Raw genomic sequence first — 258,544 nt, 5'->3', positions numbered from 1 at the left:
CCTGCCTCGATTGAAGTGCCACTGGAATCTTATATATATATATTATAATGTTATTATTTATATATTTTAATTGATTATCTAATTATAATGTAGATTTATTCAACATTTTTAAAAAAATATTTAGTCGATTAAAACTAGACTAAAACTAAAACAATGCAGATTACTAAAATATGACTAAAACTAGGGATGCACGATATGAAAAATTTCGACCGATAATTAAGTCCTACTAATGGCCGATTCCGATATCGATATGCAGTAAATTCATATTTTTATATTATATTTTGTTTCATATAATCTGCAGTTTGTACACCCAGGAGAATAGAAAATCTAAGATGCACTGATGAAATCTGATATTTTAGTAGCTCTGGCCTAACTATAACAGCAAACATGAGTCCTGACTCTTCAAATGTTTTTATTTTTTGCGCAAGGCACCACAATACTTAGTTACAGAAATGGTTTAACAGAACTATGGTTTATTTGCAATTAACAACTCATTAACAAAATTTTATTCAAGTATTTAATGCATAACAAACAAGAAATGCATACATTTAAGTTTTAACCTTTAGTGCATGAGGATGAGGAAGGTATATACTAAGACTTTAAGTCACATGTTTACCAAATGCTGTACTAACCCGCGAAAACCCGGATCCTCTACCACGGAGAAAGGTTGGTCGTCGATGACTATAAATTCCATTACTTTGTTGTTTATGGCTTTAGCCTTTTCGCTGTCTCTGGAAAACTTTTTGCAATTTTCAAACGCCTGCTGAATGGGGACATTGACGCTCCGTGTTGTAGGCTTGTTGCTAGGAACTTTAGCTGCAGCTACTGCTTCTTGTGGCATCTTCATCTTCATATTATATTCGACCTTTTAAGTGAGATATAAGATTTGATGTGTTAAAACTTGATGCCTTTTTTCCTCCTCTCGCAATCCTTGCTGAACATGTTTTGCAAATAGCAATAGCATTGTCCTCCGCTGCCACCGAGAAAAACTTCCAGACCAGCGAAGACATGGTCACAGGATGATGATGTAATGAGCGCGACACAGTTTAAAGCTGCAGTCACTTCTACTCGCAAAGCGGATGAATCAGACTGATTTATTGATTTACCAGCAAGCGTACTTTATCGGATGTAGTTATCGGATTTTATTTATTTATCGGAGCAATAAAAATGACGTAATTTTCACCCATATCGGCCGATAATTTATCGGTTCCGATAAATATTGTGTATCCCCAACTAAAACGAAACTGAAACATTATATAAATATATATATTATGGGGGGCCAAACAGGAAATAATTATGTAAAATCTGAATATATAGTTATAAATCCTGAATATATAAATGTAAATCCGAATATATGGTTATAAGTCCGAATATATAGTTATAAGTCTGAATATATAAATGTAAACCCTGAATATATAAATGTAAATCCGAATATATAGTTGTAAGTCTGAATATATAAATGTAAACCCTGAATATATAAATGTAAATCCCGAATATATATTTATTGACTATATCTCAATATAAACATGTTTATGATCGGGCATGTCATCAGACAGACATGAACATTTTTTTTTATTTTTGTTTGAATGAAAAAGTAGGCACAATATTAGGGCAAATATTGCACTATTAAATTAAAAAGTAATGTATTATTGGAACAAACTGCTACTTTACAAAAGGCTGTCCATAGTGCCAGACTGTGCCAGAAGGTCCCCAATAGCCATTAACATAGCTGTATAGTTGTCGGCAGAATTAGTCATGAGTCATGACAGAGGGCTAGGAAGATTGTTAACAATCTGCTGATGAACAGTGATTTTATGACACTTTAGCAGCAGCATGTGATAGACATGAGACGCGGGGACAGTCGCAGGGTACATCTGTCCATCAAACTGCGGAGTCAGAGATGCGCTCGTATGGAAGGTAAATCCTGCCAAATTTAAATTAATTAATTAAACGATGAAAATGAAAACCATACTAACAATCTCATTATACACAACTGCGCGCACAATATGTGCCAAAATGAAAAATAAAATGAAATGATTTTATTTTCATTTTTACACTGACAATGCGTTGTCCCTGTCAAATTGAAAAAGAAAATGCAATGGTGATTTGACATTTTATTTTCCATGAAATCTCAAGGCAAGACTGCCAATATGAAAATGAAAAGGCAAATGTGGAAAAGAAATTGCTAAACATTTTTACAAAGGTTATTTATTAATCACGTGGTAATACTGACACAATTCAAATTAAAATGTTTGATTTTCATTTTCATTTTATTTTCTCTTTTATTTCATTTTTGTTTTCATTTTCGAATTCATGCAAATTACATCAGTGGGTGTGGATGAGCATCTGCATTAATGGGAACGCCCACAATAACGTTCATTCGAATGGTTTCTTTTCCCCCACAGCGCGGTGACACACACCTGCACTTAATAGTGTTTTGCGTATTAGATGTTTTTTGCTATGACAGCTGAATTTAAACAGGCGCATAATTTAAAACATGCATTCATAACATAGTGCAGCACTTTGTATAATGATTGGCTTTGTCATAATGAAGTATACGGGGCTGATTTAAAAGCATTCTGAGCTGTTTACTCTCATATCGCTCTCGTATGACTATTGTCACAGCCGGGACAAAGAGCCGTGACAAAGAAGGAAACTACATGCTGGATAATAGTCGAAATAATAATGAATTTATTAACATAAGAATAACAAGTAAATGAATCAACAGGGAAAATAACTAAGAGCAAATGAACCAAACAAGCATGAAGCCAATGGCACCTCGGAAGCATGGTAACTCCGGAAGTACCCAGAGCGGCGAATGGAGGCTGCTTAAGAGAGCGCAGGCCTCAGCCTCATCAGGTGTAACCACTTGACAATTATGTCATCAATAGAGGCTTCCTGCAAAACAAACCAGACCAAAGACGTTTTTGTGGGCGTTTCCATTAATGCAGACGTTCATCCACAACCACTGATTAACATGTAATTTGCATGACTTTGAAAATGAATATTCATTATATAAAAATAAAATAAAAGCGAAAATAAAAATCAAACTTTTTTAACATTTTAATTTGAATTGTGTCAGTATTATTGCGTGAGCATTAATAAAAAACCTTTGTAAAAATGTTTTTTGCAATTTCTTTTTCACATTTGCCTTTTCGTTTTCATATGGGCAGTCTTGCCTTGAGATTTTATGGAAAATGAAATGTAAAGTCACCATTGCATTTTCTTTTTCAATTTAACATGGACAACACATTGTAAGTGTAAAAATGATAATGAAAATAAAATCATTTCATTTTATTTTTCATTTTGGCACATATTGTGCGCGCAGTTGTGTATAATGAGATTGTTAGTATGGTTTTCATTTTCATCGTTTAATTAATTAATTTAAATTTGGCAGGATTTACCTTCCATACGAGCGCATCTCTGACTCCGCAGTTTGATGGACAGATGTACCCTGCGACTGTCCCCACGTCTCATGTCTATCACATGCTGCTGCTAAAGTGTCATAAAATCACTGTTCATCAGCAGATTGTTAACAATCTTCCTAGCCCTCTGTCATGACTCATGACTAATTCTGCCGACAACTATACAGCTATGTTAAGGGCTATTGGGGACCTTCTGGCACAGTCTGGCACTATGGGCAGCCTTTTGTAAAGTAGCAGTTTGTTCCAATAATACATTACTTTTTAATTTAATAGTGCAATATTTGCCCTAATATTGTGCCTACTTTTTCATTAAAACAAAAAAAATGTTCATGTCTGTCTGATGACATGCCCGATCATAAATATGTTTATACTGAGATATAGTCAATAAATATATATTCGGGATTTACATTTATATATTCAGGGTTTACATTTATATATTCGGATTTACATTTATATATTCAAGGTTTACATTTATATATTCAGACTTATAACCATATATTCACACTTATAACAATACATTCAGGATTTACATTTATATATTCAGATTTTATATAATTATTTCCTGTTTGGCCCCCCATAGTATGTATGTATATATATATATATATATATATATATTTGTATTTATATGATGTTATTATTTATATATTTATATTTATTAAGTAAATTATTTGAACTAACTAACTATAATGTAGATTTATTCAACTAGTTTTTTTTATATTGTTGTCGATTAAGACTAGAATAGAACTAAAACAATGCAGATGACTAAAATATGACTAAAACGAAACTGAGCCCTGCGTTTACATTTCAGCGGCATGAGCGCTGCTGCATCTATTAGTTTTTCTCCTCAGCAGATTTCAATTCAGTCACACTTTTTAAGGCAACGAATGTAGAATGAAATCCTATAGCTGCCATTTCAGTGGAAAACCAGGAAATAACTGCACCTATAGACAATTTTGACAGCAAATTTTGATTTAGTTTTAGTCATTTGACGAAAATGCAGTTTTGTTTTAGTCATATTTTAGTAATCTGCATTGTTTTAGTTTTAGTCTAGTTTTAATCGACTAAATACTAAAAAGATTTTAGTTGAATAAATCTACATTATAGTTAGTTAGTTCAACTAATTTACTTAATAAATATAAAAAAGACTAGTTTCATAAAATCAGGTAGGACTCTCTGGAGCAGTGGTCACCAACCCTGCTCCTGGAGATCGACCGTCCTGAAGATTTCAGCTCTAACCCCAATCAAACACACCTGAACTATATAATCAAGGTGTTCAGGTTCGCTTGATAATTACAGACAGGTGTGCTGAAGCAGGGTTGGAGCTGCAGTCTGCAGGACGGTCGATCTCCAGGAACAGGGTTGGTGACCACTGCTCTGGCACCCTTCAAATGCGACCTTCTTTGACAGGAATTCGGAGGATACATGAGCTGTATCCTTCGTTGCTAGAGATAACCCACAATTCTTTGCGTCGGCCAACCTCTGTTATTTGAATAAACGGCAACAGCTGCACATTCAATCAAATATGTGGTGTTTAAATGTTAACAGTTTACAATTTGTGTCATGTTTTTTTAATCTTATAGCAGGCATATGTAGTAAATAGGTTTACAAGTGTTTAGTGATTTTTAAACGTTTTGAAACAGTAAGGCAAAAATTGCATATTTGTTTAACTCTTTGGCATTGTTTAGGGTAGAAAGTAACCAACTTTTTACCTCTTAAATCATGTAGAAATAATTTTAATTAATTTGACAGGTGTGCGAGTGCAACGTGTTGTCATAGCAACGTGGTACTTCCTGTTTCCTTTTCTGCCAGTATGTCCTACGAAGGACATCTTGTTTAATTCTAAATTGAGAATCCTCTGTATACCGCATCCTTTAGAGGATGATACCTCTATCTAGATATAATACACACATTTGTGTAAGTTTCAGGAAATATAAGGCATTTTTTCTAAACTGTCCTATGGTGTGACATGGCAAAATTAAAATCTCTTAATAAAATATACAAATAGCAGAGAGATCTATAGTCATCGTTAAAATCAAATTTTCATGAAGTGTTATTTATTTAGTATTATTTTTTCCCCATGACTGTTTGTTTTCAATAAATATGAGACGAAATGTATTGGTCATCCTTTCAAAGCTGCTGAAAATTATACTACTTTAGAATGAGTGATGACTATAACTCCCCTACTGCAATACCCAAGCTGTTCAAGATATTATGAGATCAAAACAAATTTGTAGTTCTTTTATGTGTCACAGGTTAGAATTTCTTCATGATTTCAATAACTGTTAGAGTATCTGTATTGTAACATTATTTTTTGACGACTAAACAGATTCCCCTACAGCATATTATATTATTGCTGTAAAGAGAATCACTAGGCCTATTATAATTGAGAACGACCAAAAATTGGGATGCATTTCTAAACAAATATTTTTTGGGGAAGAGGGTTTTTTTTAGAACAAAAGAAAATGTTACAAAGCCCAAACTCTTAACAGCATTAACAACTGACTTCATTTTCTTAATGCAATATGTAGTATTTTAAAAGGTGGCAAAATTATAATAAATAATTATATATAAAATACAAATATGCATTCTAATACCAGTATTGTCATTAATATTGTGTATAACGCATCTCAACAGTCCATGATTTAAATATCACAATTAAATTCACTGACTACGGAATATAGTGTACATCAAGTATAGCTTCAGAAACCACTGCTGCCGTTTACACAATAAATACAAGAGAGCGTATAAAACAAAAGGAGCTTTATTCACTAAAGTTGACACCTTGGAGGTTAGTCTCAGCTGTACTGAGTCTGGTTTCCATGAAGAGAGAGCAGGTTAGATGACAGGGACTTTCTAGCACAGACGGTTAGCAAGAAGTAATTATGGCTCTGTGTATGCATTACACAAAGAGGTACAGTACCGATCCAAGTGTTTAAACTCAAATGCAAAGGTAAAAGGTACAGTTGCTGCTTATACACTGCATGTTAAGGCTAAGGTTTTATTGAAGGTATTGGGGAAGTGAACTGAAAAAAAATTCCCTGATATCTTGCAAAAAGCTGCTGAAAAGGTTGTAGCCTGTAGAGTGCAAAGCGTGCTATATACTGCCTTATAGCGCAATCTCATGTAACGTTGCTCAGATGAACCGTTCGAAAGAAGAAACTTATACATCCAGACTGCACTGAAGCCAACGACTGGACGACAACAAATACATAATGAAATAAATAAATAAATAAAAACCTTCCAATACCAACATTTAGCGATGAAAAAATAGCAGATCGGATAACTTCAGCCTTTGAGTCAAGGTAAGCAAACGTTAGCATGACATTCAGATTAAAAAAAGAATACTTTCCATTAATAGTGTCAAATAAACCCTTAAAGCAACAGTTCACCCCAAAAATGAACATTTTCTCATTTACTCCACCTCATGCAAGTTGTATGTGGAACACAAGGAGAATCATTTACTTTTTTGCCATTTAATGATAGTCAATGGCGACCACTCCTGTCAAGCATGGTGTTTAGCGAAGTTCTCAAAACTAATATACCCACGCCTTGTGTTGTACTATGATGCTTTCATCGATTTATTTGGAGATTGACAGCTTCACACTTTCATTGTTGGGAGCAACATGAGGTTGAGTAAATGATGAACTATCCCTTCAAAGACGCATTCGAAACAAAATGTGACACAAACATATTTCGCAGCAGTACACAAATATGCCGCAAAAATAATCCTGACAATATTTAGCCCTTTTCAGGGGGTCTTTCAGGGGGGCTTCTGAAGAGCAGCACCTAGTGAAGGTGAGATGTTCGCGCGGTCCAACCGAGAGCTGTCCGACAGTTCAGATCCCTCCCTGCTGTGAGTAAACATCTTCATCCACTTTAAAATAGGCAGCCAAGAGTTGTGTGTTGAAAGCAAGAAAATAATCAATTTACAATACAAGTACTTCAGTCCAGCACCTGTGGCGGTGGTCACACATTAAACGCGCCATCTAGTCAGTCAAAACGTTAGTAATATTAGTAACTACAGTAACAAGAGTATCTAAACATTAAGAATTACACTCTTGCAGACAGATCTGTAGAAGAAACGCTAAATAGGTGAAAAATATTGCATTCATACGCTATGACGTACCCTTTGCCTGCAAATCTAAAGGGGGCATTATCACATTTGGCAGAAGTGGTGGCGCCTTTTACCGCTCAGCATTTTTGCTCCCCTATTTTTCTTTTTTCGCAAGCAAGTTGGGTGGACTTTTTTTAAGACACGTATAAAAATCTGCCATGGTTTCTAAAGCAATTTACAATACTTATCCAAAACACTTACACATCTGCCATATCATGCACATGCGGCTGAGGTGAATTCGAATCTTAAAGGGACAGTTCACCAAAAAATGAAAATACTATCATTTACTCGCCCTCTTGTCATTTCAAACCTGTATGACTTTCTTTCTTCCGCAGAACACAAAAGAAGAGATTTTGAAGAAAGCTGGCGCTGGCCCCCATTCGCTTGTATTGTATGGACACAAAACAAGAAACAACATTCTTCAAAATATCTTCTTTTGGGTTCTGTGGAAGAAAGAAAGTCATACAGGTTTGAAATGACAAGAGGGCGAGTAAATGATGACAGAATTTTTACTTTTGAGTGAACTTCCACTTTAAAAAGCAAAAGTGCGCAAAGGATATTACATCCAAATAAACAATACAAACGGTTTAAACAAGCCTTCCATTAAAAATGTCGAATTTGTCCCCTTTTTACAGCACAAAGCTGTAGTTTGTAAAAAAAATCCTTTAGTTTCACATTCATAGTGTTTTATAAAATAACAAGGATATGACATGAAGTTGGCTGACAGGTTTCCATAATCGATTTTCCCCTCCTGAAAACTATTTTTACATTCCATCTCAAACTGAGAATCTGTTGAACCACGTCTCTTGTCAAATAAAAAATGTGTCAGTTTTAGTGCACACGTGACAGTGATTCCCATAGACTCCATTGAGATGACCGAGCCTGTGTCACCAGCATTCCAACTTCACTCTGACATTTCCTTATGCAGCAAAACATGACATAGATAAGAGCACATTGACAAACGGAGATGAGAAAGAATGGCAACATTAACACGCAATAACAATAAAACAATATCACAATAACAATTCGAATTAGAATAAAACTAACAGTAGTACAAGTCTAACTTCCTGGGTTGTGGTACCCCGACGTTTGTCCGGTTTTACAGTTTCCCTGGAATATTCCAGGCTAAGCCGTTCTGACGGCGGGTCTGGGAGAACGGCACGTGACAGTGGATTCGCCAGTCCTCCACCTTCTCCTGCCTCCCTTCCAAGGGTTTGTTGTTTTGTTGTCCCCACCCCTCAACATTCACTGCTTTTTACTCCTCTTGTTAAAAGTAAAAACACATTTCTTTGTCCTTTTGCTTCTTTAGTGTTTTAGTCACAGGCACTCTCACATGGCGTACTTTTGCGTCCATTCTCTTGCTAGTCTGTTGTACCTGAGTATGAAAGAAAGGACACATGCCCTCATGAGGTCATACCCGTGAGTCGTGACAGTTCTCTGTTTTATGGTTTAAAAGACGTTTGTCTACAGGATTTATCACGTGCAGTTACATGGATGGATTCACAAATTCACACATGACATAATTTGTGACAAAAGAAGTGTGTACTGTTTGTAGCGAAGAGTCACCTACTTTTCTCTGTCTGCTTTATATGTATGTGCGATCTCGGGTACGAGGGGGTCATCTGGGTTTGGATCACATAACAGGGAGCAGATGGACAATAGGACTATTAAAAAGCAATGAGAATGGATTAGAAACAGAAATTTAAAACATCCATATAATCTGAAAAAAACCGTCTGTATTCAAAGCAGAACAAGACAGCTATACTGGATCATTTTTTGAAACAATCGTGGAACCAAATGATTTTCAATGCTGTGAATGGTTCTTGTCTGCATTGTTTCACCAAGACGGACATAACACGGTCCTAAAATAACTCCCAAACAACCAGGGCCGGCCAAAATGAGTGAAGATTTTAATTATAATTCATCATCTTAATGCGTTATTAATTATGCCACCTAGTGTGATCTGTGCAGCTAATCTCACTCCCAGACTACAATTTACATTATGTTGTGTTCAGACCAATTGCTCTTTATTGCTCGCGGGAATAGTTCGTTATTTTCGTGCAAGGCAAATTTCTCGCCGGAGTTGAATTTTTTCAACTTGCACGGAAGAAGCGATTTACGCACGTTCGCAGCCCGTTTCGCGTCATTCACATCGCCTGCCGCGAGTTTGCGTCTATTTCTTTGCATTTACTTTGTATGTAATTTACTCGCACAAATAACTTAATTCGTGTGGGAGCCCTCTATTAGTGTCTGTGGCCTCATGGTTAGAGTGCATGCTTCCAATTTTGTACTTCTCTAGAAGTTAGGTTCGAACCCCGCTCGGAGCAGGTTCAGGTAGGATCGGTTACACATGTCAGCCACATGTGCAAACACAAACCAATAATACAAAACTTTTATACAAATGTGAGTTAAAATAAAAAAAACCCATATCAGATGTGAAAAGGTAGGAAACAAAAAATTGCAATATAGAGGTGCAAATTATAAGTTACAATTGCTTATTTAGAACCACTCTACTGGTAACACTGATGCGTGCTGTATTTTACTGCTTTCAACTAGTGAACTGAAAAGTGTGTGGCACTATAGCATGTGCCATTTATTTAAGAAAATCCAAAACAGCATTTGCACAGAGGTTGACAAACTGTATAAAAACTATTTCTCATTAACCCTTATCTAAATAATAATAACAATCAAATATTTGTTTCATGAGCTCTAATATTTAAATACAGTAGCCTATTATTGAGAAAACAATTCGATTTATTTTATTTGTAAAATTATTTTCAAACAATGAGAAGGCAATTAGAAACATTTTTATTACAAATATTTGAGGATGTTATTTATTTACTTACTTTATGTTAATCACAATTCATTTTATATTAAAATAAATATGAATTTTGCTTTAAAAACAATCATCTTTATTCATTAATGTATTTATTTTGTATAGGAGGGGTGCAATCTTAAATCTTGCCTAGGGCACCAACAGAGGCTGGGCCGGCCCTGCAAACAACAACATATACGTCGATTCTTTTTGTTGAATTGTCAAAAATTTCAATCGCATACTACTTCTAGACTTATTCAATGTTCTACTTTCATCATGTCAGAAGCACGAACGACTGGTTGTTGATAATACCACTTAAAAAAAACATATTCAGAACAGATTGGAAGCTTTTCTTCAGGTAGATAGGAATTATTAGTCATTAGAATCATTCCATGTGTTGGTGAACGCATGTTCACAAAGGAGGATTTGGGACACAAGATCATTTAGGGATGCACCGATACCAGTATCGGTATTGGGCCTGATACTAAGCTTGTGTACTCGTACTTGTACTCAGGGTTCGAATTGAGGGGGGGGCTGGGGCGGTCCCGGACCCCTCATAAGCCTTAAGGGACCTCTCATAAGGTCTAAAATAGTGAACTTGGGGGGGTCCCCTGGTTTTTCATTAAAAAAAAATTTTTTTGTCAAATTATCATGCAAAATAAAACACTTTTGTCCATTATTTGTACAAATTTCATAAGACTAAAATGTCATTTTTATCTGAAAAATCCATGCATGCTCAAGCGTGCCACACAGTTTTAAGATAAATGCTTTCAATATGAGAGGATCCGCATGCAGCAAGTGTCTTGCTGCGATATCTCTGTACATGTCTTCATTGAACACTTTACAGTTAGCCTAGGGACTCGTCCTCTCCCTCACTGGCTCCAATAATTTTTTTTATATTCCAAAAAAAGGGAACAGCACCGCATTACAATAATATAAAGAACAAGAATGAAAGGACAAGAAAATAAGAGGACAGGAAAATCTCAATTAGTAAGAAAATGTTATCATACATTTTGAAAAACTTGTTATTCTTATTGCTATAAATAAGTTTAAGAGATTTTACAATCAGTGAAATCTCAGCAAGAAAGACATCAAACCTAGGCAAAATCTTATTAAAAAATCTAGGCTACAATGCAAAATAAAAAATTAACAGCAAGATCGATAGCATGGTCACTGCAAAAAACGAAGAAATATGTCTTTTAATCTCTACCTCATGTGGATCTCTTTTAATGGATTATCAACATGTTAAGGACATGTATGCATGTAATGTGGTCAAATTACTACAATGATCCAAACTATCATGTGATTGATGCTTATACTGGCAGCTCCGTCTGTTTTTTTTTTTGAAGACTGGTTAGGGGACCCCCCAAAGAGCCTTGACACAATTCGAACACTGCTTGTACTCTTAAAAACGCACTGATACCACCAATATCTCATGTGACAGAACTGACTGAAATTTGTTGTGAAATTTCCTTTGAAAGTTTGTGACAAGCACATGAAGTTTTTTCATAATGTGTTTAAGTTGTTTGTAATTATGAAGCTATTCTATTTTTATTAGTCTCACTGTGTTGTGAAAAGGTACAGGCATCGGTATCGGTGAGCACCAGAAAAAAAGTATCAGTACTCGTACACGTCGTTACACTCGTCTTTAAAAAATGGTATCGGTGCATCCCTACATGATATTATAGCTTTCTCATAAACCTTTTCTTACTCTCTGTTTGTTTGTCGTAACACAAACAGCTTCCCGTAGAGCAGTGGTTCCCAAACTTTTTACAATGGCGTACCCCCCCAGGGATTTAACATCATTCTGCGTACCCCCTTTTCTTACAGTCACAATTGTGGTCTCAAACATTTTTTTTATTTGCATTTTAAATACGTGTAATTTTCTTTTATCAAACAATAAATGATATATGACTCATATATAAATAAATTACTTACTACTTAATGAGATGGATGTGCTTGAAATGACTTGCATAACTCTGTGATGTTTGGTTGTATCGGAGAAAGTCTGAGTCTCAAATCATTCTCTATGCAGAGTCTGTGTCGATATTTGTTCTTTATGTGGGCAAATGCTGAAAACCCACTCTCGCAAAGATACGTTGTGGTGAAGGGCAGTAATGATTTCAAAGAGCGATCGGCTAAGGCAGGATACACTGCATGCAAAGCTATCCAGAAGTCTGTCAGTAATTTTTGTGCTAAGTCACATGCGGTACGTAAAGACGTGTGCTTACGCATGAGTGGACGCACGTTTTTTGATTGGATGTCATTAGGGCTGAAACGATTCCTCGAGTAACTCGAGTTATTCGAATACAAAAAATCATCGAGGCAATTTTTGTTGCCTCGAAGCCTCGTTTAATCCATTTAACTACAGTACACACGGAGCACTGCGTTTCCCCACGGACCGTTATTACTGACGCACAGCCCGCTAAACTCTATTCATGTTACAGTCTCATGCATTCACCGTGAGACACACGCATTTTAGTATGTTCACACGCTCACACGTGTTTCTCATGCTGATAAATAACTGATAGCTTATAGGGCTGTGACGGTTGCCGTAACAACCGCACCACCGCGGTGGTAAAGTGCCATGACGGTGAACTGCCACCGGCGGTAGTGCACGTCACTCTGACAAATATAGGTGTAATAAATATGAGAGTTGCGATAACGATTGCTAGTTGTAGCCTTTCAGTTGTGGGTGGTTTTATTTAAAAGATTTTAAATTAACAGAAATTATTGGCATACGTGTCCGTTGGTGCGTTCGAGCGCAGGCCTGCACGGCAAAACCCAGGTTATTCTGCGGCTTCTGCAATGGATCTTGTTGTGAAATGAACAGATACGTAAAATCAAAACTGGCTATGACCCGCTTGCTTAGTGTCGGAGCGCGCGCAGGTTTTGCCGCGGTTGCGGAGAGACATCTCTTCATTTGCGCTCCTGTGCACATCTTCTGAACGCGCATTTAGTGCAGCTGTACACATTTTAATCTGGACAATGTCAACAAGTAAGTTTCACATCAACGAGTCGGAAAAAGTAAAGTTTTTATGGCAATCTGAATAGGAAAGCCAATGTAGGTTTAAACAGTTTGTTTCAAATGGAATTGTTAAGGACTGTAAGGGTTAATATGCCACTGACTGAAGTTACTGCAACAAGAGCTTTTTTATTTAGTATTTAGCTTTCTTATATCAATTAAGTTTTCATTATTTACTGATGTTTATTTAAATGTTTTATATGCTGTAGTGTGCCGTTTCACTGATGGATTTGCGCGTTAAACATTGACGGATGTTTCATCCTCATTTATTTCAGATATCATATTTCAATTATTTAACAATTTCAAGTATTTAAATAAGGTCTATATTTCTCTTCCACTCGTCATGTGGTTGCTACACGCAAATATAATAATATAAATATTATTTATATAAATAATATATATTTCTCAACCACCGCACCACCGCGGTCGATTTGTCTATTACCACCGCGGTGGTAAAAAACTGCCACCGTCACAGCCCTAATAGCTTATTGAAATGGTGAACTGATATTTTACTTAGTTTTAGTCTATTTTACGAGTGAAACTTGTTTTCCGGCTGCATTGAGTCCATCAAACTAGATGCGGACTAGTGGACACCGAATCCTGTTATTTACACATTTCATCTGTCTGGTCTGAGTGAATGAACTGCACAGTTTAACATGCTACACGCGTGATGCTCATGAATTTGTCTGCGTCTGCGCTGAATGAGGACATGAACTTCACCTCCAGAGTTGCGCTGAGAGTTTATTTCACAAACATGTTATTGTTTGAGTGAAGAAACAGACATACTAAAAAATAAGCGTCTTCTGACAACCTGCCAAAATAAAAGTCATAGGCTATTGTTTGAAATTATTAGTTCCATTTTTATTCATGTTTCTTATTTATATATTTGTATTATATTGCATTTTGAATTTAATATGGCAATGGAATGTACTAAATGGGTTTAGTTTTCACAGATATTAATGTATGCTATTTCAGCAATAAAAACTAATTGTTCTAAAAAGGAAACAAATTAGTTGTTTTACTCATTTTAAGAGACCCGTCTTATTTTCTCTTGTATATTTAGTATTGCTTTTTAATAAAGAAAAAGTACTTATTATCCGAATACCCGATTAATCGATGGAAAAATCAGTAGAGTACTCGATTAGTAAAAGAATCGATAGCTGCAGCCCTAGATGTCATGAATTTGACCTTTTATGGCACTACGTGACTACTATTTTGCTGTGTGTACACTAGAGAGCACGTCTTTATATTCAGCTTGTGAAAAAAACATGACTGGTTGATTGTCAGGTGCGTTATAATTAAGTAAACAGTAGATTTCAGGATTTTGTTCACGTACCCCCTCCGTCACCTGGCGTACCCCCATTTGGGAACCACTGCCGTAGAGCGATGCAAACTGGGTCATTGCTTAGAACAAAGCAAGTCCAACAGCATCGCCCACACTGGGATCAGCTCTGCTATTAGTCATAAATGCCAAAGGATTTACAGTACACAAAGCAAAGTGTTTCCAACAAACACTCACCTTGCATAAGACTATTACAATTGTGGAATATTACCTACTAAAAATATCCTTACTTTCCAGAAGTAATATTAAGTAATATAACGTAATATTCATCAGTGTAAGGACAAATTTATCAGTATGTATTGTAATGATTGGGAATAATGAAGTTCGAAGTCAAAAATAACATTGAGATTATGTTACGAGATGACTAATTCGTATGATCTTATTTCACCACAATTTGAATTTGTGCCTGTGACAGTTAGGGGTGGGGCTTCGGTTTATATATTCATATGTTGTTTGATTGACAGTGGTAAACTTACCTTTGGATACAGTAAGTGCGGGTGACCACTGAGATCGTAGGATGTCCAGGCAAATACTACCATTACTGTTAATATTGGGGTGGTAGATTTTCGTTGTGAATGCGACCTGAGGATCAACACAGAACACCGTTACTATGGCAATTTGCACACCATTTACACCAGATGTGTGTGGTTTACAAACGCACCTGAATGTCACAAGCAACTAACCTTTGGTGGTTTAAAGGGGTAGTCTGTCGGGAAATGAATTGTCAGAAAGAAAACACCTCCTTGATAAGGACTGTCGTTCTAAAAGACAAGCATTTCGTTTCAGTATTTTAAGGAATTGCAGCAGCCAACTGATAATAATGATAAAATCATATAAGAGTTTGGTTCCAAGACGCTGTAAATCCATTTTGATTCATTTGAGTAAAAATGTGTTTTCTTTACAAGGAAAGTGGCAAGATGAAAACCACAATTTTCTGTTTCAAAGTTTCACATAGCATCTTTAGGTTCTAGTAACATAAAAAATTAAAATCCAGATTTTGATTTTAAAAGATTTATTATAAAAACTGATCATTTTTTCCCCCAAAATGCAATAAAGCCATGACAATTTTTTTTTTAAATGCAATAAATCCATTGAATCAATATAAAAGTTATTTTTCATATTGAAACTGTTGAAGATACACAACAAAGTGAGTTGATCCACATATGACGGCCTCTGAAATCGATACAATACTAATCTTACATACAGGCACTGGACTAAAAATACAGTCAATCGGTCATCGCTCCTAAAATGAATTCAACGGGTCATCTTTTTAATGCTATAAATTAGTGCCTCGTCTTCTTAATCTCCTCACGTAAATGATTAGATTTTGATGGCTTACGTTTCTTCCCCACCAGCACAGGTTCATCAATGCCATCAAAATTATTCATTTTTTTGTTTGTTGAACAAAGTACGAAGTAGATCAGGGAAACTAGGAGCTGCCCGTATTCAGAGCGCCGCCATTACGGTTTACGATGGAATGGTGTGCTGTGATTGGTTGAGCGGATATATCGCATTCGGCAGAGAAGTGAGACTGGTGTATATTGCGGTTTGGAAAGAAAGGGTGAAAACATGACAGAATAACACGTATTTTGCGTAAAATTAAAAAGAGACTTCAATACCGACCTGATACAATACTGATTTTGGCGGAAAATCTTTTTTTTTAAATGGCGTTTATCGCGTTTTGGAACCAAACTCTTCATATGTTAATCAATTGAACATTAAAATATGTTGAAAAATAAACGGCTAAAATATGTTAATAGACCAACAAACTAATGTAATTACTATGCAAAGGTTGGTCAATCAGAACGTGGGTTGTTTACATGTAGACATTTTAAAGGCACAGTAACAGAGGTAGTGTGAAAAATTACCATCTGTTTTTGGTGAAAACAACATTGAAGAACATATATCAGTATACTTTATAAGGATTGATAAGAGGCCAGATACAGCTCTTTTAAATAAATAAGAAAAAAATTAAGAGTTTTATTATGAAAGAAGAAAACAGTGGGAAAAAAATCAGCTACTTACCGGCCCCATTATTGTTGCCTGCCAGTGAAACACTGAAAAACATGTTTGATTTATATAAAACCAATAGTATTCAAACAAAATAAGAACTAAGAGTAAGACAAAGAAAATCGACAGCACTGCACAACATAGGATTCTTTAAATATTTGTCAAAAAACAGATCTTCCACCATTCAGACATCCTATTTGGCTTCTGTGATTTTACGTCAAAACTATTTAAATATCAGGATAAAATTCTCTCTTAATATGTTCCAAAGAAAAAAGTAATACGAGTTTGGAACTGTTGTGGTTATAGAGTAAATCTCTTTGTAAGGAACAGTATTTAAAGGAGTCACATGACACGGCTAAAACAAATATTATCGTTTGTTTTAGATGTAATGCAATGTGTATACACAATTTAAGATTCAAAAACGCTGTATTTTCCACATACCGTTCATGCTTGTCTCTCCTCTTTGCCCTGCCTCTCTGAAACGCACAGATTTTTAACAAAGCTCACCGCTCTGAAAAGCGAGGTGTGCTATGATTGGCCAGTTAACCAGTGTGTAGTGATTGGTCGAATACTGCAAGCGTGTGACGGAAATGTAACGCCTCTTACAATAATTGGAACATCAGGTTCCAAAGCAATTGTACTGACAGGTACGTCCACCTCACTTGCGTATACATTTGGGCGGTCTTAGTCAACTCATACCATGAACTGACGTAGATTTGTGGGGGTGTGGTTACACGAGGCGTTTCAGGCAGCTCTGGGTGAGCATTCGCTTTTAGACAGAATGCATCTTTTGTTCTGACACTTTAACTTTTTTACGTGTCCAATTTTACGTGTCTAATACATGCATGGGCAACTTATAACACACCAAAGACACAGAAAAACACGTGTTCGCGCCATATGACCCCTTTAAAAGATCTGACAAATTCAGAAAAAGAATAATTGTAATTGAAATGTAATTAATTCTTTCCATTACTGTACTTACGGTCTTCTCCTACTGGTCCTGCGGAACACTGAGCTGGTGGATCTCTCTGTAGGTCTGTTAGTTCCTGAGAAAAAGACCATAAAAACATATTCATGAAGTCATACATCTTAAAAAAACAAGCAGATCATTTTTACAAAAAATTACGGTGCTGGAAACATTATCTAACTTAACTAAACATTTGGACTACAATATACTTTTTCAGATGCACTGGAGAAAATAAAATGCTGTAAAGGAAATTAACACAAGGCATACAGTGCATCCGGAAAGTATTCACAGCGCTTCACTTTTTCCACATTTTGTTATGTCACAGCCTTATTCCAAAATGGATTAAATTCATTATTTTCCTCAAAATTCTACAAACAATACCCCATAATGACAGCGTGAAAGAAGTTTGTTTGAAATCTTTGCAAATTTATTAAAAATAAAAAACGAAAAAAGCACATGTACATAAGTATTCACAGCCTTTGCTCAATACTTTGTTGAAGCACCTTTGGCACAAATTACAGCCTCAAGTCTTTTTGAGTATGATGCTACAAGCTTGTCACATATTTTTGGGCAGTTTCTCCCATTCTTCTTTGCAGGACCTCTCAAGCTCCATCAGGTTGGATGGGGAGCTTCGGTGCACAGCCATTTTCAGATCTCTCCACAGATGTTTAATCGGGTTCAAGTCTGGGCTCTGGCTGGGCCACTCAAGGACATTCACAGAGTTGTCCTGTAGCCACTCCTTTGTTATCTTGGCTGTGTGCTTAGGGTCATTGTCCTGTTGGAAGATGAACCTTCGCCCCAGTCTGAGGTCCAGAGCGCTCTGTAGCAGGTTTTCATCGAGGATGTCTCTGCACATTGCTGCATTCATCTTTCCCTCGATCCTTACTAGTCTCCCAGTTCCTGCTGCTGAAAAACATCCCCACAGCATGATGCTGCCACCACCATGCTTCACTGTAGGGATGGTATTGGCCAGGTGATGAGCGGTGCCTGGTTTCCTCCAGACATGACGCTTGCCATTCACGCCAAAGTGTTCAATCTTTGTTTCATCAGACCAGAGAATTTTGTTTCTCATGGTCTGAGAGTCCTTCAGGTGCCTTTTGGCAAACTCCAGGCGGGCTGTCATGTGCCTTTTACTGAAGAGTGGCTTCCGTCTGGCCACTCTGCCATACAGGCCTGATTGGTGGAGTGCTGCAGAGATGGTTGTTCTTCTGGAAGGTTCTCCTCTCTCCACAGAGACATGCAAAAACTCTGTCAGAGTGACCATCGGGTTCTTGGTCACCTCCCTGACTAAGGCCCTTCTCCCCCGATCGCTCAGGTTGGCCGGGCGGCCAGCTCTAGGAAGAGTCCTGGTGGTTCTAAACTTCTTCCATTTACGGATGATGGAGGCCACTGTGCTCATTGGGACCTTCAATGCTGCAGAAATGTTTCTGTACCCTTCCCCAGATCTGTGCCTCGATACAATCCTGTCTCGGAGGTCTACAGGCAATTCCTTGGACTTCATGGCTTGGTTTGTGCTCTGACATGCACTGTTAGCTGTGGGACCTTATATAGACAGGTGTGTGCCTTTCCAAATCATGTCCAATCAACTGAATTTACCACAGGAGGACTCCAATCAAGTTTTAGAAACATCTCAAGGAAGATCAGTGGAAACAGGATGCACCTGAGCTCAATTTTGAGTGTCATGGCAAAGGCTGTGAATACTTATGTACATGTGCTTTTTTCGTTTTTTATTTTTAATAAAATTGCAAAGATTTCAAACAAACTTCTTTCACGTTGTCATCATGGGGTATTGTTTGTAGAAATTTGAGGAAAATAATGAATTTAATCCATTTTGGAATAAGGCTGTGACATAACAAAATGTGGAAAAAGTGAAGCGCTGTGAATACTTTCCGGATGCACTGTATATAACTTGAATCCATAGCATACCTAGCCTGTTAAAAATGGTATCAGATCATAGTGTACTTCATTACTTCAGAATGCGTTCTAAAAACAGTATTTGGCTCATGCTGATGGCGACAGGTGTTTGCCAACACACACTCATAAATTATGGTTTGGAGATGATTTCAGGAAATCTGCCAGTACAACCAATGTTATGACAATCATCAGAGAGTACTTCACAAACAGGTCAGAGAATGAAATAATGTTGCATAAACAAATATTTAAATATCCATTAATTAATTAATTAAAGGACAACAACTACCACTAAATAAACATAACAACATGCTTAATTATTGAGAGACGGTAACAGAATAGCTTACACAAATACCAAAACAAGGCGGTGTCTACAACACATGAAAAAATGTAGCTCTTTGTATCTTTGTATCTGAGTTTTTGTTGACTCTAGCCATGACGGCATTATGCAATGAGCTACAATGGATTTGATATTAGAAACGTAGTGTCTGGTGTGGACACAGTGTAAGAATTCGTCCGACCAATATTTTTTGAGCAATATGTAGACTTGTACTCAATCGGTCTCTTTTATTAGTCTTGTCATTTAAAGGTTACTAATGCTCAGCGGCCGGATTCACGAAACTGTTCTTAAGATAAAATATAAGATTGTTCTTAAGATAAATTATAGGACGTTTGTAAGAATGTTCGTAAGTGCGATTCTCAAACATTTCTTAAAAACTTCTCAAATATTTTCTTAAGAACATCGTCATTTTTGTTGTAAAAATAATATGATATACTTTGTCAATGATTACACTCGCTTGCTCTTGTTGTAACTGTATATGTTTATCTATACAATTAACTTTATGTGTGTAACAAACACCTCGCATTCGTATATAGCCTGTATATATTAGCATGTGATGTGTTAAACGGCATTCACGATCTAAGCTAAAATGTTAAAATAAAGAATAGCTAAAATGTTAGCAAGTGTTAAAAAATCCTACTTATTATAATATTGTTTCTGTGTTACTACTACATTTGTGACCCTCCCCATTTCAAGTCGCCTTGTCCCAGAATAATGTAAAAAGCACTCTGTTTTTAATAATGAAAGCTAAAGTAAAGGGGCTAGACCTATCATTATTATATCAATATAAATTATTCTTAATGGCAAGTAAATGTCAAATTTAGGATTCTGGCTCAATACAATACACGTCACAAGTGAAACAACCAAATACATCCATTAAAATTTTGAGATTTAAGACAACCTTGAGGGGACTGTCTTAATTTTAAGATGATATTTACGACAGCTTTTGTTTCGAGAAATTGGATTGTTCTTCATTTTTTGTCCTAAAATCAATCTTGAGAAAAATTTTAAGAACTGCCTTAAGAAGTTTTTTTCGGGAATACGTAACATTCCTAACTAGAATTTGAGAAAAAATATGGCAATTATAATAATTCTCTTAAGAATGTTTTGTGAATCCGTCCCCAGGTGTGTTCCAATAGTTTGGCCACCAAAACTTCTATCATTGTAACATACTATAAAGTTTGTTTTGAATAATAATTCTTATCCATGCAAATTAAATTAAGTAACAAAAAAACATAATTTTGAAAAAATGCTACATAACCTATGAATGATATTCTTGTATCATTATATATTCATAATGCATGTTGTAGTCTAATGATTATCACACTATAAAATACAAAACATTTCTAAAACCTTTCATTAGAAAGTGTTATGCTATTCTGACAAAGAAAATATGGGCATTATTCGAATTTATTACCCTTTAAAGCAACAACGAGACATTTTTCGACCTTAAAATAATCTCTCTAAAATTTATTTGGTGGTAGGACAACTCTTAACTGGACGAATTTTACTGCCGCTTCTACCTAAGCAGCCCTCTATCGGCTGAAATCACACTTGTAACTTTGTTTTGCGGGTAGGATCCCAAGCCCCGCCCATCACCTGCTTTACGGCATACATCACGTTTTACTCATAGCCTGGGTGAAGTTAGCCAACATCTAACAATAAGACGAGACCATCTAGTTCAACGCAAGTCTCCAAACCATCATCATGGCAGAGCCAGCAAATAAACTAAAGAGGGTTTTGTCGGAGGAAGCGAAGAAAAGAAAGAGAGAGAGTGATCGGACACTAGCCCAATCACGAATCAATATCGGACGGGCTTACACTTGGTGGCGCGAGCTGAAAGAGGCAACGGGTTGGATGACCTACTGATGGAGACCTAGCGGTCCTGCTTCTGGATTTGTAAGTGTTATATGTACATTTTTCTTACACTCCTGTACTTTTGAGCTTATTTGTTATTAGGATGTGTTCAGGTTGTTCATTGGCGCACCAATTTTACAATTTATACAATTTTATAACCGTAAGGTAGCTGAGAGATAATATTTTGTTGCCCCGGGGTCGATAGCTAACATGTTGTTTCTCGTCACGAATTTGTGTAATTGCATGTAAATGAAGACTAACAAACCACAATAAACGTTTTGTGGTAAAAATGTGCAGATTCCGTAGTTCAGACCAGTTATGCACGTATGCCGGTTACATCAGCTTTGTAAACAAATTCACGTGTATTGAGCTGACAACGGGGAAACTTTGCGACAGTATTTACGACACACATATCAGACAATTGCGCTTATCAACCACATGGGGTAACCATACACTAAAACGGCTCGTTGTTGCTTTAATCTACTTTATAGACCGTTTCATCGGACGAGCGTGCGCCTGACCTTCAGTTAACTTCCGGTTTGTGCTTGGCCTGTGTTTAAAATAATATAACTATTTATATTTTATTTAATTAATGTTAATGTTAATAATTAATATTATTCTTTTATTGTATAATAACTGTATTAAATAAATGATTTGTTGAATTTTGTTGTATATTCATTTTATTAAATAAACAATTTGTTGAATGGGTCCTGCAGTTTTGACGCATTTAAAGAAACCATATGGTACATTGAAATCTAGCAGTTGAGCTTGGTGTCGGAGTCTAAATTTAAAATATTGGAGAGACAATTTTACCCAAGTAACGGTTCTTCTCGGTTTCTTTTGATTGTTATCAGAAATAATCTACAAGCACTCTATTGTTTGTGAATGTGTACCAGAAGTTCAGTTGGAGTCACAAAATTTGTTTTGTTTATGTTGTTAAGATGAAACCGTCTACAGAGAGCCGACTAAGAACCCACAATGACCCGTCTCTATTCTTCATTATTTACTCCTCTAAAAAATGGTTATGCTAGTTTACACATGGTTTGCCGCCATTATTATTGTGGGTCAGTATTGAAATCGGGTGGATGTTTGTAACTTGTGAATCATTTACTGAAATTTCTCATTCCCATGGCCATGTTAGCTCACACAAATGAACCCTTGAGGGGTTCTGTGCATTGCTAGAAGTTGCTGTCTGACTCACAGTGCCTGAAAGGGCTCTCTAAAGATAGATGCAGACCTGTCAGCTGTTCACCAAAAGCACTTTCAATAACTCCCAGCACACATAAACACACACAATAGGTGACCCCGATGATTCAGTTCATTACCTTGAGTCTAAGCTTGCATGTAAATTGATTCCTTTTCTGTTCATTTAACAAATGTAAAAATGTGTTTAGTTCTAGTGTCTAACACTTTCTGTGAGAGAGCTATTACTGTTTACTCTCTCTGTATGTATCTCACACTCACTTGCAGTGAACATTTGAGTAAGTACATTCGAGTACAGTGAACTCAATCCAACTGAGATTTGCATCATGAATAAGCAGCCAAATGTAGCAACTGTGTGATGCTATGATGACCAAAATCTCTAAGGGATGTTTCTTGCACCTTGTTGAATATATGTCTCAGAGAATGAATACAGTTCTGAAGGAAAAAGGGGCTGGAATACGATACTAGAAAGGTGTACTTTATAAAGTAGGCAGCGAGTGTATATAATAGTTTAGTACACTAACTGTGGGCTGTTTCTGAGTTCTTAGCAATGTTGTAGAAATATAAAATGTGTGATCATATTTGTCCTCAAATTGCTATTTTTGAAAGTGAAACTAGAAGCAGCAATAGCAATAACTTAAATAATCTTTGTTTTTAATAAAACTAAAAAGCGGGCATAAACTTTACTGTCTATTTTTGTTACTCTTAAGTGGCCTTCTTGCCAAAATTAGCTACCTTTAAACAAACAATTTATACCCTGAAATAAATTATGGTGGTACAAATTGATATTGAAGTTTTAAAAATATATAACAATAAACAATTTACAGTAACCCTCACAGCCGGTCTACTAGAAATTCCTTAATAGCAATTTTGTTTCTTAATGCAAGGATAATATAATACACGTACAAATGTAAATAAATAATTAAAATTGGAAAAATAAAAACTTAAGATTTAAACTTTAGTTTTTAGATAACAGATTTAAAAGTTTAATTTCGGGAAAATTAATCATGAGTCAAATATTGTTTTATGTAAATGAGCTGTGTGAAGATTAGGGATGCTCCGATCGATCGGCCACAGTTCGGTATCGGCCGATAATCACATTTTATGACTCGGTCGGTACTTACTAACTTTGCCGATCTCACGAACCGATCACAATTTGATGACGTCCAGAATGTGTGAAGACGTAAATGATTTGGCGCCGCAGTCATGTCATCGCCTGTGTGGAACTATTGATATCAAACGACCGTCCGTTTATAGCATCACGTTAGCTTTTTACTTCTGCCGATTGTATTTCGGCTTCAAATATTGTGTTATTCTGTAAAGATTATCTTTATAGACAAAACGTGTGAGTATCATAAACCTTTGTTAATCACAGAATTTATTTTTTGCGACCTTCCAAAAGTCTATGGGAAAAATAGGCTTTCAGTCGAGGGAACCAGTGCAGTACTAACTCCCCCTAAAAAATCTCTGCAATACCGAAAGTTATGGCGGGACATACTGGGTGACCCCTCCCCCTTTTAGAATAGGTAAGAGTTTAGTTTAGCTCACAACCTAATATTTAAAGGCACATATTTGTCCAATGCAAAACCGCGTAAAGAACGTCTCAAAATCCGAATGCACAGAACAGGATGAATACAAATGCACAACTTTTCATTGGTATGCGCAAAATGATTATACATGAACACAAAATAAAACATTGTATTCACAAATCTGTCTCTATGTGTACAAATCGCCTCATGTTTATTACAATCTAATTTTCACAGATTCAAATCATAAGGCATTTGTTTGTGAATAGTAAAATACAAGTGTAACTTGTATCACGTTCACGGATGACTGTGCATGCATTTGTTAATCATTTTGATATTAAATTCATCCCATATGATAGTGGTTTGGGGATATTTAATGCAGAAAACGTACATATTGTGCCTTTAATAAGAACAAAAAAATTATGTCATAAAAATCGAAGATCCATATTGAGTTCAATTTTAAGTCGGCATGAAACAGAAGTTGTGATGTTGCTTTCTTGCAAATTGTGACGGATATATACGGAGTATAACAGCATCTGGATTAGGGTTGGGAATCGTTTCAATTTTATCGATTCCGATTCCGCTTATCGATTTCGATTCTTATCGATTCCCAGTTTCGATTCCACAGTTGAAGTAAAACATTTAGATATCAACCTGTATGGTCATTTAGCCTGCTTATTGACTTGTTTGCAAAATATATTTATATATTTATGAGCAGCGTTTTTGTGTATATTTACACATAGAAACACCTTTTCTGATTTATTACAATTTGTATTATCATAGTTGAACTACATCATGGTTAAACTGCAGTTACTATAATGCAACTATGGTTAATTTGTGATTCCTGTGCTTTAATGAAAATTCTATAGCTAAACTATGCTTACTATAGTAAAAAATATCGATAATTTTCATAAGGGCTTTTATTGAGATATCAGCAGATCATGCAACGCATGTACTTTTCTGAAAATATGCACACAGGAATTGATAAGAGGAATTCAAATTTTAATCTCAAGTATCCGATTCCTTTCGATTCCGATCCGATTCCTAGCCTTTCGATTCCAATTCCAAATTGGAATTGATTTTCGATTCCCAACCCTAATCTGGATTGGGGAAAAAATGTAGGGCGGGGTTTGACTTCGACCTTTGGGAGTTCATTGGATTGTTGGAAGTTGGAAGCCTGGCCATTGGAAAGTTAATATAGTCCCACCCTCAGGCCAAGACATAGGTTACGTACAGGAGAGGGGTGAAGTTTGAATTTGATAAACGATTTTAAGGGCACACCGATTAAAAAAACAATAATCCACACAAATAAATCAAGTTTAGAATAAACACTGCAAAATTACTTGTCCATTTTGATTTTATGGTGACTTTAAATGCTTTACCTCTAAATGCAAATTTAGTCAAGGTTATGTAGCTCACTAGTTTATAGATGGATAGAAAACGAAAGTGGTCGAATTCATCATTCCTTTCATATAAACACTGGGACAGGTAGAAAGAAATCACCAGCAATAATCAGTTTCAATGTGATTGAAGTAAGTGTCGTGTTATGCGGGCACGGGTGGCGAATCTGTTAAAAATACCCTCCGCTGTCCTAGTGCCCTATTTGCAGAGCCATATATGGACACATTGACATTGGGGTTCAGCATTTGGCAACTTGAAGCGGTTGTCGTCCATAACGCATGCGCATCAGTGGCGCTTCTCTCATTCGCGTTCATACTCGACAACATACGTTTTAACAACGTTTAATAGCCCGAGTCATTTACACACCACAAGTCATTAATACAGACACCTCTTTAACCCCCGTTCGTAAATGTGTATACAGATCTATATTTCACAACATCGCGTAACAACAATATGTTTTTATTCGCAGATTGCGCAAAGTAAACGCTCGCGATAAGCCTTACGTAAGTAACGGCGAGTGTTTCTAAAAACACGCAGTAAAAATACAATGTAATGGTCAGATAGAGAATACGCGCTTGTTGAGATGCACCCACCATTCGTCTTTGTCTGACCAGATGGGGATCGAATGAAAAAGGTGCGACTGCTTTAAATTTAAAAAGACGACAATGACGTCGGTAAACACACACAATAAACACAAACTCACCTTTTGGATTCTTTTCAACGCCATTTGCTCGCTTTACAAGCGCACTGTTTGATCTGGTTCAGATACTGCTGGCCTGCACAGTTTGGATGAGACCGCTGCGGTTGTCTTTCCACCACAGTGTCGCACGTCCCGTTTGTAAAGAACACAAATACAAAAGCCTGGATTTGTGCATTCACGCGGCCGATTAAAAGGCAGTCTCCGATTTGAAAATTTCTTACCCCCTCTAACCTCACTGACACCTTCTAGAGCCGTACTAGACATCAATAGAGTAATACCGCGATAACTGTAGCGATCTATGGCAACATCGTGAAGATAGAGCTAGTGATCTTGGGAAGTGTAGTCCTCCTCCTCCTCCTCCTCCTCCTCCTTCTTCTTCTTCTTGGTGAAGTGTAGTCCTACAGCAGTGGTTCTCAAACTTTTTCGTTGTAAGGCCCCCTTTGTGTTAAGTGCATCGATTTGCGGTCCCCCATATAAAGACGTATAATCTTAAACTTAGAATTTTAATTAAACCAAAAACATTCAGTTATACAATGTTAAGCCTCAATTATTTTGGTTGGTGGTGTCATTTTTCTGATGTTTGATTGCATAAAATCTATGATAAATTTCTATATTTCATAAAATGCCACAAAATCTGTGGCCCCCCTGGATCCATCTTGGGGCCCCCCAGGGGTCCACGGCCCCCAGTTTGAGAACCACTGTCCTACAGGCGTCACAGCATTTTTTTGCTCTAAGAAAGTTGTGAATAACTATGTAACAAATTTACGAGACGAGTCGAACTGTGTTAAAAATAATAACATTTACCCTTACATGAACATTGTAATCAAGGTTGGCAGTCTTTTGGGGAATATAAAAGTCGATTTGGGCATTTCAAGTCAATAAAACAGTATTTATACCTCTAATTTGAACATGAAAAGTAAAGTGTAAAGTGATTATTCTTAACGAATTGCTGGCTGTTTAGAGTAGTTCGTAACATAGTGGCAATGTTTATGAAATGTCAGCACTTTTTAGATTTATTCAACATAATGCTGTTCTCTATCCATAAGATGGCGCTGTTTTACTATTTACTAAAACTGCGGGGAAATTCTTAGCCAAAAGCAGTAGGCCTACACCAAAATTACTATGACATTACTATGTAATAATTGAACTTTACAGACATTTACAAGGGAATGCACACATTTATTTACGTATTATAAATATTTATATATTCGTTGAACGTTGAATTTCTTGTAACATCTATATGTTTGTTGTCAAGAAGTGGATCTGTAGTTCATTTTAAAAATCTTTTGAACTTTAGAAAATAAGAATATTTTGGGTGAAATTTTCCACGCTAAAGTTCCAATATTATATACCCATATGACATTTTTGTTATAGCTTGTGAATACAGTATCCGTCATACATACAACTATAAAGAAGGGTAGACTTGAACTGAAACCGTTATATTTTTATCTGGGCAGATATACATGTGGTTAAAATGTGACTTTATAACTGATTGATTAAAATATCTGTTAGTCGAAAACAATGACCCCCTTTTCAATTCATGACTATCATTTTATTGGTGACAGCTTACACACTGCTATAAACGAAACTGCAAATAAACTATATTTTTGCTGTAGGCAATGTACTTCAGTATCTTATATTTTTTAAACCAACACCTTAAAAGACCATTCCTTTAAGGTATGAGGCCATACAGAAAGCCAGGATTTAATTGTAACAACAGGTAAAAAGTTATAAAATATAAATAGGCTGTTGGTTACCTTATACAACGATTACTTACAATATAGCACAACTTGAAATATTGCCTTTTGGGTGTCTCATCTTAACAACATATGTGAATACCGATCTTATGTTGGCACATGATGTAATTAAATGAACTAATTGTGTTAGAAATTCTTGCCTCTTATTTAATGTTAGACGTCCATTTATTAAGGCTGTTACTTGTAGTCTTGAGAGGCTCGAGTCAATAAAAAGTTGTTGCAAATTCTATAGCGTTCATATGATTCCACAGACAATTCGATTTGATTCATACATTTGCGAATGAAATGTGCACATATCTGAATGGGCTTTTTCAGATTAAGTGCCGCTGATCAACAGCACACAAATGTGTGTGTGTGTGTCATCTCTCGCCCGGCACAAATAATAGGCCGTCTTCCATTAGTTAGTGAATCTAGAGATGCTTCATTTCATTATCTGTTTAGCCTAGCGGAGCAGCACGCAGATAAACCGGAGGATTGTGAGGGTGATTACTTTATCATTGTCCTGCCTCTATTCATGTGCGAGTCAGCTGGCTGCTCGAGTTTCTGCGCTGCCTTGTCTCTCCAACCCTCATGAGTTTCTCTCTCTGTGTTTTAAACAAGGCGAGGACAGAAGAGTGGCCATTCTCTTCACAGGCCTGCATGAATAGCTGCCACTATTCAGTGCTCTTAAATGGCTCGCCTCAGTGTCAGGTTAAGGGATCCTCTCTTCAATGTGACACTGAGACGGAGTATTTTCCTTTTGCAGACCTAGAGATTCCTGCTGATAATATGCCATTGTCAGGGCTCATCCCTGCTCTTTGAATAAGCCCACTGTCCTGGACGAGTCAGATGCAGTGTGGCGGAGGAGAGTCGGGATGGGCCGGGCCGGGCCTGAAGATGGGGCACCAGATCAAGAGCGAGGGATCAACATCGATCAATATTTCTACAGGATAGAAGAATCACAAATGAGATGATCACTTTTAAGTCACAGCTGTGGACAGCAATGCGATTAAATGGAGAACCATTTAAGTCCCCTGAGATTACAAACCTAGAAATCTCATACAGGTCTCCTTTTAAGTTTCAAAGGAGATTTCAACCATGTTTCAAACCTTGCCAAGATAACAAAGTTTTATGCATCCCGATTATGGTGTAATATTTGTATGCAATATGTGGTCGTTTGTGTCCAAAAATATACGGACAGTTTGAGCTTTTTTCAGGTTGTTTAAGGAGAAAAATGAATTAGAAACGTTTCAATAATGAATCAACTTAGAAATGAATATTTATGTGGCACTAATAATCAAATAAACACATTTGTAACACTGATTTTAACTCACTTGCACAAAAAACAGATTTGTTTTGCTTCAGGTATTGAATTCAATCAAAAGAGCGGCATAAAAAAAGTAAATTTTTCATTTTTTTATTCAAATTTAATTATGCTGCTAATACAGTATATAATATGTAATGGAAATTATAATTTGTATCTCTATTAAATTAAAATAATACTTGATAGATTCATGGTGATATGCCTATGAGACATATGGATGTTGCATTTTGTGTAGTGTGTGCATGTTATGTACTGTAGCCAATATTGTGCGTGCACTGATGCATTCTGGTATGTGTTTATTACTTGATATGTGTATATCGTATTGCATAAATGTATAAATTCGAAATAATGATATTTATTTTGTATATTGTGCTTTTGATACGTGCTGCTGTAAAGACATCGTGATAATAGTGATTTAGATTTTTTTGGAACAAACATGAACTTTAAACTCTTAACTTGATCAAGAACAATAGCATATCCCGTTAAAACCATGTCCTCTGTTTTGCTTTGGGCGAACACGGGCTGCCAAAAAGCACAGTGTTGATAAGACAGCCATTATGTAATCAAAACAGATAAAGAGGCTAAAAAACTTGGCTTGTGTTGAAGAGGGAAATGTTTCTTATGGCTGATTTCAACAACACTTCAGGCATGGGCCGGGGCAGTAGATGTGTGTGTGAGTGTATGTGTGAATGCTCATAAAATTAGAGAGTCTCACACTCTCTCTCTCAGTGTTGGGTTACCGTAGACCAAACACGTTGCAGGATTTTAGAGTGTCTACTTTCACCACCCTAGTAATGATGGATGCCCCCAGGTCCTGGGGTGCTGTATAAGTATGTGTGTGTGTGTGTTATAGGAGAGGCCTGACCTCTCTCACACTAAACACAATTGAAAGTGGCACTGTAATGTGAGCAGAAAGACCTGTGGGTGATCTTGGCCCAGTGGTCGTATTTGAACGAGAAAGCCCCTTAAATAACATACAGAGAACTTAAACTTCTACTGTTGTTGTGTGTGTTTGTGTGTTTTCAGGTACAGATGAATAACACGTTTATTGTACAGATGTACAACACCTGTAACGAGACTGCCTGTACATTTTGCTGCTTATTACACTGCTACTTACCTCATAAGTAAGTTATCAGATATAGCTCATTTGTAATGAATGCATGACTTGAGGTTTTAAGGCAAGTTCACGAGATGAACACACAGTTTGGATGAATCATTTGTAAATATAATCTCATGTATGATATTAAAAGGCATATTTATATTAAATTTGTGTGTAATATTAAACGGCATCGCTCAAGATGACTCGCAGAACCCAGATGACCCTGTGTTATTGGTTTGGGGAATGACTGACCTTACAATGTCTTGTCAATCAGAATCAAGTTTTTCAGAACGGCGCATAAGAAAAGAACAGCATAAACGTTGTTTAAAATGTGTCTTTTTTTCTTTGCTCCAGAAGGAAAATCATGCAGGCTTTGATGGTCATCAACCATATTGCAACAGTCAGAGTCGGTCAATGAACCAGAGCAAGTTGACTGTGCATCTGCAACCATAGTTATGCATGTCAATATCAAATGTTATGTGCGGTTGCGACCCAAAATATTATAATTGTTCAACTAAAACAAACAATAAAAAACGGCAGATGGGGCGCCAGAAATTAACTGTAAAAAAATTGTTTTTACATTATACGTGGAAAATCTGTAAAAAGATATAACAGAAAGTTTTTTTTACAGTGTAACCATTTTAAATTAATGAAATATTTCATTAACACACAAAACAACACATTCTCACATGTAAAGGTAATTCCACTTTTCATGAATTTCAATCTCTTTTTAAGTTTTAATTACAGCTATAGAGGCTGCGCAGTGTTGTGGCATTTTGGAAAACTCATTTATTTTTACTATATGTGATGAAAGCAATTGAAATGAACGTTTCAACAAACTTCCACGCTTTCTGTTGTGTTATTATTGAATGTAACATAATATTGTGACAAAACCAACCTAAACTTGTAACTTTACGAGGTGGCTAATTCGCATGAATTCTTATGATATAAACGATAAAACAGATTATTAGAAGCCCTAAACCTTACAAAAGCAAACTGTAGTAAAACATACAAATAACATATGCATTCATACGAATTAGCCACCTAGTAAAATAATTACGTATTCCCGTGAGATTGTAATACCGTATTGCAATACAACTCGTAATGTGAAAAACGAATACCGTCCCATATAACAAGAAAAGTATGTATAATTGTAAATGGAAAATTGCTTTTAATTGTCACATTACTTTAAACAGAGCACACATGTTCGCAAAATTCTTAAATTGAGCCTGAATGATCCAGTTTGTGTTGACAATTGTCCCTTTTGTATAATTCTCCATTTAAATTTGTGCCTTTCTGCAATCATTCCAATCCACTCTTTGACCACTCCGTTAAAGCCCTTCGCATTAAATCTGATTAGGTTAATATATATGAGCAAGAAAAACGGTGGGAAAATCATATTTTGTTTGGCATGTTGCGCATTCATTCTAATGGTGGTTTGATTAAATTGGGCCTATTGTCATGGCAGCAGAAAAGGGCAGCTAGAGCTTCTTTGTTCTGCATCCACACTGAGAGTTTTGTCCACAGCTCTTATCAATGAGACTGATTTGATTATGAGCTCATAAGAGCGAGAGCGATTCTCATGTTTATGGTGTGCTCAGCAACCCACGGCACAATGTCAGACTGTCTGCAGCCGGGTTCATGAAGAGGAGGCATTCTGTGAACCGCAGTCATGCTTGTGCAACCTACTTCCTTTATCTGTGATTAAATTGTGTTTTGGAGCTTGTGTATGTCTAGACCTTTGTCCCATCTAAACGGTATTGATGTCGTTCACAAGTGTACATGGCTACGGTTGGACTGTTTGAAACACACACAGGTTAGTGTGAACATCTCATAGACTTTACCAGACTCCTATTTTCTAATCATTCTCATTCCCTAAACATTTCTTTTGCACATTTTACTCTAAATGATCCTGTCTGACTGTTTTTTTGTTTGTTTGTTGCTAATCTCACAGTAAAATTGTCAATAAAATCATTCATTTGGGTATTTAGGATATTACAAAAAACATTTGATAACTTTTTTCTGCAAAACTTCATTTTTAGCAATAAACACTTATTTTCATCATTTTTGTGGCTGTGATGTGGCTATGATCTCATGAATAGAATATGGGACTAGCCTGGATTACACTGTCAGAAAAGAATACAGTCACTGGCGTGGTACCCTTAAGGGCTCCTTTTTGAACCTCTACAAAACATAGCTTGTTTGGGTACATAATTGTATCCTAAACACCTGATGTGTAGCTTGGTATTATTAAAAAAACAAAACATTTAAAGTTGACTTACCTTAAAATTTCAATGTAACTCGCTGCACAGCTTTTTTGAGTTTACTCAACCTTTGGCCAAGTATTTCACCTAACTCAATTAACTGAGTAATGTCACAGGACTGTCAATTGAACAAAAAATAATAGTTGAACCAACCTAAAATAAATATGCAACAATCAAATTTCTGAGTTCACTCAACTATGGACTTAATTGACCAACTCAAAATATTATGTTTTATATATCGTTAATTATCCTATTATTATATATACACTCTGCTAAATAAATAGATTATATACACATCTTACTTACGTAACTGCTTAAGCTGATTGTGTTTTAAACATTTTAGTAGTGGCCTCACTAACTGCATTATTTATTTCAGACCTCACACTGAGCACATGAGTCTCAATCATGGTAACAATCATCAAACATCATTACACATCATATAGTTAAAAAAGGAACTCTAAATACAAAAGGTAACTTACAATGACAACAAAAACAAAAAATATAGCCAGCAAACACTAAAATAGCAATCGTTTGAATCATTTTAACAGGCGAATTTAAAATTCTGCAATGCATGCTGGCAACTTTCAAACACTAGAATTGTTTTTTGAGATGACACAGTTTGGCAAATTGGTCAAACGTCTTGACGCGCTTTGGACAATCACTTAGATATCTCAGTACAGTCAACAAAAGAATCTTTGTTGGTACCACATTTAGATTAATTTTGTTCAGCATACTCAAAATAATACATTCTTCTTCTTATACTAATAAAACTTTGTTCAAGTTACTTTATTACCTTTGTTGGGAGAACAATTTGAAGTTGTATTTTTTACAGGTTGCATTTGTCAGCCCCATACATCATCAAAGCTGTCTGATTTCAGAGATGTAATCCTTACATTTTAAAGTATGACTCAAGAAGTCAAAATAGCTTTTACTTTGTTCTATGAGCAAGTGTCAATGTCAACCGATCGGAGGATAAATAACCAATCCACTGATTTTGATCCAACATAGAGAGCGTTTGAGCCCCAAGGCATGCTGGGAAATGTAGTCCAGTACTCCCATGCGCTTAAGAATGAGTCCGCTCACAGCATGCAGATGAGTCAATCCAATTAAACGCGTTCAGCCTGGGGCAACCTGCTCACTTAAACCACATTGTTTAGCTTTAACAACCAGCAGAAGCAATTCTCCCCAGCGCTTAATTGTCCTAAGTGATTCATGGCTTACAGAGGGAGCTGAATTAGCGATGGGGGGTCGCCACTTAATAACTCCTCATTTCCTTCATTTTCCACAATTAGCACGAGTTACGTGATTTATACGAAGCCGACATAGATGGCTGCTCTTTCATGAATGCCAGCACTATGGTGGAGAAGCTTCGCCAAGAATTTGTCCCCTGTGTTTAATATATGACTTGGGGACTGCTAATGATAATTGCGTACTGCTCGATTACGCGTCATAGTTTCCGACGTGCATGTGAGTCGGTGTACAGTAATGCTGTTTCTTTGTGTTTAATAAATGATGTGTTGTCACTGATGATTGGCTGTCAATCCCTCATGAGGGTGTTTAAGAGGGATATTGTCTTCTGATGGAAAACCTTTTACAGAATGCGCTAAATAACGCAGCCTGCCTCCGTTTTTTTTATAAGTGTTAAAGGGGTCATATGGCACGAACATGTGTTTTTCTGTGTGTTTGGTGTGTTATAAGTTGGCCATGCATGTATTAGACACATAAAATAGCAAAAATTAAACTGTCGGAACAAAAGATGCATTCTATCTAAAAGCAAATGCTCACCCAGACCTGCCTGAAACGCCTCGTGTAACCACACTACGTCAGCTCATGGTATGATTTGACTAAGACCGCCCAAATGTAGACGCAAGTAAGATGTTCCAAATTCCAAATATGGTAAGAGGCGTTACATTTCCGTCACACGCTTGCAGTATTTGACCAATCACTACGCACTGGTTAACTGGCCAATAATAGTACACCTCGCTTTTCAGAGCGATGAGCTTTGTTAAAAATCTGCGCGTTTCAGAGAGGCGGGGCAAAGAGGAGAGACAAACATGCACGGTATGTGTAAAATACAGCATTTTTGAAGCTTAAATTGTGTATACACATTGCATTACATCTAAAACAAACCATAATATTCGTTTTAGCCGTGTGATACGACCCCTTTAAAGAGGACTATAAAGCGATCTTGAATTCCTGTACAGATTACGTAATTACTCTCAATTTTTCGAGGGGCTAAACTAGAACTTTAGGGTGGCGAAAGCCCACTTAAAAAGGGCCTAGCGACGCCACTGGTCTGAATATACAACACTATTTCTTCAGAGGTGTATAAAGACCTTACGTAATGAACCGTTATGTTTCTAATACCTTAGAATAAGATATTTCTATCTACATACAGAGCGGCCCTACATACATTGAATTCACCCCCATGTTTTCTACAGCAGCCCTAAACGGACAAACAACTCTACAACGCGCGTTTCCTCTTCCTCTCCCCTGTGGTATAGTGGTGAAACGGATCGAGGATGATCCGTGATCCGTACGGATCGTACTCTACGGTTCGGAACGCATATGACCCGTGGATTAAATGTAAGTTTATTCATCATTGAGTAAGAGAGTAAAACGTGATCTCTCAGTTTTAGCACCAACGCGCTCTCGCTTTCTCGCTCTCTCTCCAGTATCTGGACGAGTACAATATTAAAGCAGTTCCAGATAAACAATGACGCTCAAAACTGCTCCGTCACACAGCTAATATTACAACAAAAACAACAACATATCTTGGTTCTAACAAACAGAAAAATCAATGTTACTCACATACTGATCCGAATGGAAACAACCTCCTCGGGGGTGATTTTAAGACGATCTTTCTCTCCAACGTCTCTCTGCTGGAAAGTATCTCCATAGATATCTGAGTATCTCTGCTAAAAGCCTCAGTACCGCGGGTCCTAACGCATCTCTGCTGGAAAGTCTTTATAATATTAACACAGGTCCTAGCTCCTGCCTGACTTTTATCCTTATTTTTATCCTTAAAATAATCCTTTTTATTTTAAGTAATACATAAGACATCGCTCTTTCTACAGTCCTTCTAATGCCCGCATGATCTCTTCCTTGCGTCAACATGAGAACGACATCTTTTTGTACTGTGGTGGCCACCGTCGTGTTTGGACTGAGTGATTCGTTGCAAATCTATAATACAACGCTAGTGGCCGCTGTTAATCAAAAACTGCGCCTTTAAACAGAGCACTATTGTCTTGTACGCCGTTGCATAATCAATGACATCATCAAGAAGAGATGATGATAGCAGTCTCAAACTTTTCTTACACAGATTATCGCTCATTAATTTGTTCACTCCCTCACTTTGTGCACTTAATGACACATGAACTGTGTGACTCACAGTGTGTGCAGGTATAAACACGTGAATGAGGAAATGCAACACTTGAACTTCATTACGGCTTTCCCCAAAACCTGTAATGATGTGCGGTAAGAGTAAAAATATGGTAAATTATTATTTTACAGCAGAGATAATTAGGAAGGGTGTGTGTTTGTTTTCGAAAAGACATGATTGTAAGATTATTTGAGAATTTGTTCAAACAAGTGTCCCATACACCTTCATTCTTTTAATTAGACATGTATGAAATCACCATTGTGGCTCCTATTGGTCTTGAAAAATTGTCTGTTCATGGCATTTGAAAGTTGCGTCTTACCTTAAAACCTAAAGTAAACGGGTTTGGAAGGTCTGCATTCATTAAAAATGAGCTAATAAAATATTTCAGGCAATTTGGTTTAATCATTTGTAAAAATAATATCATATATTTTTTTAAAAGACGTATTTATATTTAAATTGTAAAAAAAAACCTCTCAAAATGATTTGCTGCATCCGGGTTACCGTGCGTTATTAGTTTTGAGAGGTTGTTATCTGGGAATAACGAACCTGCAAATGTCGCAGGTTATAGGCCAATCAGAATCAAGCATTCCAACGAGCCGGATAACAACCGGCTGTCTGTACATTATCCCTTACAGAACTTACACTGTGAAAAAATTCTGTCGAAATTACAGTATTACTAGCAGCAGGTTGCCAGTAACTTACTGTAGATTTAAATGTATGTAATTTACTACCAATAGTTTGTTCAAAAATAAATGAACATTAAACTTTATCTTTACAGAAAAAAGCTATAAAATAACAGCCTCATGCAAAGCATTCTGAGTGACTATTTGATTCCCCCCAAAACATGTGAAAGGGTTATTCGAATGAAACCATTTTCAATCCAGTTCATTGAGACGAACCGTCAAAACAAAACAACCCCTTAGATGTACATCATCAGACATCTTAGTGCGGTGTCTCATTCCAGGTTATTTTCAATATGGCAACAAACATTACTTTTAGCATTTCTGCCCCTCAGTCGTTTGAGTGACAGTTCATCCAGAGAGCTCTTACAGTGCACGAGCTTCCTTAAGAAACAAAAGAGGGATATCCTCCTTTACACACAACTCTGGCCAATGGACATTTAATCACACACAAACCCACAATATGAAGCAGGAAACGTCATCAAATTTATTGTCATTGCATTTTACGTTTTTACTGTAAAACTTGTGATCGAATGTTCACAGCGCACAACGTGTCGTTATTTCAGCAAGACACACAGATTATGAATATCAGGTTCAATGAAATGAAATGTCTGTCTAATGTAATGAACTCTGACTGGTCTCATGCTCTAAAGGAGAGTGTGTATGTGCCCTGAAACTGTACTTCAGTCAAAGGCAGCATTTATGTGGTACTCTGTATTCTGAAAGGCTTCTGCACTGTTCCTTTCATCAGAAGGAAGAGAGGCTCTGTACAAAAACAAGCTTTATGTGTGGATAAAAGACATGACTACCCTTTTGACTGTGCCCTTGAAATCCAGAATGGATGGAGAGAGAGACTTTTTGTGCTTTATTAGATATAGTCCACCAAAGAGAGAGATGGAGAGAAAAAGCGAGAGAGATTTTTCTTATCAAATCAATCAAATCAGAAAAGGACAAAAAGCAGCTGAATTATAAGACAACTAGAGAACATATAGTCAAATTCCAACACAAAATCTAAAATACCCTGTTTATTTTACTAACGCTTCTTCCCGGTCTCATTTTGCAGAATGCATTGGTGCACAGTTTTCTAAATATAAAATGTTGGATATTTTGTATAAAAATCAATTCTGAACATGTGAAATGATTTTTCATATAAGCGAATATCACAAATCCCCCCTTTTCACCCCTTCCAAGTAACTAGACGCATGACAACCGTATCAGCATGCCGCCGTATTTGAACGCACAACATAAAAACTTAAAATGAACATAAAATGAAGTGAGATTTTCAAAATGGCAACAATGTGCACAATATTTGATTGATAATCTCTTTACAAAAGTTATGATTAATAAATTAGAATAAGAATTTGGCTCTTGTGCATATTTTTATTAAACTCACTGTTTTGTCGAAAGTGGAAACGAGTAGGACATGATGGGATTGTTAGAAACATTGCTGGACCAAGGTTATTTTAGTTTACAAAAAAATTTAACTTTGAAAATGTGTCTGTTCATTGAAACTAAATAAAACATTGACCTAAAATTTTGGGGAAAAACTTACAAATTTAAATCTTGCCTCCAAAATAAACTGAAATAAGTTTAAAGCACTAACATTATAATAATGAACAAAAACTTAAATAAAATAAAATAAATATCAATTATCAACATTAACAATTAATATTAACAATCTTATATAGCAACTAAACTTTTCTTAACTAAAATTTACATAAAACGAAAAATCTAGAAAATAAAAGCTAATTTAAAAGATTTATATAACTAAATAAAAGCAAAAGCAAAACTCTAACTCTGGGCTGGACACTTCAAACATTGTTGGAAACATTTGGGATAACATAAGTACACAAGTGAACAAAATATATAACACTGTGCAAGTGGTTTTTAGATATTTTTAGGGCTGTCAAATGATTAATCCTGATTAATTGCATCCAGAATAAAAGTTTGTGTTTACATAATATATATATATATATATATACATCTGTGTACTGTGCATATTCATTTTGTATTTATAAACACAAACACAACCACATACATGTATACATGTTTAGAAAACATTTACATGTATTTATTTAATTAATTTACCAATAATTTAAATGATATAAATACAGTATGTTTATTAATTTTTTATATTTTTCTTAAATATATGCATTTGTGTGTATGTGTTTGTGTATATTTTAAATTACTGGTAAATATAAATAAATACATGTAAATATTTTCTAAATATGTATACATGTATGTGGTTGTGTTTATAAATACAACATTTATATGCACAGTATACAGACATATATTAGCCTAAGTATGTAAACAAAAACTTTAATCAAATCAATTGCGATTAATCATTTGACAGCCCTAGATATTTTTGAAGTGAAAATTTGACATATTGTGCCTTTAACCGATTGGAATCATTTGGATCACTTTAATGATGGATGGATGTGCTTTTGACCTTGAGCCTAAAATGTAGCAAACAACTAAATAACATGAAGGCATTTTATTATCAAACTGTTTGTGTTCAGCTGAAGAAAAGAAAGTCATACACATCTGGGATGGCATAAGGGTGAAATTATGAGAGAATTTTTATGTTTGGCACTACTGCTTTATGTTCTGTTTCGTTTAATTGCCTGATGTTTTACTACCGACTGTATATTGATATAAGAATGCGATTCTTAGATGTGTATGTGTGTAATTGTGTGTACTAGAGGTCTCCTCTCATCCTGTTCCACAGTACACAGTTGCTTTCCCATGAGCACCCTCATGTTCCTGTTGTTAGCCAGGTTTGCGCACACTGGGAAACATCCCGTTCCTATTGTCCTGAAGGGCAAAGGTCACAGAGTTTCTCTAAAGCGCTCAATAAGTGAGGTGAGAGGTGGGATGCAAGTCATGATAAAGAGGCCTGTCCAACCCCAAATGAAAAAAAAAACACATTAAATGTATTCATTTTCTCTCACCCCTGTCTTTCCTTTTTTTCTCTTTCTCTTTCATTGATTATCAGATTCTGGCCCTTTAAGAGGGCGGTCGGGTGGGGTTTTGGAAGCTCACAAAAAGAGGGTCTTCTCTGACACAATGGCACAACTCACCAATTCACCATTAACTTCCTGACTGGCTAAAGTCTATCCTGACTTTGTATTGAACTCCATGCTTGTTGTCGGATGTCTCTATTATAGTACACAGTGACAGATATCAACTTTCCCACCCAGGAACAGGGTGAGTAGATACATTACGGATAAATAAAACAAATCTCCACCGCTCACTATATCTTCTATCAACCTTCACCACTACTGGTATATTAAAATAACAATGTGCATATGGAATTGAAAATACCAGCTAATAATACCAATAGTCTCTTTCATATACATCAAGGTTTTTTGTCTTATCCACAAATGTGACAAATTGTGTTCACACTGACACCTGGTAAGCTATACATTAGCATTCCTAGACAGAACCAGACAGATCTCATCCCGCACTGACTGCAATAGTAAGGAAAATAAATACTATGGGAGTCAATAGGGGACGAGATCTGTTTGGTTACTGACATTCTTCCGAATATCTTCCTTTGTCTTTAGCAGAACACACAAATGTATACAGGTTTGGAACAACCTGAGGGTAAGTAAATGATGACAGAATTTTCATTTTTGGGTGAACTATCCCTTTAACTGCAGTAGACCAATGCAAAGAATCAATAACTAGTTTTACTTTAATACAATTGATGTACAGTAAAATATTAATATACATTTATGTTAATATAAATTAAATATAAAATGAATTGTTATATTATAACCAAACACAGACCGGAAGTTAACTCCAGAGCATAGGTTGTGACATCCCAAATGTTTTTATGCTTTTAAGAGCATAACATCTGAACCTTGTTCTATAATATAATTCTTTTTGTACAATTTTGTTGGTTCCAAAGAAATGTAGGTAACACTTTACTTAAAGCCTTTATATATAATGCATTATAAAGGGTTATTAAAGGGTAGGATGCATTAGAATTGTTCATAATGTGTGTTATAATACATTAAAGGTGGGGTGGTTGATTTGGAAAGGCGCTAACTTTTGCCTGCTAGCACGGAAATTATAATCCCACCCTCTGTGCGATTCGCCGTCCAAAGCCACGCCTCCTCCAAACACATGAATGTATTTCATAAATCCACGTAACGAATTGCAAACTAAATCCATTAAATTCTTCTCGAAGCACGTACATACCTGTCCAAAAGAAAGAGAGCAACCATGGTCGTCTTTCAGACCCTTTGCCTGCCAGAGCTTTATCCATCGTGTAAAAACTGAACCGATGTTAATTCCGAGTTTTTCCTCTTTCATGATCCAGACGTTTTTTCGTCACTGCTTTTTCAAAAACTGACTTTTGTTTTGTAGATTTACTTGTTGTCGGTTCCGCAGGAAAGTTTGATTATTGCTGATTGTCCGCCATTCTCCCTACATTGACACAGCGGACGTGAGCGCGCTGCGGCGCTGATGACGTATGATGTCTGCGTGAACAGGGTGCGCAGTGGTATGCAAAATACGTTGGCTGAAAATGTACACATGACCAGTCACAGCGTTCGGCCAGAACGCTTTGATTGGGCGAACGTTTTTTGGTCCTACGCCTTTCACAGACGATATATAATTATAAAAATATTATTTGACCACTATACTTCTTGATTGCTATCAGGATGTAAAGAGATTTCCAACCTGCATGACAAAAAATGTTTCTGGACAGGATCACCCACCCTGCCTTTAAATGTTGTTAAATGTTGTAAAAATGCAGTGTAACAATTGATTGATAAGTGTTACAATGTATTAACTATAGTTACAATTATTCATCATGAGACATTACATTTCATTATAAGGTGCATCAAAAGGCATAATTTATACATACACTTTTATAAAGCATTATACAGATACGCTTAAGTAAAGTGTTACCGAAATGTATATAGTCAAAGTAATACAACTTAATGGCGTAGAAAAGAAAAGTGCTCTTTCTCTGCAGTTACGGTGTTGCTTGAATGCTTTTTCAGACAGGGGCTCGTGTAAGTTTACTGTCCCTTTGACATAGCCACTGCGTCTCATATTGCACATTTGCACAAAGTTCAACACAGTCAAATAGCCAGCGGTCTAATATCACCAACTTTTGTTGAAAATAGATCACTTTGTTTAATATTACACTCCATTTGAACAATAAAATATGCACTAAATGATCATTTGACATCACACCGCACTTTTAATATTAACAGGCATATTACTAGAAACATTTTGCCTCTTGTCCTATGGACATTGAGCCATGACAGAATTAACTTCATATTAATATGCATTTGACCTCAAAGTACATACATTGGAAATGATGCTGTTATCAGAGCCATGCTCCACCAGGTCCACCAGTTGAGATACAGGAACGTTTGCACACACACAGAAAATACTTTACAGTACTCTGTCACCACAACATTTTATCTCTCAATTTACAGAGACGTTACGGCACATAGATAATATTTATAAGGAGAGGTGAGAAGGTTCATAGCAAGTGGTTAAGAAACTTTGAGCAAATGTGCAACACAAACAAAACACACATAAGAGGCAGGATTCTTCTCTCGTGCCATAAAGGGATAGTTCATCCAAAAATGAAAAATCTGTCAGACTTTACTCACCCTCAGGTTGTTTCAAACCTGTATTTGTTTCTTTGTTCCAATAAACACAGAGAAAGATATTTGGAAGAATGTTAGCAATTTTCAGTTCTGGGACATCATCCACCACCATAGTAGGAAAACAACATTGTATTTTTTTGTTCTGTTGAACACATAATGAGATATTTCGAAGAATTTAGGAAAACAAAGAGTTCTCTGGCACCTTTGACTACCATTTAATTCTTCCCACTATGGAAGTCAATGATGTCCCGGAACTGAAAATGACTAACATTCTTCCAAATATCTTACTTTGTGTTCATCAGAACAAAGTAATTTATACAGGTATGAAATTACATGAGCGGGAGTAAATGATGACAGAATTGTAATTTTTGGATGAACTATCCCTTTAAACATTGAACGATCCCATGTGTAAGGAAACCTCTGCAATGTAGTTTATTTGGCTCTCAAAATGTGTTCCATCATAGTCATGAACAGACCAGATCATCATTTGTTATCTTTGCCATGAATGTTGTCAACGTTGAAATATACTGCTTGAGTGTGTTCATCAATCTGTCTTTGGTTAAAGCACACACACAGTGATAACACACTGCAGAATGAATTTTACGTAACAAAATGTTCACTCTATGGAAATGGAAATAAACAATTTAATAAGTAGACAGAACAGCTCCAGCGCATTGCCACTGATTGACAAGCGAACAATTTTCTAGTGTAATTGTTGTGAACTGGAGACTGCTGTGACTTTTTGCACCAGTTCTGACAATAGTCAAATGCTGTGTGTGACTAAAAGAGCTGTTATTGCTCAGAGGTTGCTCTTTCATAGCTCAGGAGACTTAACTGAGTGCTCATTATTAAAATTAAAATGGACGGCTCCAACCACTTGGTTTGGTCTTAAAAGAAAGAATGAAGATAAGAAATGTTTGTAGAATCTCAGAAGGCAGGAGACGTTGACAAATGTGTAAATTTGACCTCCATTTAAAGGGATTTAATTACTGAGAAGTTTAGCAGTTTGAGCATAAACAACATCCGCCAAGTCGCAACGGTCAAAGTTCATAGAAAAGGAAGATCATTTCTTTAACAGAAATCACTTTTTAAAGACAATGACAAGTTTGTTGGGGCTACAAGCATTTTTCCTGGGTTAGTGATATCATGAATCCCAAAATTGACATTGACCCTGCCCCCTGGAACAGGTAAGGTAGGGTAGGGTAATAGCAGAACATTTCAACACACACTCTAAGCAGTAGACCAATCCCAAAAGACTGGCTCAGTTTGACCAACCAGAGCGTTTCAGAAGGAGGGACTTCATAGTCAGTCAGTCATATTTATTTATAAAGCACATTTAAAAACAACAGCTGTTGGCCAAAGTGCTGCACAAAAATTAAAACATATACCAAAATACAAAGGTAAACAAAACAAAACAACAGATAATACACTACAGTTATGCCACTGTGCTTACTTGCGACCGTATGCAATATTGAATAAATACGTTTTAAGAAGGGACTTAAAATCAGTGTATGTTGGAACCAGGAACTCATAGAACCAGGAACTCAACAACCTGTTTTCTGAGAATCGAGATGATGGTGTAAAACACAGGTGAAATATGTAATACTGCATATAAAGTCTTTTTTTGAAAATTGAAACATGAACACCCATTGTTTAGCACATCCTAAACAAATGAAAGACTTTGAAAAAGATACAAAATAGGTCCCCTTTAATCTTAAAGAGAAAGTTCACCCCAAATAAAAATTCTGTATGACTTTCTTCTGCACAACACAAAAGAAGATATTTTGAAGAATGTCGGTAACCGAACAACGGCGCTACCCATTCACTTCTATAGTACGGACACAAAACCAATGTAAGTCAATGGGTACAGCCGTGGTTGGGTTGCCTTTGGTAAACCTCACTCCCTGACCTCAAGAGCTAACAAGATAAAGGACTATAAAAACCATACAGTGTGCAGCCTACTTTAGTCTTTTTGTATTGCTTTTACATTTATTTTGACATCTCATGACCTCCTTGCTCTTGGTCTATTGTTGGCTTTTTCAAGAGCAGATTGCGTTCAGCACTAAATTACCCAACCACGTTTGTGCTGTGACCAGATCCGCACAATTCATTTAGTGTATGAAAACAACAGCATGTGCAGAATGCTATCAGCGGTCCCGGCTCGTTCAGAGTGTACTCCCTCTTAAATCCCATTGATCCCTCGGGAGTGAGATCGCTGAGCTTTAGTAGCTTCTTTGCTCATTTCAATCTGGACATTCTCAAAACGTCATTTATCTTTTTGAAGGCTGGGGGGGGCTGGTTGATGTCCAGACGCAAACTGGAAGCTTCCTGTAACAGATACTGGTTTATCCAACCATCATTGCAGCACGTGCCATGTGCGGCTTCATTTGGGAGCTTTGGCACACAACAAGAGCCACTATAGTTTTGAGTCGCTCTTAACTTCTCATCTAATGTTGCCCTGCTGGCATCAGATGCTAATGGCGCTGCGTGTTCGTGTGAGTTCGAAGACAGCTGGAAGTGGTTTGGTGTGCTGCAGAGTTTGTTTTCACACCAGGACTGAAAAAAGATCAGGCTGTTATGTAAGTATTGGTTTGACTTGTTGCTGTCAGTGATGGATATTTCATAAGACACAAACACAGAACGTGTCTGTTTGCATGTGTCTCTGGCTCACCTTACTCAATTATCACTCCATTAAGTCACTGACCGCTGCATTTATCATCACACGTGGGTCTTTGGACTTCATCTGACTGGATGACTGTTGTATGAGTCACTCTATAAACTTGTGTTAGTAAATTGCATTTTCATCGAATGAAAAATAATACACTTGAATGTATGTAATTATACCTTGCATATGGGGATTGACAAAAACATTGTTGACGTTTTTACAATTCAACATCACATGAATTTACATAACATAAAACATGAGATAAAGTGACTAATGATAGACTTTTACTTTTCAATTAATGATTTGTTTCATAAAAGGATGATGTCATCAGTGTTTGTTTATTACTGATTAATAGAATAGTTCAGAACTAAAAACACATATTAAAAAGGATGATGTTTCTATAAATAAGATCTATAAATAAAAAGAGAAAATATGATTAATTATACTTTGTGTCTATTATAATCGTACTAAATTAGATATGCTGTATACACTCACCTAAAGGATTATTAGGAACACCTGTTCAATTTCTCATTAATGCAATTATCTAATCAACCAATCACATGGCAGTTGCTTCAATGCATTTAGGGGTGTGGTCCTGGTCAAGACAATCTCCTGAACTCCAAACTGAATGTCAGAATGGGAAAGAAAGGTGATTTAAGCAATTTTGAGCGTGGCATGGTTGTTGGTGCCAGACGGGCCGGTCTGAGTATTTCACAATCTGCTCAGTTACTGGGATTTTCACGCACAACCATTTCTAGGGTTTACAAAGAATGGTGTGAAAAGGGAAAAACATCCAGTATGCGGCAGTCCTGTGGGCGAAAATGCCTTGTTGATGCTAGAGGTCAGAGGAGAATGGGCCGACTGATTCAAGCTGATAGAAGAGCAACTTTGACTGAAATAACCACTCGTTACAACCGAGGTATGCAGCAAAGCATTTGTGAAGCCACAACACGCACAACCTTGAGGCAGATGGGCTACAACAGCAGAAGACCCCACCGGGTACCACTCATCTCCACTACAAATAGGAAAAAGAGGCTACAATTTGCACGAGCTCACCAAAATTGGACAGTTGAAGACTGGAAAAATGTTGCCTGGTCTGATGAGTCTCGATTTCTGTTGAGACATTCAAATGGTAGAGTCAGAATTTGGCGTAAACAGAATGAGAACATGGATCCATCATGCCTTGTTACCACTGTGCAGGCTGGTGGTGGTGGTGTAATGGTGTGGGGGATGTTTTCTTGGCACACTTTAGGCCCCTTAGTGCCAATTGGGCATCGTTTAAATGCCACGGCCTACCTGAGCATTGTTTCTGACCATGTCCATCCCTTTATGACCACCATGTACCCATCCTCTAATGGCTACTTCCAGCAGGATAATGCACCATGTCACAAAGCTCGAATCATTTCAAATTGGTTTCTTGAACATGACAATGAGTTCACTGTACTAGAATGGCCCCCACAGTCACCAGATCTCAACCCGATAGAACATCTTTGGGATGTGGTGGAACGGGAGCTTCGTGCCCTGGATGTGCATCCCACAAATCTCCATCAACTGCAAGATGCTATCCTATCAATATGGGCCAACATTTCTAAAGAATGCTTTCAGCACCTTGTTGAATCAATGCCACGTAGAATTAAGGCAGTTCTGAAGGCGAAAGGGGGTCAAACACCGTATTAGTATGGTGTTCCTAATAATCCTTTAGGTGAGTGTATGTACATTATTATATAATTAATATATATATATATAAAACGTATAATATATTTATTAATAATATAATTGATTATTATATATTTATTTTTTATATTTTATATATTTATTGTATAAACATACGTTTTGTATAAAATAAAGTTTGTTGGAAATGCAGGAGTGTTACAGCCCCCCCCCAAAATCCTGCATTTGTATGTAACAGATAGTAAAGGTGGTATCAGCTATTCATTGTTAGTCATTTTTTACACATACAATATACTGTGCAAAAGTCACATTACTGTATTAAGATTCACACGATTGACATGTTTGTTTCAGTAAAGCAACTCAAACAATGAATGTGCTTTGCTGTGACATTGCAACCTGTTTTTTTCTCTCCATCCCAAAAACTACTAATTTTTGCAAGGGGTCAATTCCTCTACCGGCCCCCTCTCCATCGCCTCTGCTTCACTTTGGACGGGATGGGTGATTTTCTTTTGCTTTTATGAGCACATAAATCTGACTGGTGCCAAAGAACTGAAAAACAGGGGATTAAAATTCCTGGTTTGCCATGTTCAGGGGTCCAGCTGCACCGGGTTGTTTGTTTAACACAGCTGCACTAAAGCACAGGGTGAGAGAGAGACAAAAAGAGAGAAAAAAAAAGACAGAGACACGTCTGTCCTGTGAAAAAAAGAGCTTGTTTTCATTGGCAGGTACTTGGCTTTCTAAGAATGATAGTTGTACTGTATGATAGATTGCTTAAACCTCAAAGATAACCAATGGAGAGCCTATTGAAATATCTTTGAAAGTTGTTTCGGAAGTTTTTTTGTTATTTACATTTACACAATCACCTGATGGAAGGAAGACCCATCCTACCCAAATCCCATTTTACACCCTTGGCTGAGGCAGTTTCTATGTCAGGCCAGCGGCGGCACTAGGGGAGGGCTAAGGGGGCTGAAGCCCCGAAAGTTTTCAGTAAAGCCCCGAATGTTTTATTACCATGCCGTGTACTATCAAAGGGGCCATTCACATTTTGCGTCTTTTGCGCGTCTACCCATGGACAAATGTGAGTGGGTCCTTCTCCATAAAAAAATTTAGAGTGTAAAAACAACACCAACTTCACATTAGCTTCTGTGGCGCAGTGAGTAAGACGCGTGACAAGAAGTAGGCTACTGATGCTACATATGAGTGCAAGATCAAATCCACCTTTTGCTTCACATCACATATCAGATCATACAGGCATTTATTTTCAACAAAATTAAGAAAATATTTGAAAATGGTGTTTAATAATAAAGTGTATGGTGAGGTTAAGGGTAGTAGAGAGGTCTTTATTGTCCCAATTAGTTGTCATATATTTAATAATTTTAATACGTATATTCATTTACACTCTTATTATTATTGTATAATGTACAACATTACTTGTTTACCTCGTTGTGCTGAAACGGAATGAAGTTTAATTTATATGGACTCTGAAGCTCGTCAATATCAATCTAATTGAGGTGGCCAAACAAATAAAAGAAGGCGGGATTCGCTATGGACAGAAGTCGAGGTTAAAGCGGCCCTAACACACACGGTTTCTGCCAATCTCATATTAATCTTGAGTACCATAGAGTAGTATTGCATACTTCATATCTTCGAAGAGTAATTCGGTTCATGTCCGGCATCTTTTAGCGCTGGGACAGCTCCATATATCAGTTTCAAACGATCTCCAAATCCAGCATTAAATCCATCGTTTATATAACATTCATCAACCAAATGCAGTGAACAAACAAACACCTGCACTTTGCAAACGTATGCTCTCTAACTCTCTCTCTCTCTCTCTCTCTCTCTCTCTCTCTCTCTCTCTCCTGCACACAAGTGAAAGTGATGTCTGCGCATGCTCCTTCTCCTGCTCTCCTTGCTGCCGCGTGGGTGTGCAGCGTGCTTTTCTGGGAGAATTGTCCAATAAGGGACTAAGAAAAATTGTTACGAAACAGTCTTATATGTTCGAAAAAAACTTTCCGAAACCTGTACGATCGCTGGGGGAGTGTATCGAGCACAGAAATACTACGTAATACACCCAACTCGTTTTTTTTACAAGTTGACCATGTTAAGCATGAGAAGACAGCACGTTTAACATTGTAAAGAAGTCAGAATGCATGACACACCGTTGCACCGCCCCTTTAAGGTCCGCTTTAACTTTGAAAAAGCCAGCGAAATGTAAGTAGCTAAATGTTTAATGTTTGATAACTGTTTTATCATAGAAATGTTTGGGCCGTTCACGTTGCGTGTAAAAACACGTGCAAAACGCTGGCTGTGTCGCTTTTTCCCTCTTTTTAAGTTATATTTTAGGTTTTTTTTTCCCTTTATTTGATAGGACAGTGGAGAACACACATGAAAGCTTTGGTTAGAGACAGGGGAGTGGGACCGGCAAACGAGACAGGAATCGAACTTGGATCGGGCCGCAAGTGCGCAGGCACTAACCACTAACCACAAGGCTATTGGCGCCAACACTTTTCCCGTCTTTCTGGCGCTTGGGAGTTTGTGCTCCCTTGGGGTCTGCCATTACTATTTGAGCACGATTGACGTGCATTAACATTTAAATAACAAACCTGAGGAAACAACCAATGTCCAGTAATGCGCAATGCGGTCGCGAAGAGACTGAGGTGACTTCGAACACCACTGTATTCTAACACATATGTGGAGGTCTCTGGGCTAAGCCCCGGATTTCCACTCACCATAGAACCGCGCCTGTGTCAGGCCCTACTGGGTTTTCTCAAACAAACAGAACAACATTTTTAACGTTCCTCAGCGAAAAAAATTACATTTGTCAATGATACTGTTAATAGTGTTAATATGCAACAAAGTCTCACAAACTTGCATTATCATACTTCACAGCTCATTCGGGTTGGAGTGTCAGATTTAGGTCTGATTTGAGGAACCGGTTCAATCTGTTGAAAAAAAACTGTTCGTTCACGCACCGGACGTCACTATTTGGGACAGATCCACAGTCCAAGCCTTTTTTAAATGTTGCGTGAGAGGTTATTGCGATACTAGAGGTGAGCTGTGTGAAGAATTTGCCCAAGGAAACAAGGTAACCCAATACTATGACACTTAATTAAACTGAGACAAATGATGGTAAAATCTGACACTTGATAACCTGCTCTCTGCCGATCCCTCAGCCAAACCCAGCATGAGCAGGGATTCAGAAAGCTTTGTGCAGCCGTGAAAATCTGTGTGCAAGAATGCAGATGAACAGGCCGAGCATGCTTGCCTATCGCAGTAGCATCGGTCAGTTAGCTAACATGAGGGTGATGTGTGCGTGTGTGTGTGTGTGTGTGTGTGCGTGCGTGCGTGCGTGCGTGCGTGCGTGCGCGCGTGCGTGCGTGTGTGTGTGTGTAAGTTCAAGTAAAGGTAGGAGTGGTAGAATAGACATGGGTGTGCATTACGTTTTGTAACTGATAAATTAGCAAGGTAGGGTTCAACAAACCACCCACTGCTATGTTACTATGATACGACAATTTTCCTGCTAAAACAAATATAGGCAGGTGGATCTTTTAGAAAGTCTTAGAAATGCTGATTTACATATACATTTTTCATTTATGAAATTTTTTCTTTTATTCAAAGCGACTTACAGTGCATTTAGTGTATAAATGTATTTTATCAGTGTGTGTGTTCCCTCGGATCAAACCCACAACCTTTGTGTGAGCTACAGGAACACTTAGGTCATGTTTTGCCATAAAAAAAAAAAAATTCCTTCCCATCCAAATATGGTTTTCATACCAGTAGTGCAACAATTACTAAGGTAAAGAAAAAATATAACACTGTTTCATAGTCAATTATATACTGTTTTTATACATTTTCTTTCTATGATGTAGTAATGGAAGGACAAGCCTTAAAATGAAATGACATGTATTTCTGATGCACGTCCATCTCATTTTAGGGTTAGATTTGATATATTTGTATAACTCATCTTTTTAGACAATTACTATCAGTTATATACATCCTACTAATAAATTATGTACACAGCATTTACTGGTACTATGAATAGAAATGTCCCATTATGAAACATCAATTAACCTGGTATCATTTACTCACCCTCTTGTCATTTAAAACCTGTATGACCTTCTTTCTTTTACTGAACAAATAAGAAGATATTTTGAAGAAAGTTGGTTACCAAACAGCACTGGCCCCCATTCACTTCTATTCTATGGACACAAAACCAACGCAAGTGCCAGTTTACAACATTCTTCAAAATATCTTCTTCTGTGTTCTGCGGAAGAAAGAAAGTTATACAGGTTTGAAATGACAAGAGGGTGAGTAAATGATGACATAATTTTATCACTTTAAGTTTCACCTGTGTACATCGTATTGAGAAAAATTGCAAAACCACCATGTATTACAATGCCATGTTTTCTGTATTTTTCACGATAATTTCTCCTTACTACACTAACTACTGCCTAAATGTATGTAAAGCTGTTTTTCAACAATGCAAAATTGGGAAGAGTGCGATAAAAATGAATTTTATTGAATTAATATCTAGCATCATTTATAACCCAACGGTTGGTTCCATCCATAATTTACCATACTATGGGTTGAAGACAACCCAGCAATTTTAGAGTGAATAGATGACTCGGAAGTATATCATGAAAAATTGCCCTTTTGTTCTTAACAGAAAAAAAGACAGAGATTTGGAAATACATGAAGGTGGATAAACTATGCCAGATTTTCAACCCATGGTTACGTCAAAATGGACAAACCCAACAATTGGATTAAATGAATTTAGAAAATGTCCATATTTGACCCAGACACGGGTTGAAAATAACCTAGTATTTTGCGAATGGTCTAAATATAAACGTACTCGAACCAAAAAAATAATAATTACTTCTTAGTTTTGATATTGTTGAGAAATATGACCCGGAAGACCTTTTGTGAGATTCCCCGTAAGGCAAACAAGTTAGCGCTGTTTCTTGCACAAAAGCATTTTATTTTCTCCTTTCAAAAATAGCCCTCCTGATACAATCTGAACTGTACCCACAGCGAATGTTTGTTTCCTGTGCTTTCTTTTCCAGACGATGACTCCAGGAAAACGGAGAAAGTAAGAGAGAGAGAGGATAGTGCTGCTAGATTTGCAACAGGTTAGTACTAGTTTATCCAACTCTGACCCAGAGCCCACAGAAACAAAATGTTTCTTCAGAAGAGAACTAGGCCTCAATCTACCAAATGCCTGCGAAGGTTGTGTTGTAATCTTGTAATTTTATGGTCCTGACTTTTAACACAGCAACACATAAAACTGATGGTTTCCAGACACACTAGCTTTATAGGAAAGGTCTGTCTGTACGTTGGGAATGATATGCTGTAAAATGGAGCTGCTGGAGCGAGAGAGACTGCATGGGAACAGGCATTGAGCTATGGTGGCTCAGCATTTCCCAAGGCCAGCAGTAGGAAACCGACTGACTGCATCTCTGTGACCTCCTCAACTGGCCTTCTGACATCCTCTGAACTGCCCCCTGGGGGGTTCCTGTCTCAATGTTTAAAACAGACCATCCAAACACATCCTGGAAAAGCTAAACCCAGGGTATAGCGAGGAGAAGAATAGACTGCCGAAGGGAAGTTAAGCTGGGTCTAAAACAGCACAGTGGAGAGCTAATCTGAGGACCACACAGAAGAGGACCAGAGTTTATTGTGTGCTCAAGCAGAGAGTGTGTGTGTGTGTGTGTGTGTGTGTGTGTGTGTGTGTGCGTGTGCGTGTGTGTGTGTGTGTGTGTGTGCGTGTGTGTGTGTGTGCGTGTGTGTGCGTGTGTGTGCGTGTGTGTGTGTGTGTGTGTGCGTGTGTGTGAGAGGCCAGCTGGGAAGTGGACGCTCTTCAATTCCATGGTTGACCCAAGTCTCTATGTTGACCTAAAGGGCAGGTGCAAGACCCTAATGTGCTACATATATACTTACATGGTCCTTCACCTAACCATTCTAGAATCCTTTTGACATCTGATTTTAGTTAAAACACAAGATTTGACGTTTTATGAGCAATTTGAGAGTGGTCACCACCATAGTTACTTTTTGGTTGCTATGATGTTGGAGGTCAATGGAATATTTGTGCCACCAGTTGACATTTAGGGATAACATTGAGTCGTTGGTGTGTTTATATAATGATATCATTGTTTCAAAGAAAAGATCACATTGGATTTAATAAAATCAAATCAAATTATGGAGCAGATGTAACTGACTCCAGATGGTGAAAGGGTTAGTTCACCCAAAAACAAAAATTCTGCCGTCGTTTATTCAACGTCATGCCATTCAAAACCTGAACGTGAGTGTTTCTTCTGCGGAACACAAAGGAAGATTTTTTGAGAAATGCCTCAGTGGTTTTATGTCCATACAATGGAAGTCAATGGGGGCAAATGTTGTTCTTCAAAATATCTTCTTTTGTCTTCTGCTCTAGGAAGAATTTTTCCCAGGAACATTTTTCTGCGTTTCCGTCACGGTCTAAATACCATGAAGATTAGGCCAATTAGTCCGGCGATGTCGGACTGCGCACTCCCAGTCCAGAAGGGGGCGGTAATGTTGAACAATTATAACGTCATACAAAGCGACAGACAATCATCATTTTTGTGCGACACTGCCATGTACAAAACTGCGTAGGGTCGACCAATCCAATGCTGCGTACTCAACCAATCAGCATGTTCAGTGCCCAAGTCCCATCCCCGAATGGTCCTGATCTTTGAAAAAGTACTACCTCGCGAGCCGGGACTTTCTGAGGGGCAATTTTTACCCAGAAATTTGTTTCGATCCCAGTTCCTGCGGTGGAAACCCACCGAGTACCGCCCCAAAGTCCCGAGTTCCTGAGGAAAGTTCTCGCAGTGAAAAAGCACCATAAAGCATCTGTGGTTGGTCACTTCGCGTGTCAATCCAACTGTCATTTGTCTTGGTGAGCGGGTCAGAATAAGCTTTGGACTAGTTTTTATTCTAAAAGAAAGAACCTGCTAAATAGAAGGTTACAAATAACTTACTAACTTTTTAAAGTTTGTATAGTTAAAAGCATAAGGAAAATAGGAAGATGATGGTCAGCCAGAACTAATCAACCATACCCTGCATCTATCTGTGTAGCCATTACAGTTTCCAAAAGACAAAGGTTGAATTCACAAGTGTAGCAATGGGAAAAGGAAAGTGGCAGAGCAGAGGAATGAGAGAGAGAGAGGTATAGAGTTGCTTCCAGCTGTCCTCGATCATCCATGCTTTCGCTCGGACGTATGGCCACTGGTTAATGCCAAACATCCTGTGTATGTCAGCCTCATGAGGTTCTGCGCAGGCTTCAGATAGATAAGGTCGAAGACCTCTCGCACAAGCGGCTGGTCCATCATCCCATGACAACTTTCAGACAGAATGTGCTCAGCTGAGAAAACACAGATGTAGCTGACGCTGTAACAGACAAGAATATTTACATCAGTACTGTCTGTGCTGACAAAAACTGTGTGGTGACCTGAAATACTGTCAGTTAATACAATATAAGACATATTAAAAGTCCCTGAAAATGTGTATTTAATATTATTAATAAGTAATATTTAATAACAATAATAATAATACATTAACAATATAATAGTTTTAACACAGAGACATTTAGAAGAATGTAAATGTTTATTACATACAATTAAACAATAAAGTGACTTTTTAAATTGACTTTTTTAAATTGACAGCCCATGTTCAATAATAAATTATTATATGTGACCCTGGACCACAAAACCAGTCACAAGGATACATTTTTTTAAATATTGATTGTTTTTATAATATTAATATTTATAAGCTGAATAAATAAACGTTCTATTGATGTATGGTTTGTAAGGATAGGACAATATTTGGCCGAGATACAACTATTTGAAATTCTGGAATCTGAGGGTGCAAAAAATCATAACATTTAAAAAATCGCCTTTAAAGTTGTCCATCAGAGGCGCTGTAACAGGCCGTGGCGCTAAGAAGAAACAGGTTTGTTTTAACGCTCTCTATTGGATTACGCTGTAATGATGTTGTGGCGAGTAGATGAACCTGAAAGCGAAAATTCTAAGCTTTACATGGACCAAACTTGAGTGGGTAATTCTCAAAAAGAGGGCAGCAGCGAGTGAAGTTTGCAGGCGTGTTTCTGGTCATTTTTGTTCGTGATTTTGCTGCATAAACTCACAAAAATCACACTTTGATATATTTACAGTTGGACATTTTCTAAAAATCTTCATGGAACATGATCTTTACTTAATATCCTAATGATTTTTGGCATAAAAGAAAAATCGATCATTTTGACCCATACGATATGTTGTTGGCTATTGCTACAAATATACACATGCTTAAGGCTGGTTTTGGGGTCCAGGGTCAGATATTGTAAAAATTCAGCTTTTAAATTTCACAGAAACATGAAACAACATACGGATAAAGAAATAATGACAGGATTTCCATTTCAAGTTAATGTATTTCTTTAAAGTTGCTTATTTGAATGATAAGCAGCACGCAAAAAGATGAACACATAAATGTTTATCTCGTTCTTTTTTTTATTTGTTTATATAGAGTCTCAAGTGTGTTCTGTTTATTTCACATGTTTGCAATATTTTAACGAGCAGTCTACTTCTACTCAAGGTAGATTAGGATTTTAACAGAGGAACAAAATGAACAACGATGTGCAAGATGACAATGTTTGGGAGGGGGCGAGCTGCAGGAGCACATTAAGCAAGATTTCAGCACCCAAACCTCTTTGAGTCCATTTGGAAAACACAAGACTGTTTTCAAGTGTCCTCGCATTCGGACACGGGCTGCATTTGGCAAGCTTTGAAGCCTCAGAAAATAATGTATCTTAAAAGCAGCACATGGCCTTTGAGGAGCACGGGCTGCTATTTTAATAAAAGAGGCCATTATATCACTTTCTTTCTTTCTTTCTTTCTTTCTTTCTTTCTTTCTTTCTTTCTTTCTTTCTTTCTTTCTTTCTTTCTTTCTTTCTTTCTTTCTTTCTTTCTTTCTTTCTCTCTTTCTCAAATGAAACAAGCTTCAGGTTTACCTCAGAATAATCCCCTTTCACCATCAAACTAAAAGTTAAAACTGTTCTGCATATCAGACATATGTCGGATCAAAGCGTCACATTTGTGATTGAGAAACACCAACCAATCACCAACAAAAAAAGTTGTCAAAACACCCTGAAAATAGTCAAACATGAGAAAAGAAAACTTCTCAAATTAGCTTTGTGTTTCTGTTCGGCCTGCACCCATTGGATTGTAAGAGCTGTCGTGTAGTGTGACATTCCTAACATTCAGAAACTCCACACGCCTGGCAGGAGAGCGCTCAACTGAGAGTTAACCGCATGCGATGTTATGAAATAATTGCAGTTCAGTGTTGCTCTTAGGACGGCTGTCAGACTGTAGGAATCTTTAGGTTCTGGATTGTTGCTATTCGACACTATTTGTATTGGATTAGTTTAATGTAAATTATTAAATAGGATTTCAATCATTTTTATGATCATTACAAAGGTGGGAGTGTCTGTTGTTTGGATGTGGGTGTGTCTCACCTATCGAAATAAACAAGACTCTTGTGTATGATATAATGATACCAGTATGTTCATCATTAAAGAAAGGAATTAGTGGAGGTGTGAATCATACCTGACACTGCTACAGTCACTGGTTTAAATCCGTGACTCTTCTTATTGAATTGCATAATGTTGGATTCGATGCACACAGTCTATTTTTATCCAGAAAAATGACAAAAGGAATCTAAATACATACAAGAGTACAGGCTGTCAATATAAGTTTTAATTTCACAACATTTCCTGGGTGTTCTTGTCGTACATAAAAAATGTATACCTTGAATGTATCCAAAGTTGCACAAAAATGATCAATTTCTTTCCTTTAGGTCACAATCAAAATGTACACATACAAGTGTCAGTTGATTCTATAGAATGATTAACATTGCTGACACAGAGGGGCAGAGATATAAACCCTCATTAGAACTGAATTAAACAGAGCTTTGATGGGAAGACCTAAATCAGTTCATGGAAACACATGAAACAGAAGCAGGGATGCACAGCCGTTGTCTCTCACTCTCGCACACATTTCATCCCTCATCCTGTCTCTCTCTCTTTCACACACATACACTGACAATCACATCACTGCAGCATACAAACACAGTTCTGCCTGGTCAGAGGAAAGAGACACGGGTACACAAGTTGGACTGGGCAACTACAAAGCAGGGCGGCGGGCAGATGACCAAAGTCAATACAAAACTTTGTGTCGGATCAGCCCTCGTGTGTCTCCACTGACCTCTTACTTACAGAAACGGAGGAAAATGTTCATGGCTCAGTAGATTTGAGGATGTTTTTTACTGTCTGAAAAAAAACTTTACTGTACCTTTAAAGTACCTTTAAAACATTCAGCTGTTTCTTTAAAGGTACACAAAAGGTCTTTAGGGATCGATAATGTACCCAAAAAGGTAGGGCCTACAACACTTGTTTCCCGGACTGGAATTACAGTATATTAAGCCAGGACTAGGCTTTAGTTAAATTAGGATATTTAAGATGTTTTTAAAGGTATACTTTACAAATAAAATTATGGTGTGCTTCTTGAGACAAAACAATCGCATTGATATATTTTAAGATATGTCAGTACAATTTGTTTTCGATCAAGACACATCTTCACCCAAAAATGAAAATTCTGTCATCATTTACTCACCCTAAGATTGTTCCAAAACTGTACTGTGTACATTTCTTTGTTCTGATGAACACAAAGAAAGATATTTGGAAGAATGTCAGTAACCAAACAGGTTTCATCCCCCATTGACTCCCATACACTGTACAAAAATAGTTGAGTCTATTTAAAATAATAAGGCAACCTATCACAAGCACGTTTTTGAGTTAACTCAACAAACAGAGACTGAAGTCCACCCAACTTAAACAAATTATGTTTAAGTCATTAGTCATAATGTAGTCAAGTTTACCTAATGAATAACAGAACAAAATATTTTTTGTTGGCTGAACATAAATGGAGAATATATATTATATATATATAGGTTATTAAAAAAAACATATGTATTTGTCTTTTACTACAATTGTACATGTCTTCTGCCTCAAAACTTTGATCAAATAACTGTTTAAACAGTTTGTGTTGAGTGCATTTATACCAGCTTTGACGTTGTGTCATGCACTTATACCTCAACATTGAACACGCAATAACAATCAAAAGCCATCATACATTAAAAAAACTCGTTACTCAATAGATAACTAAAAGTAACATGATATTAAAGCATAAATTAAGCCAGCAAGAACTAAAAGACTAATCTTTAAAATAAAAGCAAATTAGAAACACAGAATTGAAAATGCTGCAATGCATCAAACCAGAATACACTGTTTTGTAAGTTGGGCAAATTTTCTGACGCATTTTGGCCAAAAAAATAAGAATCTAAGTCTAGACAGCAAAATAATCTTCATTAGAAACATGTTTAGGCTAATTTTGTTTAGTAAATGCAAAACAATCATTTGACTCCTTTAAAGGGATACTTCACCCAAAAATGAAAGTTCTGTCATCATTTACTCACCTTCGAGTTGTTCCAAATCTGTATAAATGTCTTTGTTCTGATGAACACAGAGAAAGATATTTGGCTAATATCTAGACAGATTAACCCCACATTGACTACCATAGTAGGAAGCAAATACATTGGTAGTCAAAAGTGCCCCAGAACTGTTTGGTGTCCTACATTCTTCAAAATATCTTCAATTGTGTTCAGAACAGAACAACAGAACAAAAAAAGTATAAAGTATTTTTTCCTACTATGGGAGGAGGGGATGTAGACTTGGAGCAGTGAGTTAAGGTAAATGGGCGAATTTGCTGTTATCATTCTGAAGGCCAGTGTCAGAGATTTAAACTTGATGCGGGCGGCAACTGGCAGCCAGTGAAGTGAAATCAGGAGGGGTGTTACACGGATTCTTTTAGGCTGATTGAAAACTAGACGTGCAGCTGCATTCTGGATCATTTGCAAGGGTTTGACTGCATTGGTTGGAAGGCCGGCCAGTAGAGAATTGCAGTAGTCCAGTCTTGATATGACCAGAGCTTGTACTAGCAGCTGACAGGCATGCTCCTACAGGAACGGCCTGATTTTCCTGATGTTGTAGAGCACATACCTGCAAGTTCGAGTGGTTGCTGCGATGTGGGAGGTGAATTTCAGCTGGTCGTCGAGCATCACTCCCAGGTTCCACGCAGACTTGGTGGGTGTTATATTTGAGGATCCGAGCTGAATGGTAAGGTGGTGCTCAATTGATGGCTGGGCCGGTATAACCAGGAGTTCTGTCTTGGAGAGGTTGAGTTGTAGGTGATGCTCTTTCATCCAGGAAGACATGTCCAGAAGGCAGGCAGAGACACGGGCAGAGATTGTGGGGTCATCTTGTTGAAAAGAGAAATAAAGCTGCGTGTCATCTGCATAAAAAGGGTATGAGAACCCATGTGCCTTAATTATTGGACCCAGGGAGGTGGTATATATAGAAAAGAGGAGAGGAGCAAGAACTGAGCCCTGAGGAACTCCAGTTGTCAGCTGGTGAGATCTGGATGTCTCGCCTCTCCACGATACCTCAAAGGATCTGCCTGTGAGATAAGAATCAAACCAGTTGAGTGCAGTTCCAGAGATGCCCAGTTTGGAGAGAGTGAACAGCAGGATCTGGTGGTTCACATTGTCAAAAGCAGCAGAGAGATCAAGCAGAATAAGGACAGATGACAAGGATTTAGCCCTTGCCTGCCATAGGTTTTCGATGACAGACAGGAGAGCGGTCTCCGTAGAATGTCCTTTCTTGAAGGCAGATTGCTGACTGTCCAGAAGGTCGTGCTGTGAGAGATAGGCAGAGAGTTGGTTAATAGTGTGGATAGATTAATAGTTGAAAACTTATTTTTTATAGTATTTTTGGGCTTTTATTTATATGAACAGGACAGTGGATGCAGACAGGTCTATGAGGGTAAGAGATGATCAGGACATGACCCAGGTCAGACTCAAACCCGGGTCCCCGTGAGCCAACAGCTCATATGTCTCTGGAGTGCTAACCACTGGACTACAGCTCTATGTTGAACATTTCTATTAAAAAAAAGACGTGCACTGAGTACTCGGATGACGCACTCATTCAACTTTTCAAAATATTCCATCATTTGACCTCATCTGTGAAATCGCTTATACTTCCGTTTAAATGTTCAATTTGAGACAATTACTACCCGTCTAAAATTCGTAGACTGGATGGTATAGTGCATAGTGCACAGTTTAAGTGCATATTGTATAGTATATAGTATGTCATTTGAGACACAACTTTAGACTTTGTTGGGAACCCAAAAGCACAGTTGTCACAAAAAGCATAAAGCATGTAGTTGCTGCACAGCTAGGGCATATATGTTATGAAATGCCTCATAGACGGCAATGTTTGTAAAGACTATATTCTTGTTCGAGGAAAAACCAAGCAGTCAGTGGATATGTGGTATTTACTTTAACACACTACTGTCACTTCACACCAGCACATTATTTATTCTCTATGAGGACGTCTCTGGCCATGACGCAGGTGTGTATTTCTACTGGTGTGTGTGTAAAACAGACAAACCAGACATTCATAATTTAAGGGCAATGTCTGTTGAATGAGCGACTGCCTGAGAGGAAATGAAACATTGGATTTGTTGAATAAAATATAAGTTTCAGGAATCCTCGTGTGGGTTCAAGCGTGCTTGTGTGTGTATGCGTGTGCAGGTAATGATGTCAGTAGGGACCGAATACGTAATGAGCATGCAAATGTACATATTTATTTAAACATACACACACAAAGACACCAACCATTTCCCTTGGTTATATCACAAGCACTTGTACCTACAACCTGCTTCTACCTATTCTTGTTAAAAACTACACTGACTATTGTTTTTCTAACCTGACGGCGATGTTAAAAGCGGTCAGTTTTGCAGAGTACAGTTTAATGTTAATGATATGGTCTAGTTATGTGATCAACAACATTAGACAACAGTATAGAGCCAAAAATGGACGGGTGATCGATTACGCTTACAGAATACGAGAGCGTGGTGGTTTGACGTTTTGAATACAATGAAAGGTATTAGATTTTCAGCAGATATTGGAAACTGTCCCTACAGGCTAGTTTTCACATACCTGCAACTAAAGCTGGAACTCATTTCTATTGTTCAAGCAAACGATCCACCTTGGGCAGAGAGGTGTGAGCATACACACCTGCCAGATTGCATCAAGACACTCGCACACATGCACAAATGTATGTCTACACATAATAAGAACAGCACGCACACACACACACACACACACACGCACACGCACACACACACACAGGGGATGGTGTCCTAATGAGGCCCTGAGAGGCCCTGCTGGTCTGTCAGTCAGACTGTGCCATGCTGACACGTGGCTGACAACAGCATTGAGCTACTTCTGTCTCTCTTTCTTAGTTTCATTTAGCAAAACTACTGACAGGATTATGAAGGATCTCATATTAATTGAATTAATAATGTGCTCTGCCTCTTTGTCCCTCACATGGAAGACAGTCGCAAACCCCGGTTGGTGCGGGAGAAGCGAATGATGTGAAAGCGACTCTGAGGATGCTGCGTTCTGGATTCTTTTCAGAAACAGAGGTTGTCCACTGGTGCTGAGACCTAGAAATGTGTCATATGGACAGCGGAGAAACACGACATATTAAATGCATGCAAATCAATAATAATATGCACATATCCATATTGTGCATAGTGAATATCAAATAAAATGGGGTTATTAACTCTCATATAGAGGAAAAATGGTATTCCTTCATATTTTTTCTGCTATTTTCATCTGCTAAGTACATCGATTGTTGTTGACGTCAAAGTCTGTGTCCAATTTTGATATGCTTTAAAGGTCCAGTGTGTCATTTTTTTGGAGACTCTATTGACAGAAATGCAGTATAAAATCAATGTTGGGTGTAACTAGTCACTAAGTAATCAGTTACAGTAATTGAATTACTTTTCACTTGAAAAAGTAAAGTAAGGGCTAACTCTTATTTTTTCTGTAATTTAATTACAGTTATTTTTGATGTAATTAAACTAAATACTTTGTGTAATATATGTGTGTGCAATAGTGGAATTAACATCAAAATTCAAAGTCTAACTTTAAAATGAATGCTTTAATGTATAATTCTCACATTTGTAATACTTTGGTCAGTAAATAAGAGTACTTTATGTAGTTTAATATTATTTATTTGAATGAATTAAAAGAGCCGTTTCATGTCTATCCTTGAATCACTTAACTAATCAAGGTTGGACAGTGGTCACCAACCCTGCTCCTGGAGATCGACCGTCCTGAAGATTTCAGCTCTAACTCCAATCAAACACACCTGAAATATCTAATCAAGGTGTTCGCTTGATAATTACAGACAGGTGTGCTGAAGCAGGGTTGGAGCTGCAGTCTGCAGGACGGTCGATCTCTAGGAACAGGGTTGGTGACCACTGATGTAGGATATAGAAAGTAATTAGTAATAAGTAACTAAATACTTTTTGGAGAGAGTCATTTGTACAGTAATCTAATTACACTATTGAATATGTAATTAGTAACTAGCAATTCATTACTTTTTCAGAGTAACTTACCCAACACTGTATAAAATACATAACTATGTCTTCAGAGGTGTATAAAGACTTTACAGCATTATATTTTTAATACCTTACACCGTGTCTACACCGGATGCGACCGGGACGACGCAACACGACAAAAGACATTAGAAACGCATTACAACCTATTATAATTTTACATTTTGTCCACACTGGATTCAGCGTGTCCGGTGTAGACACGGTGTTAGAACCTAGAGCTATTTGTATCTACATACGCGGTCCCCTTACATGGAACTGTTTACTGCTTCGTAGATACGTTATCTACTTTCGCAAAGAAGCAAAAACGTGACGACATCTTTGTCCGGTGTCAGCCTTACAGCTAGATGCCGCTAAATTTCATACACTGGACCTTAAAGACAAACTCAATTCAATTCATATTTGTATAGCAATTTTCACAATGCATATCATTTTAAAGCAGCTTTACAGAAAATGCGTGTTTCATTGTTACCAGAATAGTCGTTATAGGGTTGATATCTGAAATTACGGTTGTAGAATAGTATACATTTTTGTATTTACAGCACGCCCGATACCGGTTTCTGTGATTAATTTGACAGATCGTTATTTAATAAACAATACATAAGAGAAATATGCAATGTTCAATTTTTTTAATTGTCATCGGACCTATTTGGATTTGCCCAAGGAAAGTCTGGTGGGCAATACTCCCCTAGATTTTGCCCTGATTTATAGTCTGGAAAATTGCAGTGCATTTTAAGCAATGATAGCATGATCAAAAAACAAAAACTGATGAGCTGACATCCGAGCACAGGTAGACATAATATATCTCCTTGGATGTTGGTTCATTTGAAGTCTTCGCAAGGTTGTGGATCTGAACTCATCACTCTTCACCGTTGCTGAGTATTTTCTTAAAACTGCAGTTTACCAAAGACAGTCTTAAAAATTCAGTTTAAACCACCCGTGTTTTTGTCACAAACATGTCCCAAATGACATGCTATGCACTATGCGCTTAACCATGTAGTGTATGAATTTTAGAAGGGTAGTATTGTCCCAAATGGAATACTAAACGGTTTTTGTCATGAAGCACTAGGGAAAAACAAGACACGATAAATGGGAAACACAGGAACATAGACTGATTACACTAAACTAACAAAGACTAAATACAACACTAGACAGGACTACAATAAACTCACACTAGACTTACATTGACATGGGAAATATCCTCCACAGAGTAACATGCACAGGGATCCTGCCAAGATTCTGCCACAAGACCAAGAAATACCTGACATGATGAGGCAGAATCATGACAGGTTTTATACTAACCGGAGGTATATCGGTTTCCCAGACCAGCGCAAATGACGTCAAACGCACGGCACAATGTGTGTGGATAAAAATCAACTTGTACATTGTGAAAAAATATCAATACATGTAACGCAATATTTTTTTTTCAATAGTGTATCGATAGTGATACCTCTACTATCAATCTTTTTTTTGTAATCATGTCATATACATACGGCCAAAAGTAAGTGGAAGTGAGCATGGTGAAAAATATAAGAACGCTTGGAGCTCTCAGAGTTGATGTGTGGTTGTGCTTTGGTTGTCAAAATAAGTCATGGAGTAATGAGTTATATCAAATAATGCTGTTTGTAGGCTTCGCACTTGGCTACTGCAGTGCATTAGACAAAAAGTTTATTAAGAAAAGTAACAATGACATTTATTGTGCATTCACGGATGTGACACCACCGCATTTACAGCACGGATGAAGCAGGGGTTTCATATTGCCCATGTTCAGTGTTTTAACTGTAATGCACCACAACAGCCAAGTGACTTGCGTGAGCCACCTTATTCCCCTGTGCTACCCACTTGAGGGGCGCAATCCACAGTTTGAGAACCCAAACCTCTGATCTAAAGGTCCATGCATCGCACATCATGGCCACTCTGCAGAGGTAAGGGATGTTTTTACACTTATCCTTACAGAAACCCCCCGGTGGTGCACAGCATGTTGTATTTCTAGCTCTACTTTTTACATTTTCTATTTAAAGTATTGCAATATATCGCAAATGTGTATCATATCGAAATACATAGCAATATATTGTATCGTGACCCATCTATCGTGATATGTATTGTATCGGGAGGCACTTGCCAATACACAGCCCTAGTAAATACCCATGTGAAGTCTCAAAGTTTTTAAAGCATTTTTAGTGTGTTTTTAAAGCGTAGTTTTCCATAGTCAGGTAAGCGAATTGTCATTTCCGTAACAGTCCATATCCTGCATTAATCTAAATTTGCTATTTTATGTTCAATGAAGAGCCATCACTTCTTTATTTGTTGAGTATTATTGCTTCTGGTTTGCACATTTGCAAAAAATCCAACAAAGTATGTTGTCTCTCAAAACACATACATTTTTCCTTGTTTTCAAATAGAAAACTCGTGCTTAGACTGATATTTTCTGATGTCTGGACTCTATCATCTGGGGTTTGGTAAAATATAAATAATTTAATATATTGGTGATAAATACATTTCTGAGAATTTATATTTCAAGTTTTGACTCAAAATGTCACATCCATAACGTTGGAATTGCGTAAATACTAAATGAAGAAAATGTGTAGAATTCAGGCTATTTAAACATAAAGAAATGATTGTCATAGAAAACGCTTAAATATATCATTTTAATAAACAAAGATGAGTTTTGAGGGCTAAAATGATTAACTACAGGCTGACTTTAAGCATTTACGAAATTGGGAGTATTCTTATTAAGTCTACGTTGTTAATACTTCTTTGCAAAATTGCCTATACATTTGGTGGTAATATTACATTAGACCGACAGTGTTCTAGCTTTGCATGTTTTTATCAGCATGTGTATTTGAACCTTTGACCTAACATCTCTACCAGATGAGCTAGGAACATATGTGTAAATTTCACACAAACAAAAAACAATTTAGGCACTATTTTTGGTCGCCACTACACGTCTGTGAAAACAACACGCTTTAGAGAAAACAAAACCATTGTCATTTATTTTTAAAGTCATTAAAGGACTCATTTTATTCTTTTGGCCTAATAAGTAAACCTGGTGAACCAGGGCTACGTCTACCAAGGCCGCACGATGAGCTGTGGACTAACGGCTCCTCTTTGCTTAGGAAGCACTCCGCTCCAAAAACTAATGACCCATACAGAGTAATCACCTCAAACAAACACCCCATCAGCAGAGAGACAGAGAGTTGAGACCTGCACCTGAAGCAGAAGTGTGTGTCGCAGAACGTCAGCGCAGATGTAAACACTGGAAGTTGCGAATACAATAAAAACAATAAAATACACAGCCACCGACACGTGTTTGTGTGCACGAGCTCGGACGCGCCCGGCAGTGCTCATTTGCGACAGTTACTCCAAACTAAGCGCGTAGTTGCATTCTTTGCGAAGGACGTTTGTTATGTTGGCTTATTTTTCATTTCTAGCCTCTTAGTTCAGGTACCAGCAGATTTACTTTAATAAAAAGCAGCTCAGAGGAGGAGCTTGTAATTGAGACCATTCTGCACATTTGCATTCGTGTTATGGACCTGAATGTATAGTGATTCACAGGTGTCCTTGCATAACAAGTTGTTTAATTATCTGAATTATCGCTTCATACTATTTTTGTGCATGTTCAGTACGCGTTTATGGCCACTGGCCAGCAGGTTTAAGCGTACTTGAGTGTATGTGTGTGTGTGTGTGTGTGGGGGGGGGGGTTGTTTGGGGCCATCTCTTGGTGGGAGGTTGAGGGATCAGTGTGTTCTGAGAGGGGATTTCTTCACCCAGTAGAGGTAAAGCCTCCACTAACATATTTATCCTTACAACAGCCTTACCTTAATATTCCACTATATCTCTCACATGTACACACTGCCCCAAACATCAGCAACCTGCAATTAGGAGAGCACCATGTCATTAGAGACTTACATAGACTGCTATTATCACACCCTCGCAGACAGGGAGCATTAAAGGGAACTATGAATAAGAAACGGCGTTTATAAGAAAAACAAACAAATAAAACCATGAATAGTGCTGCACAGGGGTCTGTGTGTGTTTAACTGCGGTAAATTTTGTATTTAGCAATTGAACAAACAGACATGTGGAGGTTCTCAGTCCAAGATGAACCTAGGAGTATTTTAGTTTGAAAAGAGAATCCACATCATCATGTCAACTGGATCTGAGCGTCATAAAAAGAGCCGTGAATTACTACAATTTCTAATGACCAGGCCCAAATGCATAATGCAGACATTTCTGCTTTGATTTGGGGGGAAAATATCAAAATGTTGTGAAATGGAGCTTGGAAATGTTGAAATCTATTGAACTCATGTTTAGTCAAGTCAAATGCACTTTAGAATGAAATCTCCCCCTATAATATTAATGGAAAAGTTCAACTCAAAATCAAAATTGTGTTATTTTTTACGTTCAACATGTTTTATGACCTCCCGGCAAGGATATTTTAGGGACATCCGAGAGACTTCAAGGCCTCCTCATAGACATCATGGGTATAGTTGTTGTCAAGGTCAAGAAAAGTACTAAAGACATCGATAAACTGGTCCATCCGCTCATAGTGGCTCAATTGAAATTTTTTGAAGCGACGAGAATACTTTATGAAAACAAAGCAAAATAACAACTTTAATCGATATATTCTCCTCTGTCATGCGGCGTTCAAACCGAATGCGCATGTGTCGAAGTGCTCTCGTGAACGGGCAACTAGACTGACAAGACAGGGGAGAATATATCGATTAAAGTTGTTATTTTGTTTTGTTTTTCGTACATAAAGTATTCTCGTCGCTTCAAAAAATTCAATTGAGCCACTATGAGCGGATGGACCAATTTACTGATGTCTTTAGTACTTTTCTTGACCTTGACAACAACTATACCCATGATGTCTATGAGGAGGCCTTGAAGTCTCTCGGATGTCCCTAAAATATCTTTATTTGTGCTCCGAAGATGCCGGGAGGTCTTAAAACATGTGGGTGAGTGAAAAATAACACAATTTTGATTTTGAGGTGAACTTTTCGTTTAAAAAATATCCCAGCCACCGACCAGGAATAGCTTTGCCACCCCAACATATTCGAGGAAATCTGTCAAGAAAGAAAACAGAATTGTTTCAGTAAATAAGAAAATTAAATTGAAATAAAACTGAAATTAAAGTCAGCATCAAATAAAAAATGATTTTATTGCAGTATTTATTATAAATAATATGTCCATGTAGTTCTTTTTTATTCATATGCCTTCATAATGGCAGGCTTCCAACTTCTAACAATCCAATCAATTCCCAAAAGACAGAATCAAGTCCCGCCCTACATTTTTTTCTCATTCCAGATGCCGTTTCACGTAACAATACAGAAACAACAAACAACCTCTGTAACTTGGTCAGAAATGATCTTATAGTGCTGAGAAAATGATACTTTTAATGTATAACTGATATCAAATAAGTTAAAACATTCAAAATTTTTGTAAACGATCGGTTATGTCTGTTTAAGCTCGGTGAAGCATTTGGATGGGGGTGAACGTTAGTGTCTGGCCCCTTCATTGATGGTTACGCCCTAGTTGTTCTTTTGTGATCTGTGGTGAAGGGGGATACCAGCAGCACAAGAAATGACAGTCTGGGAAAGCATGACATCATTGATTTTCGACCAAATATCAATGGACCATAACAAAGGACAAAAAACTCATTTGACCAACCATGATGGGGAAAAAAGTACATCATAACTAAATGTTTACATATTCCAAAGACATATGAATGGTGATGAATGGTTGATTTCTAGGGTGTTGCTATGTGGTTCTTTACTGGGTCAAGTCAAAACTCAGGGGCTCAAGGTTTTTATTACCGTGATCCTCCTTCATTGAAGCTATGTAGTCGTTTTGAAATAGCACATAATAGCTTTGAGGCTTTATACGGCCTGTAGAAATAAAGATGTGCACCAAAGTTTAATATTTTGGGAATCAACCCTATTTAATTGTTCACAATAGAAATGGCAATGCTAGCAAACGTCACTAACTGGTTACATTTTATAAACTATTTAAACATTGAAATGGTCCAAGTAGAACCTTCAGGACAACGTTATGGGTTCTACTTAAGAACATTACCTCCTGAAATGCCTTATATAAATATTAATAACGCAATCCCAGGATTTAGTGTCAGTGAACTATTTCAAGAATCAAGCCCCGAACAAACTGTTCCTTTAAACTTTTCTGAGTGTGTGTGTGCATGCTGAATGGAGTGTCGTTTTTCAGCTCTTAACTCCTCCTCTGCATTTTGCTCCTCCAGCACACACGCGCGCGCGCTCCGCTGCCTGCGCATTCCCCATCAGCAGCTAAACGTGGAGGGAAACGGAGCCTCTTCGCGTCCAAACGAAACCGTTTTGAGCGTTCGCGATTTCGTTTATGAAACATGACGCTTTTAACAAGCAGGGTGAAAGACATACACGGCTGATTTGGGGAGGGATTTGTGTTTTATTCGAGTAAAACAGCCTTTCGGAATACGGAGACGACGTGTCCGCAGTTGCAACTTTCTTCACGCAATCAGTACGCGTGTTTTGGTAACGGCTGTGTGTTTTAAAGGAAAAGTCGCGCAACTTATGCGTTCGGATGGTCTGAAATTGTTTGAATGTAGAAACGGATTCAAAATTACGCGCGATTTTGATTCGGACGTTACGAGGTTTTTTTATGTGTGCAAGTTTCTCAGGACTAACGTTAGAGGATACGGTGCTTCACGTCTGGAGCTGAGTTTGCCAAGTTTGTTGCAGTAAAACTGCCGTGCCTTTGTGCGATTGCTTCTTTAAAGTAATCATGGACAAATTGGATTTAATTTCGCCCGTCAAGGATTATTTGTGAAACCGCAAGAAGCCTCGAGACCTTGTGTTTACATCGCGTGTGTGATTTTCATGCGCTGAGCGGACTACACCATTCTGTTGCAGTTCGGAGCGAGTCGGCTGGTAACGCGAACTGTATTTTTCTTGCGAAAAAATCGCAACCATGCCACAGCTAAACGGAGGCGGGGGAGATGAGTTGGGGGCGAACGATGAAATGATCTCGTTCAAAGATGAGGGCGAGCAAGAAGAGAAAATCTCCGAAGACGTGTCAGCCGAAAGAGATCTGGACGATGTTAAGTCGTCTTTAGTGAACGAGTCGGAAAATAACAGCAGTTCGTCTGATTCAGAGGTAAGTCGACCGCAACCGCATGCTGTCATGACCCGTGGATGTGGTTGTTGCCGACGGAAAATAACTTTTCTGCTTTGTTTTTCTCCGTTTCTCGCGTGTTTCCTCAGCAAACCGAAAGGCGCAGTCAACCGAGAGCTGATATTGAAAGTTATGAGAGAGCTCGAGAGTATTTTACTGAAGGTAAGAGCTTGCTCGTGCTGAATGAACTTACGCGGCATTTGCTTGACGCGCGCATCCCTGATCTTTTCTCTGTCTTATCTTCCACTGTCAAGCTTTGAGAAGACAGCAAGATGGAGGATTGTTTAAGAGCCCCCATTATCCAGGCTACCCGTTCATAATGATCCCAGACCTTGCCAGCCCTTACTTGACCAACGGCGCCTTGTCTCCCAGCGCGAGAACGGTGAGTGCCATTAAAACACTGTCTGCCTCAGCTCATCCCTGGAGCTTCTCAAGGGTCAACGAGAAACTTCACGTACAAGTAAAATTCGATCCTCTGTTGTATATCAATACGATAACGACATGTTGCCTTAAAACGCGTCTATTTATTTTGAATACGTTTGTTTTTAGTCTGGAAGTGGTGTATGTTTGTGGTTTCTCGGTTGATAAGCATCACGATGCTATGTGAACTGAAACAAAGGATGTAAAAGTTTCAGAACTCCCGTATTGGTACATTGGAGTTCTGAATATTGTGTCCCCCCTTAAAATCTGTGGTTATCACTTCGTGTGGTATTGTTCTGTCAATAGCTGTACTGTAAGTCACTTTGAATAAAACATTAACAGCCGACTAGTAAATTAAATAGGATTTAAGTTCTCTCCACATACGCATAATGGATGAAATACACATTTGCATTGTGGATTGACGAGCACTTTGGCACATTAAATTGGGTTGCTTTTGACTTTACTGATCCAGTGTGTCCAGTTTATTTGTAACATTGAAAGACTATACAAGGCTGTTTTGTATCAAACCCTCAAGTGGATTGCCATGGCTTGATGCTGTTTGAAAATGCGGCAAACTAAAATTGGTTGTAATTGTGTGCTTTAGCTTTTTGGTAGAATCGTATTTATTTATTCGAGAGAGTCAATTTACCCTTTACTGGCTCAGATTTGCTAAACGTTTTTGTGGCATTTCGCCTCCCACAATTTTCCAGTTTGAGCCTCTTAGGCCAAATACACGCTGAAGATATTTCCTCCTGTTTGTCCGTGAACCATTCGGCTTATCGAGCTAATGCACAGTGAATCTTTTTCTGAGCCGTATGCCACTTCACTGTAATTAAGCATTTTCGGGCCGCTTGTTTAGCTCGCTTTAAAACAAGATTAGTCTTGACCAAAAGAACGGCTCTGTCAAACTGAAATTCTGTCCGGGTGTTCGTTCGCTCTTTTCGTCAGGGCTGCAGTGTTTGCCTGTTCCCTCCCAATAGATGTGTTGTGAGTTTTGTGTTCGTGTCTGGGAAAGGTTGACTGCCCTTTTAGCCTCAGCATTGGGTCTTTTCAGCGCAGTTTACAAAGAACCCAGTGGGCATTCATGTATGGCTTTGCTGCGGTGTTATGCGTCAGCACTCTGAGGAAAAAAAAGAGAGAATGAAAGTTTGGGTATCTGCAAAAAAACAGAGAAACTCTCCTGGTTCAGGCTTTCTTTAACCAAACTGTGTGCGATCTACCCAAATTTACAAGCCATTGTTTTTTCCAATGCGCACATCTTTCTTCTCCGCCTGAATTGCAATGTGATTTGATTGGACTCGGCCAAGCGTTTGAGTGAAAAGTTATGATCCCCCACACACATGCTCGCACAAGTTTTTCTTGGCCTCCCCGTTTCTTTTCACTTCTCCCTCCTTCCCAATCCTGTCCATTCAGTTCCTGAGGCGTTAGTCTTGCATTGTCATTCTGAGTGAATGCTGATGGCTTCATTGGGATCTCCATAGGCCCTCATTAGCGTAATGGCTGCTCCTTGCAGGCTAGATGCATAGTCGTAGCGCTCAGATTCTCTTTTGTTCCTCAGCCTATACAGTTTTGTTTTGGCGAGAGCCAATTGGCTTAAATTATCTCGAAGCAACATGGTTCCCTAGTTCATCCCACCCTCAGCGCCTCGGGCTGTACATGTGATTATTTGAGTTTTAAACTTTGTTTTAATGATTTGTGTGGAGCGAGTGTTTGCAAAACTAATCTGTTGCGATCTGAACATCGTATTTACTCAAACTTTGGTGTATAAAGCCAATGTCAGGCCCATATTACGGCATCAACCCCCGCCCTCTGTTATCACTAACATAATGCGCATTAAAGAGCCAAAGGCTAATGCAGGCTTACTAACAAATATTCAGATGATGTCATTCAGGATAAGGCTTACTTTCTCTTATTTAGATTAGCTGATCGGGGTAGAGAAAGATTTTGTTCCCACAGAAAATTACCCCATAACCAAATACGACAAATATCCACGCTGGACTCATCTTTCTGTTTTGAAAAAGAGGCAGTGTCCACATTTAACTCTTTTGTTATTCCTCACAGTATTCCAATCGCAGAAGTCCGTAACCTCCTGAACCCGAGCGGATTGGCGCTAATATTTTATTCCAAAATTTAAGACACAGATAATCCCAGAGTAAGATCTCACAGATGCTTTTGTCCTGAAGTCTATCAGATTTAGTCAAGTGTGTGCGTGGTGGGGGGGTCGCTGAGGCAGATGAGCTTAGCCTGTCATTCGGCACCTCTAGACTGAGCTGCGAGTCAGACAATGAGAGGTTGGCATACTTCAGATATTTACACACTAATCTTAAACTCGCGCTCAGACATCCTCAGTCACAGCTGTCAAAATCACATAAGGAACTTTCCAAACAAAGCCGAGGAGCCCCTCAGAATCTGAATTTTGCTTCCAACTTTTAAACGAATGAGCAAATGTGGAGTTTGTTTGCCAGGAAACAAGTAGGTCTGTTCCGTTTCCCCATTTCATGTTCAGAATTGGAATAATTTGACACTGCGTTCGGTTTCAATTTAGCAATTCACTAGGCTAGGTTTAGCGGGTTACAGTAAAAAAAATGTTTAGCGGTGGCCTGTGGGGAAGGTGGAGAATCTGGGGTGTTGTAATGAAGAACATGCTCTTTATGAGGATGAAAGCTATTAAAGTGCTTCTATTAAATGAAATATTGCGTCTGCTTCAAAATGTATTGTTTTTTAATTTATTTGCTTTTTTTTTTTTACAATTTCTGTAAGTTTTTCGTACTTAAATATTTTTCGGAAATACATTTGGCCAGTGGAAACGTGATGTGTTTCCTATATGGCATGGCACACTAGATTTTTGTGTACAAAAATCCATCACTGTGCTTCTGGGTCGTCTAGGTATAGCCTTACTACATTAAATATTTTCATCTTCACATTTATTTTCTACACTGACTTTAAAAAAAAAGTGTTAAAGTGCACAAATCACATTACAGGTAGCTGGAGAAGACGCAACGTTTGCAAAGGCAGGCCTGAAACGAAGGGAAGCCTGAAGCGATCGCAAAACATGTTGCTTCTAAACTAATATGTAGGTTTGTTGTGAGTAACGTCGATGATATCCCTGAGGTGTTCACCTTTAAATTCTGGCGATTCGTGCGATATTTATTGTTTTTATTTGCGTTGATGTTGGCTGAGGGAAAGCAGGTGAAACGGATTCTAATTCCCTGAAATTTCTTAACACGGAACTGCAACATCGCACGCGTGGACGCGCATGCTTTCTTCTGCTTGAGTTTGATCAGATTGTTATTGTTGGCGATATATCCCTGTAGGTTTTATATGTTGCTTTAGGGCTTTATCGGGTTCAAAGCTGTTTCAGGTACGTGTTTGCGTATCTGTAGGAATTCAGCTAACTAACCTTGAATGTGAGAAAGAAAGCCTTTCAGCACAAACTGATGAATTGTTTTGAGAAATGTGACCGTAAATCTCATCATCTAACATGCGACTAGCAGGGGTGTTCATTTTTTTGTTGTTTTATTTTGCTGATCGTTTTTGTTAATGTCAGCTTGATGTGTGTTAGCCGTTTACACAGTTAAACCCTTTCAGAAAATAATTGATCTTCTTTAAAACCGGCTGCTACCACCATACACCATCAGACAGGTGTTTTTGATGGTTGCGGTACGTCTTGAACTGTTTTTGGGAAAACTGGCTGATAAGAAATGAATCACTTGAGTTACATTAGCTAAAGCCATTGAGGATTTCAGATTTCCATTCAGTTAGCAGTGAAGGTTTCCATTCTGATGACTTATTAAGTAAGAGACTTTCTGAGCGAAAACAGAAAAGATAGTCAAGTTTAAAGAAAAAGAGCTGAGAAGAGGACAGATATGAGAGGAAGATGAAGGAAAAAAGGCAAGAAGCAGGGCTCTAGACTAACACTTGAGAGAGGTGGCACTGGTGCTACCACGTTATTTAGTTGGTGGCACCAGCCCTTAATTTAAGAGCACCAGAGTCGTGGGGTGAGATAAGAAAAAATAATCACTAAAACTTCATTAATATGTACTTAATACATTAATAAATCAATTAGAAATGAATACAAATCACTGTTTATGATTGAATGATTTTTATTGTATATGTAAACTCTCTTTCAACACTTTACCATATTTAAAGCACATCTTTCTTAAAGCTACTTTCTTCCTTTATTTGTTGTGAACAACTCCTATAAGAGAACACAATTCCTTTAATATCAGTGAGTGTTTTTGGGCCCGTCCTTTGTTGTTTGATGAACATTTTAAACAGAGATCTTTATTATGCTGCTGCCCCTTTAAGAGCTCGCACAATATTCTGGAACACGTGTTTTGTTTCCCAACTGTTTGGTCACGAAACTGAATACCTTTACAAGGTTTCTTGTTAATATGGGAATTTTGACGTTATTTTGTGTTTATATGTCCGTTTCAGAGTAAGAAGGCGTGAAAGAGAACTCCGTTTAGTATTTTGTGCTCTGACTCTCTGGGCGCGCGCATATCTCAAACAACCCGCGAGACCTGAAGGCTTTTAGTGATTATTCTTCATGAAAGCTGCATTGATACACGTTTGGCTTCGATCAATAGCGACTTACAAATAAATAGTATTTAGCGTGATGTATAACGTTTTGTATGCTTTGCAGTATTGTTAGAGTAGAGAGCTTTATACAATAGTTTGGTGCTTAAAGTTTAAACACATGTTTCCTGCATTAGCTTCACATGCATACAATACTCGCAACACATTTCGTTATCTCTGCTGTTTTGTACCTTAGCCGGGGAAATCCTTGTATTCTGCATATTTATTTCAGTTGCAAGATCGAGCTCTTCTCTCGTCTGCTCTTTCGGTCCTTCGCCTCTTACCCGCGAATACGTCTTTGGGGTGGGGCACTGATATATAAGTGAATGGTTGAAGGAGGAGAGACGAAAATGAGTGACTGAATGCGCCGCTTGCGCAATATAACATTTCTGCGCATTAAATTTATAATACGCAAAAATTATATATTGATCCGTTTGGTGGTCGCACCGGTGTGACCATTAAGAAAAACTTGTCGCTAGGGCTGAAACGATTCCTCGAGTAACTCGAGTAATTCGAATACAAAAAATCATCGAGGCAAATTTTGTTGTCTCGAAGCTTTGTTTAATCCATTTAACTACAGTACACACGGAGCACTGCGTTTCCCCATGGACCATTATTACTAACGCACAGCCTGCTAAACTCTGTTCATGTTACAGAGCTCTCAAGTCTCACGCATTCACCGTGAGACACATGCATTTTAGTGTCAACACGCTCACACCTATTTCTCATGCTCATTTACTTAGTTTTAATCTATTTTGCGAGTGAAACTTGTTTTCCGGCTGCATTGAGTCCATCAAACTATATGCGGATGCAGAATCCTGTTATTTACACATGTCATCTGGCTGTTCTGCGTGTCTGAGTGAATGAACTGCAGAGTTTAATGTGCTACACGCGTGATGCTCATAAATTTGTCTGCGTCTGCGCTGAATGAGGACATGAACTTCATCTCCAGAGTTGCTCTGAGAGTTTATTTCACGAACATGTTATTGTTTGAGTGAAGAAACAGACATATAAAAAATAAGCGTCTTCCGACAACCTGCCAAAATCAAAGTCATAGGCGATATATTACTATTTAATAGAATTTTTTTATAAACTAAATGCATCATGCATAAGCTGAAGTTAGTTGTTTACCTTTGAAGTTATTCCTTCTATTTTTATTCATGTTTCTTATTTATATATTTGTATTATGTTGAATTTTGAATTTAATATGGCAATGGAATGTACTAAATGGGTTTAGTTTTCACAGATATTAATGTATGCAATTTCAGCAATAAAAACTTTAATTGTTCTAAAAAGGAAACAAATTAGTTGTTTTACTCATTTTAAGAGACCTGTCTTATTTTCTCTTGTATATTTAGTATTGCTTTTTAATAAAGAAAAAGCACTTATTATCCGAATACCTGATTAATCGATGGAAAAATCAGTAGAATACTCGATTAGTAAAAGAATCGATAGCTGCAGCCCTACTTGTCGCACTGGCAGGAACAATAGTCGCAAAATGCGACTGTTTAGTCGCAGTCTAGAGGCCTGCAAGAAGTGACAGAAGCAAAATGTGGGGAAGTGCAGGCGTGCACGTTTCCCTCATAATTGATTTAAAGTCTGCTCAAAGCTGAAATTCCTCAATGATCCAGTGGGACTGGTTTTGAGGACTGTGTGTGTCGGCCAGTCCTCTCTACAGCTCTTCTCAGTGGTTGTCACAGAGATAAATGCTTGCGGCTGGCCTGCAGAATCATCTGTTTTGAGGGACTGTTGTTGGAAGTTTAAGAAGGATGGAAAGAGAAACAAGGAAAAAGTTACTATACTACAACCAGTGTTGGGTAAGTTACTCTGAAAAAGTAATTAATTACTAGTTACTAATTACATATTCAATAGTGTAATTAGATTACTGTAGAAATTACTCTCACCAAGAGTATTTCGTTACTTATTACTAATTACTTTCTATATCCTATATCAATCTTGATGAGTTCAGTGATTCAAGGATAGGCATGAAAGGGCTCTTTTAATTCATTCAAATAAATAATATTAAACTACATAAAGTACTCTTATTAACTGATCAAAGTATTACAAATGTGAGAATTATACATTAAAGCACGGATTTTAAAGTTAGACTTTGAATTTTGATGTCAATTCCACTATTGCACACACATATATTACACAAAGTATTTAGTTTAATTACATCAAAAGTAACTGTAATTAAATTACAGAAAAAATAAGAGTTACCCCTTACTTTACTTTTTCAAGGGAAAAGTAATTAAATTACAGTAACTAATTACTTAGTAACTAGTTACACCCAACACCGACTATGACTAAAGTACTACTAGGGTCTAAAATAAAACATGAAGGCCCTGTTTCACAAACAAGGCTTAAGGCTAGTACCAGACTAAAATGAATGTGTGACCTGTCTTAACTCAATATAACTTGCCCAGAAATATCTTAAAATATGTCAGTGCCATTGTTTTGTCTCAAGGTGCACACCGGTAATGTGTTCTTTGAAGGCGTTTTTATAAAAGCGACATAAATATTTTAATTCAACTAAGGCATAGTCCTGGTTTAAGCTAAGCCATGTCTCTGAAACCGGGCCGAAGTGTTTTACCACCTATTAAATGTTTTGCATAAAGACATATTTCTCATATTTTTGTTTTGTCTTAAAAAAATCTAGACAAATCTCAATAGCTGTTTATAGAGTGCCGCAGAGATGACGTATTTTTGTATGAAAACCCCGGAAGCGAGTTAGCATTTTAAGACTTCCGGTTCCATCGCCCCAAAGTCAGTGGGTTTTTTGAATGGGTTTTTTGGTAAATCGCCTGAAATAAGGTCTGTAGCTAACAAAACCTCTAAATATTTATACGTTTTAATCTATGACATAAAACACACCAGTTATAACCCGCTTGTGATTTTTTTTAAACCTTTGTGTCTTTAAAACGGCGGTTGCTAACAAGTTTCTAAAAGCGACTACTTCCTTTGGCGGGGACGTTAGACGTCATTGCACATATAAATCTCACAAATAATGCAACAAGTTTTAAATAAAGTTTGAGAAAGTTGTCGGAGGCTTGGTGGTGGTGACGTTGATATCGAGCGACCATAATGTAGTCTGTTTATAGCCTTATGTTAGCTTTTTACTTCTGCAGATTGTATTTAGGCTTCAATAGCAAATATTGTGTTAATCTGTAAAGATGATCTTGATAGACAAAACGTGTAAACATCATGAACATTTGTTAATCACAGATCTTCCAAAAGTCTATGGGAAAAATGCATAGGCTTTCGGTCGAGGGAACCAGCGTGCCGTTTACTTTAGCTTACAAAAATACGTCATCTCTGAGCCACTCCATTGGTATATTTGATTAGTGTTTGTCACTTACATCAGCAACATTCAGATTATCCTTATTACAATTTTGTTTAATTGCGTGGTTTAAGTTACCCGCCAAGACCATTTTTACATGCATTTAGTTGCCTGTTGTAAAGCTTTAAAAAAGAATAGTTGTGGTGCTGTGGGTTAGAGGTTAGCGTGTCCTGGCAGCCAATTTGTTCGATTCTAGCTCAACACATTTCCAGTTCAGGTTCTGCTCTCATTTCCCCAGTGTTTTCTGTCTTCGCTGCACCGTGAATAAAAAATGGCAAAAAGGGCCAAAAATAAAGTTGTGTGTCAGTATGGACCGTTAAAGATAATCTCGTAACAGTCACATCATTTCCTGTTTTACAGGATGTTCCCATTACAGTAATACCTCTTTCCATTTTGATGACGGGTTTTGACATGTAGGATATTAATGAGTTGAAAACATATGGATTCAATCCTAAATGCTAGTCAGTGACCCCTGGCGGTTCCTAGCATTGTACTTATGTTGCACATTTACATGCTGAAAAGATTTTCTGGTCAAGTCTCAGCTCTCCTGGAAAAGCCATCGAAACTCTCAGGCATAATCTGTTTTCAGGCTCCTTTTATTCAATTTTAGAGACTGTACCTCCCAAGGCCGCGAAACCTTTCAGCACGAGCTCGTGTTGTTTTAATGTAGTCTGATTTGAATCCTCTCGCCAGTACAGAACGGTTGCAAACGGAGTCACTCGGCTAACCTCTCAACTCCTGCTTTTGTATCACGGCGCCCACGTCGGCAAACAAACACACCTCAGTGGAAGCACATTTTAAACTGTTTAGTCTTGTCTCCTCGAGAAGAATAGCGCCGGGTATATTCGCACACTCAAACACACACGTTTGTGATGCCCGAGCATGTCATCGAAGCTCAGGCCACATGTCTTTTAACAGAACTCCGCATGGGCAATTATCCAGATTCATGTGTTCTCACTTTGCCTGCAGGTCTTGGAGCTAAAGATCTTCGAGACTGTTGAGTCAATAGTGCTATTGTACTTGGTTTTTAAAGAGCATGAGTAAATTGTCTGTGTGTATTCAGGAAGACGGGCTGTACCTGTTTGGCTCTTAAGCCTCTCATCTCCTGCTGCTACAGTGATGAGTGGAAATAAGTTCAACAGAGTGAACATTGTGCCTACACCCAAAAGTATGTTTGCTCGCCGTAGAACGAAAGCGAGAGAGAGAAAGAGAAACAGATACGTTGTAAGCAATCTGAAGGGTGGTTGCCAAATGTTCACTCCGCTGATGGTGTTATCACAACTGTGTAAACAGTCTTGACTGATTTCTACATAGATCTTTAAGAAAGGATTTCGCTTTTAAAGACAAGCGCATCTCTTTCAGTTAAGGTGTGACCTACGACTAAAGGTTTATGCATTGAAATGATGTCTTTTGGGTCCCAGCTAACTTGGGTATTTAATATGTTTACGTTTATTCATGCTGTTATTTATTCAATTTGAATACATTTCAGGACAGCTCGGAGGCTAAAGAGCATATTTTAATTAACGCAAATGTAAGAGATATAAATACTAGAGACTTATGGAAAAAGGCTTGGAATAACTTGACGACCTCTTGCATTCAAAGTCGCTTTGTGTTCGGGAAGTAATTAAACCGAAGGTTCTCGTCAAACGTGAACGGCATAAAGCCAGCAACCACTCAACTCGTGTCCTAGAAAAAAAACGCACACGCGTTTGCGTCGAGCATAAGGATGTGCGGACGTGTTTGCACTGAATACTCTTTGAATTGTGTGAAACGTTGCCAGCCTTGGCCTTCGCCCCTCCTTCGTTTCTCCGAGGAGAGCAGGAGTTGGCATCGACCCCCTCTGCCACCCATCGCTTGCCCATCATCCCTCCCTCTATTCCATCCCTGCCATTACATATTCTGTTTATAGCCTTCTCTGGCTTTTCAAGAGCAGGGTCCTTCAGGAGAGATTCTACCCCCCGTGAGGGCTGGCAAACCAACCAACCCTTCACACACACACACACACACACACTCCCGACTCCCTACGTTCTGTGACATCAATGAAAAGGCCTTTGAAGCTGCTCGGGATGAGCGTGTCTATAAATGTATTTTTTCATCAATTTATTAATCTGAAGCAGGCGGTTCGGTGCGGGCCAGGTTCAGACAGAAGCTCAGCGCTTTGAGATGCCCACTTTAATTCCACGCTGGGATGTTTTTGACGAGACGCAGAGCTGTTTACCCCGATCTTTAAAGACTTTTTTTCAACTCTCATTGGAATGTTTTTATGGTTCTAATTCCCAGTAATACACACATGAGTGACTCTTGTAGAGAGTAGCAAAGATTTTTCCTTCGTCTGAAACCAGCTGTTCGTAAACAGGTTATTACGAAATCTCAAGGTAGTTTCTTTTTATTTGCGCAGGGGTACTTGTTTATTGTGTTTAGTTATCTAGTTTTTTTCCCAGCTGTCTGTAAACATGTTTAAAGGCGTACATAATTACCATAGTTGTCCAAGTTATACAAAGTTCTAACTAGCTGAGGGTTTCTAATACTTACATACCTAGTATCTAGTAAAAGTATTTGATATCTAGTTGACTATTTTCAAGTGTTAAATCTAACAATTGACTTGTCTGTGGTAGTTTTGCTCAATTTAGGGAGCCGGCTAAAACCAACATTAGCTCAACAAATACTCCCACTGACTACTGTGATCTAACATTAAATTTTAGTGCCAAAAACAGGAAAACCGCAAAAAAATATTGCGACTTTAGTGAAGCCCTCATTACTGTTGGAGTTGATTTGTTAGTTTAGTTTCTATATTTGTTTGCCGGTGGTGTGGTGGCTGTTTCAAACAGCTTAGCTCTCGTGATCGTGTTCTCATGGTTTCTGCTGGCCTGCATTCCCAAATGGAATATTCCAGATGTGTTTCTCTCTAGACCCTTGTTGGGGTAGACGGTATATTTAATTTGATGCAAGCGGGAACAAGACTATGGAGGGGAAGTACAGTCTCTTCTGTTTGTCGTACATACAGGTCGTAGTTCATACCTAATTTAATTTTTTTATCAATTTTTTACATTTCATTTGCTAAAGGTTTGTGTACACACATGGTATGTAGTAACACCCATGTATATTGAGCGGTCTGCACCCATTCACATGCATCTTGACATACAGTGCACAAAGTAAAGATGTGTACTATAGAAATATGGCAATTACTTTACGATATGACATCTGTTTAATCCTGTTGGATGAGCTTCCCACATGTGACCTACATCAACATAATTTGTGCCTTTACTGCTTTAAGAAGTTCTCTCTTAGGGTTTAGCGTTCTTAATCTTTCTTAATTTTAATTTAGTTACATTTTTCTTAAACTCAGTGATGGAAAAATAAACTTCAATTCTTATGAATTTACATACAGAATATTGTTGAAATTAGTTCCTAAAAATTCTCAGTTTGAAATATTGCGATGAAACCATATTGCTTATTATATCATTAGGGTGAATGTATTGTTAAATGCCTTGTATTTATTTCTCATTAAATATGGCATCTCTTGGTTTATCAGCTGAATTGTACATAACCCAGTTAGACATTACGCAACAGCTCATGAGCCGAGAGGTTTGATGTTTGTAACCTTAGATACGCTTAATGTCGGTATGTGAGGACTCAACCTGAGCACTAGCAGTATATAATGTGGAAAACACTTGTGAAAACAATGCGCTGAACTTTTTGTTGGTCTGGCAAAACATCACAGCTGCTCACTGGTCAAAAATAAAGAGATGGCCATGATGAAATCTAGTCCTGTTTGTGTGTGTCTGCATGTTAGTCAGTTCACACTTGTCGTATGTCAAACTAATACCGACTTGTCACATGTCTAAGTATACAAGTATGTGTGCCTGCACTTATCATATGTACCACTAATACCTACTGCCCCTCTAGGCTGAGTATGGCCAGCCTGGTGCCCCTACCCCCCCCCCCCAAGGTTAACCCCCGGTGGGTTGGCGGGTTGTGGGGGTCATCCATCTCTCTCCAGGGTGATAAGGGCTCTTAGGCTGATTGATAGCAGGGCTCTGCACACCCTCCACCCCCTCAACTACAGCGGGCCCCTTCGAATCATGTGTGGCCCCTCACGTGGAGACTAGGGTTTTATTTCACATTAAGAGCCATCGGTGCTCTCAAAACCAGAACGCTAAGTGCTAGAGTGTACGCTAATAAAATCTGATGCAGAGAGAGAGAGAGAGAAAAAGAAATGGGGATTGGGGGAACTCCCAACCAGACCTTCATCAGTCTGGTATTCCAAGCAGATGGTTTTAGTTAAAGCTTAGCAGAGAGGGAGAGAGCCGGAGAAAGGAGGTAGACCGGGGGTGACATGTTGCACAGTTGGTGGGTGGAAGGAGAGAAAAGTGATAGTGATGATAAGGAAATAAGTAAAAGGCAAAAGGCGTTGGGAGGGGTTGGGATAGAGAAAGAAACTGGGGTGTGGATAGAAGAAATGTTGAACAGGGTAGTTTCTGAATGTAATATGTGGAAGTTGCGTATTGATAAATGTGCATGCACTGTTATATTAGTTTACCTTGTAACAGGGATGTACAGTTGGGGACAAAAATATTAGCCCCCTTGGTAAATATGAGCAAAGAATGCTGTGAAAATAAATCTGCATTGTTTCTCCTTTTGATCTTTTATTTAAAAAAATCACAAAAATCCAATGTTTCAATTGAAAGTGGGGGAAAATCACATTATAAAATAAATGTTTTTATGTAATACACTCAGGCCACAATTATTATCCCCCCCAGAAATTTTTACGAGTGAAACATCTCTCAAGTATATTTTCATTGATTTTTACATTTTCTTAGCACACCAAGGTGACTAGAAACACGATGTTGTCCAGTCATTACTTCTTTTTGCACAGGAGAATAAATATTCGTTCTGGAACTGTCCGGAACTTCATTGTTCTGGACCCAATTTTATACCAGATGTTCTATACATCTTGTTCAGATACATGGCATCATGGATTATATTAAATACCAACAGATAAAAAAATCAAAACCTGACTTCTTATAATGGTTCGTGGTTAGATCTTCCATCAGCACATTGGTTCAAAACAAACATCCAAATCAACAAAAAAAATGACTCTCTGAACACAAAATCAAGATCCTGCCATAGCCATCCCAGTTCCCTGACCTGAACACTATAGAAAATGAGTGGGATGAACTGAAGAAGTGGCAGCACCAACATTTGAAGGATCTGGAGAAATTCTGTATGGAGGAATAGTCTAAGATCACTTGTCATGTATTCTTCAACCTCATCGGACATTATAAGAGAAGACCCGGATCTGTTTTTCTTTGCAATTGAAGGTAGCAAAATGAATTAAATGAAGGGGGGATAATAATTGTGGCCATAATGTGATTTCCCCCTACTTTAAATTGTTTTACTTCAATGAAACATTGGATTTTTTTCCAATGATAATTTTTTTAAAGATCAAAAAGAGAAACGATGCAGATTTGTTTTCACAGCATTCTTTGCTCATATTTACCAAAGGGGCTAATATTTTTGTCCCTAAGTGTAGGTTTATGATTTTTAAAGGTAGTTTAAACCAGTGGTTCTCAAACTTTTTTGTTTTAAGGCCACCTTTGGGAAGGGTGCATTGCTTTGCACCCCCCAAATAAGGACTTAAAATCTTAAACTTAAAATTTTAATTAAACCCAAAAACACATTCAGCTGTACAATGCTGGAACATCAATTCTTTTGGTTGGTGGTGTTATTATTCTGATGTTTGACTGCATGAAATTTAGGATAAATTTCTATATTTCATAAAATGCCACAAAACCGCTGCATCCATCTTGGCCCCCCCCAGTTTGAGAACCACTGGTTTAACCATGCCTTTAAACTTCTTGAGGGTGGATATGAGTCAATTCTTTCATCATTTAATCACCCTCATATCATTCCTGTATGAGTTTCTTACTTAGGCAGAACTTAAACAAAGATTTTTTTGAAGAACGTTGGTAACCAAACTACATTGGCCCCCATTGACTTCCATTGTATGGGCACAAAACATTTATTTTTGAGACATTTCTCAGAATATGTTCTTTTGTGTTCCACAGAAGTCATATAAAAACTCCATCAGTTGTTGTGTGAGGTAGATAGTAATGCAAAACAAATGTTATGTACAACAGGATTGTGTTTGTATAATGCGATGACCAAGCACATCTGGGTTAATAAGACCCAGTCCTATGTGGTCCTCACATCCAGATCTGGATCTCTGATCACTATCATGTTTGTTTTAAGGACCTGCCTCACACCGCAGGTCAGACAGAGGCCATGAAAACACTCAAGAGTCACGGTACTGATATTCCTGTGCAAAGACAGCTGAAGCACAGCAGTGCAGGCATACTAATGATAAGACGACACCTCCAACGCTTCACGTGAACGATCAAATCTTTTCTTCTTTATTTGGTTGGTTCTGTTAGTTTTCAGGTACGTCCTATCGTCACAGGATGTGCCCCTGTGCTCACACAGCACCTCTTGAATATCCTGCACTGTTTTGCCTGCTTCATCCCGACTGTGTCCCCTCCCTCCACGAAACTCCAGATGTAAACGATTAGCTCTTTTACAAGGCCGCTCCAGGCAAGACGCTTCGCAGCAAGCAACAATCCCAAACAGCGTTGTTGCACTTTCTGTGCCACTTTCCACAGCATCAAATCGGACCAGTCACCGTTTCCACTGTGATCTCGGGGAAGTTGTTACAAAGCAGTAAAATGCTTTTTTCTCTTCAAATGTTCGAATACTGTGCAGTAGCTTCTTGGCTTCCCGGAGAAAGAAGACTTTGACTTTTTGGTGCTTTCGAAACTTTAATGCAGTCCACATTCTTGTTTGGCTTGGGCCGGGACAATTTCAGACAGGTGTGGGGCGGACGACATGTTTAAAAAGTGTGTTTGCATGGTGTCATTTTTACACATGGTTTTAGCGTTGTTTTTCTTTTTTTGCTGTGAACACGGCACACAACAACATGGCTCCTGAACTCCTGAATTAAGAGTTGCTGCACACCTCAGGGTGGTTGGGTTCAAATATTTAATGTCTCATGCTAAGTCAACTGGACTTGTAAGGGAGTCACAATAATCGGTTTAGCATGTGCAGGATTCCCCGCTCACATGATGTTCAGTTTTTAAAAAGGATTTAGCTTTTGAGTTTTTCAAAACCCGTTTTGGCTAAACAGCAGCGAGTCAGCTGTGCCGTGTTCTGCACTCAGCACTTAATAAGGAATGCTTGTGTTACATTGGACAGTTTGTTACAGAAAGGAAAGGACGGTGTGTGTGTGTTGGCAAGTGCAGCGATGGTGGTGAATGGGCTCTTTGAGAGTTTGAGACTGGCATGTGTGACAGAACAAAGAAACCAAGAGCAGCAGCTCAGAATCTTACAGCTAACACAAATACGCACACCTTAGTCTCATTTAAAGATCTTTCACACACAGACCAACTGAAACCACACCTACACGTAGGGCTGTCACGATTATGAAATTTGATTGACGATTAATTGTCTAATAAATCATGGCGATTAATTGTCTGTTTTAGGGCTTTGGCGATTGTGACGATTAATTGTCTGTTTTTGAGCTTTGACATTTAATTCTCATTCATTTTTGATTCAGCGATTGAAATGACCATATTGTTCTGAATACAAGACTATGCTTTTTTCTTGGAAATACATCGGAAAAAATTGGGTCATCATATATTTAAGGTTTAGGCTTTTACCTGTCAATAATACAACCACCAAATACTTGTAAATGAAGTAAATTGATCAGGTGTGAATTGAAGCCACCATTAAAATACTATCAGTCATAGAAAAGCTTCTAGTCTGTTTTTTTCTCACTTGCAAGACTACAATAAAAGTTTACTTCTATGTTAATGAGATTTTGGTAGACTGGTTTTCACACTGAGATTTGCTTAAATAATATTAAATTGTACTGCAGGTAATTTGTATATGTATTAGTTTTTTTTTTAAGTGATTGTGTTGTGGTGGTACATTTTACAAGTATTACCATGCTTTAGTAACAATATATACACTAAAATATGCAATATGCAGATGCACTACAGCTCCCCCTAGTGTCTTCTATAGAGATGTGCAATAATTGCGATGATCCGAAATCATCGCGATGAGGTCAAACAATCGCGATGAGACGATTATTTAATAATCGTGACAGCCCTACCTACACGCTCAAATATATACTGATTCTGTGCTATAGGCCCTTTTCACAATGACGTCACTTAACTTCCGCCTTTTCGCAAAGCAGTGTTTCATAACATCCGTCTTGCAACAAACAAGAAGAAGAAGAACTTCCGTTTTGCCGTCGCGCTGGAATTTAACAACAGTGAAAAAAAACTGACAGAACACGTATTCAAGTACTTTTCCTAGCACCTTTGCTAACACAAAAAGAAAACAAAAGACTTACCTTCATAATCAAACAGGTACTGTTCAACAAAGACTTTGTATCTTTTCTCTAGCTTTGATCTTGTCGTTAGCGAAAATTTGTCTGCAAGACGTTGTACATCATCTAGCCGTATTTGTGGCAGATGTGCAAGGGACTTGGTAAACTCCATTCTGAGGCGCTAGCGGAAGTAACTTCTTCTTCTTGAGTTTTACTGGTGGTTGGCAAACCAGCTTATAGGTGCGTTACCGCCACCTTATGAACTGGAGTGCTAGTGGAAGTGACGATACACTGCCTCGCGGCAGAACGGAAGATGCGTGACGTCATGTGAAAAGGGCGTATTATCAGATGAGTGTGCATTCAGAAACAAAAACTTTAAAAGGAATAGTTCACCTTAAAATGGAAGTTTCCTCAATGTACTTGCCCTCATGACATCTTAGTTTCATATTATTTAACAAAGTCATGCATCTAAAACACATCATTTCACTTCAGAAGACATTTTGTAAAACCAATGGAGTCATTTGGATTACTTGCATGATAAAATGCATGTTTTTAAAGTCACCATGAAATGGAAGTTGCGATTGACTTCCATTTCCACGTTCCGAAGTTCCGTATCGTGACGTATATCCAAGTGAAACGGCTTCTGAAATTAGAAAAAATGTAGGGCGGGGCTTTATTTTGCCCTTCCCTTTTTGATTGGTTTGTTGTAAGTTGGGCCCGCTGCACCACTTGTAAAAATGCCTGCTCCATTGGACAATCAGTATAGTCCTACCTCTTTTTTGTTGCTTACGTCATGTGGTGAGCTTAATGTTTTTGATGAAAGATTACAAGTGGAAAAATAGTGGTGTGCACGGATAAATCATTTATAATAATCACTGCAACACTGTGTAAAACACTTCGAATTTTCCTGTTTGATTTTATGGTGACTTTAAAGCCAACGTTTTGACCGATTTTTGTGTTCATCTTTGTGTTCGACTAAAGAAAGTAAGTCATATTCATCTGGAATTGCATGAGGGTGACAAAATTATGTTTGATTTTCAAAAATCATGTTTTTTTATTGTGCGTTCCAATCAATAGTTTGATTTTAGGGTACTGTTCCTTTAAGGCCCTGTCCACATGAACACGGGTATTTTCAAAACCACAGTTTTTTCTATGCGGTTTGGCCGTTTGTACAAACGCAGTACTCGGTCACTGAAACTGAACTTTTTTGAAAACTCTTGCCAGGGTGAAGATTTTTAGAAACTCCGGTTTCAGTGTTGTCGTGTAGACTGTGAAAGGAGATTTGGCGCATGACGTTGGAATGCGTGCCGCGATCTCCTTTGTTTGACGTCAGATTATAGGCTTCTGATTGGCCAACACGGCTTTGTGGTTAGGGTTATATCACCACCCGTTGGTTTGACATGCTTTTGACAGCGCTTTATAGCGTGTTTTCGTGTGGGGGGGGGTTTAAAACGAAGAAGGAAAACTATAAAAATACCCGTGTACGTGTGGACTAGGCCTAAGACCTCAAGAGTTTGTTTTGCTATTCAATAGATATAAATGTATTTAAAATAACATAATGTGAACTTGCAATTGCTATACTATGTTGTATGTGCTCCCAAAGTGCTGCTTGCAGCGCGAATCGCCGTAAACACTAGTGCTTATGCGCAAGGCGCCGCAGACGCGAGAGACGCGCGCGCGAATGTTGAAACCCATCTGTCTAGCACGTTTACATAGAGGAACAGTGGGAAAGTAGCGCATCGGGATGGAAAACCACATCGTCTATATGAATGGCCGGGCCGGTCACTGTAGCTCACAGCACGCACATACTTTGTGCAGTTATTAGCGTGTTCTGGACAGTAATGAAAACAGGTCACACCACAACAAAATGTGAACTCACTCAAATGCTCCCAAATTTATTTAGAGGTCGCACTGGTTAAATTTAGGGAGCATTTGCGACTAAAATGATAGCAATTTCGAGCCCAGCACTCAATCATGCCAATTGTGTGAGGATATTGTGTTTGAGATCTCATCACACCCCTAATGTAATATTTGAAGAGTTTGGTTCCAAAATGAGAACTCCGTTTTTAAAAAAATTCTAAAATCATGTTTTTTTTTATTGGGCATTACAATCAATATCAATCAAACTGCGGTTGGGTTGGTTTGTTTTGATTTAAGCCATAATAACTAAAAAATACAGCTAACTAACACAATAAAAACACGATCACATAATAAAACACAATTTTAGATTTTTCAAAAAAAAGTTATCTTATTTTGGAACCAAACTCTGTTTATTTTCTTGTTTTGCTTATTTGCTTCCTGGTCTTTGTTATAGTCAGATATTTTTTTCAGTTTATCATATTTAGCATTGTAAAACCCATATTGGACTACCGCTATTATTGACAAACTGTTACAATAAACACAGCTCTTTCAGATAAAAACGAATGGTTGTTTTAGAAGAATATAGCACTTGTTTATTTGTGTTTTGGTGAGAGAGTGTACAATGTATGTTTTATAGTTTTTCCCTTCAGTCTCCTGCTGTGATTTTACTCATTAGTTTGAGCTCTGTTAAAGATCCTAAACAAGTACCAGAACTCTTTCTATATCCCTCTCTTTTCTATAGTTGTTCATCTCTGACATGATTCGGTTAATGTGGAGGTGTTGGCAAACAAATGTGATTAAATGCCAGAGAGACTTTGACCCAGAATTAGTCTCACCGGGTGAGAATTCACTGCTGAGGCCACAGGGTAATCGTAACACCTCATAGAGCTCCAACACGCTGCTCCGGTGCCAAGGGGTCAGTCTGTGCCTGTGTACACACACACACTCCTAAAAGCTTACTCTGCTTCTCTGGTTTAGCTGTCACTCACTACTTTGTGTGCCCTTTAGGTTAACGGTGAAAGGTCAAGGTTCAGGGTCAGAAAGCTGAGTGGGATTGTTGAGACGTGTTTGTTTGTGTGAATTAATGTGATTTTCAAGCCTGAGCTTCAAGATCCTCACAGATCAAGATTGAAGATCAACACACATAAATGTTTGATATTTGTCTCCCTCCAGGCCTGTTCTTCAGCACAAAGCATGATGGCTAGAAATGTACAATACATCGACTAGACCTTTTATCAAATCTATTCAGTGCAATGTTGCTCATTCACACTTTTTTAGCACTTTATAACTTTCACGTTTTCCAATCAACATTAAGGATTAATGAATGTTGCTTATACAGGCTGACGTAGATATAGTTTTGTATGTGCATATAGTGTTCGAGAAGATTTTATAACCTGTATCTTCACAAACTTTAATTTTCTGTTCTAATTACATGTGTCCTCATGTTGTTTGTTTGCTTTCAATGCAATGCTTTCATCTACATGGGGTTTTTCTGTTTCGATGTTTTGATTTTCATGTCACAAATTCACGTGAAAGTATTTTGAGATGATTGCATACGTGTTTACATGAATTAACATCAAAATAAGGTTTAGGAGAGTGAGATGCTCGCAGCCTTGAATGCAAAAGCCAATCTAACTTGAATATAAAAGAGCAAATGGGTTGAAAGGATCTTTCATATGAAGGTGTCTGATGATTGGCTCGTTTTGCTTCAAGTTAGTTTAGATTTAGGGATTATTTTAAGGTGTAAAACTGCACAATTGAAAATGAATCAAAATCATGACTTTTCCTTGGATTACTTGATGGGTCCAAATCTGTATAAATGTCTTTCTGATGATCACCAAGAAGGATATTTGGAAGAATGCTCATAACCAGACAGATTTTGCCCCCCCCATTGACTACCATTGACTAGGAAAAAATACAATGGTAGTCAAAAGTGCCCCAGAACTGTTTGCTGTCCTACATTCTTCCAAATATCTTTCTCTGTGTTCATCAGAACAAAGAAATTGATACAGATTTAGAACAACTCAAAGGTGAGTAAATGATGACAGCATTTTCATTTTGGGGTGAAGTATCCCTTTAATGTACATTCATTGCCAGTACAAGGCAGTCACTTATTGTGTTTCAAGCATTTTTATTAAGGCTGTCAAACGATTAATCGCATCCAGAATAAAAGTTTGTGTTTACATAATATAAAATGTCTGTGTACTGTGCATATTAATTTTGTATTTATAAAAACAAACACATGCATATATTTAAGAACAATACAAAGTATAAAAATGAATAAACATTTATATATAATTTAAATGATCGGTAAATATGAAGAAATACATGTACATATCTTCTAAATATCTGTGTTTATATCTGTGTATGTGTTTATAAATACAAAATAAATATGCGCAGACATATATTATGTAAACACAAACTTTTATTCTGGATGCCATTAATCGTGATCGCTTGACAGTCCTAATTTTTATGTAATGTACAAATCAAACAAGTTTTAAAAGAATACATTGTGTTTAGCTTTGTGTCAACAAGCAGTGCTCGCAAACCCTTGGTCTTCATATAATGTCTGACTTTAGTTTCTTCCTCTATTGCGAGCACATTTTTAACCTTTTCCTTTCCCTCTCTGTGTGTTACTTTAGTTGTAGATGTAGATGTCTCTTTTGTTTTTACAACGGGGATGTTACAACGGGGATCCTATCGTTCATTCATTACTTAATTAACATGGCGGATGCAAGTATGTCGTGTTTTGTTGAGACGACGCACATAATGACATACCATGCGCCTTTTTGGATAAACCTTAACATTCATTCAGTGGGAAAATGTTGCAGTACTGCCCCGCGAGCGCGAGATCTCGCTTTGGGCTCGTCTCTCTCGCAGCGTGACTCTATGCAGTGAGCAACAGGGAGAAGCAGCACATTTAATTCACCGTACGGCAGCCGATTTGCGAATAAAAGAATACAAACGGCATTTCAAACACCTGTCACTGTTAAGCTCAAGTTATACTCGTGCGTAGGACTACGCAGAGCCGCGTACCCTGCGCCGTAGCCTGACGCGCACCTCTCCAAAAATGTAACAACGCGTCAACTCAACGCGGACCGCAAACGCTGTGATTGGTCGGTTTGGCAGCATCGTACTTCCTTCTACGCATTTCTGGCGTCTTCTTCTCTGGCATCTTCTTCCGGCAAGTTCAGAGTCCACAAAAGAACAACATGGCGAGCATCGACCTCGACCAAGTTACTGAGCGTCTGATTGAAGAGGTTCGGAAATACAGCTCCAACTCCATTAAGATGCGATCAGCTTCCATTGTCGTTTGCAAACACTAGCATACACACAAAACATCGGCGAAGAAGAGCAAACCCGTGAAAACACAAAGAGCCAACTAGCGTTTCGGCGGTGTAAATGCAGTACGACGCATACTCTCAATGCAGAACCATAAATGTTCACGACGGCATCGTCTACGTACGTAGGTCCTACGCACGAGTATAACTTGAGCTTTATGTTGACTGTTTGGATATACATGAACAAAGTTCGTCTGTAAATTAGCGCATAGGTAGAGGCTACGCGCTGTGTTGTAGCCAATATCACTGCTCTTTCACGTGTGTGTAGTGATTTTGTCAGATGATAACAGAATCAGACTGACAACAGAATATATATAAATGAGAACGGCTTTTTTGGGCAACAAACTGGTTTAAAATACAGAATGATCAGAAAGTAGAAGCGAAACAAGTTTGAAATTGCAACTCAAAAAGTATGAATGACAATGACGTCACAAATATGTTAATTCGTGTGTGACATCACCAAACGCCACAGTTCCACAAATTCCTAGCGGAAACACTGCACGTTTGTGGCTTTTCATTTCTTTTTATTAATTCGCCATTGTAATCTGATGTTTACAGGTCTTTTCTAAGAAATATCTATGTGATTTTTATCTGTACGCATGCATTGAACTGAATCGAGAATCGAATCGAGAGCTTGAGAATCGAAATTGAATCGAATCAGAACATCTGAATCGAGACCCAGCCCTAGTTCACACCTCAGTTAAACATAACATGACGCATTCCGGCTTTTCTGGACATCACCCTGTAAGTATTAGTCAGAAAAAACAACCGCAAGGCAGGTTAACCGGGTACGATTCATGTGCGTTCAGCTTTAAGTGATGGAATGTCCTAAAGTAACTTCGTTTGCAATACATTGCCAAAGTATTACAAGCTTTTACAAGACGTTCAAGACGCCAGCGTGCTGATGCAAATGTGTTTAATAGCTGTTTGCAGTTTATAGCGTGGATATGTCTTATCCTTGACTACTTGCAAAGTTTTTGGGGGGTTTCACGTCCCGCTTTATTTTTGCTCCCCGGTGAAGAGAAAATAAGGCCAAAAAAACATTCACCTCGCGACACAATGATTTTCCACGTAACACCAGGCTTCTAATCCCATTCAAAGCCTTCGGCAACGAATAAAAACAATGGACTTTGTTAGCTTGTTAGTTTAACTTGTGTAGCTAATTTCTCAAATGTGTCACGCACGCAGTCGGCTCCATTAGCGCCCGACACATTCTTGGACGCAGTTTGGTTTCCCTTCCATTATCCAGATCTCAGGGTGAGCTTTTCAACCGTGTAGAGGTGAGAGGGCTCATGACCCCCTCGGACCCTCGGCGTGGACTACGTCCACACTATGGAGCTCCTCTGTGGACATCACCAGAACCTCACACAGCGAAGCCTGGATGCTGTTTGCTTTTCTCATTGTGTGGTGAGCTTTCCTGTTTGTTCTGTCCTGAAAAAACACAGATGATGGAACATGTTGTGAAGGAGGCTCACTGCTGTTGACAGCCGATGAACTTCTATTGTCGCATTACACGTAAAGGATGTCTTTTAAATGAATGAAGAAATCAATGAGTGGCACGTTAAAGGAATAGTTCATCCATAAACAAAGACATTCAAGTTGCTTCAAACCGGTATGACTTTCTTCTGTGAACACCTGAGGAGTTTGAAGAGTTTTCATGCAATGAATGCAGATGGGAACCTGTAGCTTGCAACATCCAAAAGAACAGAAGTGCTATAGAAGTCTTTTGAAACCATATCATAGCTTTGTATGAGAACCAGACAGAAAGTAAATGAAAGACACTAAATAAGAACCTGGGTAAAGGCTAAAATACACTAAAAGACTTTTGCTCAGATTTGCCCAGATTTTCAGTCTGGACTTGTTGCAGAAAGTCTGTGCCAGTCTGCAGATTTGATCAGTTAGTGCGTTTCTATCTGAAACTTTCAAAAAGTCTGCAAGTGTATGATGTCTAGTTAAAAAAATCTGTTTTGTAGTGTATTCCAGCCATAACCCGTTCCTTTAACATTTCCCTGCCTCCCTGTCATACCAAATACAAATTGTGTTTGTTGTTAAATTGCAATGAATCCAATGAGGTAACACAGTTCATTCGCAACAAGCTTTTTGCATGTGTACATATTTGTGTTGTCTGTCATTAAAGCTTGTGTTTGTGCCTTTGGTGTACACTTTTGCCTCCGTGTGAGGCAGTAAAAGAGCGTGGTTGCTACATGTGTGTGTGTGTGTATTTCATGGTAGAGCTGAATGTGTAGAGTATTGGATTGTAAAGTTGAGTCTGAGCTCACAGGAGGTCTAGGCTTGTCTCTATATGCTTCCACTGCAGCGGCAAACATACACCCAGCTTTCTATAGACAGCTGTGTGTGCGGGCGTGCATGCATGTGTGTGTGCCTGTGTGCGCGTGCGTGTGTGTGTCAGAGGGGCTTTAGTGTGGACACAATCAGCGCTCTGTTTTCATAGGACTTGTGGTATGTGTGAGCAGAAACAAATGTGTTTAATTTAGCCTTGTCTGTTCTTTCCACCATCGCTCGCTCTCTAAAATGATGTGTCATGGCAGTGAAAAGGCCAGTTTAAATGGTAGCAGTGTATGTTTAGCCTCTCGCTGCACAAGCCCTTATTGAGGAGCCGCACGATCAAATTTACACTCGAGCAAATATTTATTTTTTCTTTTTCTGCTGCAAAGAGACCTTAAAGACCTTTTAAGCCTGGGCGTGATACATGTGCCTCATCTTGTTATGTCTGTATAACTTATAAAAAAAATTGAATTTATGTTGCCAGGGAAAACTTGTATGTCGCGTATTTATAAAAGTCACGGCTGTTCACATCTGGCCAGAATTTGACAGACTGTAAGTGACGGTTACAGAATTCTGAACTAGAAACATAAGCAGCATACACATAATATATCCGCGCATGTACTTGTAGCACATGTCAAACTTTTTCGTTGCAAGGCCCCCCGCTGTGTGGGTTGCATTGCTCTGTGGTCCCCCAAACTTATGATCTTAAACTTACAATTTTTATTAAACCAAAAACATATTCAGTTATACAATGCTGGAACATCAAGTCTTTTGGTTGGTGGTATTATTTTTTTGATGTTTGATTGCATAAAATCTATGCTAAATTTCTATATTTCATAAAATACCACAAAGACTGTGCCCCCCCGGCCCCCAGTTTGAGAACCACTGTCGTAGACAACGGTGTCGTGTAATTTTTGCCCACAAAATACAAATTGTGTTAGATTTCGAACGACGGCCTATAGAGTATTCACGTACATGCTTACACAATTACCGACACATTTTCTGGGGTTCATAATAGAAATGTTTGCGTCTAATATCTGTTTGAATGTCAGTGAGCTTGACCGATATGTATCTCAGCGTCAAGGGTTAAATTAGTAACAGGATATGCCAGGTACCGAGAAACCTCCAAACACAGTGGTAATTGACTTAAACAATATGGCTGCCTGCCCTCAGCGCTGGAGCGGATGCCAGTTCTTGCCAGATGCCCCGATTATTTTCTTGTGGTTCTAATTATGCGTGAGGTTTCGATTGACCTTGCGTTGTGTTGTAGAATACAATAGTTCAATTATTCTGTAGTGCCCGACTCTATCAGCTCTCTCTCTCTCTCTCATGCTCTGAGTGCGGTGCAAATAATAAGCCCTTCCATGGTGAATTAAACGGTATTATTCAAACTGTGCTGTTCTCCATTAAAAACCATTCTAACAGTCTTCTCTGATTCCCGACTGGAGGAAGTCGTAGATCACCATCGAGTCACCGGCACATTTCAACCGTAACGTAACGGGCGTGACAACTGCGGCCCGGCGGAAGATCCAGCTGTGCAATAAGAATGCTTTAATGTTTAAAAACAAAAGGATGTTAAATGTATTTAGAGTATTGGAAATAAAATGTTCTAAAGACAGAAAATTTCACGCATTTTTGCGTGCAATCGTCCCAACTGTGCAAATTCAATTAAAGTGGTTTATTAAATTCTCCTTTTGGCTGTCATTAATATATTGCTGTTTATTATTGATTAGTATCGCACGTGTATTAAAATAACAAATTATACTTCTTCAATATTTGTTAGTGTCATACCACAGTGTATAGATCAAGTGATGGCCATAATGAAAGCTTTTTGAAGGGCTTTTCTCCGTAGCTGATAAACAAGAGTGGACTTCTATTGAGTTGGCTCTCCATGCTGCCCTGTCCCGTCCGATGGACTGTTGCTTACCTTAAAAGCCCAAACCATCCATCAGTCCCGATTAGACCTTGGAATCTCTCAATTGTTCAGTTAAACCTTTGGCCCTCTGCTCTGTTCCCCTCACGCTCATAGAAGCTCACACGCATCTCCATTTGTCCTTTCTTACTAATAGTTCTTTTGTGCACAAGAGCATGTTAAGAGGCCCATGAGCCCTGCCTTAATAGGACCACATTGCCATGGAGATGTGTGCACTCGGGCAGGTTGGCCTTTGACCCATTTTTTAGTCTTGTCAGGCAATGAATGGAAGTGCAAGAAGGACGCCCAGGTCACAATAGACGCCCCGGTGAGGGTAGCAGAACCCTGTCAGAACCTCTTAACTTCAGTCGGTCCAGAGAGACTGAGAAATGCTTTAAATGTGTCTGGTCTAGTGCAGGATGTATATGACTAAGGCACCTGATTTGTGTACTGTTGATCTCGAGTAAACAGTTGGGGTCTGTAGGTATTACCTTTTCATGTTTCAAATTTTTATTTATTCATTTTTAATAATGATTTTTCAGAAAGCTGTGACTTAGCATTTGGCGCGCTACTGTGATGCTCATTTGGGTAATTCAAGTTTGAATCTGGCTTGCAACATCTGTCAATCATCATCATGCCTGTACTTCTCTTAGAAGTCAGCCAACAAATGACTTGCATAATTGATGTTAAGATATAACCTGAGAGTCTACCTTTATATATTATTAAAATATATATCAAAAAATGCATTGATGTCCAGCTGCAGAAAAGTTTATTTAGGTTCATGCAAGTTCCATACAGTCATATCAGGTTTTCGCTTGACAAACCTAAGAACTTGTTCTACAGCATGTAGACAAAAGATAAGTAAACTGCACAAAAAGACTCTCTTACTAGCTTCTTAGACAGACGGAGATTTGATTTGTGGATACATTTTACATAATGAAAGTTGTCTTATCTCTTTGCAGGGTTGTCTGTTCAGAAGCAGACTCTGAAAAGCTCAAATAAATAGTCCCATTGAAATGTTTCGTCTAGCCGCACTGTAAACAACTCGCACAGCCAAAACAAACATACCTGCATCTTGAGCAGACTTGTTAATGTGGCCGAGTTTGCCTATGAGAGCGTGTTGTCGTCCAGCCGAGGGGACGGAGGAAATCACGCAGGGATGTGGATCTATAGACACGATGACTAACTTAACAGAGTTGCTTAAAAGGACAGTTCACCCAAAAATAAAACATTCTGTCTTCATTTACTAGCCTTCGAGTTGTTCTTGTCTTTATTCTGATGAACACAAAGATATGTGAAAAGAATGTTTATAACCAAACAGATCTTGGACCCCATTGACTACAATGGTAGGAAAAATTTCTTTATACGTTTTGTTCTGTTGAACAGAAAATAAGATATTTTGAAGAATGTAGGACAGCAAACAGGATACTTTTGACTACCATTGTAATTGTTTTCTACTATGGTAGTCAATGGGGTCCAAGAACTGTTTGGTTACAAGCATTCTTCCAAATATCTTTCTCTGTGTTCATCGGAACAAAGAAATTTGTACACCAGAGAGTGAGTAATTAATGACAGAATTTTCATTTTTGTGTGAACTGTCCCTTTAAAAGGTGCCTTATAAGTATTCATGTTAAAGGAAAAGTTCACCAAAAATGAAATCTCTATTATTATTTACTCGTTCTTATCATTACACACATGTATGACTTTCTTCTGCAGAACACAAAAGATATTTTGAAGAACGTGGAAACACTGGCACCCATTGACTTTCATTGTAAACAGACGAAACCATTTAGATTTTGTGTGCCACAGAAGAAAAGTGATAAAGGATCTGAATGACATAAGAGCACACCAGGGTAACCACATTATACTTTTTGAAATAGTTTTCTAGCTAAATAACCTTTGGTAACGCATTATTTAGTCATTGGAACGTTTTATGATTATGCATGTTGGTTACCAATTTATTTTATATGGGTGAAGTTTGCACCGTGTAAACTGTTTCATATTTAGGCAACGCCCCTTTATGGTATTTTTACACATGTGAAACTTGGAGCTTTTGATGAAGTTCATTCATTGGATAGACCTTTACACAAACAAGGTCGGTAAGGGACTTTTTAACACTAGAATAGTGAAACGTACCTGAAACATTCAGTAGGCTTGTCACCGAGCGCTCGCTTGACATTTGGGTTTGCTCCTCTTATTGCTCGTCATATCTCTCTTAAATGTTTGCTTATCTCAATAATGGAGCGCTGCTGCAGTTCCGCCCAGTTTGAGTCATAGTTAACCTCTCCCTCCAATTAGCATGATTGTATCTGTCGTTTGCCTAACAATGACTTGTATAATTGTTTAATTACCCACAACACACCTAAACAATGGAGCTTAGTTTGAACTAGTCAAGCTGTTCTCACCTCTATTGTGTGTGGTCAGTGGTAGGTGGTGATTGTGTGGTCAGGTTGGACTAACAGTAGGTGTTAATTACTTGCATTAGGATGCTGGCCTGTTCTGACAATAGGCAGTCGTGTGGGGCAGGACTGCTTGTGTTATCAGTGATGGGCTGCTCAGATTGAGAGATGTGATTTAACGCTTTAACACACCGGCCACTGGGAGGCCCATTTGGCTTCACCAGGGGGTCCTAAATAAATACAGACCACACGCTGGGTGATTGGCGTTATCCACTTGGGCTGAGAGCATGTATGGGGTTGAAGTGAGATGTAGTTATGAATAGGATGGCATTCTGCAGTCATATCATCTAGAGCTGGTTTGAATCGGGGTTTCAAATGATGGAGAGTGAAAACGAACAGCTTTTTCCCCAGATTAGTTTTTTAAAAGGGACCTTTTCTTATAAATGAAAACTGCAGTTTCTACCAAAATACAATAGTTACCAAGATCAAATTGGCAGTAAAACTCGCACATTACTTGCACTTGCAGGTTTCAATCTTAAGTAATTGATTCTCTAATTGGTTTCGTTGTCCTCTTTCTGCTTGCGTAATATAAAACAATTGTACATTAAAATACGCAATTCAATCACAAATCAATGTTTTTAATATTTGTTATTTTTTAAATTATTTTTTTATTTATACAAGTGGAGCCAGGTCAAGATGTTAATTTTGTGAGATATATATATTTTTTGTGATTAGACTGACTGTTTTATATAATCATGTTGATAAATATGACTTGTATGCTTTGAAATAGTGTCGCAGAAGTTCAACAGTGGCAGATTGTAAAGTGTAATTGGCTGTAAAGTGTAATAATATAATAATAATAATTAATAATAATAATATGCTGAAGTGAAATAAAAAACTTCTAAATTGACAGAATAACCGTGATTTTTTTTAAATAACCGTGATGATCACAATTTAACGGCAGCAGATTGCAACATGTATGAATTGGTCTTAAAGTGTAAAAACATCATATGGATATTATATGAATGATTAATAATAAGATGTAGAATCAATAAAATATCAAATAAAATAAAAAAATAAAAAAATTCTAAACTGACAGAATTATTGTTTAATTATTGTGAGAATTATTTTTCTTTTTGCAAAAATCATGATTTAACAGCAGCAGATTGCAGCATGTATTAATTGGCTGTAAAGTGTAAAAATATAGCAAAATTATTCTAGGAATTAATAATAATATGCTAAAGTGAAATAAAGTTCTAAACAGACAGAATATCCATGATTATTAATCACGATTAAAACTGAGTAAATAGTCATGATTATTATTTGACCCATTATAGTGCAGCCTTAAATTGAGTATTGCACTATAAATATTATTGCAATTTTACATTACTGTAACTGTAGTAACTGTATTATTTAAAAAGACACTATGGTTACCATTGTATATTTTTACAAAACAATTTCTGATTCCATCATCCTCTCTCAGAATTTTACTCTCAACTTTTTTAGCCTACAAACTTCCTACAGAGAGCGACACAGATCTTGAGCAGCTGAAAGCGCGTCAGCCCCTCATTACCTCGACAGCAGAGCTGTAAGTTTGTCAGGCCGATTCTATTTGGGTGCCGCTGGCAGGCGCTGCACACTCCCTCAGTAACAAATGTCCCTCACATCTGCCTCGCAGCATCCCTGGCAGTGTTGCCGCGGCTCCTCCGAGCTGACAAAGCCCTCTTGGCCCTCCCCATTTGCTTCTGTATCCATGAAAAGGACTGAACAATTGGACTCTGGCATTGGCACCTAGTGACCCCAAGAGCATATGCCATATTCTCTCTGTTCACCAAACCAAAGGCCTCGGTGCTTGGCTTTTCTCTGGAAAATTCTCAGCCACCTTTTGTCGCATCTGTGTCCTCGCTCTCATTAGGAGGGCGCTTGACTGATGTTCGCAGTGTGCGTTGGAGACCGAGGCAGAAAGCTGGAAGACAATTAGAGACGAGAGAAATGGATCAGAAAGTTGGAGGTTGAGTGTCTGTCAGAGGCCCAGTTTTGAAGTTGAGAGACTATGTAGGATGAGGAATGAGGGACTTGATACACAGTCTGTGGAACTTGGCTGGAAAGTTTTAAGCGTGATGTAGTCCAGGACATCGGGCGTCTAATACAGCAGTTGAAGATAATCCAGCTCCAAATGCATCTGAATGCGAAACTGCAGGAAAGGCAATGTGATCAAATGTAAAAAATAGAGTTATCCTCTTCCGTTGCATATGGCTTTTTTGTAAAACAGATTTTATTGAGTAGAGTTGGACGGTTGGTTCAATTGGTAAATTTACCACTGTTAAAGGGATAGTTCACCCTAAAATAAAAATCTCACCCTCATGTCGTTCATAAACTGTATATTACTCTTTCGGCTGTGAATCACAAAAGAAGATATTTTGAGAAATGTCTTGGTGGTTTTGTGTGCATACAATGAAAGTCATATAGGTTTGCAATGACATGAGGGTGAGCAAAGGATGATTTTCCGTTTTGGGTGAACTGTCCCTTTAAGGCCATTTTAACTTATTGATTTATTTACAACAGTTTTGATGTTAAGCCTTAATTTTTATTAGTGTAATAAAAACATTGCCTGGTTTCTGTGACTGCTTCATATTGCTATACATCTTAAAATATTTAGGATTTGTTCCTCTGATTTTAGGTGTTTTAAAAAAATCTGAAACTTTACAACATAAACATGATGTAAATGCATGAACAATTCTGTAGTCTTTATTTTACTTCTTCGTTTTATGACTCTGTTGCTTTGTTTAAGCTTAACTCAAGGGCACCTGTAACGCATTAGCATGCTGCCTGAAGTGTACTGTAAAGGGTAATTGGCAAATCGAGTTTATGTGTGTGTTTCTACTCCCGTGTCATTGTAAACACTTACAGGGCTGCATTGAAGAAACACTCCGCTCTCTTGTTCTGCCCAAAGCACTTCTCAAATTGTAACCACCCTTGTCTTTCGGAAACAAATTTCTGCTGACCAGCATAAGGTTTTTTCATGGCTGGTCTTCTGTGCCAGCGCGAGGACAGTTTTAGGGGGCCAGGCCCTGACCGCAGTGGCGTAGTCTGCACCACTGTTTGGATAGCGCCGAAGTGCTAAATGTACAGGATGCCAGCACGCAACAGCGACGGGAATTGTGTCCGGTTGAGGTGTTGGAAATGGTTAAGCCAAAACAGAGAAATAATTTCAGTTGTTTATGGGAGTAAACTTTACAGTTGTGATGTTGGGTGGTGAAGGTTTTCTTCATCTTGGTCAGCTTTCACTGACACGCCAAAGTCAACTGGAAATGACCTTCAAGCCAGCTGACCAGAAACTACTGTTGCCTCAAGACTCCTCTAAAGATCCAAACAAGCTTAATGTTTGGAAAGACATGGACATAGTCACTGAAGAGCCATAAAGAGACGTTGTTGTTTGAAGGGATTGTTGTTTGGACTGACTACCTCAAATTAGCGCTCATTTTTGTCAGATGTAATCAAGACTGTGTAGGTGACGAAATGTCACAATTGTATTAAAATAAAATAGAAAAATACACATTATGTAAATTATTTCATATGTTTTTAAAAAACAAGCTACATTTGCTAAGGTTGTGTTTGTTAACATTAGTAAATGCATTACATGAACTATCAATCATTTTTCAGCATTTATTAATCTTTGTTGATGTTACAACTTTTGATTGTGAACATGTATTAAATGCTGAAATTAACACGAACTGCTATTAATAAATGCTTGTTTTGTGTTCGTTCGTGTTAGCTATAGCATTAACTAATGTTAACAAATACAAACTTATTGTAAAGTGTTACTGTGTAAATTTAATTAAAGCTGAAGTGCGTTCAATGGTACACTTATAATAATGGTTTATAATTTAAGTTGTCAGATCAAATATTGTGTAAAAAGTTGTTTTTCAACACACTTAGATATTTTAAGATAAGTACGTAAAGTAACCTGCAACTTTGTTTTAAACAGAGATGGCGATAGAGAGGCAAAAGTTACGGATTGCAGCTTTAAATAGGTCATTAAAGACCGATCTAGAAACCTTTACTGGAGCAAGCTATCTATACTGGAACCTATTGTATTGTTATCAATCATTTTCATGGCTTAATATGCAATTCTGTATGCGTTTTATATCTTGGCCTGGAGTCATTTAGTGGAATAATACTCGACCAGCTGAAGAGTAGTAATGGTGGCCTTCTGTTTCTCTTTAGCAGTTGTGTGGGCCCAGTATTCATACATACTCTAACATTCAAGCTTTAGGCTTGCGCGTGTGTGTGTGCGTGTGCGCATGCGCGTGTGTGTGTGCGCGTGCGTGTGTGTGGTGGGGGAGATGACTGATGTCAAGCCTAAGAATTTCCTCTCTTTCGGATGGGAATGAGGGGCCCACTCTGAACCCCCCTCGGTCACCCAGCTGTCAGGAAACAATACCTTTGGCCTGTTCAGACAAAACTCATTCCTGAAAGTGTTTTTTTCTCTCTCTGTTCCTCCGTTCTTCCTTTTGTGCTGTAATGTCTTTTCAATTTTTAACCATAGCCATGTAAACTTCCTTCCTCATAACGCTACGCTTGAAAGCAAGGTCGAAGGTATGAAAGTTCAGAAGTGGACCGGACCCCCGCATCAATTCATTTGTCGTCAGTGGCGCTGTTGAGGTCTCCTGGGGCTATCATTTAAACTGGCATTTAGAGGATTTTGTAGAGTTTGATGAGAGAAAATATGTTGTATAGTGTAAAATAATCTATTTTTCTTATTCATGCTGAGAGACAAAGCAGGTGGACTGTCAGATTCCTTTGTTTTTTGGAGAGTTTGTCTCCAAGTCAAATGTTGATTGCACTAACAGTGTAGACAATTAGCCAATCAGCATTACAGAGAAAAACAATTGGTTTGATTTGAAGAATGCCATCATCCAATCATCACATATCATTTCCAGTGTGATTGTTTACACAGCGAAAACAAAAATTACTCTGTATTTTTGCTTTCAAAAATTATCTAAACATTCCTAAATCTGAATTAATTTATTTGAAAAGCGAATGACTTACAATATTAAGTCTTGTTTTTTTATTGAAATGTTAAACTAAGCAAAATGTATGCTTATAAAAAAATAAGAAATATATAATAAAAAGACCTACCCCATTGGCAGATATTTTGTTCTTGTTTTAAGCATAAACTCACTTAATTTTGAGAATTTATTGTAGACTGTACATTACTGTTTTGTATTTAGTGTCATGACCTAACCAGCTGTGAAAAGCAATACGTTTTAATGTAAAGCTGTGATAAGTGTACAGGATATTTTGTTGGTCTGTTTTTCTTTAGCATTGTGTTGGATTCCCCCACACTAAAATCTCATTGGTCTAACATCCCTCTGTTTATATGAGGATAGGGCTGTTAAACGATTAATCACGATTAATCGCATCCAGAATAAAATGTTTGTTTACGTAATATATGTCTTTGTACTGTGCATATTAATTTGTATTATAAACACATGTGCATGCATGCATGCATATATTTAAGAAAATATAAATATATATATAAATATATATATCATTTAAATTATATATAATTATATACATGCACATATTTCCTAAATATACATGTGTGTGTGTGTGTTTATAAATACAATATAAATATGCACAGTACACAGACTTATATTATGGAAACACAAACTTTTATTCTGGATGCGATTAATCGTTTAACAGCCCTATTTGAGGACAGATATTTTTGCCACTGTTATGTTGCGGCTGCTTTGGACATGTAAGGATTTGGTCGTGGTGTGTTTTTTCCATTTAGACTGCAAACATGATTAACATCGATGCATTTGACAGACGCTTCCCTTAGAATTGAACCCAAGCTCTTTTTCACCGCTTCTGCAGTGCTTTACTAGTTGAGCTACAGGAAATCAATCAGGTCAAAAATATTTGACATATAACCATGCAAACGAGATGTGTGGAATAGTCTGTTCAGTTCTGCAGGTACAGATTCCACATGGAAACGAGTACACGGTGTTGTATAAGATCACTGGAAGTTAGAAAGTCAGACATGCTGTAAATCATGAGAATTGATCGATGCTGCTGTGTAATATTGAGGCTTAGGTGACCTAACTTTGGAGAAATAAACTGCCGCACTCCTTAAAATATAAATGCGAGTTTTACATCAAGCGAAATGTGTTTTAATAAATAGAGTTTTCTTGGGCAGCCCGAAAAATGCACATAAAAACAGGAGTTTCCGGGCTGTTAAAATCTGATATTCAAACCAGATGTCTGAACTGAGATTTCGAACCACAACTCCGCTGAGACCCCAGCTATGAGCTATGAGTCGAAATGGAGCAAAACGAGAAGATCTGATAAAGATAAAAAAACAAAAGCCCTGGATATATGATGAAATATTTTTTAAAAATGGCATTGTACAGTAGTGAACATCAACACACCTGTTTAGCCCACGGTGGAATTCATGCAGGCCACACAGAGAGAGTGAAACGATGTTTGCGTGATTAAAACAAGTGACCGTCACGCAGGTTGCGATTCAGCGAGAGGTCAAAAGTGCAGGTCTATTCACCTGAGCATTATAAATGTGCCTGCCTTTTTACCACGGTCCACTTTCCCACCTCTCTCCATGGGACTTCCTCTCAGCTGTCCCCTCCGCAACACACACAACATCCCTCGATAGGCACCCACAGCTGGACTCTTGTAGGAACACATTCCCAGACAAACACAGATTTCACACTCGCTCTCTCTCTGCCAGGCTGCCATTCCTCACGCTCGATGACTCTCTCTCGCTCTCTGTAACGTACACACAGACACACAGGTGTCTGCTTGTAGAATGGCTCTCCGCTGACCGCTCTGTTATTTATGACTTTCTGTGTGTCTCATGCTGGAAGGTTCTCTTAAAGAAATGGATCAATTCTGTCTTCACTTACTAACTCTTCCATCATTTTTTCGATTTTTGGCACGGGTCTTGCTTGCTATATAACAGCAGCTTTTAGACTAGTCCATGCGAATACGTTTTGGCTTTGCATACCAACCAACAAATCACATTTAAAGGGATAGTTCACCCAAGAATGAAAGTTCTTTCATTTTTTTACTCATCCTCGTGTCATTTTAAACCTGTATGAGTTTCTTTCGTGTACAGAGCACAAAAGAAGATATTTTGAGAAATGTTGTTAACCAAACAACATTGACCCCCATTGACTTCCATTGTATGAACACAAAACAAAACCACTGAGACATTCCTCAAAATATCATCTTTCAAAAACAGATTTTGAACAACAGTATGGTAAACCGACATTTTTGGGGATTGAACGATTGTCATAATATTCATATTTAGTTCATATTAAGTTACAGTTGCTATTTAAGATATTGTGTGGCTTATGCTGCACAAGCCGAATAGACTTGTTTCTTCATATACATAAAATGAATATAAAGAAAACTAACACAAGTAATCTTCTTGTTTTTAGTTGTTTTAGCTTATTTTAATGCATGTTTTGTCATATTTCAAGTCATTTTAAAGCCCTCGCCCTCTTGAAGGTTGGTTAAGACCCTCTAAAGTGTCCCGGCCCGCAGGTTGAGAAACACTGGATTAGACCTGAGTGACTCAGGAGTGACAGTTTCAATTTCGACTGAACTGTTCTCAGTGCACTGTTTGTTCATTTAACATGAGTCATGAGAAAAACCTGTCTAGACATAAGCACGTTGTATTGTGTACAAAAACGCATTGCCACCCACTGAGGTGAAGCTTCTCTTTACCTGTTTCATGCCAAAGCCTTTCAATTGACACAAGTGAAAAGGGAGATTTGTACCTTTGGCCCGTCTGTATGTGTAATTAAAGTATAATTAGTGTTTATGGTGTCTGATCTGTGTGGTGTTGGTGTGTTCACAGTATCTGCAGATGAAATGGCCTCTACTGGATGTTCCAGGCACAGCAACACTCAAAGACTCAAGATCACCAACCCCTGGACACTTAGTGAGTGTTACACATCAACACACACACACATTATACTGTAAGTATTTTAGGTTTTAAAGTATATTTTCATGGTAATCCATAAAATAAATATCATGTTCAAAAGTCAGCTTGTAAAACTTGCTCTACAAAGGCAAGAATTCTGTTTGCGGCACTCACGGTGCACATTATATAACGCTGATGGGGGTCTCGACTCACAATTGATTTAAATAGAGTTTGACGTTAGCTTGTTGCTAAGCTAATGTCACAATATAGTATGACACAAAGAATATATAGCACACACACATATTGTGTAAAATTGTCTGTCTTGCAGTGCATTTTGGGAGTGTCTTCACTTGTGTTGGTTAAAATTGCAAAATTGGCTCTCCTAAAGGATTATAATTATGACTTTTTTTATACACTGTAAAACATTTAATCTATTTTAACTTAATTTTTTTTAATCAAATTGGCTTGAAACACAAACGTTTATTATGGTTGCGATAAATCGTTGCTCAACCCTATTACCCTATAGTCAGTTAAAATGATTTAGTCTGTTTAATATAAGTTTAGGTGTGTAACGACTGTGCAAAGGGTTGTGCAAAAGTTTCCAAAATAAGTTTGTGTTTACCAAAAGTTTGTATTTACACAATATATGTCTGTGTACTGTGCATATTTATTTTGTTTGCATTTATTTTCACACACACATACAGATATTATATACATTTTATGAAATGAAAAACATGTATTTATTTATATTATATATCATTTAAATGATCATTGTAAAAATGTGATAATTGATAATTGTGAAATGATAAACATTTAAGTTTTAAATAGTATGTTTTTCTTAAATATATACATGTACTTGTATGTCTTTATATATACAAAATTAATATGCACAGTAGACAGACTTATATTATGTAAACACAAACTTTTATTTTGGATGCGATTAATCGTGATTAAACGTTGCACAACCTTATGACTTATAACTAAAAATTATTTAAATACATTTTTACAGTATACAAGTATTGAACAGTATTGTTCGGAAATTCCACTTTAATTTTTGATTATTTAATTAATATTTGAATGACTATATTACTCTCCAATGAAATACATTTATGAGTGTTGCATAAGTGTCTTGAAAACCTTTTTAGTATACACCTCACACTCAACAGCAGGTTAAACGTAGTAGACTCATGGGAAGTGTTTTAATCAGCGGTGTCAGGTAGACTTCATTGAAACTCATGAGCGTGTATTGATCTTGTAATTGATGTAGTAGGCCACACTAGCACAGCATCTGTTAGCTCTGTCGTGTTCTTTGCATTAAACAAACAGCTCTACGTTTCTCTTGTGGCTGGAAAAGCAGTCAAATACCTTTACTTGGCCGATGGAAAATTACCATTTGCGCTTAGGTCCTATACAATTCATCGGTTTGTTTTACCGACTTGTTAGCACCAGTTGAGTTGCTGGAACATGCCACTATGGACAGGACTGTGCAACTCCTTAGATAACAATGATCGTTGTTGGATAAGAACCGACTTCCCTGTCGAGCAGATATGTAGACAGGCTGGTCAGCTCGGTTTGGAGGTAGTTGGTGTCCTCGGCTAACCCGTGTGGTTTTGATTTACCTCTGGTAAGCTGGTACCCTGCTGATGAGAGGTGATAAATTTAATCAGAGCGTCACATTCCTGCTGTGGTGGCGCGTGTGAGAATGTGTAAGGGTGAGACAAAGGCACACGCAAACACAAATATGAGAGATGGTGAGTCAGGCAAATTGACCCAAACCAAACCTGTGTAAATGTAGAGTGGGTGGAAATTTCAGCACACAGACCCTCAAGTTTGACTGAGGTGGGCAATATGGCAATATAATAGCAATCTTTTTTTTTTCAAGCAGAATCACAATATTTCATAATATTATCTAGGGCTGCACGATAATTTATCGCGATACCACTAAATCCTATTATAATCAAGCTGGCTGCGATATGCAATGTGTCGATATGTTTTTTAATGCGTAGCTTGTCCGTGAAGCACGGCTCTGGGATCAGTAGGAAATGCTGCTCGATCTAAAAGCAGTGCGAGTTTGAGTCGCTTATAATGTGCATTTGAAAAAGCAACACCCGTCAAACATGATCATTATATACTTTATTATCATGAAAATACCTGATGAGGCTTGAGTAACAGTGATAAAAAGATGTCCATAGGCATTTCCTAGATTCTAGAAGGTGTTATAGTCTTCTTCTGCAGTGCGTATTTGGAGTTTCCACACGAGAGCGCCCTCTGGCTTTTGGATGCAGCAGCATTTTCCCGTACTTCACTCAAAAGCTGTGCATAAATCACGTGATATTTATCATCGGTTTATCGCGACAGCCCTAATATTATCACAATCTTTGTAAAACTGTGAAGATTTTATGCCACAGATCTCGACACTTCAAATGTTTTGATGGAAGATAAATTGTAAGTTTTGACCTTTATATAACTTCGATATAGCATTTATATTACTATATTGATGTTAATTTTCTTTGAACGGTTAGTCTATTGTTTTATCATTTAAAGCCTTTCAAATAAGTATTAGTACTTTTTAGGGACCACTGCACATGTCAGTTTCATGACATTTAACATTTGATTTATCAGATTATTAGAAAAATGTACTGTTAAATGTTACATTTCACTTGATGAGGTGTGCCATGTCATCTACAGTTGTGATTCCCAGGCTCAAAAGAACCATTCAGCTACTTGGCAGCCGTTGGTTTTTTTTATGACTAATTTGTTGCTCTTATTTAGACGTGTCTATACCTTCTCTTTCGGTGAGGCCAAACTGGGTGCTCATTGAAAAGATGATTGGCAATGTCATTATTTAGTCTTTGGCCCGAGGGCAATCCGCGTACGTGTGTTTGTTTCAGCCTTCTCTATCCAGCTCAGAATCACTTTGTCACAATAACCCTTAAGCAGACCATGAGATTGTCCTTAAAAAACCAAGTGGTCCTTGTTTCACCCACAGTCTTGTCAATGGACTTTTATTGTATTTACCTAATATGCAACTTAATAAAATGCATTCACCCGCATTATGGGAGCAGCAAAAAACCACTAACGGCAATCAAATTAGCTGTACTTGGACAGCAAGTATTAAGGATTTGATGAGAACACGTTCTTCCACCCTGACGCCCCGCTGGCCCTTTTTTTTTACGTCAGACAGCTGGAACCAAGGCATTTGCGTAACCTTGGCACTGGCTTGCGAATTGTTTGAGAAAAACATCTGATCTCGAACGTCAGACTGCCAAGAGGGGAATTTGCATCTGGGTGTGAAGAGGGTAACTGAAGGATGATCTCAGGTGTATTTTTATTTAATGTTATACTCGGTTTACATCTCAATCAGACCTCAGTGGGCACAAAGTATCACCAAACAGCAACAGTGTACTTGAAAAATACAACACGTATGATCCTAATGTGTTGCTACTATGTGTATGAGCACATGGACACTGGGTGTTTTCATTAACATTTTAATAGCTATTCAGCCGGACAGAAGAATTACAAAGTTGGTCATGTGTCCTGCTGTGTCACATGATTCTTGAAAAAACTTTCTATGACATTTTGCTGCATTTTTTGTAATGTATGCCGTTTTTGAGCTCTCATTACAGCTACAATCCGTAACTTTTGTAAATTAAAGATAAGAAAAAAGTAGTTATTTAGCAAGTACATGAATCAGGGTTCAAATGGTCTCCTTACCTTTCTACCAATAACAATGGTAAGCTTATAAACAGGCCCGGGACTAGGCTGGCTCAACTGGGGGGGCAATCACATATTCTGATTGGGCAGATATATATCATAGTTCATTGCATGCATATTCTTCACACAAATAATAATAATAACAAGTAATAATTTCATAAGTTAATTTTTAATTACTTTCATTGTCAGCTCAATATTTTTGGAGGGATACCAAGAAGAATCTGGGGGAAATGCCCCCTAGCCCCCCAGACCCGGCCGTACTTATAAAAATACAGTATATCTGTAAAGATATAAATACGCGTAAAGATTAAATATGTAAAATAACCTGCAATTTTATGTTTCAAACAGAGATGGCGGTAGAGAGGCAAAAGTTACAGACGGCAGCTTTTATTAAGATACTGTGTGAAATATTTGTAGTTTCAAAATGGTATAAATCACACGTTATAATTTATACGCAGGACAATTAAAAATGAACCTGTGAGACAAAAAGTTGTCAACAGAAAATAGGAATATAATATTAAGCTGTAGGCTATGTGTCGGTTTTAATTTATACTTCTGCGTCGTTGTCCGCGTTGACAGGCAATGACCACTAGGCGTCAGTGTCCACGCACGTGTTGCTTGTGTAACCAAGACAAGAGCCGAATAAAAGGCAGCTTGTTTGAGAAGCATTAGCAGTGATAGCGGCAAGTAAACAGTCACTTTTGTTGCAGCTTGAAATATTAAATACAGAAGACCAAATAAGTTACTCGGAAATGCGTTTGAGTAAACATGAGTTTTTTTACCTGAGGGAGGGGTTCAAATGGACCAATCACAGCGCTTGCGGTCTGCGTAGGGTCCGCGTTGAGCGCTGTTACATTGCGCGTCAGGCTACGGCGTAGGGTATGTGGCTCTGCGTAGGCTACGGCGTAGGTCCTACGCACGAGTATAAACTGAGCTTTAGTCTGAACGGCTTAAACACGCACATGCTTAAACACATTAAGCCACAATGTTCCTGTTAGCATCACAGTTAGTTCGCATAATTTCCCCTTTAAAAAAATGATATAATTGAATTTGAATTGAATGTTTGCTCAGATTACAACAACGTGCGAAACGTGTCATATTAAAGGTGTCATGAATTAAAATCACAATTTTAACCCGAGCTTTTGTTATATAAGAGGGAACCGTATTCACGCGAACATCATGTAAGTGTCAGAACTGAAAACGCCCTTGTTACTGAGATTAAAACTGTTATTGACACCAGGCCCAGCGAACGACAGGTTCTGGAATGCACCTATCTATGACATGTTGAACACCGCCTCCACAGAAAGAATATCAACAGCTACTTCTCTAGCCCCGCCCACTGGTACATGCATGACAGAACTGAAGTAACACAAGTGGCGCGGAACCAGATAGAGCGAGCAAGCAAGCAATAAACAAACATGGCGTTAAAGATAGCTAAATATTGTGCCATCCCTGGTTGTGGAAGAACACAGTCGCTGCATAACCTTCCCTCGGATTCAGATATTAGGAATGCGTGGTTAAAGTTTATTTTTAAAGACGTGGGAAAAACATGGAGCATTTGATAGTTTCAGTTCTCCGAGGATTCCTTTGTGAACAAGGCACAGATCTACGCTGGATTTGCAGAGAGACTAAAATTAAAAAGCAGTGCTGTGCCGTCAATATTGGATCCGATAGGAATGGCGCAGTAATCTATGTGAGTAAAACATTTTTGTACCATGCGTTAGAGCTGTAATCGGGCCTTAAAAGTTAGGCCCGACAGTGCCCGAGCCCGACAGAATTCGGCCCGAGCCCGACAAGTACATTTTGATTGACAGCTTTTTAAAAGCCCGAACCCGTTTACAGCCCGACATTAGGCTATTCAAATGTGCGCACGCACACAGCTTTTTGTCAAGAATGAGTCATTTATACATGTTTTAACATAATTTATTAATGACTAACGTAAGCTATACGCCACTTGGATGTTGGAACAAAGAAATAAATAAGTCCTCTGTAACATCGTAACATCTCACATATCCCACTGGCTCATTATTCTCATTATGCACATGGTCAAAACTTTTCCACACCTCAGACTTTGCTTTAGTTGCTGGTGCAACCAAAACGTAATCGCCAGAGGCAAGCCTCCGTTTCACCTCCTCAGCCAAACCGTTCTCACTCCCGACTCGTCACATATTTACGCTCGGTCAGCGCCCCACGGCGTCACATTTGAACGCGCAGAGTACCCCTTTGGCGTTGTTTTTCGATGAACAGGGAACTGCGTTGCTGTTTTCTAAATGCTCCAGACCGAGATGCGTGCAATTCTTAGCATTTCATAATTATTTATGGTTTTAATATTTTGTAGCACCGAACCCCAACCTCACCCTAAACCTAACCCTAACCACTTCTCAGCCATATAAAACACAACACGCGAATAAAAGTACAGTCACAGGTATTTATTACACAAACTGACCAAAAGCATTACAAAATAAAACAAACAACTTGTTTCGCATACCTTTTTGCACCAAAGCCTTACGATAACATTACAATGGAAATGCCGTGCGTGTCCGTGAATACATGAACTCGGCTGAGGCTCCCATTCAATAGATAAACCGGAACAGCTAGATGCAGTCGGTTGCGGGAGCCAATACCGTTTCACGTTCAAAGCCAACGAAATGATGCGATCGGACACGAGCCACGGGAAAGCCAATGGCATCGAAGCTGACGTAACTTCCTCTGGCAGCAAATTTTGAACGTCGTTCTTCACTGGATTTGAGATTTACGGCGGACGGTGATCGCTTTCGCATCTGTTCCTCATACAAATCGATCGTTTCGCGTTGGTACCCTTGGAATATCTGTATTTTTGAACGACATTGTGACTGCTTGTGTTATGTGTTTTATATTACGATAAATAAACTGTTTTAAACATTCAATAAACATTACTTGCTCAAACTGTCTGAATAGTGTCATGTAAATGCAATTGTCCTGGCCATTAAACTTAAATTAAACCCCGAAACATCATCATTGCAAATTATATCTAATATACATTTTCATAATGACGGTGAAATTCGCGTGCCCTTCACGTCGAAAAACGACGTCAAAGGAATACCCTGCGCGTTCAAAAGTGATGCCGAAGGGCGCTGACCGAGCATAAATATGTGACGAGTCGGGAGTGAGAATGTGTTGCAACCCTCAGCATCCATTTTTGCATCTTTGAACGCATCACATGACCGCTCATTTACCGCGCAAGCCCGAGCCCGTGTAAAATGATAGAAATTAAGCCCGAACCCATCGGGTTCGTCGGGTTCTCAACTCAACTCAACTCAACTTTATTTATATAGCGCTTTTACAATTTTCATTGTTACAAAGCAGCTGTACATGAGACACATTGACTACAAGCAAAACAATCAAAGTTTTACCTGCAAAAACAAGAAAAGGTTGAAAACACAGAAGACAGACACACCCACACACAAAACACTCCACACACACAACACGCACACGCACCAACACACACAGACACAGAGACACACACACACACACACGTACGTACACAGACAAGTACGCACACACACACACGCTCAGTGAGAGCACACATTTAGGATAAAGGAGAGAGAAGCACAGGTCACTTATAACAGATAATAAATTCCTATATGCAATATTAATTAAGTAAAACTTTAAGATTCTAAAGCAGCCCCCCCGGTCAGGCAGATAGTGCAAAAACAGTATGCAAACGGTGGCGAGGAACCCAAAACTCTAATCGAGAAAAAAAACCTCAGGAGAACCCAGGCCCAACCAGGGGATTCCAGTTCCCCTCTGGCAAAAGCTGCTGCCTCTGCACAAGCTCCAGAGAACTTGCACAACAAGGCTAAATAAAATAAATAAACTTAATAATAAAATAAATTATAGTTTAAGATTATCATTAATAATCTAATAGCATTTGAAGTTTTGTGGTGAAGACATGTCAAGAGACCGCGTCCTTCTTTATCCAGCTCTATCATCTCAGCTCTTGTCAGGTCCCCACTTCCCATTCTCCGCTCTACCATCAGGTCAGGCCATGAACTGCATCCTGCTCGCTGTGGTAACCTTGGAACAATGAGACAAGACTGGCTGAGAGTAGAGTACTGTTCTGTACTCTTTGATGCAACAAGTACATCAGTTGTGTTTTTGGTTCCGGTTGATCTAACTAATGCAGCCTAAACCCTCTGAAGATTTATATTATGGAAGAGTAGTGTATGCAAGATTAAAAAGATGCGTCTTTAGTCTAGATTTAAACTGACAGAGTGTGTCTGCCTCCCGGACAGTGCAGGGAAGACTATTCCAAAGTTTAGGCGCTAGATAGGAAAAGGATCTACCACCTGCACTTGATTTTGAAATTCTAGGTATTACCAACTGACAGGACGCCTGAGAGCGTAATGCACGTGAAGGACTGTAATACAAAAGGAGTTCATTCAAGTACTGAGGAGCTAAACCATGTAAGGCTTTATAGGTAATAAGCAAGATTTTAAAGTTAACGCGATGCTTTATAGGTAACCAGTGCAAGGTTGACAGAACCGGGCTAATATGTTCATACTTTTTTGTACGTGTAAGAACTCGAGCTGCCGCGTTTTGGACCAATTGGAGTTTTTGTAATAAGCCTGCAGGGCAACCACCTAACAGTGCATTACAGTAATCTAGTCTTGATGTCATGAATGCATGAATTAACTTCTCTGCATCTGAGATTGACAGCATATGACGTAGTTTAGATATATTCTTAAAATGGAAAAACGCAATTTTACAGGTGTTGGCGACGTGGCTCTCAAATGACAGATTACTATCGAATAGAACGCCAAGATTCTTTGCTGACGACGAGGGTTTTATGGAACATCCGTCAATAGTTAAACAGTATTCTTGGTTGTTACTTATAGCAGTTTTCGGTCCAATAAGTAACACTTCCGTTTTGTCCGAGTTCAGTAATAAAAAGTTGTTACTCATCCAGTTTTTTATATCGACTATGCATTCCATTATTCGATGGAACTGCTGTGTTTCATGAGGCTTCGAGGAAATATAAAGTTGAGTATCATCAGCATAACAGTGAAAGCTAACTCCGTGTCGCTTTATTATATCTCCTAGAGGTAGCATGTATAATGCGAAGAGCAGAGGCCCTAAGACTGAGCCCTGTGGTACACCGTACTGGACTTGCGATTTGCGTGACACCTCATTGTTTATTGCTACAAATTGAAAACGGTCGGATAAATAAGATTTAAACCATTTCAAAGCTATTCCTTTAATGCCGACATAATTTTCGAGTCTATGTAGGAGTGTGCTGTGGTCAATGGTATCGAATGCAGCACTAAGGTCTAGCAGCACCAATAACGAGATACAACCTCGGTCAGACGCCAATAGCAGATCATTTGTAACTCTGATCAAAGCAGTCTCTGTACTGTGACATGCTCTAAATCCAGACTGGAATTCTTCATTGATGTCATTCCTTTGGAGGAAGGAGCATAATTGAGTTGAAACTACTTTTTCCAGAACTTTAGATATGAAAGGTAGATTCGATATAGGCCTGTAGTTCCTTAGTTCTCTAGGGTCGAGTTGGGGTTTTTTGACAAGGGGCCTTATAACAGCCACCTTATATGCTTTAGGCACATGTCCTAATGTCAGAGATGAGTTAATAATACCAAGAAGAGGATCTATAATTTCTGGGAGCATCTCTTTCAGTAGATTTGTAGGTATAGGGTCTAGTATGCATGTTGTTGATTTAGATGATCTAATAATTTTAGACAGCTCATCTTGATCTACGGTATAAAATAATTGCATTTTCTCCTTAAGGGCGCTGTAGTTAGTTTGTTCAGCGGGTTTCACTTCTGATTGCATTGTTATAATTTTTTCTCTAATATCTTGGATTTTATATGTGAAGTAGTTCATAAATTCATCACTGCTATGCTGATATACAGGATCAGAAGTCACTGACGATTTATTTTTTGTTAATTTAGCCACCGTGTTAAATAAAAACCTAGGGTTGTGCTGGTTTTCTTCTATTAGTGATGAAAAGTAGGCGGATCTAGAAGTTTTTAGGGCTTTCCTGTATTTTCGAATACTATCCTTCCATGCTGTACGAAATACCTCTAATTTAGTTTTCTTAAAGTTGCGCTCCATTTTTCGGGCCGCTTTCTTTAGAGCCTGAGTGTGTTCATTATACCACGGTGTGGGGCTGCCATTTTTAATCTTCTTTAAACGTAGTGGAGCAACTTTGTCTAGCGTTACCGAGAAGGTGGAATTAAAATTTTCAGTGGTAATGTCAAGATCTTCAACCTTATTTCTCATGATTTGAGACAATTCGGGCAGATTATCGAGAAACGCATCTTTGGTAGTTGAAGTTATTGTTCTACCATATTTGTAACAATGAGTTTTATTTGTAGCCGTAGGCCAGTGAAGATCTTCGGGTTCGGGCAAAGATCTTAGGGTTCGGGCAAAGATCTTCAGCTCTACCATGCATCACTATTGCTTTGTTAGAGATCGCTTGATATGCCCACGGGATTAAGTTAGTATTACCTGTGAACCTGTAATGTTAGTCATTTGTATTAATTGCAGAGGTTGTCTGTGATCTTAAGCCCATGCGAATCGGGATCTCTGTGATTTGGCGGGCTCATATATAATTTTTCAAGATTTTATCCACCGTTTGCGAATAATGGAGGCTGTTTTGAAGTGTTTTCGTATTATTTCGGGTGCTGGGTCATATCCATAAGTTACCGAGAGTCTCCTGTTTGTTTATTTATCATGGAAACTCTCGTAACGTTTCAGACCCGCGATCGCGGTGATATTTTGTCTGGTTCGCGATCACGGTTCTCAAATGCTGACAGGTACGGTCATATATCACTAAACACCATACAACTATAGGCTATACAAACTATACGCAAAGCCTTGCCATCACATCCGTGAAATAAGTCCGTAAATTTGAGTAAAATCATCCCGTGCGAATGCGTCACATGAAATACTGATGTGGGGAGGTCATTTATAAATCACACAAGGTCCCCAGATTATGCTAATCTCGTGCGAATGGTGCTAATGTGTAACCTAACGTTACATCTCTAACCAAATTCCAACTAAGTTTACTACGCAAACTGCTATCCAATCATAGCAATGGGCGTTTACTTCCAAGTCTTCATGGCGGAACGCCCATTCAAACCGATCGTTTGTCGAGCTGGCCTCAAAACCCGGGTAGAAAATAGCCTATTACTTATTGATTTTGATGTTTTTGAATGTAAAAACCACGCGAACATAATAAGTAGACCTCATACATCAGTATAAAACAATAAACAAGCCCAGTTCATCACACCTTTAAACAAGGCAATCCACTGTTAGTATTCATCCTAACTTTCATTTCTTCACCAAGCCCTTGTTCTCTCAAAAACACTCGCAAGCTGAGCTTTGTCAGATTGAGCCCATAAGGTCTCTATGCTAATGTGTTATTCTGTTCACTCCGAACGTTCAATAATTCAGGAGACATGTTTGCTTAGTATTCTGCCGCACCTCCTGGACCCCGTGTGTGTGTGAGAACTGACTGACACACTGTTTTACTGTGTGTCAGCATGTGATAAGTTAAACCAGCTGATTGGGTTAGTGTAGCGTCAAGGGCTCAAATGGGAGGGCTGTGTGGGTTGAGCTTTGGGGCTCTATATTGTACACAACCGACTGCTGGTTGCGAGGGAGTTTTTTAGTACAACACGGGAGATTTGTGGCTTTCGTAGTGAAGGAGCATTTGGACATTTCTACGTTCGTCCTAAAAGCTTTACATGAGGCACAGAGTAACACATCGATGAAAAGTGCACAAGCGGGCGATGCAAGTTCCAATCTGGCCCTAACGCTGGTCCCTGATCTTGGCAACGAGCCAAAAACAAAATGTCAAAAGAATGAATTCTTACAGAAGTTGTCGCGTTTGATTCAGCGCAACAGGTTACGCAAGAATAGTTTTACACAGATTGGTTCTGCTCGTGTATCATGAATGAGGCCCACTGAGTTGTACTGCAGTCAGATTCATAAAAGATTGTATGACTGTGTGTGTTCTCTTTGTGTGCATGTTGGCCAGTTGTGTTTTTTGTCAACGTTACCTCTTTGTTAAGCTGACAGGATCGCTGGAACTGAAAATCTGTTGAACTGATGCCCACATAAATACACAAACCAATCGACCACTTGAGTATTTGTGTTTGCTTTTGAGAGTGTGTGTGTGCCTCGAAATCCTGATGTCACATTCTGCCCACTCTCACATCCGCTTCCTGTCTGGGTGACAAACAAGACTTTGCTATCCCAGCATGCCATGCATTCTCCTTTTTCTTTTCTTGTTTTTCTTGGAGTTTTTGAAAAGCCTGAAAACCTCCCACTTGAAAAGGAGAGAACACACACACAGAGAGAGAGAGAGAGAGAGAGCTCAGGAGATTTGTTTGGTTAGTTGGTAACTCTTGTACCCAGGGGCTGTTTGCCTTGTAATTTATCTCAGATGTGAAGGATTCAGAATCATGTTTGGAGCAAAGTACTCCTCCCCTCTTCGAGACGGCTTCCACAGCCAGCAGTAGTCCTGTCTCCTCAGTCTGGCCCGGTAGAGTTTGCCCCCTTTGCTAGACCACCACCACCGCGCAGTCTGCTCGAATCCCCCGCCAGCTCCAGCGCCATTCAACTGTCAACCTCTTAGTTTCTGCAGCTCTGATTTTTGACATTCATGCCCCTTTAGATACTGGATACCAAAATGGCATGAACTTGGCAGGGACTGCGTGGAAATCGTCGACAGCTTGTTTGTGAATTTTAAAAAGCAGTCGGGTCTTTCAACACAGCGGATTTACCGTCTCCGCTGTAGCCTGCCCCCTATTGACAGGAAACATTCGACAACAAACCATTAAACTTCACTTTAATTCACGTTCCTGGTCCGACGATTTATCGGTGCAGGTTGTTCTGTACTGGTATGTGACCGTATCAAGTTTTCCCATCGCAGTAATTGCTAGGACTTTAATGGCGATATAGCACAGGGACGTCTGTAAGACGTCTGCTAAAGATCTGGACAACATCTGCTGTGTGAAAACAGCAGATAAACGTCTTTAAAAAAGCAGTTTTGCTTACATTCTCAATTTTAAACATCTTATACACGTCTTGAATGTCTATATGACATCTGACAGGAAACATCTCAGAGACGTATTGCAGATGTGCAAACAGTCAAAAAACTACGCCTTGTAGACGCCAAATAGACATCTCTAAGATGTATGTGTGCTAACAGGCACGGTATTAACACTGCATGTATTATTACATATAAGTGCAAGTCTATTCATCTCGTATGCCTTGCAGACTTCGGTTGGAATCAACATGCCCTCTTTATTTTTTCAGCCCACCTTCTACTCTACTTTTCCCGATCCAGACAATCGCTCTGAAATATGTCACGTTATGTGAAAAATGTGCTGCTTCGTGTTGACACGGTGTGTTCATTCTCTGCTTTGTCTGCATTCGACTTGACTGTCCAATATTGTCAAACAATGTTTGGCAGTCTAATGGTAATAATGATTGTGGATGGATGCCAAGTGAGATGGTTTACATTGTCTTTCCTCACCTTAAACTGCTGTTCTGCTCACGCCCAAACCCTAGAACTACTTCGCTGCGGTTTTCAGCAATGTTTTCAGGATGATGAAATATTGATGCAGTCATTCTTTAGTCTCACACATGTGCTCTTCAGACCACAACATTTCTCACTCTCTTTTACTAACAAACATAAACTACACTGCCGTACTTTAGTCAGCCGTGAAGATTTGGGCTTCAATTCTTTAAGTGAATAAGTAGCTGATCAAATGATACACGCCATGTTTCTGGTGTCATTTTCTCTGAAGTATTTTCAGGTCAGTAAGGACAGATAGCCGTGTGATAATATTTAGGAACTGTCATGAGGTACAGACTGTGTACACACAGATATTTGGTGTGGCAGTAGGTGTGAGGCTGTCTGGCACAGCACTTGCTTCTCCCAGCATTCCTTAGGGCAGGGCCAGATTGCTTCATGCACTTCTTGTCCCAAACACACATTAAAGACAGATACCCTCAAGCGTGAGCTTCCATTCTCTTCTTATTACCCAAGAGTAATTGCAGTTTAAATGACCACACACTATACACAGAGAATGGCTGGGGGAGTTGAAGGAATTTGTGACATCAACCAAATAGAAATATCATTTGAGCCAAACAACTTTCTTGATGTGAACAATGAAAATCTTTGTAATGTTTATTAAGAAAGTAAATGGTGTCATTTTTCTGTTGTCTTCTAATAATCCTTTTAATCTTCATGTTTCAGTCTAATAAGGTCCCGGTGGTCCAGCACGCTCACATGCATCCCCTGACCCCCCTCATCACCTACAGCAATGAACACTTTTCACCAGGAACTCCTCCATCCCACCTCTCACCAGAGATACTAGACCCCAAGACAGGTATTACACATACACACACATTGTTCAGACGTTTCTGTTGACTGGTTGTTTATTCTTCTGTTATTTGATTTTATGATTGTGTTTTCAGGTATTCCACGGACACCTCACCCCGCAGAGCTGTCCCCTTACTATCCCCTGTCCCCTGGAGGCATGGGACAGATCCCTCATCCTTTGGGGTGGCTCGTTCCACAGTGAGTTTCTCAAACCTGATCTGTTACTACACGCACAATTCTGTTCATTCATCAAGATACAGATTCTGGTTTGAACTAGGGGTGTCACAATAGAACGTTATTGACAATAATGTTATCGTGTTTTTTTTAGTTATTATTGCTTAATCAAAACAACCCAACTGCAGTTTCGTTTTTTGAAAATCTGTAAAAAAATTGCTATCTTTTTTTTTGCAAATGAACATTTCATATAATGTTAATTCTAGCTATATTGTAAATAATTTAGCATTGGTTAAAATTTTGCCTTAAGAGTAACAATGGTTATAAACTCAGTCTCCCTACATTCATTTTTTTGAGTGTGATTCATTGGCCAAATAAAAGACAAAACACAAAATTTAAGATGAATTTGCATCATTTAAAACATTTCAATAGATGCTCCAATAATATCATTACGTATTTCTTTGTTCATAAAGGTGGCCCTAAAGTTAGAACCAAAATGGTGTTGATAGCTTGATGCCATTGGAGACTTTAAAATTTCACAAAAAAAACATTTTATCCTGTACTAAAGAAGCATTTATGCACTACAACATAAGAACCAATACACGCCTTTAAAGAAACTGTAATGTGACATCAAGACTTTTAGAGTCCCCGTGAACTGGAAGTTGCGATCGTTTTTACTTCCGTATTTTGGCGCATTTCCGAGTGAAACGAAATTTTGAAAATGTGAAAAATAGTGGGCGTGGCTTGCCTTTTTCACTGCCGCTTCGCTAGTTGCACAAGCTGGTGAGCTTTTGGGACGCCAGGGTCGGCAGTAGGAGTGTAACGATACTTCGTAGTACAATATTTCGGGATGCAAAAATGTTACGATGCGCATCGTAGCTAGATGGGGATATTTTACGATATGTTTCATTTTATTCGTTGAGCGATCAAGATGCTAGCTACTTACTCTGCGACAGCACGTCACGTGTGCTTATTTCACATATGCGGTAGAGAGTAGTCTCTGGGAGAAAGCGAAGCACAAGACATAATCTGTGTCTCCACACGATTTACAAAGCATCTTATTTTCCTTCACAATCACCGGTAAAACACAACAAACTTGAAGCGTGACTGCAGGCGAGTCACCCCGAAACTCATTTCAAAGGCAAGACCTGGTTTAATTTATTTCTAATAATTTATAGGTAAATTATGTCAGTTGAATCTTTATATGGAACATTTAATTACACCAATTAAATTAGTTAAACCAGTTAGATTTTAGTAGACTAAATATAATGTAGATTTCGTCGATTTAAACTAAAATGATGGGGATGTCTAAAACTAGATTTCATTTTAGTCAAAAGACTATGACTAAAACTAAATCAAAATTTGCTGTCAAAATTGACACTGATCTTAATTCTAATTTCATGTTAAAATGCAATTTCTTTTCAGTGACAAACTTGTAGTACGGAAGGTTCAGTTAAGCCTTAAAATGTTACAATTCTTTATCAAGTTATATGTGCAACAAAAAAGTTACTGAAATTGTTAATTTTTTTTAAATAAATGTTATTTGAATTTCAGTTTCATTTTAAATTTTGTTCAAAAATCGTGAATCATATCGTGAACCCAGCATCGAGATATGTACCGAATCGTGAGCTGAGTGTATCGTTACACCCCTGGTCGGCAGACAAATTTCCGGTCGTATAACACTGTATGGGAAAAGGAGGATTTTTGGATATTAAATATGGGTGTTGTAGATAAGGTAGAAGAAAGTAATATATCAGTGATAAGACAGATCCTTTCTTCAAGTTTTTTTCAAGTTGTTGAGCACTTTGTTAAGCCAAAACAACTCGATAGTGTTATACGACCAGAAATTAGTCTGCCAACCCTGGCGTCGCAAAAGCTTGTCGACGCCATCTTGTGCAACTAGCCCATTTATTGGATGTATAAAAAAACAGCTGTAGCATTTTGAAGTGAAACAGGCAGCAGACTGACAGTTGGAGGGGGGGAGTTAACGGATGCTCTGACCCAGAGCCGTTGAATATGAGAGTTACGACACTCGATCTCGCCACCGTGTGGTCACGTGGTTCATGGAGCCCTCAATAGTTCCAAACAAATCCATGCTTTCAACCTATTTAAATTAGGGCTGTCAACTTTAACGCGTTAACGCATGCGATTAATTTTTTCAAATTAACGCATGAAAAAAATTTAACGCAATTAACGCAGCATCCGTTTGTTTTGACATTCTTTGTCTAGCGTTACATAATGTAATCACGCTCTTATTCGTGTACAGCGGGGCTAGTCAACTGGCAGCCCACGGGCCAAATGTGGCCTTCAATCATCTTTACCTGGCCCGCCTTAACATTTAAAATAAGTGGAGAGACTTTAAGAACTGTGTGCTTTAAATGCACGTCCTCCTGAGACGCCACATCTTTAAAAGCCCAAAACGCTGCTACATAATTCCCGCGGCTCATAATGATTTATGTCTTATAAAGCGATTTGATCAGTCAGTCCAAGAAACTTAATGTTATTTACAACGTTATAATCAGCAATGCATTGCACAGCCACAGGCAATCGGTTTGCTAACGCGATAGGTCGTGTCTAAAACGTGTTTTCTGCCCTTGAAAGTAGGCTAACTGTAGGAAGGGTACACCACGTGAACGGTTGTCTCAGATAAGGGGAAAACGGTGTTGTTTTTATTACTGCATTCATTATGAATAATGGCTATATTTACGAAAAACAGCTGTACATCTCCCCCAGAACTCGCACTATACAAAGGCTCTGCCCTATAAGTGCGTGGGGCACATGAATGCGAAAGGAATTCACCCGAAGATGTGATAATAGCGTTCAGTTTCTTGCACAGATCAATTGACTCGCTTTAAGACGCTTATTTAACGTCACAAGGGGCAGGGATTACTTTTGTGTTGAATGTATTTGCGTTTTTTACTTTTATTGATTTAACTTTAATTAATTCAACCAAATATCTTCTTGAAAAAACAATGCCACCCACATCTTGGATGTACTGGAGAACTGTGGGTGAGTAAATTAGTAGCAATTTTTGGGTAAAGTAATGCATTAAGGAATATAAAATACAGTTAAAAAGACAATTTCCTTTTTAATTTAATATCATGAAAAGGCACAAATACTGGATGCAATATTTGTGTGCATGTTTTAATATATGGCCTATAAGTAACAGCAACAAAAACAGTATAAAAGGACCAAAACGAAATAAATAACAGAAATACAAAATAACAGAAGAAATGAGGATATGGTAAAAAAAACTGGCCCGCATCCTATTTATACTTTTGGAGTCTGGTCCTCAAAGAAAAGTAGTTGAAGACCCCTGGTGTACAGGCTTTTAAACCACGTAAGCGCGATTTTAAACAGTTGCTTTGACGCGTTCAATGAAGATAGACAGCTTCTAAACTGTGGGACGCGGCAAAACGCAACGCGAGGTCCAGTCTGGTGTAAACAGTCATGGGCTGAAGGCTGCGTCGGTGAATCTCTGTCAGACAGCGCATCCGTGTTAAGTTCTCTTTCGTGCTTGAATGGATAAAACCATACAAGATTATGTCAGAAAGCCCGTTTTGTCTAGCATTTTCTTAAGCAAGACTTCAAAGTGTAAAATAAAATCTTAAATGAATGCAAAGAGTTGTGAAAATGGGAGTGCGGTGACGGTCAGATCTGCGTACTGAGACAGCTCTTAAAGGGGCCACGTTCTTAAACGTACTGCTGTGACTCCTGTCACTAATGTTAATCAAAGAACAAAATAAAAGAAGAAATCAATGTGATTTTGTAGCTTTAATGAGAATTCTTCTGCATTTAATTTATAATTTAGCATTAAAGACTGTAAAGTGTTTGAGAACTTCCTTCAATTTCTGTATATTTCATGATAGCTCTCAATTATATTGTTGAATGCTATAATTAATGTTAAAATAATCAATTTAATAGAGACATCAGTTACAGTACTAATATCAAAATGTTTTCTTTCATTCATAAAATGACGCTGTTAAAGAAATATGTTGTTTCTACATCAATTTGTAGATTAAATGTGAAATTATTAAAATGTAAAAGTATATTTTAAAATATTATTATTATGTGTGATTAATCATGATTAATCACAGAAAATGTGTGATTAATCAGATTAATTTTTTTAATCAGTTGACAGCACTAATTTAAATGGTTTTCGCGGGACAGATAACGGCAACTGTATTTGCGTACATTTTGCTAAATATTAGCACATTGTGTAGACTGATTAATACGTTGACTACATTTATAGCAGCATTTTTTCTTGGGAGTAATATGAATATAAGATCAGTCTTTGTGTTTAATTTTAATATTTAATTTCAACTGCCAGCTCGTTAAAATGTAAAAACATGCAGTTATTTCACCAAAAGTACAGCAAATGCGACACTGAAATGAATGGGCTTCAGTGCAATGTTTGGAACTATCGGAAGCTCCATGACGCGAGTTACTTCTGCATTCCATTCTTCCTATGGAGGTCAATGTGAGTGTCATAACTCTCATATTCAAGCCATCTAACTTGCTTACGTCATTAAGATGGATAGTCACTAGGGGGCAGAAGTGTGTTTTCAGATTTTAGCCCAAGATTGTGAGGGCACATGAATTTAAAAACTAAAAACAGATGACCCACGTTGATAAACTATTTACAACAAACGCTGCAATATTTCATGAAGAAATAGGAATTGTACTTTTTAATTTCACAGGGTCTTTAATCTTCAAGAGCACTGTAAGATAGAAAAAGTGCTGTAATGAACCACTGAAGAACCTTTAATTTTAAATCTATATGTATTTATATCTTTCTCCGTGTCTTAGGCAGGGCCAACACATGTACCCCATCACTGCTGGAGGTTTCCGGCACCCATACCAAGCTCTTGCCATGAACGCATCCATGTCCAGGTGAGCGTGCCATTCCTACATTACACATTCATGTCACTCGACATGTAAGAGGTTTGAGTCTCACTGCTTAACAGCACTGGTCAGTGATTATTATTATTATTTTCATTTTATTAGGAGTGTGCTATTATTTTACACCTCAGTAAGTTTATTGAGAGTATCGCAGAGGAAAGAATGAAACATTGCTTACTGTTTCCGGTGAACACAAAGCTCCATTGTGCGTTCACCTCACCAAACTCCGCGCTGGGATCTGAAACGTGTCCCGTTCAGACTGTTGTAGGAAGTGGTTTCTATACATTTTGGAAAGGGGTGTACTTGGTTTAGGGGGGATGGGGGTCTCAGGTGTCGCTCTCTTTTGCGTTACCATAGTAACGGCACACTCAGCACTTCACCTATAACAAGAGTGGATAAATGAGCTTTTGAGCAGTGTTTATGTGGACTGTAAATGACATGAACAGAAATAAGAGCGTATAAGTCTAGACAGAGTATCAAGACGGGTTTGCTGGATGACATAAGCTGCTCTGTTCGAGTCAAACGCTGCGTGCTATTCTTGGACGTTTAAGAGTTAAAGATCAAGATGTGTGAGCTGGACAGACAGGAGTGTAATGAGGGAACTGTGCTGACTGGTATATGTAGTCTTAACCTAGCGTTTGGCAAACACACAAGAGACACCTGGAGAATGCAGGACTGAGATTGAGATCTAGGTTTGAATCTTTCTGTACCATCAGATAAGAATAAATTCTTCTGTCGATTTTCAGTTTGGTATCCAGCCGCTTCTCTCCACATATGGTTCCTCATCATCCTCACAGTCTTCATCGGACAGGAATTCCTCACCCAGCTATAGTGTCCCCGGCTGTTAAACAAGAACCCAACGGAGACCTCAGCCCAGCGGCTCACTCGTAAGTATGAGCACACCACGCTTAAAATCTGCACTTTCGATTTTCTCTACTTCTTGAACCAGTTGAACCAAGGATACATTATTAGTTCTTACAACATTTATGAAAATCGTTCTGGATTCATGTTCTGATTGGATGAGTCATGCTTTTGTAATATAGATATACCTATAGGACTGCATGTTATTGACGAAAAATAATGCCATATTCAATATGTGATGCAGTAATGCTTTGTTAATATAATAATATTAAAACTTTATTAAGATTTATTTTTAAATTGAAAATTCTATAACAAAACATATAATATATATATATACACACACATATATATATATATATATATATCAGGGCTGTACAGTGCGACATATATGTCGCACATGCTATTAAAAATTCAGTCTATGCTACGAATAAATTTAATAGTGTAGCATGCGTGCGATACAGTTTGGTAGGTGCAATAGACAGAGCCGCAGTTTGTGTGAAGTGCGTTTGTTGTTGTGCTTGTTCGTGTGCGAGGTTAACTAATGGCGCAACACTATTTATTTTTGTCTTTGTGACGGCCCGCCAAAATAAAAGTCCAGATGATAAAATAATTAACTTGTAGTAAATTTAGAAATTGGAGTATACACTACAGTATACTTTAATATTTACTATAGTAAGGTTCATATATACTATGGTACACAAGAATTTTTATGCAGTTTACTGTAGGAAATACTATAGTGTATTGCAGTATTTTTATGGACAAATGTATTTACTACTGTATATTAAAGCATTGAAAATACAGAACTCAGAAAAATTTAAAAGGAAAAAAATAAGTTGGTAAAAACAAAATAATTATATGGCCCTAATTTATCCATTTGTATAACTTTAATGTCCTTTTTACCTATCTATTTATGTGATGACCTGCACTTCTGTTTTTTTAAAGATGATAACAGATGTATACTTGTGCTACAACTGTTTGGCCTGTGCTACAAAACTTTGTAGCACCGGTGCTATGTGCGAAAAAAAAGTTAACGTACAGCCCTGTATATATATGAAGAGTTTGGTTCCAAAATGAGATAACTTAAAGAGATTAATTAAAAGTTTTCAAAAATCATGTTTTTTATTGTTATCATGTTTTTATTGTGTTAGTTGGCTGTATTTTGTGAGTTATTATGGCTTAAATCAAAACAAACCAGCTGCAGTTTGATTGATATTAATTGGAATGCACAATAAAAATACATGATTTTAGTTATTTTGGATCCAAACATATATATATATTATATTACACTCGTTCTGAGGTAAGAAAGCATCATTACAACTTCTAAAAGGAAACAACAATTCTTTGTTGCAGTACATAAAAACAAATCTGACAATGTTATGGCAAACCATTTGCGATGTTAATAAATTTGCAACATTTAATTATACCATAAACCAGTGCTAAACCTGAATATTTTGGAAAATAAAATGTTTAGCACTTACCACTTTGGTAAACACACTTCTTACTGACTGGCACTCCCTTACACACATCACACACATACACATATACAACACATGATTAACAACCACCTGTCTTATGTTTGCAGGAAGTCTCCAGGCCCGACTAAAAAAGAGGAGGACAAAAAGCCACACATAAAGAAACCTCTGAATGCATTTATGCTGTATATGAAAGAGATGAGGGCCAAAGTGGTGGCCGAATGCACGCTGAAGGAAAGCGCCGCCATCAACCAAATCCTGGGTCGCAGGGTGAGCGAATTGTGTTTGTGTGACCTCATTTAGTACACCTGCTGGTCCAAATAGTGTAGTAGTGTTGCTCAATCTAGAGAACATTTGATAGGACCGTAATCTGTGTAGTGCTTTACTTGGTTTACTTAAGTGGAAGAGAGGTTGCACATTTTGCACAAATAACTCTCGCTACGGTTACGCCTGGCGTTTACACTGCTCCGGACTTTTGGAAACGCTGCAGACCCTGTTTTAGTTTGAAAACTCCAGGGTTGTGTTTCTATGTAAACGGACGAAAACTGAGACTTTAGAATACGCAGGCATGGTTGCCCACATTTGTATAAACGAGGATCGCTTTCGTTTTTAAACGCCATTTTTGTATTTAAACACCACCGTAAAAGCTTTAGACTACGCAGACTAAAAGCTTCAACACTGCAATTTTGTTTATTAGGGACTTTGAAAATCAAGTGTAAACAGGACGTGTGAACCAGATTTGCAAGTTGCATGACTGTGTGGTCACGTGATATAGGTGTAAATGCAGGCACTGTTTTTGCTAGTGTACGCAGCTTTTCTGTGTACAGTATATGTATTTGGGCCTTTGGCTGACTTTGTTGTTTGTGTTCGCAGTGGCATTCGCTATCTCGAGAGGAACAGGCCAAGTACTACGAGCTGGCCAGGAAAGAAAGGCAGCTGCACTCTCAACTCTACCCCGGCTGGTCTGCCCGAGATAACTACGTGAGTCTCATACACACACAGCTGCCTTTAGTATAGAATTAAAACATTGTGTTATTTTTTTCACATTCTTATGTTTCAAACTAGCACAACTTTTTCTGTAATGCCCAAAAGAAGAGATTTTAAAGAAGGTTCTTGCTGCTCTTTTTGCTTGCAAGTATACATAATGGAAAATCTGTCATCATTTACTCACCCTCAAGTTGTTCCAAACCTGTATTCATTTCTTTCTTCTAATGAACACAGAGAAAGATATTTGGAAGAATTTTAGCAACTGACATTTCTGGGGCATCATTGACTACCATAGTAGAAAAATGATTGTATCAGTTTTTGTTGTTGTTGTTGTTCTGTTGACACACGTAGAATTTAGGAAAGCAAACAGTTCTGGAGCACTCTTTACTACCATTTTAATTGAACCTACTATGGTAGTCAATTATGTCCCAGAATTATCAGTGGCTAATATTTTGCCAAATATCTTTCTTTGTGTTCAACTGAACAAAGAAATGTATGCAAGTTTGGAACAACTTGGGGTTGGAGGAATTCATGACAGAGTTTTCATTTTTGGGTGGAGTATCGCTTTAAAAAAAAGGACACATTTCATAAAACCACCAATAAAGGTGGTACATACGATTTATATCGCACTATATTTTAAGTCTTCTGAAGTCATATATGGACAGAAATTGAAGTTATTTTTTATCTTGACATTCGCTTTACCTTTTTGGCACATTTAGAATTTGTATGGTTTATGTACCGATCATTCAGACTAGGTTTGATTTATCAGATTTATCGAAAAAACAATCCAGCTGTTGCATGTCTTCAGAAGATTGTACCACCAGTCATATTGACACGTTTATGGTTTTGTGTCTGTTTTTTTTTTAAGCTTCAGTGTTTTGGTCTCTGTATTGTACTTGAAAGTTAAAAAGCGAAATAAACATTGCTGGATTGACACTAAATTTCAGTGTTTTTTTCATAAACTTTTTATTTTGTTTTTGCCTTCCTTCACCATTGCTGACTGTATCTGTCTCTCCATTTCTCGCGCTGTTTCTCTCGCTCACTCGCTGTGTATTATTTTCTCTGCAGGGTAAGCGGAAGAAGAGGAAGAGAGATAATAAAATAGACTCAACACCAGAGGGTGAGGACAGATATACACACTCACACAGCCTTTTCTATCTCGCCTTATTCGTTTCTAACCTCGCTCTCTCCTTCCTGCTCTGTGACATGCAGCTTATGAAGTCCAGTGCTAGCACAGGCAGGTATGTCTGCGGGCTCAGGGGCCGCTCACACAGGACACGTTTCTGCGTTCTGTCAGCGCTGGGTTTTTTTTTAATGGTTCATGGCCCCCCCATATACGTCTTGCATCTTGCGCTAAGAGTCCCGTGTTTTTAGATCTTTTGACATGCATCCCAGGGGATTTTTTATATTTCTGTATTTTATGAACCAGGGGACAGGATATGACTATTGAGTGTCTACATTCAATGGAGGATGTGCATAAGAGCACACTGATTTTTATTGCAAGAACGAATCCTGTGTGAACGCCCCCTCAGACAGCCAGTGACAGTCACAGCAGTCCCTTCATAGTGGTCATACCCACGACCAACGACTTCCATTTGAACACTGTGATGTCGGCAGATGTACACACGACTCCATTTCCATGTTGTGACCAGTATGGTATAGGTGCATTTTACACAACCTGTCAAGGTCCTGTTTCAGCCCAAAATCAAATGAAGTAAAATATGGATTACTTGCATTCCCAGAGCATTAGGTTGTTTAATCTTCACTGTAATGTGAAAAAATCACAGTCATGCATTTTTTTATTATAAAGTGCATTTTATATATTATGGTCGTATTCATTAAATTAGAGTTAATTCATATAAATGTATTGTGAAGGATTTAATGCTGAGATTTTGGGGTTAAATGTGACCCGGGCGTGTTTTCGAATGGTTCACCTGTGTATAAGTTTTAAAGGTTGTGAATAATTTTGTACTTCAGGTTGCCGTGACTTGTGTCATGCAATCATTGCATAGAATATCAAGTACTTGGCTAAATTTCCTCTCGTATCCCCTAGCAGTGCCGCTCGAATGCTGTGGTTTTATCATTCCTGGCTTACATTCACTTGAGACATGGTGTCAGATAGCATTCCGAACCGTCCGAAATTCGTCCCATTCATTATGCCTCTTCTCTGTTCCCTCTCAGATTTCTCAGCGCCAAATAAGAAGCCGTGTGTGCAGTACCTTCCTCAGGAGAAAATGATTGACAGCCCTGCCTCCTCCCACAGCAGCATGCTGGACTCACCGGCCACGCCCTCTGCTGCCCTGGCCTCGCCCGCCGCCCCGGCCCCTACTCATTCTGAGCAGGCTCAACCGCTGTCACTCACCACCAAGCCCGATCGTCAACACCATCCTCATTTCTCTCTTCTCTCCAAACCATCACCATCGTCATCTATTTCAACATTTTCCTCCTCCCAACCAAGCATCTCTCGACCTACAAGCTCCTCAGGCAGTCAGTTGACTCCGCCCCTACTCTCTCGGCCACTCCCCTTTGCCTCTTTGCATGCCTCCCTCCTGTCCCCGTCCTCCCCATTCCATCAGGCTGCCCTTCACTCCCATCATGCTTTGTTCCAGTCTCAGCCGCTCTCTTTAGTAACCAAATCAGCCGACTGACTCTTCAAAAGCAATTCTCTCGTTCTCTCTTTTAAATAATGCTGTATATTGCTTTTTACCTTTCTGAGAAATAGATGTCAGGTTAACTTTTTTGATAAGTGAAAAGAAAATAAATATTATTGGTCAATATTTGATCATCTGCTTTTCTGTGTCTGTATAAAACAATGTATTTTTTGTAATGTCTACTTTGGAACTGGTTTCTTCTTTGATGCATTTATCCAGTAAACTTGTATAAAGAATACATGTATTAAAAACTACTTTTAAAAGACAAGACGGAACAAAATAATTTTAAGCTTGCCTGTAATTATTAATGGTAGTTTTGGAGTTTAATTAGTACTGGCAATTTTATTAGACCTCTTTGCAACGACCCCCCCTCTACCCCAGTTTTGAAGTGTGTGAACTTGATAAATAAAACTTGTAAATTGTTTCTAAAAATTGTTGTTCATGTCGTTTTTGAATCAATTATCAATTACTTATGTATAATAAATTCTTAAAGCGACATCGATTGTTGGGGAAAAAGGAGAAATGATTTACAGGTATCTACAGTCAAATTAAGGGTATGTTTACACAAAAATAATGTACTAAAACGGAAAGAATGCATTTATGTGTAAAATACGTCTTTTTTTACTTTTGTATAGAGGACATGAAATAGAATAAAAAACGTTTTATGCATGACAGGCCAGTAATTAACTCTATAAGCACCTAACTATGTATACAAAAAGCGTCAGTGCTGAACCTATTACGCATGCGCACGAGATCACCGTTGTCACAAACTCACGTTTTTGTGGTTTACACAAAGACGTGTTTTCAAAAAATTTGCACTTTAAATTCCGTTTTCAGGCTTCCAAAACGCTACTATCTAAAAGAGCGGCCAAAATGCATGTTTTTGTTGAAAACAGTGTTGCGTAAACATCCCCTCAATTGCTCTTTGTGAATGGCTTTTCAACCAAAAAAAAAACATGCATTCACATCAAGCTAGAAATACTGTATTCTTTCAGCAAAAAGGTATTTTCAAGGTTGTTACAAATAACACATCCATTTTTTTATTAGTTCTCATGTTTCACAATCTGCCTAAAACGAGCAGGCGATTTTAAACAATTAAAGCACAATAAACTGCAGTAAGTGTACGTACTGAAGAACCCTGCTGATATGTGAGAGGAATTAGAGTTAAATCTTTAATAGGTGGAATTTAGGCAAACCGCACTGGAAAATAAACATCTAAGCCAGAGCAACAAAAATGACTGCCAAAAATAAACACGGATAAAAAAATAATCGACATCTGTTCCTTCCTGGAATGCAAAGTCCCAAATCAACGACGAAAGCAGGTCAAAGCCAGCCTTCGCTCTGGCTTTTTCTCACGTTGCGTCTTTATTTGTGGTTTGGCTAGCTGCTGGCACTGTAATTAAGTGAGAGGTAATAGGATGGAGCTCCAGGGATCTCATTAGTCTTTTCAATTAGTGGAAAATACACAAGGTAGAGGCCTCTGCTTTTTGGGGACTTTAGAAACGGGTGGAGATGCCAAGAACGGTCCCTTTCACTTTCCCCGCAGCTGGGAAACGGGCCGTAGGTGACACCCCTGACAGACCTCGTATTCCTGCGGGTGTCTGCACTGCGAGTGACGGGATAGGGTGGTGGTCTATTCAAACGCGGCATCGGGGTGGTGACACCGCGATTATACCGAAATCTACAAACCTGTCAATAAAATCGAGCAGAAGTAGCGCTTTAGCATCGGTGTAAAGTTGAATGCGCAATAACAGAGGCATAGCCACCTCCTAAATGACGCGCATCGCGCTGGCAGTAAAGCCAATCAAGCCACGTTTGCGGACAAGCAATGCATCATTATCACTAATTGTTTAATGATGTTCTACAGTGTGTGTTAGTTTCCATATGACTCAACCATGAGCTGTTATAACAGCACACCGTTTGACTGCTCCCTCTGTCACAAACTGCATGACAAGAGGTGTGTGCGCTCGCTCGTGCGCGCGCAGACAGACAGGTTGACACGCGTTGAGCGCTCATTTCCCACTATGCCCTCAGGTGAGGTACAAACCTGTCAGTCACACACGCGCGTGCACACAAAAGCTTATATTTTATTTTGCTCGGCAGTCATTAGGGAAGCAGGAAATATATGCCTTGCATCATCTCGGGCTCTGCAATGCTCTCTGGGGTCCCGCGTGTCTGTGTGTAGCCGTAGCTCTAGAGCCATCAACCAAATTAAAGGTAATGAGTTGTCAGACAACACAGAAAGCCTGGCTCCTTAAGGCTTGGACTCTGATGCGCTCGCCTATTCTCCGTACACCCACCAATGGAGCGCGCGCGCCAGCCTGAGTGACTTTAATATGACTGGCCTGTTAGAGAGATTGGCTGGAGCCAGGATATCTGTGATTATTCTCTCAAGCTTGTTTTCTCGGAGTCAATTCTTGGAAAAGTGCTCGTTAACTCCATCGGAGTTGCAGGCACAGCTGAGTTATTTAATTTGATTTCATTTCATTGCTTTACCATGTGGACTGTATACCATAACATCGATTTATCATCCATATTTAACACATACGATTCGCATTCACGTAAAATAGTGACGAATTCCAATGAGACCAGGCTGGCTAGATTAGATTATTCTCAGTCATTTTTTTGACATTTTCAATTCAAGTGAAAATTGTTTGTTCCGCTTGTTTAGTGGTCACACAGTTATGCACATGATGCAACTTGTAGCGGAATGCAAGCTATTTTAAGGTCACTTTTCTCGCGGGTAATAGAACATATTAAGACAAAATAACAATTATAATAACAAAATATGTATACATAAAAAAATGTGAAAAGTGAATCTAGAAATGTTAGTCTCTAGAGAAAAAGATCTAATAAAAACAGCAATCCGAATAAAAATAGGATTTAAATAACACTAGGAATCTAAAGTGTACACATTTTATGCAGAATTCGTTTTGATGATATTTACATATTTTTAAATGTAGGCTATATATGTTCAACCAAACCAATGCCAGTTGACCAATAATATAAAAAAATGCATATGGTGGTTACAGCCCTGTAATAAAATATAAATAATTAATATATAACATAGACAACGATTATAAATAAAAAATGGTTTCTTTAAATAAAAATATAGATACTCTAACATACTCGAATATATAAAAAAAAGAACAGAATAATAATTGGTCTTTACAATATCGGCAATTTTGCATCACAGATTAAATATTTTTGGGGGGAATATCATGAACCAAAGTCCACTGATATCAGCAGATTTGTAATGCCACCAACAAAACAGTTCCAAAAGAAGAATAAACAGTAAACGCAAACAAATGGAGTGAAACATTCTTAAATATTCTAGTTCTTTAATATTGCCAATGCTGATGCTCATCAATCTGTATACTGTACTTTTGTTTATTACAATAATCACACAAATACATGCAACCTGAATGCTGCACGGATCTAACCTATTATGTCTTTCATTTAGGGGGGTTCATACTGTATGTAATAATCAGATGCAGCCATCGGGACCCAACAGGAGACCTTCCCCTTTAAATGTGTGTATGGAACAAAGAAGTGTGCGGTGAACTCTCTCTCATAAGAGACATCTGTCTGCTTCTCACAAGGTCAGAATTAATACATGTTAATTCAGCTCATTAGAGTGCACTGGCCCCCGGCCAAGCTTCTGCCGGTGGGCTCTGCTTTGATCCTGCATCCGTGCCAGGTTAGGCCTTTGATGTTTCAAAATCACTTGACATTGTGTTTACATTCCTCTACTCCGACAATCAATATTAAAACAAAAGAATACATAAATCACTTTGAGTGAAACGTGAAATTAATAGACTGTCATTCGTATTGTGTGACCCGAAAGCGGGCATGGAAGTGACACTTTATTCACTGACTGAACCATGTATACATTGCGGATGTAATTGATTTCCAATATTATTGTATTGCGAAGACTAAAAATGAATAAGACTAAATGAGTTTGTAGCCTTTTATGTTTTTTTATTTGTTTGTGTACAACAACTCATTGAATGCCTGTAGTTATTCTGGTGCTCTTTTTATACAGCATGCAGTGATTTAATACAGCAAACTGTTGTCTGCACCTCATCGAACCGTTTTCAGTTATCACATTCATTGATTGTTTGATCAACACTCTCATTACATTTGGCAAAGTCTGTGTTGGCAGGTCCCTGTGAAGGCAGGTAAGACCTGGCGATGTGCCCACAACTGCCGCTTAATGTTTTATTTACCTCCATTTGACCTTAAAGGGGGAAATGCAGATAAAGAATAAGAGGGATGGTTTTCAGCACTAAATGTCAGGACTATAATTAGACCTGGTAGAGAATTTGAGGCTGCAGGGTTTTTTGTCTCTGGCTGAGCAGTAAAACATTCATTAACATTAACATGATTTGCATGTTGTGCAAGATCTTTGGTTGCCGTAACAAATTATTCACAGCAGTTGGTAAGGTCATGCTAGATAAACATTACGCCTATGATTTTTGCTGTAGAACATATTTACGTTGGTTCTACACGGGATCTGGTGGGGTAAAACAACAACGAGGCTGTGGGTAATAAATTAACCCTCATTTGTAGTATAAGAATTAAAAATATTTTTTCACATACAATGAAAGCATATAAACCACCTGAAAGTCACAGACATTATTCATTGGACATCTGTTCCTTCGTTATTTTGATGTAAATGACCCACATTGGCATTGACCCCTGGTCACAATATTCTGTATGGATGACAACAAACAGCAGAATGTTCCATAGAGGAAAGTCATGCCATGGGATAAATATGGTTTGTGTGAACTATATCTCTAAAACAACCAGACAGATTTGGAGAAACCTAAAGCATTCTGTCTTGGTGTTAAATAAAAGAAGGCATCTGCTGTGAAAGAGACATTAGAACGCATTATAAATTTGCTGGACCAGTCTGCCTTCTAAGAATCTGTCTTCTTGTAGATTACTGTTCTCTTTTGGAGTGACATGATGTTCAAGCCATACTTCAGAATTTGGCATTCTGCTTAGTCTAGATCCAAAATCGGTTGCGTCTTCCTTTTCTGGAGAAGCTAGACTTTGTCTCTAGACGATCCTATTGCATGCACAGATTTCAAACCTAAGTTTGGTCCTTAAAAAAGTCACTCGAATGTGTTTTACTTCAGTAATAAATGAAATGAAAGAATTTCGATTTCTTTTAAGCATTCAAGTTTAACTTACTCTAATTCACATGTGGGTCTATTCCTAGCTGTTGGGGTAGATAACTATATCGATGAAATACTGTTTTGGCACTAAGTATTTGCACAATACACAGTCCTGTGACCGCTCAAGACTTAATAGTTTAATGGTCTTACAGTGCCCCCTGCTGTCCAGATTTTGCCGCAGCGTTCTTTTTTTATAGTTTATTTATTTTTAAGCATTTATTTTATTTTATTTTATTTTAATTCCATTTGTGTACTTCAAAAATGTATAGCCTACGTGAATAATTCATATAAAACGTTTCAATATATTTATTTTTCATATCATTCAAAATTTTAGTATATTGACATCAGTATATATTTTGGGAAACTTTTAGCTGGAAACTTAAGTGTTCACGGTTTTTAAATTAGGAACAGAATAACATCGGTGTATAGATTTACAATTATGATTTATTTTAATTAGCTACTGTTCCTCAGAATGTTGCAAGCCACCAAAACGATTTAAACTTGTTTGAAGTTTGAAGTTGAAGTCAAAAGCAAACCATACAAAACTCATTTCAAACAAGAGTAATACAAAATAACATAAAGCACAATAGAAAAACTCAAACATCATGTTTTAATTATAAAAATGTAAATATCCCAAAAATGATTAAAGATATATAATCTATGACGTTATAGATCTATGAAGTTAATATATTCGAACGCACCTATCGTGTGCCTTAATTTTTTAAACCACACCCACATTTGAACGTCAGACTCCGCGTGTATCCGCAGTTGAATCCAGTCCGCGTTTTACACGCTACACGTCTGCCCTTTGTGCCAACACGGAAGTTGTTGGATCGGATGCGTTGCATTGGCGTTTACTGTCACAATCACTTGTACTGAAATCACAGCATTGTTCTTTTATCTTATTTTACCATCTCTTCTCTTCTCCGAAAACACGATGCGTTTAACAGCACTCTGTGTTCTCTTGATCTGCTTGTCTTTGGGTAAGTTACTGTCTTCATGTAACAGTTATAAAGTCAACTGGTGTTAATGTTTGGGATTTCTGTTGAGGTAATGGATGGTTAGAGCACTTTAATCATCGACATTGTGTGCGTTATATCACTGATCAAATAAACGTCTCTCCTGTTATTTTTACTCCGTGTTAAATGACCATCCAACATCACATGATTGACATCTATAGGGTTGGTGCGCAAGAGTGGATGAACCACATTCCTGTTTTGGGAGTCTAGAATTGGTAGAATAGTTCACTCAAAGAAGACATATCTGAAATGCATGTAAATTAATGTCAAAGCTAATGTTTAAGAAAATATGCAGGCTTACTTATATTGTCAATAAACATTTTTACATAAATGTACCGTAAATGTGTCCTGTGGTGTGACATTTAAAAAAATATATAAAAAATCGTACTGATATACAAATAGGAAGATTCCTTATAATTCAGTAGGAACATACGGTACATTCTCCTGATCTATCTGTACCAGGCGACAACCTTGTGTTGAGGTCCGAGCTTTTATTATAGTTTCCTGTTTTGTGTTATTTTTCAGTGGCCAGTGCTCCAGTGGAAAACCAAGATCCAGAAGACCGAGCTCTAACAAGTAGTCAAGAAAATCTGCTCCATAAGGAACCCCCCACCCCAGAAGCAGATAAGGTTGAACAAAAAAATCTAAATGAGCCGCAGAAGGACACAAAACGTGGCACAGATGAACCATCAAATACTCTGGTTGATAGTAATAAAGATCAAGTGAAGACCAGCGTTCCACCGGAAAATACCAGCGATGATACAGGGAAATCTCTGAAAGGAAATGATGAACCACAGCAGACCTCACCAATGCAATCTGCTGTTGATGTACAGAAGCTGATGACACCTAAAAATCCTCTAGACAGTGATCCTAAGGAAAACACAACCGTTCAGGTTAATAAAGCGGCCGGTGAGGAGGCTAAAACGACGGATCAAGTGAAAAAAACGTCCAGTGAGGAGGCTAAAACAACCGCTCAGGTTAATAAGGCGCCTGATGAGGAGGCTAAGACCACTGTTAAGGTTGATAAAGTGGCCAGTGAGGAAACGACAATCATTCAGGTTGGTGAAAACACCAAGGCGGTCACTAAAGATAAGATGGCCGGTGAGAATGTTAAGACAACCGAGCAGGATGATAAGAAGGCTGATAAGAATGTCGATCAGGATGATAGGACAACTGATTATGAAGGCGATCAAGATGAGAATAAAGAATCCACAGAAGAGAAAACCACTCCATCATTTGACGGTGGGGAGAATATTGATGACGATGGTGATGATTTTGCTCAGAATTTACTGGAGTCTGATAATAATGCGCCCGACCGCAAAGATGTGAATAAGTCTGGGAGCAAACAGAGGAACGGGAATGACAATCGTCAGATAGAGGACAGTCCAGAGAACAGCCATTTCTTCGCCTATCTCGTGTGTGCTGTTATAGTGGTGGCCGGGCTCTACATAGCAAATCACAACAAGCGCAAGGTTTGTCTTTACGTGTGATTTTTATACATGTGTATAGAAATGTTGAGGGCTGTCTGTTGTGAAACAAACACCTGTTTCTTTCTCTCTTACAGATCCTTGCCTTTTTTCTTGAGGGCCGGAGATCAAGAGGATACCGGAGACCAAAAACATCTGATTACCAAAAACTTGAACAGCATGTAAGTAGCAATATGGGCACACAGGGTTTAGAATTACCACTAGCCAAGCAACAATTTTGCAATATCGCCATTACATCTATAGAACAGTTTGACGGCACAAGTGTGTCGATTAAACCATAAACAACATCAGAGTGTCTTAAAAAACCCTTTGGTTTCTAAAGGAAATGGGGAACTTCTTTCTTCCGTCACATATTCCAGCCCGGCATACAGTTAAACAAACCTCTGTGACTAATTCCAAACCGTCACTTCTTTTAAATTTGCGCAGTGCTGCTTCAGTGAAGTTATTAGTGAGAAAAAATAAGGTGTGTGAATGAAAGAGAGAGACTGTAAAAGGCAACTCGCCGAGAATGAGTAGGTTTTTTAATGTAAACATGCGCTTGCTTACAGTAGTAAGTTGACATGGCAATTTCTGTTATGTAAAGCGCTTGTCAGTTTCATAAGTCCGACTCGGTGGTGGAGTGATACAGACGGTGGTGATACTGGTGGAATATCGCATGGCTCTCGGCCAATCAGATTCGCGAACCAGACAGAACTGTTGTATAAATGTGAATACAATTGCTCTCACTAATAAAACACAATGTCAAGCGAGTTTGCCAGTAACTTTGTAACTAATTTAAAACATGAGTTAAATAGAATTCTCTCACAATTTACTGAGCCTTACTGACCCATCACAAATGTATAAGACTTCACTTCCTCAGTTGAACACAATTGCATCATTTCATATTGAAATGTGGTCATAATATCATCTAAAGGGGATCAAGATGACAAAACTCCAGAAAATACATCCATTTATCATTAAGGTTATCCAAATGACTCCAGAGGGCAATTCCAACATGCCTAAACCACCTTTGCTGTTATATAAACCAAGTCTTTACTGGGCTTATTGCTTTTATAAAACGGTTAGTCAATACACGTAGCAAGGTTTCATAAACCAAAACACAGCAAATAATAGCTTGAATTTTGTTCTTGAAGCATGAAATTAAAATATTGTTTTGTTCTCTTTTACAGTGAGAAAGTCCAGTCAGATGAAGCTTGATGGATGAATCGAAATAACTGTGACCTTTATCTTGAAACTCTCCGTCTTGGGGCAGTCATTACCACTCTTAAACACTGTACAGTGTACACCATTTATCAGTAACTCGCATAAAAAAAATGATATTAATAATCATAACTGTTCATAACATGTCACAGCAGGCAGGTATGTTGGAAAAAAGCTTTCATGATTTTCATTCACGTTTGAAGCATACAAATACAAAAATGAAGTTCTCCATATGTTGTGTTCGGTTAAATTAACAGCCTGTTGTAGTTTAGCAGTCAGTTTCTTGTTGAGAGTTTCCCTTTGTTTTCTGTTTTTCCTTTAACTCCGATCTATTACTAGACTAACAGGGAAGGAAACAATATGTATATTTTTAAACGAAAGAATGTATTCGCTGCTTTTTTCATGAATGTGAAAGTTGTTTTATGGGAATGAATGAGCTTTTGAGGGGGCGATTGTTGTTTTAGTATAGTTGCTCAGAGGGTTTTGTTTTTGCCTTAACTATAATATGAGCTCATAAAGATGTTAATGATTAAAGCACTTTCTTTACCTATGTGAAATAGGACGTGAGCTGTTGGTTTCTTTCAGGCTTTTGATGTATTGTTATTTCATCAAACATAATTTGTTGTCTATATATGCTAGTACGAGCTCAATAATAGGGATTTTCCCATACATATCATTTTTTGCACGTGTCAGAAAGACATTGAAAGACCCAATTACTTTTTGGTAAACGTTAAGTTTCCTGCACATCCTTATTGTTAAACTCCGCTTTGTTTGGTCCCATACACACACAGTAACTGTTATTCATGCACATACAATGTCCAGTTTTGCTGTGAGGTGTTTGTATCTGTTAACACTATTTTAATTTGTCCGTTAGTAGTTTGGTTGTGATTTTCTAAATGGACTGTACTCGCATGCCTAAAAATTAGATTTTTACAAACAGCTTTCAGTCAAGGCGCTTAGCTCAGAATAGATTTGTTTCTAAGTAGTCATGAGCTTAATGTTGAAATAAGCCGTCCATGTGTGCTGATTATTCTGGTGTAGAATTCACTCCTATGTACAGTAGATGAAGAAACAACCTTCTTAGAGGCACATCAGCTTCTTTGTCCTGTGATTTATTTTTCTTTCAGGTCTGGCAAATTTTAAGCCTGTATTGTTTTACAATATAATTTATGGGTTGTTTAAAGGAATAGCTGAGCTGATGATGTCATGTCAAACAAAAAAGCAGTTAAAAAACATATATTTCAATTAGGTTTTGCTGTGGTATAATTATCCATGCTTGGTTCATTAAAAAAGAAAAACATAATTCCTGTGCCAAATTTAGACAGACATGAGGAAATTTGTGATGGTTTTAAAATACAGTTAGACACTCATACAGACCCTTAATACTCAAAATAAAAATGTATTTATTATTCTGTGCCATGTCGTAAACTGTCACACTCTTGTCGTGTCCATTGCATGTATCAGCCCAGCCTCGTAAGACTGTAATAACCAGTGGCTTTGCCCAATGATTTTTCTTGAGACACTATTTTGAATTATTATGTGGGTGAAAATGATGTGATGGGGTTCTACTGTGGTCCGTGTTTTACCACAATTACAATGTTTTCACACGTGATATTCTTTCTAAAATAAAGAGAAATGGAATAAGGTTTCATTTTCCCTCTGACTGGTCTCTCATTTGTTTATTTTATTTTACGGAAAGCTTTCTAGCATTATTAATATTGTTTTTTATCAATATCATTTTTCATCTGTTTCAGCACCAGTCTACACGGTAAAACATGTTAGCAACATCTATATGACTGTGTCACTGTTAACCTGTTAACGGTATACTACTGTTAAACTTTCAGGTCTGGCTTTGTCAAACCAACATAAAGATTGCCATCAAAAGTTTAACATCTAATAATAGTAGAATAATAATATACAGTTGGGGCCAAAGGCTTACCTATTCCTTGCAGGATCTGAAAAATGTAAATAAGATCATTATAAAATATAAAAATAGAATAGCAATATTAAAAATGATATTTTTCTGTGATGGTTGTTTAGGGGATACCATATTCAGTTTGTACCTACTGTATAAAGGTCACTATGCCTATGGAAAATCCCCACAAAACATTGAAACCCAACATTTTTGCAACATTTTGCACTTTGAATTATTAAATATTTGCATATTTTGTTTAAAATGTGTAAAAACAAAAACATGTCTGCATACAGCAAGTTTATGCATTTATAAAAAAAATATGTTACACAAACAGTTAAACAAATTTGTAACCTACTTTGAAAAGGATTTTAATGTCATTTCCAATGCAGAGTTAAAATGTAGGCTACACAAATATTATGTAATATATAAATATGTTAGCAAAACTCGCGGTACTTCGCATGTCATTGACCTGTCGGTTTGCACAGCGCCCCATGAAGTTGAACACATTTGATCATACATCTGAAGATTTTATTCGCAAAAACAGATAACTTTAAAAAAATTCCCCAAATCATGTTTTTAATGTAACGTTAATCATGTTTGTTTTCTGTTAGTTAGCTGCGTTTTGAATTATTATTAAAATACTTAATCAAAACAACCCAACTACAGTTTGATTTCTTGAAATGCACAATACAAAAACGTGATTTTTTTGAACATTTTTAAAAACGGAGTTTTGCAAACGAACTCTTTATCAATAGAGGGAGCTAAAACTGACCCGAGACTTTTATGTGGGCGTTTTGTGTGCGTCATACAGGAAAAGGAGCGAGTAGTGGAGAATAAAAGCGTAAAGGATGAAAACAGAGCCGTAGAAACCAGTTTAACAGGCCTGGATTTGATTTCAATAAAATAAATCTGTAAGGCAATGGACGACTTTTGTCTGCTAATGTGAAGGAGATTTGTCAGCAGACGGAGTCTGTTATTATTGTCGGGGTAAGAGTCAGAAACCATTAACTGTTAGCCAGCTAGCAGCAGCACACACGCATTAGCACATACTTTTATAATATAAAAAATCTGTAAAACAATAGAACAGTAGTTTATTATTATTTACACGACTATTTCTGAACGATAGGTAAAGTGTCTCTATATAAAGTGAGCTTATGAATGCGATACATTATCTCTTGAGAGCAATTCATGTTTTTTCCATCCTTTATTTCTTTCATGGATTGCTTAATTTTTAATATACTTACTATTGCAAGAATGCATTCTTATTTATAAAACCGTACAGATAAGGCCACATTATGAAATGTTTCTTTCATTTGATTTCCTATACACGTTTAACATTTTCCTATAGCGTATTAAAAGTCACTATTCAAAATAAAATAAATATTCAAATAGAATTCATGTTTTCCACAAATGGTCGCGATTTAGCGTACGTAATTATCTTGTACAATACTTTTATTCGACTTGTCAAAAAATATTTATCAAATGTTTACAGAGTGTTTCAACCATTTTCAGTAAATGATCCTCTCTCCTGGTAATCCATCAACGGCAAAACTGATGACAGAGTTGTGTTGCATTGTTTATTTTACGCAGTAAGCTGACAGGAGACTTCTGTATACACAGTTGAACACCTGCAAAGCTAACAGTCACATAATGTTTTCCATTGTTTCTACTTTTGCATCACAGTTGAAGGTGTTGATTGGGACCACCCGTACAATGTTGGACCACGCAGATGTGAGTTTGACCCCGGAGGAGAGGGTGCGGGCCTTGACCAAGAAGGGCAGCACGGTGGACATGAATGAAGCTGTGCCCCTCCGCAGATACTTTCGCTCGGGCATGGAGATGATCCGCATGGCCCATGTGTACGCAGAGGAGGGCAACACAGAGCATGCCTTTGTCCTCTACAACAAATACATCACGTAAGTAGAGCTCTGAATTCTAGACTTTTCCATTTAACCCTAAATAGACGTCTCAGAATTGGCCAAAGTTTTAGACTCTAATAGGACAGTGCTCTGTTCTCAAAAATCGATTAAATCTATTTATTTATTGTTCTTCGTGTTGCCTCGCAATTCTAAATATTTGTTTTTCTGGTATGCCCTCAACGTTCTTGTCTCCTTTTCATGTTAATATTATTTAGCCGTCGAACATTTGTGGTAATGTTGGAGGCTTCAGTTTAAGCCGGGTTAAAATCACCATCAAACCAGTAACAACAAGATATTATTTGGAAGTGTAAAGAAGTCGTACATTCTGCCTTGTTGATAACTATTCTTTACAAATAGGTTTGTTGATTTGTTTCTTTTAATTATTTTGAAAGGTTGAACGTTTTTGTTTTCATCCATCAGGCTTTTTATCGAAAAGCTCCCCAAGCGTCCAGAATATAAGCTTCCTAATATTCCTGAGAAGAAGGAAACTTTAAGGGTAACGTAATTTGGTTTAAACTATAAAACACTTTGCTGTGAATGTCAGGAGAATAATGATCAATCAATAAACATAGCACATCGGCTGACATTGTTTTGCTGTTGTTTCTTAAACAGAAGTTAAAGGAGATAGCCTTCCCTCAAGCAGAACTGCTGAAGAAGGATTTACTAAAGAGATATGAGAAAGAATACGCTGAGTATCTCAGCAACAAGGTAATGCGTATTCCCCTTCCCAGAAACATGTAAATGCCTTAAAAGGCTTGTTTTAATAATTAATTTACAGATAAATATTAAAATCGTTTTATTGTGGGAAATTATTGTGTAACAGGAATGGTACTCAAAGACATCTGATGTACAGTAAGTAGTAGGCAGTCCGCCGCGTGTGACACATTCGCAAATTACCGGCAGGTGGCGCAAGGGACGCGTCTTGAATCAGAGCGGCTAATTTGATACTTCGATTATTTAACTCATCCCACGAAAACTGCACAAATGATATAGTTATATAAACCGCGCAGAGGGTAAATTGAGCTTCGTAGAGAGGGTTTGCTCATAAATGTCTATAAAATAATGCTATTGTGACATTTGCTGTACATGACCCCGTGGTTCAGCTGCGTGCTGCGCACGCAATTTGCGCGCGCTGCGTGTTCGTGAAACATGTATTACTGTGACAGTATCTGATCATCTGTTGCTGTGTCGACGAGGTAAATTTCCACCAGTAATATTATATATGTATGCTATATACAGTTTGGACGTATAAACACTGAAAATAAAAGTACACGTTGAACCCATAACACGTATTGTACCATGGCAGTCGAGACAACTGGCATTCTTTTAACGTTACAACCGTGCATGTCACGGTTTTATTTATTCGACATTCAGATATTAACAGCACTCGCTGCCATTTAGAGAAACTTTTACGCTTAAGTGCAGAAAAATCGAGATTTATGGTATATGTTATTCACATGAAGATGTTCAAATGTAAGTTTTTCGCGAGCACAATGCTCCGGTTTTCTTCGTTTCTCTGTAACACTGTACTGAACGATATTTATTTGGGCACACACCGCATTAAACCACAGGGGGGAGCCACAGGTCAGTCTCGTAACATTTCTGATATATGACATATGGGGTAAACATTTATTACTGAAGACAGAACATTTAGGGCGTTTCATTTGTTTGGATGACACACAGCACAATATATAGTTCTTCTGTAGAACACAAAAGAAGATATTTTGAAGAATGTTGGTAACTGAACAGCGGCAAGACCCATTGACTTGCATTGGTTTTGTGTCCATACAATAGAAGTCAATGGGTACCACCATCGTTCGGTTACCAACATTCTTCAAAAATCTTCTTTTGTGTTCCTTACAGGTTTGAAGTGACAAGAGGATGAGTAAATGATGACAGAATTTTCATTTTTGGATGAACGATCACTTGAATCCTTTGTAAATGTTATGAATGTTGTTTGGCAGCGTGCAGAAACAGCAGCGATGGAGCGGGAGCGATCTCGCCAGCGGGAGCTGGAGGCGGAAAGGCAGCGTGTGGCGGATATGCAGAGAAGACAGCTGGAGCAGGAGCAGTTCAGCAAGTTTGAGGAGATGATACGTCAGCAGGAGCGCCAGCATATCATCCACGAGTTCGGCACCCCAGCTCGTCGTCAGGAAGACCTCCTCATACCTGGGGTCCAGGGCCCACCCGTGCCCTACCCAGCACCCCCCAGTCCCCCTCAGAGTCCGCAGTACCCCTCAGCCAATCACAGCGCTCCGTCGGCTCCCAGCCCGGCCGCACCTCCCACGTTTGATCGCTCACTCAAACCGGGTCATCTCAGCAGCAATAGTATGCCTCGCTCCGAAACCTCACTTAAGTGTGTTTGTAGGTTGTTTGTGTTGTTGAGAATGGTTCCGTTTGTGTTTTAGCTACATTGGTAGACGGCTTACGCCAAATAGCTATTCCTGCAGAGCTTTGCAGCAAATTCCTGCGACTGGCCAATAATAACACCATCAGAGCGGTGGAGACGTGCGGGATTCTCTGTGGGAGCTTGGTGAGTGTGTTGTTTACGGCCACTTACTTTATGTATCATGCAAGAAACGTCTGGGACAATAAAAACCACACAAACTGCTAGCATTGTCAAAACCAATATGATCCCAATTGCATTGTGCATGTTTCCTTGGATACATTCATAGTGAACGTTTACGTGTTTATTGCAGAACAGGAACGCTTTCACAGTGACGCACGTGATCGTGCCAAAACAGTGTGGTGGTCCAGATTACTGTGACACAGAGAATGAAGAAGAGCTCTTCCTGGTGCAGGACCAGCACAACCTCATTACCCTCGGCTGGATACATGTATGACACACACTGGAAGTTCATCTTCCCCTTGAAATGGTTTATTCGACCACAAATGACGTTACATATACCTGATCATAGAGTAACATCAGTAGTACAGCGGATCAGAGAGCATTCATTCTGTTTTACTACAGCTTGCATTTAACTGGAGGTCCTTATGTTACCGTCTCTCTCTGTTCCACAGACCCACCCCACACAGACAGCCTTCCTCTCCAGCGTTGACCTGCACACACACTGCTCTTACCAGATGATGCTGCCAGAGTCCATCGCCATCGTCTGCTCTCCAAAGTTCAACGAGTAAGTCCAGAAACAAAGGAGAGAGATAAACATAGATAGAAGAGCTCTTTTAAAGAGTGAGTCATATGGAATTCAACTGATGTGCAGTTATGGGTGTATATATTGTGCTATAGAGATGCTTATGTTGAACGCTAATAATGTGGACGTGTATCACAGGACAGGCTACTTCAGGTTGACAGACTACGGCATGGAGGAGATCTCAACCTGTACTCAGAAAGGCTTTCATCCTCATCCAAAAGAACCTCCTCTGTTTACGGTAAATAACGTTAGCTCATCTGAGTATTATATGTTTGGTCACAAGGGAAACTTTTACAAATTGCCAAACGCAACTCTTGCATGTTTTGTGTTTTGCCTAATATAAGAACTTAGAACATTATACAATAAGGTTGTTTTTGTTTAAATTAGTCAATTCACTAACTAACATGAACGAACAATGAGTAATTAAGTAAGGGAAAATGTACAGGCAGCTGGTTGTTATCGCAGAAATAAGCCCTGACTGTGATCAGGATCCGACACTGAAGGGGCTTATTTTGCCCACTTATTACACGGCTACTTGCCATATTAGAAATAACTGGACATGAAATGTGAATTTGAAATATTTTATTAGCTCATTTTTACCGAATGCTGACCTTCTACGAGGAAGAGCCGTTTACTTTCGGTTTTAAGGTCAGAAACGACATTCAAATGTCACAAACAGGCAATTTGGTTTAATCATTTGTAAATCTAATGTCATATATGTTATTAAAAGACATATTTATATATAATTTGTCAAAATGATTTGCTGCATCCGGGTTCCCATGTGTTATTAGTTTTGAGCGGTTGTTATCTGGAAATAACGAACCTGCAAATGTCGCGACTGGCCAATCAGAATCAAGCATTCCAACAAGCCGCGTAATAAGCGTAATGTCAATACTATTATTCATTTTAGTTCTTCTTTAAAGAAAATCAAAAAGTTCAGCTTATATTTAGAACTTAATTCCATATAATGCATTTGGTTAGTAAACTAATAATCTTGTCTGAGAAATTCATTGACAGTACAAATGTCAACTTTTGTCTTGTTTTATTTGTTTTTCCCCAGAATGGCAACCACATTCAAATCACAGAAGGCACTGTATCAATGCTAGACCTACGATGATGTTTCTTCTCTGGTGTTTTGAATCCAGATTCTGTTGTCCTTGATAACTCCTCGTATACGTGGAACTGATCAGCTTTTATCGGTGATGGGATTTCAAGAGACTGACACACCTGTCTGCAGCAAGCACTTGAAAGTACGAACACAATAACTAAACACAGTGTCATCTGGGTGCTCAGCAATGTAAGCACATCCACAGGACTGCAACTCGTCCGTTTCACTCGACCCGTTTGAATCTGCTCTGTCTGTCCTGATGTTTTGTTGCCCTACGCTTATTTGTGGTTTTACACACTAAAAGCTCTCATCTGCAGAAATGACATTAAAACAAAGTGATTATTTTAAACTATGAATTTGGCTCGTCTTTGGTAACCAGCTGAGCGGGTCAATTCATAAAGGTGTATGTCATGAAAACCAGCATTATTTTTGATCAGTTTAGTTATAATTCTGAAAAAAAATTGGCCTTATTAATTGCTTTATTAATATGGGACCGATGGCTGTAGCACAATGTAAAAATCTTGAAAATACTCATAAGAACGAGAACATCATCAGCATTACGCATGAAACCTTAACAGGAAAAATTAAATTAACATTTTAAAAGAAGAGAAACATCAATGGCTTTGATTTACAGTATGTTTAGAGATGATTTCTAAAACCGCATTTAATATTTCTATGTGCTTGTTTATCCAAATGCAGTTTCATAAGCAGCAGTCTGTCCATACATCCATCATTCAGTGCTGTTTAAGGTCTTGGGCAAGCATTTTTTTTATGGTTACTCTTAGAACCGATCTGTCTCCAGAACCCCTTAAATGAAGTCCAGTGTCCTCTGCTGTCCAACTAGCACACACAAAGCTCGCCTCCCTCATGTCAGAGTTTATCTAGTGTCCTTGACACCAGACCTGGCACTAGTGTTTTGACACACGACTGGTGAAGGGTCACATCAGCCCAGCCAATCCAGGTCTTCATCCTCGCTGTCTTCACCAAATAGAGGAGCAGGAGGAGGGCATCCCTTTAAACTCTGAGGACACATAGTATTATTTGAATCAGTACATATGGTAATACGTGATCTATCACAGAGTAGTACAAGTTCACTTAGGCCACATTTACACATCGCAGCTAAATATTTGTTAATGACTTAATGAAAACTGGCTTACAATGACACAACGAACCTATTTGGGGCGATGCATTCTGTAAAATCTTAAAATAGAAAAAATGCAAACAAACATAAATTCTAGATTATTATAATTATTATGCATGTTATTTTATCCCTTTTATAACTTTCATGTGATATTAGCAGCACATTATAGGGACAATCCATCTTGTGCCATCTTTCCCTGTGGGATCAAACCAACAAGTAACTCACCAAATATGAAAATTAACTCCATTTACTCACCCTCAAGCCATCCCAAAGTATGACTTTTTGTAAAATATGATTATTTTGTACTCAAAATGGTAAAAAACACACATACATCCATCAATCAAGTAATCAAAATGACTCCAGAGGGTTAAAGGTGCAGTTTATAAAAACCGCCGCTAGAGGACGCACGATCAAAACAACAACAATGCCGCAGCTGGATGACGCTGTGAAGGAGCGTGGAATGATGGGATCTGTTGTCTTCAACTCCATCGCTGATGGCCATCAATCAGACGGGAACGAGAAATCACGTTAGCGGATGAGGTAAAGTTTTATAATTGTTGCGAATAATTGTGTTCCATAAATAAGTGACTGCTCGAAAAAAGCTAGTGGCTTGCTAGCGCTAGACACTACTTCCGCATTTGTCCACAACACTGTTGTCATGCGGTTTCTACGTCAGTAAAGGCGGTAAACAAAGGGGAACGTGGATATGACGCCATTGACAGGCGACTGCACAGCCCCGTGTCACTGTTTAGAATGGCGATTTTCTCGCGATTTACAAGTAGTTGGAAACATTTGAGATATTGTTAGTACTCGGCTGAACAAAATATATAACACTAGCCTAGTGGTTTTTGGATATTTTACTGCAAAATTGTTACAAACTGTACCTTTAATGTCTTCTGAAGCAAAATAATTTGTGAGAAAACAATATTTTGAGATTATTTAAACAAAATTAAAATGTAAACGGGCAGATCGAAGTGGTAGATTCAATTATGGCGACATATCGATAAATATCATGAAAAATATTGCAGTTGAACTTAACACACTTATCTTATGGATATATGAATATGTGACGTATCAATTGCTAAATACGCTTAAAATATTATTTTTTAACGAGCATTGTTTTACTTCGGAACACAGAAATTAAATGATGAATGTATGTGCTTTTTGAGCAACACAGAGTGCTGTGTAAGATACCAAATACAAAAGTATATATATATTTTGTCTTTACCTGAAGAAAAGAAGACTGGCATGGCATGAAAATGAGTAAATTACGAGACAATTTTCATATTTGGGTGAAGTACTTCAACCACTATACCAAACATCCTCTCAAATGTTATTTCACACTATGAAGAAGTACATTGGGCTGAAATATGTGATTCCAGAGGTTAGTCATTAATTGTGTTAATTGCACATTTTTACAATTGTACCAAGTGGATAAATGATGGGTGACTGTAAAACAGCAGATAAATACAGTGTGTGCGTGCGTGCGTGTTTGAGCGAGCCCTGCTCACCAGCTCCTCCTCTTCTTCATCAGCAGCAGGTGTGGGCTGGGGAGGGGCGGAGCTTTGGAAAAATGGTTCCTCCCCATTTTCGGCTTGTACACTCTCGGGTGTACTGAGAGAATAGCAGGATGAGCACACGGAGAGACAAGACAAGCGTTGAGGGTATAGAGGGACGCACATGTTATAAGGGGAAAAGATCACATGATAGATTACGGGTGGTTCATTAGTTGATACATTTAAAGGTTAATGCACAGAGAGTTCTATTTAGTAATGTGAATGCTTCATTGGATTACTACTGGATTCAACAAAAATCATCACAATTGCTTTGAGTGAAATGGAATGTAGCATTCAACACACAAATTCCACTGCTGCGAAATCTCATTTGCGTCCTACAGTATTTGTGCTGTCAACAGAATTGGAAATAATCAATCATGGACTAAATTAAAAGCACAGTTCAGCCCAAAATGACATTTCTTCTACAACCTACCTGGAGAGCTGTGCAGATGTGTTGGTAGAGTCATCTTGTGAAGCGTCAGGAGGGGGAGGTGGTGGGTTCACAGGAGGTCCACACGTTGTACCTTCTGCTTCAACTGACGGCTCATTAATTCCCTTCACTTCCTGTGTGGAAGTGGCGTCGTCAGATTTTTCTGTCATCACTTCCTGTTTGGGGGTGATGTCATCATTATCAGTGTCTTCTTCATGTGTGGCCTCTGTACCACTTTCACTGTCCGACTCCACAACCTGATCCGGCACATTCTCCTCTGTGCTAACATGAACCTTCACTTCCTTCTCTTCAACCACTACCTCTTGAGTTCCGTCCTCTACGACTTCCTGTTCACTCTGGCCTTCTCTTTCAAGGTCCTTTGCTTCTTCTGCCTCTTCTTCATCCTGTCCTGCAGAATCTCTGTTCCTCTCCTCTTCTTCTCTGCTGCCGTTTATATGCACCTTCTGTCCAGGCTGCTCATCACCCTCATTCTCTTCGTCTTTCCCTGCATCCTCATCTTTCTCGCTGTGTTCAGATGAAGAGCTCTCGTTCCTAGTAAGGAGCTGCAGTGTTACTTTCTGTGAATGGAAAAAAAGGAAATGCATTTTAATATATGTTATGAAGAAGTGTTATGTTGTGTCGTATGGAGGCACACCTTGATGGTGTTGACCAGCGCTCTCAGTACAGCACTTCCTGTGTAGGTTTCATTCAGATCAAACTCCCCCCTCAGAGACTGGAACACACCGTTCATCACTCGCTTTATCTGTAAATAGACACAGTTTCATATGGACAGTGAGAGTCTTGGATTTACGGCCTATTTGCAGTAGCCTTTAGTTCACTGCTCTGCACTAAAATCTTATAAAAATGTACTGCGTGTTTTCGTTTACTACGTTTTGTTAGAGCCAAGACATAGCTAAGCATCAGACTCAAATCAAAGCACAATGAAATATTAATGTTCACAACTGTATTTTAATTATATAATAACTACATCTTTAAAGAACCACTTTCACAATAGAGCAAAGACATGGGTGCCACCCAAAATTCTCTCATAATTTACTCTCAAATCATCCCAGATGTACAGTATATGACTTCATTTCTTCAGTTGAACACAAACTGTAGTTGGTAAAGAATAGTATTTCAAATACCTCAAGTGGGTTAATAAATATTTTCTAAATCAAAACAATACATTTGTGAGAGAAAACGATGAATATTTTGAGCTGATTTAGCAAAATTAAAACCGATTCAAAACACACAAGTGACAACTGGTCATGAGACACGTAGCAGATAAAAATGAAAATTCTGTCATCATTTACTCATTTCAAACCAGAAGAGATTTGAACAATGTTGGTAACAGAACAGCACCCCCCCATTTACTTCTATTGTAGCCAATCCAAGTGAATGAGGGACTGTTAACAACATTCTTCAAAATCTCTTCTTTTGTGTTCTGCAGAAGAAAGAAAGTCATACAGGTTTGAAATGACAAGCGGGTGAGGAAATGATGACCAAATTTTCATTTTGAAGGTGAACTATTCCTTTAATCATTTTCTCTCACAAACGTAACAAAAGACTGAATAACACACTGGAGTCTTTAAAGATGAATGTACAGCACAGGATGTGTTTTTTAGCATGAAGGCGAGTGAACTATGAGAGAATATTTATTTTACAGTGAACTATTGCTTTTAATGTACCATAGTAGTAGTATTCTCACCTCTTCTGCTGTGTCAGCCTGTGGTTGCCGCTCCGCCAGTTTTCTCTCCAGCTCAGACACTCGCGCCTCTCCCTGCTGCCTCAGAAACTCTGCTCTCTGACCCAGCGCAGAGCACTGAAACACACACAAAAACACAATGTACAGCTTGTGAAGGGGTTGTCACTTGCATAACGCAGGTTTATTTATACTTGTGTACAGACTGATATTTCTCTGATGTAAATACACATAGATGTTTCAATATATTGGTCATAAATACATTCTCTGAAAATGTATATTTCAAGTTTTGACTAAACATGTCACATCCATAACGCTGGAATTGCCCAAATCATTTGCTTATACATTTGCATATGCATAAAATACAAAATAACTGGATACTAGAGATGCCTCACCTTCTCTCTCAAGGCCTGTAACTCTTGTGTCTGGTCCTGATCTTGCACTGAAAGCCGCTCCTCTGACTCACGAGACTGTCGGAGTGCATTAAACTATACGAAACAGGTCAAATACGGTGTTAGGTTGACTTTACAATTGGATAAAAGTAGAGATTGGATTGTCTGCAAACAAATAAAATACAGGTGAAAATAATATAGATCGAAAAAGTGTACCTTCTCCTGTAGCTGTGTTAGTTTTATCTGCAGCGTGTCTCTGTGTTCTGTGAGTTCAGTCATTTCTCTTCTATGCTGTTCACGGGCTGCTGCAAGAGTCTGATCACACTTCATCTGCCACTCCTGCTCCAGCTCAGCCTGCATCTGAGTCAGCTACACACACACACACACGCTTGTGTCACTACCATTGATTTCATCAGGCTGATGATACACAAAAATATTTTCATAAACTGTGATAAACAACCTGAAATGAACAGAAAAAAAGTTTACATTTACATACAATTTGAATATGAAAATTCTTTAAAAAACAGATTCACACTTTTAATGAACATTGCAAGCCATGATAAACACAAAAGGTCTATTGTGGTCAGAAAACTCACCTGTCCAGCAGCAGCGTGGTCAGTGCTGGTTCTGGCTTTCCGTAATTGGTTCCTGAGGTTGTCCATCTCCTGCTGGGCCGCCCTCCTCACCTCTTCCAGTTCCTCATCAGAGCGTCGTCTCTCCGCCTGCCACTTCCTCTTCCTCTCAGAGAAAGTCTGAAACAAAAAAGTCCCAAAGAAGATTCAATCATGTTGTCTTTCTCACACAGACCTAAAGGCTCAAAAAGCTCCTCACTCTCTCCAAGCTGTCCTTCTCTGTCTTTGCGTCCTGTAGCTCTTCCTCCAAACCATTGAGTTTCAGCTCCATTTCCTTCCGTTTCTGCTTCTCCGTCTTGTATTGGCTCTGCACTCTTTCTGCTGTTTCTTTAAACTCTGAAATACACACAATACAAAAAACGCACATTTTTCAGTGTCAACTATTCCTTTAAGAATTCTTGCATTGTAACATTTGCATTAAAATTATTACCAAAACAATTAAGGCCACAATTTTAAATGCCATTTGTTTATGTATTTGGCAAAAAAAAGTTTCTCATTACTCATATATAAATGAAATGGTTACGTTTTTATATACGATGGTAGTATTGCTGATTTTTATGCTTTTCTTCTCATTTGGGGGTGAAACGTCACCTGGCCGTGTTTCTGAGACATTCTCCCAGAACACAGATTTTGAACTAATATGTTATCGTCAGTGATGTGAACGGGTCTCACCCAGTAGTTGCGTCTCTAGACTTGTGATGTGTGTACTGTGTTGCTGGCTGTCTTGCAGGGCTGAATTCAGTTTGGTCTGCAGGACCGCAGCCTTCTGCTGCTGTGACGTCAACTCCAGCTGCAGCTCTGACACCCGCGCTGTGGAGGAAGCCAACTCCTCGCTTAACCGCACCTTCCAGAGAGAGAGAGCGAAAGCGAGTCTAACTACAAAGCATCTTGCTTACAACTGCTACTGTGATGTTAAACTTCTCAGATGAAATGAAGATGGGACTGGAATGATAACAGAACGAGACATCGTGAGGAGAAGAGTAAATACAGCGGTGGATGTAAAGTTGCGTAGCCCTGCTGAAAGCTGATTGGTTAATGAGTTTGGCCTGTTAAAACAACAGTTAAAACACAACAGAGAACAGGGGAGATGATAAACTCAATTAAAAGATACGACGAACTGAATGAGGCGGGACAGCTTGCTCACCTGATCCCAGCCCAATTCCCGTGGCAGTGCATGCTGGGAAACGAGAGCAGTCACCACTTAAAGCTCTCAGCCAAACAGAGTTAATCATGTGACTTATCAGAAAATAAGGGTGTTAACAAAATTTTAAGGAGCATCAATGTTTGCTTTATTCTTCAAATAAATAATTAAGGAAGTAAATATTCTCTAACATCTCATTCAGAAAGTTTACGATTGTATATAATGTGAGTGTGAGATGGAAAATGTTTGTGCCACATCATATCATATTTTTGCAGAATTGATGAGGTCGAATGACGGTTCTGATGCAGCTCAGAAGGCAGAAGCTTCTGGTAAAGTGTCATTGCTGGTACTGTACCTTGTCTTGTTCTGCTTGCAGTATTCTGGCCTGACATTGTTCACTGCTGTTCTTCAGCGAGTCATTTCTCTGCTCCATCAGCAGGTTACTCTGCTCCATGTACCTACACGACCACAGCACAAAGTGCAACAGAACACGTTTTTATTGAGAATAACAGCTGACGTTGGATTTTGATGGAAAAGAGGGGGTGTCTGGGTTTCAATTAGACATGTTAACAATTTATGGACCTTTTTCCGGGTTGGGTATACTTCTAAAACGGTGAATGGGAGACAACCACAAATATATTTTTGGCATTCTCATGTGCTCAAATAGCAAAAGAAAAACTCAACGATAGTGTTTTCACTTCTTTCAACAAAATGAAAGACAAAATAGAGAGAGTCTGATGCCGGCAGCCAAAAGAGAAAATGATGTCAAATTTCCTGTGACTTCCATAGACGCTGTATAAGAAACATCCTTGCATTAGCGTGAACCTTTTTTTGTAATTTGATGCAAAGGTAATATAATACAGAGTGCATTTAAAAAATATATATATATATATAAAAAAAAATTTGGAGGATTTACGATGCTGGGGCCGTATTCACAAAACATTTGATCTTAACACTAAGAGCTCTCCTAAACAGCAGTAAACGTTTTTAGTGAAGAGTTTCCACTTAAAACCTATTCACAACGCTGCTGAGAGCAACTTTTACTAAGGAACAGAGATAAATGTTAAGCTAAGAAAAAGGGCGGGTTGACCTCGTTGCTATGGATGATGTCAGCAAGTTTACTGACTATGACCACAGTGATTGGCTGATAGAGGATGGGTCTCTGTCAGTCTTTTAATCATAGAAATATTATAGTATGTGGTCTCATGCTGACATATTTAAATTAAGATCTTAAAACAAAAATGTAGTCATATTCAAATAAAATGTTTTAATATTTATTGCCGTTTCAAATTAAGATAATAAAATATACACTAAATTACTAATTCAACAAGTGAAGAGTTCATTTACATTTACAAGTTTTTATTGTGCATTCCAATTAATATTAATCAAATTGTTTGTTTTTTATTAAGTAACAATAACTTTAAAAAATACAGCTAACAAATACAACAAAACACAATAAACAACATGATTTTTGAATTATTTTAAAAAAAGGAGTTATCTTGTGCAATTAAACTACATGTTCATATAAAGTAAATGTTCAGCTAATTGTAAGCATTTTGCCTGTCTCATTAACAGTTAGCAGATATTAGTAGTCTTTATGGTTGAGCTTATTGTCATGAAATCTTTCAAGTTTCAAGGTAGACTGCCGGTGTTACAGCCATTTTAGGATTGTTGTCAGTTGGTCTTAGTGCCTTAGGAGTCCTCTTCACTACTCCTAACGTCTCAGTTTTAGGAGCTAGTTATAGCGCTAAAACGCTTTGTGAAATACTCTTAGCACAAAAAATTAGGAGTCCTAAAATTAGGACAGACACGCCCATTATTTTTAAGAGTTTCTCCTAAATCAGCAAGTTAGGAGCTACTTTTAGCCTTAAGATGTTTTGTGAATACGGGCCCTGATGTTCAACGCGTCATCACACGCTTGTGAAAAGGGTCCATCGGTTATTATAATGTTTTCGCTGAAGCTTATTAATTATCAATTAATCAACTTAAAGTGATAGATCACTTAAAAATGAAAATTCTGTCATCATTTACTCGCCCTCTTGTCATTTTAAACCTTTATGACTTTTTTTCTTCAGCAAAACACAAAAGAAGATATTTTGAAGAAAGTTAATAACCACACAGCAGTGGCGTTTGTATGGACAAACCAGTGCAAGTGAATGGGTGCCTGTTAACATTCTTTTGTGTTCTGCGGAACAAAGAAAATCAAACAGGTTTGAAACGACAAGAGGGCGAGTAAATGATGACAGAATTTTCATTTTTGGTGAACGATCACATTCATTTCTTACTAAGAATTTTTGTCTTGTTTTCTTGTACAAATATTTATATTACAATAAATTGAGATACATTTACTTGACAAGGTAAGTGACCTATCTAGCCTCATTAAATAAGAATAAGAACAAGTAAAAAATCTGCCAATGGGGTAAGAAAAATGAATTTGAATTAGGTACTCCAGAAAACGATCAAACTAAATTCAAGCTTGTTTTGTCTTATTGGAGGATCTATTGACAGAAATGCAATATAATTAGTGCTGTCAATCGATTAAAAAAATTAATCAGATTAATCACACATTTTCTGTGATTAATCACGATTAATCACACATAACAATAATATTTTAAAATATACTTTTACATTTGAATAATTTCACATTTAATCTTCAAATTGATGTAGAAACAACATATTTCTTTAACAGCGTCATTTTATGAATGAAAGAAAACATTTTGATATTAGTACTGTAACTGTCTCTATTAAATTGATTATTTTAACATTAATTATAGCATTCAACAATATAATTGAGAGCCATCATGAAATATACAGAAATTGAAGGAAGTTCTCAAACACTTTACAGTCTTTAATGCTAAATTATAAATTAAATGCAGAAGAATTCTCATTAAAGCTACAAAATCACATTGATTTCTTCTTTTATTTTGTTCTTTGATTAACATTAGTGACAGGAGTCACAGCAGTACGTTTAAGAACGCGGACCCTTTAAGAGCTGTCTCAGTACGCAGATCTGACCGTCACCGCACTCCCATTTTCACAACTCTTTGCATTCATTTAAGATTTTATTTTACACTTTGAAGTCTTGCTTAAGAAAATGCTAGACAAAACTGGCTTTCTGACATAATCTTGTATGGTTTTATCCATTCAAGCACGAAAGAGAACTTAACACGGATGCGCTGTCTGACAGAGATTCACCGACGCAGCCTTCAGCCCATGACTGTTTACACCAGACTGGACCTCGCGTTGCGTTTTGCCGCGTTTTCCCACAGTTTAGAAGCTGTCTATCTTCATTGAACACGTCAAAGCAACTGTTTAAAATCACGCTTAAGTGGTTTAAAAGCCTGTACACGAATAAGTACATGATTACATAATGTAACGCTAGACAAAGAATGTGAAAACAAACGGATGCTGCGTTAATTGCGTTAAACATTTTTCACGCGTTAATTTGAAAAAATTAATCGCATGCGTTAACGCGTTAACGTTGACAGCCCTAAATATAATATACATAACTATGTCTTCAGAGGTGTACACAATGAAGCGTTATGTTTTTCTTACCTTAGAATGAGCTATTTCTATCTACATACACCGCAGGTCCCCTTGGATGGAATTCACCATGTTTCTACAGTAGCCCTAAATGGACGACATCTTAGTCCTGTGTCAGCCTATGTAGGGCTTCGAAAGGGATGGAGGGGAAGGGTGAGACGTTGGTTGCAATTCGCAACCTCACCACTAGACGCCGCTAAATTTCATACAGTGGACCTTCGATACTTTTTTCTTTCATTAAACGAGACTAATATCTTTACTTGTCAAGTAAATGTGACTTGATTTATTTGTACTAGAAAACGCAAAAATGCTCAGTAAGAAATATGCAGTGCAAACACAAACGCATCCAGTTTTTAACTAATGTGCGTCATGTTCAGTGCAATGGGAAATCATTGGAGTAAAGCCCATTGCACATTGAGTCCGAAATTTGTGTCCGAAATTTCCGCACGTTAAAAAATAAATACGACCTCACGTTGTGTCAATCACATTTACACACTGCCTCCGATATTTTCGTCCGTCATAAAAAAATTCGGACCGGGTTCGATTTTATGTGTTTTTCGTATCCGTCAAGCATTTTAAGTGCCTTTTTGAACAATTCAGAGACACCGTACAAACAAGAGCCAAATACGAAAAACGCATACGAAAATTTCAGACTGTATGCGCAAAGACCTTAAGCCTGAGATTCTGACCTCTGGTTCTGATTGATGAGCTCGCCTATCTTGCGGTTCTGCTCCTCGATGCGTGAACTTTTCTCAAACACCTCTTTCTTCAGACACTCGTTCTCCTGAATAAATCACGGGTAAATACATCACGTTCTGAATGAAGGTTTCACAGACCAATCAATGCTCACCTGCCACTTTACTGCCAATTACCTGTATAATTCTCTGAATGTTGTGCATAATCATAGCGGTTTCCATGGAAAAGTTAGATAAGCCCGATGAAAGGCCGCCTTGCTTTTGTATGACATCCATCTAAAATGTAGAAAATAGAAACAAGGATTACTAAAATGGTGTACGTCTAAATGTATAGTATGTAAAAGTGTGTACTTATGTACCAACCTTAGAGGACAACAGGTCCAGTTTGTCAGCCACTTTCCCGACAGCCAATCGGATTTCAGTGTTGTGTTGTCGAGCCTCTGTCATTAAGAAGGATGTGACATCACTAGTTCCTAGTAGAAAAACAGAGTTTACAATTACAACTACAGCTGAAGTCAAGAAATGATTCAGACATGCTGATATAAAGTTATAGAATATGACTGACAACGGTTTTGTCATTGTAGGTTACAAAGGACCAGCAAATTGTGGATATTTTACAACAATGCACTTTACCTTGATAAGGAACAGTCTGTGAGGGATACATCTGTCCGACGGGCTGAAAAGAAGAAGTCGCATTCAAATAAACTGAAAGACATCTGAGAAATAATGTCCCTTCAATCTCTGTCTAAAAGTATTTTTCCTGCCCTTTTAGTCACTTTAGAGTCTGGAAAGCTGGCCAAAGTTGAATTCTCAGAATTGGGGTTTTGTTGGAATCTCTAACCTTACTGTAAGTATGAGCAATATGAGTAGCATGCATCACACTTGTATTGTTTGTTATTTAGAAGTGGGTAGTAATCTGCTACATTTACTGTTACATTTACATTCAATCGTTACTTTATTTGAATGCATACTGTATTCCAAGGTTCCTCTCTCTTTTTAAGGGACATTTGCGAATGAATCAATTATAGTCAATACATTGATTAAACAATGGGCAAACTGGCTGAACTACATATGCAAGGAACTACCTACCTGAAAGGCGTGGACTGCTCCTGGCATCAAGGGCTGTGGATTGACTGTTGCCATAGTAACAGGTAGAAGGGCGGAAGCTGTAATTAAAAATGCATGTGATAATCAACAATAAATTTTGCTTGTACAAAAAGAAATAAGTATAATAAGTGTATTGTGTGTTTGAATATACAGGGCTTGACGTTAACGTTTTAGCTCGCTCAGCATTTTCACTGGCTGAGCTAGCTTTCACACATACAGTATTTAAAGGAACAGTTCACCCGAAAATTAAAGTTCTGTCATCATTTACTCACCCTCGGGTTGTTCCACACCTGTATAAATGTCTTTGTTCTGCTAAACACAAAGGAAGATATTTGGAAGAATGTCAGATCTCATCCCCCATTTACTGCCATAGTAGGGGAAATAAATACTATGGGAGTCAAAGGGGATGAGATCTGTTTGGTTACTGACATTCTTCCAAATATCTTCCTTTGTGTTTAGCAGAACAAAGACATTTATACAGGTTTGGAACCACCTGAGGGTGAGTAAATGATGACAGAATGTTCATTTTTGGGTGAAGTATCCCTTTAACAAATTTGTGTGAGACTTCATGAGGACAACAGAAATCACTCCCACACTATCTGCTTTGACCATTAAGTCAACATGCTGCCGGTATGAAGGACATTATTTCCCTGTCTGGGTCATACACCAGCCATTCTCAACCTAATCTGCACTTTGTGCTAAACTGCCACATAAGCTTCTCATTCATTTCACTTCTTCAAGAAGACTTGTGTGTTGTGTGACGTCGGTCAATATGGCGCATTACTACCAGCAAACACAGGGTGTGCTCATGGGAGTTGTCGTTTCGTGGTGTGACATTTCAATTAGTGTATTGTTTCTTATTATGACTTAATTATGTGGCTGTCATACTTGTCACAGCTGAAATCACCTGCATTTGGCGAGTTGGTGGGTGTTAATGTCAAGCCCAGCATATATATAAGAATCTGAACTGGTGAATGCGTTACCATGCACTGAAATCGGAGAGGAAGAGAAGTGTACAGGCTGTGGTGATGGTCCACTGCTATGTTCCTTCAGTCTGGACACACTGGGATCCTGCAGAAATAACCAAGATCGAACATAAGAAGTAATGTTTCAATATTTCCAGACGAATGAACAAAAAACGCTGCATGATGCAACAAGCGTCAAGCGGTTTTTCTGTCCCTTATTTAAAGCAAACTGGGACTGTGGGAAGCCTAGGACTTCTAGTCTATGACACTGAAGTGCTGTACACAACTTTATTCATACATTACTTCTTACCTCAAGTTCTGAGTCGCTAGAGTCTGGATGTGAGGCTGGACCGGTGAAGAAGGGCAGCATTGGTTGGCCCATTTTGGCCATACGAGAAATCAGTTTAGCTTTACTGGCATCAGGATTCTGAAGACATTGTAACACAGAGAATAGACAAACATAGTCTTCATACTTCACTTCATGTTTTTTTTAAAGGCGACCAGGATATAGCAGGCTAGATTTACACATGTAAAGCCTTGTATCCAACTACACTGTAAATTAAAAGTAAATAAATAAATAATACATCTCTAGACAAATTCTGAAGAATGAAAGCTTACACTCAGCTGTTCATTTAGAGAGTTGGATTTTGCACGAAGAGGCGGTTCACTGTCAACGAAAAGAAAATATATCAAACAGACAACCGGAATTAAATGCTACTGAACAAACTTACAGTACGAGGCTCAACGGGATTTTCTACTGGCCCGGTCAGAAATGTGATTCAAATTTTTACTGGTCCTGCCAAAAATTTCACTGGCCACGCCACAAAAAAGTAATAAATAAATAATACTGTCTAGGTATTTGTTTGTTTGTTGTTTTACCAATGTAATCTAATCTTAATAAATAAGGTTATTATACCATAAAAACTATTAGCCTAACTCACAGAAATTTCAAATATTGTTGAAGACAACTAACCAGTAAGTGATAGAAGTAATCAAAGTATTTTGTAGCAAATATAAAAATAAGTGTTTTTATTGAAATATAGATTAAATCTTACTACTAATTTAATCAGTCAGGAGCAGTGTTGGGTAAGTTACTCTGAAAAAGTAATTAATTACTAGTTACTAATTACACATTCGATAATGTAATTAGATTACTGTACAAGTTACCCGCTTCAAAAAGTATTTAATAACTTATTACTAATTACTTTCTATATCCTACATCAACCTTGATGAGTTAAGTGATTCAAGGATAGACATGAAACGGCTCTTTTAATTCATTCAAATAAATAATATAAAACTACATAAAGTATTATTATTAATTACAAATGTGAGAATTATACATTAAAGCACGCATTTTAAAGTTAGACTTTGAATTTTGATGTCAATTCCTCTTCTGCACACACACGTTACACAAAGTATTTAGTTTAATTACATCAGAAGTAACTAATTAAATTACAGAAAATAAGAGTAATCCCTTACTTTACTTTTTCAAGGGGAAAGTAATTAAATTACAGTAACTAATTACTTGGTAACTAGTTACACCCAACACTGGTCAGGAGGTGTTCTGACTCAATCATATGTGTTTTTGTCTTCGTCCTTTGTTGTTTGATGAACATTAAAAAGATCTCAATTATGCTGCTGCCCCTTTAAGAGATGTAATATATTGTTTTGTTTCCAAACGGTTTACGTTCATTTAAGACATAATGGATTACTTTTACTAGGATACTTGCTAATATGGGCATTTTGGCATCATTTTATGTGCATACCTCTGTTAAGAAGTAAGGAGACGTGAAAGAGAACTCAATTTCAATTCAGTATTTTGCATGTTGTCTGAGTTACGGCTGTCCAGCCACGCGCATATTTCAAACACCCCATAAGAACAGAATCGAGTTCTCTTTTGCGTCTTTTTGATGCAAGTCCTTATTGTTGAGCCCTGCAGTAACCCTTCAATTCAATCACACCTAGTTAATCCAGTCTGTATTGCTGACCTAGGTTTGTTGGTGGGTGGAGCGGTGCTGAGCGGCTGGTTGAGCTCAGAAGGGCCCAAACTGTCCACACTGGGAGCTGGAGAGGGAGCCGCAGAATCTCTCGAACTTCCATCTTTAGCACACTTAACCTGCATATACACCAACAAAAATCCATCACAAACTTTACAGTGGGTCAAGGGGTTGTGGGTAATATTAACAGAAAAAATATGCACGCACACATGCTTTGAAAATCTACTAGAAAAGTATATCAAGTACTTTTGTTGTACTACACTTAATGCAATATGATTAAAGAGGCATTTATCTTAATCCAACTACAGATTTTATAAAGCACAAACATTGGGATACAGTCAGAGAACCATGATAAAGTGTACGAAAGTACGAAGGTGAAGATTGTGACTTAGGCCATGAACACACTTGACGTCTTTTTTGACAAGAAAAAGTTGACAAGAGCGCTTTTTTAGTAAAATGAAAAACTGGCAGCGTTTGTGCATGAAGGCAGCTCAGCACACAGGATTCATATAGGCGGAAGTCTATTTGAATTATAAACAGAGACCGTCTTTGCAAAAACCAACCACATATTTTAAAACTACAGTACTAATTTCTCACTAGAAATGCAATCGAAAGTTATTAAAGGTGAAAAATAAACTTGCAGCGCCATTTTATTTTTTTAGAGAAGGATCCTGCTCGACCAATCACCTTCCTCGCATGTTGTCATGGAAACGACAGGTCTCGCTACTCGCTTGTCATTGGTCAGCTGTCAAAAAAGGAGCTTGACGGCAGTTTCTTCAGAAAAGTTGAACTTTTTTCGCCCTGAGCTGCAGAAAAAGACGCCGGCGCTGGCGTTTAAAAAAGCGCTCAGGACGTTTTTTGAAAACACGGTTTACTCCATAGGATTATAATCTAAAACAGACGCTAGCAGCTTCGAAAAAGAAGTCAGGTCTGAACACGGCCTTACTCTGCGGATTTCTGCTTCAAAGACCAGCGTGCTATCTGGTGGGACACGGTTTGGAACGCCCTGTGACCCATACGCTAGACTAGGTGGAATCACCATTAGCCGCCTTCCGCCTTTGCACATGTTTAACATTCCCTCCTCCCAGCCCTGAGAACGAGAGAGAGAGAGAGAGATTAGACCGCTGTACTACAGTAGCAACCCAGACTTCATTAAATTCAGCCCATCTCACTCACCTTGATGACTTTTCCAGCCCCAAGTTTCAGTCTCAGCAGTTTGTCTTTATTCAGATTAGAGTCAAACATCTGGAAGAGCAGAAAACCAAGCAAGCCTAAAAACGCCTACCACGCTAAGGGCCTTGATCAAAAAATGGTGTGTAAACATTGATCAACTATCTTTACCGTTCCAATAGTCTGGTTTTGTAATAACCAGCCAGTGTAAGCAACTTCTAAAGAGTCTCCATTCTCCACAGCTTTCCCCTCACCAAGCAGCAGATCCTGGATCAGGACAGAGTCTAACGGACCACCACAGTTCACTTTTGCCAGACAAACCTTAAACAATCAACACACTTAATGAAGCACCAAAGAAAACAGATTGTCGTAAAGATAAGAGTTCAGAAAACACGAACCTCTTTGCAAAAGTCTGTAGCTGCTTTCTCCGATTCAAACATCAGCGACCAGTTCTGTCTCTGGTCATCATAAAATGTGCAGTAGTTACTGGGCTGAACCTGAGTGGGAGAACAATGAGATATTATATGTATATACAGCAGGAACTTTGATCCTGGAGTGTTTAGCTTGAACCCTGTCCATCAAATTTGGCACGTTGCTGGGATGTGTCAACAGAGCCACCATATTGTGGGATCAAGACTGTCCTATAAACAAATACAAGCTGTGTTTTATTGATTTGCTGACAATAAAACAGTAAATGGACATAAACCATTGAAAGTAGTTGAGAAATGTAAACGTTTTTGAGCATTTATCAACAACAAAAAGACAGCAGCTCCCCTGTTCGCTTGTGTTTATAGTGCAGTCTTGCCCTGTCCAAGATGGCGTCACTGCCATACGACTCAGCTGCTGATGCGACATCTATGTATGTCTATTCATCCTGAAGACTCTCATTAGCTTGTTTAGATGTGTTTGATAAGGACTGAAGCTAAACTATGCAAAACAGGGGCCCTCCAGGACTGAAGTTGAATAGTCATGATATACATCACGACATTCTTTAACTATCTTTAAATGAGTAAACTATGAAGGATAGGAGCTCACGGTGAGGATGAAGCCGGTGTGGATTCTGGCTGCCGTCACCTGCTTCTGTTGACTGACATACAGCAGGAGCTTGTACTGAAGAACGGTAAAGACATATGCGTGTTATAAACACCATGCATTGTGTGTAACTGAATTAAATAACATGTAATGAAAACATAAACAAACTTAAAGGCATAATGGTAAAGTTAACTAAAGGTACAGTTAAGCTGCTCTTTTAGATGCAGTACATGAAACTACAAAGTAGTAAATTACCGAAGCTACTTAGAGGGTTAACATATACATTATGTATCATTTCAATCAAAAATATGAAATCTCAAAAACAATGGCATTCCATCCACCCACTCTCATGTTACATATCCATTTAAAGGGATAGTTCACCCAAATATTACAATTCTGTCAATTCTGTACAAAGCTACATAACTGTCTTTATGTATAACACAAAAGAAGATATTTGAAAGAATGTGGATGGTAGAATGGTAGATTTTTTCCCCTACTATAGTAGTCAATAGTGCCCCAGAACTGATTACAAACATTCTTACAAATATCTTTTTTGATCAATTCTCATTAATAGAGATTTGGAACAACTTAGAGATGAGTAAATAACACAATTAAAATGTTTTGGTGAAGTGACTCAAAAATGATCACATTACACGTTCTAACCTCTTTAGTGGTCTGATTTCCAAGGACAGCAGCTCCAACCTTGCCTTGTTTCGCATATTGTCCATTAACACTGCACAGAAAAAACATTAGTGCTCGTGACGACTCATTAAATGTGCGAAAATGTAGCACTGCTGATTTTTATATTTCACCTCGTATTTTTTCACTTAATAAAAATGTCTTTGCTAAATTACAAAAAATTGCAAAAAATCTTGTGTCTCAACGTTTTTTTTAGACTTACTATCTGTAGGCCTGTACTGCAGTAGCAAAGACAACAGCAGGGGCGCTGCAAGGAGGGGCTGGTTTTTGGCTGGGAGGTCCTAAAATATTACAAACCAAACAAGATTAGAGGTATGTCTGAAATACAGTAACTGGCCTTTTTTGTGACTTGTGTCCGTCGAAGCTAAAAATAAAAGCTTTTGATGCTGCACATTTGTTCAGATCAGACTGAAGGCCCAGTTTATATTCATGGAGGTTCCTCAAGTCCTACCCGAGTTCCCGGAGCGCTTGCGAGGCTGTTTGGGAGCCGTGTACTGGAACGACTCGTTGCCCTTGCTTGCTGCTTGATCCAGTCCAAAAAGAGAAGCTAACTTTGCCCTGAAATCACATAAAAAGTGTGAGAGAATTCTGCAGCCCACAAATCCACTTATCTCCATTGCATTGTTTTGCTTGTTTTGGGCCACGCGAGTCTCAAAACGGAGCTCCATTTTCAATTCTTAAAATGACAGCTGACTTTTCAGTGGGTTTTTGGCTAGACTCAAAAACATCAACAATCACCTGCAGTAACACCACTGTAACAACCACATAACAGCCAAACACCGCACTGACCCATGGATCTCTTTCCAGCTGTAGGCATCATCCTGCATTGCTGCCATACTCAACTGACCTGCTGACTCAAGCAAAACTAGACAAGGATGACCAGTGACTCACTCCACAATGTGTTTATGAGCTTCATACCACTAAATGTCCACTTCTAGTTGATATCGGACATTTTCAGCAGGTCTAGAAAAGCCCACAGCCACACAGGGACTGAAGTTGTGTTCCTCGTGACTGTGACATGTCCCAGACTGAGACCCTGTGCATGCTGTCGGCTTTGGTCCGGCACTTCTAACCACCAGCATGTGAACAGCATTAACATACTGACTCTCCACCTCTCTACAATCCCTGTCAACGGCTTTCATTCCTAAACCACACAAACACACACTCTTAGAGTTATACCTTCATATAGGTCCCATTCTGAACATCAATTAAGTAGATTTAAAACTTGGAAATGACTTTGATTCCACCAGAGAGAACTTGTACACCTAAAATGTATTTTATAAATGTTAATGCATTCGATTAACAAAAGATAAAAGCAAATTACATTCTTTCTGACGCATTTTTAGTGTTTATGTTTGGTGCTGATGTGTGTTTTGCTTCTCATTGTGATGATCTACAAAAACATTTAGGGAAGTCTTTTTAGTGGGCTGTGAGATTTCAGTTCAGGCTGTAGGTTCAGAATGAAACCAATTCAGAGATTAGCTCAAAGTTTGACATACTTTCAGTGTAATGGATGACAGCAACAGCCTAACCAAGAATCTTTAACTAGACTGTTAAAAGATTAGAAATGATATAGTTATGCAGGAACGAATGCAACATATAAGTGTTAGAATGAAAACAATTCGCTGTTTTAACAGAACAAACTCTAATCTTGTCCTTAAAAATAGGTCCTTCCAAGTAAATTCGTCACCATGATGAAGGTTGATATATCTGCTGTATTCATATATTTTATTATTAGGCAATAGGTGACATTTCACTCCTCTTACACAATCTTGCACCATCATTTATGACCTTCTTATCCCCGCTGAATTAAAGTTGTTTTGATACTGTAGATGTAAGAAAACTTGATTTAGATCAAGAGAACGTTTGCTGACTTTTAAACGCCCGATTGTGTGTCTTTGTACGTGCACGAGCTCACCCTCCAGTGGGAGACGTAAAATCTCCTTCCTCGTCGTCCGTTGCGAACATGTCCGCTTCACACCACTAGGCAAAAAGATGCGAAGGATTTACTTTTAATACAAATACGAAGCAAGAAACGCAGGCATGCGGTGAGCAAATATTAACATTTAATAATTCTCTCTCAAGTCGCTTCCTGCTTCTGCTGGAGTCACCTGACCAGGCACGTGACCTGATCACACGCGCTCTACGTCACTGATCACGTATCAAAAAACAAATGTTTTTTGTTTAATGTTTGATTTTTGTCGTTATAATTGCATTATGTTTCTTTTAATTGTAATGACACTATAACGGCATCCTTTTATATTATTTGTACATTTTTATATTTGAACTTATTTCTTCGTTGTATTTTTTCTAGCCTATTTGGGAAGATTTTTTTTTAATACGCAAATCTACTATGTTTTTACCATCGTTCTATTACAAATACTAAAAAATCATATTAATGATTTGCATTGGTTAGTAGAAAGTGGAATTTTACCGTTGCTAAGCAACCTAACTTCACACAACCAAAGACGACAAAAACTAGCATGTACTTTGATATTTGTTTTCACAAATGACGTAAGTATAAAATTCGTCATCTAGCTTTTCTTATCATTTAATTCGAAGGAAAACATCGTAATTGTCATTTTTTGAAAGACTTTGAAAATGTTCTACAGAAGCGTCTAAGAATAGAGTAAATAGCCTACAGTACTTGCTGTCCGCTTAATAACTGTTTAATATCGTCGCTATATTAGTTTACTTTTCAGTTCAGCAATCAAATCAAATAAATATATAAAATGGACTCATGTCACACTAATAACACTGAATGTAAATTATAAACAAATCTATTTTGCACGTGTTTGAATGACAGTAATCAGGGTGCAGAGCTGAACGAAGCTCACTGTCTCAGGGTGCTGTGCTCGCACCCGTGCTGCTGGGACACAGAACGCCGCTGCGCCAGAGGAATCCTGCGCCATACTCCAGCACCAGTGAAGAGATCCTCTCCCAGAGACGGTGTGTTTACATTGCATTTAATATTACTCTGGCTCATTTGCCGTACAAAGATATGTTTTGCATGCATCCAGCTATTTACACTGAGCCTGTAAGTTCTGGAAATTCAACTCAAAAACTCAAGATCAAATCAAATTGCCTTTACAAGCAATTAAACTGACTTTAAAGGGGTGATATGACATTTTTTACAAAGCTCATCGCTCTGAAAAGCGAGGTGTGCCATGATTGGCTAGTTAACCAGTGTGTAGTGATGGGTCGAATACTGCATGCGTGTGACGGTGTTGTGCCGAAAAATTCAATAGTATCTGTCTGCGGACTGCAAGAGAGGGGCGTAACAAGAAGGGGGCGTAACTTCAAGCAGGGGGCGTAACTTCAAGTTGTCCAAATCACACAGAACCACGCAAGATGTCAAAACGAGATGTTGTCGCCAAGATGGCCGCTCGTTGTTGCGATACACAGTTGCTGCGTCCGGCTCTCACTAAATCCTTGGTGTTTCGATATAATGAATAAAGAAAAGCTTAAATGCATTATGTACTGTATAGTATAGTTTACTGTATTGATTCAGTGTAGCGTCATTTAATTTATTTATTAATCCTGTGTAGTGTAACTAAACTCCGCCCTCTCGCGGTGTCACTACGCCATACGGAAGTAGTTTTTAATGAGTGATTCTCTTTCTATATTTTTTGTAAAATATGCCAGGTTAATATGTGGCACAAATTAAACGTATTAAAATAAATAAAAATTAAATTAAACTGAATAGTTTAGATACTATTTGGGAAATACAGATTTATTTGTCAGTGTATCATTTTATAAAAATATGTTCTATTCAATTGTTCTGATATTTGAGCATACTTTTAACACAGAAACACACAAAATAAATGTATTTATTAATTCGTTCATTCAGTTTATTAAATTACTTCAATTTTCCACTCATTTACTCCCTTAGTCATCTATTGCATAATTTATAAATTAAAATAGCTAAATGTTGAACATGGTGTTGACTTTTAGGCCATGTTCATCAAGACAGTGAGATAAAAAGTTTCCATGTCTTCTTGCAAGTGAAACACAAACATAAAGTCATCCTTGTCCTCTAAGAATGGATCTTCCAAGGACCTTCCTGAGGGCATTTTGTTGTTCCTCCCTCTTCATCCCCAAAAAGTCAGGCTCTGTCACCTCCCCACGGAACAGATCTCTGTGACTCTGCACCCAGTCCCATGCTGTATGCAGGTCTCTTACAATGGTAGGCTGCTGTACAGGTGAAGCAAAGATGCAAGTTTAAACATGCATACAACATTTTCAAATAACAAATGGAAAGAACTTAAACTTGCAAATTTGATCTGGCACATTCTTTCAACCATTAAAACTTATTTTTCTATTAAGGACTACAAGTCAATAACAGTAATTTGACATCTAAATAAAAAATTCTGCCTTTCTTGTAGTCGATTTTGCAAAATTTTCTCAGGCAGCTAGCTGTAAACATACATTTACGCATTTGGCATTTATAGCATATATGTAGTTATTGTATTTTCTTGGATTAAGATAGAAGTAGCAGGCTGGCATGTGTTCACGGAGTGCACATATAACTGACCCTGTAAGTGAGTTTAACCTGCGGCTCATAGAGTTGCTTCATATCTAAAAACTGAAGGAAATCAAATGTAGATACATGCCTGCAAAATGCCAATGCCCTCCAAAGACTCGACTCCGCACGGCTTCTTCAAATCGAGGGGGTTTGAGAGGACATGTTCCTTCACATCAAGGGAGTGCGATACATTTTACATAACAGATTAGTACATGTAAAGCACAAACATGACGATTACTTTCTAGACCAAATGTTGGTCCTAAACTTGGCCATAATTCTTACCATGGTGACCTCATATTTCCTCTTCCTAGGGATGCGGAAAATTGGGTCCAGACGTCCCCAGGCCATCTGTATTCCCTGTTCGGTAAAGTGGGCAAACCTCCGGCCATGGCTGTAGTAGTGAATAAAAAAATCTAAATTAACCTTGCTGCCCCAGATTACGGCTTATAATATTTTGACTTTGTCTTGATTTTTTAAAGACACCAGTACCCTTCAATCTCAAGATTTTCCACCAACACTGTGCACCACCACCTCCTTAAGCAAGGCATGTCATCCTGAAGAAGACATCAGAGTACAATAAATTTACAGTTTAACCCTCACTTAAACCCTCACAGCAAGAAAGTAAAAAAAAAAGAAAAAACCCTCCAAACTAAAAGGTAAAAACTGAAGAAATCTGAGGACGGACCACAGAGGGGCCCCTTCCAGGACCAAATCAAAAACCAAACTTCACATATATTAACCATATTTATGAACATTGAATATATACTTACAATTGTGAAATCAAATGGAGCTTCCATGACAACATACCAGGAGTACTACAAATATAGCAACGTTTGTACAATTCATTTTTTGTGTGCATGTGAAGTCAGCAAACTGAATTAAAACAGAGAATCCTCTATTGCAACAGTATGACTCCTATTACGTTAGCAAAAACGGATTAATGTGAAACTGAGAAAAGAAACAACTAAAGCTGCGTAACAGAGCGTTGACACTGTGCTGCTATCGTTTGGGCCTTATTCCATTTATACCCAAGCACAATGTCAGTGAAGTAAAGGAAAAAGCTGCATTTTCAATATCAAAAGCTTAAATATTTAGATGTGTTAATGTGATAAGGTCTTGCTTGGTGTGTAGGGTGTTCAAGTTGTGAAATGCATGAGTGAAATGAGAAATTGTTAATGTAGTAATAGCCTATAATGTGACACAAAACCAATAATGAATTAATACTAAATAATAATAAATTCCTTAATTCCAAAACATACACACACAAAGCAAGTGATTTTTTACCTTAACATCTAGGACTGTTAATTCTGTGAATGGTCCTGAGATAATGTGCTGTGCAACAGACCTGATAAAAACAAAAATGGCCTCAGTAACTTTTAGAAGTATACTGGATCACACACAAACAAGTTCTGTTGAGAAACACAAGTGTTTTTTAGCTGCAGAACATGTCTGTTTAAGGAACACAACTGGCAAACAGCAGTAGTTCAAACAAGTCTGGGGAACACGACTTACAGTAGTTCAAACAGTTTGAGCAAGTCTGGGGAACACGACTTAAGGGCTGTTCCCATTATAACGATAACTATTAAAAAAGTTTTAAAAATCGTTCTTCATTTTAGACAACTAGCTGTGTTCACATCACAACTATAGCGCTGGAGGGAGCACACGCGCTAGACACTTGTGCACATTTCTGCAAATGGTTCTGAAATCAATTTTTCTCAGTTACAGTTCTCCCACAATAGCAGCAGTGATAATGATGGCTTTTGATACATCCACCGTGACATCTGTACATTATATACCCTACAAACAAAGAGAAATAAAAGGTATACAAAATACTCATACATACTATACTCTTATGGCAATGTTCAATCAAAACTGTATAAAAGCTAACATAAATAATACAATTGCTTAACACTACTAGTGTACATTGTGTAAATTTTAACTGACATATACCTCCATGCTTAACAGCTGTCTTTTCGTGGGTTTGCATATGTGCCACAACATATGCATATTCTCCCACTTTGCCGCAGAACTGGCATTTGCAGTGTGTGGCTTCATAAATTAGATTTTTAAATGCACCTTCCTTATAAATTGTTGGATGAAGCTGGAAGCAAATATAAAATAACATCAACATTTCCAAACACTTTTCAAAAGAGCCATGTTCTCTAAAAGGTTAATACACCCACATCATTACAGTGAAGACTCTATTCAGGCTGAAGTGCACCTAACATTATACAGAAGGTGATTTCACTTTAAATTTTAGTTTAAAAGTTAACACTTCATTAAAAAAACTCTCAAAAAAACTTTATTTGCTAGCTACGAGACACTACAACTGCAACGCCAACCATAGTCTTTATTTGTAAAAGCGCACCTTTGAAAAGCTCCGTTTTAACAATTTATGAAGCATGTTTTGTCAATTTTCCCGCCAATAGTTATTACCCCGCAGAACGTAAAAGTTACTTAACAACACTAAGCGTCAAAGGTTAAGTTTTAATAGATGATCTGCTACAGAAACAATACCAATATGTGTTTCTACTGTATAAAAATAACTTACACAAATAAATTAAAACGATAATCTCAGGGAAATATTCTTACCACTGTCTCTGTACGAGCGGCCATCTTGGTGATAACCTCGCGTTTTGATATCTCGCGTGGTTCTGTGTGATTTGGAAAATTGAAGTTACGCCCCCTGCATGAAGTTACGCCCCCTTCTTGTTACGCCTCTCTCTTGCAGTCCGCAGACAGATACCTCTCGAAAAATGACTCCTGCCAAATTATGACTCCCCCATTCCCCACTAAAATTAGGTGTTAAGCCCATTGCACATTGAGTCCGAAATTTGCGTCCGAAATTTCCGCACGTTAAAAAATAAATACGACCTCGCGTTATGTCAATCACATTTACACACTGCCTCCGGGTTCGATTTTCTGCGTTTTTCGCATCCGTCAAGCATTTTGAGTGGCCTTTTTTAACAATTCAGAGACACCGTACAAACGAGAGCCAAATACGAAAAACGCATACGAAAATTTCGGACTGTATGTGCAAAGACCTTTAGGTTTAGATGTGGGGGAGGGGTTAGGATTAGCCACTCCCCTATCAAAATCAATGAGGGGAGTCGTAATCTGGCGGGGAGTCAAAATTCGGCACAATAACGGAAATGTAACGCCTCTTACCATATTTGGAACATCAGGGGCATGTTCAAGCTCAAACCGGACACGTTTCCTGGAAACGGTTTGCAACGGTGTGCAACGGCTCTCACTAAATCCTTGGTGTTTCGAGTCTGATGTCATCACGCAACAGTGTTTTTTTGGCGATTTTAACAATAATAGGTAGTTTAGATGGTTAGAGTAAGGTTAGGGTTAGGGTGTGGGTTAGGGTAAAGGTTTCGTAAGACTCGAAACACCAAGGATTTAGTGAGAGCCGGTGTGCAACATGGTTTGAGATACGTTTTCTCTTGTTTGGTGGGTGTGTCAAGAATGTCAGCCCAATCAGCAGCAACATGTATATAACCCACGCGGTGTTAAAGAGACAGCTCGCACAATTTTCACAATTGGGGCCAAGTAAAGTCGTTTAAATGTGTCGGCTGCAGCTCGGTAAACGCAACAATTGAAGATATTAGAAGAGATGTATTTTGCAGTATTCAACACGTATTTATACCGATTTCATCAGGCTCCGAAAATTCTTCAAAAAGAACACAAAGAATGGCCTTCTCAGCTGCCATAGTTCAACTCTTGCATTATCACAACAGGGTGTTCAACCGCACCACCGTTTCTGTTTAAAAAACGTTTTGTCGGGGCTGAACGCAGCCCAGGTTCCAAAGCAATTGCGCTGACAGGTACGCCCACCTTACTTGAGTATAAATTTGGGCGGTCTTAGTCAAATCATACCCAAGGGGCAATCTTCCAGTCTCTCTTGTGAAACCAACACGTAAGTGACTAAAACTGCAATTCATCGACTGGCCGCTAGAGGCTGGCTCCAAAACAGAGCAGAATCTCATTGAGCCCCATGTTAAAATGGCCAATTTTACAGCACAAAAAAACATGTTTACAGCCTGGTACAAAAAAATATTTTGGTCTATATAGGTAATTTTGCCCTTCATGACAACTGTGAGGGGGGTACATTTTTTTCATAACTCATCCGTTTAGATTATATTAGGCCTTAAAATTCTGCATAATTAAGGGCGTGTAAACCGCTGTAAACGTTTAAATGTCAACCGCCAATACGTCGAGCTTGGCGGGCGTGGTTTGTTTCAGCAACCAGGCACGTCAGCTCCACCCACGTCCTGCCTCTTTGCCCATTTTCGATTATCCGGGAGTGACGCGCGATGCCAAAATGGTGACGACCGGCTCCGCCTACTTTAGGCTTCACTTTTACTCTTCACAAACCTACGGGTGAGGTCATGGACACTACGTCCATTTTTTATACAGTCTATGATCATACCACAAACTGATTTGTGGGGGTGTGGTTACACAAGGCGTTTCAGGCAGGTCTGGGTGAGCATTCGCTTTTAGATAGAATGCATCTTTTGTAACGACACTTTAATTTTTGCAATTTTACGTGTCTAATACATGCACGGGCAACTTATAACACACCAAAGACACAGAAAAACATGTGTTCGCGCCATATGACCCCTTTAAACACGTAGTTGCATTTGGTATAACTTATCAAATGAATTTAAAAAATATTCAGTTAACATGACCTATTGAGCACATTATTTTTCACAGTGCATTTGTTTGTGTTCATCCATTAAATCTTTTCTGTGTGTAAAATGGTGTATTACTACAAGAGGATCTACCATGTCTGAGCATTGTTAATGTCTCTGAATGGGTTGGACGAAGGAGGCCGTTGTACAAAGCTAATGCAGGGGCATCTCTGAATGACGTTACTTCATTTACCAAACAGTCAAAGGACAGTGAAATGATTAGGAGGTCAGTGTCATACAATGTTACAATCATAAATGGAATATCGTATAAGACAAAAGAACTCATGGTAATACAAATGTTTGGGTGCCCAAATGTGTAGTCCCCTTGGTTTGGTTATTAAAGTAATTTTTGTGAGGACAAATCCTAATTCTATGAAACACAGAATGATATAGTATAGTTGGCAGTGCCTTTTGTTTAAATAAAAACACAATGGAGTATAAAGCAAGGTCTAGAGATTGGTCTGTGAAGCACTAAAACATATAAATTCAATATTTGCAAAAGTTTGGCTGGTAACTTTTAATGTAAGTATGTGTATGCCATCCCAATACTCACAATCTATTTTCTGACAGGGCAGATTTATCCTCCCCAAGGTCATTTTCCAGCATACCCACCAATGAAGCAAAGAAAATGGTCAAGGTATAAAAAACATATTTTTAAATCTGACCGTTTACAATATGTTTTTAATGAATAATAAATTCTGTCTGGTGTTCAATACAGTTAAATACCATTAACATCGGTCCATTGATCGGCTACTCTGAAATGCCAAAATGCCCAGTGGTCATGTGGAATCCCAACCCACACCGTGTGCCTCAGTGGCTCAACCAAAACAAGTAAGCCTGTTCTCACAATAAGTCTTTCACCATGTTTTCTATTAGATACTGTACATGCAAAAGATTCAGAAGTCCGAAAGAGCTTTATTGCCAAGATATAAACATATGCGTGTATATGTGTGTATAAAAGATTTGTTGAATACATTAATTCTTACTCCAGTCACGTTTAGCAGAAATTATACAGACTTATATTGTAAATCATTTCGAAAGTATTGAATAGTGCTATCAGATTGTATGGAACAATTCACGTATACTTCAAATTTGTGTAATAGTTTGATAAAGTTAAGCACATTGTAAAATGTTCTTATAATCACATTTAACTGATGTTGTGCATCTGCTTTTCATTTGAAAGATTTCAATCTCCAAACGTTGCTATTAAAGAATTAATCTGCCCTACATTTCCAAAGCCATCCAAGGTGGTGAGTAACTATGAATGTTTGTTACACATCCATGGTAATATAAAGACATCCAAGCAGACCTACTGTATAACACTTGTCAAACTGTAGATGGTTTAATATATTCGTAAGGCTAACGTTTTTGTTTTTAAATTCATGTGCCACTGCTTCTCTTTCTTAGAGGGACTGCATTAGTCAGTCCAGCTGATTCTATTGCAGTGGTTGTTGAGAAAATGTATCAAATTCTTTCCTGTGTTGAGCAGACCGCCGAAGAAAGAATGAACTGGCAGGTTCAGAGGAGGCAGGCCAACCTAAGGAAAAGGTTTAATCATCGTAAATGGCGAGATCAGAGAGGTAGAAACTCTACACTAGAGGGAGCTGGCACTCCTCAATTAACAGAAGATCGTTGGGTGGGCATTGGGTTTAATCCCATTTCTAGAATCCCCCCACATCACATCTCCCGCAGTTTATTGTTTCAAGGTGTGTGTAGAGGTTCTTCGGGTTTTGTCCCTTCATCAAACTGACACCCGACATTGAAATGTTAGCAAACTAACATCAAATGAACAAAAGAATGCATGTGGCCATTCTTTATGTCTACCCTATATCAATCCTAATCCTAACCCTAATCCCAATTAATTTTATGATGCAGTCTAAAAATAATTCTGTGGGTTTAGTAAATATCACAAAAATAAACTATATTAATTTAATAAAAATCATTGAATTTATTAGTGGGACATATACAGTACATTTTTTTTAATTTCTCTAAAATGTACATATATTATTTATCTTTATTTAATGAAGAAAAAAACATGTATTTAATTAACAAATTATCATTTTAATATGCACGTAATATTTTTGGTGAGTTCTAATAGAAATATTTGAGTCAGATTTACTTCATTTTTTGACTTATATTTACTCAATTTAAACAGTATATTTCATTGATTTCACAGCTTTAAAATGTACTGCATTGTTTTGAGTGTAAATCGTTTCACGTAAAATCTCAGTTAAATGTTTAATTCATTCAATTAATCACATAAGTTTAGACATAATTATTATTGCAGACAGTCTTTGAACAGACATTACAAAAAGTTACTTTATGAATAATTTTCTCTCTATCGCTGAACTCTCCACAGATACAGGATGTGGATCACTGGATCAAAAACTGCCAAGTCTAACCACACCACACCCAAACCATTGCAGGAGTCTCAGTCCGGCCTTAAGCCTGAGTTTGAGATCAATGAAGTTCTGAAGAAGCAACTGAACCTGCAATGCATCAGTCTTGTCCTTCTCCACATTTGTTTGAGTTAGGGTTAACTATATGAAAGGTGAATGCAAAGCTGTAATGTAGCTACTTTGAACAGACTAAAATAAATACTTCAGGTTTTAAACATAATATCAATAGTGAAGAATACATATAGGTGTTGATAGTTTGTTCATAGACAGTTCACTCAAAAGTGAAAATTCTGTCATTTACTCACAACAACGGTACCCATTCACTTCTATTGCATGGACACTAAAGCGATGCAAGTCAACGGTACCACCGTTGTTTGGTTACCAACATTCTTGAAACTATCTTCCTCTGTGTTCTGCAGAAGAAAGTAAGTCATACAGATATGAATTGACAAGAGGGTGAGTAAATGATGACAGAATTTTCATTTTTGGGTGAACTTTCCGAAGTGAAAATCTCAGTCTGTGTGAGCTTTTTAGTGTACTTCCAGCCATGTGCTTCTCTCAGTGAACTGTAAGTCCTCAGTGTCAACAGAATCTTCTTTTCTGTGTGTTTCGTCACTGATTTTCCTTGACAGCCCACACGGTGGTACAAACATACACAGCTGCAGTGTCCACTGTGGGTCACTTCTCACACCCAGCCACTGTCTGAGTGCCAGAGAACCTTCAGTCTCACCACACACCCCTTTCCACACACCCATTGCTCTCTTTTTTCCATTAGCACAGAGCGTTTGAGTGTGTTATGCAGGAGAGAATAGATGAAAAACTGGGAGTGGGAGATCAGGGCTTCCTCCGTAAACTGGGATTTCCACTGTTGACATCCAGAAGAGGATACGGTCTGGTCCCTGCTGAACACAGATGCTGAGACTATAAACATAATGTTTGTGGCACAGGCCCCAGGTGTAGACCAACGTCAGCTTTGAGGCTCACATGTGACATCCAGCCAAATCGTGTCATTTACTGCTTGGTTGGCATGAGATCTGTTTGTCAGTCAGGTTCCTTTCAAATGTGCAGGTGTTTCCTAAATGTGCATCTGAATGTTTCGAATGGAATACTAGCTTTCTACTAAATACTGTGTGCAGTAAATACTGCATAATGTCTACTATTACATTTTTTTTTAATGCAAAATAATATCCATTTTGCAGTTGCAAATGTTTCAAACTGTAGCGAAGTGGCACCTAGTTACCTTTTTAAATAAAGTCTGATTTTTATGCACAAGAAATATCTTAACATTTAGTTATAGGCTAAGTCAAAAAATAAGCTTAATTTACTAACAAAGCTTTAGTCATACTTGTCACTATATTTGAAGAGTTTGGTTCCAAAATGAGAAACTCCGTGAAAAAAATCAAAAATGTTTTTGTATTGTGCATTCAAATGAATATCAATCAAACTGCAGATGGTTTATTTTGACTCGAAAACAACTACAACTAACTAACACAATAAAAACATGATAACATAATAAAAAAACATTTATTTTTTTTAAACAGAGTTATCTCATTTTGGAACCAAACTCTTCATTTACATTTAGCAGACGCTTTTATCCAAAGCAACTTACAAATGAGATAATATACTGGGATACTATATATATATACTAGATGAGACACTATATACTGGTATTGACAATAACTGTGGTTTAAAAACCACGAAGACTATCAATATTGTGTTAATTCTACACATGATAATATGGTGAATAATTTTGACTGTTTACACTCATATATTGAGTGTGATTTATAGGCCAAAACAAGAGAAGATGCAAAATAAACAAAACTGTATTGTAGTGATAGCATTAAAAACATATTATAGTAATATTGTTATCATTAATTTTTGTATAACATAAGTGTATTACATGTCTTCACTTCATTCCAACTGCTCAATTTGGCAAATGTAGTAGGTTAAACCGAAAAAAATTGCAAAGTATGCACATACACACTATTTACTGCAGAAATGGTAAAATACGTACGTTACTATATAGTCAATGTCTTCTAATAAATTGAATGAGGGCAGCACATGACTGGAACAAACACAACCTACACAAACAAACTGAGGCAGTAGTCTATGGCTGAATAGAGCTGCAGTAAAGTTACCACCCAAATCTCGTCTATTACGCACACAGAGATGCGTCATTGACCGTCAGTGTTTGTTCTGACAGATACTCACAGCTGTGCAGCTGACCATGTGTCCCTCTGTCCGTCTCCCCAACCAGAATGTAATTGGCTTGTTTTGGTTGCTTGGAACATCGCCATAATTAAATTTACAATAACGTACTACCATTCTGCTATTATTTCAGTATGTAGATTGTATAAGGTGTGGATGCACGTATGCCCATTTTGAGCAGTGTATAACAAAGTTCACTGGAATGATGTGCAAAATGTTTGGAAATAAATACAAAAATCCAGGGTGAGCACTTTGGATTGTAGAATACACTTTCTCAGAGTCAAAGTGATTTCAAACACAATTGAAATGTCTGTTTGTTGATATATTATTTGATAAGATCAAATGGGTCAAGGTTTGGCTGGTGAGCCAGGTTCAGGCATCCTTTTGCAGGTAACTCTTATGAAACCATCATGGGAGCAAAAAGATCTTCTATAATATATAAAAACAAATACTGTATCCCTTTAAGTATTTATATTCATGCTGCCTTCACGTGCTCTCGGAAATTCGATATTCCCACTTCAACCCGGAAATTATTTATGGAACTTTTAATGTTAGCAGATACTTGGTTTAATGCTACTGAATCATTAAAGTAACATTAATGTTTTGATGTTACTAAATACTTTTAATGTTACTAAATCCAGACGTTGCTTCTGGGTTGAAGTGGGAATTATTGAGTTCCCGTGAGCATGTACACAGTACTGTACACGCAAAACTATACACTCTACACTAGGAACACTTGTACACTTTACAGTATACACTACTGGAACACTTATAGTCTATAGTATACACTACTTGGAACACTTATAGCCTACAGTATACACTACTGGAACACTTATAGCCTACAGTATACACTACTGGAACACTTATAGCCTACAGTATACACTACGGGAACACTTGTAGCCTACAGTATACACTACTGGAACATGTATAGCCTACAGTATACACTACTGGAACGGAACACTTATAGCCTACAGTATACACTACTGGAACATGTATAGTCTACAGTATACACTACTGGAACAGAATACTTATAGCCTACAGTATACACTACTGGAACATTCATAGCCTACAGTATACACTACTGGAACACTTATAGCCTACAGTATAATACAGTATACTTTATATACTCTACTATACAGGAAGACCTATACAGTATACACTTGACACTAAACACCACAGGAATGCTTACTGTATACAGTATACACTCTACACTACGGGAACACTTATACAGTATACTTTATATACTCTACAATACAGGAAGACCTATACAGTATACACTTAACACTCCAGGAACAGTTATGCAGTATAAGTATATACACTCCAGGAACACTTACACAGTATATACTATACACTCAGGAACACTTATATAGTGTATACTATACACTCCAGGAACAGTTATACAGTGTACACTATACACTACAGGAACACTTATACAGTAAATACTATACACTACAGAAACACATATACAGTATGTACTATACACTCCAGGAACACTTATACAGTATACATTAAACACTACAGGAACACTTATACAGTATACACTTAACACTCCAGGAACAGTTATGCAGTATACTTTATATACACTACAGGAACACTTATACAGTATACACTAAACACTCCAGGAACACTTACACAGTATATACTATACACTCCAGGAACACTTATACAGTGTATACTGTACACCACAGGAACACTTATACAGTAAATACTATACACTACAGAAACACATATACAGTATGTACTATACACTCCAGGAACACTTATACAGTATACACTAAACACTACAGGAACACTTATACAGTATACACTAAACACTACAGGAACACTTATACAGTATACTTTATATACACTACACTACAGGAAGACCAATACAGTATACACTATACACTCCAGGAACACTTACAGTATATAGTATACACTCCTGGAACACGTATACAGTGTATACTATACACTCCAGGAACACTTATACAGTAAATACTATACACTACAGAAAAACTTATACAGTATGTACTATACACCCAGGAACACTTATACAGCATACACTAAACACTCCAGGAACACTTATACAGTATACACTAAACACTAAAGGAACACTTATACAGTGTATACTATACACTCCAGGAACAGTTATACAGTGTACACTATACACTACAGGAACACTTATACAGTAAATACTATACACTACAGAAAAACTTATACAGTATGTACTATACACCCAGGAACACGTATACAGCATACACTAAACACTACAGGAACACTTATAAAGTATACTTTATATACACTAAACACTACAGGAACACTTTCCTAGCTCAGTGGTTAGAGCATGGCGCTAACAACGCCAAGGTTGTGGGTTCGATCCCAGGGGATTGCACATACTTAGAAACAAATGTATAGTATAATGCAATGTAAGTCGCTTTGGATAAAAGCATCTGCCCAATGCATAAAATGTAAATGTAAACACTTATACAGTATACACTACAGATATAGTATACACTAAACACTACAGGAACACTTATACAGTATACACTACAGGAACACTTATACAGTATACTTTACATACACTACGCTACAGGAAGACCAATACAGTATACACTAAACACTCCAGGAACACGCATACAATATATGCTATACACTCCAGGAACAATTCAATTCAATTTTATTTATATAGCGCTTTTCACAATGTGCATTGTTCCAAAGCAGCTTTACAAAAGCAAATAAGAAAAACAGAAAAACACAGAAAGGTAAAACACAGCACAGTGCAAGGTGTTTATAGATCAAGCAAGATCATTCTAATAAATAATATCTAATAAATAAATGAATAAATAAATGCAGTCTCCCGGTGAGCAAGCCAACACTGCCCTGCTGTGGCGAGGAACCCAAACTCCAATGATGAATAACAAAAAAAAATTAGAAAAAAACCTTGTGTCGCAACGACACAGAGCAAACGTCCACGAAGAACAGGGAGAGCCCACCAGCCGCGACCCAGGAAGCCCCACCCGCCGAAACCGTGCAGGTCCAACCCGGTCCCATTCCGCGATCGACACCAGACAACAGAGGAACAACCAGGGAAAAATAGTAATGGCATAATTAACTTTATTCCTCTGTTGTCCGACATCGACCACAAAACAAGACCAACCAGACCAGACCCACACAGTCCCAACAAATGAAACACACCAAACCACAACCAACAAGCCCCCCCACTCCCCACAAACACCCACCCAGCAACCTCTAATCATAGTCACTGAGTGCAGCTAATCTCTAGTTGGGGATGGGCATATGACGTTCATCTGGGCGTGGCGGAATCTCTCCCTACCTCGGGATGGGCATCCCGAGGCGAGGGCAGAAAGAGAATAATTAGCATAGCTGCTGTTCATTAGCTATGTGTTAGTGAATGCTTGGCTGAAAATATGTCTCTTTAAATCTAGATTTAAATTGGGAGAGTGTGTCTGACCCTCGAATAGTATCGGGAAGGCTATTCCAGAGTTTAGGTGCTACGTATGAGAAAGCTCTACCCCCTTTGGTGGATTTAGTTATTCTAGGTGTTATCAAAAGTCAAGAGTTTTGAGATCTTAGAGAGCGTGATGGGTTGTAGTGTGGTAGAAGCTCTGTTATGTAGGTAGGGGCTAAACCGTTTAAGGCTTTATAAGTAATTAAAAGAACTTTAAAGTCAATACGATACTTAATGGATAACCAGTGAAGGGATGGTAACATTGGGGTTATGTGATCGTATTTTCTGGACCTGGTTAGAACTCTGGCGGCTGCATTCTGAACTAACTGTAGTTTGTTTATTGATGATGCAGGACAACCACTAAGCAGTGCATTACAGTAGTCAAGTCTTGAGGTCACAAATGCATGAATAAGCTTCTCTGCATCAGCAACACATAAAATATTTAGTAATTTGGCAACATTTCTAAGGTGGAAGAAGGCTGTTTTTGTGACATTTGAGATGTGATTTTTAAATGACAGGTTGCTGTCTAATATAGCGCCTAGGTCTTTAACTGTATTTGTTGGAGTAACAATGCAGCCTTCAATTTGCAGGCTATAATCCGAAATATTCTGCTCATGTGTCTTTGGTCCGATAAGTAATATTTCTGTTTTATTAGAATTTAAAAGAAGGAAATTACAAGTCATCCAATGTTTTATATCTTCAATGCACTCTGCCAATTTGGACAGCTGGAAGGAATCATCTGGTCTTGATGAGATATATAGCTGAGTATCATCTGCATAACAGTGGAAGCTAATTCCATGTTTTCTAATAATGTTTCCAAGGGGCAGCATGTATATGGAGAATAGCAAGGGTCCTAAAACCGATCCCTGAGGTAATCCATAATTTACTTGCGTTAGATTTGATGATTCCTCCATTTAAATGGACAAATTGATGTCTGTCTGATAAGTAAGATCTGAACCATTGTAGTGCCTGTCCCTGAATACCGGTATAATTGTGTAAGCGATCTAGAAGTATTTTATGGTCTACAGTATCGAACGCAGCACTAAGGTCAAGCAGGACTAGGAGTGAGATGTTATCTTTATCTGATGCTATAAGCAGGTCATTTGTAATTTTAACGAGCGCAGTTTCAGTGCTATGATGCGGTCTAAAGCCTGACTGAAATTTTTCGTGTATGTCATTATTTTATAAGAGCACAACTGAGTGGACACTACTTTTTCTAGTATTTTAAACAGGTAAGGGAGATTTGAAATCGGTCTATAGTTTCCTAGTTCATTGGGGTCTAAGTTTGAATTCATGATAAGAGGCTTAATGACGGCCAGTTTAAAGGATCCTGGGACATGGCCTAGATTAATTGACGAGTTGATAATGTTATAAATGGGCTCAATTGCAACGGGTAATAACTCTTTTAATAATTTAGTTGGTATGGGGTCTAATAAGCAAGTTGTAGATTTAGATGTTGCAAAGTTTAATTAAATCTTCCTGTTTTATAGGTGAAAAACACTGTAGCCTTTCTTTTGGGGCGATGGTTGGTACTAATTCATAGGACAGACTTGGAGGTTGAGTTTTTACTTTGTCTTGTATGTTTTCGATTTTCTCTGTAATTCATGAAATCATTGCTACCAAGGTGCGGCAGAATAACCAGGTCAGGTGATGTCTGTTTATTTGTTAATTTAGCAACTGTACTAAATAAAAACCTTGGATTGTTTTTGTTAGTTTCTATGAGGTTACGGAGGTGCTCAGCCTTTGCTGCTTTTAGTGCCTTTTTATAACAGTTTGCACTCTCTTTCCACGCAATTTTAAAGACCTCTAATTGGGTTTGTTTCCATTTGCGCTCCAGTTTACGTGTTTCTCTTTTAAGGGCGCGAGTGGTGCTATTGTACCATGGTGCTACGTTTTTCTCATTAATCGTTTTTGACTTCATAGGTGCGACAGCTTCTAATGTATTAGAGAAAATAGTGCCCAATTTGCTGGTCATGTCATCAAGCGATTCTGTATTTATTGGTATGGTTATTAAAGGAGTCAGATCTGGCAAGCTCTTTGAGAAACTATCTTTAGTAGTCGAGGTAATTGTTCTACCCTGTCGATAACGAGTTAAACGACTGATTTCTGCAGTGCGCAGAGTACATGTTATAAGATAGTGATCAGTGACATCGTCGCTTTGAGGTATAATATCTATATTGGTTAGATCGGCTCCGTGAGATATAATCAAGTCTAGTGTATGATTAAATCGATGAGTGGGTCCATTGATGTGTTGTGTTACTCCAAAAGAGTGTAGTAGCTCTGTAAACGCCACTGCTAATGCATCGTTCGCAGTATCTATGTGGATATTAAAATCTCCGACAATTAGTACTTTATCAACGTTAACCAATAGGTCCGATAAGAAGTCCGCAAACTCTTTCAGAAAATCAGTGTACGGACCAGGGGGTCTATACACAGTAGCCAATGTAAAAGAAAGCATTGTTTTTTTACTTTCATTTGGAACAATTATGTTCAACGCAAGCACTTCAAATGAACACTTTTATAGTATACGCTCTACACAGGAACACTTACAGAGTATACACTAAACACTCCAGGAACACGTATACAATATATACTATACACTCCAGGAACGCTTTTTATGAAGTGGCTAATTCGTATGAATTTGTGCAAAGTGAATCGAACAAAAACATATGATTATTAGAAAAAAGCAATAAAGCCCCATCTATAAACCCAACGTCACTGGTGCAAAGGCAGCGCATACTAAAACGTGCAAATTAGATTGTACAACGAATAAGCTACCTCATAAAATAGTTACTAACTGTTGTGAGACTGTGTTGATTACATGGCATACAACATGTAGAGACGTTTAAATGAAATAAACAAGGAATAGCTTCAGGAGAACATTTCTCCAGGTAATTCAGATGTTCTAAGATCAGACTAACACGGGACATTTTTTACCAAAATGCATAAATAAACATTGAGAGGAAGCTGTTTTTTAAACATTCTGAATGCGTGTGTGTGCGATTATGTGCGTTGACCTAACAGCATCAGGTAAGTTTTGACTTTGTGCAGGATAAAGGAGTCTTTTGATAGCTGGTGACTCAGGGAAAGTCTGAGATCCTTCACAGGCAAACAGATTTCATCCAGGCTTACTGCCAGGTCTCATACTGTAGGTAAATGAATGCAAGGCCGGGCCATTTAAGCAAATATATGACCTGGTGGGCAGATTTTATGCTGTCGGAAGAGGAATTTGGGTCCTTAATATGAACCGAATAAGCATCTTGGGATCATAGATTGTAAAAGTGCCATAGCAATGATGTGATTATTTCATTGATTTCTTGCTTGCTGACTGTCTCTATAATAATCAAGAAGAGTCATTAGGCCTAGGATGAGGGGGTACACTATAGGCCTATTTGATATATTTACAGTATATACTGTATATATAATGGAATATTTTATTTAAAGCAACTTACAGTTCAATCAAGATATTAATTTATGTGTTTCCTGGGATGATACAGTCTACTCACTGGTAAAAATGGTCCCAGGACCCATGATGAATGCATCAAGGCAGGTTTGATAAGGATATAGCCACAAGGTCAGTGCTCACAAGCACGCTTTCAAAGCATCCCGTGTAAGGATGTGTGCTCAACAGAGTGTGTTTGTCGGTTCCACCTGCAGGTAGTTCTGGAACTCTCTGTGATAACATTTGTTCCTCATGAAATCAACAGGCTGGGCTCTGTAAGTGAAGCCGGCAGAGTGAATTCCACCTCTCCCGCTTCTCAGTAAACAGCCTGGCCTGTGTAAGAGCGCCATGCCTTACAAACCCCCTCACTTCAAAACACTGTTTACCTTATTTTCTGTGTGCTCAGCACACTAAATCCATCATGAAGCCACCTTAGATTCCTCCACGACATGACAAATGTTGGACCCTGGCTTCTCATAGTGAAGGAATACAGCACCCAACATCTATAATTTAGAGCAATGCAATAAAATGCGATTTTACATCTAACACACACAATAGCCTGTCAGACGGGCAAGCCTCAATCTGATTGGCTGCCTACTCTACAATGCTTTAAGGAGTCAGGGTGTGCAGTTTTGTATCAACCTGCCAGAACACAAAGTCATGTTTGTAAGATACCTACGGCTCTTGAAAATAAAAACTATGTAGACACTAATTTGCCAGTCTGTGAGGTTTGTCGCATCAAATCTTTGAAATACTTATGGTAACACTTTACTTAAAGCATATATGTATAATGCATTATAAAAGTATTTAACGAATCAATTCTGCCTTATAATGCATTGTAATGTCTCATGAATAATTGTAACTACTGTTAATACATTATAACACTTATCAATTCATTGCATTTTTGTTTGGTTATGATTTTTTACAACAACGTTTAATGTATTACAACACACATTATGAACGATTATAATGCATCATACCCTTTAATAACCCTTTATAATGCATTATATATAAAGGCTTTAAGTAAAGTGTTTTGTTGGAAGCATTTAATCACGTTTTAACATCACCTTTAAAACAGATTGTGTTTAGTTGTTTTACATTCAACTTTCCATCAATACAGGTACACTGATGTTTTTAATGTCATATAAGTTTTGTAAGAGTTGTTCAGACAGTTGTCATGATATTATACATCAAAGCCAAAAATTAGGCATGGCCAAGAGAAATAAACAGTGGTCAACCCGAGAAAAGCTGTTGTTTCAACATCTTGTTTTGTTTGTAAAACAGATAAAAAATACACACGCATCACTTTTGGGCAAGTTGGGCAACAATAGCAATAATTTCCCTAAATCAAAACGCAAAGGATTTGCCATTAGTTAGACATCAATGCAAACTTTTGGTTACTTTTCTTGTGTCTCATATATTTTACCTAAAGACTCATGAATGAATGTCTCCATTACAATTTCCGTAGAGATCTCAGCAGTGTCACAAACTGAGCTCAGATTTGGCAGGTCTGCAATCAAAAGTCAATATTATTGAGAATTCTAATATGAACTCAAACATTTCTCATCAACTTTTCCCAAATCCAGATTATTTGACCTACAACATTCATGTGCACCTGCATGCTTTTTATGTATTTTAACACTTGTATCATTTTTCTATTTTTTTCCTGTGCAATTTTAGGGGAAACATCTGAGACTAAGTTGATACTTAAAGGGGATAGTTCAACCACAGATGATAAAAAAGGCATAATTTACTTAAACCTGTATGACTTACTTTGTTCTGCAGAACACAAAAGAGGATATTTTGAAGAATGTCGGTAACCGAACAACAGCGGCACCCAATCACTTCTACTGTACGGACACAAAACCAGTGCAAGTCAATGGGTAAACAACATTCTTCAAAATACCTTCTTTTGTGTTCTGCAGAACAAAGAAAGTCATACAGCTTTGAAATGACAAGAGGGTGAGTACATGAGATGACAGAATTTTCGTTTTAGGGTGAACTATCCTTTTAAATGAAACACAATAATCTCTCCCCATAGAGTTAAATGCACTGGAAATTTAAAAACCAGAAATTAAATTGTTCATGTGGACACACCCCCTTTCGATTTATTCAACATGAGTTTTTTATCAATAAATATTGAATTGTGGTCATTAAGCTGCCCCGTCACAAATACATGATCTCAAACAGTGATTAGCTACAAAGTGGACAAGACCTCATGCTAAAATCAAAGTTTGTTTAATGCATAAAGAGAACATACCACATGGATTTACGGACCTCAGCTTACCAAACAGCTCACTCATACTCTGAAATGCCTTGCATTTTTGTCCACTTATGCACATTGTGTGTATGTGTGTGTGTGTGTGCGTGTGTGTGTGTGTGTGCGTGTGTGTGTTCCGAACCTAAGCTCTCAGCGCACCTGTTCATCTGGCTGAAACATCAGGCAGGTTATTGCTCTGATGAAGGAGACGCTTTCATCACGGTCATTAGAGAGAGGCATGAGCTCTGCTTCACCACACCCTCACAGATCTGTCAAACACAACACAAAAACAAAATAAACAGTCAATAGAACCAGTGGAGGTCCACCAGGGAATGCTGAACCGCCCCTCACTATTAAAGCGTTTATAGTTTCAGGTGCAATATGTTTTCTAACGTGTTATCTCCTGTTCTCAGGAGATCTTTAGAACATCTTCATGAGGAATGTCTGTGACCTTTGACCTGTAGAGGGGGTGTCAGTAAAACGCAGCTGATTCTACACACCCTGACTTCTGACACCAGCATGTGCCAGATGAAACCTGACAGATTGTCCGTGCTTTAATCGTTGCATTAACTGCACTTTTCTCATTATGCAACATTACTTCATTGTGCAAATGTTTCTTTAGTTATGAGTTCAGAATGTGTCAGAGTTGCTATAATGTCTTTGTGTAAACACACTGTGACTGTAGCTTTGTTGTGCATGTCCCGATGCGTCAGTCACTGAAACAAGTTCCATTACACTGCTGTGGAAAACAACCCCACTTATACACACTTCACACACCCAATGTCCTACTGACTCATTTTACCCTTATATCCATCACCACAGATATGACTTTACCATCATATGATGTGTTTACAAGCGCTGAGTTCAGAACAGAGATGATCGGACAGATCTTTCCAAACACAAAATGGGTTTTAATAACATGTTATTATTAAAACCCGTGGAATGCTTGTACATCATTTTTTTATTAAAAACATGAAAAAACAAAAAAAAATGCAGATGGCTACCAAGGTGTTGCTATGTTGTTGTAAGTGGTTGCTAGGGCAGTTTCTTGGTGGTTTATAGAACTTCATTGCACAGATTGTGAAAAGTAAGTTACACATCCCGGTTTATTATTCAAAAGAATTCAATATTTGTCCTTGTAAATGTTACAAAGCGTCACTCTTAAAAATCCTGGGTCCAAAAAGGACAAATCCCAACCATTGGGTTAAATTAACCCAGAAAGTGTTCATATTTGACCCAACTATAGGTTGAAACACCCCAGTATTTTATAATCCAATGGTTGGGTTCGTCCAACACAATCTCACAGGAATTTTACGAGGAGGCTAATTTGTATGAATTTGTACGATCTTATTTGCATGTTTTATTACGACTTGCCTTCGCGCCAGTGACTGTTGGTTTAGGGGTAATGTGGCGGGGGCTATAGGGGAGGGGCTTCAGTGATTTTTCTAATACCACAATCTCTGCGTCTGAAATCGTATACCATGACAGTACGAACTGATTTAAATAAAGTACCTACCTATCGACCGTTAAAACAGTACGTTCTGTATAGTATGTGTGGGGGTAGTATGAATAGATTTCAGACGTATTTCATCCGCCACGTTTTACTGTCATGTGACCCATAAGCTCTTTGACCTATGACGCATTAACATCAACCTGTGCCTAGGCGTCGGTACAAACATAATTTATTCACGAGAAATTCATTCATCTGTCCTTACATTTAAAAAACAGACACCCACTTTGAAGTTTTCCGCTATTTTTATTTGATTCATTCTTTAAATTTGACCGTTGCTCAGCTCCCGTGGAATCATGGGATAGAGAAGTGTCCATCTGATGCACACTCACAAATCCGGGTATTTCTCGCGTACTGTTTTGTGCATCCTGAGGTTTCGGACATACTGCTCGGGACTCATACTCATTTTCGCCTACTATATAGTATGGAAGTAGGCGATTTCAGACGCACGGAATGTAACAATCAAAAAATTAAATACTGATTCTTTCTGAAGTTTAACATGCTGAATACGTAAATCACATTAATTTTTTACCATTGACGGTACTCGCAAAAAAAACCGGAAAATTATTTTGACACATTTATCGGTTCGGTACTAATATTCGTACGCAGAAATTGGAAGGTACTGCCGTAACACTGAGCTTAAAACAACAAACATAACAGTTACTAAAAACAAAACAAGTTTGGGCCTTAGTTTCCACCAATGGGTGACAGCAGTGTTTCAGGAGGGGTGGAGTCTTTTGTACCATTGACAACAAACTGTACTATGGAAATCACAAATTAAATCCATTTCCAGGTGGCATTTGTACTCTTTCTCTGTGTTGCCTGGACCAAGAAATTTATGTTCATTTGTCAGCGAAAGTCAGACGGATGAAGCAAAATGGAGAACTTTTAACAGCTCCAGGAAAATTGCTGATAAATAAACCTAAATTGTACAGTTCAGGTACCATGGAGAAAAAGTCAACATTTGAATGTACGTACTACTACTATAGTAACAATACCAAGCAAGTTGAATATTAGTGAAGTTACACTTTATAAATTGGGGATTTGCATACTTTACATACCCTCAAGTTGTTCCAAACCTGTGTGACTTTCTTTCTACCGCAGAAGATATTTTGAAGAAAGTTGGTAACCGAACAGTGCCGGCACACATACACTTCTATTTTACGGACACAAAACCAATGCAAGTCAAAGGATGCCGTCGCTGTCCAGTTAATAACATTCTTCAAAATATCTTCGTTTGTGTTCTGCAAAAGAAAGAAAGTCATACAGGGCTATAATGACAAAATGGGGAGTAAATGATGACAGAAGTTTCATTTTGGGTGAACTATCACTTAAATGGTTCTGCAATGGTTAGTGGCAACACCTTACTTTCAACACAGGAATCATTTTTATATGCATTTCTTAAGCTGAACTTGAAAGATTTCAGATGATAAAAACCTGTTTGGTTTGAGTGTAAATGCAGTGACTGGCGTCTCATTTAATTTATTGAGGTGTATGTAACCTTGCCCACTTGACCACTGCTCTGGAAATGTTTGTCTGGTTCAATAACAATGGCTGGGATTGGGCCAGACTGTTTGATAGCAAATGTTCATAACACCCTCCTTCTCTCACGCTGCTTTTAATGACTTCTTCTCTCCGTCATCATTCAGTGAGAGCGGATCGGTACACACATCCTGCTTTTGTGGGACAGGAATCTCTGGAATTCTTACCACCTCATTCTCTCCTTCTCGATTTCCCTTCTTTTCTCTACCCCTCAACCCACCTCCCTGTGATTCCTAAATCTAGATATTTGCGTAAAGGTTTATGTGTGTGGTTTATGTGGTGTAAGGTTTATTCAATTACACGCACACCCACAGCAACAACATATTTCTTCATGAAGTTCTTCATTTTAGGTGAAATCATTTGCAGTCTAAGATTTGTGCTCACAGAAATGACTAAAGTGGTCAAAACTGCTCGTCCCAATACTTCTGTCCACATAGTGTAGTTAACACTGTTATACTGTATTTACTACTGCTCATAACATTTATTATGAGGGCATTGTCTCAACATTAGCTTATATTTAGGGCTGGAAATTGGAGGAATATGGGGGGATGGAGTCCAGGGAGTGAAGGACGGATGGAGTTCCAACTCAACATGTAGAGAATTTCTATGCTTTGTCCATGAAATAGCCTATAAACGCTATGCACATTTCATACATACCTAAAGCGTCCTTTTCTGTATTTATGGGTTAAAAATTATATAATTCTCCCCAACTAGAGTTCTCCCAGTGAATCCCATAGATATGCCTGATACAATATTTTAAAATACAGCCATGGAAAGAGACCATTTAAAAATGATTTTCAATTTTTCTTAATTTACTATTTATAGTTTTGTGTTTAGGTAAAATGATCCTGTTGTTTCATTCTGTGAACTACTAACAATATTTCTCCAAAATTTTATTCAAATGTTTCTATTTGCATTTATTTGCAGAAAATGAAAAATAGAGAAAGAGATCAAAATAACAGAAAATATGTTCTGTATTTTTTCAGACCTCAAATATTGCAAAGAAGTTCAAATTTAGGAAAATTATTTTTTATGTGATAACCTGGATTTTAATCACCGTTTTCATGCGTCTTGTCATGCTGTCAGTCTTTCACATTGCTGTTGGATGACTTTATGTCACTAGGTTTAATTTTGTTGAAATTCAACAGACGCTAGATTGGAATGGCCACGATACATCTAGAAACGTTGAATAAATGAAAATTTGGAATGGTTTCTTAATGTTTTAAATGTAATGTTTGTAAATACAAGTATAAACGAGAAAATTACGGCTACACTATTTTTAAAACATAGTGTTTTTTTGTCACTTTCTGTGTTTTTTCCCCCCAGGCACAGGGTACTTTTATGATGTAATATTATCATAATATGACTTTTAAGCTAGAAAATGAAAGTAGAAAGAGCAGGAATGTAAAAAAAACATCTGCGCTTTATTTGATTTGTTTTTCAAAATATTGGAAAAATGATGTGATTCCTCAATTACATTTTTTATTTTAGATTTGGGTATCGTGGCAAACAGTTTGATTTGTTGAGGTTTTTCCAAAAGCAAGACAACTTAACACTTTAAAATGATCAAATTCAATTTAAAATGCAATTATTAGTAACTTAGAGAAAACAGAGTTTTCAAGTGCATAACCTGAAAAACAGTCTATGGATTAACATGGCGATCTTTTGCTCCTGTTTGCCAGAACCTTCCCGTGTTCCCTGGGTTTCATAATATAAACCTGAGATGAAGAGCTCTTCCTGCAAAATGAATAGAAAACACTTTTCATGTCCTTACGAGATGACAATGAGAACGTTTGGTTTATCCCTACAAAAACAAACAGCCAGGGTTTCCTGAATGTGGTCGCTGGTAGGAAACAGTCAAAGGGGGTGAGAACTCGACAGGAAGCACTCGGGGCAGAAGGTGTGTTGGGATAGTAGAAAGTGTTTTTGTGTGTCTGCGCATGAGTGAGAAAGTTGTGTATGTCTGTGAATGTGTGTTTGAGAGGAGTTCATTATGGGGGGTTTCCAAATGGAAAACAACTGGAATTCTCTTCTCAATTGTTCCACAATTATTCTATTTTTTGTACACCAGGATGGGACAAATGGGCATTTAAATAGTGTGGTCAGGTGAACACCCTCCTTAAAATGTATTGGTTAATAGATCTATAAAGTCTCCTTTAGTGGTTCTGCAATACACAGTAGACCCTCAGACTTTTATATTACTGTGATTTCTAATAAACATCACTAAGATTATTGTCAGTCTTTCTCATGTTTTGTATTCACACCCTGATCCCAAGAGCCCAGCAACACAAATAAAGGGATCCCCTCACAATGTAAGCACACCCCCCACTCTGACCCGTGCTGATGTCACAGAGGACCAGCCCTCTCTCTCTCACAGTCTATAAGATGACTTGCCTCTGTGGAAATCCTCTGTAGGACTGATGAGGCATTTGGGATTTCAGTCTTGCCAAACCTTTTAGGTTAGTAACTCTGACTAGTGTGCTCTGTCATCGGATCTCTCACTCAAAAAATAGACAGAGAGTTGGAAGACAAAAAGACAAATAGTTGGATAACTCTGTATGTGACAACCTCTGCGGACTCTTTAAAGTGGATACCTGCTTTTTGCATTAAGGATATATTTTGGACATTTCTGGAATATCTTGGAAATGTGTTCTGGAAGGAATCTAAGGACTCAGGCGTTTTTTTACCCCATCTTGCTGTTTATTGTCTGTTCAGCTAAAGCCGAGGTGAGTACGAGCCGCTATGCTGCATAACACGCATGCAACTGCGCAGGTACAGCAGACGAAATCCATTCAATTCTGATGGTTGTGCAGAGCAAACGTATTCTTTTTGTAAACAAGTTAAATTCAGCCTTTAGTATCAAATGTCTAGACGCTTCAGTTCTTCGTCTATGATTGTATTGAGCATGAAATCTTTTTTTTATGTAAAATAAGAGACCAAACATGTTTTCGGTTCTAGCTATTCTAGCCAGTTTGTCTAATACAATCGGTCATTCCTATGACCAAATGCAGTTTTTCTCCCTTTTTCTCATTGGGAACCAAGAGAGTGTGCTTTATGTGGTAATAAACACTATAATTTAAAATGACAGTAATGAAAGTGATTATGTATATGAACGTAATGTATTAAGAGTCAGGTCTGCACATTTTCACTTGTTGCAGTGTATATTTACAGTTTTATGCCATATTTCAAACACAGACATCCAAGTCAGTGAATTCAAAAAATCACAGGCGGACTCACTCCTAACAGACTGACAACTCCCACCTGCACTGTAACTGCACTGAAAGCCTTTCATTTATAACTCCTCGTTTCATGTAATAAAGCAAACGGTTCGCTCCTCCCCCTGCTGCTGTCCGCCAGGTGCCCAGAAGCTGTTCTCGCCCCTGCTCGTGCCCCCCGTCTCCTCCCTCGTGCCCCATTGGAGTGAGTTGGGTGTTAGATGAGTGTGGTTGCTGTAAGGTGTGCGCACAGCAGTTTAACCAAGACTGTGGACCTGATTGGCCCTGCGACCACATCAAGGGTCTGCATTGCCACCTAGGGGCCGGAGAGGACCCTCTACGTGGTCTCTGTAGAGGTGAGAAAAACAGAGGGGTTGACCTGTGTTAACTTACCATGTGTTAATGGTTCACCCAAAAATGAAAATGATTTCATCATTTACTCACTCTCATTATATTCCAAACCTGTATGACTTTCTTTCCTCTGCAGAACATAAAAGAAGATATTTTGATGAATGTTGGTAACCAACAATACTGGCCCCCATTGACTTCCACTGTATGGGCACCAAACCACTGAGACATTTCTCAAAATATCTTTGATTGTGTTTCAAAGACAAAAGTCAAGTTTTAAACGACATGAGGGTGAATGACTGAATATTTATTTATGGGTGCAACATGCCTTTAATAGGTACTTCTTCAATTATGCCAACTTTTCTGATTGTTTAAAAAAAACTCAATATATTGTGTATCTTCCACTCTATAAAAAATCTTTATTGTGTATAAATTTGACAAATATTCACTAAGTCTTGTTCACCTGTCACTAAGCCTTTTTTGGACAGCTTCACATTTAAGAGAATTTATATTTGGTAAACAATGAAATGAAAGTATTTTTAAATATTTCAAATATGAAGAAGATTTTTTTTTTAGATTTTAGATTTTAGATTCAATTTATTGTCATTGCACATGTACAAGGCAACGAAATGTGACCTCTGCATTTAACCCATCCAGAGAGTAGTGAACACACGTACCCCCGGAGCAGTGGGCAGCTATCACTGCAGCACCCGGGGAGCAAGTAGGGGTCAGGTGCCTTGCTCAAGGGCACCTCAGTTGTTACCCGCCGGCCCTGGGAATCGAACCAGCAACCTTCTGGTCATGAGTCCGACTCTCTAACCATTAGGCCACAACTGCCCTAAGAATCATACTTAAAAGCAACGTTTTCTATTAAAATATCCATCCAACCATTTTCCAAATCTGCTTGTCATCTGCAAAGTCGCTGAAGTCTTTTCCATTATAATATGATTTTTTTAATGCAATATAGTTTATTATGGAAACATAATAGTTAAAACGGTACAATACAATAAAATATTTGATGTCCATAATTATGATATCAAAGTCTATTTTTTAAAACAATGACTGAGAATAACAGTTGTTGTGTGTGCATCTTTAAGCTGATGCACAAGGACGTCCATGTGAGTTCGGAGGTCACATGTATCAGCACGGAGAGGATTTCCAGCCCAGCTGTCAGCACCAGTGCAACTGTATGGATGGGGTGGTGGGCTGTATGCCCCTCTGCCCACACCAAGTCCCCCTGCCTAACAGACACTGTCCCAACCCCCGTCTTGAGACACTGACAGGTCGCTGTTGTGAGGAGTGGGTATGTGATGATGACAACAGCATCAGGGAAGACCCACCGGATGGCCGCTCTCATCATGCACCGACCAACCACATTAGCAAACTCTTACAGAATGCTAACGGCTTCCAGTCCAGAATGGACTCCTATCAAGGTATATGTGCTTTTTATATTGCTGTTCTTAATCCCAGTTTATTGGTGGTGCTTGTGGACACACTAGTATAACATTTGCTTTTTAAGTTATAAGTACATCAAAGTTACAGACACCCAAGCAACTGAATGGCAACGCCTAAACAACATAGCATATAGCAACCACCAAAACAACATAGGAATGCCATAGAAACCACAAGAACACCTTTGCAACTGCCTAGCAACACCTTAGCAACCACCTGCAGCAAGATGTCTACAGCAATGGCACAGTAACCACCCAGAACACACTTGCAAATGCCTGGCAAGATACATTAGCAACCACCTATCAATGCTTTAACAATTACCAAAACAGCATAGAAATGCCCTGGAAACCACAGAGAACACCCTAGCGACCGCCCAGCAACGCTTCAGCAACCACCAAAACAGCATAACAGTGCAATGCCCTAGCAACCACTTAGAACAACATAGAAAATATTTAGAAAGCCAACATGTGGTGCCCAGAGTGGCCATTTTTGTAAAAATCCAATTAGTTCTCATGTTTTTTTGGTAAAGCAGCATCACTGTTACAGATCAGGAAGAAGTACAATTTTAAACCAGCCGCATTGTGTAACTTGTCTCTGTTTATATGCTTTTTTTCTCATTTAGAGTGGGCTTCCCTGCCAGTGTTTCAGATTCCATTTCCATCCCTTGAATGTTTCCAACAGACCACTGAGTGGACAGAATGCTCCGCCTCCTGTGGGTTTGGCATCTCGAGTCGTGTGACCAATAGTAACACAGAGTGCAAGCTTGTTAGAGAGACACGCCTTTGTCAGGTCCGAGACTGTGATGTCACTCCAGCTCTGAAGGTGAGATAAACACATTTACAGTACATGGTTTGTTTGTAAATGGATGCACATGTGTTCTAAATGGATTTATATCATCCAAAAATCATGTTTATTATTAGTTTATCATTTATGTAGTTATCCAAACCCAACTTTCTTAACACACGCATAAAAGGCATATTCAAAAAAGCTGTGATTAGTAATAACACGAGCATCCACCAGCATTTGGCAACATTGTGCTAGCAGATAAACTCAAAAATGTATATCTTGAATGCACTTGCAAGTCACTTTGTATAAAGGTGTCTGCCAAAATGCATAATTGTTTGACATAAAACATGGTATGATGCACCTTGACATCATTTTTTAATAGATACAGCTTTATGTTGACATGTGATTTGGAATCTCATGACAATAAACAAACCATTTAGTTTTAGGCATAATACTGTTGAAAAACCAAGTATCTATTAGTCTGGAGTTACTACTTATTTTTGTATAATAACGAGTTTCTGTTATTTTTTATATCATGAAGAAAGGGCAGAAGTGTCGAAAAACACTGAGGTCTCGGGAACCGGAGCACATTACATTTGCCGGCTGCACCACAGTTCGACGCTACCGGACTCGCACATGCGGCTTGTGCGTGGACGGCAGGTGCTGTCAGCCCTCTGCGTCCCGAACAGTGCGTCTGCACTTCCGCTGCGCAGACGGAGAGGACATCACGCGTAATGTCATGTGGATCCAACGGTGCCGCTGCAGTAAAAAATACTGTGGAGTGCAGAGAGACAGCTCACCCTCTCTTAGCCTTCACAATGACATACACACCTTCCCTCACTGAGAACGCACATACACACACTGACAGCAACGCAAACACTTTGACATTTAACTCGTCATCATGCAAATACATTCCCATTCCATGAATCTACTGTTTTCCCGGAGCATTTTTTTAACATGTTCTAGATTTGCATGCATAGAAAATTTGCACTTTATGTGTTTCTCACTGCAAGCCCCGTTCCAAAATCTAAAGGAAATATATTTTACATAAAGAAAAGAAAAAGATGTCTATTCCCCTTAAGACTTTTCTGTATTGTGACATCACCTCAGTGTGTCCAGCTTTTGTAATTAGCAATGCCATTGTGTCATTACTGTAACTTAGAATTTTTTATGCATTAAAATTTTTTTTTTTTTAACTTTTTTAAATTCTTTTTAATAGATATGAACCGATACTAAATTTCTCCGCCGATACCAAAAGCCACTTATTCAGAGTGACATTTGCCGATAACGATTCTGAAGATAAATTAATATTTCTTAACTTTCTAAACGTTATTAATTCATATATTAATTTTGAACGTTAATATGAAACATCAAACTGGTGATGTTTCTTAACATTTTCTATAAACAGAGCACAAATTCATTACATTTTCCTGTCCTCTTTTGATTGACAGGATATATCGGCGCTGATCATTGGCCAATAGCCAATAGTGTGAAAATTGCTTTTAATGGCCGATATCGATTATTGGCCGATATATCTATTTCTTCTTTTTTAGATCAACATAAACAAATACTACCATAAACATCTGAATTTTGATATACTGTATATATATATATATATATATATATATATATAAAGAAATAATAATGAAAATAATTTTCATATCACCAAATTTGGATTGCGACATTATTTTCAATACATCCAAATTTGGTGATCTGAAAATTATATTCATTATTATTTCTTTTGATTCTGGAATGAAATTTAACCTGGACAGGCTCTTGGCAGGTTTCATGAGATTCATCCAATTATTCAAAGCTATTTTCCAGATCTTATGTTTATTACGCATGTTCTCCTGAACACTATCAAATATTGTAAGCCCTTTCCGCTTTGATTTATTTATTCTCCTGTTTTGAGTTTAAAAGTATTCTTTTGAATTTCGAAAGAAAAGTGAATTTATTTCGCTTTGAATGAATGACTTCCTGTCATTGTTGATGGGTAAGAAAATGCACTAGATTGCTGTAACTAGGGACGTGAGATTATGAGACACATTAGCAACTTTGTGTGAGTTACCTGATCAAGAGACAAAATAAGGATAAAATGACTATTTACTATGTTATCTAATAGTTGTATTTCTAAACTGATATATTGTGAGTGCATTCATCAATCTGCTGTGTTTTTAATTATATACTTGCTGTACAGATGTCTCAAAAACATTTTTTTTGTTTGTCTATTCATATGATGTCTTAGCAGAGATGTGTTTGAGTGATATGAAAGCAGAGAATGTAGGATCTATGAATTGCTTTGTCTTTTGTACAGTGTACAGGCTTCACTATGGGTGGAGTGACTCTTTTAAGACTGCTTCATTTTTCGGGGCATACGTTAAATTCTAGACGCTCTCTTATATTGGAGTGAACTTTTTGTGTGTTCAAATATCTGATATAAATGAGTCACAAAAAATTAAACGTTTTCAGAAAAAATGCTCTTGTGTGTCATTTGTCATTGATATGGTTGATGGCAGAATGCCAGACTCTTAATGAAAGACCATGTGTGTCACAAAAAGGCACACAGAGTATTTGGCTCATCAATACAAACATCACAGTTGCCGCTCAAATTCTACACTCTCTTCTGCCAAGCAGTTTTTTCTCCATACAACTGGAAGACAACGTATAAGTTGACTTCCGTGGATTTCTGAGTAAACCGGTCTTAAATCTTGATCTGTTCTTCAGGTAAGTCATAACAATAGACACGGACAACAAATAATGCAAACAATAAAAAGTTAAAAAATACAATGAAATCCTGCTAAGATGACCACAAAAGTACAGTGATGCTGTACGAATCAATGATACGTAAAACACTACAAAAGAACAATATTCATGAGACAGCACAGCTTTCCAGAAAAAACACGAGGGCACCTGGATAGTCTGTGTCCATGTGCACATAGCTCTTGGCCATCTTTTTAGACTACACAATTTGGATGATCGCTAAAATCTAAACCGCAAGTACAATAAGTCTGCAAATGTTCACTCATTTATATGTTTTTAATACTCAGTTTTTAAGGCTAATGGTTAAAGGGATAGTTCACCCAAAAATGAAAATTCAGTCATGAATTACTCATCCTCAAGTGGTTCCAATCCTGCTTAAATTTCTTTGTTCTGTTTAACACAAAGAAAGATATTTGGAAAAATGTTAGCAATTGAGATTTATGGGGCATCATTGACAACCATAGTAGAAATTTGTTTATTTTTTTTGTTCTGCTGAACACAAAATAAGATATTTGAAAGAATTTAGGAAAACAAACAGTTCTGGGGCACCAATTTTGGACTACCCCAGAAATCTCAGTTGCTAGCATTTTTCTAAATATCTTCATATGAACTGAACTGAACTAAATGAATGATGCCACAGCCAAGATATGCAGCATCTTTCTTATGGAATATCTGTTATTGCTTCTATGAAATAAGTGAAGTTCATAGAGCTGTCTACCATCACCATGACCATGACAACCCTTTTACCATTTGCCAACGTCATTGCTAATGTCAATGCTTCAGGGATGTTTGCCCTAAGGGGGGTTAAGACGGTTCAAACTGTTTGCCAAGTTGAAGTCTAGCTGAATTGTGTGCGGGCTGCTCTTAGAAGCTATTGTAAACTTTTCAACGCGTCCCTTGACTACAACAAACATGTTACAAAGAGAGAAAATGACAATGTGGAAAACAGTACTGAATGGAAATTTGGGACCCAAGTGTCATAAACCCATTTATACATAAACATGCAGAGATGAAAACCCTTTTAATAAATGGTAAGTGAAAGGAAGCACTTGAATTTGAGCAATCCTCAAGAGGTCAAGCAACATAAAAGACTTCGAGAAAATGCTGTTTGAAAGACTAGGTTGCAAGTAACTTTGACCTAAATAAAAATCTCACATGGGACGAGCTAGTTTGTAGTTTTGTATTTGCTGGTAAACTTGTATTTGTACTTTACAGACTTTATTCTCTTTTGATGAGAAAAAAAAGCGCCATGTACTGCAGAAAAAACACAGGAGGACTGAGGTCTGGTGCAGGTTAACAGAGAGATGTGAGTTTCATCATGGATCCGACAGAGGAACTGGAAATATGTCGGAAACCAGAACACAGGGTTAAAGGCTGGCTAACACGCACGCACGCACGTGCACACGCACTCACACACACACGCACACACATACGCACGCACGCACGCACACACACACACACACACACACACACACACACACACACACACACACACACGAGTGTTATATTATTGCAGATTGTTCTGGTATATTGTAATTTTAAGTTTACAGTAGTGATAATATTTCAAATAATGTAATTCAGCTAAATAATATACTTCAATTAAACTACTTAAAGTTTCTAAAAATCCAACATATAGCATTTATTTCAGTTAAATTTCATGAATGCACCTTCCATAGAAAAAATCTTGCAAAAATACCATGGAATTTTAATACTGCTGTTTTTCTTTTCTTTTTTGTTTATTTATTTTATTTATTCATCTATTACCGTTGACTGGTCCCTAAATGTAGGAGAAACCACACATCTTCTGATTGCTTACAGTTACCTACAATAATCATATTGATATTAAAATTAAACAATTTTATTAATATTTATGTATTTAACCCTCTTATTATCCTAGGGGTCAATTTGACCCCATTCCATGTTTAACGTCTGTAAATACATGATTGACATCAGTTTTTTCGCTTCAGATTTAATGGCTTTTACTTATTTAATGGGAACAACTAAGTAAACACAAAATTAACATGATGTGATTTTTTCAATGTCTTCTACACATTTTGTAGCAGCAGTGTTCCTTGGGCTTTTTTAGCTGTATAAAACATAATACATCTCAAAATTTCACACACATTTGTTTTGGGTGATATTGAGGTCACTATAACATGCTATAATTGTATAGTATTCCTCATCATTTTATATTTTCAGTATAATATTAAAAAATCTAGCATACCCACACCTGTAGTATTGCGAGAACCACGGATAGTTGACATGACATGGGGGTATGGGGAAACCTAATTCTCATGTGAACTTTGATATTTCCCGTGCCATATGGGAGAGGAAAACATACTTCTCGTGGTTTACAGGGGGGGAGCAAACATATAAAAGCGTGCACAGAAGCCTTCTAAACCATTTCTCTTTGTGCTCTCTCTTTATGCTCTCTCAATTGAAATGGCCTCTAAGCAAAGGTTTTCTGTCAATGAGTTTTTGTCACAGTGAAAGGGACATAGAGGAAAATGTGTCCTAGACAGACGATAATGTTGAGGAGGACCCTGATTATGAGCCATCCTCCTCAGATGAGAATGAGTCTCCTAGTGTTGACCCTCCTGTTCTCACTCAACCACCTGTAGACACATTACCTTCCACAAATGGAAAGTTATTATGGTCCCGCTCCCCACTTGAATGTCAGGGTAGACTGAGTGCTGCTAATGTCCTCAAAATGGTTCCAGGGCCCACCAGATATGCTGTCAGCCATGTCCAAGATATAAAATCGGCATTTGAGCTTTTCATTACACCATCAATTGAAAAGGATATACTTGAAATGACAATCTTAGAGGGAAGGAGGGTGCATGGGGACAGCTGGAAAGACTTTGATGTGACTGACTTGCAAGCCTACATTGGGTTGCTCATTTTGGCAGGAGTGTACATGTCAAAAGGAGAAGCAACAGCAAACCTTTGGAATGTTGACACTGGAAGGTCAATATTTCCAGCCACTAAAAGTCTCTAAAGACATTCCATGTTTTCTTCCATGTCATATGCTTTGATGACAAAGAAACAAGACAGGGCCGACGAGAGTGTGACAAACTCGCAGCAATACGGGATGTATGTGACAAGTGGGTTCAGCGATTAACCTTTCTTTATAATCCAGGCTCCCACATCACTGTGGATGAATGTGAGTTTATTTAAAGGTCTATTTAAGGACTCAACAAAGATATAAACTACCTGACACAAACCTTTCAGAAAAAAATCACATTCTGGAGGTTTAAATTGCTGGGGTCAAATTGACCCCAGTGGGAAAAAGATGTTATCAGATTTAAGGGTAACAGGAGGGTTAAACAAATCACCCTACAGATGTAGGCCACATCTTTTCTACTAAGTATCATCTGTTTAGCATGCCAAGTACTAAAAAATGGATAAACACTCAAACACCGCCCTCTAGTGGTATCCATTAAAACACACAGTAATTAAACAGCACAGAAGTCTAGGATACGTGAACGTGTGTGACGCCACATTTGGCCCTTTGCCAATGAAAAAAAACATCCGTAAGTATAAGCAATAAATGTCATTTATCTTTGTGTGGTATAGATTGGTGTAGGCCTATGGTTTCCATATATCTTATTCGATAAACTTACAGCAATGAACTTCAGTCTGACGCCCTCATAAGCAAACTCTCTATGCTTTTGATAACCGCAATAGCTCCACGTGTCCATCGTGTTGAATAACTTGTATTCTTGTCAATGTGTAACCAACGTAAACAAAGTCGATTAAATACGCGACCAAGGCTATTTCTAAGTCCTTAAATTACAGAGCATGCATAAATAATTTTTAAAGTTACAAGTCAAATTCTACTGTAGCATGATTCATATTCAGATTTCAAGTATTTTATATTAAGATTTAATAGATGTAACGTAAATTAATATTAGGATATTAGGCTACACGCCACGCCCTTAAAGCATCAAACTTATGCAAAAAGCACAGCTCGCAGTACGTTGAGGTCATACGCCGTTCGCTCTGCGTAGTGGATCTTAACACACCTCTAAAAGTGTGTGGCTGTAGCTTTTACGTCACGCCAGGGAAACGATAAAAAGACACGCGTGTCGTTCGTCCTTAAAAGCTCCAGGAGATGCTGGTTGGTCTGCTCGTTGAAACCATATACGGAGTAAAACAACATCCTCGAAGGCAAAACACTCTTTCGCTTTGGAGTGTTTAATTCTTACATTCTGACACGCACTTCAGTCTCCATTGAACAAAGCGCCGTTATTTCATTGACTTTGACAATGTGCGCGTGCGGGCGCGCGCTCTGAAGAAGACCATCAGAAGAGCTCGATATCTTGAAGTATCGGATACCTTTAACTTTATAAAGTCGACAGCTCACTCCATTCTGGAAGCATTTTTAGGTAAGTCACCTTACGTCCTTCCAAATAAGCGAAACTTGTACAGACATTAATATCGAAAATCAAAGTTATTATAATACATGTACATGTATGCGTAACATTTCCCCAAAAGTGGATTTAAAGCCGTCATGGGTTTCTGTTGGTTGCATTAACGTTTTATTTTAAATATTATTTTAAACGTAGGTTATTATCAGGTCATAGATAGATAGATGTGGGTGGTCTTGCGTTTCCATGGCTGAACTTCAATAAATAGGCTTTATAAAATGTGCATAATTTTACATGAAGACATTTTTATATCAAAGCTTTACATTCTTCATAATAACTTCAGACAGACAACGGGTTATATCATGTCAATTGCCTATTAGTAAATCTATGAACTGTAATAAGACATAAAATTGCTATTTAGGCAAGGTATAATAAAGCATTAATGCATGATAATTTACTGTATCTTACAAACAATGATCCATAAGTGGAATAGTTCACCCAAAAAGAAAAAATTTCTGCGCCACACAAAAGAAGATATTTTGAGAAATGTCTCGGGGGTTTTGTGTCCATACAATGGAAGTCAATGGAGACCAATGTTGTTTGGTTACCAGCGTTTTCAGAATATCTTCTTTTTTGTTCTGCAAAAGAAAGTAATACAGGTTTGGACTGACACGATGGTGAATAAATGATGAATGAATTTTATTTTTTGTTTAAATTCATGTCCTTTGTTGTCATTAATTGGACAATATAGACAATAATGATAGTGGTTCTGAGTTAGTGGTTCTGAGTGATGTGTTAGATTCCCTGTGAGCAACCAACTTAGTAGCATTGCAATATCCAATATTTTTCAAATCAAGATTCAGCTAAATATTAATGTTGAAGCTCATCATTACCACAAAAGGCTAAGCACACCACATGGTTCGTTTTTATCGTTGTTACTGTCAGACTAGTGTTAATACATGCTGTCTTTTCATTTGGCTCTCACAGCCATAGCTATGGTGAACAGCCAGGTTACAGGCGGAGCGTGTGTGTCCAGATCTTGCGCGGGCTGTGGGGGTCATATCGCTGACCGCTTCCTGCTCTTCTCCATGGATCGCTACTGGCACACGCGCTGCCTCAAGTGCTCATGCTGTCAGGCTCAGCTGGGTGATATCGGCACCACCTGCTACAGTAAAGGAGGCATGATCCTCTGCAGAACAGACTACATCAGGTCAGACGCCACCACTCTTATATTACGGCTTCCTATATAAACAGTAAAATATGCACCTGCAAATCCAAGTGTCCTCAAAGTCATGTCTATTACTAATGTAAATATATCTAGTAATGCTCATCACTAAAATGTTTGCAGTCTTTCCATAGACATTTGAGCCATAAAAAGTATAAACGTTCAAATCTTTATCCGGTAATCAAGAATGACTGGTAAAGTCATTCAAATTCATTGGTCAGAAGAGATCAGAACCCTGTTAGCCTGTTAAACATATGAGCTCTGCTTGCTGCACACCAGTCTTACACTCAAAATTCCCACGTGTATTTTTATCAACTAATAATGAGTGTAAAAAGGCATTTAACTCGTAGACTTGTACATTTTGACCTCACACAAGCGCTAAATTTAGTGGTGACTGTCCAAGATTATTATTACAACAAGGACCTAAGTCGATAACGAGACTGTTTGAGTCTCCACAGTCATTTACAACGCAAATAGCCCAGCAAAGTTTTCTGAAGCGGTAGTTGTCATGATATGCCGACAAGCATTTTGTTCTCGTGTTGATTTGCATTAGACTCATTTGCATCCGGGTGCTGATGATATCTGCAGATGCGTTCTCACATGCTCCCACAGAGAACATTACAGACACTGCATGCTATCTCAGATACATCGTTGAGGATCATTTAACATTAACACAGCCAAAGCAATAGCTGTGCTCGTGAACCAAAGCAAACTTTTGATTTTGCAGTCAGAAATGGTACACTTTGGTGTCCCGTTATGTTTTATAAAGCATTAGTGGCACAGATTACCAGTTTTTTGTTGATCTTTTTCATAAACTATTACCTAATATAAAAGTAATAAACGGTTTTAAAAACTTTCTTTAAAAACATTAATTGTCTGTATCAAATAAAACGATTTTTTCATGTCTCACCTCAGTTCCTATCTCGACTATACCCAACAATTGTACTATACAGGAGCACACAGCATTGTAATACATTATCTCTTTAATAACAATTATTTGTACTATATTAATATTTCATTCATTTTGATTAATTGTTGTTAAAGGGACAGTGCATCCAAAAATGAAAATTCTGTCATGAATTACTCACTCTCTTATTTGTTCCAAATCTGTATAAATTTCACAGGGAAACACTGTGAAAAACACAGGGAAAGATATTTGGACGAATGCTTGTAACCAAACAGTTCTTGGACCCCATTGACTACCATAGTAGGAAAAATGACAATGGTAGACATAAGTGGCTCAGAACTGTTTGCTGTGCTACATTCTTCAAAATATCTGCTTTTGTGTTCAACAGAACAAAGAAATGATAAAGTAATCTTTCCTACTATGGAAGTCAATGGGGTCCAAGAACTGTCAGGTTATAAGCATTCTTCCAAATATCCTTCTCTGTGTTCATCAGAACAATGAAATTTATACAGATTTGGAACAACTCGAAGGTGAGTAAATGATGACAGAATTTTTTTGGTGAACTATATCCCTTTAAAGAGCTACCACGATATCAGATTTCCACTTCACGGTTATTGTGGCCAGAAGAATTCCTTATATGAATATTGCGATATCTACTGAAGTGTTTTTAAAAAGAAATAAATATGCTATCCGTCACATTTATCTTTAATTTTGTTTTTTACAGTCTTTAATTTGACCAATGAGTCACTCAAAATCCGAGTGTAGGCAGAGAGAGAGAGAGAGAGAGAGAGTTTGTAACAATTGTGACTCTTAGACAAAATATGATATTGATATTACAATATGTGTAGAATTAACACAATATTCATAATTGTGTTTTTTAATATCATAGTATTCCCAACCCCCACATGCTGGGTTGTTTCAACCCATGGTTGGGTCAAACATTTTTAGGTTAACTTAAACAAATGGTTTGGGCTTGTCTAAATGTCATCTATATTTTATGTTTTACAACCCAAATCAGAATGCAGTCAAGTTATCTTTGAAAAACTATTAAACAAATATTTTCTTTAATTCTTTACATTTCTAATCAATTACAACTGTATGCTGACAAATACCAAATGCTGGTAACATGTTTGTAAGTTAAGGTTAAACATTTTCTAAATTTAAGCACCTTCTTGCATTGGCTGTTTGTTAAAAAAGAAAGTCAAACCTTCTTTTTTTTTATTTGAAGTGCCTCAGTATGTTCTTGGTGGTATGGGATGGTTTGACCAAGATGTTTGTTTTTCTGTTCCAGATTGTTTGGGCACACGGGTGCTTGCAGCGCATGCGGTCAGTCCATTCCTGCTAGTGAGATGGTCATGCGAGCACAAGGCAACGTCTATCACCTCAAGGTTAGTAATATAAACGTTTTATCTCTAATGTTTGTATTTGTCTCAGTATCGGCTCATGTGACCGAGAACCAAAGCCGAACGTGACTCCCAGAGATTTGGCAGTAGCTCAACTCTGAAGCACCTATAGCAGATGTTCATTAGAGCTGAATTAAATGTGTGATTGTAAGGTTGGGCAAAGCCTGCATTTATTACAGCCCCTCGTTATTATGTTTTCCCAATGATAACCTTGTTCGGAGCTCATTTCTTGAAAGCTGAGTCGGCCTTGATCTCACAAGGATTGACTCATTAAAAATCATTTGAAGCAATACGAGGCCACGTTGGCCAAGGCGCATAGTTAGCCCTGACTAGCGTGCAATGCACGCTAATTTGGCATGCTAACAGAGTTAAATTCACTCATGCTTCTTCTAAAGTTGAGTCTGGTTCTGTTACAGTGCTTCTCCTGTGCAACGTGCAGAAACCAGCTGGTCCCTGGTGACCGCTTTCACTATGTAAACGGCACCATATTTTGCGAACACGACCGACCAGGAGCGGCTCTACTTAATACTCACCTGCAGAACAACCCAGTGCTCGCAGACCAAAAAGTGAGTACATGTTTTAGATCATTGACAGATGCTTTTGTCATTTTAAGGTACAGATATGTGGTTTCCAGTCTTAGTCTGTATTAAAGTATAAACATGAAGTAATTGTACTCTTGTGTCTTGTAGGTTTGCTGAAGGGTCTCTTTCTCCCTCGGTTCACTTCCTCCTCAGAGGCCCTTCAGTGTCTGACGCCATTCAACGGCACACATTTCTCCTTTGATGCACTTACATTTTTACAGCTCAAATTTACAGAAGGTACTGACATTGAGAATGGGCTGCAAAAGTAATGGAAAACTTTCTAAATATCTGATTTTACATCTAACTCCTTTCGGCCAGCCTGATGTTAAGTGTGGTGGACTCTGCATTACCTCTCATGATAAGATATATTGAGGCCTTGTCTCTCCCCTCACATCTGACTGCAGAAGTAACGCATATCTGTTCTCACAGGATATCCTGCCTGACTAACCTCATAGAGGCATCATTTTAAAGCAGTTGCATTTTACACAATGCATAGTATACACAAGTCAACATGCTACCTATTGAGTGAAACAGGATATGAGTAGTTGACAAATAAATTGAACATGTGTCCTATGGTGTGATATAGCCAAATTTAGAGTATAAACTGTTAATATTACATTGTTTTATAATATCTATATTTATTATTTATATGTATCATATAAAATAGCGTAAGAGTGATTTATCTTCATTGTTAGTTTTTCCTACATTTTTGCGATCACACCATATGATAAATTTGCATATTAGTGTGTCATACCCATATACAGGAAAAAGTCCATTTGACTGGCTTTGATAATACATGGATCTAGCAACGACAAGGTCATGGACTCAAAGATAACACATACTGAAAATATTTATATCTTGAATTTACTGCAAGTGGCATTGGATAAAAGCATCAGAAAATGCATAAATGTAAAAGTGGGCGTTACATACCGAAATAGAGTCAGGTGGCTAGAGGGGAGAGGATAAAAAGTGAGAGGTATTGTGGCATCAGCCAATATTTTGTATTAATTTGTGTCTATTTAATCAGGGTTTTAAAAGAAAAGTGAGAGTTATTATGGTATTCGACAAAAAGGAAAATCAATTCAGAGGCCGAAAGACGTAATTACATTTAATGACGTTTTTCTATTACGATAAGACCAGAAATGTGTATTTTTATCATTATGATTTTATTACGAGTCGTTATGTTGACTTTAACGTTTTGTCAAAAACAGAATTAATGAAAAACACATCTTTTTGGCGTCATTCAGGGTGTAGAACTGTAAATAGTTTTTATACGCATACTCTCTGTAACGGCCGAATTATCTGCACAACATGTGATGTCTATTTAAGGTGTAATTATCTAATAAATGAAAAATACAACAAACCCCATCCATCAAGAAACAATTTTGTCGTTCCTTTTAACCGCACAGATTTCATTGTTCATTGTTTATTACTATTTTCTGCTAGTTATTAGCTTCGGTCTCAGCGGTGCAAACCTGATTACCCAAAGGGTTAGTATATGAATAGAGCTTGGGCTCGGACCATTACAGAAGCAATTAAATGTGAGCGCGGAGTGTGCGAGAGTGCTATCTGTGCTGCTGTTGCACTAGGGAGGCTGAACTTTACTCTGATCCCATGTTTGAATTTAATAAGGACTAATCTGCCGCCTAGTTAATTAAGAGGCAGTCGCTCCTTTCCGCTCGTTGCCTCAAAACAATCACACACGTTAAATGTTTACCATGTCGCAATTAAAGTACACAGCACAACTTTCCCACCCCCTCTCTCAGCTGATGAGCTCCTGCCCTTGATGAAAGCTTGAAAGCATTTCGGCATTGACATTCTGAAACTAGATGCTTTCATTTTTACAGTACAGCAGTTTTTACAGTAATCATTTTTCTATAACTGAATTGTAATATAATAATAACTAAATTAGTTTACAGTAATTTTACAGTAGATGTTTTACGGTTTCTTACAATTAAATGCCAATAAGTTGAACGCTAAACTTGTAGTAGAGAGATTTATTTTAAGAAATTTAAGAGGAGGTAAGGTTGAAATGCCCAAGCAAAGTTAAAGGGATGGTCTACCTAAAAACTTTTTTTTTCATTTATTCACCCTTATGTCATTTAAAACATTTAGACTTTCTTTCTTCTGTGGAACAAAAAAGGAGATATTTTGAGAAATGTCTCAGTGGTTTTGTTCATTCAATGGAAATCAATGGGACTTTGGTTACCAACATTCTTCAAAATATCTTATTTTGCGTTCTGCAGAAAAAGTCATACAGATTTGGAAAGACTTTGGGGTGAACAGGTCCTTTTATGCTAATCACCACCATATCGGCAAAGAGTTATGGATATTCCACCAATGCGGCACAAGCTGGTATTTTTTATTTATTTACTTAATCATTGCAAAGTAACCTCGCCTACTTTGAATTCACATTGAAATGTAGAACACTGTAGCATTACAATGAAATCTCGTCAAATCCAGCAGATTTCTCATGTTAAACAAGTCATACGAAATTTAAGAGCAGAATCTCATACTGAAACCTGCAGACATTCTCTTTAATTTAGTGAGCTCCGAAATGGCACCTTAATTGCGCTTAGTAATGAAAAAAGCGCTCCCCGATGTCAGAGTAGGTGCTGATACTGCATCAATTATTTATTTCGCATTTGATTGAAAAGCATCAGGCAAATTCATTAACGTATGCAAATGATCACAATTGCAATTATCTTCATATCTTGATAAGTAAGGAAATCAAAACCTCGGCACAATTTGAATCCCACCGTGCCTCGACTTACACTTCGCATTCAAACCAATCAAGCTTCATCTGCATATCCCTAATTAACCACGCATATTCACATGCCAATTAGAAGGGCTGAGAGAAAAAAAGCCTCTCAGTCAACAGGCATTATCCTCGATCAGAAAAAGTTTGCAGGTGTATGAACTGCTATGCTGCTTCTGTCACGGAAAAAGTGTTTATGCTTACTAATTAATCATATTAACACATGCAAATGAGTCTAACTGCTTGAGTTTCCACGCCTCACGCTGTGAAAAAGTGGGAAAGAGGATATTTTTTACCAGCTAATCACAAAGAACTTTAGAAAGGCTTTGCTTTACTTCTGACACGTCCAGTATCGAATTAGCGCAGGGTCGTGTTGACGCAATATGTCTTTCACAAATCGTTCTCTATAACATTCTCTTTTTCAAACTTCACTTTCATTTTTATTAATAACATTTTACAACAACAGGAAGTTGATGGTAAAATGAGGTAAGCTAAGCTAAGTCATAGCTGCTGTGACAGACCTCAAAATGTTTTACATTTTATTTATAATGTGAGGACAAGAAAAGACATGAGTTGAATTTTCTAAGGAGCACCATGTCTCAGAGCATTGTTTTATTTATTTAGTATTTATTTTGCCACTTATACTGTAGATGGTTTCAGCGACAACAACATAAACAAACGTTATGTGGCCCCAACTTAACTTCTAGACCTCTGCAAAGAATCAAAAACTGAGTAGTTTTAATTAAATTTAATACAATTAATATACAATAAAATACTCGTATAAATTAATATTCACATAAATTAAATATTAAATCAATTGTTATATTATTAGCCACTAGCCAGACAGATAACTTAAGTGTTAACTTCGGGCCAGATGCGTGCGTCCGATAAAACTGTCTTTCGATAGTAAAGTGAGGAAACAAAATAATGAACTGGACTCAACTGGTCTTAAACCACATCGGAATGTCTTGAAACATGTAGGCCTACCTCAAGGGCGTTCACTATACTGTATCTCTATGAAGTGTCAGAGCATTCTCTTTTTTATACACTTTTTAATTGTGACAGCATAGAGAGGACAGGAAGTGATACAGGGACAGGAAATGACGTAAGTGAGACTTAAACTCATGCTGCATGAGCTTCACAACCGTTTTTTTACAAGGAGATTATTTTATGAGGTGGCTATTCATAGATGTGTACAAATGAAGCCCCGCCCCTAACCATCATTGCTGCGAAAGTAATGAAACCATACAAATTCATACAAATTAGCTGCCTCGTAAACAGTTCCGCATTGCCATGAGATTGTTTTTGCCAAACCTTGGCTCTAACCTCCGTCCCCACAACTCTCAACATTTTGACAAAACAACGCTCACGTTGGTTCACAGTGATCCTATATGTAATATTAAGTCATTAGACTCTCATATCGCAGGGGCTTCAGCTGGCTGTCGCGAGCTCCCTCAGGTCTCCATCAGATCACTTTCTAGAACACGTCTCTCCAGTGTTAGCTAGTAATGAGCCACTTGTGCAGTGAATCAGTAGGGCCTCTGCGACAGAGAGACAGACTTGACAACTGTGAACTTCCCAGAGCAGAGAATGTCAGAGAAGGAGATAGGCAGAGAGAAAAAAAACAGCTCGGCGTCCAATCGGAGCGCTTTGAATAATTAAGGCGATCGGATTAATTAGCTCAATTACGTTAATTTGACCACGGAACATGGCCATATGGTGAAAGGAAACAAAAGAGGGGGGAACTAATTAAAAGTAAAATAATGAGGATTTTAATTAAGCTTTTCCCCAGACGTCGGTGAGATCTGGTGCGGGAGAGAGTAATTAAAGTACTGTAGCGCTGGCAACATTGCTCTCTCTCTCTCTTCTTCACTCACTCTCTCAGAACCGTGAGGGCTCAATCGGTCTAATTAAATCTGTAAATAAATTAGCTACATGGAAGCCTGCTTGAGTTGACACCCTACCCCCAACACAAACACTCACCCATACGCATCTCCTATCTTTATCTCTCGACTCCATAGCATTACGACTTACGGGTGGGGCGGGAGGTCTACTTTGGGCTAGTTTCGAGCCAAATGCTGGCAGAAAGTAGTGGAATCTTTGTGTTTTCGTTTTAAGACCACCACTGTGCGAGTTAGAAGACGCAGGGCCCTACCTGGCAGGCACTTTTTGGGTCTTAATATAAAATCATGTATATGATATTAAGTGCTACTATAGAGTTTTATTGGTCAAATACGCAAATGTCAATAGTAGTATACATTTATAGCAACATTGCATTTGTGTCAGCGGAAACGATCTCAATCTCTCCTAAATTAATCATCATCTTCTTTTAGAATACAAGTACAAGTAAAACAATAAAGTGTGCGAAAACATAACACAAATCAAAGTTATATAATATATCAGTAAAATATGCTATGTCAAAATCAGTATGCTCAGATAATTATTTAGAATAAACTCATACATATAAACCAACTAAAACACTAAAATCAATTTCAAGATTTTTACATTTAAAAAATTATTATTATTATATTTCCTCTTGCCGCGGGGCCCCCCCTTAGAGGGCGGGGCCTGGTGTGGTCGCACCAGTTGCACTGCCCAAAAGACGGCCCTGACTAAGACAGTGCTTTTATTTCATCCAAATATAGTTACAGTTACAGTATAACTACAGTTAAACTTTCGGACATTGGAAACAAGTCAAGTTTATTGTTTTGAGTCTTCTGCGCAATTTACAGACAAGTAAAGGCCAGAGGTGGAAAAAGTAAAAAAATATACTCAAATACAAGTACTACTCCTTTGATGAAATTGTACTTGAGTACAAGTAAAATTACCAGTCAAAAAATCTACTCAAGGAAAAGTAAAAAGTAGCTTGTTTAAAATTTACTCAAAGTAAAAGTTACTTAGTTACTTTTGAAACGCGGGGGGGACCTCTCCTGTTTTGTGCAACACCAACAATAGTCATCACAGTGCCTAATTTTATATTAAAACGGGTTACAAGTGCACTGCAACAAATAAATAATGTTTGCCTTGTTTTGCAGAAATATCACAGAATCCTATAGCAGAAATATTAACGAAACAATTCTTAAATCAATATATATTTTCTTAAGAAGCAAAATTAAGCCTTAAAAAGATTGTAAGCCTTGTTTTCTTAATAAATAATCAATGGTACACACAGCTAAGTGTCAGCAGTGAAACCACGTATAAATGGTTCCACGTTTGAACGGAATGAGAGTAAATGTGATGATTGACCGTTGTATCCTGATCGTTACCATAGCAACATGTTTGCCGTTGATCGCAGTGAACAAGAATCCGTTTGATACATATCTGCTGTTTTCGGCCAAAGACTGGTTAAGTGAGGCAATTTTAACTAAAACACAGACAGAGACGCTGGGTATTGTTTATGTTATGCCATGTTTACTTATTTTTAAGAGCTTCGCATTTGTTGTTTAGTCTTTTCTTATGAAGCTGCAGATACATTATATAGTTAGTAAAGTGAACAGTTGCGCGTAGTAATTTTTTGCCTTATTAAATGTGTCGATTTGTAGGTTTATTTTGGGCTTGTCATTGTTTGCTGTTCTTTCCAACAATGATCTGGCAACACCGTACGGCAGGGCTGCGAGGCTTTTCAAAATGCATGAAATAGCAAGCACATTTTCATATGACTTTCTTGCCCGCGCTTACATAAGAGAGAGACATATGATGCACGTTTAAATATGTCATTAAAGCAGAAGTTGTTCAGTTCGGTTCCATTCACACTGCGTAAATGTGGTGCAGACACATTAGTGAACCGTGCGTCTACAAAATGGGATTAAACTCTTAAAATATAGCATTATGCTCCAATGTTGTTCTGACTTTTACTAAACTGTCCAAACTTCTTATTAGTTACCAATGCAACAATGGTACGAGCAGTATTTAAACAAATATTATTTATCTTACCTCAACATTCTTGCACATAAGGATTTATATAAAATGCTAGTTTGCACAGCGTCCATAATCCTGTCTTGAAGCTGAAATGATTGCTTAAATATGGCCAGGGGTTTACTTCATTGTCTTCAGCAGTCAGAGTTCGATAGGGTTTCACTTTAGGACAGGTGCACTATACCGATGTCTAACTTCTCCGTCTCCATCGCTCTTCTAATCTGGTATTGGCGCAAACTCAAACTCGCGCCCATTATTCACGGGGAATAATTTCCGTTCGTGTTTTTTTCCTTGCAATATTTTCATAATTTCTTTTACTCAGTAACGGATGTGATTTTAAATATAGCGAAGTACAATACATCACACAAATCATACTTAAGTACAAGTAAAATTACAGATTTTAAAAGCTACTTAAAAAAGTACAAGTACACAAAAAACCTACTCCATACAGTAACGCGAGTAAATAATTCGTTACTTTCCACCTCTGGTAAAGGCCATGCTATGAACAAGCTATTGCACCATTGTAAACAATACAAACAGCAAATAATAAATGCAAACAACAAAAAGGAGAAGATATAAAATAAAGCGAGTAATTGTGTAAATTGTGAAATTAATAATAAACAAAAATGTGTTTATGAACAGTATGTGTGTTACCACGTCACCTTATTGCTTGAGCCTGTTTGTTTCTCTTACCTCACATTGAGCACATTAAGACTCAAACCTGTGACACGTCACATATAGTGATAGACTGATATATTGCTGATCAGCCAGTAAATATTTTGTATTTAGCCTTCAATACCCCCCAAAATGAATTTACTCTTCCATAGCTTTCGCTTTAGATCTCCTATATTTCTAGACTCAAGTTTAAGAGTCAGTGGCCACTTCATGCATGGCATCAGAGGCATCGCAAAGCCTTTTATATTACCCATGATGCTCTGCTCATCCAGTTTCTATTCCTGTTAAATCGGTCCAGTCCACCCGCAGGTCCACACAATGTCGGACTGAACTTTCTCTCTAAACGGCTGATTTGACCGTAATATCTCATTACAGCAGAGCTTGATCACATTCTCTCTACTTCTGTTCGCCCCCCAGCCCCCAATCTTTTGTACTCGCATTGATAGCACATTTTTAATTAGAAAATGCATTCAGACTGGCAACAAAGTCATTTGCATATTAAATTAACAGCTACTTGCATTCCATGGTGCTTGGCAAAGCAGCTAGTTACAAAAGGAGAACGAGAGAGAACCGTGTAGGCAAACTGCTATGTAACACATTTTCACCTGTATTTGTGTACATCCTCAATTACAAACCTAAATCCATAACATGATCTGTTCAGTATAGATCTGAGTCAGAGAAAATGCTTTTATTTAATGGTTTAATTTTGGATGGAAATCTGGATTGTGAGGGATTGAAAAAAGAGAGAGAGAGACCTTGAAGTTGCTTGTCACTTAAAAATAGCCAGAAAAATGCAGATGTAAATACCTTTCGAGTTGTTGGTCGTGTAAATGTTTTTTCCCTCTACTTAGCTCACCCTTTGACTTCTTTTTCAATTTACAGCACCTTATCAGCCCCTGTGTATTTACTATTTCTCCCACATCTCTCTTCAGGCCAGATAAGACAAGTTTAGAACGATGGTGGCAGTGTTGTGTCGGTTTGAGGGCCCCAGAGAGCTCGACTCTCCTCTCAGTCCCCTCAGGAAAGCCAGATGCTGCTTTTCACCCCAGAGACTGAAATGTACCAGAGGACCCTGACTTCATGAAAACATTAACAGCAACTGCACAGGGACCACATTTTGGTTTCTTCACAGCAATGCCAATCTTCGGACTGTGGTGGACTTCTCAGATGTATGTTTAGGTTCAGCCTTCATTCATGATCAAGTATCAATTCAAGTGTTTCAGGATAAAGACGCATATTTTGCTTTATTGTTATACCGCCTCCTCTGGGAAAACATCCCTGCTCACAAGTACTGAGTTCCGGTTAGGCTCTTGATGCACACTTGATGATAGGCCTGGACTTTCAAGAGCGGTTGTCATTAGACACACAGAGCGACTTGTACACTTGTCCCTTGTGAGGGAAGTAAACTAAACAAACAAATTAATGAAGATGTACTGGTGAAGTCAAGCAGAGACTCTTAAAGTGTATTCATCATGGCACGAGTTTCTGCAGCAAACAAATTATGTTTTATTATTTATTATACATAGTTAAATCGCCTTATCTCCTTCACTCTACATTTTTGCATTATCCCTCCTACACCCCAACTCCTCACTATTAAACCCTCTTCTTACCCGGGGGGGGGGGGGGGGGGGGGGTGTAGCGCTCTGGGCTCGGGCAAACACCAAGATCGGAGCCCTCGCCCCGGACAAGGGGGAGTGCTCTGGGTTCGGGAGAGAATGCCGACCCCAGAGCCCTCTCCCCGGACAGCACGCCAAATACGCATACAATATTCTCTGCTTAATTAAACCGCCACCTATTTAATTATTTGCTAAGGCGAATTCGTGAAACTCAAGTGGCTTTTTGTTTAACGGCAAAAAAAATCACAGGCACCAGTATTTCATAAACACCAAATCCTCCATATTAAAGATGATAAACAATTGTGCTACTAAGAAATAACTGTTGGTGAAATTGTAGGGGAAACTAATACAATTTGTTTCATTACAAGACAACTTGAATTGGAAAATAAACATGAAATTGTTTATTATTTGGTATTTGTGTAATAGAAGCATGCAAGGAGTTGCCATGGATAAGATTCAGAAGCCCACATTTTTAATGTGGTCTTAGATATTGGACATCAATCTAAAGAATTGCATGTCAATATATTGGCTATTTTTAAAAATATATGCAGCCACAGAAAAAAATTGGGAAAAAAAGAGACCGCTCCAAAATTATTTTCTATTTTTTTAATGCCTATTTATAGGTATGTGTTCAAATAAAATGATCATTATTGGTTCACTACTGTCAACATTTCTCCAAAATCCATAAAGACGATATGTTTTTTATTTGCATTTATTTGCAATAAGTTGACATGGGACAAACTGGTCAAAATAACATTAAAGATGCAATGTTTGCAGATCTTGAATATTGCAAAGAAAACAAGTTCATATTCATGTTTAAACAAGACAATACTCAAAAATGAATATATGATGGAATAAGCTTGAATTTTTTACAACTTTCATGTGCCTTGTCATTCTGTCAGTCTTTAAAAAGAATGTAATATCAACTGTCTGCATAGATGTCATGTGTGTAGCTCAACTGGTAGAGTGTGGTGCTATGAAAGTCATGTGTTTAAATCCCAGGGAGCACACAAACTGAAAAAAAAAACCACAGACCTTGAATGTGCTTTAAGTCGCTTCGGGTAAAAGCAACAACCAGTTCAGTTGCCTATGTGTATCCAACATGCATTCTGTCTTTAGCTATCTCTCCCTGTCATTCTCTCTCTCTTTATCTATCTATATCTATCTATCTATCTATCTATCTATCTATCTATCTATCTATCTATCTATCTATCTATCTATCTATCTATCAAAAATCTATCTATCTATCTATCTATCTATCTATCTATCTATCTATCTATCTATCTATCTATCTATCTATCTATCTATCTATCTATCTATATCCCGCTACAGCCCAGGTGGGTTTGACTGTTCATTAGCACCCTGTGAAGATGAACAGATGCAGATGGAAACACCTTCGCACAAACACATGCAGACTGACATCAGAAGCAGAGCACACAATTAAAGTTTCAAGACACTGAATATCACCAGGATTTAGATCATAATTAGAAGACTTCACCTTGTTGTGCGTGAAAGTCACAATCTTTCAGATCAGGTTTGGGAGCCCATTGCACCTTATTTGTTACCTGGAGAAAAGCATCTTTTAGTTTTTATTCTTTTGCTTGTGGGCTCATATTTGTCATTATTTACATTTACAGATTCATTTATTCAAAGTGATTTACAGTGCATTCAGATTTAACATTTTTCAGGACGTGGAGAATCAAAACCATGACCTTGGCACCATCAAAGTCAAGTTGAACGAAAGTAAAGCATTTTTCTTCCGATGCTTCAAACTTCTATGAAACACAGAAGGAAAATAGAATGAATGCTCTTTCCTATAGACGGTTTCATCTTAACAACATAAACAAACGTTATTGCGCATGTGCACTTTGTGACCCCAACTTAACTTCCGGTACACATTCACAAACAATAGAGTGCCTGTAGATTATTTCTGATAACAATCAAAAGAAACTGAGAAGAACAGTTACTTGCCTAAACTTGGCTCTCCAATATTTTGAATTCATACTCTGATACCAAGCTCCACCGCTAGATGTCAATGTACCATACGGTTTCTTTAAATGCGACCGAACTACAGGACCCATTCAACAAATCGTTTATTTAATACAATTATTATACAATAAAATAATAATACAAATTAATATGAACATAAATTAAATAAAATATAAATAGTTATATTATTAGACACTAGCCAAACACAAACCTGAAGGGCCCTATTGTACACCCGGTGCAAGGCGGCGCAAGTGTTTTTACTAGTTTCCGCCGACGCAGTTCTCATTTTCCCGTCCTGCGCTACGTTGTTTAAATAGCAAATGCATTTGCGCGCCCATGGGCGTGTTGGTCTAAAAAAGAGGTGTGCTCAGGCGTATTGTTGGCGTTTTGCTATTTTGAGGAACTGAAAATAGACTGCAGACCAACTCAAACCTGGTCTAAAGTCAATGGCGCAATATTTTTTTAGTTATTTAAAGAGCGCATTGGGAATATGCGCCTATAGGCGGGTGCACAGCGCTCGTACATTCTGCTTATTACACACAGAGGGATGCGCAGCAGCACACAATAATGCCAAATATTACAAATAAATGGATTACAATGTAAAATATTATTATTGTGGACATAAAGGTAAAAATCCGGCTTGTCCTGTAGACGGTCTGCTTGCGCGCTTTAACTTCTTGCATGAGCAGATGCGTTTCATTTCTGGAGAAGTGTCTGATCTTCCGAATTCCGCCGTGTAAATATGCGCGAGCGCAACTGGCTCTTAAAGGGAATGGGAGATGAGACTCTGATTGGTTTACTGCATGTTTGGCCCACAAAACACCTATTACTCATTAAGAGAATCGGGACAACCCATTTAGACCATGCGCCCGGGCGCGCCGACCTTTTTCCCGTCGTTAAATTAGCAAAAGTGGATTCAGACACACCCTGAGTGCACCTGCGCCGTGCGCTTAAGACCATGCGCTTAGATCGTGAAAATAGGGCCCGAAGTGAACTGGGGGTCAGGTGCACGCGCATTCGATGAAACGGTCTATACTAGGAATATACTCGACTCTTAATGTCCCTAAAGTCGGAAAGTCGGATTGTACACGTTTACATCTGAGCCAAAACACTGCGTTAATCAGAGCATGAGCGACGCCTACTGGTTCTCTCACAAAAAGGCACGCAATATTTCCCGTTCATTCTTCACCTTCAATCCGATCACATTAAATTCTCAAATTCTTATTAAAAACTCTCCTATAATTTGTCTGTCCCTCTTCAAGCATTTATTTCTCTAAACAACTGTTAAGACTTTGTAAGTTGCCTTAAATGAAAATGTTGCGCTATATGCTTAAATGTGAGTCTGTGCGCATAACTGGACACAAATCAAAATCAAGTTTGTGGAAACCAATTCTAAAGTGTTTCATCAAGCTTAAAAACATAAAAAATCAGCAACATGTCAAGAATGAGGTGTGGAGAGATCCCAAGCGCAGGCAGGCAGTGAAGGGGTTAACACAACAAAGCTTTATTAAATGAACAAAACAAAGGAAAAACCCACGAGGGGGTGTCAAACCAAGAACGAACTAAAATCCAAAACTAGAACAAAAACTTCCCACGAGGGGACCCAAAAAACAGCAGGACAAAATAACAAAACTAAACATGACCAAACGTCAAAGCAAAATACAAGGAAGTCAAATACGTTAAATAATAATCCAAAAGACAAGCAAGACAAGGCAGGACAAGACGGGAGACTCAGAGTTGCAGTTTTGGGAGACGTAGAGCAACACACCAAACACAACGTAATCCACGAACACAAGACAAAGAAACAAGAGGGTATTTGTAGGGGAACACAGAGGGATAACGACACAGGGCAGGTGTGGGTAATGAAACACTCAGGGAAGGATAACAAGGAAACGAGATGGCGGGAACAGAGACGAGACACTGGAGAGAACGTATATTATTGTCAAAAGGACAATAATATGTTTCTCTCCACACATAACCAAAGGCTTTGTCATGACTCTGCTACAGGACCAAGGAAAACATGACTAAATGAAGCAGAGCCATGACAGAAGCCCCCCCTTTAATGAGCACCTCCAGGTGCTCACCAAGGGGTAGACGGACGAGACAAGACAGACTGGGTGACAGACAAAACAAGACAAAACATGGCAAACAATATCAAGGGCAGACAGGAATACAAAACGACAGGATTAGGATGTGATAAAAATAACAAACATGGGAGGGGGAGGGGCTAAACCAGGGCCCATAGGGGGCAGTCCATGGGGGTGGGGAGAAGTCCCAGTCCCAGGCTGCGCTCGAGGGCGTGGAGTCCTGGGGGACTTAGGAGGAGTCCTGGGGGAACAGTCTTTGACCCTGGGAGTCTCCCAGGGACCGGCTGGACAGGGCTTGACGCCGGCTGGAATGGACTTGACGCCGGCTGGAAGGCCGGCTGGACAGGGCTGACGCCGGCTGGAGGCCGGCTGGACAGGGCTTGGACGCCGGCTGGAAGCCGGGCTGTGACAGCTTACGGCTGGAAGGCCGGCTGGAAGGCTTGACGGCCGGCTGGACAGGGCTTGACGCCGGCTGGAAGGCCGGCTGGACAGGCTTGACGCCGCTGTAAGGACCGGCTGACAGGGCTGACGTCCGGGAAGGCCGGCTGGACAGGGCTTGACGCCGGCTGGAAGGCCGGCTGGACAGGGCTTGACGCCGGCTGGAAGGCCGGCTGGACAGGGCGCTGACGCCGGCTGGACAGGGCTTGACGCCGGCTGGAAGGCCGGCTGGACAGGGCTTGACGCCGGCTGGATCACCGGACTGGACGCCGGCTGGATCACCGGACTGGACGCCGGCTGGATCACCGGCTGGAACAGCTGGCACGACTGGCTGACGCACGCTGGACGACTGGACCGACTGGACACTGACTGGCACATGACTGGACGCCGGCTGCACCGGACTGGACGCCGGCTGCACCGGACTGGACCGACTGGACATCGGGCTGGACACAAGACTGGCCACCGGTTGCACTGGACTGGACGCCGGCTGCACCGGACTGGAGTACCGGCTGGCACCGGACTGGAGGCACAAGACTGGACACCGGACTGGAAGGAGCCCGCGCTGCCCGCCTGCTGCCTCTTCTTCTTCAGCCGAGCCACCCGCCTGGAGGTCGGCTGAAGGAAGGATGTAGAAGGCATGGCTGGTTCCGGCTGGGACTCCTCGGAGGTGGACCCCCAGGATGCTCGCCTCCCCCGCTTGCCCACGAGGCTGGTGGACGGTGGAGGAGCTGCCGGGCTTGGGACGGGAGGTGCTGGGCCTCCGATAGTGAGGGTGCCTATCACGCGGTCCTCCGGAACGGACACCAGAGCGGGACGAGAGGAGACCTGATGGCAGCTGGGAGAGGAGCCTTTGACTAGCTCCTCTCGGAGCTGCAGCCGTTCCACTAACTGTGGGAATGGCTGGTATACCATCTCCTCCCGCTCCGGAAAGGGTGGAGGATCGTCCATCCCGGCCACCAGATAGGCACGGACCAGCACCTCAGGGACTGAAGCTCCCCTGGCCTCGACATCCCGAGCGTAGTCCCGCAATGGACGATGGCGCTGCTCTGGAAACGGGCCACCTCTAGTGCGTGACTGGGAGGCTATTGCCTCCCACCAAACTGGATTGGAGGTGCAGGGCCAGCGGTCGGTGGGGGTGAAGTCCATACTGTTGCCTGCTGGGTTCAGTTCTGGCTCTGGATTCTGTCACGGTGGGTGTGGAGGAAGAACCCAAGCGCAGGCAGGCAGTGAAGGGGTTAACACAACAAAGCTTTATTAAATGAACAAAACAAAGGAAAAACCCACGAGGGGGTGTCAAACCAAGAACGAACTAAAATCCAAAACTAGAACAAAAACTTCCCAAGAGGGGACCCAAAAAACAGCAGGACAAAATAACAAAACTAAACATGACCAAACGTCAAAGCAAAATACAAGGAAGTCAAATACGTTAAATAATAATCCAAAAGACAAGCAAGACAAGGCAGGACAAGACGGGAGACTCACAGAGTTGCAGTTTTGGGAGACGTAGAGCAACACACCAAACACAACGTAATCCACGAACACAAGACAAAGAAACAAGAGGGTATTTGTAGGGGAACACAAACGAGGGATAACGACACAGGGCAGGTGTGGGTAATGAAACACTCAGGGAAGGATAACAAGGAAACGAGATGGCGGGAACAGAGACGAGACACTGGAGAGAACGTATATTATTGTCAAAAAGACAATAATATGTTTCTCTCCACACATAACCAAAGGCTTTGTCATGACTCTGCTAAAGGACCAAGGAAAACATGACTAAATGAAGCAGAGCCATGACACAACAGCCAGGAAGTCACAAATCATATATTAAGTTCTTGTTGCTGGGTTATTATTATAGCATATTTGTTGGATTTAAAATGACATGTTGATATTTTTAAATACTTTTGTTAAATGCCCAACACAGAAAGGCAATGAGTTACATTAAGAAAAGAACACAAGGTAAAAAAAATGTGTTGAAAAAATGTGTTGAACTTAGCCTAGGGTGAACACAAGGTAAAACAAATGTGTTGAAAAAATGTGTTGAACTTAGCCTAGGGTGAGTATATAAGTATATATATAAACTCTTAAACGAAAAAAAATAAAAAAAATGTTTTATGCTTGTTTAGTGCACATTTATGGAGCCTCAATTCAAAACAATGAAACGCAGTGTCTTTAAGTACAAAACATATTCATTTGTGTAACTGTAACGCTATAAAATCGATGCAATAAATTTTTTTATAAAAATTGCATGTGTATTTGCTAGTGACTTTGGAGATTGGTTGCCAGCCCAAAGTTCCCAAGCTGAAGTTCATTCATTTATTTTATTGTCATATGCCTGAGCCTGTTTTAAATGACAGTGAAGTAAATGGAGTCGAAGTGTCGATTCCATCAACTCCAAAAGTGGGAGTCGAGAATCGGAGTCGACTCCAAAAAACCCGGAACCAAACACCCCTAGTCTATACAATGAACCTGAACATGGACGAACATTGTCACGTTTCGNCAGGACGTGGAGAATCAAAACCATGACCTTGGCACCATCAAAGTCAAGTTGAACGAAAGTAAAGCATTTTTCTTCCGATGCTTCAAACTTCTATGAAACACAGAAGGAAAATAGAATGAATGCTCTTTCCTATAGACGGTTTCATCTTAACAACATAAACAAACGTTATTGCGCATGTGCACTTTGTGACCCCAACTTAACTTCCGGTACACATTCACAAACAATAGAGTGCCTGTAGATTATTTCTGATAACAATCAAAAGAAACTGAGAAGAACAGTTACTTGCCTAAACTTGGCTCTCCAATATTTTGAATTCATACTCTGATACCAAGCTCCACCGCTAGATGTCAATGTACCATACGGTTTCTTTAAATGCGACCGAACTACAGGACCCATTCAACAAATCGTTTATTTAATACAATTATTATACAATAAAATAATAATACAAATTAATATGAACATAAATTAAATAAAATATAAATAGTTATATTATTAGACACTAGCCAAACACAAACCTGAAGGGCCCTATTGTACACCCGGTGCAAGGCGGCGCAAGTGTTTTTACTAGTTTCCGCCGACGCAGTTCTCATTTTCCCGTCCTGCGCTACGTTGTTTAAATAGCAAATGCATTTGCGCGCCCATGGGCGTGTTGGTCTAAAAAAGAGGTGTGCTCAGGCGTATTGTTGGCGTTTTGCTATTTTGAGGAACTGAAAATAGACTGCAGACCAACTCAAACCTGGTCTAAAGTCAATGGCGCAATATTTTTTTAGTTATTTAAAGAGCGCATTGGGAATATGCGCCTATAGGCGGGTGCACAGCGCTCGTACATTCTGCTTATTACACACAGAGGGATGCGCAGCAGCACACAATAATGCCAAATATTACAAATAAATGGATTACAATGTAAAATATTATTATTGTGGACATAAAGGTAAAAATCCGGCTTGTCCTGTAGACGGTCTGCTTGCGCGCTTTAACTTCTTGCATGAGCAGATGCGTTTCATTTCTGGAGAAGTGTCTGATCTTCCGAATTCCGCCGTGTAAATATGCGCGAGCGCAACTGGCTCTTAAAGGGAATGGGAGATGAGACTCTGATTGGTTTACTGCATGTTTGGCCCACAAAACACCTATTACTCATTAAGAGAATCGGGACAACCCATTTAGACCATGCGCCCGGGCGCGCCGACCTTTTTCCCGTCGTTAAATTAGCAAAAGTGGATTCAGACACACCCTGAGTGCACCTGCGCCGTGCGCTTAAGACCATGCGCTTAGATCGTGAAAATAGGGCCCGAAGTGAACTGGGGGTCAGGTGCACGCGCATTCGATGAAACGGTCTATACTAGGAATATACTCGACTCTTAATGTCCCTAAAGTCGGAAAGTCGGATTGTACACGTTTACATCTGAGCCAAAACACTGCGTTAATCAGAGCATGAGCGACGCCTACTGGTTCTCTCACAAAAAGGCACGCAATATTTCCCGTTCATTCTTCACCTTCAATCCGATCACATTAAATTCTCAAATTCTTATTAAAAACTCTCCTATAATTTGTCTGTCCCTCTTCAAGCATTTATTTCTCTAAACAACTGTTAAGACTTTGTAAGTTGCCTTAAATGAAAATGTTGCGCTATATGCTTAAATGTGAGTCTGTGCGCATAACTGGACACAAATCAAAATCAAGTTTGTGGAAACCAATTCTAAAGTGTTTCATCAAGCTTAAAAACATAAAAAATCAGCAACATGTCAAGAATGAGGTGTGGAGAGATCCCAAGCGCAGGCAGGCAGTGAAGGGGTTAACACAACAAAGCTTTATTAAATGAACAAAACAAAGGAAAAACCCACGAGGGGGTGTCAAACCAAGAACGAACTAAAATCCAAAACTAGAACAAAAACTTCCCAAGAGGGGACCCAAAAAACAGCAGGACAAAATAACAAAACTAAACATGACCAAACGTCAAAGCAAAATACAAGGAAGTCAAATACGTTAAATAATAATCCAAAAGACAAGCAAGACAAGGCAGGACAAGACGGGAGACTCAGAGTTGCAGTTTTGGGAGACGTAGAGCAACACACCAAACACAACGTAATCCACGAACACAAGACAAAGAAACAAGAGGGTATTTGTAGGGGAACACAAACGAGGGATAACGACACAGGGCAGGTGTGGGTAATGAAACACTCAGGGAAGGATAACAAGGAAACGAGATGGCGGGAACAGAGACGAGACACTGGAGAGAACGTATATTATTGTCAAAATGACAATAATATGTTTCTCTCCACACATAACCAAAGGCTTTGTCATGACTCTGCTAGAGGACCAAGGAAAACATGACTAAATGAAGCAGAGCCATGACACAACAGCCAGGAAGTCACAAATCATATATTAAGTTCTTGTTGCTGGGTTATTATTATAGCATATTTGTTGGATTTAAAATGACATGTTGATATTTTTAAATACTTTTGTTAAATGCCCAACACAGAAAGGCAATGAGTTACATTAAGAAAAGAACACAAGGTAAAAAAAATGTGTTGAAAAAATGTGTTGAACTTAGCCTAGGGTGAACACAAGGTAAAACAAATGTGTTGAAAAAATGTGTTGAACTTAGCCTAGGGTGAGTATATAAGTATATATATAAACTCTTAAACGAAAAAAAATAAAAAAAATGTTTTATGCTTGTTTAGTGCACATTTATGGAGCCTCAATTCAAAACAATGAAACGCAGTGTCTTTAAGTACAAAACATATTCATTTGTGTAACTGTAACGCTATAAAATCGATGCAATAAATTTTTTTATAAAAATTGCATGTGTATTTGCTAGTGACTTTGGAGATTGGTTGCCAGCCCAAAGTTCCCAAGCTGAAGTTCATTCATTTATTTTATTGTCATATGCCTGAGCCTGTTTTAAATGACAGTGAAGTAAATGGAGTCGAAGTGTCGATTCCATCAACTCCAAAAGTGGGAGTCGAGAATCGGAGTCGACTCCAAAAAACCCGGAACCAAACACCCCTAGTCTATACAATGAACCTGAACATGGACGAACATTGTCACGTTTCGTAATGCTTGATAAGGAGTAGCGCACCCAAAATGTTTTATTTAAATTAAATAATATAATAACTTTCTATTAAAATTCTGTCATGTTATCGTCACATACCAATACAATCTCACAGGAATTTGTAACTATTTTACAAAGTGGCTAATTTGGTGGTTAAATCTTTTTCATACGTTTTGTTACCATTTGCTTTCGCACCAGTTAGGTTTAGGGGTGGGGTTAGGGGAGGGGCTTCAGTATTGCTTTTTTCTTTCTTACGTTTTTTTGTGCGATTTACACCATACCACTTCATACAAATTCATATTTTGAGTTTATACAGCTTTCGATCTATTGCATATTCATTGCAACATCAGCACAATACTTTCAAATATGCTAGTATGTCTATAATGTTGGAGCAAAAATACATCTAGGATGGCATGAGGGATAAGAATTTTCTGATTTAGATGAACTTCGCCTTTAACTTTGAATATGATCAGGCAATATTTTTTCAATAAATCACACCTTAATCTATGGCCTGTTTCTCAAGCAAAGCTTTCATATGGCTTCATGGACTTTGTATACAGTGCAACACTACCCTTTACTGCACGCTTTCATTTGATCATGCTCATATGTCAATGTGAATAGATTTCTAATAGTGAAATGTCAGTTGGTTTGACATTTGAGTGAGAGATATCTTTCACAAAAAAAGGTGAAACAGAGAGCCTTTCCGGTGGCCTCTACTCTATCGTGGCTCTTTTGCCAAGGCGTCACCGTTGTTTTGTAACTGACAGGGTGTATCTGAAACAGACGGTGCAGAGGGCAGACATAAAAAGCGAGGAGGGAAGGGGTCCTGTGGCCCATGAACCGAGACAGTGTGAGAAAGAGGATGGGCTCAAAATCTGAGATAAGCACAAGCTAACGCCTCACGTGCGCTCTGGCTAACCGGAAAATGCCACGGCCAAACCGAGAGCTCTGTATGTGTGAGAAACATAAGTGTGTGTGTGTGTGTATGTAAATGCCAGTAGAGCTCTTCAGAGGCAAACCCCACCTTACTGAACCACAGCGCATCTCTCTCTGTTATCACACTTCATACACCTGCTCACACAGACAATAGGGGCCACACTGTGGAGTGTGTGTGTTTATGGGAAAAAAGACCAGATCAAGCAAGGTCAGGGGAATCTTCATCCTAAGCATCTTTTGTGCTCACCTGCTCTTTAATCTGTCTAAACAGTTAAACTGTGGTTTGTAGGTCCCATTAATTTGTGTGTGCGTGTACATAAAAGAGTAGTTTATGTGTGTGTATTCTGATAAACAGATGCTGTATCTCCTTCTGATGTTCAGCTGTCAGCAGTGCATAATATCATTTTGTAAATGATGTTTTTCTTAAAAAAGTGCTTTTTAAAGCATATACGACACTCAACACAAGAAAATGCATATTTGTTTAACTGTGGCATTGCAAAATTTGTCACATGGATTTCTCAATTGTAAGGTCCGAATCAGCATTCGATTTTACCCATTGTGAGTGACCAGTTTTCATGGGATAGAAATATCTGACAATCATTAAATAAGAACACTGCAAAAAATGAATTGTCTTGTTTTCAAGTACAAAAACTCAAGATGAAATCAAGATACATTGACTTAAGATTTACTAAGCAAAATAAACTAAGATCTGTGTAGTTAAATCACTGTTAGATGTTGCTGTAGATTTAGCAGCATGTTACTGTAAAAATGCACAGTACAATTCCGCATTTCTACCTCAAAGTAAAATACTGCATTTCGTAATGCATTCTGGGTAGAGCTGAAGATCTTTGCCCGAACCCGAAGGACCCGACGTGACCCGACGGGTTCGGTCGGGTTCGGGCTTAATTTCTATCATTTTACACGGGCTCGGGCCGGGCTCGGGCTTGCGCGGTAAATGAGCGGTCATGTGATGCGTTCCGATTAGCGCGACAAAGATGCAAAAATGGATGCTGAGGGTTGCAACACATTCTCACTCCCGACTCGTCACATATTTATGCTCGGTCAGCGCCCTTCGGCGTCACTTTTGAACGCGCAGGGTACTCCTTTGACGTCGTTTTTCGACGTGAAGGGCACGCGAATTTCACGTCATTATGAAAATGTATATTAGATATAATTTGCAATGATGATGTTTCGGGGTTTAATTTAAGTTTAATGGCCAGGATAATTGCATTTACATGACACTATTCAGACAGTTTGAGCAAGTAATGTTTATTGAATGTTTAAAACAGTTTATTTATCGTAATATAAAACACATAATACAAGCAGTCACAATGTCGTTCAAAAATACAGATATTCCAAGGGTACCAACGCGAAACGATCGATTTTTATGAGGAACAGATGCGAAAGCGATCACCGTCCGCCGTAAATCTCAAATCCAGTGAAGAACGACGTTCAAAATTTGCCGCCAGAGGAAGTTACGTCAGCTTCGATGCCATTGGCTTTCCCGTGTCTCGTGTCCGATCGCGTCATTTCGTTGGCTTTGAACATGAAACGGTATTGGCTCCCGCAACCGACTGCATCTAGCTGTTCCGGTTTATCTTTTGAATGGGAGCCTCAACCGAGTTCATGTATTCACGGACACGCGTACGGCATCTCCATTGTAATGTTATCGTAAGGCTTTGGGGCGCTGACCCGACCGTAAATATGTGACGAGTCGGGAGTGAGAACGGGTTGGCTGAGGAGGTGAAATGGAGGCTTGCCTCTGGCGATTACGTTTTGGTTGCACCAGCAACTAAAGCAAAGTCTGAGGTGTGGAAAAGTTTTGACCATGTGCATAATGAGAATAATGAGCCAGTGGGATATGTGAGATGTTACGATGTTACAGAGGATTTATTTATTTCTTTGTTCCAACATCCAAGTGGTCTGTAGCCTACGTTAGTCATTAATAAATTATGTTAAAACATGTATAAATGACAGCATTCACAAAAGCTGTGTGCGTGCGCACATTTGAATAGCCTAATGTCGGGCTGTAAACGGGTTCGGGCTTTTAAAAAGCTGTCAATCAAAATGTACTTGTCGGGCTCGGGCCGAATTCTGTCGGGCTCGGGCACTGTCGGGCCTAACTTTTAAGGCCCGATTACAGCTCTAATTCTGGGTCATTTTGATTGAGCGGGAAAATTTTACAGTAAATTTTGATCTTGCTGTAACCATGCTGTAGCCTTGCTGTAATATGTATGGCAATAATACAGGATTGCTGTAAACTGCGAAACTGCCCCACCCATCGCCAAGTCACACAGAGCACAACTCCTGGCTGCAGCTGAAGGAGGATGTTAGATTTCTGGTAGTTCGGTAAATTTGGTTTATTGTATGTGTTTCATGCAAACTTATATCATTTAGTTTTAGTATTTTGCACAATAGTTTGTCACAGTATTGTTTTAAACGTGGACTGAGACAGAAAAGTTTGCCAATGAAAGTTGCAATCTCCCTCAGAAATGAAACCTATAGAGTTAGGTGTATATCTGCTGCTTAAACCCGCTTTTCACATCTTATTCAATGGATATAGGGTTATTTTAACCAAATGAGGGTTTTGGTAAGTTTATTTTCTGTCGAATTGTTTGAAGTGTGTTTACAAAGCCAAGGTAAGCAAGGTTAAATGACTGTATTTGTTATTGGATGCCTGTTTGAAAAAAAGCCTGTCTCCTTTTAAATGTACAAAAAAATACTGTTTGGATATATGTATATATAATTTCAGTAACACTTACAATAAGGTTCCATTTGTTAACATTATTCATCTTTATACATTTCAACATTTGCTAATACATTTTTTAATCAATTTGTCTCTGTTCACATTAGTTTATGCACAATGAATATGTATTAACTAACATTAACAAATCATATTAAAGCTAAAACATATTGTTCTTTGTTAGTTCATAGTAGCTAAAGCATTAACAAATGTTAAATAAAACCTTGTAGTAAAGTGTTTTTACTTCAAGTGTTTAATTTTCTCACCATTTCCTGCACAATTTGTACTTATTTCTATTGCTTACATATTTTGTTATATGTGTCTTTTTGTGTTACAGTCTGACCATTGCTTGTTTAGCTGGATTGGGTCATCTGTAATGTTCCCAGGCAAGTCATCCCAGGTTGTCCAGCTACGACTGCAAGTCATGCAGTTTCTCGACTATGTTTCAATGAAATGATTTAATGAAAATACTTTTGATGCAAACATTGCTTGGATTGCCTTTTGATTCATAATGTAATTCTGAAGTATAGTAGTTTTACAACATATATAAACTACAGTTACAGATTTATATATTTAACTACAGTTATAGATTTATATACTTAACTACTTATAATATATAATATTATTTGTAATTATTGCAATAAGTAATAATTAGTAGTAATGTGCCAATATAGGTATGACAGTAAATTACAGTATTATAAAAATGCAGTACAAATAGACCAAAATACAAAAATACAGTTAAAATACAGTAAAGTACCATTTTGTAGCTATAAAGTAATATTTTGTGTACCGTATAATCTATTACAGTACAGGTACTGTAAATTGAAATACAGTAACTTCCTGGCAACCGTGCTGCCAGTAACTTACTGTAAAAATACAGGGAAATCGTTTACAGAAGATGAAGTCAAGTTTTCTGTCAAAATTAAGTAGTGTAAATGGCCAAATGAGCCAATGGGGTAAGAAAAAAAGTTTATTTTTCTTTCCCCATTGGCAGATTTTTTTGTTTGCTTTCAGCAAAAACACTTGATTTTTGATTTATTTCTGTTTTTGCAGTGAAATTGATGTAGTCTTACTTAAAAATACAGATCAGTGGGAACAAGAGGGTGCATCAGCATCAGTCATTGTTGCAGTTTTGTTCTTTTCACTATTTTTTGCCAATCTGATCTTGTCTTTTACAGTTTGTCTTAAATGCAAACCAGTCTAGTCCAAAATGATTACTTATGAGATGTTTTTCGATTTCTGCACTGCATATGCTGATCAATGTATGATGTGAAAAGGGCACTTTGGGCATCAAAAAGGGCACTTTGGGCAAAGGGGCAGGGGCTCAAGCACCCTTATTCCCCCCTCTGCACGTGCCTGACATCAAAGTATCGGCCTACCATACGCTGATCAGTCTATGCCAGTGGTTCTCAAACCTTTTCATTAGAGGCTCCCCCTTCTGTAGGGTGCATCCCTTTTTTCTAAATTGCCGTTCATCAAAAATTTTGGAAAAGGTTGTGGCAGAGCAGTTAAATGCTGTTCTGGAGGCCCACAATGTTTATGATAAATATCAATCTGGCTTTCGTAAAAAACATTCCACTGAAACTGCCCTACTAAGGGTCTCAAATGACATTTTGATGGCTTCTGATGCAGGTGATTGTTCTGTGTAAGTTTTGTTAGATCTTAGTGCAGCATTCGACACGGTTGACCACTGCACTTTGATTAATAGATTGTACTCCCTAGTGGGCAATTCCGGGTCGGCTTTGGAATGGTTCTCCTCCTATCTGAATGAAAGGAGTTTTTCAGTGTCTATAGGACCTTATATGTCAGATTCTGTCCCTTTGTCCTGTGGTGTGCCTCAAGGGTCTGTGTTTGGTTCTCTGTTGTTTAATCTGTACATGCTTCCTCTTGGCAAGATTATAAACAGTTTTAAAATAATATCTTATCATTTCTATGCCGATGACATTCAGTTATATGTTTCTTTTAGTCCTGATAGTGTAGATAAACTGTCAGTTCTGCAGAACTGTCTAGTCGCCATTAACAAATGGATGGCAGACAATTTTCTTCAACTTAATAATGATAAAACTGAGATGATGATCTTTGCCTCTGATAATATTACTCCTAAGATTAAGCAGTTTATGGGGGGCTTAGTACTGTTTGACCGCAGTGACATAAGAAACCTGGGTGTCATCTTTGACAGAGCTATATGCTTTAACAGTCATGTAAAGTCTGTAGTTCGTTCATGTTTTTTCCATCTCAGAAACATTGCTCAGATTCATTCTTTTACAAGTTCTGTATACTTGTTTGAACAAATCTTTGGAGCGACTACAAGTTGTACAAAATGCAGCTGCAAGACTTGTGAAGAAGTCCAGCAAGAGGTCCCACATCACCCCTGTTCTTAAGGACCTTCATTGGCTGCCTATTGCTTTTAGAGTGCAGTTTCAAATTTTAGTAATTACTTATAGAGCCTTGGGGTCACAGCCCCCAGTTTAAGAACCACTGGTCTATGCAGCGACGCATAAAGTCGAACACACCTTACTACAAATCGCTCCATCACACAGCAAAAAAGGAATTTTAGAAAAGATGACATACGGAACACAACATGATTTTGTCATAACATGTCAAGACATTAAAAATATAATTACAAATACAGTACAGAATGGGATGTCTGGTCACCCTAATTCCGTTTCTTCCAACCTATTGCTGATCTATTTTCCCACGTTTCACAACGCACTACAGTAGTATTGGCAGCTGTTTCCCACTGTAACTAGTCAACAATGTCACTGTTTTATTCATGTATTTGTCACGTCAGATTTACCAACAAAATTTTACACACAAACAACAACACTTTTGAGCACACTGCTGTGGACGAATTGCAAGAATTCGCATAGTCTGTTAGTTAACAGTTTGTTAACTGTTATTTTGCGAGACGGTATACACTGTTCTGTCATTCTAGATGCATTAGAGAGATTCACATTAACATACTCAACAACTCTAGATCTCTTTAGAGGAAACAGAACTGTGTCATATGAGTTTGAACCAACAGACAAAACCGAGTGCAGTGTTCATGCATCTACGCTTGTGTGAGTGTGTGAGGTTATTGTATAAATCACAGAGGAATTCTGATAAGACTTTTGGAGCCAGACTGTAGACACTGCAGCAGACAGGCCGATGACTGCGCAGATACTGGGGAACTGGTTATAGCGCTTACTTTCTCCCTCTATCACCCCTTGCTCTCTCTGCCTCCCACTTCTTCAGTTCTTTTTTTTTAATCACTCACCCCTTTAGAGCTCTCACATTCTTCTGCAGCATGCATGCGCTGCCGGTTTAACCTTCTGCATGCTCAAGCCTCACTTTAAAGGAACCAGGTGCCTAAAAAGGAAAATTCTGTCATTATTTCATTGATCTCATGTGACTTTCTTTTAATATAAGACCACTAGGACCCCTCTACGACCCCCAATGTCATGAGTTACATGTCCTGGTGAACACATCTACTGATAAAAAAACATGTTGCTTGAATGCAAGTTGTTTTGGATAAAAGCATCTCCAAAATGCATAAATGTAATTTATGTCCATGATGCATTTAGTGTACATACAGTATAGTACCTACAGTATATTTACATACTGCGATGTATAATATAGCTTTATGGACTGAATACTTTTATAATCCTTTTTGCTAACTTTTGCTCGTGTTTGACAGACAACGGAAAAATTGTTCATTGAAAACTGAGATTGTTCATTGTTGGGTGAACTACTGCTATGAAACAGGTATTTGTTGTGTGTTCTTTAGCCCATGTTGATGTCCAGTTAATGTCCTCAATCTGCCATGCAGATGGACTTTGGTGTGATAGGAATCAGGATACGAAAGGATGTATGGCAGTTGTTCTTCTATAAACAGATGCTTGAGAGAAACTGCGGCTGTGAATAATTACTGAGCTGAAATGGAATATGACTGATTCTTATCATTATTAAATCATCCTGACCGTCGTCTGTTTTTGTAATAGTCTTCGTTGAGATCATCGCTGTCCTCTTCATCATCCTCATCTATGGATTATGATTATAGTTATCTATATATATATATTTGATTTCTCTTGTCATAATTTCTTAATTACTTTTTTTAAACATCTATGTTAAATACTTTATTTTTGAACGCGGAAGTAAACGATGTGACATACTTCCTTTTTGTGTTGACACTTCCGTTTTATTAGCTGGCCAGTGGAAAACAATGGAAGTTTTTTTCACACCCGCGATGTATTACACAGTAGGAGGATGAAGTGGCCTGATATATCATATGATGATTTATTCAATTATTTCGTATTTTCTCTCGGAGTTGACGGGTCTTCGATGCGCAACTATAAAAGCACAGAGACGTAAGTTACCAGTACATGAACAGTGGGAAAGTTGGTCGAAATTTGTGCATGACATAAACCACGAATTTGTGTTTTTAAAAGCAGATGTGAATCCCAGTTAAAGTGGAGCAAACATTCCTGGATCCTTACAACTAATAACGGAAGAATGGAGATGGCTGGTTGCGCAGGTCTCCACCAAGCTGCAGCATCCATCACAACTTTCTAAAAACAACTCAAAACATACTAACCAATAACTTTTTTATGTCTATTAAAGGTACAGTTTGTAACAATTTTGCAGTAAAATATCCAAAAACTGCTTGGTCAGTGTTATATATTTTGTTCAGCTGAGTACTTTGTTTCCAACTACTTCTGATCAGCATTCCAAACAATAACACGGGGCTGTGCAGTCGCCTGTCAATGGCGTCAAATCCACGTTGTTACCGCCTTTACTGAGGTAGAAACCGCATGACAACAGTGTCGTGGACAAATGCGGAAGTAGTGTCTAGCGTCTAGCAAGCCACTAGCTTGTTTATGGACCAATAATACACAACATTTATAAAACTTTATTACTTTACCACATCCGCTAACATGATCAGCGTTGGAGTTGAAGACAACAGATCCCATCATTCCACGCTCCTTCACAGCGTCATCAAGCTACGCCATTGTTGTTGTTTTGATCGTGCGCCCTCTAGCAGCGTTTCTTACAAACTGTAGCTTTAAATAAAAATTATTTTATGGTGGTTATTCTCTCTCTTGCTTACTTAACTTTTGATAGCAACATGACCTGGTAAACTAGGCTATCAGCATTGTTTAGCGTGTTGACAAAATGTTAAATGTGCTTTGGATAAAAGCGTCTGCCAAATTAATGAAAATGTAACGTAATGACAGGGCAAGTCTTGTAACTGTTAGTCATGCAGCTGCGATCCTCTGGAAGGAAGGTTTGCTTTAGCCTGTTAAGTTTAAAACTGCTAAATACACGTAAAAATGCTGACAGCTCAATTTTAACTGCTGCTAATATTATTATACTACTATTTGAATACTGCTTATTAAGTTGTGCTAAATATGTTTTGTTTTATATAATCAATGATATATAATAATGATATGTTTCTACTTAGTATCACTCTTCCCATAAATGCCTGCATTTGAACAATGTTTATTAGTTATTATTGTCACGGACTATGGCAGGAAAGAACCCAATAGCAGGCAGGCAGTGAAGGGGTTTTAACAGAAGACGTTTATTAAAGTAATCAAAACACAAAACAAAGACCCGCGATGGGGAAAACCAAAAACTAGACAATAAAGTTAACTGGACAAAAAAACACTAAGACAAGATAAAAGAACAATACCACACAAACATTACTAATAAACTTACAAAAACTTGACTTGACAAGGGCTTTCAACAGAACACTGGAACAGGTACAACCACATGCAAAGAACAATCCACGAGCAACTAAACAAAAAAACATGAGGGTATATATAGGGAGAGACAAACGAGGGATAATGACACAGGGCAGGTGTGGGTAATCAAACACTCAGGGAAAGATAACAAGGAAACGAGGAGCGGGGCCAATGATGAGACACGAGAAAACACATGAGAAGTAAAAACAAACAACTCATGGTTTTCTCACATAAAACCTAAGGACTCTGCCCCGATCCCGCCACACGACTAGAATTTCATAAACAAGACGGTGGGACCGTGACAGAGCCCCCCCCCCTTAATGAACACCTCCAGGTGTTCACCAAGGGGTGACTAACAAGACCTGACAGACTGGACCAAAGACAAAAACCAGACAAACATGGTGAACAAGACAAGGGGCAGACATGACAACAAGACTACAGGACTGGGGTGGCATAACAAGAAAACAAACATGGGAGGGGGGGTGGGGCAAAACAAGAGTTCATAGGGGGTAGTCCAAAAGGGTTGGGGGGAACAGTCCCAGTCCCCGGCTGCGCTCGAGGGCGCGAGTCCTGGGGGACTTAGGAGGAGTCCTCGGGGGGACAGTCTTTGCCCTGGGAGTTTCCCAGGGACCGGCTGGAATGGCCGGCTGGACAGGCTTGACGCCGGCTGGAAGGCCGGCTGGAAGGCCGGCTGGACAGGGCTTGACGCCGGCTGGACAGGGCTTGACGCCGGCTGGAAGGCCGGCTGGACAGGGCCTGACGCCGGCTGCTGTACCGGCTGGGGCGCCGGACTGGACGGCCGGCTGGATCACCGGACTGGACGCCGGCTGGACCACCGGACTGGACGCCGGCTGGACCACCGGACTGGAACGCCGGCTGCACCGGACTGGACCGGCGGGTCACCGGACTGGACCGGCTGCACCGGACTGGACACGGGCTGGACACTGACTGGACACAGGGCTGGACACAAGACTGGACACAGGACTGGACACGACTGGACACCGGACTGGACACAGGACTGGACACCTGGACACGTGGACACCGCTGGCGCTGCACCGGACTGGACCGGCTGCTGACCGGCTGGGTGGAGTCCCGCGCTGCCCGCCGCTGCCTCTTTTTCTTCGCCGAGCCACCTGCCTGGTGGTCGGCTGAAGAAGAGAGGAAAGGCAGGCTGGCTCGGCTGGGACTCCTCGGAGTGGACCCCCAGGATCTCGCCTCCCCCGCTTGCCACACGAGGCTGGTGGAGGTGGAGAGGCTGCAGAGGTGAGGGGAGGTGTGGCGATGCCCACAACCCCGATCTGCAGGGACCGTCCTCAGGGATAGCCGCCAGCCCCGTGAGAGGCTCCGCCATGGACATTCCCCTGGGCTCCTCACGATTCATCGCGAGTTCGACCTGGTCCGCGAAGCCCAGGTGTCTCAACCGGCGCATCTCAGCTGGCTCGAAGGGTTCATCGAGGCAGCTGTTGAAGATTACCTTCAACTCTGCCTCGGTGAACCCCGAGTAGCGCGCGGTGGACAGGAAGTCCATGGCGAAGTCCTTCACAGGGGTCCCCCTCTGGCGGAAGCCGAACAGGACGTGAGCCTGGCGGCTCCTGTACGCCTCGTCCGACTCCATGCCTGCTGGGTTCGGTGGTGGCTCGTGGATTCTGTCACGGACTATGGCAGGAAAGAACCCAATAGCAGGCAGGCAGTGAAGGGGTTAACAGAAGACGTTTATTAAAGTAATCAAAACACAAAACAAAGACCCGCGATGGGGAAAACCAAAAACTAGACAATAAAGTTAACTGGACAAAAAACCACTAAGACAAGATAAAAGAACAATACCACACAAATATTACTAATAAACTTACAAAAACTTGACTTGACAAGGGCTTTCAACAGAACACTGGAACAGACAGAGACAGGAACAGGTACAACCACATGCAAAGAACAATCCACGAGCAACAAGACAAAGAAACATGAGGGTATATATAGGGAGAGACAAACGAGGGACAATGACACAGGGCAGGTGTGGGTAATCAAACACTCAGGGAAAGATAACAAGGAAACGAGAGGAGCGGGGCCAATGACGAGACACGAGAAAACACATGAGAAGTAAAAACAAACAACTCATGGTTTTCTCACATAAAACCTAAGGACTCTGCCCCGATCCCGCCACACGACTAGAATTTCATAAACAAGACGGTGGGACCGTGACAATTATAGTCAAGAAGGTAAACTGTCCGGGAGAAAGGGCATCCAGTAGGCTAAAATAATGAATAATGGATGCAGAGCATAGGGTGCGCGACATCCAGTTTAGATTATGGTCAAAACAAATGTTTTGTAGACATTTTTTTGCGTTTGTACCGGCTATTTTGGCAACCTCTAACTGCACACATTAAGCTTGTACCTTTGGGTTTCATAATAAATATTAACTAGCCAGTCAAAACAGCACACTCGCCTCACTCGCAATACAACTGTCATTAGCTATAGTGGCTCACCGGAAGTCTAAACACAAACAGCTCAAAGATGGCGGCGCCCACATTTACGCCAAAAACAAGGTGGATAGAGACGTTTGGAAGAAAGTCCAGTTCATATCATTTTACATGACAATATCACAAATCCCATTATTTCTGTGTTAAACAAGCAGATGTCTTGCTTAAATAAATGTTGTGTTGGGGAAATTATGGCTTTATAAATTGGTGCCTAGTTCTCTTGGTGTCTGAGGTCAGACACAGATAACTCTTTAAAAATAAATGGAAGAAATGTATATACAGCTTCATTATTACATTTACATTTTTTTCATGATCTGGGCTAAAGATGCAATATCTTTGTTGTAATACTGCACTGCTGAAATTTCTAAGTTTAGGCTTTGTTTGTATGCCTAAACTGATGTCTGGGGGGGTGCAAAGATGGCCGCCAAAAGAACTGACTTGCTTAATATGTTTATACAAGTTAAGTATAGCGATAGCAATTGTGACAATGTGAATTACCAGATAATAATTTTGACTTTTTATTTTTACATTTCCATTTATACATTTAGCAGATGCTTTTATTTTGTCTCTCATTTCAAATGAGAGAGCATTTAATATTTTGCCATATAAGCTAACAATGCAATATTACAATGTAAGAGAATACATTACAATATAAAAACATTTGCATTTTAAAACATTGATTTAGGCAAACTGGCCATACAAGCCAACCTAATGCTGCTTTCATAACAATAGTTTAATCATAAGCAGCAATTTGTCCAACAAGCTGAGCTCAGTGTTTAGTAAACGAGCCATAAATCTAACCTCACAGGGTAATAAAACACAGCACATTCAATGTAACATCTCTGAAAGATGAAAGACAGAGTAGGAGGTGAGAAGGAGAGAGAGAATAAGAGAAGAATAGTGTAGATGAGGACAAGTTGGAGGTTTGTTTATAACTGAGATGAAGTGGACCATCACAAAAGGAGTCAAGCAGAGGCTGTGAGAGTGATCGAGAGACTGATTAAAGAAGAGAATGAGCCATAGTTACATTCCTGGAGTGAGCTTAGAGACCTCCAGAAACGCTAAATGAGTCTGTGTTCAATATCTGCTGCAACATCTCACCGCTTTTACTGCAAAGCTTCAATGTCTACCTGCAGGACAGTCTGTTAGCAGCGCTATCTGCACCGCCATCTAAATAGCATGTGTTACACGTCGCATTGTGCACAATAGATGAGTAGTTGCCAAGGTAACGAAACAATAAACATCCGTGAAACATGAGTGCGATTTATCACCATACTGAAGCAGCTCTAATCTGAGAGTCATTGTAATGGGATTTAGAGTTATTAGAGTTTCATTTTCCGTTTTAATATTTTGAATTGGCATTTTTTATTTTTTTATTTATTTTTAGCAATTTTGTTATGTGCTGTTGTCATTTTCTTATTTATTTTTATGCTGCTATTTAAGCAGAATTTATTTTTATTTCAGTTTATTTTTTATTTATTTTCATTAAATAATATTAGTGCCTCAAACTAATTTCAGTTTATTGCCGAGGCAACATTGCAAATAATATTCAGGCAGATATTTTATTTCACTTCAAAAAAAAAAGAGTTTTAGTGAACTATATGCAATATGCTTGATTTAGCATGAGGCCTGTTTTATACAGAATATATGAGAAGCCGATTTTTACATTTTCAAAGAAAATATAAGCAATTGTGACAGTTGTGTGGGGGTTTTATGCTGTTTCAATGTTCCGAAGTTTGTGTTATATTGTTTTTATGTGGTTGTAAGGGTGTTGGGTGGTTAGTGGGTGGTTGCTTATCAGTCCAAGTGAATAGAGCACTCTAAAACTCTCAACAATGTTCGGGTCAATATATTTGGTCAATATATTTTATTTACAAGCCCTAGTTTTTTGTTTGTTTTATCTGTAGTGAAACCAGAAATTTAACCACACATTTACCATGCTCCTCTCACTATACCAGAGCGCAGTGTTACTCATTGCGCGGCTCGCGAGCCTCCTGCGGCTCGCCAAGCTTTAATTCATGGCTCGCATGGCAGTACATATGGTGAAATGATCACGCAATCAAAATAGATAATTCATAAAAAAAACATAAAAAATAAGCGAGACATAACCCATTAGAAAATTCTGTGTCTGCTCTATAAAAAATCATTTATATAAAAGTACCAAAAAAGCGGAATAAAATATGAAAATATAGACTTATAAAAAAATATACTCTCTCTCCCGTTACGTCCATTAACGTTACACTGACTGACTGCGCAGCTGCCAGTTTTTGGCGCTCTTTCCAGCTCTTAACACTGGACGTTAGCTACTGCTATTTCCAACATTTCATGCTAGTTAGCTTGTGTTATACACGGACTACAAATGGATCGATTTCTTATCAAACAATGTCGTGCACCAAGTACAGCAACAAAGCAATGTGACGGTGACAAAAGAGGGAACTAAAGATTCGGAGCATGCAACAACCGCAAATCAACAGAAAGATGACGGAGACGGAGTTTGTGGCTAGTCAGCACCTGCTAAAAAGAGAAAGGTACGAATCATACAAGATGAGCATAGAAAATTTCAAGAAAAGTAGACAGATGAATTTTTATTTGTTCTCCACGGATCGAACCCTTTGTGTTTACTATGCAAACAAACCCGCTCTGGTTTCAAGCGCAGTAATTTGGAGCGCCATTTCCAAACAACGCATCCAAATTTCAATAAAAGTTACCCGCCTGGAAGTGAAATAAGGAAAAGAAAAATAGAACAGCTTTCTTCCTCTCTTTATGGACAACAAAGGCTCATACACATGACAACTTATACAGCTGAACGTTTAACCGAGGCTTCTTTTGAGATCGCGTGGATTTGGCTCGGGGAAAAAACCGTGGCTCCCCTATTGACTTTGTCCTATTATTGTGGCTCTCATGAAAAAAATAGTGAAGACCACTGCATAGCGTAACCATGACATTTGTTGTTAAACAGTTTTAAGATATCGAGCTTCAAAGTTTCCGCATTCCATTTGACTTTGTAGACCTTTTTGTTTTCTAAAACCGAACACAATGTAAGGAAATAATTATCACATAATGTAATTAAAATTGGGAATAACTCAATTTTGACAAACATGTCACATAGAACCTTACAATTCCAAGGCGAAGAAATTTTACTTTGGTTTAAGTAAACCATCGTAACCATGATAAGTATGACTATATTAGCATTCACACCAATGGATGATGACATTTATGTTAATTCGAAGATTGCGCGCTGCAGTATTAGTCACGGAAGCCTGCAGTTGCTTTACCCTTTGCAAAGAAACAAAAGCTTTGGTTACATTGAATCCATCAAAGACAAGAGATGCTGAGGAAAGCCATTATATTGTTGAGAGAGTAGTCATCATTTCAAAACAAATTGTATTCATATTTGCATATGAGTCAGTGTTAGTTTCAAGGCATCCAGAACATAGGACATCAGGATGAGTCAAAACACATTCAGGAATCTGATTAGTGCCAAAGACCTTTTGGCAGAATTTCATCAGTTGAAAAACAAATTGCATTAAAAGCGATTCCAATTTTTGATAGGTGTTGTGGTGTGGATTCTGCAATTGTCTTACATTTACAACCATTTTTTAAATGTTATTTGTCGTTTTATCACTATTGTCAATACTGTGAATGCATATTGAAGTTTAATACCTAATTTTGCTCAAATCCTTTAGTATGAAGTGAAGTTTGCCTTTGCAATAGATGAATTGAGCCTTTTTAGCATGGTACTGCTGGATAATGAGGAAAATATATATATATATATACATATTATATTAAAATGACACTGTACTACAAGAGCTAGCAGATCTTTGTGTGGTCACACAAACACACGCCGCCACCCAGTTTGCGATCCCAAAACTCAATTCACACATAATCCCAAATTTCCTGAAACATTCCAGCATGATTTTTCCATTCTCCGTTTTGAAGCCCTTCCCCCTGTGAGACAATCCACCACAGCCGTGCACACGCCTAAACAACGCAACCTCTTCGTCATACAATTTTCAATCTCTAGAACATTCTTTTGGTTAATTTAAAATGTAACAAACAATCTAATCCACATACATATTATACACCCAATCCCAAGAAAGACTCACATTCCTTACTAGTGTAAGCAATGATGTTTAGAGAGCAGAATGAATTAAGAGAAATATGAAAGCTATCATAAACAGGGAGGGGCTCACAATCCCACCACATGTCAGTCGCTGTTACTCACACACAGCTTGACCAACATGAACCAGGAGAAGCCAATAAAATACCCGGTAGTCCAACCCGTGAAACACTTTGGAGTCATGTTAATGACTCCCAAAGATAATATTGGGTGGCTTTTTCTCTTAGCATGTTGTTTTTTTTGTGCTCCAGCCTTATGGATGTGTCCCATTGTGTTGCTCTACTCCGAGCGCCTCTTTTCCAAGCTCCCATCTGGGCTTTGGGGGTGGGGAGGTTTTTTGTTGTAACGGCTTTAATTGCGTAGGTGAGGCCATACTTAAAGCACTGCAGCTAATTGGCTGTAAATGAGTCCATCTGCTTTGATTTTTGGAGTGAGTCTGCAGTTCTCATGGTCTTACAGTCTTTACATTTCCCACAGTTTCTTTCCATCCATTTCTGCACATGGGTATAACGCTGAAGCTTGTACCCAACATGTGAACAAGACAATGTGACCTGGTACGACCCAACAAGTACAGTCACATTTAAAGAGAAAACACAACCGAAACTACAGGCCTTTTGCACACTAATATATTTTCATGTTTTTGACTTCTTCCAACAAGGACATTTTTGAAAACGCTCTACGAAGTTGATAAATCTGAAAACGTGTAATGCGGCTATAGGCTTTTGAAACCAATGATGCTTTTTTAGTCGTGTGACGCAGTGATGTCATACATTTGGCCCAAAGCAAAGCCATCAAATATAATTCTTACTTATATTTTTTACTTACTTTATTTATTATTTTTACTACTATTACTTTATTCCCGTAAAGTGGTCCAATATTCTTTCGTATTTGTTTTGGAATGATTCACAGTATGAATTTTTACTCTAAACATTATAATCTTGGGTTACCCACAGCAGCAACTTCACCTCAGTGAGTAGTGTTTACACTTAAAGGCTTGTCCACACCGGGACGATAAATCGCGTGCGCTTATCGCCGACGTTTAATGCCTCGTGGCTAAACAAAGAGTGCCAATGTGAGTGTGCACACCGACGTGCAAAATGGCAGGCGTAAAAGCATCGTTTTTTCTTAAAACGCCTCAAGCTCGTTTTTTTTTTGTTTCGACACACTGCGTTAAAAACTGGTCGACCAATGAGATTGGAGCTTTTGTTCACGTGCCTGGAGCTGCTGAAGTTACAGTAAAACATGACTTGGTGGCTCTCAAGCACAAAATAGTCTTGCAGAGCACACATTGATACCATCAACGAAGAGGAAGAAGTAAGTAGCGTTGCGCTCCAAATGGGAAATATTGCCCTCCAAAGGGCCCTTCAGGAAGGGGACATCATACAAAATGTCACTCCAAATAAAGAGAAGATGACGTTGTTTTTATTGCTCCTTTTGCAAAGTAAATTATAAACAGACAGATTAAGAGATATAATTGCATTTTTCCCGCTAGAGTTTACACATCAAGAGCTTTACTCTTCAAAGGGAGTAGTGCATAGGGATGATTACTAGATGAGAGATGCATCGAGGCAAGATTAATTCTTCGTCTGTGTGACAAGAGAGTGTCAGAAGCATAAAGCTGCACAGCGCCACCTTGTGTACTGGGATATTTCTGTTTTTTCATTAAGCGGCATCTATGTCAGGGAGTGAATTTGCAAGTTCACTCGGCTCATCGCCGGTAAAAAAATCGCTTGGGTATGAAAGTCAAAAAACATTTCGAAAAACACTGGCGATAAGCGCGATTATGTATGTCTAGTCAGTAACAATGACATGTGAAAACACGCACGTCCCTTCGCGAGCATATCATGCTCTAATGAAGGGAAACGGGGAGTTACAAATTGCTCTCATTGTAATCCGTCAAAATAGCTGACGGACGGACGGCCTTCAGATTTTTCCGTCACTGGTAAACATTTGTTGTCAATGACAGAGAATTTTCGGTTAACACGACCTCTGGTACACACACGTACAGGAAAATCTGGACCACGGCCAATCAGAGGGGGGTCCGCCCTTCACTATCTCTGATTGGTTTAGACCACGATATGGGCCTAATGTGTGTCTGTTGTTGAATCACAGGGAGACTTTCAGAGTCGCGGAGACTTTTTTTTCCCCTCGAACGGCTGGTCGCACCGGTGCGACCTCAGATTTTTCTTAGTCGCACCATTGAGAAATCAAGTCGCATGTGCGACCAAATTGGTCGCACTCTAGAGCCCTGTTATTCTATATACGTAGAAAGGTTTCATTAAATAAAATGTATACAGCAAATAAAATGAAATGATACATGACCCATTCTGTGAAAACCCATCTAAAGTAATTTTTTTGCCATTTGCTGTTTTCTACATGAAATCATTCTACGTAATGTAAAAAACGTTTTGTGACAATATCATCTTGATCCCTTTAATATTGACTGAAAATGGCCATGTCAAAGATTGATATCACCGTGAAATTAATGGCTGAAATCAAACTTTGATGCTCATTATCTCATAATTAGATTTTGAGACAGGGCTGCTCGATTATGACAAAAATTTGGCCAATACTGAGATCATGATCATTTAACACGATTACTCATTGACTTTTAAAACAACATAGAAAATAAAACAACTTGGCTTTTAAACTGTGAATTCATCTGAAAAATAAATGTAAAAGCACAGCAAACCACTGTAAAGGAAAGGGGTTTTACCTGTATTATTTTGTTTTCATAACTGTTGAAGGCCAAAATTGACGATTACGATTAATTTTCGATTAATTGCACAGCCTTATTTTGAGACTTTGGCAAGCAACATGCAATGGCGAAGGGATCATGTAATAAAATGCAGCTGTATGTTTTGGGGAATTTTACAGTGGCTTAGAACACAGCACAACCAATCAGAATCAAGGACCGGAACTAACCGTTTTATAATACGAGTTTTGCCGTGGTAATAGAGTGCATTAAACGACTCATTTCTTTCACAGCACACTAAAACCCAGCATAGGTAAATATATCTGCAGAAACATCAAAATCAAATCCAAATGCATATAGCACAAGTCTTACATTTAAGGAAACCGATTCAGTGCAAAACTGTCAGCAGTCAGTTTGCTCTCTTATCACCATCAAACAACCAGAGTGAGTTTCCTGTCTGCTTCTTCAGTTCTTATCACTCCATCACTCAACAGACAGCTAGTGCGGCGTCTTTCTCATGTGCTGCAGGTCCATAGTTTTCTATAATCTTTGTCCAACCATCTATACCCATTCATTTGTTTTTAGCCGTGATAAGAGTGATGATTGTACAGTCAAAAGCATCAAAAGTGGAAAGATACATATCTTAATGAATTATTGTGCTGTGACAACAGTTTATGAGAAGAGAGAGAAAGAGATGTGAAAAGATTGCGTGTGTGTGTACTTGTGTAAGTGGAGTTCAGGCTTGATCATGTGATGTGTGGGCTAATTTAGAGGAGGCACTTCATGTGTAATGCTGTCTATTGAAATTAAACATTATGAAGCACGTCGATGTGTGTTCGTGGGAGTTAACAGTTTGAAGTGCTGGCTGTTCCATTAGACAACCTCTTCTCATACAATAACACTCATTAACGCTAATGGGCTTTATTATTAGTTGAATATACACTAATTCATTAGTGCTGCTGCATGCTTATAAAAACCTCTCACCCTAGGATTTCAAACTCAGCGTGGAACATTTGTGCTATGGATAAGAATGATACCTGGAATTGTTGAGCAGAGGTGTGCTATTACTTTTGCAAGCACACAGCTCAAAACAGCTTGTTCTGCACAGCGATACCGTCCCACCCAGAATGTCTTTGGCATCATTTTGGCCCAATCACATGCAACAATCAATGTAAATCAGAGTCTTCGATACTATTTCTGGGTAGCACCACCCACTATGAAATGTCTTTGTGATTTGTGTGAAATGTCAATATCCTGCCCCAGATAATTATAGACCACTTCGCAAGATGTAAACACTGGTCCAGAAGCACTTCTGGTTTAATTTTCATTTATTGTATTTTTAGAGGTGCTGTGTGTAATTATTTGGAGGATCTATTGACAGAAATGCAATATGATATACATAATTACCTCTTCAGAGGTGTATAAAGACCTTACATAATGAAGCGTTGCGTTTCTGTTATCTTAGAATGAGCTGTTTCTATCTACGTACACCGCGGGTCCCCTTGCATTTATTTTGCCATGTTGTTTCTACAGTAGCCCTAAATGGACAAACTGCTACAGAGCTTGTTTTGTAACTACGTTATCTCCTTCGGCAAAGAAGAGAAAATGTGATGACATCTTAGTCCTGTGTCAGCCACCGTAGTGCTTTGAAAGGGAGGGGGGAGTGGTGAAGTGAGCCGTTGGTTGCAATTCGCAACCTCACCGCTAGATGCCGCTACATTTCAAACACTGGACCTTTAAATCTCACATATATAATTAAAGATCGCGTATCACAGGCAGTTTCTGCCAATCTCATATTAATCTTGAGTGCCTATACAGTAGTATTGCATACGTCGTATCTTCGAAGAGTGTTTAGCTTGATCAAATTTATAAAAGAGACATACAGCTGTACGATTATTTCCGGAAAAACACGAGCTGCTAGAGGTGGGACTAGTGGGGAGAGTGGGATGGAACTACAGCACGAGCAAGCAACACATCATCCCTGTGTGTTTTGTACATTATGCACGTACACGCCGATTGCCAACAAAACACAGACGTATGACTTAGTTTGACTTACCGCGTGCAGTTCATGTCTGGCATCTTTTAGCACTGGGATCGCGCCATCTATCAGTTTCTAACGATCTCCAAATCCAGCGTTATATCCACTGTTTATATAACATCCATCACTGAAATGCCGTGAACAAACAGACACTTAAACTTCACTATCGCAAGAGTAACGAGCTGCAATGCAGCCCATCTTGACGCAGCACAGATAATCTTGATGGTAAGCGGGTCTAGCGTGTTGGTTGGCTCATGGGCAAGCTCTTTCTTTCACCTTGCCATGCTTGCTTGTTTACCAATTTGATTCGGTAATACTTGAAACATGCAGCATTGCCCCTGGTTAGGACACACTGTTAGTTTCTATCTGAAGTGAGTTTTGTTTTTAACTTATTTTTAACTCATGCTGGTATGTTAACACTGTTTTCTTTAAACAGGCCTTGTTATTGTGCTTTACATCCCTTAGCCAGTCACATCCATATAGCAAGCAGCTTGTATAAGCCAACCATTGTTCTGAAAATATTCTCTGTAAAACCTGATGCTGTAATAAAATAAAGGGTTTGGAGATCAAAAAACATTTCCCACCTAAGGATCCTCAATTTCCCCTTAACTACTCAAACTGCCGCTCCTGCTGGGCCCGCAGACACAAAGGTACAGCGTCAATACCAGCAATCTGCCGTGGCAGGGTCTTTGTGTGTGTGCCTTATCCCGCAAGCAGACAATAAATGGGATGCCACCAGTTTGCATCAATTCTGTTTGGTAGGGGACAAAACCGGGGAGCGTTTAATGTGCTTTACAATAATCAAAGAGAAAAGCTTGTCTTTTGTTTGGCCTGGTGTGTGTGTGTGAAAGAAAATTCTGAAAAAAATGTGTTTTTTTATATTTGGAAGGGGATCGGACCATAAGGTGTGATCGACATTTTAAACGACTAGAAGATTCCGTGTAATTTCTTTCATTCAGTGGTCTGGCTTCATACTGCGAGAGTAATGGAGGCCTTAGAGAGAGTCTGGATAACCGCTACTGTCCCGCTGCTCTGGCAGGGTGGAGTGGAGAGGGACACTGGGTAATCTTACACACCAATCCCTAATGTTAGCTCTCCTGCGGTCACCTTCAACCCACCGTCAACACCACAGAGTTATAAATTCATAGCTCAGTTTTATAAAAGTTTAGAAGCTTGTTTTCAAGCTTGCAATGTATTAATAACTGTTTATATTAAGGGTTGTGGACAAATATTTGGCTGACAAAATGTAGCCAGCTGTTGTAACCAGTCCCATGGTGTTAGGGTGACAAAAAGACCCAAATTGTAGGGTATATTTATTTTTATAAAAACATGGCACTGACAACTGTATGAAATTAGTCATTATTTTTTCAGTTTTGCATGTTATGTTAATAATCTAAAACAAACAAACAGTCACGCTTTAGAGATACACTGTACACTTTATATACACTTTGTGAAATAATTTACACAAAAAAACTGAGCACATTTTAAAGCTGTGAAATCAATGAATACTGTTTAAATTGAGTAAATTTAAGTAAAAAAAGTAAATCTGATTAACTCAAATATTTCTATTGGAATTCACCAAATATATTAAGGGTATATTACAAATATAATTTGTTAGTTAAATTCTTATATTATTTAAGTTAATTTAATGAAAAGAAATATGTACAATTTAGAGAAATTAATTGTTGGGTTTTTAATTGATTTTTATATATATCCCACTCAAATCACTTAAATAATTGCATAAGATATTTTTGTGGTATTAACTAAGCCAGTAAAGCCACTAGATTATTTATATATTTGAGTATACTCAAACAAACATTTTATTACTTGGTATTTGTTATAAAATAAACAAAATCCATATTTACCTTGAAAATGGTAAGCTTATAATAACGATTTATAATTTAAATGTTGCGTTTAATGGGAAATGTCAGTTTGACATCATTTGACCAACTCACGTAAAGATAATTACGTAAAGTAACCTGCAATTTTATTTATCGAAGAGAGGCAAAAGTTACGGCTTGCAAATATGAAAGGACACAAATGCCACCTTAAAGGGGTGATATGACATGATTAAAAACATTGTTGACATGTGTTTTTGGTGCAATACAATGTGTTTATACGTTTTAAGGAGGAAAAATCTCTTTTTCTAAAACGTGTAGATTTGTACAAAACTCATCCCTCTAGAAAGCGCAGTGTGCTCTGATTGGACAGTTGAACAGTGCGTTGTAATTGGCTGAATACCTCAAGCGTTTGGAGGAAATGTTACCCCCCTTCCCATAACAGCAAACTTCCAGGACAAGGCTGATTGTCAGTTCATCTGTCCTATCACTTGGAGACGTTTCGCAACAGTTGCAAAAACAGTATGCTAATAACAGCAGATTAATAATGAAACAAGCGGATCAAAACCGCACATGCAAGAGCAGCTGAGGCCAGACATTGTGTGAATGCCCAGAACGCACTTAACTATCATGCCGCAATGATTGTCAGTTCGCTACCCACTCAAGAGTGGATTCGCATCAGACCGGTTATAATAAATAGCATAAATACAAGTACATAAGTGCATAAAGAGTAAAACCAGCATCCGTTTTTCCTTCAAACCTAGTTAGGAGAATGAAACCAACGGATTGACCAGAAGGACACTTTAACAGAAGGTATGTTTTCATTTTGTCTGCATTTCCGCAGTCACATGACAACTGCAGCACTATGGCTGCAATAACCGAAGCTACGCCTTCTTTTTTGCGTGTACATTTGTGCGGCGTCATGCAAACATTACCACAAACTGACGTAGAAATGTGGGCCGTGATTGATCGAGGCGTTTTAGGCAGATCTGGATCAGACTTCTCTTTAAGTTAGAGTAAATCATTTTGTGCAAAACTTTGAGTTCTTAGTTGCATCTTATACATGCACAAACGGTAATATAGCCATTAACCAGGGCTCTAAAATTTTCGTGTCCCCTCCAACTATTTGCTTATCTATCAGTGCCCCCGCCCCCAAAGACGTACTGTAATGCACGGGTGTAAGAGGTGCATTTAATGCTATGATGAAGCGGAAGGACCGACAGAGCATACGAGTGAAGCGCTCAATCTTGCAAAACTGCAATAAATATGTTTTGCCAATGCCGCATGCAGAATACAAGAATTTCCCCGGCTAAGGTACAATAAAGCAAAGATAAAGAAATGTGTTTGTGTATTGTATGCAGTGTGAAGCTAATGCATGAAACATGTTTGAAGAGGTCAAATGACATGGCTAAAATGAATATTATGGTTTGTTGTAGATGTCATGCAATGTGTATACACGATTTAAGGTTCAAACACGCTGTATTTTCCACATACCGTGCTTGTTTGTATCTCCCCTTTGCCCCGCCTCTCTGACACGTGCAGATTTTTGACAAAACTCATCGCTCTGAAAAGCGAGGTGTGCTATGATTGGCCAGTTCACCAGTGCGTAGTGATTGGTCGAATACTGCAAGCGTGTGATGGAAATGTAACGCCTCTTACCATATTTGGAACATCAGGTCCCAAAGCAATTGTACTGACAGGTACACCCACCTTACTTGCGTATACATTTGGGTGCTCTTAGTCAAATCATACCACGAGCTGACGTAGATTTGTGGGGGTGTGGTTACACGAGGCGTTTCAGCCAGGTCTGGGTGAGCATTCGCTTTTAGATAGAATGCATCTTTTGTTCCGACACTTTCATTTGTGCAATTTTACGTGTCTAATACATGCATGGCCAACTTATAACACACCAAAGACACAGAAAAACACGTGTTCGCGCCATATGACCCCTTTAAACTTTAAGCACTATACTTTTGTATAAAGCTCTCCAACAATACTTCAAAGCAGACAAAATGTATACATCACATATGTTAAATAACTTTTTATTTATGAGTCGCTATTGAAAAAAGCCAAACATGTGTATCAATGCAGCTTTCATGAAGAAAGTCTTGTGGGTTGTATGAGATATGCGCGTGCCCAGGGAGTCAGAGTACAAAATACTAAACTAAGCTTCATGCTCCGACTTCTTTATATGACCTGTAAAGTCTTTTTTTTTGCTCTTTTTGTGCTTCAACTGACAAGTATTCCAGCTGAAACAGCACAATCTAACCTGCGCCTGTCCCTTTCACTATATCTCCATGTCACTTATCTTTCATACACTGAATCTCTTCCATTCTCTTCATGCTGCTCTTAATGTGTCAATAGTAAGACTTAGCTATTGTTTGAGCTTAGCACTGGAGACCTGGCGAGGCCATTAGCCTAGCAGCAAGTCCCAAACATCTAAATTACACTCTTTCATGCCCCTATTCTTCAAATAATAACACAGGGAAAATTCACCCCTCTTTTCTTCAGTTCGATGCCGTGCTCCACTTTGCGAAAAGAGCGATTTACAGATGGGGTGAACTGGGGTTTCAGATAAGTGAAAGGTGTATGGGGGGAAGGGAAATTGGTAGGCGCCCTTGGCGATATAATAAAAACATCCTGTAATTTGCTGTGACATACTCTTCTGTCTGTCAAATCAGACATGGTCAGTCACTGAAGTGTACTTTATTCTGCTTTATTCTCCCTCCCTCTGTGTCACAAGAAGATTATTGACGTCTTCTAACCCATTTTAAAAATCTTAGCAAATGGTAAAGGTTACGTGCAATAAAAGCATTACAGGCGTGCCAGGAACTAAACAAAACAGCTTGTCAAACTTATCTAGAAGAACATTACTTTGGCATTCACTTACGCAGCCCATTTGAAACAGAAGAGTCAAGGCTGTTGTGTTCACTGAGAGAAAAAAGGAGATAAATCCATAGGTAAAATTCAGTACCAAGTCTTTGCTATATTTTAATTAATGCATTTACATTTATGCATTTGGCCGACGCTTTTATCCAAAGCAGTTTCTGAGTATGTGCAATCCCTGGGATCGAACCCATGACCTTGCCATGCTCTTACCACTGAGCTACAGGAAAGCTTATTCCACAAACTTGTGCATTTGGAAAATATAAAGGAACGTACAGTGAATTCAAGCTACGCATTTTATCAGTATGTGCATTCCCTGGGAATCAAACTTATGACCTTCGCCCACACTGTAAATAAAATCTGTTAAAAAAACTGAAATTTTCTCAGCTGGAGTGACAGAAATATACAGTGAAATAACAGTTTTCTCCTGTAAAATTACAGGAAGGATATATAATAAATAGTTTCCCCCCGTTTTTCTTGTAACTTTGCTGTCTTTTTCTGGAATTTTGCAGTTTTTGACCGTATTTCAAAAATAAAAAATGGAAATTTTCTGGCAGCTGGGGTAATTTTCTCTGTAAAATTTACATGTTGTCACCCGTTTTTCTTGTAAATTTGTGATCTTTTCTGCAATTTTATCTTTTTTGACCGTATTTAAATGAAAAAAAATCTGTAAAAAAACAGCAACATTCCATTTTTCTTTACATTTTACATGGAAAATCTTTTTTGTAAAATTATGGTTTTTTTACACTCACATGATTTACATATGTGACCCTGGACGACAAAACCAGTCTTAAGGGTCAATTTTTTGAAATTGAGATTTTTACATCATCTGAAAGCTGAAGAAATATGCTTTCTATTGATATATGGTTTGTTAGGATAGGACACTATCTGGCGGAACAACAACTATTTACAAAGATGGAATCTGAGTGTGCAAAAAAAATCTAAATATTGAGAAAATCGCCTTTGAAGTTGTTAATCTGAGGCACTGTAGCAGGCCATCCACACACAAAAATAACGTTTTTATACATATACTGTAGGAAATTATAAAATATCTTCATGGAACATGATCTTTACTTAATATCCTAATGATTTTTGGCAAAAAGAAAAATCGTAAATTTTTACCCATACCATGTATTTTTGCCGATTACTAAAAATGTTCCCATGCTACTTAAGACTGGTTTTGTTGTCCAGGGTCACATATATTTTATGATACATTTATAATTCCCATTATGGTCTTAACGTAGTAGTCAGCATATTTTGAAATAACAAATCTATTCTTATGCTTCTCATATAGTACATAATGGAGATAATAGCTTAATAACACGAGTATACAGTAGGAAAGAGTTACATGTTTACATGGCACATTATCAGTTTATGATATATCCATTTAAATGTAGTTACTGTTCATATGTTGTATCTCCATATTTTATTATTTTTATTTTCTCCATAAATCATATGTTTGTCACTGAGGTTTGCAAATATCCAACCAATAAAAAGTACTAAAAAGTGCTTGTCAACTTTTAAATCATTTAAATCAATCATTTAAAAAGTACAGTTTTTTCCATTTCTTGAAAAACAGCCAATTTGGATATCCGAGGTTTAGGAAGGACAACGGTGAAATTCTGATTACTATCAGAATAATTCGAAGTACGAAGAAAAAATAATCCAAACATGATCTCACAGTAATTCGTAACTGTTCACGAGGTGGCTAATTCGTATGAATTCTTACTATGAGAATTGTACAAAAAAACAATTTGTAGGGGAGGGGTGGAGTTAAAGGAGGGGCAATAATAAAGTCCCTCCCCTAACCCCACCCCTAAACCTAACAGTCACTGGCACAAGAGCAAATCTTGTAAAACATACGAATAAGATTGTATGCGTTCATATGAATTAGCCACCTCGTAAAATGGTTACGAATTCCCAGAAGATTGTGTTGCTATTTTTGTTTTCAAAGAAAACTTAAAGAATCACAATTTTATTCTACCCTATAGTGCAGAAAGGAAAATGTTCTGTCACTGAGACAAATTTAATATAATAAAGCACAGATGTGCCAATAGGGTTGTGTCATCCTGGAACAGAATGAACAGACAGCTCACACAAGAGTTTGAGGAGCAATAGTTTAACACTGCAGCGGAGACTGTGGCACACACAGTGTGTGTGTGTGTGTGCGTGTGTGTCCACACTTACCAATGAGGTCTTTGATCTCTATCTTTAGCAGGTCCAGGAAATGAGCTCCGTATTAAAATCCTACATGACACACGACCTCGGTGCTGAGCAGATCACGCTGTAAAAACAAAAACACAAATCCCTCTTTCCGTCTCTCGCACAAATGGACACATCTGAGCACAGGAAATTAAAAACCTTTTAAAATTACCCATAAACCACAGAGGCTCTCAAATGAGAAAATAATCGCTGATTATTCACAGGGTTTTATAATGGAACGGTGAAGAATTTGACGGAGGCTTTCAATCTTGATCACGCTTTATAATGTTTAAAACAGGTATAAATAAAAAATGTAAGCCTCTTTTGCAAATCAAGGTCAATCATTGAAATAAACAGGGCAGGGCGTGGCTTGACCTTAAGCATTGTCATGTGGTTGTCCTTCGGACAAGTAAATTTATCATCTACTTGTCTGAGTACAAATATTACTTGTTCGAAGATGAAAATGATATTTCATTTGAAGTGTCAATATAATTGTTTAGGATCCTGATCGGTCAAGTTTGCTTATTAGCGTTTTACCTAGTGTCTGCTGCGGCCACCTAATTTTGCTACATGATTGCTATAGAACAGGGCTGTACGTTAACTTTTTTTGCACATAGCACTGGTGCTACAGAGGCCAAACAGTACAAGTATAAACCTCTGTTGTCGTCATTAAAAAAATTAAAAAAGTGCAGTTCATCTCATGAATAGGCAGGTAACTGACAAATGACATTAATGTTACATTCAGATGGATAAATTAGGGCCATATAATTTTTAGTTTACCCAAATTTGGTAATTGGTAATAAATTGAGGTATGTTTGTCCACACAAATTACTGTAGTATTCTTTAGTGTTATTTACTATAGTAAACTGCAGTAAGATTTCAAGATACTATAGTGTTTTTGAACCTTACTATAGTACACTACAGTGTTTACTACAAGGGTACTACACCAATTTCCTTTAGCAAATACTAGAGTATTTTTCTCCTGTGTTGAAGTTAACGGGACTTTTATTTTGACGGGTCGTCGGTAAGAGCTTCATTCAAACGGTAAAATTCGCGTAAAATAAACTCTCAGAGAAACTCTGGAGATGAATTTGATGTGTTTTATTTCGTCGTACAGTGCAGATGCAGACAAATCCTCGACCATCACTCGTGTAGTATGTTCATCTGTGCACCTCATTCACTCAGAACAGCCAGATAATAATAATATTTAAATAACAGGATTCCGCGTCCGCATCTAGTTATATGGACTCAATGCGGTACGCCATTGATTATTGTCACACACAAACAAGCACAACGACGACAAACGCAGTTCACACAAACACGCATCTCTGTCTAATGCACCTATTCTTATTATTTTTAGCACAGACCAATTTTTTTCGTGGCACTGTTAGTTTTGTCCGGTTGGGCAAGTAAAATTCTCTCACTTCCATTAACTTGTCCCGGACAAGCGTTAATCTCTGGTAGGTAGGCTATGTTAAATGGATGATGTGCATAATCAGAATAGCAAAGCTCATTATTCATCACTTTTTATTTTTAGAAATCATTTGTTGTTGTGAATGTAATGCATATTTTCAGAAGACCATAACACTACAGATATTGAATAGGTTTTGGAAGTCCACGTTTGCAGTCTATACACAAGTATAATAATGCCCCCTGGTGGGAAGGTAGTATATGGCTAAAGACAGCATAGTGTAAAAAGGGCCACATTACGTTTTTGAACTCAAAGGAAGGGGGGGACATAATATGTGCATGACAAATACATATTTTATTTATTAATTTATTCCAAATGTTCCCTTAGATTGGATTTTCGTTTGTTTTTATCATAGTTTTACTACAAATATCATGGTCCAACTATGTTTAAATGACAAAGAACAGTGTCGTTACTAGTTGTGGTAACTTTTACTACAAATGCAACAGTTAAACTAGCCTATGCTTACTGTAGTGGTAAATTTTGTTGAACATGTTTATTTATTTATTCCAAATAAACATTATTAATAGACATACACGATATATAATTCCTTGTACCATCCTACCTTGTATTTTATTTTAAAGAAAGAACACATGTGCTTATCAATATATACAATGTATATATATATATATATATATATAT

General features: G+C 38.3%; 8 protein-coding genes across 13 annotated transcripts; 6 read left to right on the top strand and 2 right to left on the bottom strand.

Moving 5' to 3' along the window:
• Positions 1 to 6,170: 6,170 nt before the first annotated feature.
• Positions 6,171 to 26,947, bottom strand: ube2d4 (ubiquitin-conjugating enzyme E2D 4 (putative)). Its single transcript, XM_057356683.1, has 7 exons — positions 26,640 to 26,947; positions 17,714 to 17,777; positions 16,747 to 16,778; positions 15,405 to 15,482; positions 15,198 to 15,303; positions 9,110 to 9,203; positions 6,171 to 8,914 (listed from the first exon to the last, which is right to left on the bottom strand). Exons 1-7 carry the CDS (start codon positions 26,661 to 26,663, stop codon positions 8,869 to 8,871), a joined length of 444 nt encoding a protein of 147 aa, XP_057212666.1. The 5' UTR covers positions 26,664 to 26,947; the 3' UTR covers positions 6,171 to 8,868.
• Positions 26,948 to 68,735: 41,788 nt separating this feature from the next.
• On the top strand, positions 68,736 to 131,900 carry tcf7l1b (transcription factor 7 like 1b). Its single transcript, XM_057357057.1, has 12 exons — positions 68,736 to 69,835; positions 69,943 to 70,015; positions 70,108 to 70,235; positions 106,261 to 106,344; positions 120,311 to 120,443; positions 120,532 to 120,634; positions 125,420 to 125,503; positions 126,259 to 126,399; positions 127,956 to 128,115; positions 128,719 to 128,826; positions 129,901 to 129,952; positions 131,014 to 131,900. Exons 1-12 carry the CDS (start codon positions 69,650 to 69,652, stop codon positions 131,478 to 131,480), a joined length of 1,719 nt encoding a protein of 572 aa, XP_057213040.1. The 5' UTR covers positions 68,736 to 69,649; the 3' UTR covers positions 131,481 to 131,900.
• A 5,562-nt stretch (positions 131,901 to 137,462) lies between these two features.
• On the top strand, positions 137,463 to 142,028 carry tgoln2 (trans-golgi network protein 2). Its single transcript, XM_057356624.1, has 4 exons — positions 137,463 to 137,649; positions 138,211 to 139,157; positions 139,250 to 139,333; positions 140,342 to 142,028. Exons 1-4 carry the CDS (start codon positions 137,604 to 137,606, stop codon positions 140,342 to 140,344), a joined length of 1,080 nt encoding a protein of 359 aa, XP_057212607.1. The 5' UTR covers positions 137,463 to 137,603; the 3' UTR covers positions 140,345 to 142,028.
• Positions 142,029 to 143,091: 1,063 nt separating this feature from the next.
• stambpb (STAM binding protein b) lies at positions 143,092 to 148,532 on the top strand. Its single transcript, XM_057356706.1, has 10 exons — positions 143,092 to 143,274; positions 143,971 to 144,203; positions 144,627 to 144,702; positions 144,819 to 144,914; positions 146,171 to 146,534; positions 146,615 to 146,739; positions 146,906 to 147,043; positions 147,228 to 147,340; positions 147,497 to 147,596; positions 148,419 to 148,532. Exons 2-10 carry the CDS (start codon positions 144,001 to 144,003, stop codon positions 148,473 to 148,475), a joined length of 1,272 nt encoding a protein of 423 aa, XP_057212689.1. The 5' UTR covers positions 143,092 to 143,274; positions 143,971 to 144,000; the 3' UTR covers positions 148,476 to 148,532.
• Positions 148,533 to 149,372: 840 nt separating this feature from the next.
• Positions 149,373 to 168,790, bottom strand: fkbp15b (FKBP prolyl isomerase family member 15b). Of its 5 annotated transcripts, XM_057356700.1 has the most exons (31): positions 168,587 to 168,790; positions 167,407 to 167,812; positions 167,120 to 167,226; positions 166,871 to 166,949; positions 166,633 to 166,702; positions 165,973 to 166,047; positions 165,336 to 165,434; positions 165,109 to 165,258; positions 164,944 to 165,012; positions 164,714 to 164,857; positions 163,759 to 163,886; positions 162,389 to 162,437; positions 162,081 to 162,197; positions 161,789 to 161,876; positions 160,788 to 160,864; positions 160,332 to 160,374; positions 160,062 to 160,171; positions 159,876 to 159,974; positions 159,693 to 159,787; positions 155,816 to 155,918; positions 155,464 to 155,496; positions 154,992 to 155,163; positions 154,519 to 154,655; positions 154,284 to 154,439; positions 153,904 to 154,056; positions 153,691 to 153,783; positions 153,302 to 153,415; positions 152,249 to 152,356; positions 151,597 to 152,171; positions 151,119 to 151,221; positions 149,373 to 149,487 (listed from the first exon to the last, which is right to left on the bottom strand). In XM_057356700.1, the coding sequence occupies exons 2-31, from the start codon at positions 167,502 to 167,504 to the stop codon at positions 149,410 to 149,412; spliced, it is 3,522 nt and encodes a 1,173-aa protein (XP_057212683.1). In that variant the 5' UTR covers positions 167,505 to 167,812; positions 168,587 to 168,790; the 3' UTR covers positions 149,373 to 149,409. The 5 variants fall into 5 exon arrangements, with proteins under 5 accessions (XP_057212683.1, XP_057212684.1, XP_057212685.1 ...); XM_057356701.1 differs by lacking the exon at positions 155,464 to 155,496; XM_057356702.1 differs by lacking the exon at positions 167,407 to 167,812.
• Positions 168,791 to 169,016: 226 nt separating this feature from the next.
• Positions 169,017 to 180,702, top strand: LOC130568261 (uncharacterized). Of its 2 annotated transcripts, none has more exons than XM_057357009.1 (8): positions 169,017 to 169,182; positions 169,475 to 169,617; positions 175,975 to 176,116; positions 176,461 to 176,527; positions 176,609 to 176,721; positions 177,074 to 177,140; positions 177,380 to 177,526; positions 178,250 to 180,702. In XM_057357009.1, the coding sequence occupies exons 1-8, from the start codon at positions 169,178 to 169,180 to the stop codon at positions 178,289 to 178,291; spliced, it is 726 nt and encodes a 241-aa protein (XP_057212992.1). In that variant the 5' UTR covers positions 169,017 to 169,177; the 3' UTR covers positions 178,292 to 180,702. The 2 variants fall into 2 exon arrangements, with proteins under 2 accessions (XP_057212992.1, XP_057212990.1); XM_057357007.1 differs by having other exon boundaries at positions 177,380 to 177,596.
• Positions 180,703 to 195,116: 14,414 nt separating this feature from the next.
• ccn1l2 (cellular communication network factor 1, like 2) lies at positions 195,117 to 200,094 on the top strand. The gene is made up of 5 exons (XM_057356077.1): positions 195,117 to 195,425; positions 196,057 to 196,270; positions 197,360 to 197,695; positions 198,337 to 198,536; positions 199,042 to 200,094. Exons 1-5 carry the CDS (start codon positions 195,345 to 195,347, stop codon positions 199,342 to 199,344), a joined length of 1,134 nt encoding a protein of 377 aa, XP_057212060.1. The 5' UTR covers positions 195,117 to 195,344; the 3' UTR covers positions 199,345 to 200,094.
• A 5,160-nt stretch (positions 200,095 to 205,254) lies between these two features.
• Positions 205,255 to 211,109, top strand: si:dkey-90l8.3 (LIM domain transcription factor LMO4). The gene is made up of 5 exons (XM_057356080.1): positions 205,255 to 205,648; positions 206,618 to 206,840; positions 209,054 to 209,150; positions 209,582 to 209,731; positions 209,855 to 211,109. The coding sequence occupies exons 2-5, from the start codon at positions 206,626 to 206,628 to the stop codon at positions 209,861 to 209,863; spliced, it is 471 nt and encodes a 156-aa protein (XP_057212063.1). The 5' UTR covers positions 205,255 to 205,648; positions 206,618 to 206,625; the 3' UTR covers positions 209,864 to 211,109.
• Positions 211,110 to 258,544: the final 47,435 nt, after the last annotated feature.

Source organism: Triplophysa rosa, linkage group LG17 (genome assembly GCF_024868665.1).
Source record: "Triplophysa rosa linkage group LG17, Trosa_1v2, whole genome shotgun sequence".
Taxonomy (NCBI): Eukaryota; Metazoa; Chordata; class Actinopteri; order Cypriniformes; family Nemacheilidae; genus Triplophysa; species Triplophysa rosa.
This window is presented reverse-complemented; position numbering and strand designations above follow the sequence as displayed.

Coding starts and splice junctions, on each gene's coding strand:
- ube2d4 (XM_057356683.1), bottom strand. CDS start 26,663: ATGGCGTTGAAAAGAATCCAAAAG. Junction 15,483..16,746: donor AGGCAACAATAATGGGGCCG/GTAAGTAGCTGA, acceptor CTTGTCTTTTAG/AACGACAGTCCTTATCAAGG. Junction 9,204..15,197: donor CGCACTTACTGTATCCAAAG/GTAAGTTTACCA, acceptor GCTTTTTAATAG/TCCTATTGTCCATCTGCTCC.
- tcf7l1b (XM_057357057.1), top strand. CDS start 69,650: ATGCCACAGCTAAACGGAGGCGGGGGAGATGAGTTGGGGGCGAACGAT. Junction 69,836..69,942: donor GCAGTTCGTCTGATTCAGAG/GTAAGTCGACCG, acceptor GTGTTTCCTCAG/CAAACCGAAAGGCGCAGTCA. Junction 126,400..127,955: donor CTCAGCCCAGCGGCTCACTC/GTAAGTATGAGC, acceptor TTATGTTTGCAG/GAAGTCTCCAGGCCCGACTA.
- tgoln2 (XM_057356624.1), top strand. CDS start 137,604: ATGCGTTTAACAGCACTCTGTGTTCTCTTGATCTGCTTGTCTTTGG. Junction 137,650..138,210: donor CTTGATCTGCTTGTCTTTGG/GTAAGTTACTGT, acceptor GTTATTTTTCAG/TGGCCAGTGCTCCAGTGGAA. Junction 139,158..139,249: donor CAAATCACAACAAGCGCAAG/GTTTGTCTTTAC, acceptor TCTCTCTTACAG/ATCCTTGCCTTTTTTCTTGA.
- stambpb (XM_057356706.1), top strand. CDS start 144,001: ATGTTGGACCACGCAGATGTGAGTTTGACCCCGGAGGAGAGGGTGCGG. Junction 147,341..147,496: donor TGCTCTCCAAAGTTCAACGA/GTAAGTCCAGAA, acceptor CGTGTATCACAG/GACAGGCTACTTCAGGTTGA. Junction 147,597..148,418: donor AAGAACCTCCTCTGTTTACG/GTAAATAACGTT, acceptor GTTTTTCCCCAG/AATGGCAACCACATTCAAAT.
- fkbp15b (XM_057356700.1), bottom strand. CDS start 167,504: ATGGCAGCAATGCAGGATGATGCCTACAGCTGGAAAGAGATCCATGGG. Junction 166,950..167,119: donor CAAGCGCTCCGGGAACTCGG/GTAGGACTTGAG, acceptor GTAATATTTTAG/GACCTCCCAGCCAAAAACCA. Junction 155,497..155,815: donor TGCAAGCAGAACAAGACAAG/GTACAGTACCAG, acceptor CTCGTTTCCCAG/CATGCACTGCCACGGGAATT.
- LOC130568261 (XM_057357007.1), top strand. Junction 169,618..175,974: donor GAGATCCTCTCCCAGAGACG/GTGTGTTTACAT, acceptor TATTACTACAAG/AGGATCTACCATGTCTGAGC. Junction 177,597..178,249: donor CCGCAGTTTATTGTTTCAAG/GTGTGTGTAGAG, acceptor AACTCTCCACAG/ATACAGGATGTGGATCACTG.
- ccn1l2 (XM_057356077.1), top strand. CDS start 195,345: ATGTGTTCTGGAAGGAATCTAAGGACTCAGGCGTTTTTTTACCCCATC. Junction 197,696..198,336: donor CAGAATGGACTCCTATCAAG/GTATATGTGCTT, acceptor TTTCTCATTTAG/AGTGGGCTTCCCTGCCAGTG. Junction 198,537..199,041: donor ATGTCACTCCAGCTCTGAAG/GTGAGATAAACA, acceptor TATATCATGAAG/AAAGGGCAGAAGTGTCGAAA.
- si:dkey-90l8.3 (XM_057356080.1), top strand. CDS start 206,626: ATGGTGAACAGCCAGGTTACAGGCGGAGCGTGTGTGTCCAGATCTTGC. Junction 206,841..209,053: donor TGCAGAACAGACTACATCAG/GTCAGACGCCAC, acceptor TTTCTGTTCCAG/ATTGTTTGGGCACACGGGTG. Junction 209,151..209,581: donor GCAACGTCTATCACCTCAAG/GTTAGTAATATA, acceptor GTTCTGTTACAG/TGCTTCTCCTGTGCAACGTG.